This window comes from Homo sapiens, chromosome 1 (assembly GCF_000001405.40).
Source record: "Homo sapiens chromosome 1, GRCh38.p14 Primary Assembly".
NCBI lineage: Eukaryota > Metazoa > Chordata > Mammalia > Primates > Hominidae > Homo > Homo sapiens.
This window is the reverse complement of record NC_000001.11, coordinates 115,220,904-115,509,261: the sequence shown is the minus strand read 5'-3', so window position 1 is coordinate 115,509,261 and position 288,358 is coordinate 115,220,904. Positions and strand designations below refer to the sequence as shown.

Below are 288,358 nucleotides of genomic sequence, written 5' to 3'. Positions count from 1 at the left end.
CATCCTATCTCCCTTGCTGACTCTTTTTTCAGACTCAGTCCACCTTCACACAGGTGATTAAAAAGCTTTATTGCTCACACAAAGCCTGTTTGGTGGTCTCTTCACATGGACGTGCGTGACAATAGCAAGAACCCATCTTTACAAAAAAAAATTACCTAGGTGTGGTGATGGCACGCACTCATAATCCCAACTACTTGGGAGGCTGAGGTGGGAAGATCACTTCAACCCAGGAGTTGAGGTTGCAGTGAGCTATGATCATGCTACTGCACTCCAGCTTGGGTGACAGAGCAAGTTTCTGTCTCAAAAAAAAAAAAAGTATTTTGTGCAGAGTGGTAGCTATTACTATACTAGGAACAAAGGAATTTAAAATGGAAATGAGATTAGCATTAGTACCAAAAATTATGATATAGTAAAGTCATTGTTTTAATCAAGGCATATACGAAGCTCTCTGGACACACTGAGAAGCAGCGCCTAAGTGCTCTAGGGAGTTAGCTTTATTGAGTAGATGGCATTTGGCTGAAATGTAAAGAATGATGAGGACTTTTCCAGGCAGACATTGGAGAGACAGGGTGCTCTAGACAGAGAAATTGCCTGGGTGAGTAGTTTCATTATACATAAAACAGATGATCATTTGTAAGGGAAAAATAAGAAAATGTATACATTGTGTTTCTATTTAGTTTTCAGTTGACACAGGTAATTATTTCCACATACATTTCTGCCTTGATCAGAATTGTTGAAGTTTTAAAATATTTGCTAAGTCTTACCCCTGATGTAAACTAGACAATTTGTAAAATCCAAACAAATTTTAGTTTACTAATGGCCACCTTCAGAGCAAAAGTATGTACTTAATAACATTCAGTTGAGGAAAAGACAAACAGAAACACAATAAAGTGGCACTTAAATTGGCATTCAGTAATTTGCAGGGAACATGCAAAGTGTATGGAAGTGATGCATTCTAATAATGTTTCAGGAAATTCATTACCGTATTACAATGTTCCTACCGAATTTTCAAAAACACTTTATAGCGAACAGACTTGATGCTATTTCAAGCACAACTTGTTGGGATTTGAAAGCAAATCTTCGTTCTTGAGAAGAATGAGAGAGATTTAAGGAGGTGTGGAAAGAATGTTGAACGGAATCCAAAATCTCTTTGTAAATGTATTTTGAAAGAAATAATTCAGCATTGTTTTAAAATCACAGTTTCTAAAATGGGGAATAAAAATTGGCAAGTCTCAGTCTCATAAGATGCAGACTTGGCCAAAATCGTCTTTCCCTCTTTGAGGGTTTGGTTTTTTTTAAAGAAACATTTTAAGTGAAAACTCTGCTGCTGGCTTTAGCTTGTGAGTTCTTTGGGTAGAGTCCTTACACTGGTTGGAGAACAATAAAAGATTCACAGTGGAATTCACATCAGAGAAGGTGGCCCCCCAGGATGTGAGTTGAAACCAGAGTGTCCTCCTTCACTGCCATCTTCTCACCACCTGCAGTGGTAACACCCAGTCCTGCATCCATGGCACCATGATGGCCCTCATCCGAGACCAGAGACAGCACAGCCTCAGCAAGCCAAGTTTCTGGTGCCATCCAAAGGACATCAGTGACATAGAGCACAGGAGGAAGGCTTGTTTGAGGATAGTAATTGTTTGACTTCCCACAGATTATTTTGTCCAAAACCCTAAGGACTCCATTGCAAAAAAATACTGCGCCAGGAAGAGTAGATAGAGGAAGAAAAGGGAATAAGTGTGGGGTGAGAAAGGGCATGCCATGGAAGAGAAGGGAGCAGAGGGAAGAAGAGGGCTGAGGGGAAAGGGGAAAAAGGGACTGGGAATTCCGCAGGGTCAGAGGACCTTGCCAAGACCACCATTTGTTCGAAGCATGCTCTGCCCCTAGATGGTGCTGTGTAATTAGCAAGTTCAGGAAATAACCTCACTCAGCACAGAATCCCAGCTTTCCCTGTGGTGCGTTTATGTATGGGGGCTTGTTTGCATCAGTTTCCCACACAGCCCCAAATTAACTTGTGCGTGCTCCTGGCGGCTATCCTGTGTCCTTTTCTTCCCCTCCATTCTCCGTGCTCTTTTTCATCTGCTGCGTGCTGTGCTAGGTGCTCCTTGTATCTTACCTCCTGCATGCTCACAAGAAGCCTGTGAGATAGGCAGCCTTATCTGCTTCAAAGATGAAAATAATGAGACTCAGATATGTACCGTGAGAAGCTCAAGCTCTCTGAATCTTAAATTCAACAGCTGGAGCCCAGGTTTGAATCTGGATAAGTGGGACTTGCAAAGTCCATGAGCCTGAGAGTGGGAAATCTGGTGCCTAACTCTCCGTGGCCATCCCTGTGTGTCTCTGAGCCTGGTTGCCATCATCTTTACCGTGCTCTAGCCAACGACCAGCCTGTCGGCCCTCTGACCCCTCAGTCAATCAACAGTCTTGATTCATTGTGTGAAGACCACGTTGTGTACAGAGACTTGCCTGAGCCCTGTGTCAGTGAAAGTCACAGGTGGCTTCCCCGGAGGGAGATAGGTTGCTGTGAGTTATTACTTCCCCCAGGAGGAACCCAAGGTGAGTGTTTGGCTCACTGGTCATCGCAGTGACATAGCTGGGTGTGAGTAACGAGAGACAGAGAGGGAGGGGAGAAGGGAAAAAAAGGAAGAACCGAAATAAGCTAAATCATCATGAATGACTTCTGTTCTGACCAGGAAGATATTTTATTTTCCATGTAAATTTACACCTCTCAGAGCATGTGGAAGCAACAGGCTAAGAATCCAAACAAAAATCCTGTTCTCAAATAATTAGTAATCAATAACTAATTTGTACGAAACTCAAAATAAAAATTACCAATGTTATTTAGCTGGTAATAATAATCTTTGAAAAATAAAACATGACGTTTTGATTCTACGTTCTAATTTATTTTAAATTGAGAGAAACTGAAAAGAAAAGAGGGAGAGATAAGGAGGACACAGAAGCAGAGGAATGACAGAGGAGAAGGAAAACAAAAAGGGACAAAAACAGGTTCCCTGCACCACCTGGGCACCTGTGTCTTTCCTCATGACCCTGTGGCCTTTATTCTTGCTTATTTTCCTTTGTGCCTCCCTGACTCTTCTCTCTACACATATATTTAAAAATAAATAGGGAAATAAAATAGAATTCAAAGGTGATTCCCTTCCCCTGCCACAGCATATTTCCATTATTTTAATGACATAGTAATTTTCATTGCACTGAAAAAAAAAGGATTGATCCATCAATTATCAATTCAGGCAACAAACTAAAATTGAGATAATTGTAGTCTGGATTAACCACTTTTAAAAAAAATTACAAAGCTGTCAAGTGAGCTTTGTGTAGCTGAGTAGATACAGAAAAGAGGAAAGAGTGTTGTGATGCTGATAGTAGTGATAACAAGAAGATGCCTTTTAAAAAAAGTCTTAATATACCTGGCACTGCGTTTAGCAACTGGCAAGAATTAAGGGAAAAAGCAGAAAAGGATAATATATTATGAATATGTTTTCTTACCTTTAAGTCCTTCAGGACTCATCAAAACAAAGGACAACTTCATCTTCCACGAGAACAGAAGAACCGCTTCTGTTACATCTGGTAAGTTCATCTGTTATGGAAGTAGGTACAGCGAAGTGTTCAGAGAAATAACCTTCTCTAGGCCTTTCTGTAAACTGGATTTTATTAATGGTCTTGACTTCATAAAGTAGAGCAGTGTGAGAGGCAGGCATCCAAGTGAGTTAGTATCTGACTGTCAGGGCATGCATAGGCAAAAATCCTTGAGTCAAGCAGCTGTGACCCATGAATAGGAGGCCCTCAAAATCCATTTGGCTAGAGTGCTAAGACCAAGCAAGAAAACACTTAACTTTAAGTGTCAGTGCTATTGCAACCTCAATGAGATTTTATCTGTGGAGTGAATGATTAGGGGAGACCAAATTTATTGTCATCCAGAGGAAGTATTTATAAACTTGGCAGAGCCACATGTGAGAGTAGAACAAAGGCTGCCAAAGAGGTTCATAAATTGAGATGAATGATCTGCAAGTATTTTCCATTGCCTACATATGGTTATATATACACTGTGTGGCTCAAGCTCAGGATTGAATTGCCTCACACAAATGCTGATGCTGTCTTCTTTGTGGATATGGGATGGGGTGGGGAGATTGAATCAATGTCAGAGTTAGAATTGGAATGGAGAAGAAAGGATGCTTTGAAGAAGAAGCTGCATAGTTGGGGAGGAATGGAAAAAAGTGGAAGACTGCAATGAGGAGAGGTTGCTGTGGGGGCAGAAGATCCTTCATGGTAAGTTGCATGAAGGGTAAGAAAAGCCACAAGGGTTAGGTTAGAGGTAAAGTTGCAAGAGGAGATATAATTGATGTGAGGAATGACACCAAGGAAAGAAGAAGAGCAAGAAAAAAGGGAAAGGATTTAGTAGAGTGAAGAATACTCTTCGCCAGTAAGGTAAATGGGCCAAACCTGGACCACAGCCTGATTTTGCTAATAAAGTTTTATTGCAACAGTGATGCTTATTTGTTTAGTAATTGTTTGTGGTTGTTTTCATGATGCAGTGGCAGAGTTGTGCTAATTATAACAGAGACCATATCTCCCAAAGCCTAAAATATTTACTATCTGGCCCTTTATGAGAAAACTTTGCTGAGCCCTGGCCTTGATTATGGGATGTACACTCCTCTCTGCCACTCAAATGTTACTGCTCTCTGCCAAAGTTTATTTGTATTAATGGCAAAGCCTGATTCTACTCTACATGACATCTATTTGTATTTATTTTGTATAGGCTTTAAAGCTTCACCCTAGGTTACTCTTGGGAAAATGAAGTTATAAGGTATGCCATTGTTTTAGTTCATTCTCATGCTGCTATGAAGAAATACCTGAGACTGGGTAACTTATAAAGGAAAGAGGTTTAATTGACTCACAATTCCATATGGCTGAGGAGGCCTCAGAAAACTTACAATCGTGGTGGAAGGCACTTCTCCACAGGGTGGCAGGGGAGAGAATGTGTATCCAGCGAAGGGGGAAGCCCTTATAAAACCATCAGATCTCATAAGAACTAACTCACTACCACAAGAATGGGATGAGGGAAACTGCCCCCATGATTCAATTATCTCCACCTGATGCCTCCCACAACACGTGGTGATTATGGAAACTACAAGATGATTTGGGTGGGGACACATCCAAACCATATCATTCTGCCTTTGGCCCCTCCTAAATCTCATGTCCTCACAGCTCAAAACATAATCATGCCCTTCTAACAGTCCCCCAAAGTCTTAACTCATTCCAGCATTAACTGAAAAGTCCAAGTTCAAAGTCTCATCTGAGACAAGGCAAGTCCCTTCAACCTATGAGGCTGTAAAATCAAAAGCAAGCTAGTTACTTCCTAGATACAATGGGGTACAGGCATTTGGTAAATACATCCATTCCAAAGAGAAATTGGCCAAAACAAAGGGGCTACAGGCCCCATGCAAGTCTGAAATCCAATAGTGCAGTCATTAAACCTTAAAGTTCCAAAAGGATCTCTTCTGATTCCATGTCTCACATCCAGGGCACACTGTTGCAAGATATGGGCTCCCACAACCTTAGGCAGCTGTGCCACTGTGGCTTTTCAGGGTACAGTCCCCTGCCTGGCTGCTTTCACAGGCTGGCATTGAATGTCTGCAGCTTTTCTAGGCACATGATGCAAGCTGTCAGTGGATCTACCATTCTGGGGTCTGGAGGATGGTGGCCCTCTTCTCACAGCTCCACTAGGCAGTGCCCCAGTGGAGACTTTGTGTGGGGGCTCCAACCCCACGTTTCCCTTCCACACTGTCCTAGCAGAGGTTCTCCATGAGGGCTCCACCCATGCAGCAAACTTCTGTGTGGACATCTAGGCCTCTCCATACATCCTCTGAAATCTAGGCAGAGGTTCCCAAACCTCAATTCTTGATTTCTGTGCACCTGCAGGCCCAACACCACATGGAAGTTGCCAAGGCTTGGGGCTTGCACCCTCTGAAGCAATGGCTTCAGCTGTACATTGGCCCCTTTTAGCCATGGCTAGAGTGGCTAGGATGCAAGGCACCAAGTCCCAATGCTGCACGCAGCAGAGGGTCCTGGACTCGGCCCAGGAAACCATTTTTCCTTCCTAGGCCTTGGGGCCTGTAATAGGGGAAGCTGTCATGAAAGTCTCTGAAATGCCCTGGAGATGTTTTCCCCATTATCTTAGTGATTAACATCTGGTTCCTCATCACTTATGCAAATTTCTGCAGCCAGCTTGTATTCCCCCCAGTAAATGGGTTTTTCTCTTCTGCCACATTGTCAGGCTGCAAATTTTCCAAATTTTTATGCTTTGCTTCCTCTCGAATGCGTTTCTGCTTAGAAATTTCTTTCACCAGATGCCCTAAATCATCTATCTCAAGTTCAATGTCCCGCAGATCTATGGGGAAGGGGCAAAATGCCACCAGTCTCTTTGCATAGCAAGAGTGACCTTTACTCCAGTTCCCAACAAGTTCCTCATCTCCATCTGAGACCGCCTCAGCCTGGACTTCATTGTCCATATCACTATCAACATTTTGGTCAAAGGTATTCAACAAGTCTCTAGGAAGTTCCAAACTTTCCCACATCTTTCTGTCTTCTTCTGAGCCCTCCAAACTGTTCCATCTTCTGCCTGTTACCCAGTTCTAAAGTTGCTTCCATATTTTCAGGTATCTTTGCAGCAGTACCCCACTACCCAGTAGCAATTTACTGTATTAGTCTGTTCTCACGCTGCTATGAAGAAATACCTGAGACTGGGTAATTTATAAAGGAAGGAGGTTTAATTGGCTTACAGTTCTGCATGGCTGAGGAGGCCTCAGGAAACTTACAATCACAGTAGAAGGCACCTCTTCACAGGGTAGCAGGGGAGAGAATGAGTGTCTGGTGAAGGGGGAAGCCCCTTATAAAACCATCAGATCTTGTGAGAACTAACTGACTATCATAAAAACAGCGTGGGGGAAACTGCCCCCATGATTCAATTATCTTCAGCTGATCCTTCCTACGACACATGGGGATTATGGGAACTACAATTCAAGATGAGATTTGGGTGAGGACATGGTAAAACCGTATCAGCCATAAATAACAGGAGTTGCACATGCAGAGGGAGAATGCCTTGTGGAGACTGGCGATGCTTGTAGAAGGCAAGGATTACTGAAGGTTAACAGCAAACCACCAAAAGCTAGGGGAAAGGCATGGAACAGGTTCTTTCCCTCAGAGCCCTCAGAAGGAACCAACCCTAACACCACCTTGGTCTCATACTTCTGGTCTTCAGACTTGGAGGCAATACATCTTTTGTTTAAGCCACTCAGTTTCTGATACTTTGTTACAGCAGCCCCAGGAAACTAACAAACACAGACTCACAGTCCCAGGTAGACTTTCTTTGCTGGCACTGACCATCTCCCAATGGACCACCTTCTTTCCCATGTGGACACTAACATCCTTGACGTGTTCTTCAGCCCAGACATCATGAGCTCACAGAAGTCTACACAGCTTTGCCTTCTTCCTCTCAGAAAACCTCAACTTGACTGGTGAGCCTTCTAGTGACTGGCCTTCAGCTCTAGGATTGCCTGTTTCCAACAGTTCTTCCTTCCACCAAACCCCAGAACAGTCACAAGCTTCCTTTTCTATGCCATCATGCAGAACAAACAAACCACAAATGCTTTATCATCTTTCTACAAACTAATCTTTAGTTATCAGCCTACTCTGCAAATGCCCTATTGTATAGAGGCATGGTTGCCAACATGAGGGTCCTGGGTCCCCAGTGGGCCAGGAATTATAGCCACTGACTTACAAAACTATTTGTGCATCAAACTTCGTTTGGCTTAGTGCGTTTTAAAAAAGTGCTGTATTTCTACTACCATCAGATCATGACAACATTTTTATCCTCAAATATTAAAAATTCAAGTAATAGTTTACATATTGGTTTATGAAGTTGTTTGACATTTAAAAAGGAGGTCCTTATATGTAAGTGAAGCCTGTGTTTTAAATAAATTTTCCCCTTTAAAATTATTGATCCTCCCATATTTGTGTGATGAATATTCTAAACATGTATAGGGTTACTCTACTGGGTCCTAGGACAAGAAAGGAACAGACACACACTGTGTTCTCAGTAGCTCTCAGCCTAGTGGGAAAGGCAGAGAAGAAAAGCAAGGATGAACTACAGAGAAGCCAGGACCATAGTAGAAGCATGTGGGTGGGAGAACAGAGGTGGATGCTCAGCACAAAATGGTGATGTGAATACAAAGAGTTGGAACAAGCTCTTAGAGTCGTGTGTGTTTGAGTTGTGAATGAGAGCTAGTCTGATAGTAGAACAAGGGCTTTCCAGAAAGAAGAGTTCATATTTTGTGAACACCTGCTATATTCCGGAATCATGCCAAATATACATTTATGCCTTCACTGTGACCTTCTAAGACAGGTACTTTACATTCTGAGACAAGTTATTTACAATTTTTTATTGTGCTAAAATATGCATAGCATAACATTTACAATTTTAATCACTTTTAAGTGTATGGTTCAGTGACATTAAGTGCATTGCCACTGCTGTACAAATAGTTCTACCATCTACCTCCAGAACTTTTTCATCTCCCCAACTGAAACAATGTTCCCATTAAACAATAACTCTACATTCGTCCCTTCCCCCAGCCCTGACAACAACTTTTCTACTTTTGGTATTTACGAATTTTACTACTCTAGGTGCCTTATTTACCTGGAATCATGTAATAGTTGCCCTTTTGTGACTGGCTTATTAACTTTGCATAATATCTTCAAGGTTCATCTATGTTCTAGCATATGTTATAATTTTTTTTCTTTTTTTAAGGCAAATAGTATTCCATTGCATGTATGTCCCACATTTCATTTATCCACTAATCCAGGGGTCCCCAACTTCCTGGGCCACAGACCAGTACTAGTCCATGGCCTGTTAGGAACCAGGCTGCACAGCAGGGTGTGAGTGGTGAAGCTTCATGTGTATTTATAGCCACTTCCCATTGCTCACATTACTGCCTGAGCTCCTCCTACTATCAGATCAGCAGTGGTATTAGATTCTCATAGAAGTGCGAACGTTATTGTGAACTGCACATGCGAGGGATCTAGGTTGCATGCTCCTTATGAGAATCTAATGCCTGCTGATCTGTCACTGTCTCCCATCACTCCCAGATGGGACCATCTAGTGGCAAGAAAAGCTCAGAACTCCCACTGATTCTAGATCATGGTGAGTTGTATAATTATTTCAATATATATTACAATGTAATAATAATAGAAATAAAGTGTGCAATAAACGTAATGTGCTGGAATCATTCTGAAACCACCCACCCCCACCTGCCCCTGGCCCATGAAAAAATTGTCTTCCATGAGACCTGTCCCTGGTGCCTAAAAGGTTGGGGACCACTGCACTAATCCATCCATTGATGATCATTTGGTTGCTTCTACCTTTTGGCTATCATGAATAATGCTTCTCTAAACATGAATGTACAAATACCCTTTCAAGTCTCTACTTTCAGTTCTTTTTTGGTTTATATCCAGAAGTGAAATTATTGGATCATATAATAATTCTGAGATTACTTAGGAAAATCTGAGCACAGCTTTTTAATTCTTTGAGGAACCATCATATTGTTTTTTACAGTAGCTTGCAGTGTACATTCATACCAGCAACACACAAAAGTTTCCATTTCTCCACATCCTCGCAAACATTTGTTATTTTCTTTTCTTTCTTTTTTTTTAAATAATAGCCATCCTAATGTGTGTGAAGAGGTATCTCATTGTGGTGAGATAGGTACTGTTATCTGCACTTTTTCAGATGAGGAAACAAAAGTTTGGAAACTTGCCAAATGTTCTATGGCCAATTAAAGGCAGAATCAGGATTTAAACCAGAGCCCATCCTATCCTGCGCTGTGTTCTGAAGCACTACTGAGGCTGCCCATTAAAGAACTTGGGGAAAGTAGAGGGATGGATAGGTGGGGGTGTGAATGAAGATGGGGCTGTAAGAGTATGCAGGGGCCAAATCATAAAGACCTTTGTGTTTTTTTCCTAGAGAAAGTTTCAGTTCTTATAAATAGCTTGCAAGCATAAAATGTATATAGTAATTATATTAACCCAAGGATAAAGAAAAGGAAACATGAGATGAGTCCCTAAAAACTCCATTTCTCAGAAATGTAATCAGAATAGCTGTAGGTTAAGGCCTAATGTAAGAAATAACTTATTTTTCCATCAAAGCACAACTGAAAATAACCAAGAATAATATGATGTTGGCTTCACATTTTTCCATTTGTATTGAGCAAGGATATTTTGGGGCATCTTATGGAAAATATAACTTCAAGGGTTAAGAGAGCATTCATCAGGCATCTCAGCAAATTGTGAGCCAACATATGAGGAATCTGTGCATGTGCAAGGCTAAGTCCCCAGCACACAGTCCTGGCTGAGTGACCCAGAGGAAGGAAAGGCCATACTGTACAGTCTTGGGGTTCAGACTGTCCAGGCATGTTCAGAGAGTGAGCACTGAGGGGTGAGGGAGGAAAAAGGGATCTCTGCTTTTGAGGGGCTGAGGCAGAATCTTAGAGGATGGAACACATGGAAAGAAGATGCTGAGGTCCTGGAGCCCAAGGACAAGGAGGCTTCAGCAGAGTGAGGCTGCTCCTGAGAACAGCAAGGCTGTGTGCTCTCACACCGACCTCCAGCTGGCCACCCACTCCTGTCTCTGCCCACTCCCCCAGGGAATTTACCAGAGCCTGGAGGAGTGACCATGAGGAGGTCGTGCTTTATGGCCTAGTAATGGAGGGTAACCAGGTTGGGCAGGGGTCTGTTCACAAGTATAGCCCAGCAGTGGTGGTCAGAGACATGCCAGCAATGACACGGGAGACCAAGGATGGTCAAGCTAAGCAGTACAGAGGCCTGCGGTGCCCCAGGTGCTGACACACTGGTCCAGAAGGGGCAGTGGACATCACTGCCTATGAAAACCTGGGTTGAAAGTGGTACATTTTCCCCACCAGGGACACAGCTGCTTTGCGTTTAGGACCCTTACAGAGCTTGCCCTATATGTCTCTCCCTTTGGCCGGCTCTGATTTGTATTCTTTTCCTACAATAAAAGTGTAACTGTAAGTAGAACTCCTGAGTTCAGTGAGTTGTTCTAGCAAATTATCAGACCTGAGAGTGTAGTGGGAACCCCTTAATTTGAAACCAGCTGGTCAGAAGAGAGGGTGGTCTGGGGACCCCAGAGCCTGTGACTGGTGGACTGAGGAAGACCACTTCCTAGACCAGTATTGCTGCCAGCAATCTAGACCAGCACAGTGGCCTAACCTAATGTCCCTCACCAAGGTGGAAATGTTTGGCTGTAAGTGGAGAGAAGGAGTAGATGGGGGTAAAGAAATAAATAAACAGGTTATATAATGAGGGAAATCTAATATTACATTAATATATTGAGAAGACTGGAGCAAAAGGTGGTACTGTCTCAGGTTAGTTATTCCAGGTGCCTGAAAGGGTGAAGCCATGTACTGTGGAGACCACTCCTTTTTTTTGGAGCCTGATGAGGCTGAATGGAAGCCTGCAAACCTGAGTGGCCTTGTTCTGGGAGACATTTGGGTCATATGATATGATGATAGACTGGACTAATTATTAATGACTGAATGAAACTCTAGTAATGTGCTCATATCTAGACTCTTATTTTTCAGGTGACACCTACCATACTGCAATATGGTAGAACACCGGCATTGTTATGAAGATTCTGTTGGCTGATATTAATGGTCAAACGTATTGGGAAATCGAGTTAGGTATCCTATCCCTCCACCACACTGGCTCCTGCAAATCTTAGGCATATATAAGAACCATGTCCAAAGGCTAGGAGTGCCCTGTATAGAGCAGAATTAACTTTACCAGCCTCTGTCCAGTTCCTGGGAGGTAACTAAACCCTCGGAATTTCCTGGGTGATTGGAGTGTCTGCCCATCCCCTTGAGTCTGAGTCACTTGTTATGCTTCAGTGACTGGAATTTATCTTTATCTGGATCTAGACGTTTTTTTGAGTGGGGGCAGTGCTGAAGGTGAAACTCTTTTTATTTCAAACCAACAGGCCTATTGACTGATTAGGAGAGGAAGGAGTTGATGATTTGTTTTGGGTAGAAACAGGCACAGTGGATGTGCTCCTGTGGGTGGGTGGGTGCATGGGGTCAGAGGGCCTGGGAGAGGGTTGGCTGGGGGAGGGGGAAAGGGAGAGGGCCAGCACCACAGTCTTTGTCATGTAAGAGCCAGCATCACTGGCCCTCTATGGAGGGCAGGCTTCTCTCTACATTGTTCTAGGCACTGGATTTAGGGCATACCAGGGCCCCAAAGACTCAGGGCCCTATGGACATAACCAGACATCAAATCAAGGTTGAAGATGGTCAGAGCCCTTCCTCTTAGGGGTCTTCACCTCTTACTGAGGCCCAGGTGAGTTAAGGCCAAGAAGAAAGCAGAAAGGCAGAGGGTCTGTGAGATGGGTTCAAGCAAGAAGGGAGGGCAGAACTGGCGGCAGGGCCTCCAGGCTGTTCTGTGTCCCAGCTGGTTGAGGCCATCTCTCCAGTCCTGAAGCAGCACTGCCAAAACTAGTCCCATGAACTTGACATCTGTGGGTCTCAGTTTCTGAGTTTATACAAGGAGCAAGGTTGGTCTGTTTTGGCTCTAAGATTGTCCGATTTGATCTCATACAACTCTAGACACTCTGCCTTAAAAGTGGGGACCAGACTGAGCAGGTTGGGGCACAGGAGAACTTCCAATAAGCTGGAGGCGGGCTGGGGTGTCCTGTGGGCTTGTGGCCTCTGGACAGAGCCAGGAGCATCAGACTGGGCTGGGAACTAGGGGAACCCAATAACACATCTCCTGTGGGCTGAAGGCCCTTTGGTTTCTGGGCACCTGGGGAGAGGGGAGCTTATGGCTACTGATCTTAAAACCTCCAGAGAAACCACAGGGTAATTGAAGAAGCATGGGACATGTTTTGTAAGGAAGGAATAAAAGAATTTGAGAAGTTTTTAATCTCTGGAAAGAAAGAGACTTAGGGAGGACCTCAATGGGGTCTTTAAGCCCTGAAAGTGTAGAAACTGCTCCTCATCTGTCCCAGGGCAAAAATGAAAGGAAGTGGGCTAGCTTTGCTACTGGGGGCATTTGGGTCACCCATAGGAAGAGCTTAGATGCAAGGAAGAGGCAGTCGAGGAGAACTGATTGTGGGAGGTGAGGGTGTGGAAATAATTCTCAGAGAGCAGCACCTCTCTAATAATGACAATAATAGCAGCCATCACCGACTGCATCCAGGTCTGTCTTGTGCTATGCTGCTGAATTATATGCTACTCTCTTGGTCCATGAGCACCTACTAAGCTCCAGGAACTGTGCTAGACGCTGGGGCTATAATGATGAGCAAAACAGATCTATTTCCACAGTGCCCTGGGTGGGGTGGGGTAGGAGCTCAGCCTAATGGGTGAGTCAGAAATAAATTATGCATGTAAATGTGTGCGAGAATGTACAAACGCCATGAGAATGTGAAACAGGCGCATCTGATAGGCTTTGGGATGTTAGGAATACTCATTTGCTATATATTTGGTTTTCTTATTCCTGTTTCACTGAGGAGGAAATTGGGGCTCAGAGAGGTTAAGTCATTTGCCCAAGATTGCGTTAATGGGCAGAGGGAGCACTCAAAGATCTATCTGATCCCAGAGACTTTTCTGCCAACCACCTGACTCTAGAGACCCGGTTCAGAGGCTACACAAAGAATAAGATGGTCTGTTTTATCTTGGTGTGATTTGCAAGACTTCCAGTCTTGACACTACTTTTGCTGCCCTGTCTTGGAGCAAAGACCTGTAATCCCCCTCTCTGTGTTTCCTCAGACCATCAGCTCTCTCCCAGCCTGTCCCTTCTATACCTACGTGACCCTGCCAGGAGCACACAGCCCCTTCCCCAGGCCCTGCCAGGACCAGCACACCTGGGGGCAGCTCTTCAGATAAAGCTGGGAGCAGCATACCTGGGCAGCTCTCCAAGGGCCCAGTGTAGCCTTCAACCTTGCCGGTGCCAGGTCTGCTAAGGGCATGGCATGGCTTTGTGTGTAAGCGTTTGCACACATGTGTGTATAGCCCACCTAGAGTGCTTACTGAGATCTGTCATGAGAAAACATGTGAATGCTGATGTGCATACATGTAAAGGTGCACATATGTTCAAGCATTTTGTGGTCATCCACATTTGCGGCATGAGCCTGTGTTTGTGGGCAGGAGACTGAGCCCTCAGTCTGTGGGCCTGTGATGAGGGGGTACAGGCAGGAGACTTGGGAGCCCGTGGAAAGCAACACGAAGAGGGCAAATGGATCCTGAGGGGAGAGAAGACCCTATCTCTCTTAGGTGGGGCCTCAGGTTGTGCTTTGGGGTGTGCTGGGTGGGGTGGCTATGAAATGGAGAGCCACCCTGGGAGTGTGAGCCATCATCATTGTGATGCTGGAGAGCCCTGGGGGGTGCCCTTCCCAGGCCAAGTTAGAGCCCAGGACATAGGCTCCTGGGGCATCTGGCTGCCCAGACAGCCAGCCCTGATCTGCTGTTCATTAGTTCCCAGGATTCATAGGGCAACAACATATTGGATGCTCACCCTTTTTTATTTAATCCTAGGGACACCTGTGAGTTATAGGTTATTGTGCCAGTTATATAGATGAGGAGACAGAGGCTCAGAGAGGTTAGTTAACTTGCCCAAGGTCACACACATCAGTCAATGACAAGGCAGGAATTTGAACCTAAATTTGTTAGCCCTAAAAGCCTGTGAATTTTCCAAATTCTGCTCCGTTGACACTCCAATACCCCTCATTTTACAGCCAAAGCTGCAGAGGTGAAGGAACCTGTGCAGGGGCACCCGACTGCCCAGTGACACAGCAGGGGCTGCAAAACAGCCCCCCTACCCTCCACCTACTTCCCTTTTTCCTTCTATTTAGTTCATCACATGTGGCTTCTGCTTCCTGCTCTGGGATGGAGAGCTGGGATGCCAGGGTTCTAAGCCTGCTGTTGACATGCCTGGCAGAGAGAACCCCATCCAAGTGAGCCATGGCAAGCTGGGACCTTGGCTCCCTCAAGGCTGTGAAGGGCAGGGGCAGGAGCTGCTCTCTCAAACAGGCCTATGCTTAGGGAAGGGAAGAGGGAGGCAAAGAGGTGCCCCAGGACTCTTGCCCCTGCTCTGGAAGGGACCCATCATACCTGGACTGTTGCCTCTCCAGCAACAAGTAGGCCTAGAGAAGATGCCTGTAGTTGAGTCAAACGCCTGCGAGACAGGAAGGGCCCTGTCTGGTCAGTAGGCCCTAGCAGGGTTATTTGGTGGGTATCAGGCCCTGGCGAACCAACTGACACCTCCCAGCCAGCTTGGCTGGTCGCCAGGAGCCATTTTCTTTGTTACTTGGCACTGAGCTGGAGACTAGCATGAGCCTTTGGGGGCCTCAGGAGACATGCTCCCCAAGATAGTTAAGCCCCAGTGCCCAGCAGGAGGTACTGCTAGGGGATGAGTGTGGGTAGAAATGTCCAGCAAAGCTCAAAGGGAGATGTTCCAGTGCCACATCGTCCCACAGACATATAATGCAAACCACATGTGTGGTTTTAAATCTTTCAGTAGTCACATTAAAAAGTAAAAAAAGAAACCAGTAAGATTAATTCTATTTTTTAAACAAATTTATTTATTTATTTATTTATTTAGAGACAGGGTCTCACTCTGTCACCCAAGCTGGAGTGCAGTGGCATGATCTCAACTCACTGCAAACTCCATCTCCAGGGTTCAAGCAATTCTCCTGTCTCAGCCTCCCGAGTAGCTGAGACTACAGGTGCAAGCACCACCACATCCAGCTAATTTTTGTATTTTTTTGGTAGAGACGGGGTTTCACCCTATTGGTCAGGCTGGTCTCGAACTCCTGGTCTCAACTGATCCACCCACCCTCAGCCTCCCAAAGTGTTGGGATTACAGGCGTGAGCCACCATGCCAGGCCAAGATTAATTTTAATAATGTATTTTATTTAAACCAATGTACCCAAAATATTATAACTACAAAATATCATAAATAACAATTATTAATGAGATATTTTACACTTTGCTTTTCATATTAAGTCTTCCAAGTCTGGTTCATATTAGACTTGCAGCACATTTCTGCTTAGACTGACTGTGTTTCAAGTGCTCAGTAGCCACATGTGGCAGTGGCTACAGTGCTGGGCAGGGCAGGCCCAGAGTGAGTCAGAACAGATAATCACCTCCCCTGCCTCCACTCTCAGCTCCCAGGTGGACATTTGCTGTTGTGGCCTGGGAGGGTAGCAGCCCAGTCCCTGCTGATCTGCCCGTGCTCCTGTGGCTGCTGCAGGGGTCTCTGGACTGCATGGGGAAAAAGGAGGTTGAGGTGGGAGCTGGAAGGTCACAAAGTAGGGATAGAATGGAAGAGAAGCCAGATTGAGTCCCAAGTCTGGAGCAAGGAGGCCACTGGTGATGTGATCATGCCCACAGCAGTGGGAGAGTGGGTGTGGGACAGGGGTGTAGGGTGGAAGAGGTCAAGACACATGGGATCAGAGGCCCACAGGCCTGTACTGCCCCTCAGCACAATTCCTTTGGCCTTATTGCTTTTGTCCAACCCCCGAGTGTCTGGCTTCCTTTCATCCCCATTTCGGTGCTGCTTTCATTTTACAGCCAGCCTGGTTGTTTTCATTCCTTGTGTCTGAAGCTCCTGAAGGGAAGGTTTTCTTTTCAAAGTTTTGATTAACTCACAGCTTGAGCCCCGAGTTTGTTTGTTATGAAACTGCTGGCCTAACATCGGGGTAATACCTTCTCCGCACCTCTCCCTGACCCCTACCTTTGGGAGCCCTGGTGTGCTCCTCCCTGTCCCTGTCCAGGAATGAATGGGCTGAGCCTCCTGCTTTTTCCAAAGCTCTCCAGGCTCCTGGGCAGTGGAGAGAAGACCTGGGAGTTAGACTGCAAAGCCCCAGGGCCAGCTGGGCTGGAGTCCCTTCTTTTCTCCTTATCTAGGTGGGAAGGTACTGACGTTCTTAGGGGCATGTGTGTGCCTGGCTCCTTGTTCTGCAATACCCTGTTCTGGGTTCCATGCCAGCCCCCAGGGCACCCTGCCCTTTGAAAGTGGTGGGCTGGAGAGTCTAGTCTGGCCTGACCTGTAGGGTGGAATCAAATCACACACACACACTTCACTAAACTATGATTATCTTCAGTTATTTACTTACAAATTCTGTGCTCTTATATATGGCACTGTAACTACACCTGATTTTTGCCTTACATCTCTTCCAAACAAGTATTTCCCATGTAAGAATGTCTTAACAGAGCTTCTGAAGCGAACGTGTATCAGAAGCACCTGGAGGCCTTGCTAAAACAGGTTGTTGGGCCTACCTCAGAGATTCTGATTTGTGGGTGGGACCCATGACTTTGGCTCTCTAATGCCCTGGGCCATGCCAAGGCTGCAGGTCCTTTCATCACACAGCAAACAGCAGCACTTCAACAAACACCACTGCCCTTACAAGCACCATGGTCTGTTCTAAATGCCGTGAGAATAACAACTTCCAATCCTTATGGGAGTTCCATGAGGTAAGGATTCATATCATCCGTTTTATAGATGAGGAAATTGAGGGGGCAGAGAGACTAAGTAACTTGTCCAAGGCCACTCAGCTGGTTGATTAGCAGAGCCAGGACTCATGTGTACCCGTAAGTTGCTATGTGTCCCCATTGGAATCCAGGCCTCCCTGGATCACATTTTTGCATGCTTGCCCAGGCAGACAGGTGAGCTATGAGCATCTGCTGCTCCAGCTCTGAGCCTGGCGTGACCATAGGAAACTGTTCCCCAGGATCCTGTTCTGGCTCAACTTCTCTACATGTCCCAGCCAGTGCAATGGCGGGACAGGAGGCAGTCATGGGGAGCAGCCCAGGCAGAGTCAGCTGGGTGTATCAGCTGCTCAGCCAGGGAGCACACATTCAGAGGCTCACAGGGGCCAGACGTGACGAGAGGTTCTAGCTAGTATGAGGAAATCTTCCCCTTAAAATCACTCATCCTTTCAGCCCATTATTTGTTTTTCATTTTTTGGCAGATATGTGAATATATAAAATATTTTGCTTTTAACTCTACTGTTAAAAAAAAAACATAAAAGCATATTGTATAGGGCAGTCAATACTCATTCTCCTTTTGAGAGAGTATTAGGGAATGCAAAATAAAGAAAATGGAACCTACCAGAGTGCACTGTTTTAGGATTTAAGACTATAATCTATGTGACATATAGGTACACACACACACATATTTCCCCTAGGAACACTGGGTCAATATTCACTAATTCAGTGTTCACTGCAGCTATATATAGAACAAAACTACGGCAAATAATGAGAATTGACTATATATAATCTTTGGCTCTATTGGGCTCAGAAACAGCCAACTAACAACATCTGGTCTCCTTAGATGGACCCATCAGCTCAATAGTCACAAAACTGCCACAGTCTGGGAATGCCAGATGTTGAGCCCAGGCTTCTCTAGACTTTTCAATTTTATTTTTTTTTTTTGAGACGGAGTCTTGCTCTGTTGCCCAGGCTGGAGTGCAGTGGCGCGATCTCGGCTCACCGCAAGCTCTGCCTCCCAGGTTCACGCCATTCTCCTGCCTCAGCCTCCCGAGTAGCTGGGACTACAGGCGCCCGCCACCACGCCTGACTAATTTTTTTGTATTTTTAGTAGAGACGAAGTTTCACCGGATTAGCCAGGATGGTCTCGATCTCCTGACCTTGTGATCCGCCCACCTCGGCCTCCCAAAGTGCTGGGATTACAGGCTCGAGGCACCATGCCCAGCCGACTTTTCTATTAAAAATAAAAAACAGAATAAGCTTTTCTAATTTTTTAAAAAGATAGACCTTTAAAATAGTTATAGGTTCATAACAAAATTGAGGGGAAAGTACAGAGTTCCCACATATCCCTTCATCCTCCCTCACACACAGCCTCCCCGCAACCATTAACTACATCCCACATCAGAGTGGTACATTTGTTACAATTGATGGCCCTATACTGACATAATTATTACCCCAAAGCCCATAGTTTGCATTAGGGTTAGTTCTTTGTGTTGTACATTCTATGAGTTTTGGCAAATGTGTAATGACATATATACACCTTTACAGTTTAATATAGAATAGTTTCATGGCCCTAAAAATTTCCTGTGCTCCATCCTAAACACGTAGCAACCATGGTTCTTTTTACTTTCTCCATAGTTTTGCCTTTTCCAAAATGTCATATAATCGGAAGCATATGTGACCTTTCCAGACTGGCTTCTTTCACTTAGCAATACACACTTAGGGTTCCTCCATTTCATGGCTTGATAGCTCAATAGCTCATTCCTTTTTAGTGCTGAATAATATTCCATTGTATGGATAGACCACAGTTTGCTTATCCATTTGCCTACTGAAGGACATCGTAGTTGTTTTAGGAGTTCTTTGTATATTTTGGACAACAGTGCTTTATCAGATACGTGTTTTGCAAAGATTTTCTCCCAGTCTGTGGCTCGTCTTTTTATTATCTTAACAATGTCTTTCACAGAGAAATGCTAATAAAGTCTAATTTATCAACTTTTTCCTTCATGGATAGTGCTTTTTGTGATGCCAAGCCCAAGGTCACCTAAAACTTCCTTCTATGTTCATTTCTGGGAGGTTTATAGTTTTACATTTTACATGTAGGTCTATAGTCCATTTTGAGATGCTTTTTGTGAAAAACATAGAGTCTATGTCTAGATTCTTTTGTTTTTGGCATGTGGATGCCCAGTTGTTCCAGTATTATTTGTTGATTTTCTCCATTTAATTGCCTTTCCTCCTTTGTCAAAGATCAGTTGACTATATTGTATGGGTCTGCTTCTGGGTGCCCTATTCTGTTCTGTTGACCTATTTGTCTACTATTTCACCATTACCATACTCAATTACTGTAGCTTTATAGGAAGTCTTGAAGTTGGGTAGGGTCATCCTCTGACTTCATTCTTCTCCTTCAATATTGTGCTGACTATTCTGGGTCTTTTGCCTCTCAGACAAACTTTCAAATGTTTGTTAATATCCATAAATAACATATTGGGATTTTTATTTGGATTGTGTTGAATCTATAGCTCGAGCTGGGAAGAACTGACATCTTAACAATATTGAGTCTTTCTTTCTTTTTTTTTTTTTTTTTTGAGATGGAGTTTTGCTCTGTCACCCAGGCTGGAGTGCAGTGGCACAATCTTGGCTCACTGCAAGCCCCGCCTCCTGGGTTCATGCCATTCTCCTGCCTTAGCCTCCCCAGTAGCTGGGACTACAGACGCCTGCCACCATGCCCAGCTAATTTTTTGTATTTTTAGTAGAGACAGGTTTCACCGTGTTAGCCAGGATGGTCTGGATCTCCTGACCTCATGATCCGCCCGCCTCAGCCTCCCAAAGTGCTGGGATTACAGGCATGAGCCACTGCGCCTGGCCTAATATTGAGTCTTTCTATTCATGAAACTGTAATGTCTCTGCATTTACTTAGATCTTCAGCTTATTTCATCAGACTTTTGTGGTTTTCCTCATATAGATCTAGCCAAATTTGTTAGATTTGCACCTAAATATTTCTCTTTTTTGGTGTTAATATCAACGGTATTATGTTTTTAATTTCAAATTGTGATCGTTCATTATTGGTGTATAAGAAAGCAGTGAACTTTTGAACATTAATCTTGTATCCTGCAACCTTGCTACAACCACTTATTAGTTCCACAGGTTTTTAAAATTTGTCATCTGCAACTAAAGACAGTTTCATTTCTTCTTTCTCCTTATTATTATCTGACGCCATTTATTTCCTTTTTTGTCTTATTACATTCGCCATAATTTCAATACAATGTCAAATAGGAGTGGTGATAGAGGATATCCTTGCCTTGTTCCTGATCTTAGCAGGAAAGCATATATTTTTTGTTTGTTTGTTTTTTGAGACTGAGTCTCACTCAGGCATATAGTTTCTTATCATTAAATATGATGTTAGCTGTAGGATTTCTATAGATATTCTCGATCTAGTTGAGGAAGTTTTCCTCTATTCCTAGTTTGCTGAGAATTTTTATTAGAATGAGTGTTGGATTTTGTCATGTGCTATTGATATAATCATGATATGATCATGCAATTTTTCTTCTTTACCTTTTTGATGTGATAGATTACATTAATCCATCATTATATGGGCTTTTGAATTGTGAACTAGCCTTGCATACTTGGGCTAAATCTCACTTGGTTATGGTGTATAATTTTTTAATGCATCGTTGGATTCAACTTCCTAATATTTTGTTGATTTTTGCATCTGTGTGTTCATGAGAGATATTGGTCCGTAGTTTTTTCTTTCTTGTAATATCTTTGTTTGATTTTGGTATTAGGGTAATGTTGGCCTCATACAATTAGTTAGAAAGTATTCCCTCCACTTCTATTTTCCAGAAGAAATTATAGAGAATTAGTATATATTTTTTCCTTGAATGATTGTGGTAGCATTCACCAATGAATCCATCTGGACCTGGGGCTTTCTGTTTTGAAACATTATCAGTTACTCTTATCAGTTATCCATTCAATTTTTAAAATAAGTGTAGACTTGTTTTAATTTTTAAAATAAATATAGACCTGTTTGGATAATCTGTTTCTTCTTGTGTGAGTTTTGATAGATTTTGTCTTTCAAGGAATTGATCCATTTCATCTAGGTTGTCAAATCTGTGGGCATAAAGGTGTTCATATTATTTCTTTATTATCCTTAAAATGTCCATGGGCTCCATAGTGATGGCCTCTCTTTCATTTCCAGTATTAGTTTATCAGTTTTACTTATCTTTTCAAAGAACAGCTGTTGGTTTTTTTGATCATTTCTATTAATTTCCTGTCGTAATTTAATTATTTTCTGCTCTAATTTTTACTGTTTTTTAATTCTGCTTACTTTAGATTTAATTTGCTCTTCTTTTTCTGGTTTCCTAAGGTGAATGCTTAGCTTAGACTATTGATTTTAGGTCTTTCTTCTTTTCTAATACATTCATTCAATGCTATAAGTTTCCCTCTAAGCACTGTTTTCACTTGAGTATGCTACAAATTTTAATAAATTGAATTTTTATTTTCATTTAGTTCAAAATATTTTCAAAATTTCTCTTGAGACTTATTATTTGACCCATATGTTATTTAGATTTGTGTTATTTAATCTTCAAAATTTTGAGGGGATGTTCTAGCTATCTTTCTCTTGTTTATTTCTAGTTTAATCCCATTGTAATCTGAGAGAATCTGCTAAATGATTTCTAGTCTTCTAAACTTGTTATGGTGCATTTTATGGCACATAATTTGATCTTCCTTGTGAATGTTCCATGTGACCTCGAGAAGAATGTGTATTTTAGTGTTGTGGGATAAAGTAATCTATAAGAGTTGATTAGACCCAGTTGGTTGATGGTGTTGTTTAGTTCAACTATGTTCTTATTGATTTTCTGCCTGCTGGTTCTGTCAATTACTGATAGAGGAGGGTTGGAAGTCTCCAACTATAATAACAGATTCATTTATTTCTCCTTGCAGTTCTATCAATTTTTGCCACACATATTTTGGTGCTTTTTGTTAATTGCTTGCTTACATATTAAGTACTGTTATGTCTTCTTGGAGAACTGACCCCCGCTACCTGCCCCCTCCTAATTAATATGTTGAAGCCCTAACACCTAATGTGACTATACGTGGAAATAATCTTTAGAGGTAATTAGGGTTAAATGAGGTCATAAGAGTAGGGTCCCTGATTCGGTAGGATTAGTATCCTTAGAAGAAGAGACACTAGGGATTGATCTCTCCTCCCCCCTCCTCTTCCCCCAACAACCCCACATAAGCACGTAGAAAAAGTCCATGTGTGAGCACAGCAAGAAGGTGGCTGTCTACAAGCCAGGAAGAGTCTTCACCAGAACCAAATTACCTAGAAACATAATCTTGGATGTTCCAGGAATGAGAACTGTGAGAAAACAAATTTCTGTTATTTAAGTCACCCAGTTTATCTTATATTGTTGTGGCAGCCCAAGCATACTAATATCCCTTTATCCCCATATAATGCCTCTCTTTATTTTTGATAATTATCTTTGCTCTAAAGTATGTTGTGTGTAAAATCAACGTAACTATTCCATTTTTCTTTTTGATTATTGCTAGCCGGTTATGCCATTCTCCATCCCTTTATTTTTATTTTATCTGTGTCTTTATATTCAAAATGGGTTTCTTATAGAGATATTACTGTATCTTGTTTTCTTGTTTATTCTGACAGTCTCTGTCTTTTAATTGGTATATCTATACCATTAATATTTAAAATGATTATGGATATGGTTGGATTACTATTTACCACATTTGTTACTGTTTTCTATTATTGCTCTTGTTCTTCATTTCATTTTTTTCCTCACTCTTTTTCTGCCTTCTCTGTTTTTTAACTGAGGACCTTATATGATTCCATATTTTCTCCTATCTTAGTATATATCAAGTATATATATTTTTAAGCATTTTTCAGTGGTTGCCCCAGAGTTTACAGTATAATCCAAGTCCACGTCCAAATAACACTATAACACTTCATGGGTATAACACTTCATGGGTAGTGCAAGTATTAGGTTGGTTGCATTACTTTTAATGGCAAAAACCGCAATCACTTTTGCACCAACCTAACATCGTAGAGTATCTTTCCAGCCTCATATAACGTTACTGTCATTTATTTCACTTACATACAAGCTATAATCACTGAATTCATTGTTACTATAGTTCTGTTGAACAAAGGATTATCTGTTAAATCAATTAAGAATAAAAAATGAAAGCTTTTATTCTACTTTATTCCTTCTCTAATGCTTTTTCCTTTTTAAATACAGATTTGAGTTTATGACTTATCATTTTCCTTCTCTCTGAAGAACTTTGTTTAGCATTTTTTGCAAGGCAGGTCTATGGTGACAAATTTTCTCAATTTTTGTTTGTCTGAGAAAGTCTTTATTTCTCCCTGCCTCTTTTTTTCCTTTTTTCGAGACAGAGTGCAGTGGCAGGACCTCAGCTCACTGCAACGTCTGCCTCTTGGGTTCAAGCAATTCTCATGCCTCAGCCTCCCTAGTAGGTGGGATTACAGATGTGTCTCATGCCTCAGCCTCCCTAGTAGGTGGGATTACAGGTGTGTGTCACCACATTTGGCTAATTTTTTGTATTTTTAGTAGAGATGGGGTTTTGCCATGTTGGCCAGGCTGATCTTGAACTCCTGGTCTCAAATGATCTGCCCACCTTGGCCTCCCAAAGTGCTGGGATTACAAGTATAAGCCACTGTGCCTGGCCTCTCCCTGACTTTTGAGAGATAATTTATCTGGATACAGAATTCTTGTTTTGCAGGGGTTTTTTTCCAACACAAAGTTTTTCACTCCACTCTCTTCTTGTTGCATAGTTTCTGAGGAGAAGTCCAGTGTAATTCTCATCCATGCTCCTCTATAGGTAATGCATTTTTTTCTCCCTCTGTCTTCTTTAAAAACTTTTTCTTTGCCTTTGGTTTTTCTTCTGTTTAATATGACATCCCTAGGTGTAGATTTTTTGGGGCATTTATACTTTTAGGTGTTCTCTCAGCTTTCTGTGTCTGTGATTTGGTGTCTGACATTAACCTTGAGAAATTCTCAGTCATTATTGCTTTAAATATTTCCTCTGTTCTTTTCTCTCTTTTTTCTCTTTCTTGCATTCCCATTATGTGCACCTTTTGTAATTGCCCCATATTTCTTGAATATTATACTTTTTTATTAACTTTTCTTTTTGCATTTCCATGTTGGAAATTTCTATTGACTTTTCTTCAGGCTCATTGATTCTTTACTTGGCCATGTCTAGTCTATAATGAGCCCAACAAAAAAGTTCTTCATTTTTTTTTTTTTTTTGTGACAGAGTTTCACTCTTGTTGCCCAGGTTGGAGTACGATGGCATGATCTCAGTTCACCACAACCTCCACCTCCCAGGTTCAAGCGATTGTCCTGCCTCAGCCTCCCAAGTAGCTGGGATTACAGGCATGTGCCACCACTTCCAGCTAATTTTGTGTTTTTAGTAGAGACAGGGTTTCTCCATGTTGGTCAGGCTGGTCTCAAACTCCCAACCTCAGGTGATCCATCCACCTTGGCCTCCCAAAGTGCTGGGAGGCATTCTTAATTTCTGTTACAGTGTTTTTCAACTAGCATTTTTTAATTGTCTCTTAGAATTTCCATCCCTGCTTATATAACCCATCTGTTCTTGAATGCTGTCTACTTTTTTTCATTACAGCCCTTTGCATATTTACTCATCATTATTTAAAATTTGTAGTCTGATAATTCTAACATCCTTGTCATATCTGAGTCTAGGTATCTGATGCCCACTCTATCTCTCCAAACTATGTCTTTTAGTATGCCTTGTACTTTTCTGTTGAAAGCTGGACATGATGTACTGGGAAAAGGAACTGAGGTAAATAGGCCTTTAGGGAGATGGTGGTGGGGTATGAGTGGAAGGGAAGCATCTTATAGTCATATGATTAAGTCTCAGTCTCTAAATGAGCCCGTCCCCCTGGGCTATCAACTTTACAGTGTTTTTGAGTCCTACCTTCTACCCAGTCCCATTCTTTAGGTGAGACAGAAAGGCTAGATGGGGCTGGAATTGGAAAATTTCCTTCCCCAAGTCCATTAGGCTCTGGTAAAACATCAGTAAGTTAGGCTCTGGTGAAATAGTTTGTTTTTGTTTTTTGTTTTTGTTTTGAGGGCAGACCTTGCTAAGACAGAGTGCTCTGGGAGTGTTTCAAAATGGCTACTTCTTCTTATCTTCCTCCCCATCTCACAGAAGTACAAGGGGATTCTTCTTCTTTGATCTTCACTGTGAGAATATGGTAGAGCTCCTGGAGATAAAACTCACAAAAGTGTGCCCCATCCCTATCATGACTAGGTACCCCTGGAGTTTTGTTTTTGTTTTCGTTTTTTGAGACAGTCTCACCCTTACGCCCAGGCTAGAGTGCAGTGATGTAATATTGACTTACTGCAACCCCTGCCTCCCAGGTTTAAGTGATTCTCTTGCCTCAGCCTCCTGAGTAGCTGGGATTAGAGGCGTGCACCACCACACCTGTCTAATATTTTGTACTTTTAGTAGAGGTGGGGTTTCGTCATGTTGGCCGGGCTGGTCTTGAACTCCTGACCTCAAGTGATCCGCCCACCTCGGCCTCCCAAAGTGCTGGGATTACAGGCATGAGCCACTGCACCCAGCTCCCTGGAGTTTTTAACTGTAAATTTGTCCACACTGAAACTCCAGCAATTGGTTAATTACAGTGTTTACTCTGTGACCCCAGTTCTCTGGTGGATCTAAAAAAAGTTGTTGGTTTCTAGTTTGTTCAGCTTTTTTCTTGTGTAAACCGAAGTGACAACTTCCAAGCTCCTTAAATGCTGGACTAGAAACCAGAAGTCCCAGCATTCTATTTTCAGGTTTTCCTGTGGACTTTCTCCAAAGTCCTTTGCATTTAGGACAAAGTCAAAACCTGAGATAGGTGAAGGAATCAGGGGTTCCTTAATGATTTTATCAGGATAGACAATTATCTTTCTGGGGTGAAGGTGTATGTCTGAGATCAAGTCAGGGAGGAGAAGGCCTCTGAGAACCACCCTCCTCATATACCTCTTCACTCCACCCCCAACATCCACCTGCTGAGGCTTTACAGGATAAAAATGGTGAGTGCTGAGGTTACTTTCATTGCTATTCCAGATAACAAGCCATATTGATATTCAAGGAAATTCTCAGTTCATGCTCTGTTCAGAATCCTCAAAAGCAAAGAAGCTTCTTGGTCTATACCTAAGTATGCAGAGTGCTTCCCCTTGGGTCAGACAAGAGATCTGAATAATTTTAGGAAGAACCCTGTGCTGCTGTCCCTGCTGTAAGGAGCAAACCTCAACCTGCCTTGGGCCTCACTGTAGTCTGAGTCCCCTCTACATGAGGTGTGGCATTGAAGAGAAGAAGAATACAGCCTGATATCCCTGTCCTGGTACAGTCAGAGGAGGAAGATTGTATTACAGGCTCTTTCGTTCTCCCTTTCTGGACTCCATGGAGGCATCCATAGGACTCGAAGGCTAAGTCCAGTTCCTGGGACCTACACACCTAGGCACTTAGTAGAAAGATTTCCCTGGGCATTGTAAGTTCCTATGAGCCTTTGAAAGGAAGCCTCAGCAGCTTTCCAAAACTAGGCTCTCACCTTGTCATGGAGCTCAGAAGGAGCTCAGAATGGGAAGAGGAATGGCATCTCTCTGGTGGAAACATGTTCACCCTAGATGGAGCCTATTTTCCCTGAAAAGGTAAGTTTTTATCAAAAGGAGAAGAGGGGCAAGGGCCCTGAGTCTGCTAGGGATTTGGCTCAGATTTCACTTTCAGGGCTCCAGGATGTTTCCAGGTCACATGTGGGGTAGGCAGAGGGTTGAGACTTGGGGCCAGGAAGCAGATCCCTGCTGTGTATCCCTAGAGAGCAAGATCCTTTAGTTCCAGGCTCAGCAAAATTCTCACTTTCTTCCTCCAGACCTCATTTTTCCAGCAGACCCCACTGACAATTTATAGAAAGCTGTAGTCTCTCTCGGCAGAGCAAAGCACATAAACACATTTTTCATGCAATTTCAAGGAACTCACAGACTTCATGACTTTATCCATGGACCTTGCTCTATACCAAGGAAGCTGGCCCAGGATTTTGAAGCCCAAGGCCTGAGGCATAATGGAGATGAATTGTCCCCTGGGCACCTTGCTCACCTGAAGAGCCAGGGCCCATGGATGTGCTTCAAGCCCCATCGCCATGTCCTAGATGTACTCACAGCCCAGCCCATTCTAGAAAGTGCACTAGAGTTTGGAGGCACAGCCATGTGCTTGCAGCAGCTGGAAATTCCTGGCTTAATTCTCACAGTCCATCAGCAACTCAGTCCACTCCCCATGTGCCAGGACATAGTCACACACATAGCAAGCCACCGGCATGTTGGTGACAGCATCCATCAGTAAAGCACTAGCATGGAGAAGAACATGTGTGGGTGGCACAGGGTCTCCCTGATTTTCGCCTATGGCTCCCTGGCCCCAAAAGAGGGTGCTCATTTGAATGTTAAGCATGACCACACAGAATCCCACTTAATAAAGATCTCAGCACTGATCTTAATGCCCTACCCTGTCCCCAACACTTGGGGAAGACTAGAGAGTCCAAGAAAAACAAAATGGCACTTAGCCCAGGCACACTTACTTCTTCTAGGTCTGCCCATAGTGGGTAGGATTTGGCAGTAAAGGAATTTCTGTACCACTTGATGGAGTGAAGTCTCTATGTGCTCCTCACTTTCCCAACCCTGCCCTGAAAGAAAAAAATCCCATGAATTAAAAAGTGGCTAGAGAGGAACAGGAGTGGCCAAGGACAAGTGCATCCCAACCAGCATCCTCTCTGCTTGCCAGGCAGAGTGCTCTTTGCTCTACCTCTTGCCCTGCTTGTCCAGCATCAGCAGCACAAGCAGGGTACCAAGGCTGGCACCCACCCCAGAGCTTTAGTGGTTAGAGATATTTCAGGGCTCTGAGTTCCACTCCAGAAGAGACACGAGGTGCCGGAATGGGAGAGTGGTTCTCTCGGCAGGGTGACAAGGAAGAAGGAACCATGGAATTTATGGGGCACAGTGTGACAGAGCTGAAGGGGTCTTAGAGCATGTGAACCAATTCTAGGTGGGGAAACTGAGGCTCAGAGGGGCTGGACTGGCAGATGGCATGTTAGGTCAGTGCTGACCTAACCTTAGGTCTACTTGGAGCCTTGACAGTCTTACTAACGATGTGAGCTTTTTATTTTGTAAATGCGACCTCCCTTTCTCACCCTATCCCTGTCCCCTAAGGAAGAATAGGTCTGTCAGCCAGCACTTGGTGCTGAATCTCCTGAGAACTTGGCTTCTACCACCCAGAAGGCCCATCAGCATGGGGCCCCTACTAGAGTCCAGCACAAGCTGCATGCCCCCAGTGAATTTTCACCTGCCCTTGCTCACCTTCCTCACAGGCAGCCTCCAGAAGGGATTGGGGTGGGTGGGTGGGCAGTGAAGGCTGCTTTTCAGAGAAGGCAGGTGATAGGGTTTGACTCTGTGTCCCCACCCAAATCTCATCTCGAATTGTAATCCCTATGTGTAAAGGAAGGGGCCTAGTGAAGATGATTGGATCATGGGGGCAGTTTGTTTCCCCCATGCTGTTCTTGTGATAATGAGTGAGTTCTTTCATGGTTTAAAAGCATATGACGGTTCTTCCCTCCCTTGCCCCACGTCTTGTAAAGAAGGTGCTTGTTTTTCTTTTGCCTTCCACCATGATTGTAAGTTTCCTGAGGCCTCCCCAGCCACACAGAACTGTGAGTCAATTAAACCCTTTCTCTTTATAAATTACCCAGTTTGAGGTAGTTCTTTATAGAAGTGTGAAAACGGACTATAATACAGCATTCAGCTGGGGAATCAGCCTAGAGGCTCTGCCCACATCTGTGTCCAGGAGAATGCACTCAGCTAGAGGTGGGGAAGGCTCCCTGTGTGGGTCTGCAGTGACGGTGAGAGCTTCCACCCAGCGCAGGGAATTCCAAAGGGTGGCTCATGGGCCGGGCTGGGGCAGCTCTGAGTCTGGAGGCTTTGCTCCCACCATGGGTGGAGAAGGGACAGCGATGTGTATGTGAATGTGGAGGTCCCTCAAAGGTTCCTGTCTCCTGAAGGTTCAAGGCTGGCTTCTGCACAGCGAGGGGCACTGGCACGCACGCACCTGTGGGACTCGCAACTGGAAAAATGCATGAACAGATGTACACCGCGTCCTGGTTCCAGCCCTGAAGGGCTCCATCCGTCCTGGTGCCTGCTCTGCTACCTTGCTACGAATTTGTTCCGGCTTCCAATGTGGCTGCAGCTCCTGAGTGACGTTATCCAGATCCATGGATTGCCAAGCCTGGATGGCAGCTGCGGGAACGCCTCCTACCAGCCCTCCCCTGGCACACAGGCCGCTTGGGAGTGCGGGCTGCCACTGCCGCCAACTACCTGGAGCGCCCGGAGAGAGTGACGGCGAGCGGAAACCCGGGACGCCGCACCTGCACCCTTCTGGGTCCCTGCCAGGCCGCTCCTGGAGCAGGGAGGTGGCTTCTCCCTTCCCACCCAGGCTGGGTCACTCCCCCCGCCCTCCCCTTTTCCCACCCTTTTCCCCCCTTTCACCCCCCTTTCCCCCCTTTCCCCCCGCCCAGTCCCGGCAGCCTGGGACGCAGGCAGCTGCTGGCTCTTCCTGCGTATTCCTGCTCCCTGCTTCCAGTCCCCGGACCCCTGGGAAAGGCTCTGTAGGAGAGGGTCCTGCTGCATCTCAAAGGCCCCCCCTGCAGGGAGCCTAACCAGCACTCCTCCCCCACCCCCACACGCACTTGATGGAGAGATGACATTTGATGATGATGTGTGTGTCTGTGTGAGTGTAAGTGTGAGTGCCCGTGTGCATAGGTGGGTGGGTGGCGGGTATTGTGCCTGACAGGTCACTGAATATTTCCGGGCATGGGAGTATTTAAACACCCCTTAGGCCAGGATTTTGAGCAGGACAGAGTTTGAGTCACTAAATTATTCTTAAAGCCTCCCCTCCCCTAACCCATCTTGAGAGCCTGATTGAGGGCAGGTCCTAGGCAAGCAGGTGTCCCTGAGCCTCACACTTTGCTGGGCATTAGAGGTAAGGAGGTAGGGCAGCCCCTGTGCTTGCCCTTGTGGAGGAGAGATAAAGGCCTGGCATAACTATAGGGCCAAAAGTAGAATGAGCTGGTGATGGTGGTGGTGGTGGCGGGGGGGTGTGTGTTTTTACGCACACTCATGCGTGTTAGAGGTTGGGGGAATAGGTGTCCTGAGGAAGAGTTTCTGTGGGGAGAGGAGACATGAAGAGAGGCCAGGCCAACTTAGGGGGATGTCTTCTGCTAGCTGGACTCTCTGATCACTCTGTCACCTCCTAAGCAGGGCTCTGTAGGCTGTCAGCCCTCTCGGCCATAGCCAGCCTCAGTTGTCCACTCTCTTGTCTGCCTCAAGGACCTCATTGGTCACCACCTCCTTAGAGAGAAGCCTTCTTAAGAGGCCAGATCTCTCACTGCCCCAACCAGAAAAGTACCTTCAGAGAAGGCGCCCTTTTCTATTTCCCCAAGTTATCCCTTTGGTGTATTTGGGAACCACTCAAACTCAAGAGTCCTTTCGTTATTGCTGTCCAGAATCCAGCTCTGTCCAGCAGAACTTCCGTGATGATGCTCTGTATCTTCACTCCAATGCGGTGGCCACCAGCCACATGTGACCACTGAGCACTTGGGATGTGGCTTGTGAGACATTTTATTTAAATTTAATTAATTTAAATATGCAAATAGTCACATGTGGCTAGTGGCTACCATATTGGACTGTGTAGATGATGGGGGTGGGTGTTAAAGAAATAATTATTTGTGACACGTTAAAAATGCTGAGACACACTTTATTCAAGGGTGTTCTATCACAATAGTATGCAATATGAGTTTTGCCTGGCCTGGTTCAACCCACCTGAGTGTCTTATCCTTTTTAATCAAACGAGAGGTGAGCAGCTACCTTGAAGGACAGTTTCAGTGGCTTTGGGTGGATGCTGCCCTCTCATTCCCCAAGCTACATCCCCTGCAGACAGCCTGGGGGTCAGAGAGGGATAAGAGGCTTCAGTCTGCAGAGGACAGCAGAGTGGGCATGTAGGTGCACTCATGCACATGGCCTGAACACGTGTGTGTGTGGAGCTCTGTGGAGCAGATTCGGACAGGCTGGGTTCTAGTCTTGATTCTTCACTACTTCACCAAGTGATCTTGGGCAAATGCCATCCAGTCTCTGGACCTTTGTCCCTACGTGAAAAGTGGGAGTGTTTGTTGGATGTCTGGTGTTTTACATTTTTTGGAGGTGGTGCCTCGACCTGCCTGTGAAAATGGCTGTGTGGGGCAGGGGAGTCTGCAGTGCGTAAGACAGGGCTGGAGGGAGTTTTGCATGAGACAGGGTTGGCTAGCTCAGCAGCACTGAGCCTGGGCATGGAGCTAACTTCCGTGAGCTGGGCTTATCTCTCTGACTCACAGCACTAGCCTTGGTGCTCAGGGGGCTGGGGGGTGATGGGGCTGGCTCTCTGAAGATTTCCCACCTGAGGTTGTGTGAACAACTCCACCTGATCCCTGCCGACAGTGGACGGATGGCACCATCCCCTGTGCACAGGAACCAATGCACACGAGTCAATGTGGAGAGTTTGTCAGTCCGTGTCATATGGGCACATGTCTGCCTCTTTCTCTGTTTCAAATCCTACGGAACCCAGGATGTAACATCTTTATTCTTTGTCCTCAATGCAGAGAAAAGCTGGTGTTGGGGACAGGGCAAGTGTCCAGTGGAGCTCCATGCCCAGTGTCCCCATGAGGGCACAAGCACAGGCAGAATGGGTCTCCCAGAGAGTGCCCCCTAGCTATTGGCTAGGACTGAGGGCAGGGCCTGCGCCGGCAGCAGAGGGCCTCAGCAGGCCAAGGCAAAGCCAGGTTGATTGTACAGTAACCAAGTTCCATGCAGAACTTGTGGACAAAACCAGCACTCAGGCCCTAGAGGGCTCCAGTGGGCCATGGCACATGCAGGCCATAGAGGGCCAGTATACACATGTTGTCATCACTGTAGGTCCTAGCAGGAAGCAGGAGGGTTTGCCTACTGCCCAGCACATAAACATTCCCCATTCACCTTGCTTGACCCCCGCAGCCATCTTCAGCAGCATCCCTCTTCCTATTGTCGATTCCTCCATCTGCACTGGGCCTCTGTCACATCCTGCCACTTCAACCCTAAAGCCTGTCCTGAACGGTGCTCCTCTAGGGTGCAGGATCTGTGCTAGAACCAGACAAACAATGCATCAGCAACAGCACTGCCTTCGAGAGCTTATAGTCTAGCATAGCTTCTGATCTCAGACAAGTTACTGGACTTCTCTAAGCACAGTGAGTATAACAAGAGGATAAGAAAAACCCTAGTAAAGGATTCTTGGGAGCATGTGATGAGAAAATGGAGGTAAATGGACAAGCACAGTGATTTGCAAGCCTGGCTGCACATTGGAATCACCTGGGGAATTGTACGGAACACTCATGCCCAGCTGCCATGTCCAGAGGCTCTGCTTTAATAGGCATGGGATGAGGCCTAGGTATTGGGAATTTTAAAAGCTCCCCAGGTGACTCTAATATGCAGCCAGGTTTGAGAACCACTAGCTTGACATGTAACCCGTGCATAATGACTCACACCTCTTAGAGGGCCCTGCCCAGCCTTCCTCCCCATCACGCACTTGAGCCTTGCCTGTTGTACGTCATCTGCACTGGTGAGCATGCAGTCCCTGCCTTCGAGGTGGTGGGAGACATTGTGCAGTGTGGGCATCTGCTTCCAGTCCATGACACACTGGGGGAGGTGGGCAAGGGAGCCCAGTTGAGCCTGCAGGCCCTCTGGGCAGACACAGAACCTGAGCTTGTGGTCTGGCGCCTCCCCTGAACAGGGCTGGGCGCAGTGCTCTACCTCCCTCGGGGACCAGGCCACACTTGTGAAGAGTGTGTGAGAGATAAGGAGGCAAGGACCTGAAGTGGTCTCATTTGGGACCTGATGCTATGTAGGGCAATTCTGTGGCCTGGACCAGGTGGCTCCCTGCTAGTCTGAGTGCCATGCCTTCAGCTTCAGTGTGGGTATCTTACTTCATCTGTGCTAAGCTCCTTGGTAACCAAGTTCTCCATGAGCAGCCTTGGGGAGCTAGAGGGACCTAAGATACAAGATAAGCCATTCCCACCACTGTTGTGCAGCCCTCCTCACAGACCAAGGGGACAGACCCCACATACATGCTGGGAAAGGGCACAGGCAGACAGAGGCCAATGGGGAACAAGCAGCCTGCAGGTGTTTTCTGAGGGAGTCTGAGGGGTTGGAGGTCATGCCAGTGGTTGTCATGGATGCATTGGCAGAGGAGTAAGGAGGAGAAACGGTGCCATCCCCCACCCTCAGCATGTGGCTTGGTGACACTTTCCTGCCTCTCATTAGTTCCCTGCCCCACCATTCCTCATATCGCCATGTTCCCCATCCCTGGACAAAAAAGGCAGAGCAAAAACTGGCTGTGCCTTGAGAAGTGGCTGCATTTGGGGACAGGGCAGGATATTGACCTACCCCAACCCCAGTGACAGCAGCATTTTGGAGTGTGGGGAGAGTTGAGGATTCCAAGCCCCTCCCTGTGGTCTACCAGGAGCCAGTCTTGCTGACGCTCGGGTAGTGGACATTCCCTTGGTAATACTGAGGGTTGCTGCCTCCCAGCCCAATCTCTCCCCCAGCAAGTGGAAATTTCTAAAGGAAAGATCAGAAACTCTTGAAGACCTGCAACCTCAGAGAGCCAGTGACCCAAACAACCAAGGAACGTGGGCAAGGGTGTGGGGCAGGGCAGAGGGCTCTGAGGTTGGAGGAAGGTGGGACAGGGGGCAAGGCTCAGAAGCCGTCAGTAGCATGTGCTCTACCTTTCTTTGCCTTTGCCAAGTCTGACTAGAGATTTTTCCAGGATAGCCTAGGTGTACCCAACAAAGCATCCCCAGAGAGGTCACAGAAAAGAAACAAGGACAGTGGTGGAATGCAAACAAGGCACAAACTGGCCCCACCTGGGTTTATGTTGCTGCTGGTTGAGTAGGTGCTTGGGAGGGGACTCTGGGAAGGTTTTTCAGTGAGGAGTGGGTGGGGGCATGAAGATAGCAGGAAGAAGAGACTGAGAACTTTGTCATCAGCAGAGCCTGGACCTGTTGCAATAAGCTTCGGGTGGGTGCTGTGGGTCAGGTGGTCAGGAAGTATTGGAGTGTCTAGAGCCTCCTGGGTGATCATCTCCTTACTTGGAATTTCTGCAGAGGAAGAGACAGCAGGAAGGAAGCTTTTCTTTCAGGTGAGCCTCAGTAGCCCTGTTTTTGGCAAGGTGGGTATGATTCACCCTCATTCACCCTTCAGGCAACAAAGTCACCAGAAGTGAAGTCGTTTCCCTGAAGTCAGCTGGGCTGTGTGTGGGCAAGTGAAAGCCTGGAGCCAGGGCTCCTGGTGCCAGGTCTGAAACGGATTCCCCTGGCTTTCCTCCCCTCCACACAGCAAGATGCCTCCCATAGCTCAGGGGCTACCTCAGGCCTGGTTTCCAGGGTGTGCATGTGTGTGTGATGTGATTTCCCAGCATTCGTGATAGGAGGCACGCATACATGCACACATATGTGCATGTGTGTGTAGGCGACCCATGTTATTTTGTGCAAGTATAATTGCAAGTGCGCAAAGTCTACGTAGTGCATGTGTTAGCACAAGTTTCTCCCATTCCCTCTTCATACCTCAGGATCTCACATTCCTTCCTTTTCCTTGGGATAAAGAGGTAAGCCCCTCCTCAAGGAAGCCTGCCTTCCTCCTACTTGTTTTCTCTGCATCCCTCCCAGAGCCTCCAGGCTCCTCTGCTCTTAATTATCTCCTCTTTTTTCCTGATTTTCAGTCTTTCTTTTTCCACTGGCTTCTTCCCCCACCTATAAGCATACTCAGGCATCTCCTAGCATTTAAAAACCCTCACCCTTCCTTACCCTGCTTCTCTCTGGATCTCACCCCCAACCTCCTACCCACCACATTCCCTTTCCTGTTGAATTTCTCAGGGCAGCCTACATTTGCAACCTCTACTTCCTGACACCAATATCTACCTCTTAGCTGCTTGCCATCTGCCCTTACCCCACATCCCCCTCCTTTAAAACGGTTTTTCCCAAGACCATACCGGACTGCAGAGTGGCTTTTTCTCACTGCCTCCCTTCCTCTCACCAACCAGAGACTTCTCTCCATTTTACCTGAGATTTCCCTGGACTCTGACCCTATCTGTCTTTATCATCTCTGCTGCTGGCTTATGGCTCACCTTCTTACCCTTATGTACCTTGTCTCCAGCTCATACCATCTTTCTAAACCCAGCAGCTTGGAGCAGATCACAAACCTTCTCAAAAGCTGACAACAGTGCCCCCAAGTCGACCCAGCACACAAACTCGGCCTAGAATTGGAAAGCATCTACGGTTTTAATCCCTGTGCTCCCAGTATGCCTGCAACACTTATCACATCGTAATGGTTCATGTCTTCCTTATTAGAGAGTAATTCTATGAGGGTAGCAGCTCTATCTTGTTCACTGCGTTCATTGCTGTACCCCCAAGAGCCTAGCACAATGCTTGGCACATAAGCACCCAATATTTATTGACTCCATGAATGAACAAGAAAACAAATGAAGAAATGAATGAATGAATGAAGTTGGCCATCTCTGTGTGAGATGAGTTATTGCTCTTCACAGGGGGTGGTCTCCATGTCACTTGCCCTACATGCAAGTGAGAGGCAAACCCCTTTACAGCCCCCCAGCTTTTAGCTAATAGCTCTTGTTTGCTCCATCACAGACTCTGCTTCTTTGCAGCTCCAGCAGAGCTGGGTGTTCTTCAATGTTCCAGGCTCTAGGGTGGGCCAGAGGGCACCTTCCCCCAGGCATGAGCCCTGAAAGGGAAGGGAGCCTTGGGACAAGAAAAGCAGACGTCAGATGGCCTGGGGTGGCCCCACTCACAGTCACCATGTCCTGGCTCAGGAGGCGTTTGACTTTCCCCTGAACTGTAGTGGATAGCGAATCCTGTCCCATTCTCCATGTACCTGGTGGATCCCAAGGAGTCCTAGTGATTCTGAGTCTCTGGCAGAGAGGCATAGGCTCAGGTCTATCCAAGTGAGGTCCTGGCAGTGGGGCTCTGAGGCAGGCTGTGTGTAGGTCTGGCCAATATGGTTGCAGACTTAGCTTAGGTATAAGGATAGGTTGGTCCTGGGGTCAGGCACTTGGACAAATTATTTCACCAATCAAAGACTGTGTTTTTCAGCTCCTATTATGTAACTATACCTCTGACAATTTTGTCTCAAATGATACTCTTAAAATAATTGCTACCACCAGAATGGGAAGAGGATTCTGGACACAGACTAAGCACTCAAGACATTGTTGACTAAGGATGGGAATGGAGGTGTCCGCTTGGGGTGAGTTTGAAAATTCAATCCTGTCTCAATCTCAGAAAGACTGAGATATGGCCTCCGGGGTGGAACCAGGGGCTCCTGGAACAGTTTTTACTTTGGTGACCATATTTAGAAATTAGGAGACAACTTTCTCTCTCTTCTCAGGGCCAATGGGAGCAGAGGCAGGGAGGAAGCAGATGCAATGGTAGCAGGAGGAATTTAGCTGGGCATGAGGCAGGACTGCCCAACCATGGCAGGGCAGGAGACTTAGGAAGAGGCACCAAAGGTCCTGTGGCTCAGCACAAACAGTGTAAGGGCTGCACTGGGTGGAGGGCACCCAGAGGTTGGCTGAACCCATGGCAAAGGCAACTTTGAAGGTCTGGAGTGGGGTGCTGTCTTAGTCTGTTTGGGCTGCTGTAACAAAATGCATTAGACTGGGTAAACAACAGAAACGTACTGCTCATAGTTCTGAAGCCTGGGAAGTCCAAGATCAAGGTGCTGGTAGAGTCAGTATCTGGTGAGGGTGCTCTATTTCATAGATGGCATCTTGCTGCTGTGTCCCCACATGACTGAAGAGGCCAGGGAGCTTGCCTGAGCCTATTTTAAAAGGGCACTAATCCCATTCTTGATGGTGGGGCTCTCATGACCTAATCATTTCCCGAAGGCCCTACTTTGTAATGCCATCACACTGTTTACTAGGTCCCAACACGTGAATTTTGGGGGACACTAACATTCAGACCATAGCAGATGCCAGTGCCTCTCCTGCCATAGGACTGGGTTTGTCGGGGTAAAAGGAAGGGGGCTGCTCAAGGGAGTGCAGAAGCCTTGGGCTTTTGGGTCTCCCCTGGTTTCACCCTTGGCTCTCAGGGTGGGATTCAGCAGATCATATAGGTGCTCTGGGTTTCCATTTTCCAGCAGGGACTGGGGTGGAGACTTAGCCTTGTCTTATGACTTCCTAGAAAGTGGGAGCCTCAGTGAGACAAGGGGGCAAAATAAAGACATTGAAAACGAAACTGAAAGGTGTCCAGACCCTTAAGTAGCCTCTGGTGTGTAAGAGGCCAAGCTGTGCTCAGCCAGTCACAGAAAACCCTGCCTGAGGTCTCATTCCCCTCCCCATCCATCAGTGACACTTGGGCTTGAGGGCCAGATCCTGGATGCCTGATTATAAACCTGATCCTGACTCTGGTTTCTGAGCTCCTTCTTGCCTTATGTGTCTCAGGCTTTCCAGCTGTATAAAGGGAATTTTCTAGGGTGTTCATATGCTTCTCAGCTCCTCAGTCAAAGACAGTGGAGAACATAAAAAAAATCGCAGCACTATTCACAATAGCAAAGATATGGAAGCAACCTAAATGTCCATCAATGAATGCCTGGATAAAGAAAACATGATATATGTGTGTGTGTGTGTGTGTGTGTGTGTGTACACCGTAGAATACTACTCAGCCATAAAAAGAAAGAAATCATGTCTTTCGCAGCAACATGGATGGTACTGGAAGCCATTTTTTTTTTTTTTGGAACAACTCAGAAACAGAAAGTCAAATACCACGTGTTCTCACTTGTAAGTGGGAGCTGAATAATTTGTATGCCTGGATGTAGAAAATGCAGTAGTCAACACTGGAGACTTAGAAGGGTGGGAGGTGGGTGAGGGATGAGAAATTGCTTAATGGGTACAATCTACACCATTTATTCAGGTGACAGCTAAGCTAAAAGCCCATACTTTGCAACTACACAATATATCCATGTAACAAAACTGCACTTGTACCCCCTAAATCTGTTTTTTTTTAAAGGCAATGGAGAAAGAGTGGGCCTTGCAGGCAAAGAAAGCCTCGGGTCCAAGAAAGAAAAGAGATAGGGAGGAAGGAGGGGCCGAGCCAGGCACTCACATCCGGGTCGTTGGTAAGGGCCACAGGAGAGCCTCATTGAACTGTCTCCACTTGGCACTGAGCCAGGCCACATTTATGACTCCCTCCTTCAGGCTTTCCTGGACTGTGGACATTTTTTAGGGGGAGGTCCTGGCCCAGGGAAGTGAAACAAAAATAGAAGAGACCCGTACTTTCCCTGAATCACCCCCTGCTTCTAGCACAACTGCCCTAACCTTAACCCAGGCACTTAAGAATTACTTTGTTTCCTAAAGCCTCTGAAGGGAAATTTACAAGCCTCCGTGAGTCACCTGTGCTGGCATTAAATAACCCCCGACTAAGTTCCTCTTGTTTTTTCTGTGATCTCCATCACTGCAAGGCCATTTTCTCATTCATTCCTTCTGCACGTGTTGAACAACTACTCTGCGCTTGCACTGGGCCGGATAGTGGAGATATAGGTAAAGCAGATAATCACTGCCTTTAAGGCACTCTAGCAGGCAGGGAGACAGATGAGGAAACATGCAATGGCATCCCCTTTGAGGAGGTGAAAGCTGGGAATGCCGGCCTCAATGCTGGACAGGGGGAGGCAGTGCCACATGGGGCCTATAGGTGGCAGCAGAAGCCCACCACAGCCTGCTGGGGCTCTGGGACACCTGGGGGCAGGTACTCAGCCAGGGGATAGAGGGTAAGGTGGTCAGATTAAACTGGATTGGGCAAGGAGAAGTCGGCATAGCCAGAGCACCTGTGCACCTTGTCCTTAAGAAAGATGAGGTTAGGCCCAGTCCCAGTTCCTCAGCTTTTTGTCCAGATACCATCCTCTCACCTTTGGGAAGCAGAGTTTAAAAAGAGACCTAGGAAACTCCCAGCATACTGAGCTGTTCTCGGTGCATGTCAAACACTGCACACCCCCTGTGCACTGCCCACAGCAACTCCGCAAACTAGCTGAGTTATCCCCATTTTATAGATGTGGAAAATGAGGCTCAATGGAATGAAGGTGGCTCAGAATTGATGAAGGGCCTGACATATTTCCATAAAGACCTCCTGGGCTTCACCGACATGAAGATTGTTTAAACAAGCCTGGAGGAAGATGCCCTCAGCTGTTGTCCAAGAGGCCCCAGGGTCCCAGGCAAACTTAGCTTTGCAAAGTAGCCTTTCCCCATGCCTATGTGGACTTTCCCTTACTTCTCGGCTGCAGGTCGTCCTTCAGTTCCACTACTTTTTCTTTTTCATACCCTGCACATTCTATTTACTGTCCCACCATTGTGCCCCACAACATGAACACAACTTTCATGCCTGTCAGCATAAGGTTATAATCAAAATGACTTGTCATAATTATACAGCAGTTTAATATTCAGAAAGTATTTTCAGCCGAGTGTGGTGGCTCATGCCTGTAATCCCAGCATTTTGGGAGTCTGAGGTGGGAGGATTGCTTGAGGGCAGGAGTTCTAGACCAGCCTGGGCAACAAAGTGAGACTCTATCTCTACAAAAAATAAAAAAATTAGCTGGGCGAGGTGGCATGTGCTTATAGTCCCAGCTTCTTGGGAGGCTGAGGCAGGAGGATCACTTGAGCCCAGGAGATCAAGGCTGTAGTGAGCCATTATTGTGCCACTGCACTCTAGTCTGGGTGCCAGAGCGAGGCCCTGTCTCAGAAGAAAAAAACAAAAACAGAAAGTATTTTCACAATTAAGATCTTATTTGATTCTCACCCTCCCCATGACGCAGGTAATTTCATTATTCTCCTCTTATGGATGGGGAGATGGAAGGTCAGAGAAGGCTTTACCCCAAAGATGATGCATTTCCCACTATTCACTCCAAACAGCCTTTTGCCCAGAAACTTTACTTTTGCCAATTCCCCTTTCAGAAAATCACTTCCTTCTCCAATTCCTGTTTTCCTCCCAGGTCTTTAACCCTTCAAAGCCCTGCATGTGTACCTCATCTAGGAAGCTTACTTCCAGGATTCCCGTCCACACTGGCCTCCCCTTTCCCTTTGCCCCTGCACAGTTTTTTCCTGGGGCCCCACAGCTGTCACTGCACAGCTTGAGGCTTGTGGAGGTGGTGCCATATGGTGTGGAGGGCATAGTAGTGGGCAAGGGGGCACATGTGAATCCAGGTACCTCCTCTTACTACCTGTGGGATTCTGACCAACTTAACCTGTCTGGGCCTCTTCTAAGCACCTCTATGAAAATGGGCTTAATATTTGCACCTACCTCAGAGGGTCTCTGTGCAGATTAAATGAGCTGCCCACTGCTCAGTCAATGTAAATTGAGTGTGCATAAGGCAATGAGTGCACCCTGAGAATGGGTTCATGGAAGCAGATCTCAAGAAGCGCCCTGCCTGATGCTCTGCACGTAACAGCTGAGAGATTTCTATAACTGTGTTTCAAAAGCCTGACTCCCCTTCCACCCCTGGCCCAATTTTCTTCTGAATCTTTTCTTTTGGAAGAGAACAAGGAAGGACATTTTCCACCTCCCTATACCTTTACAGGGAGGTGGGTGGGGCTGCCCTGGGCCTGTGGTCACCCACCCCCTCATCCTACCCCCAGCCTAACAATTTTTCCCTGGGGACCTGGGGCAGGGAAAGGAGGCTTTGGAAACAAAAGTCAGGTGTGTGTTCAGGCTCAGACTCTTACTTATGACCCAAGGTTTGCCGCTCAACTTCCCTGAGACTCAATATCCTCATTGGAAAATGGGAATGTTGGATTGTTGGGAGTGTGATTGAAGATGAGACATGAGAAAAGATCCCGTGAAATCTGGAGCATTTTACAGGCTTAGCAACCATGACTACTAAAAAACCTTCCCGCTTACTTACCTTCAGGTCTTCTGATCCCATTTGCACTCCCCAAACTGAAATCCTCTTTCTCTCTGAGATCTTCTTCCAACCCTGCCTCCTTCCTTCCTCCAGCCTTAATGAATTGCTTGTTCCCATAGGACTTGGCACAGAACGGATAATTTTTCTTCTCCCTTTAGGCTGCCTTAATCCTTTCTTTTGCCTTTTTGCTGCCTTTTACATCTTAACATTTATGATAATCTGCCCTTAGTACTAATGACAGCAGAGTTCTTACAATGTTCGCTGCAGCACGCTAAGAGCTTTACATACATTATCTCATTACATCTTCAAAGCAACCCATGGAGCAGGTGCTGCCAATATCCCTGTTTTGGAAATGAATGAACTGAGACTTGAGCAGTTAAGGAACTTACCCATGGTTCCAGGCCTCATTAGTTCTGCTAGTGGAATGACGTTTAAACCAAGAACATTGAACTCTACAAGCCTTACTTTTAACCACTGTATTGTGCTGTTTCTCTGGTAGAGCTAACTGTGCCCATGCCCCACCTCCTTTTCTTTCTTTCTTCTCTCTTTTTTTTTTTTTTGTTTCAAGAAATTGGCTTGTGACATGTGGGTGTTGACAAACCCAAAATCCATAGGGCAGGCTGGCAGGCTGGAGGCTCTCACAGGCAGGAGTGGATGCTACCATCTTAAGCGTGCCCTTTTTACTAGCTAAGCTGCAAACTCCTTGAGGGCAAGGGGCATGTCTCAAACATCTCTGAGTTTCCCACAATGCCTAGCAAGGGGTGCCTAGCAGGGCCTCCAGGCAGGAATCAAAAGACACAGCTATTAGGCCTACCTATGTGCCACCGATCTATTTGCTGTGTGACTTTGGCACTTGACCTTTTGGAATGGGATCCTCCTTGTCTGGGTCATGAGGATTGGATGACATCACATATCCAAAAACTGGGGATGTTAGGAAGGTGGGAACACTTGTACCCCTGCCACCCCATCTCTGGCTGGTCTGAAGGCACCAGTGTCTGCATTGGGACTGAAGGTGCAGGGGCCGCAGAGCTCCAGCAGGAGTCCCCAGCAAGGAGTCTCCTCCTCCACTGCTCCATGCCTCCCCTCAGTCTGGTGCTTGCTCCCTGTGATCCGCTCAAGCCTTGTGGCCTCAGAGTCTTTTTCCTTTTACACATTTAACATGGGGAGGTTGCAATTTTCCTCTGCCCTCATTTACTACCTTGGGGCAGATGGCAGGGCACTCGGTAATAAGTCCTACCCTTGGTACCTAGCTAGGTGAGTGAAGGGTGACTGGGTTTTCAGACCAGAACCAGGGAGGAAGGAGGGCTGTGGGAGAGGAATGCTGTCCCCAGCCCTGTCTTAGCCTGGCTGTGGGCTGCCACAGGGGCAGAGGCTCATGAGGAACAGCACTGCCTAGGGATAGTGAGGGCTGGGAAGGCACTGAACCTAGGTTTCCAGCCCCCCAGCCCGGACCCTGCCTTCTAACTCCTTGAAGCTCCATCCTTGGTATTAACCTTGGCTTTGCTCCTGACTGGCTTCCCCCGCGTTACATCCTGATTACATCCAGAGCACGGGTGAACCCTCCAGGCTTGTTTCCTGACAGAGTCAGACCCAGGGCTCTCAATGCTGCCCCCCTCCAAGCTTCTGTTAGCAGTGGCTATTGATGGGAAAGTCCACCACAGCCTGGCTGGGGAAGAGGCACCTGGTAACTTTCTGAAAGAGGGGAGCTGGGAGTGAGATAGAAGGTGCTATGTCCATCCTCACTTGACCTAGTAAGTGAGGGAGGAAAGGCAGCCCTTGGGGAGTTGGGGAGGCTTCTGCAGAATAGTGAGGCAGGGCAGCTGGTCTTCCAGCTCCTCCTTTTGCTTGGCCCCAATTCCCCTTTGGATCTCTTCTCTCTGCCACTTTCCCTTTTCCCCGCAGGTTTCCAACTAGTCTAGGGAAGCTACCCCAACACACATCCATCCCATAAGTCTCAGAATGTGTAATATTTGTTAAGCCTGAGATGCCCTCTCCCAGCTTTACCCTGCTCCTTCTTCAGGGCCCACTTCTGATATCATTACCTCCCACCTCCCCCATGAGCAGGCCTGAGTCAGCCTGGCATTGACTGCTCTCTGTGGTGGGCTCCCACAGCCCGGATATAAACCCTTTTTCAAAAGCTCTGGCCTCAACTGTCCTTGAATCAGAGTTATTTCTGTATGTGTACATCTGCCTGTGGTCCAGCACAAAGTGAGGCTTAATATTTATGAAGCGAGTGAACTAGTGAGCTGTGATGGGCAGCGCAAAGAGTTCTGGGATCAATGTCAGGGACCTGAGTTCTAGTCCTGGCTCTAGTGTGAACTTGCTGTGTGACACTGGACCTGTCCCTTCCCCACTCTGGGCCTCAGTTTCCCAATCTGTATAATGAGGAGATGGCTAGGTGGCTCCTAAGGTGCCTTTCAGGTCAATTACTCTAGCGTGCTGAGTTCTGTGCCTCCAGGATGGTGCCTTCTTCCAGGGAAGGAAATAGAGGCCCAAAGGGAATGGCACATGCAAAAGCCATGTGGAGAGAGGGAGTGTGGTGAGAACGAGGGCCCAAGAGGGAGCCAACCCAGCTAAAATAGACTGATGAGTGGATGTGAGGGGAGAGATGAGGCTGGGGAGGCAGGGGTGATGAGGGCTGAGGCCTACTGAGTGCTTGCTGTGTGGCAGGCACCACTCTAATTGCTTAACACATTTATCTTTATTTTTTTCATCAATTTTTACTTTAAGTTCCTGGGTACATGCGCAGGATGTGCAGGGCTGTTACGTAGGTAAATGTGTGCCATGGTGGTTTGCTGCACAGATCAACCCATCATCTAGGTATTAAGCCCAGCATCCATTAGCTATTCTTCTTGATGTTCTCCCTGCCTCCATGACCCCCTCACAGGCCCCAGTGTGGATGTTCCCCATCATATGTTCACATGTTCTCATCGTTCAGCTCCCACTTAAAACTGACAACATGTCGTGTTTGGTTTTCTGTTCCTGCATTAGTTTGCTGAGAATAATGTCTTCCAGCTCCATCCATGTCCCTGCAAAGGACATGCTCTCATTCCTTTTTATGGCTGCTCAGTACTCCATAGTATATATGTACCACATTTTCTTTAACCAGTCTATCATTGATGGGTGTTTGGATTGATTCCATGTCTTTGCTATTGTGAATAGTGCTGCAATGAACATATGTGTGCATGTATCTTTATAATAGAGTGATTTATATTCTTTTGGGTATATACCCAGTAATGGGATTGCCACAACCTTATGACATAGATACCATTATTAGCAACCAATATTATCATTTTACAGGTAAGAAAACTGAGATATGGGGAGATTCAGAAAATAAGTTGACCAGTGTCACACTGGCAATAGTGGTAGAGCCTGGCTGTGAATTTAGGCCATGTGACCCAGAACTCACTACATGGCTGACTTGAGTGTTAAACCATAGAGGCACTTAAGCCTCATATTAAATAGTTCTATGTTTGCTCTAAAATCAGTGGGAAGCTATTGATGGGTTATACAGGGGATGATGTAATTAGAGGTGTTTTGCAAAGGTAACTCTGACTGCAATATGGACTAGAAAAGGATCCGAATAGGCCTAGAATAGTCTAGCATAAACTAGTTGGGGTGCCACAGCATTTGAACTTGAAAGTTAAAATGGAAGCTTGGACTGTGGTAAATAGTTATGCTAGAGATGGAGATTAGATCGAATTGAGAGAAATATAGGAAATAAAATTCACAGGACTTGGTGATGAATGGGACATAGGGAGTGAAGGAGAGGGAAGTTTTTGGATGGCTAGTGATGCATAGGGTGCAGTGGAAGAGAAACAGGTTCCAGAAAAGGAAGAGAGGTTGAGGAGATCATGAGTTTGAGAACCTGTGGAACATAAAGTTCTTATAAGATATTCCAGGGATGATGTCAAATGGTAGGTGGACATATGGATCTGGGTGACAGATTTATGCATTATTTGCAATTGATAATTAATACTGTAGGTATGAATAAAATTAGCCAGGGAGAAAGTATAGAACAAGAAGGTCCAGGACTCCAAGCTTTAATAGGCTATGAGTGGAGAAAAATTCTGTGGAGGAGCTCAAAAGGGAGTGGCCAGAGGAAACCAGCAGGTGTCCCTGAAGCCACAGGAGAGTGAGGAGCAATGGTGGCTGTGGCTGCAAGGTCAGGTAAGACATGAACTAAAAATAGACATGCAGCCCTTGGTGCTGTTGATAGGGGGTATTTTGGTGGAGCAGAGGGGTGGGAATCCAGACAGGGATGGATTGAGCCACTGGGGGCCAGAAGATGAAGATAGGTATTTTGAGAATTGGGGCTGTAAAGGAGGGGAAAGAAGGAGATAACTAGGGAGAAATGAGGACCAGGTGAGAGGTTTTCTCTTTCCCTCTTCTTCCTCTTCCTCCTTTCCTTCTATTTTGCCCCCTTCCTTCCTTCCTTCCTTCCTTCCTTCCTTCCTTCCTTCCTTCCTTCCTCCCTCCCTCTCTCCCTCCCTCCCTTCCTTCCTTCCTTCTTTCCTTTCATCCTTCTTTCCTTCTCTTCCCTCTTTCCATCTTTTCCTTCTGTTTTCTCTCTTCGTTTTTAATAATGGGAGGTGCTGCATATATTTAAAGGCTTAGAAAAGACTCAGTCAAGAGGAAAGGATAATCAATACAGTAAGATTCCCGAGAGGGTAGGAGTGCAAAGAGTAGGACAAGCTGGGGGGCAGGCAGCCCCTCCACTGGAGCAGGAAGAGGAAGTCAGGATGTATGCAGGTGTCAGTAATTTATGTTCTTGCTATTAGAAGCTGAGGGACTTCCTGTCTAGTGGCTCTTATATTTTCTGACAAGCAGGAAACAAAGACCTTTGCTGCGAGCCGCAGATGAGAAGAAGTTTGAAGGCATGAGAAAAATGGAGAAGGTTTGAAATAATTACAGAAAGCAGGAAGGAGATGACAAGGGAAACCAAGAGGGTTTCTGGGAGGAATTAAGAGCATATATAATGACTGGAGATCATGACTTTAGAGGAAGCCAATCTGCCCTGTTCTCCGACTTCCTCTACTACCACTAAGTGCTCAGCTGCTTGGATACAGATGTGGAGACAAGTGTGACTGGCTTCATCCAGGGCTGAGGTTTTGTCAAACGTGGTGATTAAGTATGAGGGACCAAGGAATTTATAGTCTTGGCAAAAAAAAAAAAATGTTACTGAATGATGGACTGTGGAATATAAGCTGGATACAGGAGAGAAGTCAAGATAGGACAGGATGGATGCTCTCAGAGCAAGCAGGGAGGACTACAGAGGGGAGAGAAGAAAGAATAATGGTGGTGAGAAAAGCTGAACCACCTTGCAGGAAAGCAAGGAGCTGGTGGAGCAAGAGTGGGATATTGAGATAGTCTTTTTGGAAGTGGAACAGTTATGAGTGATGACCTTCCAGAGAAGGACAAGGGAGTGAATGGTGGAAGTGGAGTGGGGGTGAAGGCCACTGGAAGGAACGCGCTCAAGAAACTTCGGGGCTAGCGTGCTGGCAGGTCAACGTCCACATGCTGTCATCCAGCAGAATTGTAGGGAGGTGAGGGTAGAGGAAATATGTGAGTCCAGAGAGAACGTCTTTTATCAATGACATGGTAGGAACCGGAGGTCCAATGATGACAGCAGTCAGTCAGGAGACAGGGCCCAAGGCAAAGAAGCACACGCCTGCAGGAGGAGCATCTTCTCCCATTGTCCACGTCAGCCCTGGAAGACGTGAATCTCCACAACACAGGGAAACCAAGACCTTAGAGGGTAAATCTTGTGTTCTAACTCCTAACAGGTAAGTGGCAGAGGCAGCACATGAATCTCCCTGCTTCACAACCTGTGTCACATGTGGGTATAGCTGCCCGGGTAGTCAGTGTCCAGCCCAGAATCTCATCTTGGCTCACCTCACCCCTCTGCTGGTGGACAGTCAGTTATGAATCCAGGGAGGGTGACATGTCTCCTTTCCACCAGCAGGCCTTGACAAGACTGTGACTTGCCACGGCCAGTTGGGTGACTGTATTTGGCATCCCCACGATTGGAATGTCTACTGCGATCCTCAAGAGAGGAAGCCTCCAGCCTCTTCTTTGCGGGGTGGCATGACAGCCTGGCTGTGCTGACTGAGAGGGGACCCAGGAGGTCTAACTCCTCTATGTACACATTTCCAGCCAGTCTCCTGTTTTCATGCAGGCTTCAGTTCTACCAGACACATGCAAGTCCCAAGACTTGGTCCTAGGGGTGAGATCATCATGTCCCCTTCGTAGAACCCTTTGTCAGCTCTACTGAGCAATGGTTTTCTTTTCCTTCTCTTTGTCCATGAGAGTTTATATTTTTATTATTCCTTTGCTATTTAAGAAATATATTTGTTATTCCTTTATTCCCTAATTCTTTTAAGGGACTTAGAGAGAAGACAGGCACAAATGTGTCAAAGTGACTTTTTTAAACATTTTATGAAGATAATGTGTTGAAGGGACAGTTGTTAAGACCATATTGGATTGACATTAGAGAAACCATAGAAAAACAAAACCTTAAAGCGTGGCAAAAGTCGGGGCTATTCATTATGTCCTGGCTCTGTCAACAACCAAAAGCAACCTCTGCCACAGGATCCCCTCTCTGAGCCAAGGATGGGGCCATGTTGGACTCTGATGTCTTTTAAAATGGAAGGAGGCACTAAAGGTGAGGAAGGGCACACTAGCTCTCCTCCGACTCAATGTCCCTCACCCCCTGCGACCAAGCCTTGCCCCCAGGAAGCTGGTGACAGAGGGAGAAGAATGCAGGGGTGTAACTAGGTAGGGGGGCAGGAGCTAGGTGCCTGACTGCCACATGAGGCTTGAGGCAGGAAGGCCTGCTCTGGCGACAGGGGATCCACCTCTGCTGTCATGGAAGGAGTCTGGAGAGGAGCTAGGGAGAGTTATGCTGGCTGCCACGCCTGCTTCCCAAAACAAATCGCTCAGGGAAAGGGTTGGCTCTGCCACCAGAGGTGCTTAAAAGGGTGGGGCTGGCGAAGAAGAAGAGACTGTGGTGTGTTGGAAAATGATAGCATTTAGAGTTGGAATGTGGGAGTTCAACTCTTGGCTCAAACTCTTCAGCTCTGTGGCCTTGGACACACTGCTTAACTCTCTGAGCCTAGGTTTCTCTTCTGTACAATGGGGATAATGTGTTCGCCTCATACAGTTGCTGTGAGGGTGAAATGAGGCAACTCTGCACTTGACATACTGTAGACACTTGAAAGTCACCTGTTAAAATATCCAGACTGACTCTAGTCCAGATTCCCCAGAATCTCCCTCATCCCCCACCCTTGCTCCTGCTCCTTTCCATAGTCATAGAAGGCATCCCTCTACCGTTGTCATGGACACACCAAAAGGGGTGCGACCTGTGAAATGACCCTCCCCTTCCCCTTCTCCCATCAGAAGATGCTCAGGCCCTCCTAGTTTCTCACATCTTGGGTACTTTTCAGAGATGCCAGAAGGAAGTGGGTTTGACTGCCCCTAGGTGCCCAGCTTTCTGAGCCCACCCAGAAAGGGAGATGAGAGTCCCTGAAGCAAGTAATATCTATTCCCCATCAGAGTCTCCAATTTGCTCCATGCCTTCCCCCTACTTACTTCACAGTCAGGCTGGGGCATGAGGCAGAAAAACGTCTTTTGCCCTGCAGAGACTCCTGTCCCTTCTCAAGGCATGTGGCCAGAACTGCAAAGCCCAGAGTCTCCCAGGCAGTAGTCTTGGGGCAAGAAGCATGGGACAGGCGGTCCTGCTCCATCCTGACTGTCTTCCACAGTGGGGCCTCTGCAGTGCTAGATCTTGGGGCCCCTGGGTTGCAGTGGAAGATGACAAGCCCTGAAATGTGGTTACAGGGGCCCACAACACATGCAAGGTCACAGGGGCACATGACCATGAACACATATGTGGATTCTCACACTTTTATCCTTATCCCCATAAACCTGCTCATGCACAGACAGGCCCAGAACCATCAGCCTCTTCCTACCCACAGCCATCGTCAGAGAAAGGCATGTTCCAGGGGCTAGGAGAATGGCTGTCTTTATAGAATAAAGGTTGAGTTTGTAATTCCTCACTCAGAGGTGCAGAGAGGCACACCCAGCTGCTTGGAGATGAAATGCTCTCTCTAAATATCAACAGTGTCACCTCTGTCATCCTGTGCTGTCACATGAGCTCACCATGGTATGGATAAGTGGAGAGGTCCTGGAGGGATGTTCACAGGTAGAGACAGGGTTAAGCAGGTTGTCACATTTCCATGGTGGCCTGTCTCTTGCCAAAGCAGCACAGCTCTGCCTCCATCCCATGGAATCCTGGTTTCTATCATGGGCGCAACGCCACGGGGCTTCACAACATGGTGGTGGGCCCCACAGTCCCTGTGGAAAAGAACATTTCCATCCTAGACCAAGCAGGATAGGGGTAGTCTGCAGCTCTCAAGTAGGGCTGTGTTTTTTTGTGTGTGTGTTGGGGGAGGGTGGATTTCCTGGGGTTTCCTTACTGCCAAGTTCTACTCCTTCCTGCAGCAATTCCAACTCTCCAGCTATTGGGGCTCCTAGGAGTGTATAATTAGCATTCCCTGGGCCACAAAGGTCCGCTTGATCTCCACCAGGGCTGACTCCCATGGAAACCCTGCCATCTCATAGAGGCATCACCGTGCAACACGGGAGACAAGCCCTGGTTTCAGGAGCCCTGGGGGCCAGTATTAGGCTTGCCACTCGCTGGCTGTGTGCCTTGAGTTATTATCTTTCTGAAGCTCAGGTTACCACCTGTCTAGAGGGGGAAACACATGCCCAACTCCCTGGGCTGTTATGCGGATAAAGTGAAGTGACATATGAAAAGTATTGGAGCAGGAGGGTGGATGGCTGAGTCCACTGTTGATTATCTTGCACGTGGGGTGGGGCTTTAGTGCCTTACTACCCCAGCAGAGATCTGACCGTGAGGGAGGATGATATTTAAGCCTTTCTGGACAGGATAGCTTCTGGGGGTGGTTGGCCTCATCTTCCAGAGTGATCAGTCCAGCTGGCTGGTAAGTTTCCTGGGAAAAGAGGTGTTTAACTGGTTTGCCCACCTTTGGTCCAGATCAGTGCTACTTAAAGTATGGGCTGTGGCCATGCCTCACTATAAAATGTTTGTTTCTGGACAGCCATGAGATAAATACAGGAATTAAAAGGAAGTCCAGAAAATGTTTTAGAGATTTGACATTGCTGAAACATCCAAGCATCAACCAATATGGCCATACCCTTAGTTAAATTTATAAAATTTTAGTTTTCTAGTGATTCATTTTTATTGTATTTTTATTGATTAGGAATGGATTGGAGGCAAAACCTGGTCCTTTATATTGTTCAGTAGTCCTGGACGTGCCCTGGGCTTCAGGGGGCTGGAGGTGGGGCTCACTGTGTACCCATCCCTTACCTCCCAATAGCTGCTCATCCTGGCACTTCCAGCAGCCAGGACAGGGGGACTTCCTCTGCCCAGATGGAGGGTTCTGTTCATAAGGGACCAGGAGGACCAGGAGTCCAATCTCTGGCCTGGGACAGAGAGCAAGGAGGGGATGCAGCTAGGGTAGGCACCAATGAGCTCAGGGGGCTGAGAAAGGTGACTTTGGAACACCTATTCATAAGCCCATCCTGTGCTTCTCTTCTGTTTCTTTTTGTTCATACCCCTCTCCCAATCTTTTTTTTTTTTTTTTTTCTGACACAGGGTCTTTCTCTGTTGCCCAGGCTGCAGTACAGTGGTGTAACCATGGCTCACTGCCAGCCTGGACCTCTTGGGTTCAAGTGATCCTCCTGCCTCAGCCTTCTGTGTAACTGGGACTACAGGCATGTGTAACCACGCCTGGCTAATTTTTAAATTTTTTGTAGAGAGGGGGTCTCAGGGCCTTGCTATGCTGCCAGGCTGGTCTTGAACTTCTGGGCTCAAGCAATTCTGCCTCAGCCTCCCGAAGTGCTGGAATTACAAATGTAAGCCATTGCACCAGGCCCTTCTTTTTCCTTGACATCTATGATGCTCAAGGCTGAGTGCTGTTTAGCCAGCAGGACCATTTTAGCTTAGGTTGTTAGCCCCTCCTTCAACATGGCTTTGAGTTATAATGTTTACCAGTGTTATCTTAAATACATTTTATATTAAATTGCTTTCTTTTAGAGAACAAACAGGGTATCACTTAGAAATAACAAACACTAAAGAATTTGCTAGTTGCCCAGCTCTCCCCCCTTCTTGGCTCACTGCCCAGCTCCTCTCTTGAGCCTATGAATTACGCTCCCCACTGACGGTGAGTTCCTCAGGGAAGGTGGAGGCCATGTTCACTCATCTCTGTGTCTCAGAGTGCTTGAAACAGTGTCTTGCATATGGCAGGGCCTCAGAAAATGCTTGTTAAATATATAAAAGCAAATGAATAATAGCTTGTTGTAACAGAAATCCAGAAAGCGGAGCTAAGTCCAATGTGCCTTCACCCACCTGTAATCCAAATCCATTCTCTGATAACAATGGCTGTGAACCCCCTCTTAAGCTATATGGAGAGTCAGTGAAGAACATAAACGATCTAGGTTACCTACATCACCTCCCCTTCCCCTCTCTTGGTGGAATTTCTTCCCTTCCTTCTTAGGGTTAACAAGGCTAATTTGGAAGATACATTCCATGCAAGACTCAATAAGTTATTTATAATTTCCACAGTAAAACAGGGCAAGTAGCTCTAAGTAGACAATAACCCCAGCCAGTCGTGGCAAGAGATGAGTGAAATGAGGCCTGGTTTGAATGTGTGTGTGTTGAGGGGCGGGAGGGTTGGCTCTGAGCCCTGCTCCTCAGTGTCCTGGCTCACTGTGGGAAAGAGGCATGTAGGCACAGTCCAGAGTTAATGACAGTCCGCTCAGTGGCCCTTCCCACCCCCTTGTCCTGCCCTGGGCTTTTGATTATGATCTGCAGTTGGATTTCAACTGGAACAAACCCCTAGCATGAGCAGCCTAAAGCCTTTCACCCATGTCTAAGCCGCTCGCATTTCTCCCATCTGATCCTCACGTTTGCTTTGTGTGCCTGGTATGGCATTAATGTCTGAGGGATGAGTCGTCACAGGGACTCACTCCTCTTTAAAAATGGAACTTGGAGTAATTCGAACAAGAGGTATGGGGTAATAAATGCCTGTGCTGGGCCAAGCATTGGGGCTTGGCACTGGGTATGCCGAGATGAGTTAGTCCACCCCCTGCCCTGCGTGTGTCCATGGCCAACTCACACGCTGTGACCGAGTGACAAATGCTGATGTGGGTGGAGAGGCTTCCCTGAGGAGGTGGCATAGGGCAGCATTCTGAAGGTTGTTGTGGATTCTGCCCAGAGGAGCAGGAAAGGAGGACCCTGTAGGGAAGGTGCATGTCGAGATTGGCGAGGTATAAGCAGTTTTCCAGGAAATGGTGACCTACTGAGGACTACTGTTCAGCCAGAGACGCCCGGTAGTGACCCATCCACTGGCACTGCTGCTCAGCATGGTCTGGGGCCTGATTATACCAGAATCCTCTGGAGTGCTTGTTAGAAAAGTAGATTCTAGGTGTTGAGACCCTCTGCCACAGGCTTACACCTATTCCCAGCCTCATCCCTGCTTGGCCAGGGACTAAGTGACATACTGGGGCTGTGGACCTGAGAAATGCCATTGGCTGTACAGAGCAGGACTCATTGTCATCACGTCCTCCCCAAACTGCATGAGTAAAACTCAAAGGAAATGTATATCACGGTCACAAGTGCTCAGGACGTGACTCTGGGACTGTTGCCTTAGCCCACTGGTCTTGGCACAGTGAGAAACTGAAGTCCTCTCAATCAGCCTGATGATCTGAAAGTTTGTGATTAGCAAGGTACAGATCAGTTATTCCCAGCCTCCTTCTTGGGAAATTTGACAAGTTAATCTAGAATATCTAGATCTGTGCTGTCTAACATGGCAGCCACTAGTTTACATGAGGCTATTTAAATAGAACATTGTCGTCATCACAGAAAGTTCTACTGAATAGTGCTCAAGAGAAAATAAATTCTATGCTTAAAAGTGTGACTCAGGAATTTGACATTGGTTCTCCTGTGTGTGCTGAAGAGATGGGACAAATGTCAGCCCCAAACGACAAAGCTCAAGGTTTGTGTGTCAAATACCTAGACAGCCAGTCCATCTGGTTAGTCAGTTTGGTGGAGGAAAAGAAATTAAACTGGTTAGTAAACATCGTCTGTAGCAGTGATGACATTGCTAGCTTCTTATATAATTTCCTTTTCAACTATTCAGTCATTTTACAAACATTTGTGGGGTACCTGTTATGTCTCGGCACCATGTCTAGACGCTGGGGATACAACAGTGACAAGACAGATGTTGCTCTTAGCCCTGTGGAGCTCACAGTCCTGTGTGGCCGAGTGTTAGTCTCTCAGCTGAAACACTGAGCATTTCCAGAGCGGCTTAACATTTCTCTCCCAGGACGTGTTTCAACTAACTGCCTGTGGCTGTCAATAAAAAGATACAGCCAAGTTCTAAAGATCCCAAATTGGGTTTCGTAGTGAGCAATTCACAACTGTACCCCGAAATGTCCTAGGCTTTCTCTATGAGCCTCTGCAACCCAGACCAAGCCGGAGCCATCTGGACACGTTTAGATGAATGGAGGTGAGGGAGGAGTCCTGGCAGCAGCTTGGGAGGCCGCCCAGAGGGAACTCCTGGAGGCAGCTGGAGTAAACAAGTGCCGAGTGGCTGGTGAAATGGTTTGGCTGTAGAGGCTGATACACCCAGGCTCAAAGCTTTGAAGAGAGTAATAACAAATGGCTTTGATTTAATTACACACCACAGACTTTCTAACGGACTTTTGAGGAAGGCAGCACTTCTGAGATCCAAGTCTGGCAAGAATTTGCCATAGGTGATTTTTCAGGTTATTTTACTTTGTGAGACTCAGGAAATAAACAAGGCCTTTGAAATCAATGTGTGTGTGTGTGTATGTGTGTGTGTGTGTGTGTCTGCAACTTAATTTTCTAATTTCAAAATAACAGAATAACAAAGTTTGTGCCTGATCATAATGTATGTCTCAAATCATAGCTAAAAGCCTTTTTGAGTGCCACTCATTTATTCTCAGAAAAATGTATATAGAAGCATGTTGCAAAGTGTGTTATGAGAAACACAGAGAGTCCTGGGTGGTGGGCTCTTTCAGTTCATATTTAGGAAACCATTTAAAGGACAGAGTAGCAAGGAATGTAATTGCTTATGTTGAGAGTGAGCCATTGTTTCCAAAATTGTCAATACAAATTACTCTTAAGGAACATTTCTCGGGGACTTACTATGTGTTTAGCACTGACCTGGCTGCAAGGGAGATACAAAAGACAATAATAAAAACTTGGCTTGGTCTCTACAGCTTCAGATTCTCAGAGAGAGAGGCACAAGTCAGGCCAAGTGAGTGGGAGAGAATTACCTTTATGGAGGGGATCTGGGAAGTCTTCTAGAAGGAGGGGGCCATGGAACTGTTCAGGCCCAGCGGCTTCACCTTGCACGCTGGAAATTGCCCTTAACTTACTGTCAATAATAATTATGAGAATCTCCATTGAACTTATAAAATATCGAACATGTTTGTGCAACTTTAAGAATTCAGTTGGGGCAGGTAGATATTTATTTTACGACAAAACTCAAAATTGCATTTGTTTTCATAATGAATTTGAAAAGTCCTTTTTAGGGTGAAATCTTTATCAAAAAAGTATATGACACAGGCCTGCCCTTGGGAAGCAGATGTAATAGTGACTCTGTATGCTATAGAGCCAGAGGTCTTTGAAGACTGGCTTCACTCCAGTGAGATATTAGGCAAGTTCCTGAACCTATGTGAGGCTCAGCGTACTCATCTAGAAAATAGTAGTCAGAATACCTATACTATGAAATCAGTTTATGGTGACTCTTTAATGAGATACTTTGATGAATTTCATAGTATACTGTTGGGCATGTGGTAAGTGCTCGGTTAATGTTGGCTCAGATAAGCCTGACTTCCTGATATCTCAGTCTTATCCCATCTTAACTAGCCTACCTATCATGTGGTCACTTACAACCTGGCACCAATCATGGTAAAGCAGTGTTTTTGGTAGGCAATAATTGAGACAAAAGGATTCTCCTGGAGTTGGTTTAGGTAAAAGTCTAGAGAGGGCTGGTTTAAGTAAAACTCTGCATGAGGAAAGATCTTGTCAAAAACATCCTCCAGGCAGCTCCATTCCATGTGACAAGGCTGGGTTCCTGTCTTTCCTATCCACTCCCAAGCTGTGCTTATCTCAATTAAGCCCTTGCCACACCGTGTTCAAATGGCCTAGCCTATTTACAGGTTGGTCTCCACTACTTGCTATGAGCTCCTTAATAATTGGAACCACAGCAGAGCCCAGTGCCTGGGAGGAAGCTGGCACTCAATAATACTTTGTGAATGGATAGATGGACAGATAGATGGGTTTCAAATCTGAACCAAAGCCCTGCGGCCAGACATCATGATCTGGATTCTCTTTCAGTTCACTTAAGTGACAGGTAGGAGGCAAACAAAGAATATTTATTCAGTATGTTACAAATTACTATTCCGGAAGAGTTAGTAGCATTTCCTTAAGTGGGGAAGCTTGTAAAACCCAGGAAATTCTAAGGCTCTGTGTTAGCTTCTTTCTGTCCAGCTTATTGCTCTGGCCCATGGAAATTCTATATTTGGGTGACCTAGAGAAATTATGATGTTCTCTGTGCTTGAGGAGGACAAGTCATCCTATCTGCCTCTCCCCCATTGTTTGTTAGACCTGAACAGGCAGGAAAGTAAGATGTTTGGGAAAGGGTAGCTCAGGTTGGGCGTTGAGTCGGAGCAGAAAAAAGAATTTCCAGGGTTGGAGAAAGTCATTAATTGATGATCCTTTAGACCAAGAAATGCCTTCGTGACCATATGTTTATGTCAGCCCATGTCAACACTTCCTGCTCTCTCTGCTTCAGGATGAACTCATCAATGGCTGGTTACTCACTAATTCACACTGTATGGTAACCCGTTACCATCATTCACTTATTCATTCACTTATTCAACAAATACAGGGGAATCTCTATGTGTAGTGTAGTAGCACAAAAGGTACCATATTAAAGGTTAAGAGCTCCCCTACTTTAAAACTGTCCTCAAGGAGCTTATAATCCAGTAATGCAGATTAGTAGATATACATGATAAGTATAATAAAAGGTAGCAAATGAAAAGTTACGAAGAGTCACAGAACCATGGGAGACCAAGAGAATTAGATATCATTGCCACTGGAAGACCCTTATCAGTGGGGTTGAGAGGCTTTGGGAGTAAATGTTTTCAAATCCTAGAATGATCATTTACTAACTGGATGACTGTGGGCCTCGGTTTCCTGACTTGTTGGATTTTTGTGAGTGTTAAATGAAAAAAGTGTACATGGAACTCTTAGCACAGAGCCCCACACATAGGTGGCTAGTGCTTCCCAGCTCAACTCCGCAGGCCAGTGCACCTGCAGAGCTTTTAAAAATCACCTGTGTCTCAGTGGCAGTCAGGGTTACTTGGTTGTAAACATGAAACTTATTTTGGCTAACATTAAACAAGCAAGAAATTTATTGGAAAGACAGAGTGCTCACAGAAGTGGAGGAAAGCTGAGGAGCCAGGCCTGGGAACAGACGAGGCAGGGTGGCGCTGGGCATCACCATGGGCAGAAAGGACTTCGCGAGGCCTCACCAGAGCAATCCACTCCAATAAATGTCCATTCTTGCTTTTCTTCATCCAGAGTTCTCATTCTGGGAGAGACTGGGTTATGGACTGGGTGTTTGTGTCCCCCTCAAATTCATATGCTGAAATTGAATCCCCAGTGTGATGGCATTTGGATTGGGGCCTTCGAGAGGTGATTAGGTCATGGGGCTTGTTCTCTTCTGCATATGAGTATACAGTGAGAAGTTAGCAGTCTACCACCTGGTAGAGGGCCCTCACCAGAACCTGACCATGATGGAATCCTGATCTCAGGCTTCCAGCCTCCAGAACCTGCAAAAAATCAATTTCTGTTGCTTATAAACCACCTGGATGTGGGACTTTTTTATAGCAGCCTGAACTAAAACAATGGCCTTGCTCGGTCTCATGCCCATGCTTGTTGGGGTCCTATGGAGATATCTTCACTAACATCCCTTCCAAGCAGTATGTGGTGCTGGGGTATTGTTTCCCAGGGAAAAATGAGGTGGTTTCTTAACTGGTAGAAAACGCTGAGCAGATTAAAAACAACAGTTATTCACAGCACAGTACCTGTCTCACACCTACATAATGGGCATCCATTCATGGGGCATGGGCATGTATATTTTTTTAAAGCTTCACAAAAATTCAGAGATGCACCAAAAGTTGAGAATTATTGCAATAGCATTAAAATGCCAAGGAGTATGATTAGCTCTTAAGATGAAGAGGGGAGATGTGTGCAAAGCTGAATAACACATATCTCCATATCTCGTCAGAAACTTGAAGTCATTGTGATAGCTGGTATAGCAGGATTATGCTAAGAGTAACTGGAACTTCTCTCCTCCTAGTGAGGGAGATAAACAAAATACTCATATAGCCGCAGGGATATGTGTGATGTTCTGAGGGAGCCTGGGCCTTTCCTCTAGATGACTATTTTGTTCTCCATGACATCCACTGCTCCAAGGATGTTTCAAGGCACACAGAAAATGAGTGGTCCAAGAAAAGAGGGTGAGGTAGCCCTCTCTGCATCAGGGGTTAGCACCCCGTTGGCAGCTTCTTAGATTGCAAAGAGAAGGCCTCTAAGTCATTTCAGGGAATGCTGCACTCCCTGGTTGCAGGGTCAGCCTCTTCCATGGAAGGATTGGGCATCTGCCAGGTGACCCGTGGGAGTAACCTGCACTTTCTAAACTTTTCTGTGGAGCTGGGGAGGGTAAAGGGAGCAGCAGGCTTGGCAGTCCACCAAGCGATAGGGAATCATAGGATGTGCTTGAGCAGCTCTGGGAGGTTGCCCAGCCACGATGGCTCTGGACCTGAGGGTCTTTGAACGGCAAAACATTGCTCCAGACATTTTTCTCTAGGTCCATTAATCCTGATGACAGGCTCCAAAATTGCAAAGGGATTGCCCTTTGCCAGATCACAAATATCTACGGTCTGACATTAAACAAACTGAGTTTGTCTTTTCTGTGTATAATTGGCACCCAAATACAGATAAAGAAAAAAAGAAAGAGGCAGAGAGGAAACTTTTGGCTTACTCTCCAGTTTAAAAATTACACTGTGACATCTATTGCTTTCATTATCCAAGAATGTCAGTTTGGAGCAGGCTTGCCTCTCTCTCTTTGCAGCCATCCCATCCCCTCCACAAAGCCTTTCCTACTGATCTAATCAATGTTGACTCTTCTCTGTCTACCAGGGGAGACCCTAGACAAGACTGGAGCTGAGGAGAAGGTTGTCTTTGGGCATTGCCAGTCTCTCTCTTTCTATGGCCCCTCTATCTCTTCCCTTCACCTGGTGTTCCTTCTTAGTCTCCTTCCAACTCTCAATCAACTCACTTATTTGATAATTTATCTCAGAGCAGCTAGTATTTTATGTTAAAGATTATAGGTGCATAATTTAGGATTAAAAAATAATTCGATTACTATTTCCAGGATATTTACCTTTTTACCTCTAATTATTTTTGCTGAGGAGATACATTAGTTAGAATACTGGTTTGAGGCTGGGCATGGTGGCCCACGCCTGTAATCCCAGCACTTTGGGAGGCTAAGGTGGGCAGATCTCCTGAGGTCAGGAGTTCGAGACCAGCCTGGCCAACATGGTGAAACCCTGTCTCTACTAAAAATACAAAAATTAGCCGGGCTTGCTGGCAAGTGCCTGTAGTCCCAGCTACTCGGGAGGCTCAGGCAGGAGAATTGCTTGAACGCAGGAGGCGGAGTTTGCAGTGAGGTTGCACTCCAGCCTGGGTGACAGAGGGAGACTCTGTCTCAAAAATAATAATAATAAATAAAAATAAATACTGGTTTGGTTCTTTTAACAAAGGTCAAGGTGGTAGTGACTTAATCGAGGTGGAGATTTATTTCTTTCCCACATATAATTCAAAGATAGGCAATGAGGACTAATGTGATAGTCCACGCTGTCCAGCACTCAGGATCTTTCTTATTGCTTTGCCATCCTAAAAATGCAGCTTCCACCTCATAGTCCTGGAAGCTGCCTCAGCTCCAGCCACCACATCCATGCTGCAACCAGAAGGAAGGGAGGGGAGACAGGAAGGGAAGGGCTGGCCTGTGCTTTTTTGTGGCCCAAACTGGAAATTGCCTTTTCTCACATTCGATTTTCTAGAACCTGTCAAAGGTTACAAGTACATCCTTGTATCTGTATGAAATGAAAGTCTTTCATTTGTATGAAATGAAGTCTTTCAATAGGTAGAATATGCCTAGGCAACACTTCTGTAGGACAGAGGATATGAAGGACTGATGAGGGTAGCAACTCTCTTCTTGCTGCCTTTCAACTCACATCCTTCAAGTGACCCACCCTGACCAAGGCCAGTGCTGTATCTTTACAAAGCATGCACCCCAACCTTCTTTCAAACGTGTCTGTCTCCTCTGTGGGCAATCTCATACAGGCATGAAGGCACTCAGAGCCTAATTTACAGACCAAGGGACAAGACTGGTGCTTTGTTACCCTGGTTTCCCACACCTAGATCCTCCTCTGAGTCCTGTTGTTTCTACTTCAGAAATATCTTCCACACCTGGCCGCTTCTCTCCCTCTGCACAACCATTGTCTTAGCGCAGGGTTTCAACATCTCAGCTCATTCTCCATTTATTGATTTCTTCAATGACTAGTTACTGAACACCCACTCCAAAGCAAGTGATAACGTAGGTGCTAAAGATAGAAGGATGGTGCTTGTCCTTCCACCGCTCACATGTAACAGGGGAGACAAGACCAAAACAAAACACTCACCTAACCAGAGGGCCATGCACAGACTACTGAAACCTACTGTTTCTTCTCCAGGGCACCAATCTACCTAATTCTAATGCATTCTCTTCACTGCTCCAGAGTTATATTCCTTCTATTAAAATGCATGATTATTTCACCATTTTCTGTTTAAAATCAACTCCCACCTGCTTTCTCCACCCTTTATAATTAATATAAAGAAAGCAGGGGTGATAGTCAAGGTTTTAACAAATGATATGGCAGGAGCACCAACCAACCAGCCAAAGGGTAAGGTCCTGCCAGCGCAGATCAATTGAACCAACCCTGCAGGGAAGGTTCCTCCTTTTTTGGCCCTAAACCTACTTCCACCTCTAAACACCATAAGCTCTGGCTGCTCTGAGCTGCTTTGTATTCTCCTAACATGCCAGGTTCTTTTATGACCTTGCATTTTGCCCATGCTGTTTCTTCTAATAAGAATGTTCTTACTCTCTTAGTGGCAAGTTTTTCTTCCTCCTCCTCCTCCTCCTGTTTCTCCTTTTACCAGCTCTTCCTCTTCCTGATAGCTAATATTTCTTGTTAGCTAATATTTCTTGAATAACTCCTACATTTCAGGCACTATTCTAAACACTTTACTTCATGTAATAAATCATTTGATTCTCACAGCTATGTGATTAGAGTACTATTATTTACATTTCATAGAGGAGGAATTGAGGTACAGGGAGGTTAAATAAATTGTCCCAGCTCACCCAGCTCAAATGTCATTTTCTCTGTGAGACATTTCCAGGCACACCTGTCAGAGTTAGCTGCTTTTTGCCTTATGTTGCCATAACACGTTGTGCATATTTCTATTATTTACCACATTATATAATAAATGATCCATTTATAGATCTCTCGTCCACGATGGTAGATAATACAATCATCTTTGTGTCTCTAGGGCCTGGCACAGCACTGAGCTTATCATAGGCACACAGTGAAAGGTTATTGAATGTCAAAGGAATGAGTAAACTATAAGAAAATTCCTTCCTACTTTTGTGGTTTCCTATATCACCTTCTCATCAGTAACTTCAATAATTCTCTACAAGTGTCTTTTTTGAATTTCTTTCTTTCTTTTTTTTTTTTTGTATTTTTCTAGCCTGGATGACCTTACCTGAAAGAAGAGGAAACAACCATCAATGTAGTATGAACCCAGGAGCTCTTAAAAGACATAATTCCTTTAAAATAAAATTTGACCAACTGGTTACCTAGAAGCTCCCTGGCCAGAATAACCCACTCTGTATTTCAGGTTTTTACTGCTATTGGGATGCAAATCTGCCTTAAATATCCAACACCATCAGCTGTTAGTATGAATATACCTTCATGGGAATGATGATTGGTAAGGAAGCTTTGCCAGAGGACTCATGGAGCCACACATAGGAGCACTACATGCCCACTCTGGAGACAGGCATGGGAATGAGAAGAGTTGAGATGGGGAGAGGCAAGCAAGTTGGGGTTGGAGATACTCACGAAGCCAGAACCAGGTGACAGGAATAAAGGTAAGCTCATCAGATTGTCTTCCTCTTCTCCCACATCCTTCCAGCATCTGAGCCTATGCCCAGCACTGCCTTTATTAGGGTCTTTAGAGCAGGAAAAGAAGAGCTGGCCACTGTCAACTTTTATTAATAAATGATCTAAAATCTCAACATGGCTTTCTTCCTGACTTTGGCAGTCTCTCTCTCGGCTATATAATATTTAAAATGGGAAGCCAACAAGAATACTGTGTTTTCCCATAATAAGGTGTAAAAGAGATAATCTGGAGTCCTCATGAACGATTAGAGGCTCCTCCAAAGTGATGTTCAATGCTGTGCTCGGGACCGCCATCCCCTCAGAGTGCCTGGCACAGGCAGGCATTGGCTTTGATTACTTCAGACAAGCCATCCTCAAGACCAACAAGCAAGAAAGTGAGAAATGATGTAGACTTGATGTGAATTTTAAGAGGACGTACACACACACATTCCTTCAAGTAAAATTGAAGTCACTATGAAATTATAATTTTGCATATGCATATTTAACTTATAAATCACAACTCTTCTTCTTCTTCTTTTTTTTTTTGAAACAGAGTCTCACTCTGTCACCCAGACTGGAATTCAGTGGCGCAAACTCAGCTCACTGCAGCCCCCACCTCCCAGGTTCAAGCCATCCTCATGCCTCAGCCTGCCGAGTAGCTGGAACTATCGACTTGCACCACTACTTTTTTATAATCTTTGCAATGATCATCTTACACGACTAAAGAGTCCATCTAGAAGTTGCACTATAACTGAATCAGATATTCCTTTATGGTTGACCACTTAGGCTCTCTAAAACATTTTTATAATTATAATTAACTATACAAATTTTTGACTTTATGCAATGAAAAATTTCAAATAGAGAAAATATAATGATGAACCCCCCAAAACTCATTACCTACATTTAACAATAATTAACATTTACAATTTTTGTACTTATTTTTGCCAAGGTGTTTAAAAATATATTACAGATATCATAATATGTCACCACCAAGTACTCCAGTTTGCATCGCTAAACAATAAGGGCATTTAATGCCAACATCAATATCAGTTCTAACAAAGTTAGTATTTATTCCTTAATATCACCTAATACCTGGCCAATATTAGAAGTTGCCAGTAGTCTCTGCAAAGGTCTTCTTACCATTTTTGCTCAAATCTAAACTCAAACAAGGTGCATGAATTGCATTTTGCTGTCATGGCTCTTGAGTCTCTTTTAACTTAGAATCCTCCCTCTGTCCCCAGTCTTTTTCCCTTCCACTGACTTGAGGAAACTGGGTCAGTTTTCAATTAGACTTTTCTGCCTTCTGGATTGCTTCCTGGAGACATTATTAAACATATTCTCCTAATCCTTGCATTTAAATTGACACTTGAATCTTAATCACGTTTTTGGTAAAAACACTTTCTAGGGGACTGTATTTCATATTACATCAGAATGCACCTAATATAAAATTGTTCTACCACATATGACGATAAGATTACTTCATGAGGAACTTTAAATAGTGACACCCTCATCTGTCAATTTTAAAGTTGTATTTATTTTCCCGTTTAGGTTAGCAAATAATCAATTGAGGTAATGTTTTAGCATCCTGCAAATATCCAGCTACCATTCAGTCTTTTCCCTAATGATTTTAGCATCATTACTGGATATCGCCTAAATCAAATATCTCTTAAGGGGTTTTAAAATGTCAGTTTCTATTTCTATCACTTCTATATTTATTTGATGAAATTTTATTGAGATTCTTTTTCTTTCTATATTTATTAATGAGATTATTTTCAAAAGAAGAGCTTTCTTTTATTAACTAGGACTCTTTAGTGACCCTGAATTTTAGGTAATATTGCTGTGTAGGAAACCATCTCAGACTTAATGGTGTAAAATAAGAATTTTATTATGTTTGTGGATTCTGTGGGTGAGGAATTCAGACAGGGCACAATGGGGATCTGTTCTGTGATGTCTGGGCCTCAGCTGGAAAGACTCAAGGGCTACAGTGACTCAACAACTGGACACTTGAATGATCTGGAGGCTCCTTCATGCATAGTCTCTCTTGGGCCAGAATGATTTGAACACTGAGCTCAGCTGAGACTGCTAACCAGAGCTCCTACATGTGGACTATCCATGTGGCTTGGGCTTCCTCACAGCATGGTGGCCTCAGGGGAATTAGACTTTTTTATGTAGAAGCTCAGAACTCCAGAATGAATATCCCAGCAGACATGACAGAAGCTGAATTGCCTTTTATGACCTATCCTCAAAAATCACAAAGAATTACTCTCATCGTAGTCTGTTTGTTACTAGTCAAAACCATCACCAGACTGCCCAGATTCAAGAGGAGGTGACATAGAGCCCACTTCTTGATGGTAGGGTAGAACAGTCACACTGTAAAAGAGCATGTGGGATGGGGAACACTGTGGCCATCTCTGGAAGGTGCAGTCTGCCACATCCTGAAAGGCAGTTCCTACATAACAGGAAAATAAATGTCTGATTCTCTCCATTTAACTGTCAATATTCAGAGTAAGAAACCAGTGAAGTAGATACCCTGAATTGTAACAGATTAGGGTGTTTCTCTAGAGGTGAGTGTGAGGCTTTCTCACTTTTGACTAACATTAGTAACATATTGATTTTTAAAAAATATTTAATGTGCTTCAATTTATTCTTTTTAATACACAGATTGTCCCAACTTTGGCTCATGGGATCCATTGCAAGCTGGCTTCCATGTCTTTTTGATAATATGTCATTAACCTTTGATAGCTTCATTGCTTTCTGGCATAACAACATGAGTCAGGCTCATGTATATTCCCTGCTCTATTCCTGGAATTAGCCATTGCACCTAGGAAGCCCTTCCTATTGATATTTAGAATATTGATATTTAGAATGATATTTAGAAACCAAATCTGAATACTAAGGATGTTCATTAGTACATGGGAGGCTTGGCTTCCATAGCTTTTCCATGGACAGAGCAAAGACAGAGCTTTAAGTTCTTTCTTAAAAAATGTATGTGTATATATATATGTGTGTGTGTGTGTGTGTCTTTATAATTCTAAATGTATACTAATATTTATAATTCAAATTTAAATATTATAGGATTTTACCTAATACATTTGATTTTATATTTTTATGTCTCTTCTTACATTAATTACAATATAAATCTTACACTATAAAACTATCATAGACACAAATAGTTTCAAAATGACAATGCTAATATTACTTCTAACAATGCCAAACAATACAAATTAATATTCCTTTGAAGTTTTTTATTGTTGTTATCCTTGTTTTTTTGGTCTGTCCTTAAGATAAATCACACTAAGCTTGTATAGTAGATGAACTATGTTCAAAGCATACTCAGATAAATTTTGCTTTCTCATGATGCCTTTATTCCATTCTTCTCATCCTTTAGGTAACCATTTTTATTAGATCTTGATTTAGGCTTCCAGCGTTTCTTTTTACAAATATAAGAAATTATTATGTACCTGTATAAACATGTGGATTTATACTCATACTTTCACCTCTCCTTACACAAAAATAGCATATTATTTTTGTTTTTCTGCATCTTGCTTTTTTCACCTAAGAATATATCCTAAAAAGCACTCCACAAAATTTTTTCTCATCTTTTTTGTGGTTACGTATACTCCATTGTGTGGGTTTATGATAGTTTAATCAGTTCCCTGATGATAGAGAGTCAGTCGATTCCAATCCTTTTATTACACATGTTATTTTATATTAGGGCTACTGTAACTTTGGAATAGATTATCAGAGCTAGGAATGCCAGATCCAAGGTCCACGCATGTGTAATTTTGCTTGACGTTGTCAATTCTCTCCATGAGGTCTCTGCTACTTCCTACATTCCTAGGAGCAATGAAGGAGATGCTGATTTCTCATAGTTTTGTCATCAAAACCTGTTATCAAACTTTGGGGCTTTTACCAATCTGATAGGTGAGAAATGGTATCTTGGTGTACTATCAGTTTGCATTTCTCTAATTATAAGTGTGCTTGAGCAACTTTAATATGTTTAAAGACCATTTTATTTCATTTTATGAGTCCCGTCTGTTCATGTCTTTGGCTAATTCTTCTGTTAGGTTGTGGGTCCTTTTTTCAATATCTGGGAATGCTGTTTTGCCATGCATTTTTTTCCTTTTGATGTTGTTGAATTTATCAATATTTCCTTTTATTAAAGATGTAGATTTTTCTCATTCTCAGGTTATGGGAATTTGTGCATATTTCTCCACTATTTATACTGATAAGGAGTTTGACTATCCCCCTATATATGAAAAAACGTTCCCTATTATAAATAACATGCTTATAAACATCATTTTTCATAACTTTTTTCTTTAATCCTATTTTTCATATTGTTTCCTTAGGATAGAGGCCAGTAATGCAATTTCTTGGTCAAAGGGTAAAAAACATTTTCAAGATCTTGATACATAATGCCAAATAATCAAAAAGTTTTAATACCCTAGTAGGTTTAATGAACACATTCTAAGCCTCGAATATTGACAAAATGTCAAATCTGCTTGTCAGTTTTCATAGAGCTTGCCGTGTAATTATATAGAAATTCCCTGAGGAGCACACGTGAAACCAGAATGTCCCTATACATTACCAGCCACGATTTAATCCTATATTGTTGTTGACTCATTTCCCTTCATACTACTAAGTTCTTGTGTGAAAGCCTCCCCAGTTATTTGGGGGTTCACCAAGTGTCCTCTGAGGTGCAAGGGTTCTTCCTCTCTAGCTCCCTTGTACATGTCCGTTGCCCGTGTGTCCCTGGAGAGGTACCTTATCATTGCCACTGGGGCAGATGTCCTCCATGGGATTAATATCTGAAAGAGCAGAGGAACTGAAAACAAAACCCAAACAAGCTGCTGCATTTAAAACTCTGTCAGATCTGGAGACAGGAGCAGCGTAACAGACAGTGCCACTCTGAAGGGAGAAGACATCCATCTTCACCTCACCTCCAACCATTTCCCAGCATTGGTCCTGAGGTGTCCACCACTTTAGACAGGAGTGCCCAGTGCAGGAGCATTCAGGCCCAGAAGGGCACTTGGGAATGAGTTTGGGGGGACAAGAGGATCTGACCTATGTATGTGGATGCGATAGGCCAGTGAAACTTTAGTTATTACTATGACTGTGACATTATTCATACCCACTACCCACAGACTAGCCTAGAAACATTTGATTTCAGTATTTCATTCAACAGAAGTTTGTTTTCTGTTTGTTTTTAAGCACTTACTATGTCAGTTGCTGAATATAGACTTACATTGAACCAAATCTGCTTCCATATAAGCTACCCTTGGTGCTCCTAGCTCTGCCCTGCCCCCACAGCCTCTCTGAAAAGTTTTTGGTAAAAATCCCTGTATCCGTCAGATTCCTTTATTGCAAAATGACAGAAACCCATTTGAAATTGGATTAAGCAAAAGTGGATATGCACTGGCTCATTTAACCGGAAGGTCAGGGAGCAGAGGTAGGGAGGGTTTCAGGTCCAGCTGGATCAAATAATGTCTTCAGTTCTAACCCTCCCCACCCAACTCTTCATTTAGGTTTTCTCTGTATTAATTTTATTCTCAGGAAGAATCTTGCATCAAGATGATAAAAATGGCCCTTGGCAGCTCAAGGACAGAGCCCTTGCTTCCTAGAATCTATGTGTTTTTCTGAACTCTGATTGATCTTGCTTCGGATTATATGCTTACTCCTAACTAGTCACTGTGTGCAGCAATTAGGTACTCTAATTGGCTCTCCTGGGCACATGCCCACCTCATGATAGTGTCCTGTGATTAACAGTCTGTTTGGAGCTTCGCAAACATTTTGACCTCTGTCCCTGCCTTAAAAGTACCAGCTTTCCAGGATCCTGTCCTTGGTAAGCATGGATTCTGTAGACATACTGTCTTGCCTTAAGTTTCAGCTCCATTACTTCCTAACTGTGTGACCTTGGGGAAGTTATTCTGAGCCTTAATTTTCTCATCTGCAAAAGTAGGATAATAATGGTATCTACCTCATAGTGTTATTGTGGAGTTTACCTGAGGAAACATGCAGAGAACACTTAGTGTCTGACACATAGTGCTACATAAGTGTTAAAACATTATTATTATTACCATACCTCCAAGGCCAGCAAAACTTGGCCAAAAACTTAAACTCCATGTGTTTGAAAGAAAATTCAAAAGAAAAAAAAGCAGAGTAGTTCATACTAGTATATAAGCCCTTAAAAATGTCTCATTTAGAGACAACATACTGGAGCCACTTTTACCAGCAGTTCCACAAGGAATTTATCATTGCTGAACAGTTTAAGATCATTAGATAAACTATGTCCTAGTCAGAAAGTGGGGGTTTTATACTTCAGAAAGGATCCCTTCTTATTAAGCAAAGATGAATGGCATTTTCTGCATTTGCAAAAGTATAGATCAGCTTTCTAAAAGACCTCGCATTGCATCTAGCCCTCATCCTGATTAGTCACGGCAGTTAAAAATCTGAGGAAGACAAGCACCCTTTGTGGACTTTCACATTATAGCTCTTTCTCTTGAAGTTTGGTACAACTGTATCAGCTTTGAAATATATAAATCCAATTAAAGTGTGTTTGGCTTTTTAGAAAGCAAAGGGGAGATTAGGCCCCTGAGAGCAGCTTTGTCATTTTATGTTTTTTACCAAACCACTTGACTTTTTGCCACCTCCTTTCTAGAGATTAAGTCGTAGGTCAAGGTGGTGGCTGATCTACAACACAGGTTAAAACCCCAGCTTGAGTTGGAAAGCAAGCTAACTTGGTAACAACCCACATAGACATAGGCACGTGCACCTAGCAAAGCCAATTTCTCCAAAGATGTATTTCAGGAATGAGAAGTTCTTTTTTTTTTTTTGAGATGGAGTCTCACTCTGTTGCCAGTCTGGAGTGCAGTGGTGCGATCTCGGTTCACTGCAACCTCTGTCTCCTGGGTTCCAGCGATTCTCCTGCCTTAGCCTCCTGAGTAGCTGGGACTACAGGCATGTGCCACCATGCCTGGCTAATTTTTGTAATTTTAGTAGAGATGGTGTATTAGTCTATTTTCATGCTGCTGATAAAGACATACCCAAGACTGGGCCATTTACAAAAGAGAGAGATTTATTGGACTTACAATTCCACATGGCTGGGGAGACTTTACAATCATGGCGAGAGGCAAGGAGGAGCAAGGTCACATCTTATTTGGGTGGTAGCAGGCAAAGTCAGAGATTGTGCAGAGAGACTCCCATTTTTAAAACCATAACATCTCAAATGGTATTTCTAGTTCTAGATCCCTAAGGAATCGCCACACTGACTTCCACAATGGTTGAACTAGTTTACAGTCTCACCAACAGTGTAAAAGTGTTCCTATTTCTCCACATCCTCTCCAGCACCTGTTGTTTCCTGACTTTTTAATGATCGCCATTCTAACTTGTGTGAGATGAGATCCCAAAGGATTATAAATCATGCTGCTATAAAGACACATGCACATGTATGTTTATTGCGGCACTATTCATAATAGCAAAGAATTGGAACCAACCCAAATGTCCATCAATGATAGACTGGATTAAGAAAATGTGGCACATATACACCATGGAATACTATGCAGCCATAAAAAAGGATGAGTTCATGTCCTTTGTAGGGACATGGATGAAGCTGGAAACCATCATCCTCAGCAAACTATCACAAGGACAAAAAACCAAACACCGCATGTTCTCACTCATAGGTGGGAATTGAACAATGAGAACACTTGGACACAGGAAGGAGAACATCACACACCAGGGCCTGTTGTGGGGTGAGGGGAGCAGGGAGTGATAGCATTAGGAGATATACCTAATGTAAATGACGTGTTAATGGGTGCAGCACACCAACATGGCACATGTATACATATGCAACAAACCTGCACGTTGTGCACATGTACCCTAGAAATTAAAGTATAATAAATATATATATATATAAACCATAACATCTCATAAGACCCATTCACTATCACAAGAGCAGCACAGGGAAAACCCACCTCATGATTCAATCATCTCCCACCAGGCCCCGCCCACAACAAGTGGGAATTATGGGCGCTACAAGATGAGATTTGGGTGGGGACACAGAGCCAAACCATGTCAGACAGGGTTTCACCATGTTGGCCAGGCTGGTCTCAAACTCCTGACCTCAGGTGATCTGCCTGCCTCAGCCTCCCAAAGTGCTGGGATTACAGGTGTGAGGCACCACACCTGGACAGAAATGAGTAGTTCTTGATAGGATTGGAGGTAGCCAGCTCAGTGTAACTGTTCATTTCTGTCTTCTGAAGTAAAAGCATGAGAAATGCCCATATTCAAACCAGAAACCGAGTATGTTTCCTTTGGTAACATCCCCGAAAACCAGACTTTCACACACCTGACCACACCACACATCTGTCCTTGAATTTCCACTAAGGTATATCAGTAACAATAACCTGAAAAAATTTTCTAAGGAGTGCATTAGAAAATAAGTACTTATCACTTCATGTGAGTCTATTGTGTGAGCAGCCTAATCTCAGCTGCCCAGTATCTTGTACTGCAATCAGTAACTGACCATGAAGAGAGAGATGGAGGAGTCCTGACTGTCTGAGCCCTAAACTGTTTGTCCTCTTGGCCTGGGCACCAGATGTGTGAGTGAGCAAGCCTCAAGGGGATTCTAGTCCCCAACCCTTGAACCACAGCAGTCCATTCTGAGTTGGAGCAGAGATGAGCTGTCTCTTCCAAGGTCATGAACAAAATGAAGTTTGTTGTTATTTTAACATTACTCGAGTAAAACCCAAGCATATCTATGTATATATGACAATTTCCCAGCTACGTCCCACGTAGCAGAGTGATTACTAGAGCTGCTGAACCTGACTGGGGGCTTCGCAGAGGCTCCTGATGTAGTGAAAAATGAAGATGGGTCAGAACAGATTCATAAAAATTATGGTCTATTTTAAACATCATATAATGAATAAATTAATATTTTATTTTAAAAGTATAATTGGATAATGCACAACATAGCCCAAGGATTTATTTAAAAAAAAAAAAATCGCTGGTGATGCCCAAGTGACACAGCTTAATGATCAGACACATACTTTTAAGGTTGTATGAGTAACATCTTGTTCCATCAGTTTCTCTGTGACTGTATAAGCTCATTTGGAAATAACATCCGAAGTCTACGTTTGAGATGAAAGTGAAAAGTTGTGAAAGTGAGTCCTGGCTTGTTGGGCCAGGCCTGTGATAGCACTGAGCTGGATGCTCTGGTCTGCTGCACCGAGTTCCAATGCCTGATCCTCTGACATCAGGTGGCTGCATGGCCCTCAGGAGGAGACCTTCTCTGAAGCAACACCTGCAGCCTTTCGGGCTCTGGGCTTCCTCACCCACCCTCAAACCCAAGAGAGCTGCCCTGCACTGCTCAGTGTCTGGAGAGCTAAAGAGCTTTTTCCCCTCTTGTCTTTTTACTTTCCTAGCCTTACTGCTAGCAGGTCTCAAGAGTTCCATTATAAGCCATTGTTTTCTTTGTTCAGAGCCTTTTAGTCTCTCCTACTGTAAATAACAACAGCGACTAGAACAATTAACATTTGTGCAATTGTGCACATGTACCCTAAAACTTAAAGTATAATAATAAAAAAAGCAGCAACAATAAAGTATAACAGACAAGTCAGCCAGCTTTAACAAAAAAAAAAAAACATTTGTGCAGTGAATTGCAGTTTGCAGAGCACTTTCACAGACATTCTCTTAACTGAGACTCACATCAAATAAGTCATTATTATTCTAAAGTAGTTATTATTATGATTTCAAATTTACAAGCAAGGAACGAGGCTCTGAGAGGTGAAGTGCCTTGTCTGAGATCGAATAACCCGTCAGTGGAGAAGCCTGGAGAGAATGCAGGTGTTCTGAGTCTGACCTTATATTCCGTCCATTCTGTCAGCTGCGCTTCTGTGGGTAGACAGAGCGGCACCTCTGCTTCATACACAAACAATTATGGTGATGATTGTTGTCATTGTTCACCAACTTGGGCTCACTCAGTGTACCTTCATTTTCTTTTCCATGACAATAATTTTGTATTTCCAGAATAGGATTATGCAATGGAAACTTCCGGGAAATTAGATACTTTAAAACTCACTTTACCCATTAGTTTCTATTTTTTATGTTTGAAATAAAATAATAATCTAACATTTACTGTAATTATAACAATAAACAACAAAAGTTTATGGTGTTTAACAGTTTGGTATTTAGCAGTTTACAAGGTACTTTAACATACATTAATTCATTTGGTTTTCACAACTGCCCAGTAAAGTTAATTGAAATAGTATGCCTATTCTTTTTTAGAGGAATAAGAGGGTAAATGCCTAGTTCACATTCTCTCAACAAATAAAAGCTGTCCTATGATTTGTATTCAAGGTTTTGGCCTTCCTCTGCACCTTTTTCAGTACCTCCAGCATAGGGTAACTTGGAGTGAGAGAGGGAGGGTTGAATTTGAATTCAGCCTCTGACCATTATTCTGTGTCCTGGGGCAGTGCTTCTGAAACTTGAGCACTCACAGGAACCTCCTGGAGAGCTGAATCCTGGGCCCTGTCACCCAGATTCAGTCTGCCCAGGGTGAGGCCTGGGCATTTGCATTTCTAACAAGCTTCTGGTTTATATTGCTATTTCCAGCCTGTGGAAATACACTTTGAGTAGTTCTGACAGAGAGAAGATGATGCATCTCTCAAAGCCTCAGCATCATCATCTCTAAGGGGGTTAATAGTGCTACCTGCCTCACAGGGTAATAATGAAATAATGTGCATAAAGGCCTTTCTAAACGACCACAGGCTACTAACGTTATTATCCACTGCTTACAACGCAAAATACAAAATACACTTGAAAGTTGAAAGATCACATCAAAAACTTTCACAGCTCTCAGGGGTGCTATTCACATCATATTCTATGCACTGTTGCTCAGAGCTGTGCAACATGATGGTATTGGCTAAATGAGAACCACGATATTCATCTTATTATTATGAATTTCTAGTGTGGGATTCCACTCTAAATTCAATCCAAGCTAAGGATCCCTACCTCCCCAGGGAGAAGGGGTATATCAGCACAGCATTCATCTTATTGTTATGAATTTCTAGTGTGGGATTCCACTCTGAATCCAATCCCCAGAAAGAAGGGGTTGATCAGCACAGCTGGTAGTGCCTATGTGGCTGCTTCATTGTCCTAGGAGTGGAATTACACCTTCCTGCATGTGAGAGGGGGGCACTCACAGGGATGGGCAGGAAGAGGGGAAAGAAAGGCACTCTGAGCTTCCCATCCTTACCCACTGCCACTTCCCATCCTTACCCAATTGCCATTGTGAGCTTCCCTTTTTATATGAGCCTTGGCCAAGCAGCCAGACTAAGTGCAGATTTTTTGTTTCTCTTACTTTCTCTAGTCCAGGGCTTACTGGGAGACTTGAGGGTGCCAAGAAGTGGTCAATGAGAGGGAAAAGGAGCCACAGCAAAGGGCCCCTCAAACCACATGTTGGTTAATCAGCCTCTGAGTGAGAGAAAATGAGCCCCACAGGGATCCATTTATTCTTGAGCGTTGCAGTCTGACAGTGTTGGATCTAAGTCCCAGCTCTGTCATTTATTAGTTCCAAGGACTTATGTGAGTTGCTTTGCCCCCCTTGAACTGAAGTTTCTTTACTGTAAAAGAAGATGAATAATATCCCACTACCCAGTGCCCTCAGTAAATGACAGCTCTTCTTCTTATTATTAATGTTCATTCAACAAGGATTTACTGTACATGCTCTATGTGCCAAACAATATATTAGGCACTGGCCATACAGAAATAAACATAACATTGTGCCTGTCCTGGAGAAGTCTACAGCCCAGTGTGGGAGACACAATTAAGCACGACACAGGTCGCAGGTGTTATTGTCAATACAAGTACAAGGTACAGTACAAAGGAGGGAAATTGGCAGAGGGCAACAGGATTGTGCTCCTTTGGAACTAGTGGCCTTCTGATTTCTCATTTCTGTCCTTCCGTTTACCCTCCCACATCTCAGGAGGAAAATCCAGAAATGCACAGTTTAAATGATAGCTCAGAATAATCATCCTAGGTCAATATTCCTGAGCATCCCAGATCTGCTGCCTGACTGAGGCCTTGCCAGCTGAAAACAGCATCCATCAGCGGTGAACTTAGACTATCCTCTCAGCATCCCCCATCCATGCAAGGCATCTCATTCAGGTTTGGAAAGTTACAGCCTGACACAGCCCTGGAGGTTTGTTTGACTCTTTTTTTTCTTTTCAAATGTTTCATTTCTTTCCCTTTAGGATCTGTGCCCTAGTTGTTCTGGGAAACTTGTGACCTCTCTGTGTTTTTAATTAGAAGATGTCATTTTTCCATGGCAACCTATCTTGATGTCCCAAATAGAGAAACTGTAAAATCAGTTTCCCTATGAAGGGCCAAGCAGTTGGAATGGGAGGCTGCCCAACGAGTGCTGGTGCCCAGGCCTGGTGGCTCCACCCCTGGGTAGGGTCCCCTAAGCAGAAGAACACCACCAGGGTCTCCTGCTAATGTAGACCTGCACCATAGTAGCCTCAGCTGGAACCCTCTTGGCCTGAGTCCATAACACCCAGTTCTTGATGGTTGTTTGGGAGAATCTGCACTTTCTGACTGGCATGGGAACAAACCATGTGAGCCATGAACTATGGTGTCTCCAGGGCCAATAGCCCATAGGTAATAACTTACAGAAGCCAGAAAAACATTGATGGGAAGCAGTTGAAACCAGCCCAAACTCCATGGTGACCAAAGTTGAACTGACCTTCTCTCCCCAGCACCTCACCTCCTAAAGGAATGAGTAGCTTCAGGAAATGATGAAGGAAATAAAGAAATTACGTCCACTCTTTGCAAGTTAGCAATAAGGAAACAGTAGTTAAATCATTGGGCAAAAAGTGGTTGGTTTCTAAAATAACACCCTAAATTTTGTAATTCTGGTTTTTTTCTTTTATTTTTTAAAGGATTATTTGCATTCAGAAAGGCAGACCTAATGATAAATGAAAGTCACCCTGACCACAGAGATTATATTGATACATGTTTAAGTTAAATGGTAAAATGATGTGCTGAATCCTTCCACTACACTGATCAAAATGGAAGGGCGTCACAAGGAAACAAAGGGATCCCCTCATTCTGTGTGTACCCTGTCGAAAACCCACAAGGTGCTAGGCTCCAATAACAACAGCTAACTCTTGTTGACTGCTTATTATTTCCAGGAATTGTTCAAGTGATTTATATCTATTCATTACACACTCATCACAATTATAACAGCAGTAGTTTTCTCTGCTTGTTACATGCCAAGAGCAGTTCTAACTACTTTCATGTGTAATTAATTTCATATTCACTATCATCTTCCTAATTTGCAGATCAGGAAACAGGCATAGAGGGTTGGATAACGTTCTCAAGGTCACAGTCTGGAGATGAAACCAGGCAGTATTGGCTCCAGAGTCTGTGCCTGTAGCCTCTGTAAGTACTACTTCTTCCTTCTTCATGTAAGAAAGTTTCTGGAATTAGGGAAACATATTTGACATGCTAAGTGCATTCCCATCTCAGGACCTTTCGCTGGCCGTTCCCGTTGCTGGAGTGCGCTTTCCTAGGTCTCGGCTTGCCAGGCTCCTTGTCATCATTCATGTCTTGGCTCACTCATGCTTCTTGGAAATGCTTTCCCTGACCCCAAGTCAAAGCAGCCCTCTCTACTGGAAGCCCCAGCCTCTTCGGCCCATTTTTTAAAATTTTAGTTCCTTTGGAGTGCCTTTCACTGCCAGAAATTGCCCTGTTTCTTTATTTATTCTCCCCCCACTGACTAGAATGTAAGTTCCATGACTGGTGTAACTGTTCTACATCAGATAACGCCTGGCACAGAGTTCAGTGCTGTATTAGTCCATTTTTTCACTGCTGATAAAGGCATACCCAAGACTGGGAAGAAAAATAGGTTTAGTTGGACTTACAGTTCCACATGGCTGGGGAGGCCTCAGAATTATGGCAGGAGGCCAAAGGCACTTCTTACATGGTGGCAGCAAGAGAAAATGAGGAAGATGCAAAAGCAGAAACCCCTGATAAAACCATCAGATCTTGTGAGACTTATTCACTACCACGAGAACAGTATGGGGGAAACCGCCCTCATGATTCAAATTATCTCCCACTTGGTCCCTCCCACAACAGGTAGGAACTACAGGATTATAATTCAAGATGAAGTTTGGGTGAGTACATAGAGCCAAACCATATCAGGTGCTCGATAAATACTTGTTGAATGAACAAATGGAGCCTATTAGTAATGATTTTGTCTTGAGCACCAGTTATAATGATGATAACACAGCAGCAGCACCAATAGTACTAATTGGTACTATTAAGTGTTTATTATAAACCACATATTGTGCTAAATATGTGAAGTAGACACTGTTATTGCCCCATTTTGCAGAGGATGAAACTAAGACTTAGAGCAGGTACATGTTGCTGGTGTCACCATGAAGCCAAGAAGCCCTCAAGAACATATGTATATGCCAAAGTGTAGAGGATGAATTTACTGTTATTGAAGCAAAGGCCGCAGGCAATCCCTGCACACCACGGTGAGCCTCTGTGCCTCCTGGGGCTTCCATTTCCCTCTCAGAGGTAAGCAAGTGAAAACAACTAGCACCCGTGACTAGTGGGCAGTTGGAACTCAATAAATATATCTTTCCTTCCTCCATTCCTTGGTGCAACTCATCCAGTATTTATCCCCTCAAAACGTCCTGTGATCTCTGAATGTTTGAATTCCATAGCCTCAAATTATGCCCCAAACTATAGGTCACCTGTGGCCAGATGGCTCGGTCTTTGGTGTCATTAGAGAAAGGATGACTGAAAAGTACGAGGGAAAAGCAAAGACCAGGACAAAGATTTCAAGGAGGGAAATAGAAACAGAGTGTGTGGGAGGAGAGGATGTTGCAAGAAGCAAGAAGGATATAGCAGGAAGAGCCTCAGCTGAGGAAAAAACAGTGCTGTCCACAGAGGTCATGGAGGACTCCACGTGGAAGGGAGTGCCTGGGAAGGGTGTGGCATTAACTGGCTGACGTTGCTGCAAGCCTGCAGGGCTCTTGTCCTCGATGGGACACTTAGGAGCAGATCGGGGACTTGAGTACAGTGCATCCAGCAGAGCAGTGGCCCAGCTGCACCTGGCAGGAAAGCCCTGCCCTGGAGCACCAAGGAGCACAAGGGTGAGGAGGCTGCGGAGCCCTGGTCAGGAGCCGGGGTGCCCAGTATTGGTGTCTGGTCCTGCCCTCATGCCCCTGACGCCACACTCAGCTGCTTTTCAGCTCAGGGAACACCTATCAGGCCCCTCTATTTCAGGAGACTTTCCTGGGTGATGAAAGCGTGAAGTAATAGCCAGCATTGGAGGTCGGTGGGCTAATCAGGTTTGAGGGTTTACTTATTTCACAGAATGACTGTGGTAAATGCACAGATTTCTGTTTTCTATAGGAGGGAGATATGGAGAAAACTAAGCATCACTTATGAAGCGCAGGTCCCTTCTCCCTTCAGGCACAGAACACTTGAGACAGCCAACATTCTCGCGAAGCACCGCCATGGGAGGGTGAATGGCACACATAGCGGAGGGTCTGTACAGGTCAGTGGTGACGGGCCCTCCCAAGGGCTCTGCTGCAGCGGGCTTCAGTCTGCACTTTGACAAGATCTCCATCTCAGGTAATCCCTGTGCACATTCAAGTCTGAGAAGCGCTGAGCTAAAACATTACCACTTTTCAAAAGCACTTTTTGAAACCCCAGGCAGAAAAGTCCTCAGATTTTCACTCACATACACACAGAGATCTCCACGCGCTTGATAACCATCATTCAGTCATGCTTGGGGTTCTTATGAAGGAGAATACATCTAATTATGCTCAGGCTAAACTTCAGTGTTCCCTAAAATCCTAATCTCAATCTTTCTCTCTTTACTTCTTCTTTTGAATTTAATTTAATGTTTAATTTTTGTGGTTCCATAGCAGGACTATTCTCTTTACTTCTATCTCTACCTCTTTTGAGATGTTGGAGACTCTCTCACTCCAGGAGTTCTCAATCCTGGGTAAGTTAAGAGAATAGAGCAGTTAGAGGTATAGGCTTTGGAATCAGAAAATCTGGGTTTTAGTCTTGGCTCTGTTTCCTCTTGGCTGTATGAAGGTAAGAAACTCATACTCTCTGGCCTTAGTCTTCTCACATGTGGAATGAAGCTAGTAGAAACACCTACTTCATGAGGTTATAGTGAGAATTCAATTAAAAAGGTACACAAAGTGCTTTCACGATGTAAGCATCCAATAGCTGGCCACTGTTGCTGTCATGAAGATGGTGCAAGACCTCAACGCTGTCGCCTTGCTCTTTCATCCCAGGAGTATGTGCTGCCTTACTCATCTGTCGGTGACTCATCATGTGTCCTTGGAAACCCAACTTAACAACCAATTAATCTTCTAACAATGCACACTATGACAGGAGACATTTATTGGTTAATCTGGATGAAACATATTAATGAAATTTTATGGCCATCCCCGATGTAAAAGATTTTTTAAAGACTCATTTCAAATTTCTCGTGTTGAGCTGATTTAGGATTTTATTTTATATTTATTTACAAGAGTATTTACTTTGTGGCAGTCAGTGGGTGAGACACTGGGCTTGCAAAGGTGAGCAAGATATGGCCCTTATTCTCAGGCAGAACACAGGGTAATGGGGAACAGGCATATAGACAAGGAACTGGAATAGCTTAGAACATTTGTGCTGGTGGAAGCATGACAAGTTTGCAGGGCAGACATAGGAGAGGGCCTAAGTCAGAACTGGGGAATAGGCAGGGAAGGGGGTTTTTGAAGACGGAACTAAATTTTAAGGTAGGACAGACAAAAAGGAAAAGAAAGTGTGTCTGGAAAGAGGGAATAGAGGCATAAAGAGAGAAAGAGAGAGGAGAGAGAGAGAAAGAGAGAGGGAAGGAGTGTGTATGTGTGTGTGTGTAACTTACAATAATGTGGTTTTGCTGGTTAGTGGATGAAAGACAGAAGTCACATCATAAAGGGGTTTAGATTTCACACACAAGAGTTTAGTCTGTAGCCAGTGAGTGGCTACTGGAAAATTTAAGCCCGGGGAGTTGTGGGGTGAAATTTGAGTTTCTGCAGGATCCTTCCAGGGATTGTGTGAGAAATGGAGAGTGGAGTGGACTGGAGACAGCTATAGCAGAGAATGGAGAAAGAGAATGGGAGGGGAGAAACAAGGCAGAACAGAGGGATAGTCACAAGACAGAAATGAATCAGCCTCGGTGATTGCTGGATATGGAGGTAAGAGAAAGTAAAGTGTTAAGGATGATTCTTGGTGTGTCAGAGAGGCCCAGCAAGCAGCTGATTGTGTGAGTGCAGCAGATTTTGATCTTTGCTTCCACAACAACTGTTATACTCTGAATGTTTGTGCCCCTACCCCCTCCCAAATTATATGTTGATATCTTACCCCCAAGGTAATGGTATTAGGGGTGGGGCCTTTGGGGGTGATCATGAGGCAGAGACTTCACTAATGGAATGAGTGCCCCTATAAAAATATTGCAGAGAACTAGCTAGCCCCTTCCATCATGTGAGGGCACAGTGAGCAGATGTCCATCTATGAAGGAAGTGGGCCCTCACCAGACACCAAATCTGCAGGCACTGTGAGCAATGAAATTCTGTTGCCTGTAAGCTACCCAGTCTGCAGTATTTTATTATAGCAACCTGCATGGACCAAGACAACAATCATCTCCCATATGACACTTTCCTTCTGCTTGAACCCCAAAGTATTCCATTAAAAGCAGAGATCACTTGATATTAGAAGGGTATAGACCCAACTCCAATGGATGACTTATGACTGGTCTAAATGACCTGTGCTAATCTCATTCCTTTTGGCCACTTCGTCACATTGTGGGCAAGTGACTCATCTGTTCCAGCTAATGAAGAATAAAGAGGGACTTTTGCCCATTTCCCCTTCTTCTTGCATGGAAGGGAGACATAACTTCCATATCCAACATATCTCCTTGCAACAGCCTACTTGTGACCACGAGCCAAGAGTGAGAGAAGGAAGTCAGTACACTAGGATGCTGGAGCACAAAGGGAGAACCTAGTCCCTGATGGCATCTTTGAGCACCTGAATAAATGCTACCATCTACTGCCTCAGAACTTCCTGTTAAGTAAGATAAAAATGGTTTGTTAGGTTAGACATTTGCTTTTTAAAGGATGGGATATATGAGGCTAATAAATAGCTCCAAAAGTAAGGGCTCAGACACAATAGACACATTGCTTGTTCTTGAGTGGCTGAGGCTGGATGTTACAGGTCACAGGTGGTGGAAAGCTCAGGGACACAGCCAATGGAGGCCCTGCTCTTCATAACACATGGCTCCCAAAGTCATCTTGGGCATAGAGTCACAGTTAGTCAGAGGGGGATGAGGATAGAGCTACTCTTTTGGGAGGTTTTACGGGCCAAACATATGACTCCCATTCACATTCCATTGGAAGAACTGGCCACATCTAACTGCAAGGCAAGCTGGGAAATGTATGGTAACCAGGAAACCATATTCCAGCTTCTATGAAAGGATGAATTTTGGTGAACAACTAGCAGTCTCTGTCACACACCTGTAAATTGAGTTTTATTTTTCTTATTTGCAGCTGAAAGAATTTGTCACTGATCCAATGGGTCTGGAGATAGGAGAGGCATTTTGGTGGGTTATACAGAGTTTTTCTTTGACTGTGGTATCTACATTTTTCAAAACGTATCATATGTGATAGGTAAATCCAAGGAAGTGGATGACTTCACTTAGGAAGAATGTAGAGAGTGAGAAGAGATACAGAGATAGAGCCCTTTGAAGTGTTCACTGACCCATCTAATGCAGAATCATTCCTCCTTATTGCTGGTGAAAAGAGCAGTTCAGACATCTCAGTGGCCTATAGAGACCTCCCTTGGGTTGAGTAGCCTCATGACTCAGATGTAAGAATAACTCTATAGACCATGGTTGCCCAGATATTTCTGTTTTGGGTGGATTCTGAATATAAAATTCCAGCAGCGCTATCTTTGCCTCTGTTTTCATTCTTTAAGGTACTAACTTTGACAAATAGCTGAAAAAAGTCTTGAGTGTGTAGTGTGTTCAACTTCTTTCCTTTCCTGGTGAAGATATCATATGTGGACACCTAGCAACCTGGATCCTGAAATAATGTGGAAAATGCCCCAGGGGCTGTTCTGTTCTTTCCTCTTTCTTATCCTCTGTCCTATGGCTTCATATTTGGAAACTCTAACTTTTCTGGGTTTAACTACATAAAGCCACAATAGAAGCAACAATAAAGGCATTCACTGGAACTTTCCTCCACCAGAATCTACCTTGAGATTTGAATTTTCTTGAAAGGGCATCTCCATTAGACTGTGGTTTTTCCTGATAACTTAAGCCATTCTAAGGGGTAAATACGGATGACCCCACGATCTGAGCTGACACACCTTGTGGGCCTCATGATTTGTAGTGTATGCAGTCATGGGTAGACATCAGATGTCCTCCACCTGACTGGCCAGTGATGTCCTCCAACACTCTCCCCTCAAAGATCCCAATCACAGGAGCTAAGCAGGAAGAGAACATTCAACTGTGGGTTGGTCTGAAAACTTAGGGATGTAGGCACTTGTTAGCCAGAGCCTTATCTATTTATAATTCAAATAAATTCCACCAGGGCAGAGACCATATTATATACATTTAATTTTACTCTCCCACTCTGCCATACTATATATTTAAAAATAATGATAATTACCAGAGATGGAGTTCTTACTTTAAGCCAGGTACCATGCTATGTGTTTTACCTGAGTTCCTCATTTAATCCTCATAAAACTGTATTAGATAGGTAGTACTATTTTCATCATTTTATAGATGATGAAACTGAGACTAAAGGAATTAAGTAGCTACCTGAATAGCAGAGTTTAAAAATAATCAAGCCAAGATCCAAGCCCAGCAGCTTAATCCTTACAATAAGAATTAAGGTAGATTACCCTTACCTTAGATCACCTCCCCTTAATCCTTGTTGTAAAGGTTAAAGATCTATGTAGAGCGACTGAAGCCAAGCACAAGAAACAGCTACTATCTTTATGTCATTGCTCCTTCTGAACAGATGCAAGTCATGTGATTTTCTTATACGATCACATGGGTGGGCTGTCTTCCATCTTGTGTGATGATGAGAAAGCTATGCAAAAATTTCTTTGTTAGGAAACGTAGGGGTTTTGTGACATGGTAACAACTAAAGGCTTGGTGAACAGGCAATATCTGAGGAACATGGCCCAGAGAAATAAAAGGTCCCACCCAGTAGTCAACCTCCTGGCCGGCTAAGTTATAAAGCTTTTCTGATAATATTTATTGGCGTCCCTTGGATAATTAAATTGAATCAATTAGGTGTTATTGTGAGCATTTTTTTCTTAATAAAGTTTATTTTTCCAGCATAAAAGTAATATAAAGCTTGGAAAATACAGCAAAATAAAAAGAGGAAAAATCAACATGATTTTACTGCCTAAAAAATCCCATTGACATTTTTGTCTTCTAAGAGAAATTTTGTGTTTTTTTTTTTATTTGTTTGCTTTGTTGATAGCTTGAGAGACCTTCAAATTCCCATGTACCTGAGTCATCAAAATTTCTAAATCTGGTCAGTTCTTAGCCCTAGAGTCCCAAGAGTGCCATAAGATAGATCCTGGCAGGGCAGTGGCCAGAGGGGCTGGTCTGAACAGGGTGACAGAAGCCCTGATATCTCAGGGAAAAGCACTCAGCGTAAGCCAGGGTCGACCTTGTCCAGAAGGAAGTTTTCCTGGGCTCAGTTCCCACCCTCGTGGTCACATCACCGTGACACAGCAGGAAGTGGCCTCCCCAGAGCCCAGGTCTCTCACAGGAAACTGTTGTCAGAGGCTTCCACATGGGCCAGCAGTCCCTGCACATTGGGTTAGCAGCAGCATTCCAATCCACAGGATTTGTTCACAGGCTGGAATGCTGGCCTCCGGGCTGGGCTATGGTGCTTCCTCTACTTGGTCCTGATGCTTGTGGTGATACCTTGTGGTGGTGCCATAAATCAGCTCTGCTCTGTGCTTTCCCCGAGAGATTCCCAAATGAATTGCCACCCAAGCAGGCAACGTGAGATACCTCCTTTCAGATGTCACGTACTAGATGGAAGTTTGTTCTTAGTAGAGGGGGTGAATAGCAATGTCAGGCTATGGTGTTGGAGTCTATTCAGTTTCCCACACTTGACCCACATGTCAGTCATGAGCTAAACCTCAGAGGCTGTCTCCTCAGTGTTAGTGGTTATTTTTCCTTGGCTAGAGGGAAGAGCAAAGGAATGGGAACCCAGAAGCTGTCACGTCAGCTGTAGGTTTGCACACCCAGTGCTTGATGTTAGGCAAACCACCTCATTTCTCGGGGTCCTCGGCTTCCTTAAAAGTTTATTCTCTTAATTGGACAATTTATTAGCTGACCTTCCTTGCAGCTACCAATCCAAGAGCAATTGGTGTTCACAATAATGATCCTTCAACACTACAAGACCCTAAGACACAAGTGAACACCCTATAATCTTAGGGCTGCATGTGTTTTATTTATTCAGACTTGTTAAAACCTGGTGATCCCTGTGCATCACTTATGGAGACTCTAGTAACCGGCGTGGTGAACAGCCACGATAGAACATGGAATGTTAAGCAAATTCCTCATTCTTTATTTTGAGGATGATGCCGTGAAATGTGTAGCAAGAAAACTAGCAGGGCTGAAACAATACACACAGGAACATGGGCTTGTCATGGGCACTCCTAGGAAGACGGCTGTAGGCATGGGACAAAGGCTTTAGGCTGTAGAACCCAATGCTATGTGAGGCTCTATCTTTTTGCCCCACAGACTTACACAACTTCTGTGGCTGAAGAAGGCTCTCACCAATTCACTTTTCTGTGAATTGTGCAGTCACTTTCCAGTTGTCCTGTCTCATGGCTTTCCCTTTAATGTCCTGCTTCCTCTGTCCAGTTGCATTTAGCCCATGCTAAATGCACTTCTCCACAGGGCACATGAAGATGTGTTACAATGAGGCCATGACTTAGCCACTGGGTGGGCTGTGGGTCAACCTAAAACTCAAACTACACATGAAGATAAATGTGATTTGGGAGACAGACATGTGTCTCAAAACCACTATGCCATAGACTCGGGCATGTTTTGGAGTGTGATGTTTCATTCTTACTGTGACAGAATTTTAAATGGGACTTTACCTGTGTTTTCTGAGTTACACCTGAGCGCCCAAGGTGACAACTCCACTTTCTAAAGAAACTTCCAGGCCATCCATATTGCTAAGAGGTGGTTCTACCATAGTTCTATGGTTCTTGTCCCACCTCTAGCCTATACATAAAAGAAGGCTAGAGCTTGATCAAGGATGCTGAGGAGTAAAGATTTCCTTGAAGTGACTTAACAGTGTCCTGAGTTTTCTTTTCCCTTCTCATGGGGTTTCAGGGAAAGTGCTTTCTTGCCCCTTCTTCAAGCCAATACAGAGATTCTGTTGCCCTGGTGCTGCTGGAAGGCCACAGCAGAGCAGGATGGAAGAGTCCCTTGGAATTTGTAGAGCAAATACACCAGTGCCTGAATTGCCTCCAGAAAATTCTAAAAGAGAGAAGGCCACTAGTGCCGTTTACTAGAGTCAAAAGTGAACAAGGCACTGAAGTTGGGCAAGCTACTCTTTCAACAGTGACTGAGCAAGGTTGCTTTCTCCTGGGGCTAGCACAGATACTGCAGAAGATGATTGGTCTTGAATTGTCTTGAGAGGATCCTTCCTATATGTCTGCCCAGCTGGGGCAAATTAACCCCAGCACAAACCACTTGGTGCAGGCAGTGGCTTGCCAGGAGACAGAGTTTGCCAGCCAGAGACTGCATGGCCCATGTCAGAAAAAAGATTGCAGTATCTGTGGTCCCCACCAGAGCACGGACTCAGAAGGACCTGCAATTGAGAACGAGAGGCACCATCTGGGCACCTTCCAGGCAGAGTGCACTCACATCTAATTCCAGCAGCTCCAGCCCATAACAAAACACTTTGCTCTTTTCCTTTAATTTTCCCCTCTTTTGATCCCAACCATGGAGGGAAAAGAAGCGATAGACAGAGAGCTAGAGGGGAGACAGAAAAAAACAGAAAGGAAAGTGAAGTCCTCCTCTATGCAGGTTGCCAAACTGAGATCAAGCCTGATGGGGCAGAAAGAAAAAATAATCGTTTGAAGTGGATAAGTTGAAGTTTTGGTTTAGTTTGGATTTAATCCCTGAAAATTAAGAACGTTCACACATGAAACTGATCTGAAAAGCACAACGATCTGCTAATGACATCATCCAGGGCAGGGGGATCTGACGGTCTATTTGATGGGTAGCAATGAAAGGAATGTAAAGTTTGCTTTCTGATTCAACCTCTTCAATAAGCTGGTCACATTACAATTTTGGACTCAGACTTCTGATTCTGGGAAGAGAATAAATGTATTTTCCTCCATTCCTCTTGCTTGGTCCAACTAAAAACCCTGGATATTATGCGTAAAACAACAACAAAAAAGACCCTAAAAGGGTGAGAGAAAAGGGAGACAGACTAGGGACCTCATGATCCAAAAAATGACACAGAGTTGAGTTGCCTAGGCTTGCTTTCTGCCTCACATATCCCAGACTGGGTGCTGGAGAAGCCAGCAACAGGGGAACACCAATGGTGCAGACATAAAAAAACCCAACAAAAGCCTGCTCTCTCTAGCCAAAGTACTGGGAAAAGAGCAACCTAGAAAGCTACAATAAAGCTTATAGACAGAAACTGCTCTGCTCCAGTCAAATAGCAGAGGAAAAACTGATTCTCAACCCCAAAAACACCAGCAAAGATCAAGTGGCGAGCCTAGGCTTCCACCCTCTCTGGGATGTAATGAGGTGCCCCAGCTTCCCCCACCTGCTGTTGGGGTGGCGCCTGAGAGGGCTAACTAGGGAGCTGGCATTTTCATCTCCACCTACTACATTTAAAAAGAGGAAAAGCCTCAGCTAAATAGTTTAAGTTCCCGTATCAATAATCTGGAAAAAGAAAAGCAAAACAACCCAAAGAAGGTGAAGTGAAGGAAGGAAATAATAAAGATAACAGATATTAATGAAACTGAAAACAGAAAAACAATAGAGGTAGTCAACAAAACAAAGACCTAGTTCTTTGAAGAGAGGAATAAAATTGGCAAACCTCTAGCAGGACTGACAAAGAAAAATAGAAGACACAGACTTCTAATATTAGGAAAAACAGGGGGCATCACTATAGACCTTGCACACAGGATGATAAAGGAGTATCACAAACGATTCTATCTCTACAGATGTAAATCTCATGACTGAGGTGAAATGGACCAATTCCTCAAAAAGCACAAACCACCAGAACTCACTCAACATTAAATATATAACTACTAAGGAAATCGAACTCATAATTTGAAATTTTACAAAAAAAGAATCTGCAGACCCAGATGGTTTTACCAGAGAATTCTACCAACTGTTTAAAAAGGGATCAAATCACTTTTACAAAATGGCTTCTAGAAAACAGAAGAGGAGGAAATACTTCTTAATGTGTTTTATAAAGTTAGTATTAATAGGATACTAAAATCAGACATTGACAATTGACAGTGCAAAAAAACAGATCAATATACCACATGAATTTTAGAGGCAAAAATCTTTAACCTCTAAAACTTTTAAAAATGTTAGCAAATAGAATTTAGCAATATATAGACAAAATTATACTCCATGACCAAGTAAGTTTTGTCTAAGGGATTCAAGGCTGGTTCATTATCTGAAACTCTATCAACATGATTCACCTTAATAAGCTAACAAAGAAAAATCGCATGAGCATCTTAATTGATAGAGAAAAAACATTCAGCAATACTCAACACTTATTAATGATAAAAACTCTGAGAAAACTATGAATAGAGAGGAACTTCTTTACTTTGATAAGGAGCACTTACAAAAAATCCATAGTTAACATTAATCTTAATGAAGAAAGAATGAATGTTTGCCCTCTATGATCCAGAGCAAGGCATGGTTGTCCTCTCTCATCGCTTTTATGCAACGTATTGCTGGAAGTTCTAGCCGGTGCAATAGGCAACAAAAAGAAATAAAAGACATGCAGATCAGAAAAAAGAAAGAAAACTGTCCCTCTTGCAGATGACATGATTATCTATGCGGAAAATCTTAGGGAATCAGCAAAGCGAACCTCCTAGAGCCAGTAAATGTGATCAGCAAGGTCATGAGTTACAAGATAAACATTAAAAAATTAACTGTATTTCTGTATACTAGCAGTGAACATGTAGATAATGGAATTAAAAATACATTATCATGTACAACCACTCAAGAAAATGGAGTACTTAGGTGTAAGTCTGACAAAACATGTACAGGACTTGTGTGCTAAAAACTACAAAACACTGATGAAAGAAAGCAAAGAAGATTTAAATAAGTGGAGAGACATACAGTGTTCATGAATTGAATGACGCAACTTAGTAAAGATGTCAGTTTTCCAAAATTGATATACACGTTTAATATAATTTATATCAAATTCTCTGCCAGAATTTTTGTAGATATGCAGAATATTACTCTAAAATTTATTTTGAAATTCAAAGGAACTGGGATAGCTAAAACCATTTTTAAAAAGAATAAAATATAAGGAATCCATCTACACAATTTTATGACTTATTATATAGCCAGCCTAATCAAGACTGTGAAGTGTCGGTAGGAGATTAGATACATAGATCAACAGATGAGAAAAGAAAACCCAGAAATAGACCCACACTAACATGTCCAACTGATTTTTGACAAAATTGCAAAAGCAATCCAATAAAGAAAAGATAGCCTTTTAAACAATGCCGGGGCAATTGGTCATCCATGGGCAAAATAATGAACTCTGACCTAAGTCTCACAACTTATACAAATGTAAGTTCAAAACGGATCAAGTTCTTAAACGTAAAACACAAAACTATGAAACATTTATTTTAAAAAAGAGAAAAATCTTTGGAATTTGGGGCTGGGCCAAGTTCTTAGACTTGACACTAAAAGCATCAACCATACAAGAAAATTGATAAAATGGGTTTTATCAAAATTAAAAACTTTTCTTTGCAAAATACTCTATAGAGGGAATTAGTGATGAGCTGCAGACTGGGAAAAAATATTTGCAAACCACATATGCAACAAAGTAGTAGTGTCTTAGAATATATGAGGAACTCTCAAAACTTAGAATATATAAAGAATTCTCAAAATTTAATAGTAAAAAACAAAACAATGCAATTAGAAAATAGGCAAGATATATGAACAGATATTTCACTGAAAAGGATATACAGATGACAAATAAACACATGAAAAGTTGTTCAATATCATAAGTTATTAGAGAAATGAAAAAACCACAGTGAGATACCACCACACACCTATCAAAATGGCTAAAGTAAAAAATAATGACAACATCAAATGATGGTGAGGATATGGAGAAACTGGGTGGCTTAAACATTACTGGTGGATATGTAAAATGGCACAGTTGCTCTGGAAAACAGTTTGGAAGTTTCTTAAAAAACTAAATATGAGCCACCATACAGCCCAGCAATTGCAATCTGGGCATTTACTTCAGAGAGAAGAAAACTTACTTTCACACAAAAGCCTGTATACAAATCTTCATAGAAGCTTCATTCATAATAGTAAAAAACTGGAAACAGCCCAGATACCTTTCAACAGGTTAATGGTTAAACAAATTGTGGTATATCCGTACCACAGACTACCATTCAGTAATAAAAAAAGAAATGAATTATTAAGATATGCAACAAACTCGATGAATCTCCAGAGAACTTTGCCGAGTAAAAAGTGCCAAAAGCAAAAGGTTACATATCATGTGATTTCATTTATATAACATTCTTGAAATGACAAAATTACAGTAATGGAGAAAAGATGGGTGGTTTCAGGGGTGAAGGAGTGGGTGGGGGTGGGAAAGAAGTGAATGTGGCTATGAAAGGGCAAACTGAGGGAAACTTTTGGTGATGGAAATATTCTGTATCTTGAGTATATCAATGTCAATATCTTGATTGTGATATTGTACTGTCATTTCCAGGATGTCACCATTGGGGAAAACTGGGTAAAGGGTACATGGGCTCTGTCTATAGTATTTCTTACATTATTATAAATCTATAATTGTCTACATTATTTACTACTAGTTGAAAATTAACTCAAAATAAAAAGTTTAGCTAAAATAAACTTGCAATCTCAGAATTTAAGCAGCTCTATCTGGGAATTATCTGAAAGACAACAGTGGCTTTTACATTTTCTATATGAGGCCATGTCTGGTGCCTCTTCTTGATACACCCATGATATCCTGTGCTTAGCTCTATCCCTGCACTGATCTTATTTTCCTACAATTAGCAGTTTACATGTCTGTTTCCTCCACGGAGCCCTGTCTTTTTTAAGTGCATGGACTGTGTCTCAATCATCTTATACTTAGCATGTATTCATTTGTTTGTGGACATTGGGTCTGGCACATAGTAGGTGCACAACAAATGTGTGTTGCATGGTCAAGTTAATGAATACCTACGTGGCAGCAACAGGTGGCATATTTTTGTCTGGGACTGACTTGTGTGCTGGCTTCAGGAAGACATCTAAGAACAAAGAGAAGATTGAATAAAATGGAGACGGTAACTGCTACTACACTCCTTAGGTACTGCAAAATGCTTGTCAGAGCATCAAGAATTTAGACATGTCAAACTGAGTTGATTGCAAAGGTAAAATGTAAAGCAGGCAAAGATTCTCTCTGGGGTCTTTTGATTCTCTTTAATTTACTCTGTTTTTCTTCTTGAGCATTCTCACATTCACGCCCAGCCCCTATACACAAATAAGTTTTCCAGTTTTGGAGCTTTCCTATGGCTATTCAAAATTTCCTACTAAGATGCTTCAGCCAGATAATGCCCCAAAATGCATCTTTCCTGTTCCCATCATTAGACATTGAACTGTCCGGCCTTCACTTTTTCAGGTCCCAATTCTTTGACAGAAACAGTTTGAATTGAAATGGGATTATCTGATAAATGACAATATATGAGTCTGTCTCTTTTTAACAACCCATAATAGTAGGTGTCATGCTATTCTTTTTTTTAATTTTATTATTATTATACTTTAAGTTTTAGGGTACATGTGCACAACGTGCAGGTTTGTTACATATGTATACATGTGCCATGTTGGTGTGCTGCACCCATTAACTCCTCATTTAGCATTAGGTATATCTCCTAATGCTATCCCTCCCCCCCTCTCCCCACCCCACAACAGGCCCTGGTGTGTGATGGTCCCCTTCCTGTGTCCATGTGTTCTCATTGTTCAATTCCCACCTATGAGTGACAACATGTGGTGTTTGGTTTTTTGTCCTTGTGATAGTTTGCTGAGCATGCTATTCTTTAACCTGGAGCATGAAAAAAGTGGGAATTTAAGACCCTCATGCCAGGTCCAGTTAGTGGGTACAGTGAGTTTGACTTTGCTGTTTTAGCTCCAAGGGTGGTTTCAATACAAATAAGCATTATAGCTACATTGATGAATTTTTATAAGAAAAGTATTTTCCATTACAAACTCTATTAAGTTTCTTATAATAGTTGTTTCTTATAACAAATGTTAAGCTATTACAAAAATTTCATGATTCATTTTGTATTTTGAAAGTATTTTTATTAAAATTAAGTATTTCTATTTAAATATTTTATAAATATTTGATTTGCTAATTAGTTTTTGTTCATTATTTTCTGATTATAGCTTCTGTCATTTTTATTTTTTGGTGGCTTCTTCCTTATGTCAAATTTGCAGATGTAATTTGTCTGACAGATACAATTTTTCCCTTAGTTTTTCCCAGTAACAAATTTTGCTCTACAGAGTTTAGCCAACATCAGTTTTAGCCTCAGGCATAGTAAGGACTTAATAAATGTTAGCTGTTACTAGCATGCATTCTTTCAAACAGTGTTCTTTACAAATTTGTTTTAATATATAATTATATACCATAAAATATCAATGTGTACAGTTTAGTGGTTTTTAGTATATTCACAAAGTTTTGTAGTCATCACTACTACCTAATTCCAGAACAATTTGTTCTTCTCGAAAGAAACTCCATACTCTTTAGTGGTCAATTTTCATTTCCTCCTCTCTCTAGCCCTGGCAACCACTAACCTATTTTCTGTTTCAATGGATTTGCCATTCAGGACATTTAATATAAATAAAATCAGGCAATATGTGGCCTTTGTTTCTGGCTTTTTTCATTTAGTATAATGTTTTTAAGGTCTATGTATGTATTAGTGTTTCATTCCTTTTTATGGCTGAATAATATTCTATTGTATGGATATACTGCATTATATATTCATTGAATGGATATACAATTTTGTTCAACCCTTCATCAAATAATAGATATTTGAGCTGTTTCCACTTTTTGGGTATTGTGAATAATATTGATATAAACATTTGTGTACAAGTTCTTGTGTTGAAATGTTTTCTGTTTTCTTGGGTATTTGCCTAAATGTGGAATTGCAGGATTAGATACCCACGAGCAATGTATGAGAGTTCCACTTTCTCTTCATGCTAGTCAATACTTAGATTGTCTGTCTTTTTTATTGTACCATCCTGGTGGGTGTGAAGTGGAATCACGTTGTGGTTTTAATTGATATTCTTTTAATGATTAATGATGTTGGGTATCTTTTTATGAGTTTATTAACCATCTGCATATCTTTTTTGGATAAATTTCTATTCAAGTTCATTTTCTTAATTAGGTTATTTGTCTTTTATTTGTTGAATCATAAATGTTCTTCAAATATTCTAGAATAGGTCCGTCACTAGATATATGATTTGTAAATATATATTTTTTTCTATTCTTTGAGTGTCTTTTACTTTCTTGATGGTGCCCTTTGAAGCACAAAAGTTTTTAATTTTTGATGAAACCCAGTGCATTTTTTTGTGTGTGTATGCTTGTATTTTGGATGTCATGTCTAAGACCATTGTATCATCCAAAGTCACAAAGATATGCCTATTTTTTTTCTAAGAATTTTAGAGTTTTCACTCTTACATTTAGGTCCGTGATCCATTCCTAGTCAGTTTTTGTATATGGCTTGAGGTAGGGGTCCAGTTTCATCCATTTGCATGTGAATATCCAGTTGTCAGAGCTTCATTAGTTTAAGATGATTCTTTCCACATTGAATTGTCTCTTTGCTGAAAATCAATTGACCATAAACTTAGGATTTATTTCTAGACTATCAATTCTGTTCCACTAAGCTATATATCCATTCTTATACCAGATCACTCTGTTTTAATTACTATAGCACTGTAGTAAGTTTTGAGATTGGGAAGTATGAGTTCTCCAACTTTGTTCTTTTTCAAGATTGTTTTGGTTATTCTAGGTTCCTTGATATCTCTATAAATTTTAGGATCAGCTTGGTAATTCTTGGAAACCAAAAAAGAAAGCTAGGATTTTGATAGGGATTATGTTGAATCTGTACATCAGTGTGGGGAGTATTGCCATATCAACAATATTAAAATTTCTGACCATGAGCATGGGATGGCTTTCCATTTATTTAAGGCTTCTCTAATTTCTTTCAATGATGTTTTATAGTTTTCAGTGTACAAGTCTTGCAGTTCTTTTGTTTCTTTGCAAATTAGGTAAAAACACTAATGAAATTTGGTTTCTAGTTGATGCATGAGAAAATTTTTCTCATATTTGTGAGGCAGAATGAGGCAGACTGAGAGAGAGGCTAGAGCTATTGCGGTCAATCAACTGCTCAGTTCCTGAGTGTCTTGCAGTGTCAAAGCAAAGTGAGAATATTTGGGGGCCGCAAAGGCAGAGTGCTAACTCACTTGATGAAAACTGTCCATCTTCCACAGTGAGATGGAATAAGGCAAGGGAGGCCTCTGACACACCTCAAACTGCACCTCGTGGTAAATCCCTGGCCTCCCAGGTAAGAGACTGGTCCTTTCCACAGTAATCTCCCAGAGGAATGCCAGTATTTCTGTGAACTTTTCTGTTCTGTAATCATCTGAATTCAGAGTCACTAATAATATGGGATAGGAATGTTTCCTCCAATTATTCCAGACCTGCCAAGCTGCAAAAGACCACTGATGCCAAAAGTTCTCATTTAATCAACAAACAGTACTCCAGGAATGGCCTGTCTATCTCTCCCAGTGCTGTGGCAAAGGGGAAGAAAACAGCAATGGCTGGGAAAAAACCAACACTGAGGACTCTCTGGAGTCTGAAACAGTTGTGGAAAAAATTCTGAGAAATTCCCCTGAAAAGAATGGGAAAGAATCCACATGAAAGATTTTATTGCTTATGACAAACTCCGGCTGCTCACATAAATTTTTTTTACAAACTAGACTAACATTATAAAAATGCAATATATATATATATATATATATCTCACATACGCATGCACTTGCACGCACACACACACACACACACACCTTGACATATTGACTAGGCTGCATTCATAATGTGCTTCTCAAAAGAAAATACTGATTTCACTCTAAACATCTCTAAACGCAAATGGAAACACAATTTCAGGAATCAAGTCTTCAAAAACCTTCATGTTTTGAGGTGTGCTCCCCATCCTTCCCTATTTCATTTAGGATACTTCTATCATCAGAAACTAGAGCAGACACTCATATTTAATTTAGTTTACAGATGTGCTACTCCTTAATTTACGAGAATATTTTTGCTGCCACCCTTTTAAAGAGTGGTACTTCCTGAGATGCCCAAGTTATTTTCTATTTATTACATCATTTGTCTACCCAACATTCCTGACAGTAGATCAAAAAGAGGACAGACAAGGAAATAAGCAGGTTTATTCTCTTCATTATACAGCTAAGGAAACTGAGATGGGGGAAGGAAATGGTTTTCCATCCATCATCAATTCTTTCACTCATCAGTTACTTATGAGAGTTGTTTTGTATTATGCCTAGCCTCTAGATGCTAGGGTTACAGTCAAGGGGGAGTCACATTGTTATTTTCAAAATACAAATCTGGGCTGGGAGCGGTGGCTCACGCCTGCAATCCCAGCACTTTAGGAGGCCGAGGCGGGCGAATCACGATGTCAGGAGATCGAGACCATCCTGGCTAACACGGAGAAACCCCATCTCTAATAAAAACACAAAAAATTAGCAGAGCATGGTGGCGGGTGCCTGTAGTCCCAGCTACTCGGGAGGGTGAGGCAGGAGAATGGCATGAACCTGGAAGGCGGAGCTTGCAGTGAGCCGAGATCAAGCCACTGCACTCCAGCCTGGGGGACAGAGCAAGACTCCGTCTCAAATAAAAATAAAAATAAACAAAATACAAATCTGATTGTGTCACATTTTTGCCTAAATTATGTCACGGATTTGCCACAGGTCTCAGAATAAAGATTAAAATTCTTATGATGGCTTATGAAGTTTACACGGTCTTACTCCTATATCTGCTTCCAGCCTTATCTAATTTCTGCCTGCCACAGTCAACTAAAGCTTCAACTTTTTCACCCATTAGGTTTTTATGTTTTTGGTTTTTTGAGGAGATGTATTTATTTAATTTTAATTTTGATTTTTTTTCAGAGTTGTGAAGCCATATAGTTCAAGGAGTTGATATTTTTAATAGTCTTATTATGAAAAATAGTGCTAGAATAACTGGTTAGCCATATGCAGAAGATTGAAACTGGACCTCTTTCTGACACTATATTCAAAAATCAACTCAAGGTGGATTAAACACTTAAATGTAAATCCTGAAACTGTAAAAACCCTGGAAGACAACCTAGGCAATACCATTCTGGACATAGGAAGCGGCAAAGATTTCATAACAAAGACACCAAAAGCAATTGCAACAGAAGCAAAAGTTGACAAATGGGATCTAATTAAACTAAACAGCTTCTGCACAACAAAGAAAACTATTAACAGAGTGGACAGACAACCTACAGAATGGGCTTTTTTGTGTGTGTGTGAAATGGAATCTCACTCTGTGCCCAGGCTGGAGTGCAGTGGTGCCATCTCAGCTCACTGCAAGCTCCGCCTCCCTGGTTCAAGCAATTCCCCTGCCTCAGTCTCCTGAGTGGCTGGGGTAACAGGCACACTCCACCAAGCCTGGCTAATTTTTTTGTATTTTTAGTAGAGACGGGGTTTCACCATGTTGGCCAGACTGGTCTGGAACTCCTGACCTCAGGCAATCCACCCACCTCGGCCTCCCAAAGTGCTGGGATTACAGGCGGGAGCCACAGTGTGTGGCCACTTTTTTTAAACTAGAAGTAATCTTAGAGCTCATTTCTCCCTCTCCTGTAATCTCAGAGATATTTATACCTAGGTTCAAGGTCACATGGCAAGTGGACCTCAGAGGGGGACTAAAACGTGGTTCTCCTCAATCCTTTTCCCACACTCTTCAGAGTATGCCACACTGTAAACTAACTTTCAATTAAGATGAATATAGGACTCTGCATTTGTATTTTCTTAAGATGACAGAAACTCGCCAACAATAGACATTAAGACATTGTTACCACAAACAACAGCAACAGCAATACTTGTGGCTACTGTTTAATCCTCACACATGTCAGTCACCATGCCAGGCATTATGCATGTTCTGTGTCACCTTGGTTTTCACATTGACTCTGTGGAGTAGACATTATCATTAACCCTATTTCCACATAAGGAAATTGGGTCTTAGGAAGTTTAAGCTGTTTTCCTGAATGAGCGCTACTAGGCATATCTGGGCAGATGTGGTGGAGCCAGGATTTGAACTCAACTCTATCTGGCTTTGAACTCAACATTTTTCTTCTTTAATTGACATATTGATTCTGTATTTCTCATAACCATGATTTTCACCAATTCTTGGAACCTGACACTATCTGACTGCTGTTAGCCTCATAGATCTGTCATGAGAATTAAACAAATAAATACGAATGTAAACACTACGCCTTACAAGAGTGCTTGGCTTGTGGTGAGTGCCCAGCAAATGTTAGCTGCCCTTATAATCCTCTGCAGCCTCCTCCTTCGTCTGCTGTAAACCCCTTACCTTCCTCATTGCTGGCAAACTTAGCTCTTTTCTTGGTCTTACCCTTCTTTTCTTTGATTTTTCACATGAAACATTTCCACTGATTGACTTTCTTACCATTGTCCACTTGGAGTTTAAACTTTATTCTCTCATCTCCTCCTTCTCCTTCTCCTCCTCCTTTTTCTCCTCATTCTCCTCCTCTTTCTTCTTCTCCTCCCTCCTCCTCCCTCCTCCTCCTCCTCTTCTTCTTCTTCTTCCATCTGCCTTCCATTTTTCACTGGCTACAAATGGCCTTTGAATGGTCCCATTTGGGCTCTGCTCTCCTGGGGTGTTCCTCATCTTACCTCTTCACATCAGTTTTTCAATTCACAACTCAAACCAGTCCCTTCCAGTAAGTCCTTCCTGGGCTAGGTAAACACTCCTCACATCCACAGAAAGAAAAGAATCCAAGTGCCCTTCCCCCAGGGGAGGTTCACCCATTCTTCAGCTGCCTTCCCAGCCTTGAGAGATTTTACAGCTCTCAGTTTTCTAATCTGTAAAATAAGGGCACCTCACTACCTAGCCCTAAGTTTCTTGGCTTTCGTAAATGCTTTTGTTTTATTTCCAATGTTAGATCCTGCTCTCAGCTGGGAGCCTGGGGTTTCTGCACAACCCACAAAAACTGCCCAAGATTGCTGAGCCTTCTTGGGGCCCTTTCCTTTGGTTTTATTCCTCCTTGAAAAAGAAGTAAAATTAGTTAGCTTTAGAAACTGTTGGTAGAAGACAATGTGTTTATTACTATGAGGAAAATCATATCAAATTAAGACCATCTTTCATTCATCATTCTGGGAATACCCATTTTTGTGGGGAAGAGTGACTAACACACACACACACATTCACTCTCTGCAATGAAATTAGAAAAACAAACATGTTGGCAAGAAGTGGATCTTTAGGGTTGACTTCTCTTCCTTTACTGTACCTCTTCCTTCTCTCCCCACCTCTAGATCAAGTGATTTCTCCTCTATTTTTAAAATTCTGTTATATCCTGTCTCCTTGAGCACCACTGTTTTTTGAAATCTTCCACCCTCACTATCATTTCAAATACCTATCCCCAAGAAAGGGTGACAAGTGTAAGAAGGGGTTAATGGGAATATGAAGGGAGAGGAAAGATAAATCACATATTAGATTAAACACAATGTATTTCAAGCCTTTAAATAGTCACTTACTACATGTTATTTGATTTAATAACAATAATAATTCTGCAAGGATTACTGTTATCACCATTTTATAGTTGAGGAAATGGAGACTCAGAGAGGCTAAATAAACTGTCTATTGTTGCACAGTTGATTTAGCCAAGTTAGGCTTTAGCCAAGGTCTGCTTGACTCCAAAGCCTGTGCTGTTTTTTCTTTGCTCTATTGATTGTCCGTGACTGCTAAACAAATTACTAGCAAGACTTAGTTGCTTAAAACAACAAACATTTATTATTGCACAATTTCTGTGAGTCAGGAATTGGGTGTGACTTAGCTGGGTGCTTTGAACTCAGGGTTTCCCACAAGCCTTCAAACAAAGTGTTGGCTGATGCTGCCTCATCTATCTCAAGGCTCAACTCAGGGAGGATCCTCTTCCAAGCTCATGCATGTGCTGTTGGCAGGCCTCAGCTTCTCATTGGCTGTATGCTGAGGACATAAATTTTTTGCCATGTGAACCTCTCCATAGAGCACCTCACAACATGGCACCTGGCTTCCCCTGGAGTGAGTAACTAAGAGGGGGAGAGAAGGCACCCAAGATGGAAGCCACAGTCTTTTTTATAACCTGAAATTGAAAGTGACATCTGTCACTTCTGTTGTATTCTGTTCCTTAGAAGTGAGTCAATAAGTCCAGCCCACACTCAAGGGGAGGGGAGCACACAAAGGCATGAATACCAGGAGGTGGGAATTGCCTTGTAGAAATTATCTTTCTGAACTCATTTTTATGTTCTAACATATTCTCTGCTTTACAAAAACTGTGTACTGTGTATGTTTAAACCATCCCTTAGGCAAAACTAAGCATTCTACTTGTGTTTAGCTCCTCACATGAACATTGCTTTACTAAAATTTTCAGGAAAGAATTTCAGAGAAGTTCACATGCACTTTGAACCAGACAGTTTAAAGTAAGTTTGAAAGATGTAGTTGTGCATATATTTCCCATTATACACTATATATTACATATTATATAATGTTATACATATTATATATAAAATATTGTTTTGGGGTGTGTGTCTATCAATATATATATATACATCTATATACACAATATTAAAAAACAACATATAAGCTGCAATGTATAACATATAATAATAAAATAATAGGGATAATTAGAATCTGGCACAATGTTCTTTGCACTTATACAAGTCTTATTTTGCAAAGATTTCTATAATGTTATGATTTGGATAAGAGCCAAAAGAAGTATCTCAATGGCCACTTGACCATGTGTGCACATCTGTCCCCTCATTAAGAGCATCTTATTAATGTCCACAATTAGCCAAGAACATTTACTTACCACATACTAGGAGCAGAGTCCTTTAGTGAAAATAGTAAATAAAACTTTTAGTAACTCCAAAGCATTATAACCCAATTGATGAGGCTGAATTATACAAACCTCATTGAGCCTAATGAAAAACGTGATATGGATAGATAGCAGAGCGCTTGAACAAGGCCTTCGGGGTCCCAGAGACCTGGCTTCAAAAGTCTGCTCTACTGGTTGGGGATTTTTGGGTAAATATTCTTGTCTGAAAATAGGTATAGGGCACCTGATAGGGCAAAAATGATGAAAGACAGCACAGTCAAGTGGTTCAGATGCATGAATTCTGGCACCAGATGCTTGGGTTCAATTCCTGGCTCTGCTACTTACTATGGACCAGTCCTTAACTTTTCTGCCTCAGCTTCCCCATCTGAAAAATGGAGATAATTATGGCACCTACGTCATAGGTCTGTTGGGAGAATTAATTAAGTTAATATGTGCAAAGCACTTAGAACAGTACTTGGCACTCAGTAAGCATTGTCAATAAAGAAAAATGAAGCCATTTGTGTAAAGCTCTTACCAGAATACCCGGCATAAATAAATTAATACATTATTTTCAATGGTTTAACCTTTAATTTCTTCATCTGTAAAATGGGAATATTAATGATTGTCTTATACAGTTCTTAAGAAAATATAATAAAATAAAATAAAACAATATATATAAAGCACTAACAGTTTGTGGTCCAAATAAGGACTTAGTAAATGGTAGCTATTTTTATTATGAATATTCACAAGCATTTATAGAGCTAGCAATAAGTGGGAGTTGAGAATTCCAAATAACCTAGTGCAAAACGTCTCCCAAACCAGGAAGTAAATAGCTCCAAGTAAGCGCCTGGCTCTGAGATTACTACAAGATGTTTCTTTGCTCTCTTAGCCTGAGTTCCTTCCGGGCTATCTGTATCTGGGGAATTGTGAGTCTGAGAATGGTTTCTTCTGGTTTCTGCTTGGTATTTTAATTGGCATATTAAGTTTTTTATCTACTTCTCCTCTATGTTTTTAATAATACCCCTTTGTGGTTGCAGGCTAAGTGCAGAAAGAACGTATTAGAAATAGCTCATAGAGATAAAGGCCTTAAACACACTGAGGGCTAGTAGCCTGGGATCATCTAATTGCAAGCTGAGGGAGCTGGCTGCCAACTCCATGAGGTGTTTTTGGAGGGCTGCATTCACTGGGTGAGGAGATGGGGAGGCTCGGGGGCACCCAAAGGACCAGCTGAAATTCTCCTGTTCTGATTCTCAAGGACGGCCACTGGGCCTTGTCTCTTTTCCTGAGAGCCCCAGTCAAGAACTCTTAATGTCTCGGGCCTCTCCTTCAAGGCTGAAAATGACATTTAATAGGTAACACCGGTTTGGGTAGAAAGGAATGCATTTCTCAAAAACATAATCCTGTCTTTGGCCCTGCTAATGATAGCCACAAACCAAGGAGGAAGAAAAACATTTTTAAACCTAATTCTGGGAAGTAGATTGCCCCCTGACCTCCTCCCCAGGGCCAGAACACCAACTATCAGACTGAAGGCAAACATGCTGCAAAACAAGACAGTGGGGAGACACCACTTCATGACTAATTGGCTTTAGGAACATGGAATAAAGGAAAATATATAAACAACTATCTGAGCTTTAAAAAATAAATACTACTAAGGGCCATGGATTGCTCACATAATTTCACTTTTATTAGAAATACCAACCCCAGTGACTATCACTGTCCCACCCTAATGTTGAGTTCATTTGAGATCTAGTATTGTAAAAGATAAATCTTCAACTATATTCAAAATTTTACTGGTTTTTGGTCCCTCTTTCATTTTTTTTACCTGGTGGTTTCAGAGAAATCTCATCAGAGTTCACTTGGCAATAATTTGTGTATCTTAAATAAAGTAATTTTCATAAAAGTCCCAACTTTCAACACCTTTCAAATGGTGTTAGCTTGGCTTTAAACTCCTTAGTTAGAGAATCTCAGTAAGTTCCTGGTATCTGTTATCAACTCCCTGTGTAGGGATTAGTACTGTGTTTTCATGTGGGATATAAACATATCCGGATAATTCTCCTGAGCTTCACTTGTTGAAATTTGACATTTGTCCTATCATTTAATTATGGCTTAGCTCCCAGACAGCTTAGCTGGCACCTCTTTGACAGCTGCCTGCCCCTCCCACAACACACAAGACTCAGTCCTAGTCCCAATCCTTGCCTTAGCTAAGGAAGCAAAGCTAATAACAGAATACAGACTAGGCACCCTCCATCTTGAAAGATGAGATAGTCTTTGTGTGGGTTAGGGCTGTTACCTACAGAGAGGTCAAAGCATCAGATATTTAAGTTTTCCTACCTTGGCTCTGCAGGGCTTACAAATTTCTACCCCAACCCTTTCTCCTAGCCACTCCTCCCAGCCTACCATTTTGTCTTTCCTCACCGTCTGCTTGTCCTGCTTGCTCCCTCAAAATGCATCTTTTCTAGGGAGCATTTCCTCTCTTCAGTGTTGCCCAAACAGAAGCTGTTGCCCTCAAACTTAAAGACCCCACAGCTGAACACAGAAATAGAGCACTGGAATTAGTAGAAAAGACCAGAGAAGACAGAAAAGGATAGAAAGTCCTTATTTGAGATATTTGAGACATGAAGGAAACATACAGTGATCCTAGCAGTGAATTCCAGTTCATGTTAGAATCCTTGTTCCACTACCATAGAGTGTTTTCTCTCTCTGTAAAGTCAAACACTGGGTTGCATCCAGTAGGATGCTGGTAAATGTGTAAAAACTAGCTCTTTGGGGAAAGAAAAAGCACTGATTTGTAGCATTTGCTGATTTCCTTGGAATAAATGCTCCCTTCATGGTCAATGTCAAGATATCAAAGTGAAATTACTAACAAGGACATGGGAAGAGATGCACACAAGCAGCTTTTGACAGCCAGTACTAGCCAGGTCCAGCACAGGGGAGGGTTTATAGAGCAAACATTTCTTGAGCCTGAATCTAGAAAGATGATTAGGTATTTGTTGAGTAGGCAGAAAGGCAGGAAAAGAAGGCAAGAGGCAAGTATTTTTGGCAAAGGGTGAACAACTTTGGCTGCATTCTAAACGTATATGTGTGCAATGTGTATGCACACACTTGTGTGTGGCATGCATGGTAGTGGGGTGGACTGGGGAAAATAATCCCTCAAACAGGTCATCTGTGGCCCTAGCAATGAGCCTTAATCACCTACGTGATTCCCAGGACTCAATATAACAGTCTCCTTTCAGGACTATTGGTTCCAAATCAGGACGAAGGTCTTCGAACTGGACTCCTTTCAAGAAAGAGTTGTTTCAAATAGAGACATACCTCATTTTATTATGCTTTGCTTTAGATACTGCACTTTTACAAATTGAAGGTTTGTGGCAACCCTGCATCAAACAAGTCTATTAGAGCCATTTTTCTAACAGCACGTGCTCACTTATGTATCTGTGACACATTTTGGTAATTCTTGCAATATTTCAAGCTTTTTCATTATTATAATATCCTTTATAATGATCTGTGATCAGTGATCTTTGACATTACTTTTGTAATTGCTTTGAGGTGCCCATATAAGACAGCAAACTTAACTGATAAATGCGTGTGTTCTGACTGTTCTACCAACCAGTCATTCTCCCATTCTCTGTGGGCCCCCCTGTTCTCTGAGACAGAATAATATTAAAATTAGGCCAATTAATAACCTTACAATTGCTTCTAAGTGTTCAAGTGAAAGAGTCATATGTCTCTCATTTTAAATAAAAAGCTAAAAGTGATTAAGCTTAATGAGGAAATATGTTGAAAGCCAAAATAGGAGGCTAGACCTCTTCCACCAAACAATCAAGTTGTGAATGCAAAGGGAAAGTTCTTGAAGGAAATTAAAAGTGCCGCTTCAGTGAACACACGTATAAGAAAGCAAAACAGCTGCATTTCTGATACGGAGAAAGTGTTAGTGGTGTGGATGGAAGATTTAAACCAGCAACAACATTCCCTTAAGCCAAAGCCAAATCCAGAGCAAGCTGTAACTTTCTTCAATTCTGTAAAGACTGAGAGAGGTGAGGAAGCTGTACAAGAGAAGTCAGCAGTAGGAGGGGTTGATTCATGAGGTTTAAGGAAAGAAGCTGTTGCTATAACATGAAAGTGTAAAATGAAGGGGCAAGGGCTTATGTATAGGCTACAGCAAGTGATCCAGAAGATCTAGCGAAGACAATTAGTGAAGTTGCCTACACTAAACTACAGTTTTTCAGTGTAGATGAAATAGCCTTATACTGCAAGAAGATGCCATCTAGGGCTTTAGCTAGAGAGGAGAAGTCAACTCCTGGCTTCAAAGGACAGGAGAACTGTCTTGTTAGGGGCAGCAGCAGTGACTTTAAGTTGAAGCCAATGCTTATTTACCATTCCAAAAGTCCTGGGTCCCTTAAGAATTATGCTAAATATGCTCTGCCTGTGCTCTAGAAATGGAAGAACAAAGCCTGGATGATAGCACATCTGTTTACAGCATGGTTTAATGAATATTTTAATCCCACTGTTGAGACCTACTGCTCAGAAAAAAGGATCTTTTCAAAATATGACTGCTCATTGTCAATGCACCTGGTCACCCAAGAGCTCTGATGGAGATGTACAAGCCAATTCATGTTGTTTTCATGCCTGTTAAGACAGAATTCATTCTGTAGCCCATGGATCAAGAAATAAATATGGACTTCAAGACTTATTATTTAATAAATAAATTTTGTAAGGCTATAGCTTCCATAGATAGTAATTGCTCTGATGAATATGAGCAAACTCAATTCAAAACCTTATGGAAAGGATTCACCATTATAGATGCCATGAAGTACATTTGTGATTCATAAGAGGAGGTGAAAATATCAACATTAACAGGAGTTTGGAAGAAGTTGATTCCAACCTTCATGGTTGACTTTGAGGAATTCAAAACTTCAGTGGAGGAGGTAACTGCAGATGTGGTACAAATATTAAGAGAACTAGAATTGAAGTAGAGCCTGAAAATGAGACTGAATTGCTGCAATCTCATGATCAAACTTGAACAGATGAGCAATTGCATGTTATGGATAAGCAAAGAAAGTGGTTTTTTGAGATGGAACCTATTCCTGGTGAAGATGCTGTGAACATCTTTAGTGACATCAAAGGATTTATAATTTTACATAAACCTAGTTGATAAGGCAGTGGCAGGGTTTAAGAGGGCTAAGTCAAATTTTGAAAGAAGTTCTACTGTGGGTAAAATACTATCAAATAACATTGCATAGTACAGAGGCATCTTTCATGAAAGGAAGAGTCAATAGATGGTGCAAACTTTATTGTTGTCTTCTTTTAAGAAATTGCCACAGCCATTCTAACCTTCAGCACCCACCTCCCCGATTAGTCAACAGCTATTAACATAGAGGCAAGACCCTCCACCAGCAAAAAATTATGACTCCTCTTAGACATGATACTACTGTGCACTTAATAGACTACAGTACAGTGTAAACATAACTTTTAAATGCACTGAGAAAAAAAAATGTGTGGCTCACTTTATTGTGATATTGACTTTATTATGATGGTCTGGAACTGAACTTGCAATATCTTCAAGGGATGTCTGTAATTCTTTGGTTACAATGGTCTGTGAAATAGTCATTATTCTGGGAGCCAACATCAATACGTTATTATAACAGAGAGTGGCCACATAACAGAGAACAGCCAAGCAAGGAAGAGGGAATTTCAGACTGAGAATCTGTTAAAGGTCATGCTGTGATTTGGTCTGATAGGAAATGGGGAGAGTTTAAAGGGTAAGAGTGATGCATTGATTTGCGTCAAAATAAGAGCTCTGTGTAACAGGAACTATTTCAAAGTGGTCTAATTACCAACTGTCTCCATCATATTAGCTTGCCCTCTAAAGGCTGCATTTCCTTTGCTAAATACAAGGGCAATTCAAACTATTGCTTTAAGGCAAGATGTTTATTATTCAGAATCTGAGCATGGTAGGTCCCAGCTCTCTAAATAAAATAAACAAATATTTACTGAGTGTCTCAGACCATGATATCAAGTTGATCCTTACTTTGGGCACAGCATCCCAGGGCTCTGAAGGTCCACTGGTCACCTGCTCTCACTGGCTTTTTCAGGAAGACAAAGGGATGTCTTTAGAGGATTCTCATCAGCTCATTTCCCCTCTTGCTTCTTGACCTACAGGGCAGGCTCTGGAGTTTAAGGATTCTCTGACACTATTTATTTGGCTTTTCTCTTTCATGAAGATTTTATATTTTAACTTCTGAAATTTAACTATTTTAATAATTTCTTACACTATTTAATTATATTTAGACATATACTTTAACTGGAACTAGATATAAGAATAAAAATAACTACAACTAATTTAACCACTTTTTAACATGGACATATACTAGAGGCCTTTCAGTAATGGGTATTTTTAAAATGAGCCAGAAAAAGTCATAATAAATCAGAAGCACAAGTTAAGTGTCTTCTCTGAGGTCTCCTATTGAAAACAGGGTTTGCCTTTTTTTAAAACTATGGGAAAAATGCTAATTTTCTTGCGTAGGAAATTTTAACAGTCCAATTACAGAAAAAAGTAAAAATAGTTTCCTAGTGGGAATACATTGAGGATATTGAAATAAAAACCCACTCATAGCATCAAATATCAGCTAAAGTATATGGATAATTAGGATAGAAAAGTTCCAGTGAAAGGCAGAAATAAAAATTTGGAAATAGTTTATTATCTAAGTCATTGTCTGGCCCTGGTGGCTAGCATGGTTCTTTCTATATTGTTTAAATGATGTTGTACCAGGATAAATATGAGATTAAGGTTCATATAATACTGCTGCTGCTGTTAACAGACTAATTTTACAATGCTATTTTTCCTTCAGTTACTAAGTAGTTCCTCAGAAAATATCTAAGAGCGAAGGATGGCCATTATGAGCCCTTTCTTCCCCAGCACAGTGAAGGACATGTTGCTGTAAAGAAAAAACCTATTATAACAATTTATGTTAGGTAAACAAACGTTATATTTTAACAAGATTGGTTCCAGCAGGGTTCTGAGTGCGTAGAAAGCAGCCCCTACCAGGATCGCAGACTCTGAGGGCTGGTGGGTCAGCCTTAACATCTGTTCCCATTATCTTAAGCCAAGCCCCGCTGCACAACAGAGGAATGAAGATGGAGAATGAAGTCATCCTCTAGAACTCCAAGCTTGGGAGGTGGGCCTCTTCCCATGCCAGTGGTGGCCCAAGAATTATCTCTTCTATTCTCAATTGTCCTGAGGGCATGGAGGAGCTCAGTCTGGAGGGAGATTTCCTCTGGAACACAGCATTCAGTGAGAGGGGACAACATCATGCAGTGGGCTAAGCATTGATGTCAGAAGTTAGCCTCTTAGCAGCTGAATAAGTGGGGTGGGCTGTTTAATGCCTCTGAATCTGTCTCCTCATCTGCAGAATGGGAATAGTAATACTTAGCTTACACAGTTGTTTAAAGCATAAAGTGAAGCAGGGATGTAAAGTGCCTGGCACAGAGAAGAACCCACCAATTGTGGCTCTGGTCGCAACTCAAAGTGGCCTCAGATCCTTTTCATTCAGAGTGGAGTCTCTTTCTCCCCTCTCAGCTCCTTTCCCCCTTCACTCAAGAAGAAAAAGGAGTGGCCATCACTGCCTCCCCAAGCGTCACCACAGGCGGTCCAACTACAAACTGAGTTTGAGACTCATGGAAAGGAATTTCCCATAAATGGGGACCAGGCAGAGCTACTTTCAGATCATTCCAGAGGAGCTGGCTACTCTGAGGCCAAAGGTCGCTTGGTGGGGCAGGAGTAGCATTCAGTGGATTTGAGCCCTGCTCAGTAAAGAAGAGCCAAGTCCATGGCCTGAGAGGATGGGCAGCCCCACCTCTTTGATTAAGTGGCAAAAGCATCCTGTAACATTCTCCCACTTGGCTGAGATGCAGAGGGCTTCAGCTATCCAAGCGGATCTATGCTATACACAGTGTACATTGCTGTCTGTCTGTCTGCCCATGTTTGTTTTCAGTGTCTTAGCATATTGGCTCTGAGTTCATGCTGTGTGTTGTGTTTGGCAGGAGGAGGTGTTTTAATATCCTTGCTTGACTGGAACTATCTCAATGCTAGTGAATTCTATTATTTTGAATAAGATAAAGTATAGCCCCAGGTTTCTGCATAATCACAGCAAGGAATAGTTCAACTTTAAATTTGAGTTATCTACCTTAATAAATACTAAAATAAATGCATCTGGAGTGTTCCCTTACAGGTTCCTGGAGCTCTGATCAACTCGGGCAAACCAAGCATGTCAAAATACACTGGATCCTTTGTCTGACCTGTAATCTGGGAAGCTGAAATTGATAGCATACCCTTGTCCCTACCCTTGAGCTTGCTCTATACATACCTGTAATCCAGCACCTTAAGTGGGTGACACCAGTGAAGATATAACAGTGATTTTAGTCAAAGTTTCTGTGACTTATATTCAATCCACAAAGGATGTGATCACCTACCAGAGTGAATGAGGCTGAATTTATTCATTCACAAATATTTTGCTGTATTCCATTTGTGCCGATATTTTGTAAGCATGAGGGACACAAATATACATCACCCAATCCCCGCCTAAGGGATTATTCACAGGCTAGCGGAAGGGGCCTTGTTGAGTGTCCCAATGAGGGGGGTGGTCAATTGGAAGTCAGAAAACACTTCATGGGAAAAGTGGCCCTTTTCCAGGGTCAGGAGTTCAAATCAAGAAGTATTTTCTGATTTCCAGTACTCATAGAATTGACCACTCCCCTCGTAAGCTCAGAATTATCCTGGCAGCCAATGAGTATAAATCATACTGTGACAACTTTGCTGCCTTGAATTATCAGTGTAGACAGTTAGAATGACCCTAAATTCACTAGATAACTGAACAGCTCCTGATTTTATGGCATGTGTTCATCTTTTAAGTCAGCAAAAGTAACTCTGTTTTGAAATTTGACAACCTCAGCATTTCTAGCCAATTCTGTTAAAGACCCACGTGATCACACTCTAGAAACAGAAGCATTTGGGAAAAAGAAGTATCTGAAATTGTGCCCTTTGTGTATTACTCAACTCTTCTCAATAGTGAAAATTAAGAGGTTGATTTTTAAAAAGATTTGAGGTTAGGATGAGCTGCCTGATATCAAGGGTAAGGAGAGATGGAAGATCAGACATACCAATTCATTGACAATTAGTGTAATTTTAGAGGCACTTTATGTTTTCCCTAAATGTTTCTTACATGTCTACTGCCAAGTAATGATACCTGAGCTTCCACTGGTAGATTCTCATTTCTCTATCATGAGATTTCATCCTAAATGTAGCCATACCTGCAGGTGTCTTTTATACCTCAGTACAAATAAATTTATCAGATTCTTTCATCAGACTGCTGGCACCATGGCTAAAAATGGGGTTGCTGATAAGGTGAAAAGAGGGGAGGAAGAGTGAATTAGATAAAGGCTGGGGCATCCCAACTTATTCTACTTGGAATTTGCTAAAGACTAAAGACTAACCTTTATCACAGTTTAGAAGCACAGAAATTCACAAGTGAGAAATGGTGCCCAAGACCTGAGATCCTGAGATTCTATAGCGCTGCAAGACAGACAAGTTTGATGGTTTTGATAATCAAGACTAAGACACCCCACCCTTTTTCCCCTGCCTTGGCTTGTAGTCATATGAGAGTTTCTGGTCTAGAACCAATCAGATTGCAGTAAGAGCCTGATGACATGGCAGGATGTCACCTGCCCCTATGGCACTCTGACAAAACAGCTACAGTCACTGATCCTCAATAAGGATGTTGAGAGTCAGATTTCACCTTTTTCTAGAGAGGCTCTCACTCTGTTGCCCAGGCTGAGTGCAGTGGCATGATCACAGCTCACTGCAGCCTCAGCCTCTCAGGCTCAAGTGACCCTCCCAGCTTAGCCTCCTGAGTAGCTAGGACTACAGGTATGCACCACCATGACCAGCTAATATTTTATTTTTATTTTGTGTAGAGACAGGAGTCTCATTATGTTGCCCAGGCTGGTCTTGAATTCCTGGACGCAAACAATCCTCTCACCTTGGCCTCCCAAAGTTCTGGGATTGCAGGCATGAGCCACTATGCCAGGTTTCACTTTTTTTTTTTTAAGTTTTATTATAACTCTGTGTTCCTTGTTCTCAGTTCTTATCGTTGTGCAAAGCACCTCATTTCTCAGTCCGCATCCACAGGCCAGTGCAGGCCTGCTAGGGAAGGGGGTGAGTCAGTGTCTCAAAGCCCCAGTACAATCGCCAATGGAACCTTCCACTCCTACCTTGGCAGATATTTGTGCCTGCATGCATTCATTCAAAAGCACGGATTGAACACTATCTGTGTGTTCAATAAAGTCCAGGATGCTGGCCTTGCCCTGTGATAGATATCAGAACAGTATCAGACACAGTTGTAGGCTGTGCTTATAACTGTACCGGGAGACCAGTCATAAATCTATGAAAAGTTGAGTCACAGTAGGAGGTAATGGGGGACTAACTATCCAAAGAGAACTATAGCAGGTCAGAAAAAGAGATCCCTGTAGGCTGGAGGGGTTAAGCTCCTTGCAGTAGGGATCAAGGTTTACCACATAGTGGATACTTAATAAATATTTGTTGAATAAGTGAGTGGATGGATTGATAGATGGAAGGATGATTAAATGATAAACAGATGGTTATTATTAAATGTTCCATGGAAGAGGTGGTTTTGAAAGTTCATTAGGCTTTTGATATTATAGATGATGTCCTAGTTCATTTGGGCTTCTATACCAAAATACCATAGACTGAGTAGCTTATAAACAACAGAAATTTATTGCTCACAGTTTTGGAGGCTGAGAAGTCCAAGATCAAGGCAGCAGCATATTCAATGTCTGGTGAGGGCCAATTTCCTTGTTCAGAGATGGCACCTTCTTGCTATGTCCTTACATAGTGGAAGGGGTTAGCTAGCTCTCTGGGGTCTCTTACAAGGTCACAAATCCCAATCATGAGGACTCCACCTTCATGACCTAATCAATCACTCTCCAAAGGCCCCACCTCCTAATACTATCACCTTGGGGGTTAGGATTTCAACACAGTAATTTTGGGGTAACACAAACATTCAGGCCACTGCAGAGGAGAAGAGGGAGGGCAGATCAGAAACAGTTCTTCTCCTCATGTTCCTCAGGACATTCAGCAGGACTGGGAAATCACCAAGATATAGCAAGCATTCACATACCTGAGGCCAACCCTAAGCCCTGAACAATGCCACAATTTTAACCTTGGTGGTAGAGACTCCCACTACTAGACAGGCTAGAATCCAAAAACAAGTGAGAGAAAGGAGAAGGGAAGCTTTTGGTTCTAAACACAACCTCAATGCCTATGAGCACAAGCTTCTTCCACCAGTGACTTGTTCATCCATGTAGCAGGCTGACAGAAAGCCCAGATCACCAGGACTGCCTGTATCCATGGTTAACAATAAACAAACCAGAGCCTACTTTTATCAGTCACAAGTTGGGCACAAAAGTTGGTGTGAAAATGGGAATTCAACAGGTCCTAATTTTCCCCATCCCTTTCTGGTGGGCCCTGCCAGCTTTGGGCTTCCAATCTGAACCCTGACTTTTCCCCAAGCTGATCCACTTGATCCATAACCACAAGCTCTTAATACCAAGTACTTAATACTTCTAAGCACAGCAACAGAATCAGACCTATTGTAAGACTCAGTAAGCTCATCCTGCCAACTTGCAGGCAGCAAGAGGTATTCAAGCTGAAGGCAGGGACGACGTTTGCTTTTATATTCCCAGCACTTAGCACAGTGCCTGACACAGAGTAGGTACCCAGCAAATACTTGTTGAATGAAGGAGGAAAGCAGCTCCAGTTCCATAATGCAGTGCAGGTCAGGCCTCTGCCAGTTTTCCCCTGCCCTAAACCCTAGTTTAGATAACTGGACTTTGACACTGCTATGATCTGAGAACCTACTATCAGGAGTGGAGTTCCTACTTTTGTTTCAATACCCAAGACTGAAATTTCCCGTAGGACCCAAATCTATTATCTTTTTCTTGGACAGCAAGTTGTTTGCATTTCTCAGATGTTGCTTTTCCCAGATTACCTTTGGCCTCTTTGTTCGCAGGCTCTCAAATACATACTCATTTTTCCCTCTGTCCCCAACTCTCCTCTGTATTGGTTTCTATTCATGCTCCAAAGCTTATCTTGACCATCACCTCCTCTTGGAAGCCTACCCAGGTGTGGATGTGTATAATGTATAATACGCCATCATATAATGTGTACATATCTGTACTCATTAAGTTGCACTGCAATCACTAATCCACTTATCTCTTCTCCATACTTGACTGTGAGCAAAGAGAGAAAAGGGATCACGTGTTCATCTTTGTATCCTCATCATGTACAATAGTGTCTAGCACACAGTGTTCCATAAAAGTTTTAAAAACGAGTGAGTGAATGAATGAATGAATGTCTTTACCCATCAGGATGGCCCAAGCTGACACTTGTTCTTGCTCTGACCTGGATGCCAAATGTTGCCTCTCACCCTGACTATTCCCTTGCCTTGGAGCTTGTAGGTCAAGTGCCTGAACTACTCCCTCTCCCTCCCACTTACCACCCTCCTGCCACAAGTGCTTTGCCGTATGTTGTGAATTATGTGGTACTGTGCGAGGGTAGAATGCCTTGTTTAGCATTTGCCACAGTAGGGTCCCATCAGATGCACATTTAACTTTTATAAATTCAACTATATGCCCTCACTGCCTGTGATTTCAGAATTTAATAATACACATTTCTATGCAATTTGGCTCCTAAATATATGCCTTCTATTTCATTTGGAACATGGAAACACTCATTTGTTCAAAGAGTAAGGGTAAAACCATTAGATTTATTTAAAGATGATAGACTTCGTTCTGTATTTTTGGACAAATTAAAGGATTTTTCTAGAATAATTTTTATCTATAAAATGTTTTTACTTTATGATCTGATTTTATTGTGTGCTTTAAAATTTTCATCTGTATAATTTAGTATATACTTCCTAAAGACAAGGATTCCTTATTAAACACAATCACAATACCATCATCACAAACACACCCAACATAATTCCTTAATATTATCAAATGTCCTTTAATGTTCTATACATGTTTCTTTTTATTTTTAAACTTTTTCTAAGTTGGAAGTTTGAAATGGGATCTAAATAAAGCCAACACTTTCAATTGATTAATATATCTCTTGAATTTCTTTTACTATATGTTTAAAAATGTTCCTTTTCCATTGCTTTTTTTTAAAAAAATTACACTTTGTTATTGTTGTAAAACCACATTGTTTAACTTACAGTTTCCCATAGTCTATTGCATCTTCATGGTTTTTGTTAACATGTTACTTTGTTCTCTGTGTATCCTTCAAATGGTAGTTAGATCTGGAAGCTTGATTAGATTAATATTTTTAAAAAATACTATATAGGAAGTGCTGTGTTTCCACCAGGAGGTACAAGATGTCTGGTTGTCTCCTGTTTTTGACCATTGATGATTGTTGCCTAGATGCATTATTTCATTAAGTTTTGCAAATTGGTGAAATTCTAATTCCATCATTTCTTCTTCAAGTATTAACAGAAATACTTGTAAAAGGCAAACTTTTCCTCATCTATTATTTATTTACCTTAAGCTACAGTTTTTTTTAGGAATGGCAAAATTAATACTTGATTGTTTTCTTTTACTTCCCAGTTTTAAAAATATTAAGTAGGTCTTCTAATATCCTTTAGAGGGAATCAATGAAAAATAATTTAAACTATTATTATATATGCATGGATTTGACACATTTCATGTATTTTATTCTATTGTGGATATTATCTGTATTGATGCTTTGATTGTTCCCCTTCATCCAAAGGGAGACTATTTAATTGGCTCCTAAGCCATTTCTACTAGTAGTTGCTGATGGGTACTTTTGCATTTTGGTATGACAAGACTTCTCAGACTCATTTTGTATATTTCCTACCCCACACCTCAAATCAGCCATTTATTTATCCAAGAAGCCCTGGTTTCTTTTGGTGGGAAATAGTATTTAGAGATAATCATTTTGGCCCTAGGGGAGCTCATTGTTATTGAGCTGCTCACAGCCTCTAGGTCTTTTTGGTGAGCTAGAAAAATCATGAATTTACCCAGACACCTTGATGTGATTTGGCTGTGCCTCCACCAAAATTTCAACTTGAATTATATATTCCAGAATTCCCATGTGTTGTGGGAGGGACTCAGTAGGAGGTAATTGAGTCATGGGGGTCAGTCTTTCCAGTGCTAATTTGGTGCTAGTGAATAAGTCTCATGAGATCTGATGGGTTTATCAGGTATTTCCACTTTTGCTTCTTTCCCATTTTCTCTTGCTGCTGACATGTAAGAAATGCCTTTTGCCTCCTGCCATGATTCTGAGGCCTCCCCAGCAATGTGGAACTGTGAGTCCAATTAAACCTTTTTCTTCCCAGTCTTGGGTACGTCTTTCTCAGCAGTGTGAAAATGGACTAATACAGTAAATTGGTACTGGGAGTTGGGTGTTGCTAAAAAGATACCTGAAAATGTGGAAGTGACTTTGGAACTGGGTAACAAGCAGAGGTTGGAACAGTTTGGAGGGCTCAGAAGAAGAAAAATGAGAGAAAGTTTGGAACTTCCTAGAGACTTGTCAAATGGCTTTGACAAAAATGCTGATAGTGATATGAACAATAAGATCCAGGTTGAGGTGGTCTCAGATGGAGATGAGAAACTTGTTGGGAACTGGAGCAAAGGTGACCCTTGTTATGTTTCCGCAGAGACTGGTGGCCTTTTTCCCTGCCCTAGAGATTTGTGGAACTTTGAACTTGAGAGAGATGATTTCAGGGATCTGGCAGAAGAAATTTCTAAGCAGTAAAGCACTCAAGAGGTGACTTGGGTGCTGTTAGAGCATTCCATTTTATAAGGGAAGCAGAGCATAAAAGTTTCAAAAATTTGCAGCCTGACAATGTAATAAAAAAGAAAACCCCATTTTCTGAGAAGAAATTTAACCCTGCGGCAGAAATTTGCATAAGTAAAAAGGAGCTGAATGTTAATCCCCAAGACAATGAGGAAAATGTTTCCAGGGCATGTCCAACGTCTTTGTGGCAGCCTTTCTCATCACAAGCATGGAGAAATAGGAGGAAAAAATGGCTTTGTGGGTGGAGCCCAGGGTCCCCATGCTGTGTGCAGCCTAGGGACTTGGTGTCCTGCATCCCAGCTGCTCCAGCTGTGACTAATAGGGGTCAAGGTACAGCTCAGGCAGTGGCTTTGCAGGGTGCAAGCCCCAAGCCTTGGCAGCACATGGAAATGTGGTGTTGCGCCTGCGGGTGCACAGAAATCAAGAATTGAGGTTTGAAATCTGCCTAGATTTCAGAAGATGTATGGAAACACCTGGATAACCAGGCAGAAGTTTGCTGTAGGGGCAGCATGCTCATGAAGAACCTCTGCTAGGGCAGTGTGGAAGGGAAATGTGGGGTTGGAGCCCCACACAGAGTTCCTACTGGGGTACTGCCTAGTGGAGCTGTGAGAAGAGGGCCACCATCCTCCAGACCCCAGAATAGCAGATCCACTGACAGCTTGCACCATGCACCTGGAAAACCCACAGATACTCAATGCCAGCCTATGACGGCAGCCAGGAGGGAGGCTGTAACCTGCAAACCCACAGGGGCAGAGCTGCCCAAGACCATGGGAACCCACCTCTTGGATCAGCATGACCCAGATGCAAGTCATGGAGTCAAACAGATCATTTTGGAACTTTAAGATTTGACTGCCCTGCTGGATTTCGGACTTGCATGGGGCCTGTAGCCCCTTTGTTTTGGCTAATTTCTCCCATTTGGAATGGCTGTATTTACCCAATGCCTGTACCCCTATTGTATCTAAGAAGTAACTAACCTGCTGTTGATTTTACAGGCTCATAGGGAGAAGGGACTTGTCTTGTCTCAGATAAGACACTGGACTGTGGACTTCTGAGTTAATGATGAAATGAGTTAAGACTTTGTGGGGACTGTTGGGAAGGCATGACTGGTTTTGAAATGTGAGGACATGAGATTTCGGAGGGGCCAGGGCAGAATGATATGGTTTGGTTGTGCCCCCACCAAAATCTCAACTTGAATTGTATCTTCCAGAATTCCCACATGTTGTGGAAGGGACCCAGTGGGAGGTAAGTGAATCATGCAGGCCGGTCTTTCCCGTGCTATTCTCGTGAGAGTGAATAAGTTTCATGAGATCTGATGGGTTTATCAGGGTTTTCCACTTTTGCATATTTCTCATTTTCTCTTGCCACCACTGTGGAAGAAGTGCCTTTCACCTCCCGCCATGATTCTGAGGCCTCCCCAGCCTTATGGAACTGTAAGTCCAATGAAACCTATTTTTTCTTCCCAGTCTCAGGTATGTCTTTATCAACAGCATGAAAACAGACTAATACATACCTCCAGTTCAACTTTGAGACTACAAGGTTTCTACTCGTTCTTATTGTTCTTATCTCTTACATTTCTCCCACAGCAAACATCTTTTCTCTCAATGACACCACATTATTGTTAATTTACTTTGTCCCTCATTATGCACATAGTCTTAGAATAACAATATTACCATCATAGCTTACTGAAAATAATCTAATTTTTTAAGTTTTTTTATTAGTTTCTTTTTTTTTTTTTTTTTTTGAGACGGAGTCTTGCTCTGTTGCCTGGGCTGGAGTGCAGTGGAACGATCTCGGCTTGCTGCAAGCTCCGCCTCCCAGGTTCACGCCATTCTCCTACCTCAGCCTCCCAAGTAGCCGGGACTATAAGCGCCCGCCACCGCGCCCATATTAGTTTCTTTTTTGCTTTGGGGTATAGGCACATGACTGTGCTTTAAAGTCACCTAGAATATAGTTTCTTAATGTTGTTTATGCGCCCAAATAGAGGCACATCATTAGACATTGCTTTTGAAAATTTAATTCATGTTTATAATATTTAAAATATTTACAAGGTTTCAAACTTAAGTTTACACAGAACATAAATTCAAAAAAGTCTAACTTCTCTATCCATTCCTTATTCCCACCCAGTAACCAAAATTTTAAAAATGTTATGGCTTATACTTCAAAGCATTAAATATAAACATATATGTATGTGTATGTATATGTGTCATCCATTCCTTTGTGAAAGGTGGAATATTATACATACTTTTCTTCACCATGCCTTTCTTTACTTAACAATATATTCTGGCGATCACTCCAAAGTAGTATGGTAGTATATGGAGAGTCCTCATTCCTTTATACATGTGCCTAGGGTTCCACCTATGGTCCTCCATAGGGGTTCAACCTTTTGTAGATACACTAGAAATTTATGAGTTCCCACTTCCCCATAGAACTGCCAACAGAATTTGTTATTAAACTTGAATTTTTGCCAATCTGATAGCATAGTTAAATTTCAATTTTCTTATTATGTTTAGGGTTGAGCATTTCCTCATAACTTAAGAGCTATTTGTACTGTTTTGGTCAATGGTCTGTATTTCTAGCCCATCGTTCTATATGATTGTTGGCTTTTTTCTTCTGCATTTGTATAAACTCTTTATATTATTATAAATGTAAGTTGCAAATATTTTTCCTATTTTATCTTATCTTTTATTTTACTTATGATGTATTTTCCATATAAAATTTAAATTTTTTAAATATCACAATTTCCATCTTTTTCCTTAATCAGAGTTAGATTAAATTTTCACTGCTCTTAGATTATAGAGGAATTCAACTATGTTTTCTTTTGGTCCTTTTGTTTGTATTAGGTATTTGGAATTTATCCTGGTGTACAATGTGAGGGATTCCATTCAATTTTATTTTTTCCATGTGGCTATCCAATTATTCTAACACCACTTTTTAAAAAGTTGACCTTTTCTCCCACTGATTTGAGCTGCTGCCCTGATTGTATTGTAAATACCCATATGCAGTTGGATCTATTTTGAGATTTTTTTTTCATTTGTTCTATTAGTCTGTCTGTCTATTCACACACTAACATCAAACTATTTTAATTATAAAGGCTTTCCAGTACATTTTAGTGTCAAGTATGGCAAGACCAACTCAATACTCTTCTTTTCCATACTTATTTATTTTCCCACTGAACTTTATAATGAAATTGTATATGTTCAGAAAACAATCTGGTTGCATTTTATTAGGATTGCATTGTATGCATAAATGAACTTAGAACTGACATCTTTACAAATTTGAGTCTCTCTAGACAAGAACATGGTATGTCTTTACTGTTCAGGTCTACTTTTATATCATTCAGGAGAAGCTTATAGTTTTTCTCTTATAGGTTTTGGACATTTCTTGTTGCTTTTATGCCAAAGTATTTTATATTCTTATTTGGTATCATAAATGGATTCTCCTCTTCCATTATGCCTTTGGTTTGTGTGTGTGTGTGTATATATATATATATATATATATATATATATATATATTTGCTTTTGATTTCATGTTAATTTTTTAACTTTCTACTTGCTAAATTATTTTATTATTTTAATAGTTTTTCATCGATTCTTTTATATTTTCCAAATATATAATCATGTTACCTGAAATTAAAGATGCTTTTACTTATTTCTTTCCAATTCTTATGCCTCTAATTGCCTTCTCTTATTTACACTGATTACTACCTCTAATGTAATATTAAATAGTCAAGGCTTAAAATGTAACTAACATCAATGTCAGAAATGACTGTTCTATATTTAAAACAAACTCAGTCTCCAAGTGCCACCTCTGTTCTCAAAGAGCACTATGTGGTTTCAGACGGATAAGCCAGAAGCAGAATGCTCGTATCAAAGCAGAGAGATGGCTGCCTAGCCTAGCCACAGGCCACCAAACACTGAAGTTGCTCTTGGGTTTATTATTCAGTAGTTGTGGGTAACTGGCAAAAATGAAGGGAGCAAACCTCTTTGGTCAGATCAATTTGCATTAGGTCAAATCTCTGTAATAAATGACATATTCTATATCAACCAAGTGCTATTATTTCTCTGATCAAACATTAATTGATATATGCATTGGTAGTAAAAATGGATGCTATTGTAACAAAACTTAAACATATAAGTCAGGGATCTCCAGAGCACAGGATTCAGAGGATATAAATATACAAAAGGAGATTTGTTATGGGAATTGGCCCATGTGATTGTGGAGGCCAAGAAGTCTTATGATATGGCATCTTCAAGCTGTAGAACCAGAAAAGCCAGTGGTGTAATTCAGTCTGAATCCAAAGGCCTAAGAACCAGGGAAGATAATTATGTAACTCTCCATGCAAGGCCAAAGGCCTGAGGACCAGAGAGTAGTGGGGATGCTGGTGTAAGCCCCACAATCTGAAGGCCCGAGAACCTGAACCTCTCTCACATCTCAGGGTGGAAGATGGATATTCCAGCTCTAAAAGAGAGAATGAATTTTTCCCTCCTCTGCAATTTTTTTCTATCTGTGACCTCAACATACTGAATAATGTCTGCCCACATTGGGAGCTCAGATCTTCTTTACTCAGTCCATTGATTGAAATGCTAATCTGTTCTGGAAATAACCTCACAGATACACCCAGAAGTAATGTTTTACCAGCTATCTGGGTATCCCTTAACCCAGTCAAGTTGACACATAAAATAAATCATCACAAGGCAGTCTCTTGTCAACTTGGCACCCATATGCATCTACTTAAAGCATATTCAATCTCTAGATAAGGTAATAACATAACATTAATCATTCCACTTAACATGTTACAACTATTTTTCATACAGCCAAAAATGCACAAATTCCTTACCTAGAAAAGAAAGTAGTTCTTGAGTGTTGTTTAGTCTTCTCCTGATATCCTGTAGCTTAAATACTAAAATATAAAATTAACAGTGCTTAAATACTGATACAAAGTCAATACATCTTATGTTACATAATAAGGAAATAAGAGAGTAAAGAAAAGAAAAATATTTGCCTAACATATGTATATATACATACAAAATGTATTTCTAACAAAATAAAGAGGAAATATTCATGACAATTGTAATCCTCATTTCTGTAACTGGTCATGTGGTTGTAGCTGGTATTTATAACTACCTTCTTCTACTACCCATTTTGTATTTTCTTTACCTGCAGCAAGCACCTCAGCTGGGTATGGTTCTTCACCTGGTGGGGTAACATAAACCTTCAATTACTCAGGGTCTGAGCTATTCATAGTCCTGCCCGGATTAGGTTGTCATAGTTTTCCATTGACCTTAATCACAGGGCATGGTAATATTAAGAGATACCCTAAAGATTCTCCTCTATTCTAGAATACTCTTCCTTAACTCCATTGTGGAAGAGTAGTCCAGTTTCCCCTGGGTAGTCCAGATTAATAACCCCAGCCAAAACCATAACTTCCCTCTTGGGTTGTTTACTCAGAGGGACGAAAAGCCCAAAGTGGCCAGGTGGCAGTCTTAACTTCCAGTTTAATGGAATCATTGTTGTGTCTACTGGTAGAAGCATTCCTCCCTCTGAAACTATGACTTCTGGGACGGAAGAGCATAAGGTTGTAGAAACAGGAAGTAAAAGTTTTGCTAGTTGTTCACTAGTGGTAATAGTGAGTGATGCCACTCCCATTTCCATCCCTTGATCATGAATCTGTGAGTCCTCGCTATCAGAGAAATAGTACCATATATTGGATGTTGATTCAGAGCATATACAGTCTGGAGAACCTTCCTTCAGCCCTGCAAAATATTGCTGCCTCACTGGCACTGTAAGGGAGTCTTCAAAAGGCCATTTCTTTATTATATCAAACCGGTTGCTTCAGGATGCTGGAAACATAGTAACGCCAGTAAATTCTATGTGCATATGTCAACTGCTGCACTTCTTTAGCTGTGAAGTGAGCTCCTTGGCCAAAAGCAATGCTGTGTAGAATGACGGTGGATAAGGCATTCTGTAAGTCCATGGATGATAGTTTTGGCAGAATCATTGCAATCAGGGAAGACATATCTATATTCATTTTAAGTGTCTATTGCAGGAAGGACAAAACACTACCCCTTCCATGATAGAAACAGTCCAAAGTAATCAACCAATCTTTGAATTGCCTGCCAACAAAAATTCAACACTGTTTAAAATACAACAAAATCCAGCACTCAACAATATAAAATTCACTGTATCTAGCATCTACTCTAATATTGCTAAGATACAAAAAAAAATGAAATAAAATGACCCATGACTAGGTCAAAAGTCAGCTAATAGATGCAGAACTAGAAAAAACAGTGTTGATGAAATTAACAGGAAAGACACTAAAACAACTATTATAAATATGCACCTTGCTATGGACTGAAGGAATAAAGATTTCACCTGCTTAATATGAAGATAATTTTCTGATTTTTAAAATCCATTTAAGAGAAAATGGATGGTTTAAAACAAAATCAGTAGTGTATTGGTCCTGGAGCTTCTGTTCCAAGATGGCCAAATAGGAACAGCTCCAGTCTGCAGTTCCCAGAGTGATTGATGCAGAAGACAGGTGATTTCTGCATTTCCAATTGAGGCACCTAGTCTATCTCACTGGGGCTGGTTGGACAGTGGATGCAGCCCACAGAGGGCAAGCCAAAGCAGGGCGGGCTGTCGCCTCACCCAGGAAGTGCAAGGCTTCGGGGGATTTCCCTTTCCTAGCCAAAGGAAGCCATGACAGACTCTACCTGGGAAAACGGGACACTCCCGCCCAAATACTGTGCTTTGCCCATGGTCTTAGCAACTGGCATACCAGGAGATCCTCTCCTGGTATGGCGGGTCCTGCCTGGATGGGTGGGTCCCACGCCCATGGAGCCTGGTTCACTGCTAGCTCAGCAGTCTGAGATCGACCTGCGAAGCTGCAGCCAGGAAGAGGGAGAGGTGTCTGCCATTGCTGAGGTTTAAGTAGGTAAACAAAGTGGCTGGGAAGCTCGAGCTGGACGGAGCCCACTGCAGCTAAGCAAGGCCTACTGCCTCTACAGATTCCACCTCTGTGGGCAGGGCATAGCTGAACAAAAGGCAGCAGAAACTTCTGCAGAGTTAAATGTCCATGTCTGACAGCTCTGAAGAGAGCAGTGGTTCTCCCAGCATGACATTTGAGCTCTGAGAATGGACAGACTGCCTCCTTAAGTGGGTTCCCGACCTCCGTGTAGCCTAACTGGGAGATACCTCCCAGTAGGGGCTGACAGACACCTCATACAGGCGGGTGCCCCTCTGGGACGAAGCTTCCAGAGGAAGGATCAGGCAGCAATACTTGCTGTTCTGCAATATTTGCTGTTCTGCAGCCTCTGCTAGTGATACCCAGGCAAACAGGGTCTGGAATGGACCTCCAGCAAACTCCAACAGAACTGCAGCTGAGGGACCTGACTGTTAGAAGGAAAACTAACAAACAAAAAGGAATAGTATCAACGTCAACAAAAAGGGCATCTACACCAAAACCCCATCTGTAGGTCACCAACATCAAAGACCAAAGTAGATAAAACCACCAAGATGGGGATAAACCAGAGCAGAAAAGCTGAAAATTCTAAAAACCAGAGTGTCTTTTCTCCTCCAAAGGATCGCAGCTCCTCGCCAGCAAAGGAACAATGCTGGACAGAGAATGACTTTGAAGAGTTGACAGAAGTAGGCTTCAGAAGGCCGGTAATAACAAACTTCCCCAAGCTAAACGAGCATGTTCTAACCCATTGCAAAGAAGCTAAAAACCTTGAAAAAAGGGTAGACGAATGGCTAACTAGAATAAAGAGAAGACCTTAAAAGACCTGATGGAGCTGAAAACCATGGCATGAGAACTTCATGATGCATGCACAAGCTTCAATAGCTGATTTGATCAAGTTGAATAAAGGTTATCAGTGATTGAAGATCAAATTAATGAAATAAAGTGAGAAGACAAGTTTAGAGAAAAAAGAGTAAAAAGAAATGAACAAAGCCTCCAAGAAATATGGGACTGTGTGAAAAGACCAAATCTATGTTTGATTGGTGTACCTGAGAGTGATGGGGAGATGGAACCAAGTTGGAAAACACTTTTCAGGATATTATCCAGGAGAACTTCCCCAACCTATCCATGCAGGCCAACATTCAAATTGAGGAAATACAGAGGACACCTTGAGAAGAGCAACCCCAAGACACATGATTGTCAGATTCACCAAAGTTGAAATGGAGGAAAAAATGTTGCCCTTGCAGCCAGAGAGAAAGGTCGGGTTACCCAAAAAGGGAAACCCATCAGACTAACAGTGGATCTCTTGGCAGAAACCCTACAAGCCAGAAGAGAGTGGAGGCCAATATTCAACATTCTTAAAGAAAATAATTTTCAACCAAGAATTTCATATCCAGCCAAACTAAGCTTCATAAGTGAAGGAAAAATAAAATCCTTTGCAAACAAGCAAATGCTGAGAGATTTTGTCACCACCAGGCCTGCCTTACAAGAGCTCAGGAAGGAAGCCCGAAACATGGAAAGGAACAACCGGTACCAACCACTGCAAAAACATGCCAAATTGTAAAGACCACTGATGCCATGAAGAAACTGCATCAATTAATGGGCAAAATAACAAGCGAACATCATAATGACTGGAACAAATTCACACATAACAATATTAACCTTAAATGTAAATGGGCTAAATGCCCCAATTAAAAGACACAAACTGGCAAATTGGATACAGTCAAGACCCATCAGTATGCTGTATCCAGGAGACCCGTCTCACATGCAAAGACATGCATAGGCTCAAAATAAAGGGATGGAGGAAGATCTACCAAGCAAATGGAAAGCAAAAAAAGCACGGGTTGCATTCCTGGTCTCTGATAAAACAGACTTTAACCAACAAAGATCAAAAGAGACAAAGAAAGCCATTACATAATGGTAAAGGGATCAGTGAAACAAGAAGAGCTAACTATCCTAAATATATATGCACCCAATACAGGAGCACCCAGATTCATAAAGCAAGTTCTTAGAGACCGACAAAGAGACTTACACTCCCACACAATAATAATGAGAGACTTTAACACCCCACTGTCAATATTAGGCAGATCAATGAGACAGGAAATTAACAAGGATATTCAGGACTTGAACTCAGCTCTGGACCAAGCAGACCTAATAGACATCTACAGAACTCTCCCCCTCAAATTAACAAAATATACATTCTTCTTAGCACCACATCACACTTATTATAAAACTGACCACATAATTGGAAGTAAAACACTCCTCAGCAAATGTAAAAGCACCGAAATCACAATAAACTGTCTCTCAGACCACAGTGCAATCAAATTAGAACTCAGGATTCGGAATCTCACTCAAAACTGCACAACTACATAGAAACTGAACAACCTGCTCTTGATGGACTACTGGGTAAATAACGAAATTAAGGCAGAAATAAAGATGTTCTTTGAAACCAACGAGAACAAAGACACAACATACCAGAATCTCTGGGGCACATTTAAAGCAGTGTGTGGAGGGAAATTTATAGCACTAAATGCCCACAAGAGGAAGCAGGAAAGATCTAAAATTGACACCCTAACGTCACAATTAAAACAACTAGAAATGCAAGAGCAAACACATTCAAAAGCTAGCAGAAGGCAAGAAATAACTAAGATCAGAACAGAACTGAAGAAGATAGAGGCACAAAAAACCCTTCAAAAAATCAATGAATCCAGGAGCAGGTTTTTTTTTTTTTTGAAAGATCAACAAAATTGATAGACCGCTAGCAAGACTAATGAAGAAGAAAAGAGAGAAGAATCAAATAGACGCAATAAAGAATGATAAAGGGGATATCACCACCAATCCCACAGAAATACAAACTACCATCAGAGAATACTATAAAAAAATGGATGTATTCCTGGACACATACACCCTTCCAAGACGAAACCAGGAAGAAGTTGAATCTCTGAAAGGACAATAACAGGCTCTGAAATTGAGGCAATAATTAATAGCGTGCCAATCAAAAACATTCCAGGACCAGATTGATTCACAGCCAGATTCTACCAGAGGTACAAAGCGAGCTGGTACCTTTCCTTCTGAAACTATTCCAATCAATAGAAAAAGAGGGAATCTTCCCTAACTCATTTTATGAGGCCAGCATCATCCTGACACCAAAGTCTGGCAGAGACACAACAAAAAAAGAGAATTTTAGACCAATGTCTCCAAAGAACATCGATGCGAAAATCCTCAAAAAATACTGGCAAATCAAGTCCAGCAGCACATCAAAAAGCTTATCCACCATAATCAAGTCAGCTTCATCCCTGGGATGCAAGGCTGGTTCAACATATGCAAATCTATAAATGTAATCTATCACATAAACAGAACCAATGACAAAAACCACATGATTATCTCAATAGATGCAGAAAAGGCCTTCAACAAAATTCAACAGCCCTTCATGCTAAAAACTCTCAATAAATTAGGTATTGATGGAACACATCTCAAAATAATAAGAGCTATTTATGACAAACCCCCAGCCGATATCATACTGGATGGGTAAAAACTGGAAGCATTCCCTTTGAAAACCGGCACAAGACAAGGATGCCCTCTCTCACTGCTCCTATTCAACATAGTGTTGGAAGTTCTGGCCAGGGCAATCAGGCAAGAGAAAGAAATAAAGGGTATTCAATTAGGAAAAGAGGAAGTCAAATTGTCCCTGTTTGCAGATGACATGATTGTATATTTAGAAAACCCCATCATCTCAGCCCAAAATCTCCTTAAGCTGATAAGCAACTTCAGCAAAGTCTCAGGATATAAAATCAATATGCAAAAATCACAAGCATTCCTATACACCAATAACAGACAAACAGAGAGCCAAATCATGAGTGAACTCCCTTTCACAATTGCTACAAAGAGAATAAGATACCTAGGACTCCAACTTACAAGGGATGTGAAGGACCTCTTCAATGAGAACTGCAAACCACTTCTCAATGAAATAAAAGAGGACACAAACAAATGGAAGAATTTTCCATGCTCATAGATAGGAAGAATTAATATCATGAAAATGGCCATACTGCCCAAGGTAATTTATAGATTCAATGTCATCCCCATCAAGCTACCAATCACTTTCTTCACAGAATTGGAAAAAACTACTTTAAAGTTCATATGGAACCAAGAAAGAGCCTGCATGGCCAAGACAATCCTAAGCAAAAAGAACAAAGCTAGAGGCATCACATTACCTGACTTCAAACTATACTACAAGGCTACAGTAACCAAAACAGGATGGTACTGGTACCCAAACAGATACATAGACCAATGGAACAGAACAGAGGCCTCAGAAATAACACCACACATCTACAACCATCTGATCTTTTACAAACATGAGAAAAACAAGAAATGGGGAAAGGATTCTGTATTTAATAAATGGTGCTGGGAAAACTGGCTATCCATATGTAGAAAGCTAAAACTGGATCCCTTCCTTACACCTTATACAAAAATTAATTCAAGATGGATTAAAGACTTAAATGTTAGACCTAAAACCATAAAAACCCTAGAAGAAAACCTAGGTAATACCATTCAGGACATAGGCATGGGCAAGGACTTTATGACCAAAACACCAAAAGCAATGGCAACAAAAGCCAAAATTGACAAATGGGATCTAATTAAACTAAAGAGCTTCTGCACGAATAAAGAAACTACCATCAGAGTGAACAGGCAACCTACAGAATGGGAGAAAATTCTTGCAATCTACCCATCTGACAAAGAGCTAATATCAAGAATCTACAAAGAACCTAAACAAATTTACAAGAAAAAAATAAACAACCCCATCAAAAAGTAAGCAAAGGATATGAACAGACACTTCTCAAAAGAAGACATTTATGCAGCCAACAGACACATGAAAAAATGCTCATCATCACTGGTCATCAGAGAAATGCAAATCAAAACCACAATGAGATACCATCTCACACCAGTTAGAATGGCAATCATTAAAGAGTCAGGAAATAACAGATGCTGGAGAGGATGTAGAGAAATAGGAATGCTTTTACCCTGTTGGTGGGAGTGTAAATTAGTTCGACCATTGTGGAAGACAGTGTGGCGATTCCTCAAGGATCTGGAACCATTTCTGGTCAGTGGTATCTCTACCATTTGACCCAGAGATCCCATTACTGGGTATATACCCAAAGGATTATAAATCATGCTACTGTAAAGACACATGCACACATATGTTTATTGTGGCACTATTCACAATAGCAAAGAATTGGAACCAACCCAAATGTCCATCAGTGATTGACTGGATAAAGAAAATGTGGCACACCATGGAATACTATGCAGCCATAAAAAAGGATGAGTTCATGTCTTTTGCAGAGGCATGGATGAAGCTGGAAACCATTATTCTCAGCAAACTATCACAAGGACAGAAAACCAAACACCACATATTATCACTCATGGGTGGGAATTGAACAGTAAGAACACTTGGACACAGGGTGGGGACCATCATACACCGGGGCCTGTCGGGGGTGGGGAGCTGGGGGAGGGATAGCATTAGGAGAAATACCTAATGTAAATGACGAGTTGATGGGTACAGCAAACCAACATGGCACATGTATACTTATGTTACAAACCTGCACGTTGTGCGCATGTACCCTAGAACTTAACATATAATAAAAAAGTCAATAATGTAATGTTTATAAAGTATGTAAAAATAAAAAGTATGACAATAGCATAAAGAAAAGAGGTAAAAGGGAAGTAAATGATGGTAATATACATGAAGGGTATAACACGTGAAGGGTATAACACTATTAAATAATAGTGTTTTTTTAATAATATACATGAAGGGTATAACACTATTAAATAATATACATGAAGAGTATAATACTGTTTGACTAAAATAAGCCAAAAATGTGTATTGTAAACCCTAGAGCAACCAGTAAAGTAATGAAACAAATAGGCATAGCTAAAGCCTATACCTTTCCAATAGTGGGAAAAAAACATAAATCATAAACAAATACTTAAGTTTTAAAATAAAGGGCTGGTGGGGAAAGTAGAAAACAAATTGCAAGATGTTAGGTTTAAACCCAACTATATCACTAATTATGTTAAATATAACTGATCTAAGCACTCCAATTAAAATGGAGAGATTGTCAGATTTGACTTTAAAAAAGAAAAATTCAACTATCAATCATCTATGAAATACTTACTGTACTATAAACACACTGATAAATTAAAAGTAAAAGAATGAGAAAAACTATACTATACAAGCAATAAAAAATAGTGTGAAGTGAATATAAGAATGCCAGAAAAAGGAATTGTTTCAAGTATAAAGAGGAGCATTTCATAATGATAAAGCAATTAATTGATCAAGCAGACAGGCAATCTTAAATATATATGCACCTGATAAAAATTTTTTAAAGTAAAAGCTGATAAAACTGAAAGTAGAAATAGACATCCATTATCTTAATTGGAAATTTCAATATTCTTCTCTCAGTTATTTATAGAACAAGTAGACAAAAGAATCACTAAGGATACAGAAGACTTGACCAATACTATTAGTCAACCAACCTAATCAACATTTATAGAACACATCACCCAACTAGAGCAGAATAGACATTATATTCAAGTACACATAGAACATTCACCTAGATTATACTCTGGACACTTAAATAGGTCTTAATAAATTCAAGACAACTGGAATTACACAAAGTATATTCTTTACTGCAGCAGAATCAAACCAGAAATTAATAACAGAAAGTTAGCTGGGAAATCCCCAAACATTGGGAAATTAAACCATAGAAGTAAAAATAAACCATGGGTCAAATGAGAAATCACAAGGGAAATTAGAAAATATTTTGAACTGAGTGAAAATGAAAACACAACATATCAAAATTTGTGAGATTCAGCTAAGTCAATGCTTAGAGGGAAATTTACAACATTACATGATTATATGAGTGGGGGAAGGGTCTTAAATCAATTATCTAAACTTCTACCTTAAAAAGCAAGAAAAATAAAAGCAAATTAAATTTGAAGTAAATTGAAGGATGCTGATAATGTAAATGCAGAAACCAATAAAATAAAAAAAATGGACAAGTAATAACAGAAAAAGCTATGAAACCAAAAGTTGGTTATTTCCCCATTGATAAGCCTGTAGTTTAAGTTAACAGATTCATTATGACTTGCCTGGGACTGTCTCAGTGTTAATACCAAACATTTCACATTTCAGGAAACCTCTCAGTCCTGGGTAAACTGGGAACATTGGTCACTTTACTGTAGCCAGATTGATCAGAAAAGAGAAAGAGAAAACACAAATTACTAATTTCAAGAATGAAGGAGAGACATCAATATATATCCGAAAGAGAGACATCAATATATATCCTAAAGACGTTGAAAGGATTATAAAAGAATATTATAAACAATTTGATACCAATAAATTTGACAACTTAGATGAACTGTAAAAATTTCTTGAAAGAAAAAACACAATACCAAAAGTTACGCAAGAAGATAGATAATTTGAATAGCTCATTATCTAAAAATGATAACAAAAATTTTAAAAATAAGTTAAATTTATAGTTCAAAGCTTTTTCACAAAGAAGTTTCTAGATCCAGATGATTTCACTGATAAAGTCTGCCAAACATTTTAAAAAGTATTAAAACCGGCCAGGAGTAGTGGCTCACAACTGTCATCCCAGCACTTTGGGAGGCCGAGGCAGACTGATCACCTCAGGTCAGGAGTTTGAGACCAGCATGGCCAACATGGTGAAAACCCGTCTCTACTAAAAATACAAAAATTAGCTGGGCGTGGTGGCGGGTGCCTGCAATCCCAGCTACTCGGGAAGCTGAGACAAGAGAGTTGCTTGAACCCGGGAGGTGGAGGTTGAAGTAAGCCTAGATTGCCCCATCGCACTCCAGCCTGGGCAACAAAAAGAGAAAAGAATTTCTAACTCACTTTCTGAGGCTAGCATTGCTCTGATACTAAAAGGAGGCAAAGACATTACAAGAGAATAAAACTATATAGATCAATATACTGCTTGAATATAGATGTCAAAATTCTTAACAAAAATTTTAGCAAATCCAATCCAGCAATGTATAAAATAGATAAGAAATTAAGACCAAGTTAGTTCTATCCCAGCAATGTCAGTTTGACTTAGCATTTAGAAATGATTAGTGTAACGCTCATCATATGAACAGACCAAAATAGAAAAAACTCTGTGATTATCTCAATAGATGCAGAAAAAGCATTTGATGAAATTCCACACCTATTCATGATAAAAGTTTTTAGCAGCATAGGAATAAAAGGGAATGGCTTCAATCTGCTAAAAGGTGTATAGGAAAAGCCTACAGCCTATAATACACCTAACAATGAAAACAGTAAAATATTGAATGCTTTCCTACTAAGAAAAAAAAAATGCTGTCCTAACACTTATTTCTATCTGACTGTGCTACACAATGATACAATACTAATATTCTGATCCTTTGCAATATAAGCTTGTGTGAGTATGACCCCAGACACAAATGGTTAGAACATTTAAGCCTAAATTGAGACTCCCTGACTTAACTCTCCCCTGGCCAACCAGGAAAAGACAATTCAGGTCTTTCTATGTGTAATAGATTTCTCTTTCTGAAAGCAGCTACTGAGGCAGAATTTGGGGTGCTAATACCTATGAAAGGAAGGGAGAGAAAGCAGGATTGGGGAGAAGGAGAAGTCAAGCCACATTATAGACCCAATTAAATCCTGGTCAACTCAACGAAGAACTCTGGAGCAAATACGGCCCAGCAGAGCAGACCAGGGTGGCTGAAATAACAGAGCTTTCATATTCCCGCCTCACTTAGTGAGTACCTGAGGGTAGTCCTAGGAAGGGCATGACCTTTAGCAGGGAAACTCTGCTGCTGAGGCAGCCCTAAGTTGCTGACAGCTAGAGGCTGCCAGATGACTACATCATGTGGCTGAGGAGAAGTTCTTCCCCGAAGTGGGGACCTCTCTTGAAGTGGGGTGCACCTCTGCATCCACAGCATTGTATACCCTCTTAGAATGCTTCCTCATGGCACTGCAATGTTACTAAATTATCCCCCACTCCTCCCAAGAGTTCATTTTTTTAAAGCTTATAACATATTATTTCGATGGACATTCGATACTTAAAAAAAGTGAAGTCTAGAAAGTATTGTCTTAAACAAAGGACTAATATCCAGAATCTACAAGGAACTCAAACAAATCATCAAGAAACAAACAATCCCATCAAAAAGTAGGCTAAGATTATGAATAGACAATTCTCAAAAGAAGATATACAAATGGCTAACAAGCATATGAAAAAATCCTCAACATCACTAATGATCAGTGAAATGCAAATCAAAACCACAATGTGATACCGCCTTACTCCTGCAAGAATGGCCATAATTTAAAAATCAAAAACTAATAGATGCTGGCATGGATGTGGTGAAAAGGGAATACCTTTATACTGTTGGTGGGAATGTAAACTAATACAACCACTATGGAAAACAGTGTGGGAATTCCTTAAAGACCTGAAAGTAGAACTACCATTTGATCCAACAATCCACTACTAGGTGTGTACCCAGAGGAAAAGAAGTCATATGAAAAAGATACTTGCACACCCATGTTGATAGCAGCACAATTGCAAAAATATGGAACCAGCCTAAGTGCCCATCAATCAACGAGTGGATAAATAAATTGTGGCATACACACACACACACACACACACACACACACACACACACACACCATGGAATACTACTCAGCCATAAAAAGGAATGAAATAATGGCATTTGCAGAAACCTGGATGGAGACCATTATTCTAAGTGAAGCAACTCAGGAATGGAAAACCAAATATTGTATGTTCTCACTCATAAGTGGGAGCTAAGCTATGAGGATGCAAAGGCATAAGAATGATACAATGAACTTTAGGGACTCAGGGGAAAGGGTGGGAGGCAGATGAGGGATAAAAGACTGCACATTAGATACAGTGTATACTGCTCAGGTGATGGGTGCACCAAGATCTCAGAAATCACCACTAAAAAACTTACTCATGTAACTAAACACCACCTGTTCTTCCAAAACTTATTGAAATAAAAAAAAGAAACTGCTGTCTTATGAAACTTGCTTTAATGATTTGAAACAAAAACCATTTAACATAATACCAATGTTTTACTTGTAACTAGGTGTTACAAAGAATAATAAACTCAGTTATCTTATCATTATCTTCCATTTACTCATCTAAAGTGCATAGTACACTCCTTCTATACACCAGGCACTCTAGTAACTACTGAAGATACAAAAACAAATACAATATGGTAAGAATGAGCAAATAATCTAAAAGACATGCTTCCTGTCCTCCACGAGTGTATAGTTTTCCATGTAAGGACAATAAGGAATTAAGCAACAATAAAGCAGTGTGCTGCCTGGACTTCGGGCAGACAGAAGAGAAGGTTTTGTGGCATTTGAGATGGTGCTCAGGACAAAATGTTGGATAGAAGAGGATGGAAGGACACCTTAGGCAGAGTTGGCAACATAAGCAAGGTCGGAAGCATGCGTAATCCAATTTGACTGTTGTGTAGGATAGGACTGACAGGATGAGGGAAAGGAGCATCAAAGGCTTGCTGGGATGGCTTGAGAGTGGTCTTGAACATCATGCTAAGGAGGCTTGATGGATCCCATGGAGGCTCTGGATAGACCAAGGCAAATCCATTCCTAGGACTGGACAGCTTGATGCATATGTCCTTCCAGGTTAACAGCATCCTTTTTTTTTTTTTTAATTTAAAAAAACCAAAACTGTCTTTGGTCCTTGTTTCAGGCCTTATCCCTACATATGTTTCAGGATTCTTGATTTGTTTTCTTTTCAAATCCATCATGTTCTTATTCTTCCATGTTATTTCTGTCTATGGCTTCTAAAAACATGCCCCTCATCCCTTTGTTAAGCAAGACAGGGATTTCAGGCCACATCAGTAATAGCAAAATCTTTAGCTACAACAGAAAACCATCATCTTACAACAGAATACCATCATCCAGTGGGCAGCAGACAAATATGCCCATCCCTTCATCTCGTCCTTCTCTTTTTACCAGTGCTGAAAAGAAGGGGTAGCATTGTCCCTGCATTTTATGCTCTCTGTAGGTTTTGTTTTCTCTTTCAAATTTCTGCTCTCCTTTCAACAAGACTAGATACAAATACTTTATTTTGACACAGTCCCTTAGAAATCAGGAGAAATTGAACAGATTCACTTAACTCAATCAATTTCTAGAAAATCTGTCTCTGAATAACACAGCCGATTTACACATGGTAAGTAAAACAGGAATTGGCAAATATTTTCTGAACTTGTAAAATGTTTTTAAGACACTCTGATGAGTCAGTGTTTAATCCCTTCCCCCATAAATAGAATGAAATATCTTTGCCATGTTTTCTTTTAAGTAAATATATTTTAAAACTGTGCCTACATAGTGTTCCAAATTTCTTTTCAGCTGTCTCTGTGAATGGACATAGCAGCTGGAATGAAGGAGAACACATCACACCTCAACTTCGAATTTCCTGCCTTTTGTTTTCTTGAATCATAGCCTTGATGTTGTTTAAATAGTGTGCTATGCATTTAATTTCCTTCTTCTCTTCACAAAGACCAAACAATTTTTAAAAACCACCCCGTCTTTCACAGCGGGTTATAAAAGTGTTCTTGAGTTGAAATTGAACTGGTCTCTTATTTAAACATATAAATATATATTTAGTCATTCTAACCCATTGTCATTTATTTTATTGGTTGACTACTTAAGCAGAAATGTATTTGTGCACATTTTATCCATGTCGTGTGTTTTACATTTAAAGATAACACCGCTGATAGTGGCTTCTAATTGTGTGCACAGATGGTTGAGCAAAGAACATGCACCTTCCAAGGTACATGTATGCAAAGTCTGTCCTTCACTGTTAGCAGACTGTGTTGTTTGTGACTCTCCTTCTTCTTCTCAGGTCCTCCCAGAAGAGCCAAAGATATGTAGAGTTAGAAGGGCATTTAGATATTATTAAGCCTGACTACCAGCTGAACCAGGCACCCAACATTCTCCAGCCTCTGCTTGCAACTTTCAGTGTTAAAACATTCAGCTCTTCAAAAAGGCAGCCCATTTCATTGTCAGTTATCTCTAATTATTAGAAAATGCTTCCTTTAATTGAGCCAAAGATTTCCTTCATCTAACTTCCACCTATTTGTAGTGCCCTTTAGACCTACACAGAATAAGTACAGAGGAGTCTTCTCACGTCTTCTCTTTTGTCTTCTCCAAATGAAGATTTATCATTTCCTTAAGGAGTTCCTCATTATCCTGATAACTGTGTCTGAACCCATATCAATTTGTCAATTTTCCCCTTTGATGTAGCTCCTGAAACTCCTGGTATGGCCTGACCAATGTAGTAATACAGAGAAAGCCACACCTCCCCCTTTCTTCTTTAATTCTTGTATAACTAACTTATACTTCAAAGCTTTTATATATTTTTCATATGTAGTTAAGTAATATTTATTACAGCTAGTGTTTGTCTATTTGAATATTGGATCTAAAATGTAGGACTTTGCAATTAAATCTCATCTTGCTTCCTGCTTCCTATTTGTCCAGAGTTATTTTTGCCAGTTCTATCAACAAACACTTTAGTTTTCCCTTCAAGCTTGGTTTCATCTGAAAAGCTGAAAAACATAGCCTTTATGTCTTCATTTAAGCCATGGATGAAAACATTGCATCGTGTTGGGCTCAATATGGAGCTTCTTGATCTGGTATCAAAGACTCCTACCTCTCTTAAGTTTGTATTAATTTATTAATCAACTTACCCCATTAATATTCCTTCAGCCACTCATCTCTGGCCAAATATCTGTCTTATTCAAAAATATATAAGAGAAATTTTATCAAATGGTTTAGTCAAATTATGCTAAATCAAAACAACACTTTCTTGACCTACAAATTAACAATCCAATCACAAGTGGATTAGATGTCCCTCCTAAGTGCTTCAATAGCAAACTATACTTATGCTTGTTACAGCAACTAATATGTTGCATTGTAATCATGTATTTATATATATTTTTGTGCCAATTAGATTTTAGGTTCTTTGGTGGCAAGGACTAACTCTTTTTTATTTACCTCTATATTCCTATTACTTACTGGTGGGTAGTAGATACTCAATAGATGCTGGTTAAGTGAATGAATAAATTAAGAGTGGGATAATGTAATAGAAGAAGTCATTTGGCAGGATAAGTTGAGTCTAAAGTGTCTGTACGTAAGTGGAGTAGATTTCCACCTTAGTAGGTTAGGTGAAATTAGGAGAAAGGGTTGCCTTGACAATACGGATTTTAGAATAATTAGGATAATAAGTGAAGTTAAAACCAAGACCATGAGTAGATTGCTTAGGGAGACAGTGTTGGGTGAAAATGAAAGGGAGGCAATAAGGCATATTGAATAAGGAGATGAAATTCTAGTGTGAAACTGCCTGAATATAAATAAGTTCTGCCACTTTCTTGGACAAGTAACAACCTCATGGGCTTCGTATTAGAAGAAGCTTCTGTCAAGATGTAGCAGGAGAAGCCTGATTTCAGTGGCCAGAGGACAGGCTAGGAGGTAAGCAAGTGGAGACAGCATGTATTGATGATTCTTGCAAAGGTTGACTGTTCAGGGAGAGAGGACAGAGGCTGAACATGGGAGGAGGTCAAGGAATTCCTTTGCTTGTTTGTAAGACAGACTTGATATGCACAGGGTTATAGGCTGGGGAGAAAGTAGTCATCTGAGAACAAAAGAATTTGGAATTACAGAATAGAAAGAAGATAATTAGGTAAGAACAAGACCCAAGAATAAACAGGAGGTAGGAAGAAGTCTCAAAAGGAAAAAAGAGAGACCTCTGTACCTCATCAGCCCATCATATCCTTGATAACAAAAGAAGTATGGTACTTATCTTTGTATAGCAGGTGGTTAATGAATGCTGAGGCCATTTTCTAGGGTGGGAAGAAAGGGAGATAGTATGGTATGCATAGCTGTAGGTAGGTGAGGGCAGCAAGCCAATGAGCTCTGTATGCTCTGTGGGATGAGCAATGATGACATCTGAGAAAGAAGACTCTAGGGTTGAGGGGTTGAGTAGTGAGCTTGAAAAGAACAGTTGAGGGGGTACCCAGAGGGAGCAGACCAGGGTCAGTTATGAGGATAATTGGTGGAAGCAAGACAGGGGTTGATTATTCAAAACGCAAACTGTGTTTATTGAGCAGCTACTATGTGCCAGGCACTGTTCTAGGTGAACAGTAAACATAGCAGTGAACAAAACAGAGATTTTCTCTGCCTTCGCAAAGCTCACATTTTAGTGGATGAGACAATCAAGTAAACAAATATGGATAATTTCAATAGTGTGTTATGAAGGAGGTTAGCAAGGTAACGTGACTAGACTAGACATTGACTAGAGGTGGAAGGGGATAGCATTTGCATGTACAGTAGTCAAAGAAACCCTCACTGAAAAAGTAACATTTGAGTTAAGCTGAAGGAAGAGCAGTGGGGTCCTGATTAATTCGCTCTCAAAAGAGAAGAAAGAAAGCCTTGATTTGTAGGTTTGCTGATTTTCATGGTGTAAAATTACAACAGCCAATTTCCAGGCACTAACATACATGACATTACTGAATGCAGAGCTGGGAAGAAAGGCACACATTTAGTCCTGGATCTAGATGAAGAGCAGGTCAAAAGACACTGCAGCAGGAAGGAGCTCAGGATGATTGGAAATGGGAAATAGGCTACTGGGGAGGGAAGAGTGTGGAGAGTCAGAGAGATTGGCAAATGCTAGATTTTCCAAGCTGGATGGTGTTTTAAATGAAATGCGATTAAATCTAATTTACATTGTTAAAAGATCATTCTCATTGTTATGAGGAGAATGAATATGGGCAATAATCGAAGCAGGTAGCCATTTAGGAGTTATTGAAGTTATCCAAGCAAGAATTAGAATGAGGAGGTGGGAAAGAAATGATGCGAATAAATTTGGGAACATATTTTGGAGGCAGAAAAGAGGAATTATTGGTGGATTGGACGTTACAATTTAAGGAAGGGATCACAAAAGAATAATTCCTAGGTTATTATCTTGACCAACTGGGAGATTCCTGATGTCATTTATTGAAATGTAGAAGAGTGGGGGAAAATAAGTTTGGGTTTTGAAACCAATTTGAGATGCATATTAGGCATTCAAGTGAAAATGTCAGGTAAGCATTTACATACATGAATCCAGAACTGAGGGAAAAGATATAGATTTCCAACTCATTTGCATAAAACATGACAGTTGAATGGCTGGACTTGTTGGAATTAAGTAGAGTGTGTTGGTAGAGTAGATTAATCCCTGAGGAGCTCAAGTATTTAGTGGTCAGCTAGAAAAGAAGTCAGCAAAGGAGACCAGACAGAATGAACAATGAAAAAAGAGAGAAATGGGTCATTGTGCTGTCACAGAAGCCTAGAGGAGAAAGTATTTCAAGAAGGAGGAAGTGGTCACTGTGTTGAATGTTGCTGAAAGGTCAAGTACCATGCAGACAGAGAAGTGCTCATGAGTGAAGCAACATGGAGGCCATGGATCATCTTGAGAAGAGACATTTCAGGCCCTGGTGATACAGAGTGAATCAGGGTGATATCATCAAGTCTGACATGGCAAAGCAGAAGCTTACTTAGACTGATCCATCCCAAAGGTCCTCTCTCCCCTGGAGAAGCTAGTAGAAGAGAGCAGGAGACTAACAGGCTCTCTCAGTCCACCCACTAAATAGCTGTGCAATTCTAGCAAGCCAAGAAACCTCTCTGGACTTTCATCTTCTCATCAGTAAAATTAGATGCTCTGAAATTCCATTTAATCATTTATTCATTCAGCAAATTAGTATCCAGCAGCTGTTCTATGCCAGGTCCTGAATATGAAGAAGACCATGTCTCTGTCTTTGAATGATTGTCTCTGATGTACGGACTTGCATCATAAACTTTTTTGTGTATATATGTGGCTTACCTCCTCAATGATACGGTAAGGTCCTTGAGACTGTATCTTCTTCATCTTAGTATCTCCCATAGGCCCTTATACAGTGACTGGCACATATTGTGCACTTAATATTGGGGTCATAAATATAATGTTGTACTATTAAAAATATTTATTTTTTATGATTAATATACAAATCCTGACTCTATCATTCATTATTTGGGCAAGTTACTTATCTTCTCTGTGCCCCAGTTTCCTTAAGTGTAAAATTGGGATAATAACATCAAAATCATAATATATTGTGGGAATTAAAATGGGAGTCTGGTATGTAATAAGCTATTATTCTTAATAATACATACTCATGGTAGAAAAGCCAGAAAAAAACAAAATTTATAAAGAAGTAAACTAGATTTTTTTACAACTTCACAACTAGAGATAACCATTGCTAATATTTTGGTGTATGTCCTTCTCACTCTTTCTCTGAATGATACAATGAGTTATATCTTGCACTCAAGTGGCTCAAATAGCAGTTGTAGATGATGGGGCTTTTATTGGAAATAGCATATAGAGCTCTTAATATCATGTCTTTTGCTTTCCCTTCATGCAAAAGAGATGTTATGTCCATGCTATTACATTTTAACATATATAATAAAAACTCCCAATTATCTGAGTGTTTGCAGTTTTAATTCTAAGCATTTAATATACATTTTCTTATTGACTTGACATAATAATCCTTTGCCATTTTATTGATGAGGAAAATGAAGGTTAGGGAATGCGGCATTATAATTGTTCATTGGTATCCACTTCTGTCTTCTTTCTGCGCACATGGAAGTAGCTATGCTCTGCCATATGGATATTAGTTGTGGTCATATGAATTCTGTCCAGTGAAAAGGAAGCAGAAGTAATGTTGTTTTTCCTGGATAGGAACATTTAGTTGTTGATGCTTAATTCTCCACTTAACCTTTCTTGTGCCATGGTGACCCAGGAAACCAGTGTAGACGTGAATGGTTAATGCTGAGCCATCATGAAGACAACAGCTGTGCTAGAGAGCTGCCCATACCTGTATGAGACTTTGCTTAAGCAAGAAATAAACATTTCTTGTTTTAATCCATTGAAATTTTGAGATTGTTTTTTACTGCAGCATAAGCTGGCCTATCTAGACCAATTGAGGGTACTTAAAAGACTCCCCAAAGCCACAAAGCTAGTAAGTAGTGCAACCAGGATTTGGATCAAGACCTGTGTGACCCAAAGCCCATGTCTAATAGCTTATCTGAGAAGAGCCAGGTAAAGATTTGGTGAGAAACAGATAATAGACCTACTCTAGCAGTTACTGTCATCAGCTTTCTTATGTCACTGTGAATGTGATGATAATAGCATTATCTCTGAAGTTATATAGTATTTCTCCAGATCTGCACATGTTGGGGAAAAATAAGCAAAACAAAATGACCTTACCATTGATGATGGGATAGATGTTTTAGACATGTGAGAATAAGGGAAAAAGTTATGTTAAACTTGTGAAGAAAAAGAGGGCAGATAGCAAACATGGGAAACATTAAAATTAAATACTATTAATAATAATCTTTTACCCAGAAAGAAGTTTTAATCATAAATCTTTTAGAGTATCTCTGGGAAGCTAATTCAAGGATCAAAGTGAAAGAAGCAAAGGTGTTAAAATTGGTTAAGTCAGTCGAAAGGTTTGAAACACAGAAATTGCTGAATCCCAGCCAGGTTGAATGATTAAAAGAGGACAATACAGGCAAAAAACAAAATCAAGGTAGTTTTCAGACAAAAACTGTTAAAACAGCATCAAGTCCTGTGTTGTTTGAAGGACTATGACAGTAATCCCATAACTTGTGGAAAGAGTCCTTCACCACCAGCATCTAATTGCTGGCATGTCTTTTCCAAGAATGGAGGCAGAAGCTGTAGTTAACTTTTGTCTACTTCATCCTTCATAATGGAAGATCTATTAAGATTGAATATTAAATTATTCGAAGAAATTAAAGACAGCATCTTCTTATTGTCTCTTATCCATGAGCACAGTCTGATCAAATTAGTAATTTCTTAAAACCAGAACATAAATAGGAAAAGGAATCTCTTTCTTAGATCAGCAGACAAGGAAGGAAATGGCTCCAACTGCCTATTTCCCTAATCCCAGGACAGGATATTTTCATAGTCCTTGCACTCTCTCTTTAGGGATAGATGTGATGGGTGACAAATGAGGTCTTAATGACTCCCCCTAGACCGAAGTTTAGATGTCTGTGAGTCTCTGCCAAGGCTCTTGTCCAGGGAGAACCAAAGGAAGGGGATTGGGTCTTGGTGCATCATTCAAATAGAATGAATGTAGCATCAACTACAATAACCCTGGGCCGTGACAAGGATTCCAGCATCTTCTAGTGCTCCTCACCAGCTCCATTCATGAAAATTAGGCCTACTCCTCCCACGGCCATCTCCATCATGGCTTCATCAGCACTGGTTTAATTGCTTTATCTAATATAAGAAATTTATAATTAATAATTTAAAAATTGTATGGTCAAGTTGTGCTGAGCATTGCAAGGTTGTCTCTAATGTCCTGACACTCTAAACCCATAAATTATCAAGTGCTAAACTCAAATAATGTTTATTCTACCTTTCCTCTTTTGGAGACCATCATAATATTGTATAAGGAGTTCCTCACAATAAGGATGTGCTTTTGGCATCTTGATGGAGACTCCTTCTGCTGGTACAGTGTGTAAAAGTACTGTGGTCCTGCATCAACCCTCCTTATGAGTGTAAAGAGAGGCCCATGTGGCTGGGCTCAGTGGCTCACGCCTCTCATCCCAGCACTGTGGGAGGCCAAGGCGGGAGGATCACGAGGTCAGGAGATCGAAACCATCCTGGCTAACACGGTGAAACCCCATTTCTACTAAAACACAAAAAATTAGCCAGGCATGGTGGCATGCAACTGTAATTCCAGCTACTCAAGAGGCTAAGGCAGGAGAATCACTTGAACCTGGGAGGCAGAGGTTGCAGTGAGCTGAGATCGCGCCACTGCACTCCAGCCTGGGTGACAGAGCAAGACTCCATAAAAAAAAAAAAAACAGAGCCCCATGTACTACAGATCTGTTTATAATTTCCTAGCTTGTTGGCCTAAAGCACAGCTTGGGTTTCCAGGGACATAGAACAGGCCACTAACTGGTGGCTTGGTGACATTAAGTCTCTCCAACTACAAGTCACAACTTGCCTTCAGTCAGAGTTCTTGTTCTTTCCAATCAGCTCTCAGCATTTCTCTGCTCACAAAAGGAAAATCCCAATTTCTATGCTGGCAAAAAGTATATGAAGAGTCCACATTTGTTCAACAAACATTTATTAAACACCTACCATGTCCTGGCCTTGTGCTAGATAGTAAGGGCTCAGACTCAAATTATACCTCCTTCCAAATAAGTAGTAAGAACTTGGAGTTGGATAGAACCCCAAGATCTGTTTGGAATTTTGGCTTCGTTTTTTACTAGCTTTGTGACTTTGTGCTAGAAACAACTTCTCTAAGCTTTTTTTTTCCTCTCTCTAAAACATGGACAATAAGAGTGTTCATCTAATTAGGATCATGTGACTATTTAATGAATGGACATAGTGAGTTAGAACAGTGCCTAGCACATAATTAGATCTCATCAAATGTTAATTCTTCTCACTATTGTTATTCTCATCTTACAGGGAAGCTGAGAATGAGAGAAATGAAGTAATTTGTTAGTAAGAGCAAGAGCTAGAACAAACTAGGTCTACCTGAAACCATGCTATATCCTGTTTTTCCAACATTAACATGTTGGAAGGCCTAGATGTTTTCCATCTCTCCATTCCAACATCCACATGGCTGTTTCATCCTAAACCTGGTTCATATCGCAATTGTAGGATGGCTGATGTGGAAGTCAGGACTGTCATTCCTGGTTCCTGTCCACTGGGAGAAAAAGATTAAACCCATCCATGTGTCTGTCATTTGAGAGCAAGAAGAAACATTCACAGCAAACCCATCTTGCCATCACTTTGGTCAAAACCAGGTCACATGGCCACTGAGCCACTCATTTATAGGTGGGGTGGAAATGTCCTTGGAGTTTTGGGCCCCTTGGAATTTTCAGGGCACCTCCTTACTGATTTCCTTACTCACTTACTTACTTTATTTATATTCCTTATAACTTTTAAGACTGGAAAGATTTAAGTATGTTTAACTATCTGTAGTTCAAGCCGTGATCGATAATAGATTGTAACAGAGAAAGATGGTAAAAGTGATAGCATAAAGTTCCCATAAATGAGGAAGAGGATAGGAGCCAAAGCATTGGTGGGCAATGGGGAGAGTTGTTCTCAAGTGAGAGAAGGACCCCTCCTCCATTATAACAGGAGACACAGAGCAGATGGGTCCCCATCTAGGTAGGTGACTGGCCAACCTTGCTCCCTTCAGAGGTCTGAGTCAAAGCCACCCACAGCACACTTTTAGCTGAATCTACTTCCAAAGGGACAAGTTTTCGCTATCTAAGCAGGTGCGTAACCCACCAGAGGAAATTATTGAAAAGTGTGTCCTCACCCACAGTGCTAGCATTTTTAGCTGGGCTTTTTTTTTTTTTTTCAATCAAGATTTGACATTGAAGAATGTGTTCTAAGAAGCATAGAGTGTTTAGTTTCCTCTTTGGATAATGCGTCCTCCTCTAATCACTGATACCTCATGACAAGCTCTGGCTCTGCTTTGGACAAAGTGACCCAGAAAGCCACAGGCTTGTGGGTCAAGATAAATATGAAAGCTAAGAATACACCATCCACATTTATCAAAGTTCCGTTAAAGAAAGCAATTTCCTCCAAAATATTTATTATTTACTAAGGAAAAACAGTAATTTCACAGCAGAAAAAAACCTGGCAGACACCAATTAACCAATCTATTAAAGTTAATATCACCAGTAATGAGACATATTGACTTCATGTACTCCTTGATAGGATGAACTCAGAAGGGCACAGCCCTTTTGTGGTATTCATGATGATAATGCATTGCCATGATCTAAATATGTGAAAACATCAGACCAACTCAAATCAAAAGACATTCTACAAAAACTGACTTCAAAAGAACTGAGGTTGTGCAAATGTCCTTCGACAATTGAATGCCTAAACAAACTGGTCCATCAAACCATGGAGTACGACTTAGCAAGAAACATGAATGAATTATTGACCAATGCAACAACATGGATGGATCTCAAGAAAATTAGGCTGAGTGAAAAAAAGCCAATCTCAAGAGATTACATACTGTATAACTCTATTTATATGATATTCTTGAAATGACAAAACTATAGAGATAGAGAACAAATTAATGGCTGCCAGGGATTGGGAGCTGGGGATAAACGGAAATAGCTATAGAAGGGTAGCACTGGGGGTCCTTGTGATAGAACTGTTCTCTGGTAGTGGCCATATGAATCTACACATGTGATAAAACTGCACAGAACTGATACAAACAGACACACACACACACACACACACACACTGATACACACAGGTCCATGTGAAACTGGTGAAATCTGAAGAAGATCCATGTACCTCATCAATGTGAATTTCCAAGTTGTGATATTATGCCATAGTTATTGAGATGTTACCAATGGGGGAAACTAGGTGAGGAATATAGGGATCTCTCTGTATTATTTCCTGCAACTGCATGTGAATTTAAAGTTATCTCAAAATAAAAAGTTTTAAAAACATATGTTGAAGTTGTCAAGAAAAATTTGGGACAATTACAGATTGGAAGAGACTAGGGAGTCGTGATAACTAAAGGCAATTTGAGATCCTGAATTGGATCCTGAGCCAGAAAAAGGATACTAGTGGAATAACGTCTGTAGTTAGGCCCATAGTGTCGTACCAATGTTCATTTCTTATTTATGATCAATGTATTATTGTTAAGTATGACAGTAACACTAGGGAAAGCTAGTTGAAGGATATACAGGAACTCTCTGTACTATTTTTGTAAATTTTTCTATAAGTTTAACATAATTTCAAAATAAAAAACTAAATAGTCTATGAGAAAAGATTTCTTCTATCTTAATTAATAAAAATCTGATAACTGCTTTTTAAACCTATATTGAAAAGCTAGTAATTAGAGTAAGCGAAATTAAAAACTAAGTGAAAACAAAGGGCATATGTAATTTCACAATATTTTTACCTATAGATTTCTACAAGGTTAGAACCATTGACAGCAGCTGTAATATAAAATCCTCTTCCATTTTTCCTTCCAAGTGACTCTACAGTCCACTCTGTTAAATTTCCCCATCTGGTGCTCATATCTTAGAGCAACTCTCTGCTCCTGATCGTCCTGTCCTGTGAACGTTCTACCTCCTGCTCCCCTCACCTGCCCTTTGTAGTGGAGACTCAAGCTGGTCCTGTGGCCATTTTGGCTGGTTCCAGTGAACCCACCCAGGCTGTCTCTAGTCTAGAAGGGTGACCCACCATGATTCAGCACTCTTTACTACAGGATGGGTTGAAATGCTCAGTAAAGATCCCACCACATGTCATAAATATGAGATAGATTTCTCCACACCCCTGGTCTCAGTGTCACACTCTCAGGTCCAGGGAACTCAGAAAAGACAACTGACTCCCACCCAGAAGTTGCACTGTGCAGGCATGTTCTTGGGTTCAGCTTCCGCCATGTTCCTAGACCAAGTTATCTAAACAAGCCAGGTTTTGCTTTGGAGACTTTTTTCCTTCCTTTAAATAAGTACTTTTCCAAGCATGGAATTCAGAGGAGAGGTCACTTTTTCTTCATGGGAATCTGTCTGCTTTCTTTTTATGGTCATTTCTATATCAAGAAGGTCCTAGGTCCAGTAAACCATGAGGTATTCTAGCAAAGCTCTGAGCAAGTATCCCCACGTTCACTTGCTGTCTCACCACCTCAAGTCTCATTCAAAGGCCACACTCCTCCAGTTCCCTTAGTCTCCGATTTTTCTGCTCAAGTGGAAAGAAATACTTAATGCTACACCATTTGTTTCTTCTTTGGGTTCTTATCTTTGCAGCTCTGGTCCATGGCTGACTGGTCTGGTTTTCATCCATCTAACTGGAGAGGTTATAGCAGGATGGACAGAAGTTTGGACATAGTGGTCTGGGAAGACTTCTCCCATAAACCTGACTTGATGCATCTGTCCTGCTGGCAGCGGAGGCCCACCAGGCTTCCAGCTGGCTCTTCGCCTCTTCCCAGAGGCTCCATCGGATGAGGAGCTCCGTCATATTCTTTACTCTGGCAGAAGCAGTCTTCCTGTCCAAGATCCACCCCAGAGAGCTAGGCATGTCATAGGCCAGGTATGCTGCGAGCAGTCTCCCACCCCAGCAGGTACACAAGGAAGACCCAGACATTCAGCAATGAGAATCAGAGTGGGGGATCAGACTTGCCAGTCCTTGCTTCTTCAGACCCGTCTTCCTAAAAACAACCAAAAAATCCAGATCAATTGGGTGATTCTAGCTTACAATTGTCTATTTTATATTTCAAAATAACTGGAAGATAACAATTGGAATGTTTCTAGCTAAAGAAAGGACAAATATTTAAGGTGATAGATATACCAATTACACTGAGTTAATCTTTACAAATTATACAAATGTATGAAATTACCACATGTACTCCAAAAACTTGTACATCTATTATGTATCAATGAAAATAAAACTAATTAAAAACACAAAAAACAAAGCCCCCACATTCATCTTTGTCTGGTTATGTTAGGTGAACCAACAGAACTTAGAGCTAAGTTTCCAACATTCAGGCTCCTGAATAAATCTGTTCATTTTTATACAGAAGATCAGGCCTAGAACTTCAGGTACTTTATTTCCAAGCCAAAGTCCTCTGACACAAATGACTTTAAAGGAAATCTACCCATCCACCCAAATCCCACTAGTATAATGTTAAGAAAATCCACTGCATTAATATCTTAAGTTGTGGCTGACCAGGGGCATTGGCCATGAAGGAGAAGGGGAAATAGTCCAAGACAGGGAAGGAACTGTTTGGTATTTCAGGCCTGCCTCAAGGGTCTCTGTCACTTTGGTGAAGCTGCTAAGCTGAGAGGGTTTCCAGGTCTCACAGACCGACCTCTTCCCACTGGCAGTCTGTTGGCACTTACTGAAGGTTGGCTAATGACTGTCACATGGCTGCACTTTATATCTCTGCCCCAGGGCTCAGAGCACACTGCAGCCACAGCTCCAGGTACAAAGTGGCACCAGGAGGGACCAGCCACTGTGCTTTGCACCCAGCCTCACTGCACCTTCTGGTGCATCTGGAAGGTCCTGAAGGAGGAGTTCCAGGGCCCCGGCTGCCATGGGCCCTGAAGGTGGGGGAAATACTTCACGGAACTCAGTGACATTTTCTTTCTGTTTATTCTTTATGTTTTAATGGAATTCTGTGGTCCAGACTTGGTTTCAGGCTTCATGCTCTCAGAGTCAGCTAAAGTACAAAGGGGGCGGGGGGAAGAGAAAGTAGTGGGAAAAATTAGATTCTTGATTTGTGTCCAGATGGTACTGGACAAAAATAGACTCAGAGATTCTCACTGCAAACTTGCCTCTGGTATGAAGCTCCCCCCACCCCCCTTCATTTAAAATCTTCTTGGTAGAAGAGGGAATGGGAATGGGAAAAATACTGGGAACGTTCATTTTTCTTTTTCCCAGCCATATATTAAAAGTCTTGCACAGGTTCCAGTTGAGGACTTTTGTGCAAAACCAGGAGTCACACCACATGCAGGCGTCTGGGGTGATGTGATTTCAACCAACTTGGAAGAGCCCCTCGGTTGCTGGCCTGAAGGCAGGATGGAGGGAGCAGTGTGCTCTGCTGGCAGCCTCAGTGTGTGACATGCTGGGAAGCCCAGCAGCAGCTGGCCCAGCTGTGGCTCTGAAGGGCCCAACCTCAGCCTTTCTAGGAGCAAAGCAGCCACCCACACTCCCTCTGGTGCCATGTTCATGGAGCTCAGATCAAAAGGGACACAGGCCCTGGGGCTCTGGGCCCGCCACACCTTCAGGAAGCAGCAACATCCATACATGTGCAGTTCTCCACCGCTCAGAGAGAAGCTCACAGGGCTTTTTCGGTGCCTGCTGGAAGGCCAGGTACAGAGTAAAGGGCACACAGTCCTCCTGAGGAGAGCACGGAGAGCACTGAGGAAGTCCACTTGTTAGAAACACAAAAATGTGACAGATTTAACAGCTCATGTGAGATTCCCCAGAACATGGGCTTAATCACAAAACCAAAGCAACCCAGAACCCCATCCAAGCCAGCTTGAGGCCATACCCTGTGTGGTTCTCTCATCCCAAAGCTTATCCCAGAATTTCTATCATTCCTTGCTGTTCTCTGGGAGTGCAGTCCATGAGTTACCAAACAGAGCGGACGTCAAAGTCCAAGACCTCTCTCCATGGACTGGCAGCCCAGTGGTGGTCAATCAGATGCCAACAAAATGAGCAGAGGCCAGTTAGAAGGTGCTGCTTTTTAATGCAGCTTTCTCACAATTGGGTTTTCTTCCTAATATTTAGGAATAGTTCGGTGCTGGAGCTGGGCATGGGAATAGAGCCAAGCATTTGAGAGGCAGGGACCAGGCAGATGTCAGAAACAAGAACCAGCAGACGTCCAAAGAAGGCATCTGTCTGAAGGCCAGGATGCAAGGTGAGAGCTGCTACCAGCCACCAAGACAGACACTGCAGGAGAAGCACAGCCCAGGAAGTGGCCTTCAGGCACTGGGGTTTAGATGCAGGAACCTCTGTATAGTTGCCTGTGGCCACATCTGGGTTCAGGCCCTGATGTCTTTCAGAGCTTGAGGGTTTGAACTGAAACTGTTAAACTTCCTTAATCCTCTTCACCTGTGTGTTAAGTGTTTTCTCAATTTCAAATCAGCATTAGGTGGAACCTCATTGTATGGGCAATGCTATCAATATATTTGAAAAGAGAATAATATTTTGTTAATCTTTTTTAAAAAATCAGCTTCTGGATTCATTGATTTTTTGAAGGGTTTTTCGTGTCTCTATCTCCTTCAGTTCTGCTCTAATCTTAGTTATTTCTTGTCTTCTGCTAGCGTTTGAATTTGTTTGCTCTTGTTTTTCTAGTTCTTTTAATTGTGATGTCAGGGTGTTAATATTAGATCTTTCCTGCTTTCTCCTGTGGGCATTTAGTGCTATAAATTTCCCTCTAAACACTGCTTTAGCTGTGTCCCAGAGATTCTGGTATGTTGTGTCTTTGTTCTCATTGGTTTCAAAGAACTTATTTATTTCTGCCTTAATTTTGTTATTTACCCAGTAGTCATTCAGGAGCAGGTTGTTGAGTTTCCATGTAGTTGTGTGGCTTTGAGTGAGTTTCTTAATCCTGAGTTCTAATTTGATTGCACTGTGGTCTGAGAGACTGTTTGCTATGATTTCCATCCTTTTGCATTTGCTGAGGAGTGTTTTACTTCCAATTATGTGGTCAATTTTAGAATAAGTGCTGTGTGATGCTGAGAAGAATGTATATTCTGTTGACTTGGGGTGGAGAGTTCTGCAAATGTCTATTAGGTCCACTTGATCCAGAGCTGAGTTCGAGTCCTGAATATCCTTGTAAATTTTCTGTCTCATTGAACTGTCTAATATTGACAGTGGGGTGTTAAAGTCTCCCACTATTATTGTGTGGAAGTCTGAGTCTCTTTGTAGGTCTCTAAGGACTTGCTTTATGAATCTGAGTGCTCCTGTATGGGGTGCATATATATTTAGGATAGTTAGCTCTTCTTGTTGCATTGATCCCTTTACCATCATGTAATGCCCTTCTTTGTCTTTTTTGATCATTGTTGGTTTAAAGTCTGTTTTAGAAGAGACTAGGATTGCAACCCCTGCTTTTTTTTGCTTTCCATTTGCTTGGTAAATATTCCTCCATCCCTTTATTTTGAGCCTATGTGTGTCTTTGCATGTGAGATGGGTCTCCTGAATAGAATACAGCACACTGATGGGTCTTGGCTCTTTATCCAATTTGCCAGTCTGTGTCTTTTAATTGGGGCATTTAGCCCACTTTTATATTTAAGGTTAATATTGTTACATGTGAATTTGATCCTGTCATTATGATGCTAGCTGGTTATTTTGCCCATTAGTTGATGCAGTTTCTGCATAGTGTCGATGGTCTTTACCATTTGGTATGTTTTTGTAGTGGCTGGTACTGGCTTTTCCTTTCCATATTTAGTGCTTCCTTCAGGAGCTCTTGTAAGGCAGGCCTGGTTGTGACAAAATCTCTCAGCATTTGCTTCTCTATAAAGGATTTTATTTCTCCTTCACTCATGAAGCTTAGTTTGGCTGGATATGAAATTCTGGCTTGAAAATTCTTTTCTTTAAGAATGTTGAGGGCAACCCCGCTCGGGTCCCCTTCCACATTGTGGAAGCTTTGTTCTTTCACTCTTTGCAATAAATCTTGCTGCTGCTCACTCTTTGGGTCTACACTGCCTTTATGAGCTGTAACACTCACCGCGAAGGTCTGCAGCTTCACCACGAACCCACTGGGAGGAATGAACAACTCCAGATGCACTGCCTTAGGAGCTGTAACACTCACCGCGAAGGTCCATGGCTTCATTCCTGAGCCAGCGAGACCACGAACCCCAGCAGAAGGAAGAAATTCCGAACACATCCAAACATCAGAAGGAAACAACTCCGGACACGCCACCTTTAGGAACTGTAACACTCACCGCGAGGGTCCGCGGCTTCATTCTTGAAGTCAGTGAGACCAAGAACCCACCAATTCCGGACACATAGGGACAGCAATCCACTACTTGCCATGATGTACGATTGAAGCCTATCACCCCTTCTGCAGCAGTGGCTCCAGAGAGCATCAGTAAAGATGGCAAGATTGAAATCCAAGCAACAGGATTTCCACTGAATAGAAATTTCTGAGGAAAGTGTAAGGACAGGTGTGAGAACTCTGGTGGCAAGGATGAGGAAGCATCCCCCTTCTCAAACAGGAAAGAAGAGCCAAGAGGCCTGAAAAGGAGCTGGAGCCAAGAAGGTGAAAAGGAAGTGAGCAGCGTCTCTGCCTGGCCACCCATCATCTGGGATGTGAGGAGCCCCTCTGCCTGGTCGCCCCATCTGGGAAGTGAGGAGTGCCTCTGCCCGGCCGCCACCCCATCTAGGAAGTGAGGAGTGTCTCTGCCTGGTCGCCCATCGTCTGGGATGTGAGGAGCGCCTCTGCCTGGCCGCACAGTCTGGGAGGAAGTGAGGAGCGCCTCTGCCCGGCTGCCCCGAATGGGAAGTGAGGAGCACCTCTGCCTGGCCACCCCCTCTGGGAAGTGAGGAGTGCCTCTGCCCAGCCGCACCATCTGGGAGGAAGTGAGGAGCACCTCTGCCCGGCTGCCCCAAATGGGAAGGGAGGAGCGCCTCTTCCTGGCTGCCCCCATCTGGGAAGTGAGGAGCGCCTCTGCCCGGCCGCCACCCCACCTAGGAAGTGAGGAGCATCTCTGCCTGACTGCCCATTGTCTCGGATGTGAGGCGCACCTCTGCCCGGCCACCCAGTCTGGGAAGTGAGGAGCACCTCTGCCCGGCTGCCCCATCTGGGAGGTGAGGAGCGCCTCTGCCCGGCCGCCCCGTCTGGGAGGTGAGGAGCGCCTCTACATGGCCGCCCCGTCTGGGAAGTGAGGGGCGTCTCTGCCCAGCTGCCCCATCTGGGAGGTGAGGGGTGCCTCTGCCCAGCCGCCCCACCTGGGAAGTGAGGAGCGCCTCTGCCTGGCCGCCCTTCGTCTGGGAGGTGGGGAGCGCCTCTGCCTGGCCGCCCCGTCTGGGAAGTGGGCGCCTCTGCCTGGCTGCCCCGTCTGGGAGGTGAGGGGCGTCTCTGCCCAGCCACCCCATCTGGGAGGTGAGGCAGCCCCGTCTGGGAGGTCAGGAGTGCCTCTGCACGGCCACCCCATCTGGGAGGTGAGGAGCGCCTCTACACGGCCGCCCCGTCTGGGAGGTGAGGAGCACCTCTGCCCGGCTGCCCCGCCTGGGAAATGAGGGGCGCCTCTGCCCAGTGGCCCTTTGTCTGGGAGGTGGGGAGCACCTCTGCCCAGCTGCCCCGTCTGGGAAGTGGGCACCTCTGCCTGGCTGCCCCGTCTGGGAGGTGAGGGGCATCTCTGCCCAGCCGCCACCCCATCTGGGAAGTGAGGAGCGCCTCTGCCCAGCCGCCACCCCGTCTGGGAGGTGAGGGAAATCTCTGCCCGGCTGCCCCGCCTGGGAAGTGAGGGGCGCCTCTGCCTGGCTGCCCTTCATCTGGGAGGTGAGGAGCGCTTCTGCCCAGCCACCCCATCTGGGAGGTGGGGAGCGCCTCTGCCCAGCCGCCCCATCTGGGAGGTGGGGAGCGCCTCTGTCCAGCCACCAACCCATCTGGGAAGTGAGGAGCGCCTCTGCCTGGCCACCCCGTCTGGGAAGTGAGGAGCACCTCTGCCGGGCTGCCCCGTCTGGGAAGTGTTCCCAACAGCTCTGAAGAGACAGCGACCATCGAGAATGGGCCATGATGACGATGGTGGTTTTGTCGAAAAGAAAAGGGGGAAATGTGGGGAAAAGAAAGAGAGATCAGATTGTTACTGTGTCTGTGTAGAAAGAAGTAGACATAGGAGACTCCATTTTGTTCTGTACTAAGAAAAATTCTTCTGCCTTGGGATGCTGTTAATCTATAACCTTACCCCCAAACCCCTGCTCTCTGAAACATGTGCTGTGTCAACTCAGGGTTAAATGGATTAAGGGCGATGCAAGATGTGCTTTGTTAAACAGATGCTTGAAGACAGAAAAAAAAAAAGAAAGAGAAAAAAAAAATCATTGAAGGATTATTTATGCCCTATGGCATCCCTTTCTCCAACACTTGTCACCTAATGACCAGGGATCAATACCCACAAATACAGTAAGACCTATTTTTAAAGGTTTTCAGCTTAACTGTTTTGTCTCTTAATAAATTTTTATATAGGAAAAAAAAAAGAATGTTGAATATTGGCCCCCACTCTCTTCTGGCTTGTAGAGTTTCTGCAGAGAGATCCACTGTTAGTCTGATGGCTTCCCTTTGTGGGTAACCCAGTCTTTCTTTCTGCCCTTAACATTTTTTCCTTCATTTCAACCATGGTGAATCTGACAATTATGTGTCTTGGTGTTGCTCTTCTCAAGGAGTATCTTTGTGGTGTTCTCTGTATTTCCTGAATTTGAATATTGGCCTGTGTGGATAGGTTGGGGAAGTTCTCCTGGATAATATCCTGAAGAGTGTTTTCCAACTTGGTTCCATTCTCCCAGTCACTTTCAGGTACACCAATCAAATGTAGGTTTGGTCTTTTCACATAGTCCCATATTTCTTGGAGGCTTTGCTCATTCCTTTTCATTCTTTTTTCTCTAATCTTGTCTTCAAGCTTTATTTCATTAAGTTAGTTTATATTTGACTGTGCTTTATACTTGACAAAGCACTTTCACATTTCTTGTCTTTTTTGGGCCTGATAATTACTCTGCAAGTTAAAAAGGAAAAACTCCAAGTACCATTACGCTCCGTGAGGACAGGGACTATTTTGTTCATTGTTGCAACCTAAGCACTTAATATGTTGCCTGGTCCAGAGTAGATACTCATATATAAATACTTGCTGAATAAAGGGATGAATGGGTGGGTGGTTAGATGAATGGAATTTGCCTTAATTTTCAAGATGGATTCAATTTCCAATTCCACTTACTGGTGAGAAGCCTTGTCTAAGTCTTTAAACCTTACTTTCCTCATCTATAAAACAGTGACAATGATATTGTTTCTGCTACCACAATGGAAAAAAGGACAGAATTACTTAGTGTCATAGTGATCAGGAATAAAGCCAGGGCTTGAAGCATCTCCTGATTCCTAGGGCATTGTTTGTCCCAATGTATATGGCAGAGGGAGAAAGAAAACCGTTGAGTCTTAATCTGTCAGGCACTATTTTATGAACTTTAAAATCCTCATAGCAGGGCCAGGTGCAGTGGCTCACACCTGTAATCCCAGCACTTTGGGAGGCCAAGGCAGGCAGATCACTTGAGGTCAGGACCAGCCTGTCCAACGTGGTGAAACCACATCTCTACTAAAAATACAAAAATTAGCCAGGCGTGGTGGTGCATGCCTATAATCCCAGCTACTTGGGAGGCTGAGGCAGGAGAAATGCTTGAACCTGGGAGGCAGAGGTTGTGGTGAGCTGAGATTGTGCCACTGTACTCCAGCCTGGGCAACAGAACAAGACCCTATCTCAAAAAAAAAATCTCATAGCAGCTTTATAGAGTAAGTATTATTATTCCCAATTTACAGATGAAAAAAATTAAGATTTAGAGAAGTAAAGTGACTTGCCCAAGTTTCCACACAGTTAGGATGGGATTAGAATGCAAGTCTACTGACTTCAAAACCCATTTTCTTTCGCCACCTGCAGTATTTTCATATTAGCTCACACTAAATCCAATGTTGGAGGCCTCCCACTTTCCCCATCCACTTTGGAAATAAGATTGGCAATATCTGCCAGTGACTCCAGTCCCGCAGAGAAACAGCCAGCCGAGTGGTCATCATGGTTTTAACTATCGACCAACACGTAAAAACAATCTTGCAAAGTTGGAGTATTTTGGCAAAATCATGGCTATCCATTGCCACATTCTAGATAATCAAACCACTTCTGGTTGCCTAAATGTTTAATTCCAGACCATTTGAAAAATAGCAGGTAATGGTAACCTTTATGAGACTGATTCTATGGAACCATTTATGGCCCAAAATAAACTTGAGGTATATAAAGATTTACTGTGGAAGTCGCGGTGTAGGAAAACCTGCAGGAAAATGAAAACAGGGTTTAGTCTAAACCTTTTCATAGCCTTTCTATTATAGTAATTGGCTGAGTTATCTTCCATCCAGGAAGCAGGTATACAAAGCAACATGAGACTCAAAACTCTGATTCAGAATGTTCCAATGTGGGACACACCTGTGCTCAGGAGGAAGGAAAGAAAAATGGGGTAGAGGAGAAAGAAAAAGCTTTAATCCTGGAACAAATGGAAACTCTTAACATGCAGGACTCAAACATGCCGGTCTCCAAGATGTGTTTCTCTATTAGTTAAAGCTCAGCTACAAGTGACAAAGAACTCAGCCCAATTAGTCTAAAGCCAAATATTAATTTATAAGTCTATATAACTTACAAGTCTGAATGTTTGTATGCCCCTCAAAATCATATATTGAAGCCGCCAATGTGATGGTATTTGGAGGTGGGGACCTTGGGATATGATTAGGTATAGGTGAGAGTGGGGCACTCATGGTGGGATTTTAGTGTTGTTATAAGAAGGACCAAAAATTTCTCTCTCTCTGTCTCTCCTCTGGGCAATGTGAAGATACAGTAAGTAGGCTGCCAGCTGCAAGCCAGGAAGAGGGCCCTCACCAGAAGCCAACTATGATGGCACCCTGATCTTGGACTTCCCAGTCTTCAGAACTGTGAGAAATAAATGTCTGTGGTTTAAGCCACCCAGTCTCTGGTATTTTGTTATAGCAATGCCCACAGACTAAGGCATATGTCCAGCCTCAGGCACGGCTGGCTAGAGGGATCAAAGCTGTCCTTATCACCTTGTTAATCTGTCCCCGTATCTCAGCTCTGCTTACTCACCCAAGGCTCCATTGTCAAGAAAAGCTCATGTCCCAGTGCAACCCAAGCAGCTCCAGCTTACATTGCCTCAGGTTTAAGTTGGAAGGACAGCCTACTTTGAGGTCTCTCCTCCCAGCAGAATCTCATTGCATCTCACTGAGCCTGTCAGGGCCACATGCCCACTCCTGAACCGAGCTCTGTAGCCAGGGAAAGTGATGTGCTGATTGCCTTAGGCCTAGGCCACAGGCTTCACCCCTGAGCCTGTGGGTGGAGCATCACTCAAAGAACCCAGAATAAGGTGAGGCCACCAGCTCATCAAAGGACATGGCGAGGGTGCTGAAGACACAAAGAACACAGCCTACCAAGCAGCTTAACAGAGGCTGGGTGGGAGCCAGGCCAGATCTCAAAAAGAAACCCTCAGGACCAAGAAAAGAGTGATACAGCAAATAAACAGATCAACACTAGAAAGTAAATAGATCAACATCGGCAAATAAAACACTGACTTTTCCCAATAATCTTGTAACTGAGTTTGTTATTGAGCCTTGAAATATTTTAAACTGAATTATAAGTTAAGAGGGGAAATTTGTTGAGATGAAAATTCATACCTTATGTAGCTTAAGCTTCAAAACCCAGAACCCAGGACTCTGTAAAAAGGTTGTTTATCCTAGAGAAATGCTTTCTTATTAAATAATGTACAGGTGTGCCTCGCTTTACACTGTGCCTGTATTCCTAAAACACTGTGCGTAAATTGAATTTGCGATTCTTTTTTCAAATCTGGGGCACTGAAAGGGGCATTGCAAAATGCATTTCTGATATGTGGAAAATCTCCCTATTTTCTCTATATGTTTGAGTTGTAGCTTACTGGTTTTTTGTAAAGTGGATCCTCTTGGTATCCTTACACACACACACACACACACACACACACACACACACAGAGAGAGAGAGAGAGAGAGAGAGAGAGAGATCCATGACCCGCTGGATATGGACAAGCAGTACCTGCAGAAGAAGCTTAAAAAGTTTTTTTCCTCAATGGTCTTTTTCCATATGAGTCTGTCCTTGAGGGAATAAATCTTTAAATTCACTTCCCCAGATTCTATTCCTCCCCAGACAATAAATTTCATAAACAAATGGCCCTTCGGCAACTTGACAGCAGAAAGACTCCAGGAGCCAATACTCCCCGAGCCAACAAACAAAATTCTGTTTCAATAATGTCTGTTTTCATCAGATCAAAGTTCAGACTTCTGAACATCTCAGTGGTACCAATTAGCACAGCAGTCTGGCTAAGTTAAACAGATTTCACCAGCAGAATCTAATCCAGAGAGGTGGTGTCACAAGGACAGATGCCAAACTAGGAATATATTGTGGACTGTGCTGATTTGTTGATTTGGAAATTCTGTTTAAACTGTTGATAAAAGCTGATATTCAATCAGTGCAAACTAAAGTTGTGCTGATTAGGAATTTTCTCTCAAATAGCCTGGGAACTCAGAGGTTTCCTTCGGCCAAGGGAATGCATGACAATTTTTTTAAAAACAGCCTCTTCCAGCAGCAAAGCTCTAGAATATATGAATATGATAATGATATAACATTCTAAAAGCAAAATGGCAAAAAGACATATTTTTGGCTCCTGTATCATAAGTCTTTTTTCAAGAGAAAAAGGAGGGAGAGCAGATTGTAAAGGACTTACAAGTGCTTGTCAGACCTTATTTCATCATCGCCTGCAACCTCCTTCAGGAAGGAAGCAGAAAGGGTCTTTCCTAGAAGGAGCAGGTAACTCTCTATTTAATGTGGTTTCCAGGGGCACTGGAGCCTCAAACCCAGGGAGCACCTCCCCAAACTGCTGTCCTAATGCCAAGGCTCCTTCCATGGGGGTCACTCTGCTAAAGGCAGCTGTTCTTGGGAAATGCTGGCTTAAAGCTACTAACATGTAAAGCAGTGATGTCAGAACCTCTCGTGAGAGGCAAAATTGATGATATCGGGCATTCATTATGGGAACTATCTCATTTAATCCTCCAAGCAACTTTATAGAAATGCATGTTTTATTACTATCTTTTTACAGATGAAGAAATGGACAAACACACAAAGATAAAAAGCTCCCTTGGGCTACACAGTTTCAGTTTAAGGCTACATAGGGTTTGAAGAAGCAACAGGGTTGGGAAGCCACAGAGAGCAATGAGCACAGGTAAGTTTTACCTGCTTCACCATTGCCCCTGGGGCTAAGCCCCAGACAAGTCACAAGCACAGCTCTCCCTGTTTTCCCAGTAAGAGAAAGGGGACCCAACAGGGATGGGGTAGGGCGGGGGTGGAGAGCTCCCAGCAAGTAACCTGCAAGGCGGGCACTGGTGGAGTAAGCAAATTGGCTGACAACTTCCCATGCCAAGTCCCAAGGTGAAAAAGAAAGCAACCCCCTGATTCTCGCTTCTTACCTCATGTCATCTGTGGAGGGCTCCCATCCTGTGGACCTTTTTCACTTAAGGCCCAAAGGTTGAGAGAAGCAACAAACAGGAAAGGGATTCCCCATGGGCCTTGCACAGAATCAGACGTTGGCAAACAGAATCAAGTCCAGAACTAAGAATTACAGTACCTGATACTCTCCCCGGGCCTCCTCTCACCCCTATACACCTTAAAAACTGCCCATATGTAACATATTTAGGAACACGAACCATTCTCAGTGTCCTCACTGCCAGGAATTTTCTCTCAGCATCTACACTTTGCTTTGTAACCCTAAGCCAGTTCCACCATGGAAAGCTGCTGGGCACCCTGGATGGGACAGACCAGGAAATTGCTGATTTCACCCTGAGCTCCCTCAGGCTGATGACCCACCTGTGAAGATCTGATACATTGGACCAGAAAGCACTACAACATCCCAGAAATCCAAATGCTCTCCATTAAGGTAGTTCAAGTTCGTGCTGTTAAGTTAATTTGTCCAATTACAAGGAAAACATTTGACTCTGATAGCTCTCTTTGCAACGTCCCATACTTCGAGGGATTAAAATTCCCTCAAATATACCAGAGAGTGTGTGCAGTTTGGCTTCCACTCAAAGGGGTTTAAGAATCCTTTGGCTCAGTCATTTAGCAAACCTTTATTGAGCAACTACTATGTGCCTGGCCCAGGGACCACTGCTGGGCACTTAGCACTCCCCACAGGAGACAGACAAATCATGACAATAGCAAGTGGCCATTTTTCAAAACGAACAGGCATACCTGGCACCATGGGAGCAGAGTGTGGGGTTCAAGGCAGTACACTCTGCTCCACATCGGGGCTGACTTTCTGATGACCCAGAGTCTACTCAGGTTTTATCAGCACTCTGGGGTCCATTTTATACTCAGACTCAAAGTGCATCAGGATGCTTCCCGATAACATGAGCCCATGCCACCCATCACACATCATCACATCTAGGGAAGTCCCCTCAGTGATGGAGGAAGTTGCTTCGGGGACCCTGAGCATGTGCAGTCTGGCTGGGCGGGAGGAGCCATCCCCTCTGCAGTCCTCCCCATGCTGAGACCCAGAGACCTTGAAGGTCATTAAGGGGCCAGAGGACAGTGAGTGCAAGCCAGCTTGCCGGATGCACTAGTCATTCAAGCAGTCACACTTTAATGCAAGAAATATTTCTGCTGTGCCTAGTGTGTGTCAGACATTGCTCTGGAGTTCGGGGCTGAAATAGGACAAATATTACTTCCCCACAGAGCTTACATCCCAACGCAGCAAGTCAGACAACAAATAAGAATAGCAAATGCTATTACTGTGCGCCTGCTCTGCCTGCTTCACATATTTCACCTTCACCACCAGTCTGTGAGGTAGGTGCTATTACTAACCCTCTTTACTGACAAGGAAAATGGGGCACAGAGAAGCTAGGTAATTTCCTCAAGGGAGCTAGCTAGGAAGTGAAGGAGCCATGGATTTAACTTCTGTAAGTAATACAGAGCTCAGTTTTCAAACAACTACACTGCCACAAAATAAATCAGTTGCTTATACATTGTACTACATGATGATATATTCAGGAGAAAAAACATAAGGCAGAGAAGCAGGATAAGGAGGCTGGGGTGCGGTGGGGAGAGTGGGGTGTGTATTTTTAATTACAGTGGCTGGGAAAATCCTCAATATGAAGGATGCACTTGAGCAAAGACTTGAAAGAAGTGAGGGATGTCTTGGGGAAACATCTTGGGGAAGATGTCATGGGGAAGAGCATTCTAGAGTACTTAGAGAAGAGCACTGCAGGTGTCTTGGGGAAGGGCATTCTAGAGTAGACAGCAAGTGCAAAGGCCCCGAGGGCAGCATGCCTGGAGTGTTGAAGGAGTGAAAGTGGAGGGAGAGGGAAGGTAGAATGAGGTGGGATCAGACAGGTAATGGGGCTGGGGGCAATGGGGCACACCATGCAGGACCCTGGAGGAACCTGAGGAGGATGAAGTGGGCTATCCTTTGAATAAGATGGGAAACTGTGGTTGCTATTATGCTTTTAGTCAAACAGTTCCATTCTTCCCCTCTGGCCATACGATAGGATTGCCTGTTTTTGTCCCTTTGAAGCTATATATGGCCATATGACTTGCTCAGCCAACAAAATGAGAGTGGAGGAGATGTGTTCACTTCAGGCAGAAGCTTTAAGAACCATTGTGTGAAATGCGCTGACAGTGTTGCTGCTTTCAGTGACTTCAGGAGTCTCCTTCAGGCTCAGTTCTCAAGGGACTGTGACGAACAGAGCCCTTCTGCTCTACCTCATGGGACATGTGGTTTGAATGAGAAATAAACTTTGTTTGGTGAAGTCACTGAGATGTTGATGTTGCTTGTCACCTGAGCATAATCTAGCTCAAACTGACTGATGCAGAGACCAAGGGAAGGTTTTGGGAAGATAAGTTTTAGCAGGGTCAATCTGGCTGGAACTGGTGTTCAGAATAGACTGAAAGGAGACAAAGTTGGATGCAGAGAGAGCAGTTAAGAGAGTATTGCTATAATCCAGGTGAGAGATGAAGATGATGGTCTATTGGATCATAGTAACATGGGAGGCAATGAGAGGTAATCATGTTCTAGATATTCTAGTGGAACCACTAGGATTTGCAAATGAATCAGATATTAGGTGGAAAAAGAAAAGTCAAAGATAACCTCAAGATTTTCAGTGTGGACAACGAGAAGGATAAAAATGCTCTTGAGCCTCCAAACCACCTGCTACACACACACACACACGCACACACATACACGCACACACACACACACACACACACCTTAAAAAGCAAACCGCAAACCCTGTTCCTTATTTGGCAAGCAAAGGAGTTATTCCTCTCGAATAAGCATTGCCCTTTACAGGCAGTTTATGTCAAAATGAACAGACTTATGATAGAGGTTGCCTTATTGTGGATCAATTTATTTTAGCAACTTTCAATTCAAAGAAACCCTTGAAATCATATAGTCCAAGCCACTCATTTTATCTGAAGAAACTGGGGTCCAGGGAGATAAATGATCTTTCCCAGGTTCAAGTAGAAAATGAGTCGAGTTGACATGAAAATGGGTCGAGTTGACATGAAAATGGGTCGAGTTGATATCCAAAGATTCCTGACTGCTAGTGCAGTGCTTTACCTCCCGCCTCATGTCCAGCCTGGACAGGGGATGTTCCTAGGTGTGCATAGGCCTTGGAGGGGATGCAGGGAGGAGAGGAGAGACATTTAAAAGGAGTGTTACCTCCTTCACTGTTTTGTATAGACCCATCCTGAGCAGGCCTTAGCAAATATCTTCCCTTAAGGTTGCAATTACTTCCATCACACTAACCTTGACTTCACTGGTCCTGATCCAAATACCAAACCTGAGAAGAAAAAGTATTAAAAGAAACTAAAAAAATACATCCTGCTCTGTGTGTGTGTGTGTGTGTGTGTGTGTATGTGTGTGTGTGTTTGACACCTACAAAGCATGGAACACATTCAGGTCCCTTCTTCACTTTGTCTTGTTTGGTGTCTTCTTGCCCTGCCAGCTTTGTGCCATTCTTCTTGCAAAGCATTCTTTGAGCTGCTCCGCATGGGTCGGGCACAGCTAGAAACAGACAGTGCCAACACATCTCTTCGTATCCTAGCACAATGTATCTTAGCACACTAACTAGAATCATTTGTATTATGCACTTCTATGACATACTTTAAATTTGCGAGATGCCTGACTATAATTTTTATTATGTTTTTATTATTAGTTTTACCTTTTAAAACAGCTATTTGAAACCATTAACATTGGAACCCTTCTCTGGCTTTTTGCAAACCTTGGACAATGCCCATTTTTAGTGACTATTGTTGTAGACCTGCTCTGAGGTCTAGGGAAGCCAAACCACCTTTTTATAGTCAGTGATTGGAGATTTCCCAGGGATGACAGAGTGGTGAGAGGCAACAAGGAGTTTAGACCTGAATCTCTTCTTCTAAGAAGAAGGCAAAGAATAACCTGAAGAGGAAAATGCTACAAAAGAGAGTCACATTGTTAGAGGCCAAATAGCAATCCTCAGAGCCATCAGCAGCTGGAGGGACAGCTTATAATGTTTACCAGGCCCTAGTATTGGAAAAATGTGTAGAATAAACTGAAATTGTGTTAACTTTTCTTTCTGAAGTTTAAACGAATATCTGCATTACATAAAAGTGCCAAAAAGTATATCAGAGCCTATAAAAATGTTAACTAAGACAGGGTGTTTCCAATGAACTTGTTTTCATTGGAAAAGAAATGTCCCCATAAAAAGACATGCTCTGTGCCTCATTTCTCTATTGAGAGATCTGCAAATACTGCACTTGATGTGCAGGGTAAACCTCCCTTTCTTCCAATACAAACCAATTTTGTCTTTCCCTCCATATGTGCAAGGAGTGTGGTGGAAAGATCACTAAAGCTGCAGTTGGAACAGTGTGACATTGTGTGCTGTTCCTGGACACGCGACCTGTTTCATATATTAACTGCATTCTAAATTCCATTAATGACAATGCCATATGCGCTTTCTTTAGTTTTACCTCCATATATACCTTTATTCCACCTTAACAGATCCCAGCTGTTATTAAAGAACGTGGTTTAAGTCCCATCACAACAAATATTTCTCTACAATGAATGATCCCAAATAATAGCCCATTTCTTGGAATAATTTTACTCAATTCAATTTAATGACTATATTTGAAGACAAATTCTTCCAAGTACTATACTGAATTCAGCTCTGCTGATCAGAGACAAAAAAGAAAGGCTGAATACTCTATGCCGAAGGGCTCAGTATTTGAAATGACAAAATTCCAACGTAACAAAGGAACTGTGGTTATCCCTTGAACTAATACAGGATTCCAAGTGGGAATGGTGGTTTTATCCTATAGATGCTTTAGATTTTATTATTTTCCTTCTTCCATTTCTGCAGCTTTTTGTCAGGGGCCTATAGTTTCTAGGTTCCATTTCCAGGATAGGAGTTCTTCACCTCCAGTTGCTCCTGCCATAACATAGACTTACTTATTTCCAAGGGAGACTGAGGAGGCCTCCTTGTCACTTTAATCAAGTCAATCAGGTCTGACAGTGTGATATTAGCATCGATACCATACAACTGAATTGGGATTTATCTGCACCAAAGTACACATCAGATGCAGAGTTTAAATCAAGCCTTTGCCCCACCCTGTGGCGTTGGTGGCAAAGCAGCCATTTATTTCATCTCTGTCCAGTGGAACTACATCACACATAAGAGCTTTTCTCCTCGGGCTTCTTGTGCAAGCATTTTTTCCCTCACCACAAAATGTTTTTCTTTTTTCAAAAATGAACTTGTTGCTCCAACCAGCTTGGTTTCTGGCTCTGGGTCCAGAACTTGAGGGTAAATGGTGAGGTTGAAATGTGTTTCTAGATTCTGCAGCTTCTAAGTGGTTACCCTTTCCAAACCAGGGTGGGCCCCCTGCAAAACTGTCAAGTTGGCGAAGTCTGCTTCTCCCCCTCATTGCCCCTAGCTTGGTCTGAGCAGAAGGAAATGTGTCTGTGGAATCAAAGGACCCCCTGACTGAGCACTCACCATATGCCAAGAAACATTCCAAAGTCCCTTATCTGCACTGTCATGGTTAAAGCTCTCCATCCGCATCCTTAGCAGGGTTCTTCCACCTCTGAGGAATTCGGTGCTCAGAGAGGTTAAGTAACTTGCCCAGGGTCATAAAGGTAGGAAGTAGCTGAGGCAGGCTGGACTCACATGTAAGATAAAGAAACCTCAACGGCCACAGGCCCAACTCTGTCCCTTTAAAGCCTTCTATCAAACTCCAGCTACATTCTTTAGGCTATGTGGTACAAGGACATGCTATTTTTTAAAAAGACAATGAAGAAAAATTTTTGGCAAAATATATAATTCAGCTTCATAGTCAATATATATATACATATAATTCAAGTTATTCACAGTCGTCCTGTGACAGCAGAAAACCCCAGGTCTCACTTGCTCCCTGGGACTTGAGTTCATTGCTGGAGATGTTGCCATTGTAGGCAGTACAGGGCATACGCTTGCTTGGTGGGACCAGAGAAGCCTGTCTGTCAGGAAAATGCCTTCCCCTAATGCACTTCCTTCTTAATTAAAATAACATTTTGAAAGTAAAATTATACAGTGTGTAGAATAAACAGTACAACAATAGCTGTGATTAATCTGTCATAGATTGTATAATGTGATGCTAATAGGAAGAAATAAACTCCTGCTAAAGATCAAAGTCATCTCTGCACATGGGGAAATTTTAAAATTAGAATGCAGATAAATGAATCTCCAAACTGAAAAAAAAAGAGCTCTGCACTCTGCAGGCTCAAAAAATGAAGGAGAAAAGACAGCCTAAGGACTTCCCACAGCCCAGAGGAGCTGGGAGCCTGAAGAAGGAGTTCTGGTCTGAATCCTCGCCTTCTGTTTTTCCCAAGCATCTGGCAGCCTCTCTTTCTTTAACCTTGTGACAATCACTCAAGCGTCCCTTAGTCTGCCCAAATACTGCTAATCCCATCAGGCTCAGCCCATGAAAAGGCATGTGTGCCTGTGTATGTGTGCTGGGGGGCTGTATGGGTAGAGCATGTGTGCTGGAGCTGTGGTGGAAAAGGAGAGACACCCAAGTCTGTGCTGTGTACTCCCTACAGAGCACTCCCTACACCCTCTCATGTGCCTTACACGCAGGTGTCATTTTCATTTACAAGCATTGGACTCAATGAGCAAAGGGGCTGGAATTAGGAACTCAAATCTTGTGGTTCTAAAGCCTAGGCTTTTTTTGTTTTGTTTTGTTTTGCTTCTCTTGGGGAAAGGTGTGTCCTAAGAAAGTATGATTATCCACAGAAAGGCAAATGAATCTAAGAGTGTGCATGTAAGCATATTGTTAAGCAGCAATTAAGAATGGAATACCTACTGCATGCAGTCATGGTGTTATGTGCTGGGGATGCCAAGGCCCCTGCCACCCCAGAGAGTAGCTTGTAAAGGAGGTGGGGAGGAGAAGGGGGTCAAACGAGCAGATAGGCCTTTATAATACAGTGTGTAGACTGCAGAGTGTTGTGGAGACCCAGTCAGAGGGGATGATGGGGTCACAGAGGAGGACACCTAACCCAGACTTGGGCAGTAAGAAAGTCACATTTGCACTGAAGTCTCAGAAATGAGGTGGAGTTGGCTTAGTGAAGGAAACACAGAGCAGAGAAAGCGTCCCAGGAAGAGGAAGGAGCATGTTGCAAAGGCCCAGAAATGAGATAGAGCATTATTCATGGAAGTCAATACAGTCTGTCTGTGAGCAATCTTAAAACCTAAGCAAAATGATTTCAGGGCCTGCCCATTGACCTTGTATTCTCCCAATTATCTTCTTCACTCCATTTACAAACTATCTCCTCCATCTTTTGAGTTACCTCTGCTGCCCACTGAAATGCAAATACTCCTGCAAGAACCAGTGGACTCCAGTGGTTTCATCTCAAGCCCAGCAAGTATTCTAGGCCATTTACTGAGGGTAGGATTGAGACCTGAAGATGACCTAAGGTCCCCTAGAGCAAGGCAATTTTTGCCAGACTCAGAATTTGGCAGAAGTTGAAGTCCTGCTCGAAGCAAGCCTCTTGTCAAATAAGGGGTGATGCATGTTTCCCATTGGCTCTGTAGCAGCTCAGCCTGTAATTCCACACAACGGAGGCACATCTCCAGTACCTGAAGAGGACCTGGGAACCCCCTACTTGTCCAAAACTGCTGCTTACATAACAGTAGTACAGCTTTGAACTGAGCATGGCTGAAGGGGCACAGCTAAAGGTCATGGTGGAGTTAAATCAGCCAGCACATCTGAGTGACAAAGACAGTCTTCTTAGCTTCTACCATGCTGACAAAAATTGATTTGGTTCTTTAAGAATTTTCCCAATTATTAGTCTGTAAGGTATAGTACTGAGGGCATGAGCTTTGCAGACTGTCTTAGACCATTTGTATTGCTATAAAGGAATATCCAAGGCTGGGCAATTTATAAATAAAAGACATTTATTCAGCTTAGGATTTTGAAAGCTGCACAGGGAGCACAGCACTAGGATTTGCTTCTGGTGAGGACCTCAGGAAGCTTCCACTCATGGTGGAAGGTGAAGGGGGATTGGCATCACATGGGGATAGGAAAAATGCAAGAGAGAGGGGAGGGTGGTACCAGACTCTTTCAAATAATCAGAGCTCATGGAAACTAATAGTGAGGCTTCACTCATTACCGTGAGGACAGCACAGGGCCAGCCATGAAGAATTGTCCCCTTGACTCAAACACCTCCCACCAAGCCCCATCTCCAACATTGGGGATCAAATTTCAACATGAGATTTTGAGGGGACAAATATCCAATCTGTGATATAGATACAGACTAGGTTAGCTATTTGCTAGTTTTGTTCAACATGATTATTCAAACCCTCTGAGCTTAATTTATTCATCCATATGAAATGCATTTGTTGAAAACCTATTATATTTCAGGTATTATGATGGAGTTTAAGGTTCCTGAAAATTTTATAGTTTAGTGGGGATAGCAGATTGTTATTTATTGTACAAATGTGATAAGGAATGCATAGGTATTCTCTTTCACATTTCCCAGTTGTGTGATCCCCCCCGATTCCGCCAGGGGCATATGATTTTCACAGGGTACCCTTGGGACTGTTGCAGCTGGAATGCAAAGGGAAAATGTCCATATACATCTTTAGCAAGACATTTCATAGCGAGACAGTGGTTTTGAAAGTCAGTCATTCTTGTGAAAGAAAAAAAGGGGAAGGGATTCTGAATTTCTTAAACTCTCACAGATTATAAAGAGCCAGGCTTGGAGAGCTTGATCATAGAGTTTTATGGGAAAGGCAAGGTGGTCATCCCCTAGGGTACCCAATTGCTCTCACACTTTGGCCTGCACCTCAAGGTGGAGAGTGAGTATTATAGAAATAAACAGGAAGGAGGGAACCAGGTAACACTGGAGCGAGTGATCTGTTTCCCTGGGTTCTAGCCTCTGGGAGATGCCCCATAGTTGGTATGGTGCCAACATGGTGGACAGTGAGAGTGTGGCTTGATGGGGAGGTAAGTTCTCAGTGGAGACTCTGAGATGATGCTACTGGTTGCCTTCAGCCTGTGTGCAGTGTGCAGAGACAGCTAGCCTCGACATCATTCCTGATCTCCAAACTCCATATGTTGCACATATGTCCTTGAGTATTCCATGGGCCCAGCAAAATCCTAAATTGAAGACCCCTGCTTCCAAGGCCACTACATAGGCCCCACCTCTGGATGCTCCATCTCCATAGCCAGCACCATCATTTACCTGCTCAGGCAAATCAGGAATCCAAAGGGCACCCAGGAGACCCTTTTCTCACCCTACCCCTGCATCCAGCCATTCCCCACTTCCTGATGAATTTACACGCTAAGTTTTGTTTGAATGTCTCCTCTGCATGCTTAGCTCCCCATGCATGGATCAGGCTGCTGCCATCACCGTTCACCCTGACTATAACTACCGGCCCTAGGTGGTCTCTTTGCATTTGGTTTCACCCTTCATTATCCATGCCTTCCTCGACCTTCCCAGTGACTGATCCAGCAGTATCTCCTACCACGTCATGCCCCACCAGTTCTGAATCAGCTGCAGTTTCCCGTACGCAACATACCATCTCACACTTGCACACCTTGGTTAAAAGTGTTCCTTCTGTCTCAAATGATGTCCTTCCCAGCATTCTTCTCCTGGCTCCTACACATGCTTCAAAGCTTATCTTGGGCAATATCTCATTTTAAATGATTTATTGAGCATGTGTTTTGTGCAATATGGAGGGCTGGAGAAGCACCTAGAAAGGGCACTCAGTCTTGACTTGGAGGATCAGGGAAATCACCTGACTAGAAATGTCATTGAAGATTCTCAGAGCTGAGTTTCAGAGGAAGAGGAAATGGACAGGTGAAGGAGTAGGGAGAAGGCTAAAAGTTTTTGAAGCACTGGAAACACCATATAGGACCTGTGGGGCTGGTGCTGCTTGTGAAATGAACTGAAGTAAATTCACCACGGCAGAGGCTAGAGCAAAGAAAAGAAAGTAGCAAGAAAGGAAGATGAAGGGGCTGGAGGAGCCAGATGACACAGAGCCTCGTAAGTCTCTTCAAAGAATATGGAATTTATGCAAAATGCAATGGGATGACAACAAAGGCAAAGCTCTAAGTTGGTTGAATTTCCCATCTCTCCAGCTTCTAGATCCTCCCTTACAGATTTCTTATCAGTTTATGTGTCTGATGCCCCATTGGATAGTAGGTTCCTATATAGCAATAATCATTTCTTCTTGATCTTTGTTTCCTTGTACCTAACACAGATTCTACCCCAGGATAGGATTTTAATAAATGCAGTGAGCTCAGTGTCACCACTGAAGGGACAGAGATCTACCCAGGATGTGGCAGAGCCCATCTATCCCAGACTCCTGCATAGGAGCATCACAAATGAAAGTGTGGGGTTCTTGCCTGCCTCAGCACCACAAAACCTTAATTGTCAACATGATACCATGTGACAGGAAAGAGCAGCTGTGATGCTATGCAGGCAAACTTGATCCCTGGGGAATCCTGCCCCAGAGGTATCTCTTGGGTGGCCCTAATAGGAATGTACCAACTCCAGGGCCAGGGAGGGTTGTATAGTGAGGACCCAGATGGAGGCACACTTGAATTGGCTGTAGGCTCGTGAGGGACACTGAGGGTTTGGCTCAGTGGGAGAGGAGTGAGAGAGCCTCAGGGGACTCTGAAGAAAGCACCAGTGAAAGCCACAGGGTCACCAGGGGTTCTTGTGGAGACCAGTTCCTGTGGAGACTGGAGTCAGACCAGCCTGAAAAGGTGGAGGCTCACAGCTGTTTGAATCGGGACAGCAGAGGAGAGGATCCAGTCCCCAGAGGGCTCACCTGACTCTCCTTGCACCTAAGGAGATCATTGACTTGGTTGGCACTGACTGTGTCTGCATCTGTCTCACTCACCTGCCCTGCAACTCACCAAAATCACAACTGACTTTTATGGGCCTGGCATATAATATACATTAAATAATGCACATTTATTAAATAGGTGACGCAAATTAATATAATTTAAATTCCATGTATCTACTGGGGACTACTAGAGTGGGGAGGAAGGAAATGGGGCAAGGGTTGAAAAACTAACTGTTGGGACTATGCTCACTATCTAGGTGATGAGATCAATCATATCCCAAGTCTCAGCATCAGGCAATATACCCCTGTAACAAACCTGCACATGTGCCCCCTGAATCTAAAGTAAAAGTTGAAATTATTAAAAAATTTAAAAATAAAAAATTCTATGTGTTTATAGGCTGTTTTGTTCATTTGCTGAATCCCCAGCACCTAGAATGGGGCTGGCACGTAGCAGGTGCTTGAAAATTGTTTAACATATTCACTCCATATAATGAAAAGTAATTATTATTATTACGGCTCAAGGAGGGTCAATCTTTCTCCCAAGGACACACCACTTAAGAGGACAGATGGGCTAAATCTTGCCAGTTCCAAACTGGTGACTTTCCTGGGCTGCAGGAAAAGAGCTGAACTGTCCTGGGCCCACGTGGATTTCCTGACCTTTCAAGAATGGGATCTGTGGGGCAGCTGCCTGGCTGAGTTAAGAGCAAGGGCTTTGGATGGAGGGGCTGAGAGTCAGAGGAGAGGCAGAAACACAGTCCTCGCCAGGGCCTGTGCAGATTCGCTGAAACAAGAACCTAGGTAGTGCTTCGCACATAACACTCAAAGTGTTGGTGATTAAAGGAGAGGCCAGAGTTGAAACCATGCTTGGAATTATAAAATTAGTAGAAAAAAACACCTGGAAGAACAAGAGTGGAGGAGAATGTAAAGCCCCAGGACTGAGTTGTGGGAGGCCCATGAGTGCAGAGGGCAGATGAAATCAGAGAGGTGGCTAGTAAGCCAGGATAGTGTGGTCACAGGAGTTCTGAAAGGAAAGTTGTAGACAAAGGAGGTCATGAATAGAGTGGACTAGGACTGTCAAAGTCAGCTGAGCTTGGCTGAAAGGAGGAGGAGGCGTGGCATTTAACAGCAAGGGATTGGGTTCAATTCTCTACTCAGCCGTTTGGCTAGCTATGAGACCTGGGAAGTGACTTACCTCTCAGAGTTTCATCTTATCTACAAATCAATAGGACCAATTAATAAGGCTAGGAAAAATGCCTTGCCCAGTACTTGAAATAAGGCAAGCACTAGATAAATGCTGCTGAGATTGTGTTGGTGTTGGTGGTGTTCTTGCAACTAACGACCTTTAAAAAAAATTATCAGTTTAGTAGGGAGAAAGGAAAGGTAGGGGAGGAAGATGGGAACTTGGTTGCAGAAAGTTTCGGGGAGGGGGTGCCAAGGAAATGATGGGTATAGATTACCTTGCTGAAGAATTTGGTAGTGAATGGAAGCTAAGAAATCCAGAGTTTGGGCTAGCAGTTTCTTTAAGAGAGAAAAGGCAAGTGAATGTTCACAAGCAAAAGCGAGGGAACTAGTAGAGATGGAGGAACTGGAGATCTCAGCGAGAAACAGCAAAAGCCAGGAACAGGCCACAGGAGTAGGCAGGGATAGCCCAGAGGAGAAGGGGGCACCCCTGGCCCTCTCTGCACCCTTGCCTACTTTAGCTCCTTTACCAGCTTTTTCCTGTAGACTGAATTGGTCAGTTTTTCTCCCAGCCTCTTTCAGGGAGTGTAGTAAAAGGAAGGCTTGCTTAGAAGTCAAAAAGCCGGACACTGGCCACGTGTATTTGGCTGAGCCTTTGTCCTTCCTGAGCCCTTGTTTCTTCATCCATAAATAAGGTGGCTGGATTGATCATTTCTGTGATTCTGTGAACATGTCATCTCACTAAGCATTATGAAACATTTCCTCTTCTGAAGTTCTTCTTCACTCTGATTAGAAGGAAGAGGAAAAAAAAGTCTTTAAACGGAAGCTATCACTTCCTCCAGCAATTGGGACAATATTTCTGTGTTTCACATGAAGAACTAGCAGATCCAGTGATTCCATCCTTGCTGGCAGATCTCTGCTGAGCCTGCTGGTGTTTTAAATAGCACATGCACTTTGTCCTGGCCTCCTGGAATGAAGCAAGGGAGAAGCCAGGGGTTTGTGCTAGCTGACTGTTGCTGTTGATGAGGCACTCAATGGCTGCAGCCTTCTAGATCTTCAGAAATAACAACAATTACTGTACACGCCACAATCTCTCCTCCAAGTCAGCAAATGCATCAGCTGCTGGTTATTTTGATACCCTGGATAAAAGGCTCTTTCGAGAAAATCTAGTACAGAAAAACATTCTTATCCTCTGCTTGTCTGCACCATTCCTCTGGCCGCTGCCCTCTCAGCTGTTTTTCATTCCTATGAATGTAGCTGGTCCAGGCCCAGAAGTCCTTCTCTCAATGACCCAAGAGAAGGACATTTCTGTTTGAACCTTCTTGAAAGTGGAAGAGGCAGGGGAAAAGGCACCTGGCTGTGGTCTCTGTGCCAAAGGCAGGCTGATCTGGAACCTGCTGGAAACCAATCCAGTGTTGGTGGGTTGTCTGACAGTCACAAATGACTCTGACCGTTGTTGGATTCAACAAGTATTAACTGAGCACCTACTATAGGCCAGGTCCTATGCTAGGACCTAGGGAAACTGTGATAAACATGGCCAGGGACTAATAATCAAGCCCCCACTAGAACATAAGCTCTCTGAGAGCCGGTACCACTGCCAGCACACAGTGCCTGGCATATGGTAGGCTCTCAATCAATAATCTTTGGAGTATTTTTGTGTTTGTTGTTTACATGTTCTTATTTACTCAAGATCCTTGAAGTCCAGGGACAGAAATAGAGGTAGTTAGGGGCAGAAAGGAGCTCTTATTAAATCAACATGTGCAAGAAGAATATGACCAACAATTTAGGGGGTGAGGATGGAGCATATAAGCAAACTTATAATCTGCTTACATCACTTAAAGTTTCCCCCTTACATACCACATGGAAAAGAACCACAAGTGTCCCAAATCCTTTTGTCCTTCTGAATGATGCCACAAGAACACATACAAATGCTCTGCATTCAACAACCAAATTCTCTGTTATTCTAAAAGTTTAATTTCATACCCAAATTCTCAGGCAGCTATTATGTAAGGCTTGGGGCTAGTGCTTTCCAAACAAGTTTATACATGACATGATTGATGGATGAATTCATCCTGTTATCTGGAAATTCTTTTGTTTAATTGACGATGATAAATTTCCTAATGGATCACCTCGACTATGATACTACTTTTGTAGAAAGGGCCATTCACAGTGTTCCCTGGCCTCTTGCCCTCACTTCCAAAGTGTGTTCATACACCAGCCTGTATCTGAACAAGTCAGAAGTGGACAAGCCTAAGGCTGGGAAACAACAAGGTCACACCAAAGCTAAGGCTGACTTCCAATTCCAGGGCTTTTTGCCTATTTCATCCTTCTCAGAGCATGTGTAAATGGAATGAACTTTCTTATGGGAGCAAACGTGAAAATAGAAAGAAGTAAGACCTCAAGACTAATCTGAATCAAGGGAGTTGGAAATGCCTAGTCAGGGCTTCATCTTGCTCAAGTGCCATCCATTAAGGGTAAATGACCACCCCCAGACTTAGGACAGGAATCATCTGCTTCACTAAATCCCAGTTCCCTGGAGGGTGCCCTTCTGCTAAGTTGCACTGGCTGGTGTTACCAGCAATAGGGAGATTCTGTGCCCCACCTTCCCTCCCTGTTACTCTCCTCACACCTACTTCTCCTCTGTGGCATCCATACAGGGTAGGGGTCCAACCCACCTTTGCTATAGGAAGAAGCGAAGGCACAGACAAGCTCAACACGGGAGGGAGTGGGGCTGTAAATTTCCAAAGAGCTACGAATCCCCTGGAATGCTACAATTAATGATGCACATTTGGTGACAAATTTGACTTCAGGGGTATTTCTCCCTTGCTCATTTTATGCTGGGGTGGGAACAGCCCTGGCAGAGGGGCAGGGGAAAGTCAGGCAAGCTCTCCTGTCAGGCTGAATCGAGGGAACTCAAGAAATTTTGAAGGGTCAGGAAGAATTTGTGTGGGGCCTGGAGTGTGGAGAGGGGGGCATGGGGGCCTAGGGTTTGCTGGCTATATCAGTCTGGGGTCACAGACCCCTTGCAAAACTGATGAAAGCTGCGGACCTTCAGCTCAGAAAAGAATATTAGCATTGCACACAGTCGCGCAAATCAGCCTACAGTTTCAGAGGGGCCAAGGACTCCGGGAAGTTCCTGGAACCCAGGGCCTTAAGTTAAGGTCCCGGCTCTAGCTCCTGACTCCTGAAGTCCTCTGCCCCTTGTCCCCATGCTGGACTTGCCGGGCCTGGGGGCCTTCTAGCTGGTTCTGCAGCCGCCTTCCCTTGTCAGAGGAGCTTGGGCACCTGCCCCTCGCGGAGCTCCCCCTGGGTGCTCACCTATCCTGGGATAAGGAAAGGCGCCCCGAAGAAAAGGAGCAGCCGATGCCTGGGGCACCGAGGGCGACGCCGGGCAGACCAGGGAGGCACTGGCGAAGGGCAACGCGCGGGGGCAGGGCGGAGAGGTGAGGGAAGCTGCGAGCAACTCCGCCCAGCCCCAGCCAGTCGGCCCAACGACCCCTGCCGGTGCCCCAGAAACTCCCCCTCCCGGCTTTGCGCGCGCGGCCCCTCAGACCCCAGTGGGTTTCCCTTTGACCTCTGAAGGTTTAAAGTCCTTCTCTGGCTGGGTCTGGCCAGCCCTCCAGGAGCGATCCGTCTGTAGTCCCCAGGACCCCCTCCAGCCGGGCACCACAGCCCAGCCACAGCAGGTGCGGGGCTGGTGGTGGGGAGGGGAGGGATGGGGGCCAGGATTTGGAGCGTGTGACTCAGGAGTACGGGAGGAGGGGCTAAGAATTCAAGAAGCCTGTGTGAGAGCAGCTCGGCGCTCCGGCACAGCAGAGAGCGCTGGGAGCCGGAGGGGAGCGCAGCGGTGAGTCAGGCTGCCCCGAGCCGATCCCGAGAGGGGCGCAGCGCGGGCGCGGGCAGGGGTGGCTGGGCTTCGCGGGAGAGTTTGCAAGGATACCGGTCTGGCGAGCTCTCTGGTTACCCCCGAGGCTCCCGCAGGCCGAAGAGCAGCCCTGAGAAATGTCCCGAGTGGGTGTGGGGGCGCGGGACCCTCGCGGGAGGACGAGTCGGACCGAGGGAACAGCGTTAGTTCTGGTCGTGGAGTCCCTAGTCCCAGGATGGCCTGCAGTCCAGGGAGCAGCCCTGGCGCCTGCAGAAGCCCACGGCCATGCCAGGGTCTAGCTCGAGGGCTAGAAGTGGATAACGCGCAAGTGAGGGAGAGCGAATGGGCGCGGAGAGGGATGCGCCGGCAGCTGGCGCGCCAGGGCGGGAGGAGTGGCGGCCAGCACCGCGGGGGGAGCGCAGAGCGCGCTGGCTGAGGTGAGCGCCGAGTAGGGAAAGTGCTGCGCGGCCCCCAGGTAGGGGGAGGAGCGGAACGGGGCGCGCTAGACCTGGGGCAGTTCCCTCAGCGCGTCTCGGAAGGGCTGGGAGTCGTGACTGAGGGCCCCGGGGGTTAACGCAGGAAGTCTGCGAGCCAACGCCGGGGTCCGTCCGGCGTACCGGGGCCCTCCACGGAGCCGCGTTGGACAACCTCAGGTAGAGGTCGCCAAGGTTCAGCCCTGCCACTTGGGTCACACGCTTCATCTCCAGCTGTCTGCTGCCAGGTGTGGGAGAAGCGGGCGTGGAAGGTTAGGGCGGGGAGCGCCTTGAGTTCAGGCGAGGAGGATCTAGGGGAGGGAGAGAGGACTCAGGGGTCAGGGAGCTGCAACTTTGAGCCAGCAGAAACAAGCAGCTTAGCTCCCTCTAATTACAAACCTCCTTCTAAAAAAAAAAAAAAAAAAAAAAAAAAAAAAAAAAAAAACAAAAACAAAACAAAAAAAATTTCGAGATTCTTAAGGAAGGTGTTTCGTGCTTGAACTTTTTCTTCTCTTGTGATTTGAGAGATTAAAAAAGAGCCTGCTTGCTAGGCTGGTTTTTCCAAGTTGTTCCAGGTTGGAAGTTGTAACAGTTCGAAGGATAATTTATGAGTGTTTCATGCATTAAAGTGTATTACAGCAAAGCCTTTTGGGTGCTGTGGGTATTAAGGAAAACTTAGTGCACGTTCCCAGCTGGAAACCAAAATAGTGCTCTCCTGGGTGCCTCTGCCCCATCTGTCATCCAAGGCCAATGGAAATCCTGTAGAAAAGTCACTTGATTAATTGTTCTGGCTCCATCCTCTGGGCACACCCACTGCCAGTGCCAGTCCCCTCCTCCCCAATCCATGCACAGCCAGCTGCACTCTGCAAATGCAGAAATGACAGTGGAGACCCCATCAGTAACTTCTCTCCAGGGTCCTCAAACTCTTGAAGCCGTCAGTTAAGTCTGCTGGAAGGGAATCTTTCCCCTTCTCGAGGCAGTGCAGAAGGGCAGCAGCCATTGGCCCCTGCCAGCCCTTCTTATCCTGTGTTTACAGTTTCCTCCTGAATGTCTGAAACTTTCTCCCTCTGCAGAGTCACAGAAGAAAGAAGAAAGGCTGTATCAAACCTGATGGGTCTCTTTTGTTGAATAAGTCATACGTCAACCTGAGCAACCCAAATGTCAATTCATGATGGGCAGTGTTTCCAGAGGGTCAGAGGAGACAGGCGGGTCTGGGGGCTGAGACTGGCCTAGCTGGAATTGACTCACACAGAAAGTGAACATTCCTCTTGTTGAAGGGGGATAGGGTTAATGCCACATGTTGCCAAACTCCTACCCCACTCTTTCCCCAACATCTTTATGCAGGTGAAGGGAAAAAGGAAGCACCAAAAATGGGAAGCCAAGATCACTGGGGCATGAGAACACTAATTTGACAGAAGTATAGGAGCACCTCAGAGGATTTTAGAACCAGCTGCTGGCACCACTGCATTTCCAACAGCAGCCCAGGCCCACCAGAGAAATGAACTGGGCCCACTCAGGGCAGTCATCCCGGTATTGGTGACTCTTTCCCTACTTTTAACCTGTACCAAGGAATGAGGTTCTTGCCTTCTCCTATTGCCCACCCCACAACTCTCCTGCCCCAAGGGCCAGTGGGAGCAAGGAATGAGGCTTCACACTCTCATTCTCTTTCAGGGAGAAATCTGTGCCTTGGACAAGAAGGGGGCCCTGGTTGCCGACATCAGCAGGGAGAGTAGGGTAGGGCAGGGCAGGGCTGGAGCCCGAGGGAAGTTTCTCATCATTACCGAGAATAAACTGATGAAAAAAATCACACAACTTTACTTTTTAAAGAGTGCTGAGCACTCCTGCTGCTCATTGATGGAGTGCTTTACTGCAGTACCCTGCATCAGAGCAGCAGGGAAACTACACAGAGATTCAGCCACTGCTCTTCTCTACTGGGCATGGAGTAGGGCCAAGGCCCAGATCCCCAAGCAGATGTCAGTGCCAGACCTGGGAGCAGAGGCCCAGCCATTTACCTTTTCCAAGTAAGAACTTTCACTGACTTCAGAGTCTAGAGCAAGCCTTAAGAGACCTTTGCTGGCAGCAAATTCTCTGATCTCAGGAAGCAGTGGAAGGTTTGCTGACGGCTTGCATAAAATCTCTGGATATCTGTGTGCAAACAACCCATGCTCCCAGAAAACACCTTTCTGTGACACAGAAAGAGTTCCTGTGTGTTTCTTTCACTAGCTGATCTCACAAACCATCAGCTCTCAGGCTTAGCCAGTTCTGAGAAATCACTTCTGTGGTGGACCATTTTGAGAAAACAGTGTACACTGGCATTGGGTAAATAAATGAGGATGAAAGACCCTTCCCCAATCCATTCCCATGAGACATCGCTTGATAACAGTGGGAAAATAGTTAAGATCCTAACTCCAAATAGCAGTAAGGCCAGGATGATCCTGAGGCTGATATGTGAATGGAGAAACTGAGGCTTTGGGGTCCTCGGTCTTTTATTAGGCTGTGCAGAAGCATAGAAACGTCACTATTTGAGCCGAGGAGAATAAACCTTCAGCCACAAAGTTTAGTGAAGACCAGAAGAATGAAAACATGCAATGGAGAAGACTTTCTGGTGGTTCGTGATGTTTTCATTGCTCCTCTCTGGGCTACTTTACATGCTTTTGAGGCCTCAGACTAGGACACAGTAGGAATCAGATTAAAATGTTAGGATGATCCCTTGATATTCTTCTCCTATATTTTGGGTAAACTTCCTGTTACAGTTTCCTCACTTGTGAGAAAGGAAGGGAAGTAGCTTTGTGACCTTGAGCAAGTCGCTAAGCTTCTCAGGCCTCACTTTCCCAACTCATTAGGCAAGTATATTGGATTTATATTGTTTCTGAATGGAGCTGTCAGCATTTTGGGACAATTCTTGGTTAAGTGTGACCAATCTGCACAGTGCAGATAGTTTAGTATTCCTGCCTCACCTCCTAAATGTCAGAAGTCATAGTGACAACCTCAAATGCCCCTCATAAAGGGCTAAGTGTATTCAAAGATAATGCTGCTCCCAGTTGAGAAGTCTTTTGGAAATTACCAATAAGGGCCCTATTGTTGGGGTTTCTGTGGTTAATCATCAAACTGGGGCTCCAGAAGTCAATTCCTGGGCTTCATCCTCCAAGAGCCAGCAAATCAGACTCTAGGCCACCATCGGCAGGGACCTCAGTGCTGTAGTCCCACCAAGTGTCATCCTTTGCCTTTTGTGAGTGAAGTGGACTACAAATGACCCATGGGAAAAGAAAATCAGAAAGAGTAAGGTGAAGGGACAGGTGCTATTAGAGCATGGCAGCTTCCTACTCTGCCATATGTTATTAAAAACACAGGCAGACTGCATGCCTGTGGAGTCTGCAGCACTGGGAGGAAATCCTTCCCTCCTTTGCTAAGTGGATCACACTCTGGCATCAGGAGGTTCCTTCCCTGAAGCAGAAGCCCCCAACACTGACCGCACTTAATACAACATGAGTGCACATTGACATCGAATTAATACAACTGTGCCCAAGCTGTGAAAATAAATGAGAATTGATAACGTGACATTTCCTTGAAAAAAAGTAGGCTAGCAACACTACACTCGAGGGATGGTGCTTGTGGCACTGGGTTTATTCTCAAGTAGAATAGCTCATTATTCTCACCTCTGCTTCAAGGTCTCATTGGGGGACAGAAAATAGAACTATTTGTTTATTTATAGTACCTAGGGTTAAAATGAATAATGTCTTCAGAGGGTAGGAGGGTATTATAGGAACACATGCTTTCTACTCATGCCCAACTCATTACAAGTAGGAGTGAAAAGGAACTGCAGAGCTTGGCGCTGATTTCAAATGAGGGAAAAAAAAGAAAGAAAAGAAAAGAAAGAGAGAGAGAAGAGAGAAAGAAAGAAAAAGAGAAAGAAAGAAAGAAAAGAAAGGAAGGAATGAAGAAAGAGAGAGAGGGGGGAGGGAGGAAGGAAGAAAGAAAGAAAGAAGGAAAGAAAGAAAAGAAAGAAAGAAAGAAAGAAAGAAAGAAAGAAAGAAAGAAAGAAAGAAAGAAAGAAAGAGAAAGAAAGAAAGTCTTAAGGAGCTCCCTCCCCAAATGAGGTTGATCTGATGATGAAATCTGTCAGGTGGAACTAGCAACAATGCTTTTGAATTGCCTAAGACTGTAGCCAACGCATTCACGTGCGGGAAGTCTTTTTTTTTTTTTTTTTTTTTTTAGTAGTACTATTAGTCAGAGTCAGACAGTCAGGATTTCCCTGAAAATCCACCACTGGGCTAAGCAGATTGAGATGTTTTGGCACTTTTGGCACCGCCTGTGGTGGCTTCTGCAGGTGGAGAGCCCTGCGAATGAAAGAAGCTGGCTATGAAATCAGTGGGAATGAACCACCCAAGTTTCACACAGAAGCCCTTCCACATTGGGCAATTTCAATCCACTACTACAGGAACAGTTTCCCAATAACCACGAAGTATTTGTTGTCAGTACAGATGGGCTGATTTTCCCATTTCCTTTGGCTGCTCCTTCAGTAGTCAGAGTTGGTGGTATAGGTCACCTCCCCTCTGTGTGCAGTTGCTAAGTGAGCCCAGGGAGGATGGTCTCAAGAGCTCAGCCCTTGCCCAGGTTAGGGGGTGGGGGAGACTGTCCTGACTTCAGTTCTTCATCATTACAGATGGATTACAACCCTCATTAGTAATGGAGTGACTTGCATGTCTCACTTGCTCAGTCTAGTGAAATGCCAACCCATTTTTGGATCTGAGCAGACCTGGCTGAGAGGTCAACGATTGAGGTACTGCCTCATCACTATGGATATGTATTGAACCCCCATTGTGTATGAGTGATGCCAAGTGGGACAGGCTCCCTTTGGATTATGGAGAACACTTTCAGAAAAAGAAGTCACACTGTTTCTAGCTGCCTGAGAGGTGCTGGACTAGATAAGCAGGGGGAAGGACGGGGTACTCCAGGAAAGTGGAGACATAGGAGGGCCTCTCCTGTCCCTAAGTTTTCTCATCTGTAAGACAAAGATATTAGTAGTAGCTATGCTGTCATCTGGCTGTTGTGCACATTAAGTGGGAAGGCATAGGCAAAACAGCAGCACAGGCCTGGCATGAGGGGGGCACCAACGAACATGAGCTTCCTCCCCTCACGTTCTCCCTTGGAAGGGCTGATCTGAGGGGAGCCCCCACTTCATAGTTGTTTTTTTTTAATTTCAGGTAGGATAACATCTTTTTTGTATGTTTTTAATGTATCTGTGCATATATAGCTTTTCTGTTTTGGGAGGAGAAATCTTTTTGGTTGCATTGAAGACTTCTCTAGGAATTTACTCACTGATATTTTGACCTTCTGTAGTTAACATTCTCATTTTGATAGAATTTTAACCAAACATTTCATCTTGCGATTTATCTTCGCCTTGTAATGTCTGGGTAAGAGAAGACTCACGGAGGTTCTCCTGTAATTTTCTTTCAGAGGCAAACTTCTCCTCAGACTCTTATTTCAGAAATGTTATGCAATGCTCTCTAAATAAGGCATTTCTTGAGAATGACCATGTTTGCTTGCAGCTTTAAGAATGTTTTGCTTCCTTACTCCACGTAACAACTCCTCTGTGTCTTTAGGATTTTAAATGTCTTAGGAATTCTTCAAGTTTACAAGAAAAGAAAGAGAAAGTGAATTTTGCTATGGCAGTGGGGCATTTCTGCTCTCCCAGACCAAGAGCCAAGGGTTAAGCAGCTGTTGCTGAATTACATAGAACCTGTGGTTAAAGGGGAAGATTGTCCTCGCCCCACAGGGGAGGGGGCCCACCATGTATGAGGCTACTGGATAGATTTTCTTCTCTCAATTAGCATCCTTATTAATATGCTACCTGGGACACTGGGCACTCTGGGGACTCAAAATAAATATAAATCATGATCCTGCCCCAAGGAGCTTGCTCAGGAGTCATAACTAAAAGGCTTAGTGGCTCATGAGAGAATATAAATGAGCTGAGGCCAGAGATTGCTGGGGCTGTGAAAAACTAGAGAGGCTATGCCTCATTGTTAAGGGACAGGCCAACCATTGCTGTAAAGGATTATAGGTCCAATACAGATCTCTTCAAGAACTTTTCAAGAAAAGCCAAAACTTTGAGACTGAAAAGCCAAAACTCTGAAATTTCTTCACTTTCCACACATGGGTACAGACCAAACAAAATTTGTCTGCAGGCTTTTTAATCTTCTTATGTGAATTAACACATGGAGCAATTGCAAGCAGTATCAAAACTGGAACTAGTGGAAGTACTAATTCTGTGAATATATGACCTCCAAGAGGGACAGGTCTGGATGTCAAGAAGGCTTTCAGGGAGGCTCCTCGGAGGGCAGTGAGGGGCTGTCCCATAGGCAGGTAGGATTTTACAGGAGTCCTGGCACACAGATAGAACTGGATTTAGGTCCAAGTTCACTTCTCATTAGCTCTGTGAGCACATTACTTAACCCCTGTAAGCCTCAGTTTCTTCATCTGTAAAAGGGAATCATGATGCCAACTGATTTTTGAGGGCAATTGTGAAGGGGAAAGGAGAGAGTGCTGGAAAGTTCTTACCTCAGAGTCTGGAATATAGCCAATGCCCAGTAAGCTGAGGCCCCTTCCCGATGTGGACCCCCTCATTGACATTGCAGACAATTGCTTTTCAAGGATTTTGAATTGCTTTTTCTGCCCCAGGAAAAGCACAGGAGGTCTGGGTTATTTTTCTCCTCTGCTGCCCTCTTCTTGCTTCTCCCCGAGGCCTGTGGCTGCTTGCCCAGTTGCCCTTTGTCAGAATCCCACCCTTTAAAAGCCTGACCTGGGCCACAGCAGAAATCACAACCCTACTCAGTAAGGAGAAGTACTCCAGGAGGCTGTATAGACACGCACGGCAAATATTTAAGGAATTCTTAGGAATAAAAAAAATTCGTAAATCTGGATTTTTGCATGAGGCCATCACAGGAACATGTTTTCTCAATTAGCGTGCACATTGCTTGGAGTGAAGTCACCGAGTCCACAGCCCATCAGGGCTGACTCGAGCTGAGCCACCTGATCAGACTTCACTTTCCATGACCTAAATGTGATTCAACCAACCTGCCACTGCCCCTAGCTGCTGAAACAAAATCATCCCTGAAATCCCAAACCAGGGTGGAGATGTACATGCTCCTCTGAAAAGCAATCTAATTTCAGATCCTGGTTGTATTCACCCCAAATTGAGAAAGACAGCACTACTCTGGAGGGTGGATTGATAGAGTCACCACAACACCTTGCATGTTTCTTTTCTTTTACCATTTATTGTTAGATGGCGACTGTGTGTAGCCTTTCAGAACAGATGACTTCTTTAGGTTCTGAAAACAGAGAAAATAGTTTCTTTTGCTAAAGCATACATCAATTGCCTAAAATATTAGCAGTCAGTGCCTGAGATGAGTGATTATATATTCTGGATGGTTTCCTGGACTGACTCTTTTCCAAGCAAATGGCTTTGTCAGATATTTGTAATTTCTGAAATATTTTATTAATGATGTCCTCTTGCCAGAGGGATGGTCCAGAGTACACAATTAGCTGCATGCCTCAGAAGCGAGATGCTGCCCAGCATCCACTAAGATCAAGCAGGAGTTCAAGGACACTTCTAATCAACTGCCATAGAGCAGAGAACAGAAAATGTTTTTACAAGTTGAAGGCCGGGTGTGTGGCCCATGCCTGTAATCCCAGCACTTAGGGGGCTGAGGCGGGAGGATCACTTGAGGACAGGAGTTTAAGGCCATCCTGAGCAACAAAGTGAGACCCCATCTGTACAAAAATAAAAATAAAAAAATTAGCCAGGCATGGTGACATACACCTGTAAGTCCTAGCTACTAAGCAGATTAAGGTGGGAGAATCACTTGAGCCCAGAAGGTTGAGGCTGCAGTGAGCCATGATCATGCCACTGCACTCTAGCCTGGGCAAGATAAGTGAGACCCTGCCTCCAAAAAAAAAAAAAAAAAAAAAGAAAGAAAGAAAAAAGAAAACAAAATACAGGTTGTGAAATCAACTTAGTGTGCAACTCTCATTAGGGAAAAAAATGAAAGAGCATAGAGTAACATTTTCAAAAATTAATATGCATTGGATATAGCAAGGGAAAATTTTTATGAAACTTTTGTTTTAGTTGTACTGTATGTATGTACATATACATATATATGCAAACTGGCTCATGATGGAAAATGCATTTTTTTTACTATAAGTCATAGTCAAAAAAAGTGTGAAAGCCACTGGCATAGACAACAGCATGATTTCGAACAGCGGATGGCTCTGAAGCCAGGCAAGCTTGGGGTTAAGTCCCAACTCTGTGATTTGCAGTTGTGTGATCTTGGGTAACTTTTGTTCTCTAAGCAACAATGTCCTCATCTGTAAGGTGAGACTAGTTTCTCTCTTGTATAGCTGTTGTGTAGATTAAGTGACAAAGTGTATGAAGTACATCTGTGAAGTACATACATAGATGTATGAAGTACATACTATGAAGTTCTGTGCCTGCCACCAAGGACACCCTCAGTAAGTGAGAGCTGCTGTCATCATCTGCCTTCCCCTTGCCCATTCCTCCTCCTTCTCTTCTTCCTCTCCTTCTCTTCTTCTTCCTCCTCCTCTTCTTTTCCCTTCTCCCTTCCTCTTTCTACTTCCTTCTCCTCTTCTTTTCCTCTTCTACCTCTTCCTCTTCCCTCTTTCTTATCTTCATTGTAACTACTCAACCTCATCAGAACTATTGACAATGTTTTTATCCCTAAGGTTTGCTTTTTCTCTGGCAAACACAGCAAAGAAGCAACAATAATCGTATCCTGTCTTTGGCCCCACCTTCTGCACTGTCTTTCTCCCATTTCATGCTTGCAAAGCCATCTTTCTTTGATTCTCTTCCCCAAGCATGACCATAACAGTAATTGTCCAAGGGGCACAAGACATCCTCCTCCCTGTCACTGGGCACTGACATTGGGTAGCATGGCCTTTCATGGCCTTGCCACTGGGGTAAACGCTTTGGTCCTAGTGTGGGTTCAGTGACTTTGGCAGGAGCTTCTGATCCCACAAAATCATATCCTTCCCCTTCAGTATATTTTTATAAGAACAACAGGGCTAAGATACCATTAAAATGTTGATATTGTCAAAATTCTAAAGAAGTTTCTGCCCAGAGCAGAGAGTCTAACATTTTCTCCTGAGCGAGGCTCCAGGCTGCCACAATGCAGAGGGTTTCAATTTCTCCCCTGGTATAAACAGTTTAAAGGCTCTTAATGTGAATGCTGGAGCTGACACCTTCAGGTAAACCCTGATCCTAACTCCAGCCCTCAACCCAATGGGCAATCTATCACTGACCTCAGACCTTTGGTTCCCAGTGGAGGGCACATGAAAGAGTGACCCACACCAAGATTCTACCTTAGGGCCACAAAGGTGACATGTCCCAATTTTCTTGAGAGCCTGGCTAATGTAGCCTCTGAGGACAGATCAGTGATGACAAACTGCCTACCTCTTAGTTCTCATGGAAGCTTAGCCTGCCCCCATTCTGTATTCACCCTTGTTCCCCCAGGGCTCATTCCAACTCTCTCCCTAGTAAAATGCCCTCCCACTGGGCCCCATTTTCACCGCTAGTACTCAGAGAGGATTATTAGTGACATCTCCTCTCAAATGCTGAATTCCTGTCCAGACCAAAGATTTAATGCTGCTTTTTAGGCAGCTAAGATATCTCTATTTGAGGTTGCAAGGTAGTGGGACAGAAGGCGAGAAAAGAGACCTGCTTCTAGGGATAATGTTCATCTTTTTAAGTGTATCCTCTTCTCTCCACCGCTTATTCCACTATTGCCTGTAAAATTAATGTCGCCAAGCCAGTTGTCCATTTCAAATAATATTTATAGCAGAAGAGAGACATTTGTCACATCATGCCCTGCCCCCACCTCCCAAGCAGGTGAATGATATTGAGCCAAGCACCAGGGAGCTGGAGTGGACTGCAAACAAGCCAGCAGAGAGATGTTTAAATTCATTGCTGTTGCACCTGTTTTTAAAGGAAAAAGCAAAGGCTGACTTACTTTTTTTGTGCTGAAAAGGTGGCGGGGAGAGTGTATTTCCACCCTTTCTGAAAATTGCAATGACAAATGGAATCAATTGCCCCTGAAATGACACACCACTAAGAATGTTTCTTACGCATGAAACGAATTACCTTTCCTTTCACCTGTGTTCAAGAGTGTTGTGTTTGTGTTTTCACAGGGAAAGTGTGAACACTAGAAATGTTTTCATTTTCTGTTTTGAAGAGGTCAGACTCCAAAGCTTGACTTCAGATTTCATGCCCATGTGTCAGCATCTCTGTGTCTTGGAAATGAAAGAAAATATTTTGGGGGTGGGGTTTTCAAGTGCTGTTTTTGAACTTTTCCAAAAAAGAGCAGGAGATGTCAGAAAGCAGAGAGCTTCATAAAGCAACACAAATATGTTTCAAAGGTTCTTTTTAAAGCATCTTTATGATTAAGCCAAAAAATAATAATTTTAAGTTGACATGGTGCACAAAATGTTCATCTTCCAGTCATTTTGACTTCTTAAACGACTATGAACCTATTACAGAATTCTGACCGGCAATACTGGTGTTTAGAAAAGTTTGTTTGTATCTTCTTTCTTTTATGGTTTGGGAAAGTTATTATGTAAGAAATAAAAACTAATGGCTAAGTCAGGGATAGATTATTTCAGCTCAGTAATACCTAGATTTAGGAGATGAGGAATTTATTCCTGATTCAGAATCTTACTAGTGGTATAATTTAGGCAAATTACAGAACCTCTCTGAGCCTCTGTTTCTTAATCTGGAAAATGAGAATAATGCTACTTCCCCTGCATATCTATTAGGGCTGTTGCACTGGATATGGTTGATGGATGGGGAAACATCTTGGTTGTAGACACAGAAGGTAAGATGGGAAAACCTGGACCAGGAGTGTGAAACTCCAGGTGCTCGTGCTGGTTCTGGCCTTAGTTGCATGAGGGATCTTGACAGTCACTTGCCCTGGTATTGAGCAGTTCTGGCTCCTCCTGGTCCATTCCAAACGCAGTAGCAGATGTAGATGCACTCACATAAACTTGAGCAGAGATGAGGTATTCCTGCCATGGTCAGAATGGAGGTCTGTGCCAGGCATTGAGCGGAACCTTGTGAGGCAGAGGCCAAGAACACCACAGAAAAAGCATGAATGTGGAAACAGGCTTTCCAAGGTTCCAGTCCCAGGAGTCGTGCTTAAAGTGCATGTGATGGAAAGCGAGTTGCTATAGTGCCCTCATTTTCAGTTTCTTCGGCTATAAAGTGGTATCAGTACCACTTATTTCTTAAAGATTAACCAAGGTGGCTTTTGCTCAATCGTTTGGTTGTCTAAAACTTGGATATAGTACCTTATAGTAGTTCAGTACCATTGCCACCACCATTGAACACAAACGAATGCCTGAGGAGCTCCCCAACTACTCAGTCTAAGGCAGATGTAACAACAGTGCCAGGACACCTCAGGAATACACATGTCCCTGTCTCTTCTCCTAATGTCCCTTCTCCCTCATTAGTCCTCCTCCCTGGCCTCGTTTGCTGGCTTCTCCTTATTCTCTGAACCTCTAAATATGGTGTGCCCTAGAGCTCAGCTTTCCTTTCTAGATCGCCCTCTTCCTGGATGATCTCATCCTCCCCAGGCATGAGCTACGATCTACGACTTCCGGATGTTCATTTCCAGCCTGGATCTCTCCCCTGGGCCCCAGACTCTTATATTCTACTGGCATGTCTACTTGGATGTCTAAAGGACATCTCAAATTTAGAATTTTTTTTAACCCCCAAGCTACTTTTCTCCTAGTCTTCTCTACTTTAGATAATGACATAATTATTCCCACAGAGTAATCTAGAAACCATACTTGATTCTGCCTTCCCTCTCACCTTTTATATCCAATTCACCAGCAAGTTTGTTGGCTTCACCCTCAAAATGTAGTCAGAATCCAATCACTTCTTATAGTCCACTGCTCCCTCTTTAATCTGGGCCAGGGTCACCTCTCATCTAGACCTCTTCCTGCATCTCCTGCCTCTGCTGTTGTTTTTCTTTTAGGCCAACAGCAGCCAGAGTGCCCTTTAAAAATGTAAATTGCAATGGTTTTTCCCAGCTCTGAGCCTCCCATGGATTTCCATTATATGTAGAATGAAATTATCTTGCCATGGCTTTTGTTCAGTGGTTCTTAAATGAAGGTGATTTTTCTCCTAGGGGACATTTGGCAATATCTGTGACCACCTCATTTCTGTGGTCATAAAGGGGGTGGTGGAGGCTTCAGGGGTGTTACTGGCAGCCAGTAACAACATGCACAAAACAACATGCACAGCAAAACAACATGCACAGGACAAGCACCTGCAACAAAAAAATCATCTGACCCAAAATGTTGATAGTTCTGGGGTGGAGGAAATCTGCCTTATACGATCTGGACCCTGACTGTCTCCAGCATCTTAATCGCTCCTCCCGTTGTGGTTGTGTGGTGACCACACTGACCTTTTTGCAATGTCTTCAACATGCCAACCTTGTTACTGTCCTGGGGCCTTCGCACTCACTGTTTGCTCTATTTGGGACACTCCTACCCACAGATCTTCACATGGTTAGCTTCTGATCGACATTTTTAGGTCTGCTATCACCTCTTGATCATTCTAATCTAAATATCTATCCTACCCCCACCAAGTCCTGCCACTCTATTCCCCCATCCTGCCTTACTTATTTTTTAATACTTAATTTTATGATTTGTTTTCTTATTTTATTATCTGTCTCCTCCACAAGAACATATGAATGAGGGCAGGAACTTTGCTGTGTTTATTGAGGGACCCATTCATCATGTAGTAGGAGCTCTATAAGTCTTTGTCAAATGAGTAATTCAACAAATAATTGACAAGGATAGCACAGACACAGCCTATGACAGAATGTTAGGAGAAGAGATCAGCGGGATCTAGCATTTCAGGGAATGCTTTCTGGCGTAGACCAGCCATGGGCTGCCCTGTGAGTTTCCGGAGTACCCCACTCCTCCAGATGAGCTAGCCCTAAAATGGAGAAGGGCTTCCTCTCAAGCATATATGCACCCACAGTAGCCCTCTTGTAGAGACAGCTGTGGATTTTAATCTGTGATAGGACAGAGACCCAAGCTGAAGGGCTCAGGGGTCCAGGCTCTGATGGAAGAGAGGAATCAGGAAAGAAAGTGAGTAGGAGAGAAGCAGGGCCAGGAAAGAGAAGCCGAAGCTCAGGTTGGCTCAGGTCAGGAATGGAGCCCAGTATAGAGGGAAGGGAGGGGCCAGGGAAGGACAGCTCCAGAAGAAAATCTCTAGGTTGGCTCATCCTGGGGTGAAGAGCCAATTGAGGAAGCTATGAACTGGAAGGCAGATAAGGGACAAAATCAAACCTTTCATGTAGCCTGGCAGAGACTGAGTCCTGTTTAGACATAGTGACCCATATAGAGCCGGTACCACATGAGAAACATGACATTATGACACACACAGTTAGTTCCAGGACAGTCTTGATTCCAAATGCTCTGACCCGTCATCAAACATTGATCTTGTCCTTCAGTTTTAGAAAATCATGACAGTAACACCACATGTAACAGTGCTTAGCAATGCCAGGTGATGGGTGGGTGTTCACCTCCATCCAGGTGAGCCCCTTGTACCATCTCAAAATAATGATGTTGATGTCCAGTTCTTAAGGGAGATGAAGCGAGCAGGGCAGGTCATAGATCATATTTCCAAGGTCCCGGGATTCCAGGTTATACAAATTCTGGGGTTTGCAGATCACACAGTCTCCCACAGGAGAGGGATGCCTGGTGGCATGTACACAGCTCTGGCCATCCTGTCACTGTTTCCAAGAGAAAGGGTATGGTCAGGGTCTGTGCCCTCAGGGCCACCTCAGGACACTTACTCATAACTCTGGTTCGTTTTGCTGCCTGGATCCTTCTGAGGAGATGACTACATGTGATTAGCTGGCCAACACCTCATTTTATTAGTCTGTTTTAAAGTTTTAAAGTAACACACCTAAGATGCAGGCAGCTTACTCCAACCTAGCAAAAATGTCATTATGAAAATTTACAAGGTCTACAGAGTGATATAATGGTGATGAAATTCAGATGTGTCAAATTACCCTCATGTTTAATTTAGCCTGACTCAGTCCATAGAAATATGGATTTTCCCACAGATGTAGTCTCATAGCTGCCTGGGCACTGTGTGCTTTGCAGGGCTGAGGCTATGATAAGGTTGCCTGTCCCACAGCCTCAGAAGTCATAAAACAGCCTGTGCTGACCATCCCTTCCTGCTTCCTTAGAGAGCTGCTGACAGGCCACTTTGTCTTTTCATTCACAAAACCCATCTGCCAACTGGTCTTTGGGATCCCCTTCCATCATTAGGTCCTCTTCTTGGTGGACACAGATTTGGTACTCTCAAACTTCTGCTCCATTGAAGCATGATCTCTGGATCTTCATTCCTACTAAGAAATACAGGGCTGATGAAGGCTCAGACCCATACTCATCCCAGGGGCAGATTCTAAGCAGCTGTCAAGTTCTCTCAGTTAGAAAGGTAATAAATGCCACTCAGCAACAATGGAACAAGCAAAAGCCTGGCCCTGGTCCTTCCTTCTTGCTAGCAATGTGACTTTCAATAACTTGTACAAACTCCCTCTGATTCTCAGCTTCCTGAATTGTAAAACCAGAATAATAATAATACTCCCTTATAAAGTAGTGATTGTAAAAAGAGAACATATGTAACACTTAGCACTGTGTTTGGCACATAAAAGCTGTTCAACAAATGGTAGCTATCCTCATTATATTATTAAAATCTTGGGAAGTAAGATTTCAGACATCAGTCAATGACTCATGGAAATGTTTTAGAGCTTGAGGTCTTTGCAAAGTGAGAGGGCAGGAGAGTGGAGTCCCATGCAAGGAATGCAGAAGGTCGTCGCCATGGCATCATGGTGACTGACCACTCATTTGTGGGCTAAGCCCCATTAAGCCAGCTGCAAAATGGGGGTAATAAAAATGTTGCTATAATTATTAAATATAGCAATGCTTATAAAATGGTTAACATAGTTCCGGGCACACAAGCCTCAAAAACTTTAGAGTTGTTGTTATCACAACCAGTCTTCCCTTGCTAGCTCCTCTGTCATCTCTTTACGCTGGTCAAGCCACTATTTAGACAGGTCCAACCTGGGTTCCTAAGGCACTATTTCACAATTTAGGGGGGGACAGTGCAGCCCCCACCCTAAAGGTCTCTTAGTGTCAGAGGGCATTTATAGCCTCCAAAAATCACTCCCACAGATTTCTGGGGCCCACTCCTTGTAGCCTCCAGGTGGCTTTGTCACATGTAAAGGCAATGTCATGCTATGCACAGAAAGGGAACAGCCCCTTTCCTTTCTTACCATGGGCCTGGAGTTGGTCCCACCTGGCTGTCACCCTACATTCCTGGGATGGTCATGAAAGCAAGGGATTTGTACCCCCTGAAAGGAATTTATTCAGCACCATCAAAGAGCAAGGCGCCCAGACTTAGCTTTTGCCATGGGCCCTGCCAGAAAGTGCTGGGCAGGGACAGAAAAGAAATTCCAGAGACAAGGTTTCTCTAGTGTCCTTGGACTTGGGGAGAAGCAAATTGTAGGGTTGTCTCATTTATGATCAAAGGTACCAAAACTTTATAAAATGCCGTGAGGATATTTTGTCTGTGTTCCTAAGCAAACAGAAAAATGGAGAAACATTTTGGGTCCACCAAAATTGGTAGTTAGGATGAACTCTTACTGCAAGGGCCACGTCTATCTCAAGCTAATTCTGCAGCAAGTATGACTGCGTCCTCACTGTGTGCATGCACTACTCTGGGCTTTTGGGGGCTGTAAGAACATTTAAGACTTACACCTGCCCATAAGGGGCTTGCCATCTGTTTGGTGCTTCTTATTTCAGTTTTAATTACAAGGAAGACTTTAGCCTTTTGGGAAAAGAATCACTAGGATGAATCTAATACTACAGAGCTGGCTGTCAGGCAGATTCTTTTATGACCCTGTGGCCTTGGACATGAAAAGGAAATGAAAACATTTTATTATAAGGTTTCTTCTCCCCTCCTGCATGCTCTATCATCTGCCCTTGGCTATGACACACACACACACACACACACACACACACACACACACACACACACACACACATCCCATACACACATCATGCAAAAGTGGAGCCATTTCTGAGGCAACGGCAAACATTAAAGAACTGCAGTCCTTTCGGACTCAAAAATCCATAGAATCCTAGTGTTGAAAGAATAATGGGAAATAATTCAGTCCTTTTGTTTATAATAAATGCAAAAAAAGAAGGAAAAAAACCCAAAAAGCTGGTGGATGAAGTTCCTTGATTAAAAATCACAGTGTTAGTAACAGCCCACCCAGCCCAGGGCTCAGTTCATTTCTTCCTTCCATTCTTTCATCAACTATTTATGAAGCACCAACATCATACCAGGAGCTGTGCTAGCCACTGGTGATACAACAGTGGAAAAAACCATACATAGTTCTCTCCCTCCTGACGGGGCTTACAGACTAGCCAGGAAGATAATCAGTCAGCACACAAAGAAATGGCCATTTCCACGTGCTAAGTGTCATGAAGGAGAGTTCCACGTGCTGGTCCATACTGCATCTTAGTGGGCAGAGCAGGCTTCCTGGAAGAAGGGATGATTCATCTGAGGTCTGAAAAGTGGGCAGGAGAAGGAGAGGAAGGATGCTCCAAAGATAAAGAGAGGTCCTCCAGAAAATGTCTCACATAGTGGCGGACTGCAGCCAGCTCACACAGGCTCACCCCTGCTCCACCGTAAGCTTCTCTTCCCAACTCCACTCCCAGTGAGGCCACACTTCTAACCTGGAATTGGCCACACTACGGATAATCACACAGCAGAAAGTAGCAGATGCTCCAAATTAGGGCTTCCACCTCCTTCTGCTTTGTAGAGCCATTTTTTACCAACACTTCATGGGCTTCATATACAGTGGTCACCCCCTTAGCTGTGGTTTCACTTTCCAAAGTTTCAGTTACCTGGGATCAGTTGTGGTCCGAAAATATTAAATGGTAAATTTCAGAAATAAAGAGTTTATGTTTTAAATTGTGCGCCATTCTGAATAGTGTGATGATATATTGCGCCATCCCACTTTTTCTGCCCGGAACGTGAATCATCCCTTTGTCTGCTCTCTAGGCTACCTGCCCCTTAGTCACTTAGTAGCCTGCTTGGTTGTCAGATTGACTGTCACTCATTACCCACTTAGTCGCTGGTTTGGTTATCAGATGGACTGTTTCAGTATGGCAGTGCTTGTATTCAAGTAGACCTTATTTTACTTGATAATGGCCCCAAAGCACAAGAGTAGGGATGCTGGCATTTTCTTATAATTGTTCTATTTTATTGTTATTGTTTTTTATCTCTTACTGTGCCTAATGTATAAATTAAATTTTATCATAGGTTATGTAGGTTTGGGGAAAAAAACATAGTGTATATAGGATTTGGCACTATTTACACTGGGGGTCTTGGAACATATCCCCTGTGGGTAAAGAGCAACTATTGTATTCCACCTGTTTTCAGGCTGAGGGTGACACAAACACTGCCCTTTAAGCCACCAAAGGCCTGGTCCTTCTCCTGCAAAAACTCTACCAAATGCCTATTCCCAGAAAGGCACTGTCAACAAGTGACTTGGACCTTGGGGCTGTTTATTTCAGACCCTGGGCCATCTGGATTCTCCCAGGATCCAGAACGTCCGCATGAGTTAATACCAGGCAGCTAAGAAAGAGCCTGTTCTTGTGGTCTTCGCCACCCCCTTGCCATCTAATGATATTTATCAACCACCCACGCCTGCCCAGTGCTGTATAAGACACTTGGCCAGGCAGATCTCAAGTCAGGCTTTGACCCCTCAGGAATTCAGGGCCTGGCTGAGGCTGCTAGGCTGACATTGTTCTTCCTTAATATAAGGAAAAACTCAGGCCACTGGGGGCACAAGAACGAGGGCTGGGTGCCCAGCTGAGGGCATGGTTTAGGAGATGGTACTGCTGCAATTTTTTGTTTGTTTCTAGGCACCAGAAATGCCAGGTGAGTAGGGGTCAGAGTTCATACTATGTATGATTTTGTCAAGTTTTAAAAACAACTGATGCTACCACCCTTGTACCCGCACTACCATTCCACTTCTCCAAAGAAATTTGCCAAAAGAAAAGGTGAGTTTTGAGTTCTACTAAGTCTGTTAGGAAGCAAGGATGAGCAGCCATCCCAGAGGCGAGGGTTTTGCAGTAGCAGTGTCTTTGTTTCCAAACTGTGTGTGTACAGGTGTGTACATGAGTATGTGTGTGTGCGAGTACATGTACACATGTGTGTGTGCTTATGTGTGTATGAGCATGTGTTTGTGGGTGTGTGTCTGCAGTGCATACAGAATGTGGAGAGCAACAGTGTCTGTGCAGTGGTGCAGGGTGCGAAGGAAGCAGCCAGACAAGGCTATGAGATGGAGAATCTTGAAGAAGAAGGCCAGTCACCGGGTCTGGTTAAGAAAAGAAACCAGGCATCCTGGATGGACAGAATTCCCTTCTCTCTGGTCATCTCTCAGCTCCAGAAGGGAGTGAGTGACTCTCATTCTTGGCCCATGCTGGAGAAGACACTGTGGAACGCAACCACTTACTATGCTGACCTTTAGTCAGACTTAAATGCTGAATAAGACCTGTATGTCTCCCCACCAGGACGCTAGTGAGAGCCAGGCAGGAACATACAGAGTTTGAATCTGGGGAGTCCCATGAAGCCATTCAACAGCATCTGTCCATAGCCCTGCTGTAAGCTACACTTGGGCCAACAGTGTGTCTCCAGGAAGCTTCCACCCAAAAGCAAGAATGAGAAGTGATTTGGGTGGCATTGCCAGCTATTGATGGCTAGTCTTGAATTCATTCTGATTGTCAGCTGCATGTTTGGGAGTGGGGAGCAGGTAGGAGTGGGCTCAGGGGAAATGCTCTCGGAAGGGCTTACTGTTGGGAGAGTAGGGACAAGCAGGTGGGCTGCCAGGGAGGTGGGGATGTGGTGATGCAGAAAGTTGCTATTTGAAGGCTCTACATAGAGTAGAGAAGTAACAACAAAGAAGAGAGGTGGCTGGAGATCACAGAGTATATAGGGGTGGAGGCTGGTGCTGGGTGAGCAGACAGACTGTTGGAAGGTGGGTGGACATGAAGATGGCCCTTGGCTGCTTTGCAGAGAAGTTTTGCCCCCTCCCAGGTCTTGCTTCCTCCTTCGCCCTATGCTGTGGCCTGTCGGCACAGCTCACATGCTACTCCTTTTCCTGACACTGCCTTGGAGCCTGGGGTTATCCATTGACCCCATCCCCACCGCTGGCAAAGTATAATTTGAGGGTCCTGGCCCAGACAGTGAGAGTCAGTGAGAAAGCCTGGAGGGGAAGCACTGTCCAATTCTCGGTAGAGGGACTGTGGGCAGTCACCATTAAAGCTGTGCAGGTTGTGTCCTGTCTAGGGCATCTAGCTAAGGGGATGAGCAGGGGCTCAGCTCACCAAACCATGCCCCTGGCAAGGAGCGGCCTCTGCCTAAGAAAGGGGCATTTCTTCTAATTCACATGAAGCTTCCTTAGGACTTAGCTTCAGCCCCCATTCTGGGAGCCCCTGCAGGCCATGGAAGGGAGGCCCCAAGAGAGAATCGAAAGGCCAGAAAATGAGAGAGAGCATATACAGTGGGGTCCCACTGGAGGGGGCAGCCTTTGGAACAGGGAAAGGTGAAGACCAATATTAGCCACTTTACAAGTCACCGAGAGCTAGCCCGGGGCTATCATTTTACTACACTGAAATGCTTGTGGTCTGAAGATGAAGGAATGTTTTCCTTATTAACATTGAAATACTTAACTTGTTTATGTTATTATGCTCATTGTGTAAACATTGTTCAATAAAACATCTTATTGCTGATAATTTTCCAAATGTTACAGTAAACACGGGACTCCTGCCAGCGGCAGGGATGCATTTCAAGTTACACAGTGAGCAAGGTGTTTGCTTTGCTGCCAGAGTCACTTGACTAAGGTCTCCTGACTGTAGCTTGGCCGCAACTTCTTATCAATCCCAGGTGAAGAGCGCTCTGATAAAGAGCAAATTATTCTCTGTGGTCAGATCCCCAAATACGTGGGTGACAAACACAGTGGCATTGTTTCCTTGACTGAATCTTGTTTTCCATGTGTGGGAGGAATTCCAGACTTGAGAATTCTGCATCCAGACTTCATAGATTTCTTTTTTCTAATTGAGACAACACAACTAATGATAAAGAACAATACCAGCCTGGCTTTTAAGCTCCAAAAGGCTCTGGGTCAAAACCTGACCTCCATAGGAATTGGAGAGGGTCCAACAGCAACTACTCTCTTCTATTGTCAAGCTAGACCGTGGGCTTCTGCAGACTAACTTTCCATTGGCTTCTGGAGCATGGAGACAGAGCAGATGTGCCTGCCTGCTAATGTGCTGTAGGATGGAACTGCTTGCCCAGCTTATTGAAATCAGATGCACAACACTCGAGCTGCCCTGCAAACAGATGGTGGCTCCACGCAAGCGCCATCACATTGGAAAATTACAAGGGCCATGACTCCATCCCCTCTCCACCATGCAAAACTGCATTTTTTTTTTTTTTACCAACTGGGTAAGAGAAAGTCCTTCTCTTCTCCATACATCCACTCTGAGGGGCCAGGCGCTTGTGAAATATAGCACTTCTAGATCGCTAAAGTAATATGAAAATTTGAATACCATGGACAATTCTGGAAGGATGTACCCTAAATATTAATATTCATTATCTCTGAGTAGGAGGGAATTGGAATTAAAAAGCAGCATGGCATATCTGGACTTGTACACACTTCTTTGAGAAAATTACACCCAATTCCCAAATAGTATTCAACTTGTCAGAAACAAATTCTGAGATTGTTTGGAAATTCTTTTTTAATATGCAATATCCCTTAACAAAATTTTATCTTAAAATTCTAGATAAGCAACTATTTCAATTGGTCTAAATTTTAAGTTTAATCTAAATTATATTGAATTTCTTTGAGAATTTCTAGGTTAAAACTGTAATCTGAGTAAAACATTAAGTTAGAGTAAGTTTGTTGGTTGATTTTGGATATTTACATAAGCAAACATGTATATATAGCTTCAGTTTCCTCCTCTGTGCAAAGCTCTATTCATAGGGCTATTATGAGCATTAAGTGAGATCATCCATTTAAAGTATTTACCATAATACCTGACTATACAAGATATATAAGAAATTGTAGCTATCATTAGCTATATAATTTTCATTTTTCTTTTAAAGATGACACCAATTTCTGCAAAAAAAACAAGTGGACAATCAACAAGGAGATATCAATTGGCTTATTTTCTGAATAGATGTGAGTGTAAAACAAACATCCAGGGCCCCTACTCAAGTCCTCCAGCCCACATTGGCTCTTAGATCTCTTCCCAGCCAGCCCTAGATGTAATGAATGCTAATTTGGTGTGGCAGGAGTTTAGGACTAGAAGAGAACTTAGAGATAACCAGTCTGGGTGGTGAGATTGAGCCCAAATGGGTGATGACTTCCCCATGTCACAGAGCAGCAAAGACAAGACTCTAGGGCCCTGACTGCTCCTCTTTTCACTCCGACAGATGGTCTCTCTGGTTGATATATAATGACATTGACTCCCGCTATTGCCTTTTACTACATTGTGATATCACACAGCACATAGCACAGCCCTGGGTGCATAGTAGGTACCTGATGAATGGTTTGCTTAATCCGCTGATGTGCCAAGTGTATGCTTGACAATCTAAGAGACAGGAAGTCAAATAAGACAGAATACCTTCGGGAGGCTTCAAGAGACTGACAAGGAAAGTCACAGCAGGGGACAAGGGGGTCTTAGAAATGGGAAATTTGTTTAACTTCCTCGACAGTACAATGAGAGTCAGAAGTCGAATCACGTAATGAACCTCAGCGAGCTCGTTCTTCGTACTCCCTATGCCAGACAAGTCCCAATGCTACTACATATTTACCAAATGTACATTTATAGCCCTTGACCTCTCCCCTAACTCTACATGTCTATATCAACTGCCTATTCAAATTTTCCATGTGTATGTCCAATATAAGGTATCTCAAATATAGCTATCTCAGTATATAGGTATCTCAAATTTGACACTTTCAAACCTAAACTCTTGATTCTGCCTTCAATCCTGTTCCTCCTTCAGTGTTCTCCATCTCAGTAAATCTCACCTCCTTTCAGCTGGGTGCCAAAAAGCTTGGCGTCATCCTCGATCCCCCTGTTCCCTCACTCCTGCACATCACAGTCTGTCAGGAAGTCCTTTTGACCCTATTCCTCCAATATATCCCACTTCCATTGTCTTCTCACCTCTGCTACATTGCCATGAGGCCCCAGACCATCACCTCCCACCTGGATAATTGCAGGAGCTGCCTAACTGATCTTCCGGTTTCTCTTCTTGGTCCCCATTGTGTGTGCTCAGCCACAGTGTTCCTCTTAAAATATATCCAGTCATGTTGCTTTCTGCTAAAAATCTTCTAATGGCTTCCCATCTCCATAGAAATAAAGTCCAAACTCACCAGGGTCCATAAAGCCCTACAAAAGCTGGTTCCAGTTTCCCCTCAGCTGTCATCTCCTAAAACTCTGCCCCAGCCACAGGGGCAGGTTTGCTGTTTTCAGCCAAGCAGGTTCTTGCCTCAGGACCTCACACTGGCCATCCACTCTGCCTGGAATGTCCTTCCCACATTTCTGCATAGCTTTCTCCCACACTTCATTCAGGTCTCTTTGTAAACATTGCCTCATCAGAAAGACCTTTCCTGACCAAACTAGCGCCTCAACTTATAATTCCAAAACACTTACTGTGCTTTATTTCTTCCAGCACTTATCACCAACGGACATTTCCTGTTAATTTGTTATTTGTCTTCTGTCCACCTCCACGAGAATTTAAGCTCCCTGAGAGCAAGAATTTTTCTGTTCTGTTCACGACTATATCCCCAGTATCTAGAATAGTGCTTTGGTGCATAATAGTTGCTCAATATCTAGTTGCTAAACAAGTGAATCAACAATAAACTTTCATTCTGTATTTCAGCTTAGCTGTTTGTGTGCTTATCTATTAACCCCTACTAGGCAGGTCTTATTCATCTGTAATTCCTGCAGTTCCAGGCATGGTGCACCTGCACAGAACAGGTGCTCATTAAGTGTGTGTTGAATTAAGTTGAGCAATTACCAAGCACTAGCCACAGATTTTGTGACTTAAATCCAGTTCATATCATCTACAAGAAGCGTGCCCAAAGGGTTTGTTAATTTTTCTGAGAGATAGTCCCAATGTTTCATTAGAACTTAGGCAGCAGCTCTGGGAAGAAGTAGCCACACAAATAGAGCTTTGTGTGATGAGGAAAACAGGGAGGTGCAATCCCAGTCAGAGCTGTTAGAAGCAACCCTTTGCCAGGCCTGAGCATGCAAAGCCAAGCTCTGGGGAGAGCAACAGAAGGGTCGATTGGATCCAAGCCAAAAGGTCACAGAGTCTGTCTTGGAGGGGAAGGGTACGCCATGTGTCACAGAACCGTGTAGACAAACTACAGCAAGTCAGACACACCAAGATTTTTGCTCCTGTTTATTTCTGCTACACTTCTACAGAATCAAACCACTTGGTTCCTTGACTTTGGAATTGTGTCCATTTGTTTAAGGTAATGGACTGGGGTCTTCCACCATGCCACCCTCAGGACCCGCATCCTGAAGTCCTGGTATAGGCTGTGCTATAATGTGGTCTTTTTAATAACTGGCTCTTTTGGAAGGAGTTCAGGTGCAGCCTGAGTTGTACCAATTTCAGGGTTATAAGTGGGGCTAGAACATGACACAATGTACTAGGAATTATTTTACAAATTTATCTTAAAATCAAAGCTACTTGCAAAAATGGATTTAGCTCTGCCCTCAACTGTTTCCTCAGGCTCAAATGTTTAAATAGAAATAATTCACAAAATATGTCACTGTCTGCTTATATTTTATCCTCATGGCAATAGAATGTTACTCAACTCCCCAGGTCACTATCAATTATTTTTAAACTGCTTTGCCTTTTACTAAAAACTCTTTAGTATCTGGAAGATTTGTTTCAAAAGCTGATCAGAAAACAAACAATTATGCATTTCAAAGATTTATTAAACTAAAAAAGAAAAAGCTTTTAATAAAGAAACTTACTATGATGAGTATTTCGCTTTTACCTTTTTAGTGGGTTGGTGCCCATAAGTGATCCTTGTCATTGCAAACTATGCCAGGAAACCCTCCAAAATTAAAGCAAGTGCAGATTTACATAAAAACAAACAACAGCTGTCCCAGTTCATCTAAGGGTCTGGGCCAGCAGCCTGCTGAGAATTCATCAAGCCCAATTGAGCAGTTCAAGGCAAAAGACATTTAAAAAATAAAAGTACAAGCCCCTTGGGAATATTAAGAAAAGACAACTCCAAAGATTTTCAAAGATGTGCATCCAAGGCTCAAACCATTACAACAGACCAAAGTAGTACTCTCTAAACCAGAGGTGCAAAATGGCCACTTATGAAAGCTACTATGTGAAACATCAAAAGTATTCAGGTCTTTCCTTCACACATGACTGGCTTAGAGGGACAGAACTTTCTTTTTCCTCTCTCTATAAAATTCCCAAACCACAGTTTTATGGGCTCTATTATACCAATTTTCAAAGCATTGGTCAACTCAAAATGCCATTTTCTTTGGATGGTTTAGATGATTCTCAATACATTTTTGGTATATTGATTCAAATAAATGTTACCAAATCCTCAGTAAAAAATGTTTCCATGGTGAAATAAGTATGATCTCAAACAAATGAAATCTTAGAGATTCCCAATGCATGTGGAGAGCTCTGAGTAAAGAAAGCTGTTTCTAATCCAACAGTTCCCAAATATGTTTGACCATGGAATCTTCTTTTTACTAACCCCTTTTGATGTTCCAGGGGTGGGAAACACTGATTTAAACATTTCTGTGACTTCAAGGTCAATATTAAGGTCTATTTCCTATTGAGATCATTCATTCACCTATTAAGTAGACATTTTGTTAGTTGGCTTGTACAGGCCAGGCTCTCTACCTAGACACCAAGGCAAATAAAAAGAAAGTGCTAAGATCCAGCAACTCTGGTATCTGTCAAGGTAAAGCAAAAGACAAAAATGTACATAAATATCAGCATTTTCATGTGATACAGGCTTCTGTGACCCCTCCATTGCTGACAGTATGTACAGCAAAATTTATATCCCAAGTTGTTCACTAAATATTTCCTGTGCCTTTGTCGTGTCACTTCTGCTATATTGTTTATTACTTAAAAACAAAGCTCATGCCTTATACTTGTCTAGTATTCTCTGTGGTACCTAGCATGGGATTGGACACACAGTAGGTCATCCAATGAATACTGGTTGATTGACTGATTAAGGACCAAACTAGATAATCACTTGAGTCCTTTTCAGTTTTGCAGTTCTAAGAGTCTTTTTCAAATATTGGTACAATCTTGTGCCTACAAAATTACGGTGAACCACAAAGTATTGAATAATTCATTAGCTCTAGTTTACCAAGAGATGTCTTAATGCCACAAAAGTCACAAAATTAATGCATGCTGCCCCACCAAATAGACAAGCAACAGCAAACTAAAGCAATTTACTCTCTACTTATAGACACAACTTAAGTGTTAGAACTTAAAATTTAGTGATTTGACCTTGTAATCAGAGAACAGTCAAGTTCTGATTTTACATATGGGAATCCTGGGAATCAAGTGAACATTTAGCTATTCATTGTAGAATTTAATACAGATTAGGGTTAGCCACAATTGGTAACACTTGGGGAGTTGTTAATTTCTTGCTGGCAATTTCACTGTAACTTCCTTTCATAAATTTCAGATTTAAACTTAGTGTTGTCATCCAGATCTTATGCACATTTATTTGATTTACATATGCTGAGTGGCTCCTAATTGTATGCTCAGTAAACAGACAGCACCTCTGATGCTTTATGTATTTGAGAATTCTTCAGAGCCACAGAAACTTAATTTTGTAAGTAAACAAGGAAGTGAATTTAGTGAGGATAAATTACATTAGGCTTTATTAAGATATGGCAGGATTTCTCAGCCTCTGTACTACTGGCATATTGGGCCAGATGATTCTGTGCTGTGGGAGGCAGTCCTGTGCATTATAGCAAGTGTGCATCATCCTTAGCCTCTACCCACTGGATGCCAGTAGCACCCCTCCTACCCCCTTACCAAAAATGTCTCTAGACATCGCCAAATGTCCCTTGTGGGAGAAGTGGCAGAAATTAAATTTCTGTGGCTCTGAGGAATTCTCAAATACATAAAGCATCAGAGGTGCTGTCTGTTTACTGAGCATACATTTAAGAGCCACTCAGCATATGTAAATCAAATAAATGTGCATAAGATCTGGATGACAACTCCAAGTTTAAATCTGAAATTTATGAAGGGAAGAGTGGGAGTGGGAGAAGTCTCTCCTGGTTGAAAGCCACTGATGATAAAAGAACTCCTGCTGACTAAAGTCAGTTTTAAGACTAATGATAAATGAATTTTCAGTTTTGTGGATTATCAGTTAGTATGTTCCCAGAGAATGAAAATCAATGCTTTTTGTGCTTTGGAACTAGATAAATCTTCTTCTTTCTAGCCTATGTGGCTTGGGACAAGTTATCTAGCCTCTCAGTCTCAACTCCCTTGTTTGCCCAAAATAGAATACCTACTTTGCATGTGGCCTCAAGCGTAAGTGAGCCATACACTGAAAAGCTTCTAGTATAATGCCTGGCAAGTACCAGGCATGTATTAAATATCTGTGGTCCCCTTCCTCCTCCTCCTCCCACTCCGCCTGTTACTCCTCCCATGACCCCTCCCCACACCCCACACCCCTTGCCCCAATGCCTGGGATAAACACAACCAATATATATGCTTGCTGGATTCTTTCCTATTTTTCTTTCCATAGCACAGATAATCAAAAGCTGTCATATATACAAACCTTATGTGAGCTTTGGAGAACAGAACAGCCTGAGTCAACAATAAATAAAGGAGAATCTGAGTTCTCAACCCTTAGCATTTCATGCCCAAGAACTTCCAATTACAGGGAATATGTCCACACACATTGGACAAATTTATCAGTTTATTATTCTCTGTCCAACATGGTAAGACTGTAACTTGACCAAACATAGGGCCTGCTCACGGGTTGACCATGTTTCTTACCCACACCCCCAAGCCATCCAATAGACCTGGTTTCTTTCTCAGCAACACTGACTGGAGCAACACTGATTGCCCCTGAAAAGGCCCAGGCTCAGCACCATGGTGGGAACAGTAACATGAAAATGTATCTGGTATAGTCCTAAACCTGAAGGATTTACAGAAAGGACACATGGAAGGGCTTATGGACCTTATGTTCATTATAAAGGCATTATAACAACATTACCAGCCATTTGGAAATTGGGAAAGAGAGGAAGGAGATCACCCAAAGTTCTAGCACTCAATACAACTGTTTTCATTTTACATATTTACTTCCAGGCCTGGTTCCCACATACATGTGATTTCCCTTGGCTGCAACAATTTCATGCGTATTCTCCTTAATCTCTTTTGCCCCCATACTGCACTAGATCACAGCATTGTCCTTGATTCTTACTGTCTTCACAGTTTTCATATTTAATGACTGCATAGAAATTCTTGCAGAAGATTTTCCACAAAGCAACTAATTAATTATCCCTTTATTGAGGAACACTTGGTTTCTGACTTTGCAATTATAAATCATTTAGTAGCAGGAAAAAAGTCATACACATAGCTTTTTCCTTCTCAGGACATTTTCTTAGGATAAAACCTCAAAAGTGAGATTAGTAGGTTAAAAACAATGGGCATTTCTACAGTTTTAAGTATAATATTGTCAAATTATTTTAAAATACATGATTCTGTTTACAAAAGCTATCCATAGTTTGCTGAGAATGATGGTTTTCAGCTTCATCTATGTCCCTGCAAAGGAACATGAACTCATCCTTTTTTATGGCTGCATAGTATTCCATGGTGTATATGTGCCACATTTTCTTTATCTAGTCTGTCATTGATGTTCTCACTCATAAGTGGGAGTTGAACAAGGAGGACACATGGACACAGGGAGGGGAACATCACACACCAGGGCCTTTCAGGGAGTCAGGAGCCAGGGGAGGGATAGCATTAGGAGAAATACCTAATGTAGGTGACAGGTTGATGGGTGCAGCAAACCACCATGGCACGTGTATACCTATGTAACAAAACTGCCATTCTGCACATGTACCCCAGAACTTAAAGTATAATAATAATTTTAAAAGCTATTCATAGTTTATTTCAAAATATTTATAAAATATAGAACGGTATAAAGAATAAAACAAAAATCACCCATAATCTCCTAATTCAACTACTGCTAATACATATTATATTTCCTTCTAGTCTTTATTCCCCTGTGTCTGTATTTAATATATGCATCTATTTAAAAGTAGTTTTATTCTCATATTACCAAGTCCTGGCTTGCTAAATAAGCAGGTACTAGACTGCCCTAAGGCAGTCAGATGAGTAATTCTAACCAGCATAACAAAGGGGTCTTATTAGAGTGCAAAGAATGGCTCAAAGGCTACCTTATTGCTTCAGGTATCCCAGCAGCCTTCTCCACGTCATTCTGCTAAAGATCACCTATCTTCCCTCCTTGCCAATAGGACTGTCTAGCATTCCTGTTAAATGGAGCCTAACTGATCACATACAGGGGCTGCATTCTAAAATCAATGTCTGAAAGGCCTTTGAACTATAACCAAATTTACCTTTTAAAAACACAAATCTTTAACACCAATATCATGCAGAATGAAAGTTGAATGGGAACCAACTCTGACTGATGAATGGTATATTCAAGTCTCAGCCTCACATACTCATTTGTGGAATGACACTAAGAATCACCCTTACTCTTTAAGTGCTTCTTCATTTTCACTCTTTCTTTCTCTCACTTTGTCTTCTTTCCTCCCTTCTTTCCTTTCTTCTTTACCTCCTTCATTGCTTCCTTTTTCTCTCTTTTTATTTTTTTCTGATTACATATAATTGAATCTACACAAGTTTAATCCTCTTATAACAAAAGGCCATGACAGTCATTCATACTGAATTGAACACTGCTCATGACAGAGAATTCCACCACAACAGGCAGCCCATTTTTTTTAGTTGAATATCATTAGAAACCTCATGTTGAAGTAGCACTTGCCTCTCTTCCAGTTCTGCCCATTGTGTTTCCTGTAATGACGGAGAGCAGCTCTTCTCAGACTCCCTGTGAAAGCCTTCCTGAAGTTCTAACATCCCTACTTCATCCAACCCATTTTTGTTATGGTGTGGTTTTTCAGGTGCCTCACCTTCCTGGTTTGCCTTTAACACCTGCCACTCTGGGAAGAGAATGACTGTGGGTCTTGGGCAGAGCCTATAGCCTTCATCAGCCTGTTCACTGACCAACTGCACAGCAGTGACAGGGGCATGGCAGTGGCACAGAGGAATAGTGGAAGCACATCCCTGAGACAGCCTCTCTGCAGCCCCAGCTCCAGCAGCCTGCATCCCAGATTTATGGATGGTACCTGGTAAAGCAATGATGCAAACTCAATGTGAAATCCAAGTACATCATCATCTATCTCTGTATTTGGTTTGGGGTTTTATTAATGACAGAGAATGTGATTAAACAAAGTTTATACTGTAACTAACTCCAGCTGGATCCAAGCATCAATGGGAAACCCCAATTCCCCTAATGTTGTCCTTGTGTCCTTTCTACTCACAATTTCTTTTCCAAGGCATTTTCTCTGAATCTGATAATGGTGAGGTCATACAATCTCATTTATTTTAAGAGACAGTCTGGCACACCCAGCCCAGTGGCCCTGCAATGAAGGACTTTTGTGTTGGAGATGCTGTGAGCCTTTGGAAATGGCCTTATCCTAACCTATGAGATGAAATCACTGTATCATTCTGCCAAGGCAATGTTATCACTGGGTTTGAGCTTATATTTGAAATGTTTCCAGCAGAAATCATATTCTAATAGACTAAATTGAAACATCAGCATGAATAATCTTGTAGGACTACCAGAAGCCAGTTCAGTGAAATCTGGGTTCTTTTGGTAGAGTTGTTGCTTATTATAAAATGGCTATGATTACCTATTCCTTGGACTTTTTCTCTAGGGAAATTCAGGAATCACATCTCACCAGCACAAGCTGAGTACTGTAAGTCTGCTTGTGATTTGTGCAGTGATTTCTTCCTCCTCACCAGAGCTGAGGTTGAGATTATCTTCAAAGTCTTTTCTCAGTCTCTGTCTCTTTCTCTGGTCTTTCTCTCAGCTTCACTCTCTCTTGCTGACATTGCTCCTTTGCCCTCTGGATCTCCCTCCACACCCTCCGTTGCTTTCTCCACTCCCCTCTGTTGTTTTCCTGCTTCCCCCACTTCTCATTTACTCTTTGCTCTCATTCTCTTACTCCCCTCCTCTCTCAATTGTATCCCACTATAGCTCCAATGTTCTCTTCCTACTATTTCAGTTTTCCTCTACAAATAGCATCAGGTTTCCTAAGGGTAAGACAAATCCCAGCTCACTTAGTTTGTTCCAGTGCCTATAGGTTTTGGGGTGGTCTCATTCCATCTGTTCAGGACTCATCCATTCATGCCACCACACTCAACAAGCTCCAAGCTGATGGAAAATGACACAGCCATTTCTCCCTCTGTCCCTGACCTGGGCTTAGCCCCAGGATGGCTCCTAACGGGAATCAGCAGATCCAGCATCAGGGCCAGGGCCATCAATCATCGGTACCAATATTGTCAGATACCCCATAGTGCCCAGTGGTGATAGGGCCAAACTGCATAATTAATGGCCATGGTGTGCCCTTCTGATGTGTCTGCAAAATGTCACTGTTACCCTGTAGGTGACAGCCATTGTTCACTGATGAAGAGCCTTCCTCTAATTTGCACCATCATACTCACTATTCTTGAGAAGCTAAAAGAAGATGGTGGCTTTATCTCTTTTAAAGAGAGTTTCTAGAGGCAATGGGCTGGTGGGCTAGAGCAACTTCCAGAGTTGCACCCAGTGCTTGCAATGAAAACCACCAATTTGCTGTATACATAGCAACATAATTCCTAATATTAAGCTATCTACTCAACTCACTATGGCAAATCAGAAGATGGTTCTTTCTCTTCTGGCTATGTTTTTTGTAGTGTGAGATTTTTATTATTCTAGAAAGAGACCATTTCACCTGCTAAAAATGAAAGCAAATGTCTTGCCTAAAACAAACAAACAACATACCACTGATGGTAACTCAACCTCTTCTTTTTTGCCTTGTGATTTACTTCTGTTATATGAAGCACTCACTGCTGAGAGCATGAAGCCTGGACAATTGAATCCTGATTGAGCAACTCACATGAATTCTGGGAAATAAAGTCAACAATTCACAAATTGAATCCACTTCTGAATGTTCATCCACCAAGGACTCTTGACATTCGATCTCTTTGCATTTCTGCTCAATGTTTATTGCTTTCCACTCGTCCCTCAAACCATAGTCTTTGCTTGGTAATTTCTTGTTTTAGAAAGTGACAAACAGACCAAGCAGAGAAAACACTGTATGTTTTGGACTAAAAATGAAATCATTAGGGTAAGTTTCTATTCTTGTCGACTGGAATTTTACTCTAGTTTTGTTTAAGCTCAACAAAGATATTATATTTGATGCTTTCCTGTAAATGTATGAGATGGTTTGCTATTGCATGTCCATGAATGGAAATATTAACAGTTTCCATTTGGCTCCATCGGCCTCTGGCTTGGTATTCACACCCAAAAAACCAATCAACAGAGAATCACATCCTCAGCCCAGAGTGAATAGTTTCTGTCTTGCCTGCAGTTTTTCTTCACAGTCTCAGAATTAAGAGTAAGTCTTATCCAAAATGCATAAAATTAAATAGAATAGCCACATTCTATTTCTATAAATTTCTCAGTAAGGAACAACTTCACATTTCTAAGCATCTATCTTTCATGGCTACATTTCTATCAGATTAGTGGGTCCTTCCAAAATCTCTTCCTTGGTGGTTAGATTACTTCATGAGGAGGGAGCTCCCTCAAGGGTATAAACAAAGAGAATGTCATGACAGATAAGTAGAGAAGCCAAGATATTTTACAAACTCAAAAGGGTGTGCTGATTTTTTAAAAGCAATCAGGTATGTTCAAGCATAGAAGATGCACAGAATCCCACCTATACATTATCCATATCATGGAAGCGGAAATCAACACTCAGAACAAAACCCAGAGGGTGGAACTGTTGCTCCCTTGAATTGATCAGTTTTTTGAGCAGTGCAGAGTAGGGTTAAAAAGGAGTGAATTGCAGAGCAAGGGACCTGGGCTGTTGTCCATCATGCCACCCACTCAACAGTGTGACCTTCTACTTCCCCACAGCACTACTGAGGTAAAGTTTCCTTATCTGTCAAATGAAGAGGATACTAACCTCAAAAGATTTTTAATGAGTATTTTAAAAGGAAACAAATATATATAAAGTGCTAGTATAGTGTCTGGTACATAATACATAATACATGTTATTGAGTATTAGTGGTAGTAGTTGTATTCTTTTCTAACCCACAGTTTATGCTAATGGACTAATTAACATATTTTAACACACAATATTATATTACATTTAATTTCATACATAAAATATAGGTCATTCTATCCTTATTAATACTTCTATTACAGCCTAAGGTGGAGGCCGAAGAGGACTCTTGGGGATTTCTATCCTATCCCTGCCTTTTCTTCCCACAAACCCAAACTCAAACTCACAATTTTGGCATACTTACCCTAGTGACCCAGCAGTCACTAGGAGCTCCCCACTCAGTCTGAACCAGTGGCTGAGGAAAAAAGAAGCTGTCTAGGCCTCCTCCTCAGACAGCTGTCCTGCCACTTCTCCCGCTGGGGTGGAAGGGCCAGGAGACAGCTATGCTCAGGGCCTGGCCTTTAACTCCCAGAACTCCTCTCTTACAAGTGGGAGTCGTTGCTGCCATGGAATTGGACTAGCCAGAGGGGTGCCTCCTTCTGGAGGCTGAGAGGAGAGGTCAGAAAGGGTGTTCCCTTCTTTTGGAGGCCTAAGCACAAAGTCCACTTGTCTTCAGATGTGAAGAAATTGAAAAACTCAACATGGTCTGCAAAAATTGTGCACCTACCTTTAATAGATTGCATCAGGCAAATGGAAGAGCCTGCCTCATTTTGGAGGACGAAGGTACATAATTCCTTACCTGGTTTTAAAAATATGGCCAGGCGCAGTGGCTCACACCTGTAATCCCATCAATTTGGGAGGCCGAGGTGGGCGGATCACCTGAGGTCAGCAGTTCGAGACCAGCCTGGCCAACATGGTGAAACCTCATCTCTACTAAAAATACAAAAAAAAAAAAAAAATTAGCCAAGCATGGTGGTGCGCTCCTGTAATCCCAGCTACTCAGGAGGCTGAGGCAGGAGAATTGCTTGAACCCAGGAGGTGGAGGTTGCAGTGAACTGAGATCATGCCACTGCACTACAGCCTGGGCAAAAACTACATCTCGAAAAAAAAATACTTGTGTGTGTATGTGCACCTATCTATATATAAATGTTCTTGTGACCATTACAGGTATTGCTCTTTTGAGATAATTCTAAGATTTATCAAGGTCTAAACTGAAAAATTTTATAACCAACATTATTGGAAACACAAAGCTGACAAAAGAAAAGAAAAATCTCAGGAGAAAGAAAGGAAAAAAACAGCCCCAGAATGAGTGCTAGAAAATAGTATAATGAAATATATGGGGAATCAGGAATATTGATTTCTAGACCCCACTCTATTCACCACTCAGTTGGAGGTTATATGGACCTACACAATTCATTTAACTACTCCATAAGAGACTAAATGACCTCAAGGCTCAGCTATCTTCTGCCTCTGGTGATTCTACTGATGGCCTATGAGGAGGTCTTGGAGAACATTGGTCAAACTTCCATGACTCCAAAGTTCTTTAACCCTTTGGAAGTGATGGGGATGATGATGATGGTGATGATGGTGGTGATCATGATGATGATGTTAGTAATAGTAATGGCAGTGTTGATGGTGGGGATGGTAATCATGGCAATATGTTGGAAGTGGTAATGCTGGTGGTGGTGGTAGGATGTTGGTGGTGAGGAAGTGTTGGGGAGGATGGTGATGATGATGATGACGGAGGAGGTGGTAGTGGTGATGGTGATGGAGAAAGTAGTGGTGATGGTGATGGAGAAAGTAGTGGTGATGATGGTGATGGAGAAAGTAGTGGTGATGATGGTGTTGGAGGAGGTGATGGTAGTGATGGTAATGGAAGAAGTGGAGGCAGTGGTGGCGGTAGGGGTGGTGGTGGTTGTTGAAGATAATGCTGCCATGCTCTATGGATCTAAATTCTATACTTGACCTATCTAAACGCTGTGATAGATTTCAGAAGTGAGCAGAGAGGGAGAGCACTTAGGTCCTGGGACTTAATGAACACAGGTGCACAGAGAGCATTGGTACTGGTCTCTGCCCATAAACATCACATGTGCCTTTTGAAGTGATTCTTCTGTTTGGGACAGTGCAGGCAAAACATACATGCTCAGGCAGATACACAGTGTTCTACTGGTTGTGAAATTTTTGGTGTTTGTTTGTTGGGGTTTTTTATTTCTTAAATTTTAATTTATTTTTGTTTTTTATTCCTCCAAAGTTTGAAGCCTTATTTTGAGAATACAGGAATCAGGTCTGTGGAAAGAAGGAAAAGTTGAAATAGCTAAAAAGAAAGCAGGGCTGAAAGTGGTGGACACAGATGAGGGGACACAATACAGGGAGATGACAAAGGGGAAAAGCATCCTCACACACACGAGACCAAACTGTGGTTTAGGCAGAGCTTAAAAGTAACTGCCAATGCACAACCACACAGGATAGGTACGTGGCCCTGGGACAAAAGGTGAGAGCTGGAGCCAGGCCTGGTGGCTGCGGCACAGAGGGAGCTGTGGCAGTCAGTCTAGCGCCCACCTTCCCGGGGACAAAAGGCGACACTCTCTAGACCAGACAAGGCAGAAAGAGTCCCTGGAGGGCCTTTGAGGTGCAGCTTCCTTTACAGACAGAGGCCTGCTGCCAGAAACTCGGCTGATTCACAAAGAAAGAAGTGAAATGCTAACAAATGGTTTCCATTATCACCGTGCAGTCTCCACCCTCATTCTGTATGTGTGCTGTGTTTTTTTCTTTCTTTTTTTCATCTTTTCATGGGTTGTAACTAAACAATGAGGTGATTGCCATCCCAGTGGATTGCACAACATAACCAGCGGCTGGGCTGGAGCATAGCCTTCTCCAAGGAAATTCTGGACAAGAAAAATGAACAAGCTGGAAGTAAGGAGGATGTCTGTTTTGCACAACACCTATGTACACTTTTAGTGCTCATAAAGAAGGTGGAACGAGGGTCTTAGATTCTTAGTTCCTCTGTGGCGCACCTGTCAGCCCACCAGTGTGGCACTCTCCTTCTTAAATAAAACACTACATAGCCAAAGTGAAAGGGAGGCTCACCCAGTTATCCAAGAAGGTGAATTGGGACCACTTGTTATTTCCCAGTATAACATGAAATAATGATTTACTTGGGTTGAATAAACTGGCGCAGCTGTGGGAAGAGTCTTCAATTCCTTTCAATAAACATTCATTAAGTGCCTACACTGGGACAGCCCCACGGATAGAAATACTCCTAAGACCTCAAGAAGTTAATCCAGCAGATGCCTAAACTTGTCCCAAATCCCTGGATAACCAAGTATAAATTTGATCATGAGGATACCATCCATGTTGTATTCTCCTTGTGATTCACTTTTTCTGCAAGGCAGCAATTACTTAAGCAAAGATGCTATTAACTTTACAGTGCCTGGCAAGTTTTCGTGATAGCTAAACATTGCAGCACCCTGATGAACACAGCCATAGCTGGAGCAGCTTCCTCCCTCTGACTGCGACATGGCTGAAGAAAATGGATATTTCAAAAACAAACGTTTCAGTTTGTTACTCAGCATCTTTGTTGGCAAATGATTGCAGATAATCGCCCCACAGCTGCAGGCTGAGCGTTCTACAATTGCTCAGTTCCACTGAGCATGTGCATGGCCAGCCATTCCAATCACGACTGGGACACAAAGCGGCGATTTCTTCCTGCCAGAGAGGGCCAGATGGGGGCATGGGATGAACAGGAGGCATCACTTTCTCTTCTGCACCCAGATCTGCCAGTAACTAGCTGCCTGATTCTGGCCAAATGTCTTTAATGATATTAATAAGAATAGCTGATATTTATGTAGCACCAACTAGATGCCAGGCACTGTGCTAAATGCTCATTCAATTTAACCCTCTCAATAATCCAATATGGAGGGTATAACGTTTTGATTTTTGAAAGAAGATGTTGAGGGGCAGAGAGGTTAAGTCTCTTGCTAAAGATTGAGAAGTGCGGTGATTGTGTGGTGATTGAGAAGGAAAAATGTCTGCCCTCATCTCTGGAATTTCTAATTACTCACAATGTTCTGGGTCTCTAGAGACAGATGCTCTCTGTGGGTCTCTCGTTAGCTCCAGAGTAAATTTCCCCAATGCAGACTTTTTATTTTGTTCATGTTGTCATTATCAAATCAACCTTAAAAGAAGAAACACTAAAAGACTGGGAATATTCTGAAATATAATTATATGAGAACCAAGTGACTTTAGAAAGGACAGCAGGTTTTCATCTCTCCTGACCTTTCCTCCTGAGATAATGAAAGAGCTAGATGAAACTCCTTAACATAAGCTCGAAAATCCCTGTCAAATAGCCCTTCATTAGAGTTAACCACCCTGATGGCATTCCAGCATTCCCCATAAGTCATATGTGTTACTGCATAATAGGAGCCCATGTGGGACTAAGATAGTTAAAGCCATGCACAGGAAGTAGCTAAAACAGCACAAAGCCCCCTGACAAACACACTCATGGAAGTAAATTCTTCATTTCCAGCTCTTCGCCTCAGGTTACCTAGGATTTGCATGTGCTGCATGCCTGGGCAAAGCTGGGCTGAGTTATCTCTTTCATGCCTTGAGTCAGATTTTCTGGGTGTGAAGTCAGCAGACAAGCCAGGAAATGTCACTGCAGAAGAGCAAGGGAGCTCAAGACGCGATGGCAGCTGTCACTCCAGAGTGGTGTGGAGTGGGACGGTATCTGATGTGTCCTCAGATTCGGTTTCCCTTGGGATGTGTTTGGTGCTGACTGCTTGTGATCCATGTTTTCTTGGATGCAGGTTGGTAGAGGTGCAGCAATTTTTGCAGTGAAACTGAAGTCCAGCTGCTCAAACAGAAATGGCCTCATCTAATGGACACTTTAATGAGTAAGGGTGGCATTTTACTCGAATCCTTACATTCAAGTCCCATGACTCATCCCTTATCCCTCCTTAATTGAAGGATGGACTGCCTGCCTTTTTTAAAGCACTAGAATCCCCTGTGTCAGTTAAGCCAGTATATTTCCTGGTCTTTTTCAGGGCTATGAATCCTTACCTTGTCTTAATTTCTGAAGTTACATCTGAATCGCATTATAGTCTTATGTGTTGTAACATTTCTTGACCTATTGCTTAGAAAACATACCACACACTGAGAGGAAAAGGCTAGCTCAAGAAGAGCCGAGGACATTCAATCCTATAAAGCAAATAGAATAAAGGGCTTGGATCTGAGTGTTAACATTCACTGGCACCGTTTTGTTTTCTTTCACGTGTTCAATCCTAGGTGGTCATTCAAGGTCTGCAGTAGCCTGGAGACTCCATAGGTGCTGTTATGATTACATGCGAACCTTGACTCCATAGGTGCTGTTATGATTATATGAGAACCTGAGAGTCATTGTTCCCAGTACCGCTGTCTGCTATTAGTCCTAAGTATGGGAACAACGGATCAGCGAAAGGCCAAAAGCATCACTGAAATAGATTTTTGTGTGTGTGGTTTAAGGATTAGCCAGTTGGAACCAAGGAGATGTTTTCTTAGGGTCTCAGAAAAGTTTGAAAAATTATTGGATTGTTTTTGGCACTCAAATGTAGATTATAGATGTATTACTAGTATTACTAAGCTGAGGGGCTATACTACAAGGACTATTATTTAGCCCTACATTCTTGCAAAAATATTCTGCCCTCAACTCTGTAACAGAAGGCTGCTGTGTGTTTAGATGTCTTATCTTCCACCACATTAATGTTGTTGTAATTACCCACACTTTGAAAACCTCCCTGGGGTGTGGGCCGTCATACAGCTCATGAATTCCTCCAGTCAGGTGAACATGCAGATTGTGTTTCGCCACACACAATAGAAGGCCACTCTCATTCATAGCAAGTGCCCTTTGATTCTCAAGCTGAGGTCAGCCAACCACAACAACTTCTTCCTACCTACAGCTGTCTGACTCTCTGGGGAAGTGCTAGAAAGGGTTTTGTGGGAAATTTACCCACAAATTTCCCAAAGAGCCATAGGACCATTTCTTTTTTAAGAAAATTGCCAGGGCACTTTAGAATTGTCAGCATTGAAACTTTTCATCAAAAAGAATAGCAATTTCACTGAACCTTAACGTCTTCCTAAGTCCTTGGTACCAGATGTATTATTTTCCTATTGGATGTGCCAAAACCACTAGATAGTTAAACACATCAAATCATCTTGAAATGGCCAAAGTTGATTTTTCCCTCAAAAAAGAGCTCCTTCTCAGCAAACCTCATATTATATTTCATACTAGAAAAGATTTCAAATTCCTTTTCCTGTTGTGCACAGACTCAGGGTAAGGACTAACAGAGAGATGGGAGAATTGAGGGGAATGGCTACAGCCAGGAAGATCACAGTAGTCACACCAACAACTATTCTTATTTCCTCAACAACACATCCTTAATCTAAGACATTCCTAGTGAGTTTCCCTACTCACAGAGCTCTCCTGGGTGGAAACTAGGAGAAAGGGGGCTGTGGCTGCCCTGGCATCTTCAATGTAGTGATCGATTTGGCTATTACCAAATAGTGGGTTGGCCTATCATTAAGTCCAAGGACCATGTGCTGAAATTTTTAACACCAAAGATTTAGGGACACTTGGCCAAAAAGACCTCTGGGACCAGTCCTCCCATGTGCTCCAAAGCAATGGCTAGTCCCAAGAGCAGCTTGCACTACATCAAAGATACCAGGGCAGCCGCAGCCCCCTTTCTCCTAGTTTCTGCCCAGGAGAGCTCTGTGAGTAGGGAAACTCACTAGGAATGCCTTGGATTAAGGACATGTTGTTGAGGGTATAAGAATGATTGTTGGTGTGATTGCTATGATCTTCCTGGCTGTAACTATTCCCCTGAATCCCCTCTCTCTGTTAGTCCTTACTCGGAGTCTGTCCACAATGGGAAAAGGAATTTGAAATCTTTTCTAGTATGGAATGCAACCATGAGGTTTGCTGACTAAGAGTTCTTTTGGGGGGAAAAAATCAACTTTGGCCATTTTGAGATGATTTGATGTGCTTGGTAATGGCCTTAATAATGGTCAATAATGGGCATTGCCAGAGAACATTTTAAGTGGCATGCAAGGAGTAAAACAAACAAAAACCTTCCAATTCACAAATGTCAATTATATCTAGACAACTGGGCGTGGGTCAGGCAGGAGAGACAGGGACAACATTCCCCAGAGGGTTTGTCAACTATATTTTCAGACCTTCTTGTGGCTTATAATGTGACCACACCTGAACTTTATGTTTTCTGAGATGTATTAATTTATTGATAATCTCTCTTAATTACTAGCTTATCAAAAACAATTCCAAGCTTCCCATTCACCCTGTGCACCTAGGGCTCCCAGCCCTGGCTTTATATTGGGATCACCTAGGGAGCTTTACAAATTCCTGATGCCCAGGCAGCACTCCAGGTCAATGAAATCAGAATCTCTGAAGGTGAGACACAGGCAGCAGGAGTGTGGAAAGCTTCCCAGAAGATTCCAAGCTACAACCAAAGTTGAGAACCACTGCTACAGAGGATTCAGGGACAGTAGAAAGGGGGAGCCAGTGAGGTAGACAGAATGTCCCACAAATTCTGAGTGTGGAGGGATTAGGGGGATGGTGATTGACAGAGTTATCAGGTTTCAATAGCTGTGGCTAAGGCCCATTAGTCCTTGAAAAACGATCAGCAGAGGCACAGTTTCCTTAAACTATGCATTGATTGAATTTTGAACAGTTCGCCATTAATCAAGTTTCATGGCTGAAATTGATCAAAATATTATTGATTAACCTCAGGGGTCTTAAAAAGAACCCTCTCTCCTCTAGCTCTACCAGGCTCGGGGTTGGTTGGACATGGGTTCTGAGATGATAAGTCCTAGGAGTATGGTCCAGAAGAGGGAAGAAGCCCACAACATAACTTTGGCTGTTATATGGAAAGTTACATTCAAGCAGGTGGTCTACAGCAGTGGACTGGCTCTGGGTTGGCGCTTTGTCTTTGCACTGGATACTTCACCCCATGAGGAGGAACAAGGTGGAAGCCCTAAAGCAATGGTTCTTAAACTTATGTGACTATCAGAATCACCTGCAGAGCTGGTTAAACCGCAGATTGTTGTGTTTCATTCCCAGTTTCTGATTCAGTAGGTTTGTGGTAAAACCCAAGAATTTGCATTTCTAACATGTTCTAAGATATTACTAAAATACTACTATGGAATCACACTTTGAGAACCACTGCTTTAAAGCATGAAACCCAGGACAGGACAAGCTCTAGAAGAAGTACATCAGACTTTATTAGGATTCCTTTGTGCCCTGTAAGAAAGAATAGAACATGATCCTTAAATGAGCTGGGATTTATTTCCATGCATTTATCAAAAGTGTGAGAGCTGATTTCTGTTTAAGTGATTACCCTATGAAAACAGACAGGGTTTTAAAAATAGATATGCATTTGGGTTGTTTGTCCCAATGCCTTTGCATTAGAAATTTGTAATATTTAAATTGGATTTAATTTTAGAGCCTCAACCTTCATCAGCATGAGACTAAAAACAATGACAACAATATCTATAAAAATCATTTAGAGTTTCATTATTGTGGACAGAGAATTTCTCTCTGCAGTAGTAAACTGCTTATATCAACACAGAATAAGACAAGGCCAAAGGCATAGGAAATGCTGGACAGAGTTTCAAATATAGCAATCAGACATCCAGATGAGATTGGCAGGAGACCCTGGCCCTGGCATGCACCAAGGTGACTTGGTCCAGAAATTGCAGATACAGAGCCAGGGAATCTATTGTGGTTGGCTTATAGTAGACACCCGAAGAATGCAGATCTTCCTAGGAATTGTGGAATTTTTTATTTAAACCAAACTTCCCTCTTCTTCTAGTCATCCAAATTGGAGGCCATCCTAGCTTGTAGTGGAATATCCAGAATATTTCCTGAGAAAGTCACTATTACTTCTCTGGTTGCTCCACTGATTAAAAGCGGAGGCTTTTTGTGTCCTATAGGAAGACGTTCAGTGGGCAGGCCCCAGAAGTGGGTACTGCAAGTCTATTAGCACCTCCTGATGTGTAAGGCCCATTCTATACTCCTCTCCCCTCCCCTACTCCTCTTGCAATGCATGGTGGACCTCCACCCAGTTCTTGAACTCTGGGGCCTTTCCTTCCCTTCTTCCCTAATGAGCTCCTATTCATCCTTAAGAACCCTGCTCAGATGTTACCTCCTCTATGAACATGTCTCTAACTAGTCTGGCCAGATAAAACCAATTTCTCCTTCCACTGTGTTTTCATATCATGTCACATATACATCATACTTATCACACTGTACTTTAAATGTTTATTTATATGCATGCCTTTTCCTATCTCTAGATTACTTGCTTTAGGAAGTTAAGTATTATGTCTTATTCTCCTTTGTGTCCCTAGCACCTAACACTTAAAACAGTGGCCAGCACAGGACCTGCAAGTTTAAGTGTTTAATTAATGAAATAAATGAATCCCAATTTTGGGATGAGAGAAAGCACTACTTAAGCATCTAGTAGCAATGCAGCCTGGAAAACATTCAAAGTCACGGAATCTCAGATGATCAGAGCCAAAGGGGACCTTAGCTGTCATCTGTGCCAGCTTCTTATCCTATAGAGGAGAAAGCTCAAAGATGAACTGAATCTCCTTCTATACAGGAGAAAGCTCAGAGTGAACTGAATCAGAATGCAGGTGTGTGGGTTCCAGCCTGCAACCTTTCAGGTTTAGCCAAACACCCAGATGAAGGGTTTATGGACTAGACGAAACCATCTTCCCATGAGTAATGGGACCAGATAATGCCCACCTCTTACCCTGGGGACACGCCATTCTCCCTCTCCCATGCTAACTCCAACCCTGGGAGAGCATGAAAATGTTCTTTGTCACAGAATGTAACCTTTTAAAGAGTGTCTGAGTATGCATTTTCATCACTAGCCTTCAACCCCAATTGAGTATTGAAAGGTTTTTCTGGTACTTTCTGGAGCAAGAAGACTATTTTGAGCAGGATGGGAAAGGAAGAAGAATGGAGACATCCCAGGGCTTAATTTCATGATTTCTAGTAACTTGAAGATCACTTTAGAGGTCCTTGCTACCTCCCCATTCTCCAACTCCTCTTCGTGGTTGGAATTTGGGGAGCGATGGTGGCTTTTCTGACATTTGCTTTCATAGCACAAGCTGAGAGGGAGTTGGATGAAGATATGTGGTGGGGATCCATGCTGGAAAAAGATATCACAGGGAGAAGATTTTTTTGAAGTTGAAGAGAGAATACGGACAGGAAAGTTAAGATGTCATTCTAGAACTTTATTGGGAGGGCATCTCCACCCTACAACAAATTCTGTGATGGACATAATCATTCATTCATTTATCCGTAAATATCACCCTCTTGTTCAAAGCCCTCCACTGCCTTCCTAATATCCTGAGGATAAAACCATAGCTCCTTGCTGTGTCTCTGTAGACCTGGCTCTTCCTGGCTCTCCAGCTCATTTTCTAGGTCTCGTTACTTCATGCTCAGAACCTTTGTCTTGTTTCTAGCTCAGGGCCTTTGCACTTGTTCTTGCTGCCTAGAATGTTCTCTCCCTCATTCCTTCTCATCCTCCAGATCTCAACTTGAAGGCCATCTCCTCAGAGCTCCTCGCTGAGCGTCCTGTCTACAGTGGCCCCTCGATACATCCTGCAGTTGCTCTCTATCATCAGACCCTGTAATTGCCTTCATGGCATATAAAGAATCTGGAGATATCTTGCTTATTTACACAACACTGTAAGCTCCATGAGAGCAGAGGCCTTGTTTGTCTTGTTTACTGCTGCTCAGCACCAAAAACAGTGCCTGGCACATAGTCGGTGCCCAGAAAATATTGTGAATGAATGATGTGCCTACATAGATTACATTATAGAAGTGAGAGGAGAATAGAAAACTTCCATTGTTTCTAGAAACTACAGCCTAAAATTGATTTTTTAAAATTGTATCAGCTCCATAGCTTCCAATCCTAAAATCTGCCTTTCAGTGTGGTACTCTGAGATTCCTGTCTGATTCTGTGAGAGCTCCACATTCTCTCTCAAATGGTCAGTCTGTCTTATTTGTCACCATTACTCATCTGCATTTTTATCAAAGCACCAACTTGCTCTGAATTGTCAGGGATTTTGCGTCTGTATAAGGTATTTTAGGCTGGTTCAGAGTTGGATCTGTTATGTCTGCATGTGTAATGTACTGAACAATTTCTATTTTGATGCCAGATTAGGGATCTGCTGGGGCAAGACTTTGGCATGTGTCTAGAAACACCTGCACTAGGTGCAAGATCAGCCATGGACTGTGTCCAGGCTGAAACCAAAAGGTATGGCGCAAGAGTGAGAGGCAGGTGCCACCACAGGACCATGAGAGGCCAAGCTCCGGTAAATTTTGGTAGCCAAATTCTAGCTCCTTCCTGGGCCTTGATGCTGGTAAAATCCCAGAACTCAAGGAAATGGAATTTGTCCTATTGGCACATGCCTCCCCACTGTGTAGGGCACAGGGAATGTGGTGAGGTACAGTCTAATGCCAGCTCTCCCCCTCCACAGAGTTTTGGCCAGTGGTCGTGCAGTCCAAGGGGCTGGATGGCATGCTGGACCCAAGCTCAGCTCAGCGTCCGGACCCAATAACAGTTTTACCAAGGGAGCAGCTTTCTATCCTGGCCACACTGAGGTAAGTGCCTAAGGGACCTTGGCCTTGCCAAGGTCCTCCCTCTGCAGCTGCCAGAAGCAGGAGTCCCAAGTGACAGGACCTGAGAGGGCAAGTCAGAACCAACTGCTGAGCAGCAGGGGCCTAGAGAAGCTTTCAGTGGTGCAGCAAATGCAGCTCCCCTAGCCCACTCAGGAAAGGAAATCTTTTGTGCATGCAGGTTGGCCCCATGGGCCCCAGGGACATATCAGGAGTCTGAGCTGCATCAAGGGTCTAAAGTTGCCGAACACAGGACCTCGAATAGACAGCGTCAGTCAGACCCTCCACACAACTCTCTGGTCCGACTGAGCAGGGAACTTGCAAAATGGAAGGTTCACAGCCACTCTTTGTGCCCTTCACCAGTGGAGTAGAGGGGTAGGGAAGAGTTCCAAATCTGCACACAGGAGGTGTGGCTCCGAGTTCCACTTCTGTTTGCTGTGTACCTGTGATGCAATTACTTAATCTTACTACATCTCTGGTTTCTCATTGTTAAAATAGGAATAATATGGCCAACCTCCCAGGTTTGTGTAATGGTTAATTAGAAAATTATACCCAATAAATAATAATTACTATTATCTCAGCTCATTCATGTCAAGGTATGTCTTTTAGAATTCAGATCAGTAGATTTGGTTCCCATTAATGTATCCAGCACAGCTGCCCTCCGAGAGCCCAGTGACCCCACAGGCGCTGGTACCTGCTAGTGTTTTCTGGTTGCATATTTCTATCATGGGCATTTCAAGTGCTTTTAGATCAAGTCTACACGGTGCCCAGAAACCTAACAAAGCAGATATGAAAACAATTCAATATCTAAATATTCCCTAATATCTGGATTTATGGCATCAGGAAGGTAAAACTTACAATCTGTTGAATGGAATTTTCATTTCGATGTTGGGGGATGAGTATACTCACCCCACCACCTATCAGTTACAGTGTGCATACGGCTTCAGGCCTCTCTCCTCTAAAAGATAGCAAAGCTGAGCTCAAGTCAGGTGTTCACGGACTGGCCCTGCCACTCACTGGCTGCAAAAGCCCAAGTCACTTAGCCTCTCCAAGGCTCATTTTTGTCTTCTACAAAGTTAAAGAATTAGGCTAGACTCGTGGCTCTCAAAATATGGTCCCCAGACCAACAGCATCAGCATCATCTGGAAACTTACTAGAAATGTAGATTCTTAGTGTCCTCCTACCAGACCTACAGAATCGAGCATTCTGGAGATGGGGCCCAGCAGTCTATAGTGTAACAAACTCTCCAGGTGATTCTGATGCCCTGAAGTTTGAGAGCCTCTGGACTTGAATCTCTGATGTACCTTCTAGGCCATGCCTCCTCCCAATAAATCCTGTCCTAACAGAAGCTCTGGATTTTACTCTGTCGATGCCTCTCTCTGTTCAGCCCACCCCAGGACACCTCTGAAGTACCTTGCTGGAGAAATGAGGAGCCACAGAATTCCTCCCACACTCCACACCAGCTCCAACCCCCAAGAGTATTCGAGCCTTTACAACTGAAGACAGCAGCCAGTTAACATTTAGAGTGAAGGCCAAGCGTAAAACAAGAAATGACCCTTGGCCCACTCTCAGAATGTGGCGAATGAGATGGAGGAGGAGGAGGCTGGATTTCCTTGGCCACAAGAATTTCCTCTCTCACCAACTGTTAGTGACCCTGGTTCACGTATCCCATCTCTAGCCCAAGAATCACTCGTGGCTCTTGGCATGGCTGTCTCTAAGACAGGAATTCTCTCACTCCCTTCTACAACACATCTCCCCAGGCATGGTTGCCAAGCCTCCCAGTGCCATCAGCCCTCCTAACCACAAATATTTGGGCCAGTTGCTTAGCTCTGTTCAGCAGCTCCATCACCTATTCAGGTGAGGCCAGAATCTTTGAAGATCATTCACCTCGTGCGAGAAATTTATCCTATTATTGGAGTGTGTGAACCATTGGAAATCCACAGAATGTATCGCTGGTTCAGAAGAGGGCAAGAGGGCAGGGCAGCCCATCAGTGGCTGGTTGTAAAGGCATCCCAATGGGCTGCCCCACTCTTAGTCATGGATCTTCCATTCTAGGTAGGAGTAGGACAATTAAAGAGCATTCTCATATTAAATAGAACATGTTCGTTCATGTGAGCCCCTAACTGCATCCTCCTCAGCTGATCATTCAGCTTGCAGAGCTCTGCTTAATAAAGCCAGACAGAAAGCTGTCATCTGTTCAGGAGAAAGGCTTCAAAGGGTGTTTTTAAAAAATAAATAAATAAAACTTCTCCCCTGGTTCACATCAACCAAAAATAAAAAGAATGTTCTTTTCTAAATGGTGCATTATATCACTAGAATAGAAAATGCACTCAATTTTTCTTTTATCTACTGATCACTTTTAAGAGAGTTTTTTTTTAAACTTAAAAGTTTATAGGAACACACTCTCATGAGTAAATTAAATATTTTTTTAAAAAAACTTTAAACCTAAAATCTAAATGAGAGATATATTTGAGACATTTTCAAGTCTTAATGAAACATTCTGCCTGTGATACAAATCTCCATTGTGATTAAATGTGATACCATTTGGTATCTTGACTGTGAGTGGAAAAGTAGTGTTAGAGTGTAGGAACTTTGTGAAGTCAGTTCAGTCAAACCAGCAGATGCAAGGCAGGGTAGAAAACTTCATAATTACCTGAAATGAAAGAATATAATGGTTGGAAGATACCTTTAACATCATCATGCAGATGGAGAATTAAGGAACACTGGAGGCAGGAGACTTGTCTACATACTCACAGTTTCTTAGAGGAGGAGTTACCTAGGAGTTCTAGGTCACCTGGGGGCAACAAAGATGAGTAGGACACTTTGCTGCCTACAGGGAGTTTGTCCTCTAGAAGGGAGGATAAAAGAATACAACAGCCCTAAGAGAATATAAAGGGAAGGCTTTAAGAGATAGAGAAGGGGCAGGGCGTGGTGGCTTACGCCTATAATCCCAACACTTTGGGAGGCCGAGGGGGCGGATCACGAGATCAGAGATCAAGACCATCCTGGCCAACATGGTGAAACCCCGCCTCTGCAAAAAATAGAAAAATTAGCCAGGCGTGGCGGCGTGTGCCTGTAGTCCCAGCTACTCAGGAGGCTGAGGCAGGAGACTTGTTTGAACCCAGGAGGCAAAGGCTGCAGTGAGCCGAGATCAAGCCACTGCACTTCAGCCTGGGTGACAGAGCGAGACTCCATCTCAAAAAAAAAAAAAAAAAAAAAAAAAAAGATGAGAGAAGGTAGTTTGTCTCAGAATTAGAAAAAGCTCCCCAGGGGAAGCAGCATTGAAGTTGTTGAAGGACAACAGGAAGGATTCCACCAGCAGAGGTGGAGAGCAGAAAAGGCCCTGAGAGGGTAGGGGAGCATACCTGGAAGGGAAGAGTCTGAAAAAGGGCAGTGGTGGGGAAGCTCAAGCAGGAACTGCCCCCAGGAGTTTTGTGCACTCGGAATGCAAACTATGTGAGGGGAGTAGAAGGAGGCAGGATCCCATTGCCAGGCAGAGCAGTCCCTACTGGCTTACAGACAAGGGACTTGGCACCAGCTCCTTTGAGCAGGGTGATATGATCAGAGCAGGCTTTAAGAAGCTAAATGGGGTGGCCAGGGATAGGAGGAATTGGAAGAAGAGAGATGAGGGTCCAGGATATCAGGTGGGAGACTGTTCCCATGACCTGAACTAGGGGCCCAGAGATGAGAATGGAAGATAAAATACAGTTTCAAGATAATGCTACCAAACCAGAACCAAAAGGGCTGGATGGAGGTCAGGGAGGAAAAAGCAGAGGGATAAGCAGAGGTATGGAGCTAGTGGATGAATGAATGATGGTTCCAGTAACAGAAAAAGGAAACTGTGAAGAAGCGTGTTTAGGGAGATGAGGAGAGAGGATCAAGAGAGATGGTAGCTGTGAAACTATCATCAAATGGTCCAAAATGGGGCTGTTGCTATTGTATGCAGAGAAGGAAGATGGGGAGAAGATGATCCTAATTATGATTATGAGTATGAAGATTTTTGTTTTGGATGTCTTGCATTTAAAATGCCAGTATCTATGGAGAATTGCCCTCAGGAAGCAGGAGGGCAGAACTAGCTTCAAAAGACTAGTTGATTCGAGATCCAGGTATGGGAGTCAATTGCACAGAAATTTCGATGGGCTCCTTAGAAGAGGAGGAGCCCACCAAAGGAGAGACCAAGAATGAAGTGGGAACCTCTGGTAATGGGGAATAGGGAGAGGTATGTCCCTTATGTCCATCGAAACCCTTTTATTTAGTTAATTTCATTTTCCTCTTGAAATTCTAGCAAGTGTTACTAATTTGGATATAAGGGAATGAATTTCAGTTTTCTTTCTTCTCCTTTAATGTATCTGATAAGAGATATTATGTACCGAGAAGAACAAAGAAGTGAAACATGAAAAGGAGCAAAAGTAAAAGGTTTAGATTTGCTGCCAACTGAATATTCAGTCCGCTAAGAGTTGACCGGACATTTATCTGCAAGACCATTAGCCAACAGATCTGGTAATGGTCAAAACCCCAGATATGCCATTGCCTCCTTTGCATGGTCAGCTGGAGAACTGGAGCAAACAGAAACATTCTTCAAAGAAACCAAAGAGAAAAGAATTTGGTGATTTCCTTCTTGGTATCTCACCAAAGAGCTGTCTATTTCCAGCTGAATAAAAGCACAGTATGGAGGAGAAGAATGTGTTGCCTTAAAACAGATTAGAAAAGCAGTGTGTAGCCATATGCACAAAGGCCAAAAGAAACCACACACTGTGATGGAAAGAAGGCAGATGGTGAGCTTCTCTTGCCACTCTCATTCATTCTTTCTTTCATTCATTCTCCTTAAATTTTTTGAGTACCTACTACATGCCAGACACGGCAACTGGCCCTGGAAATATTGAAATGCAAATTGTGCAGCTTGCAAAGCCCTCTCAGGGAGACAGACAAGTTAATGATTATCCACAACCCTAGGAGAGGTGATAGGGTTATGCACAAACTGCTGTGGAATACAAGGGATGGAGTGCCCAGATACACAAGTGGATGAGACACGGCTCCACCCTCGAGTATCTCACAGTCAGGGTGAGACAATAAAAATGGCTTTGAAGGAGGTCTGAGAGAGGTAAAACCAGCAGTAGAAAGCACAAAAGACAAAGTCCTTGACCACAAGGAGACAGAAATAACTCATGATTTACACAAATTTTGTGAGAACCTACTTCATCCTAACAACTACTCTGGGAGATAGTGTTTTTTGCCCACCTCCGATCAATGGGAACGCTAAGGCTCTGGGAAATTAAATGGGTTTCTTCTGCTAACAAGTAGTGGAGTAGGAATCCAAACACGATTTTCTAACCCCCAGACCCAATGCAGAGTTCTTGTCATTACACTGATTTAGTAGGAGAGAACACACACACTCACACTCACATGAACACACACATATGCACATACAATTACGCTATTCTGAAGTGCAGAATGGCAAAAGATCATTTTTGATTGGAGTGATCTGAGAAGGCTTCGAGGACTAGGTCGTATCTGTGTGGAAACGGAGCAGAATGACCCATAAGAGTGGGAAGGAGAGATGGGAGAAAGGATAGAATTGGAAGTTTGTAGAGCACTCTTACAAGAGATATTTCTGATCCTACCAGGAAGATCTATGGAAGCTTTACAGAGGAGCTGACGTTTGCTACACATCTACAAGTATGCATAGGAGCTCCGCGGAGGCCAGTGAGAGGCCCTCCAGGAGCAGAACTAATTCCACAATTACTTGACCAAGTTGGGGGATTATTTGTGGGGTAACTGCAGTGCAGTATGGAGTCCTCTTGGGGACAGTTAGAGCCATACCATTTGATCTATAGTCACATAAGAACAAACAATAAAAAGAAAAGACATGCTTAAGAGTGAAAGAGAAAGGGAGGGAGAAAAGAAGGAAGGGTGGATGGAAGGACACTAGCTTAGTAAGGGGTCAACTTTGGATTCTATTTCTGGTTCAGTTTTCATTTGTGACTTCAGTGCTTTAGTGTTAGTTCATTTTCTGTGAATCAGTTTCCTTATATGTGAAATAAATATGATAAATCCTAATTGAACTCACAGACTCATGAGAAGATAGAAGTGAACACATTTTAAAAACATCACACAAAGAGGAACTATTATGTGGTCCACATTTATATATGTGGGGTAGCGTCTGAAGAGGTGCCTGGACTAAGATGGTCCCAGAGCCACAAGGTTTTTGCCAAACATGACGCTTTGTGAATTCATAACAAGGGCTCCGAGTCACCAGATCTTAGAGCTGACCCAGTGCACTGTCTGAAAGGGGGTACCCAGTTCTGAGGCTTCAAGACATGTCCCCAGCAGATCTTCCCCGTGCCTTCCCAGAGGATTCAAAACTGTTGAGCAGGACGGCACCATCACATCAAGGCACAAGTGCCAGGGAGAGATGTTAAACTCTCCCCACCGGCCTCCCTGGTACACACATGGACACTTACCACCTCCCTCAGCCGCCTTAAGCTTCAGAGAACTCAAAGGACTCTGTAAGTGATGTCTCCAAGCTCATATCGAACTACTGGGCAAAATTTCAGGGGCTCTGTCACTTCCTGGAGAAGCTCGGATGGGGTGACCACACATCCATACTGCCTGAGTCAGCCCCGGGTTACGCCTGTTGTCCCGGTATAACCATTGCTAGCACACCCTTTCCCTCTCAGAAGTGCCCCGGTTTGAATGAAACCTCTTCGTGATCCCCTTGGGAGGTCAACTCTGAGGGACCCAGAAACTGCCTTTTGACTGCATTTAGTACTCCATGAAGTCACCCTCATTTCTTTTTCATTCCAGGTGCATAGCGTAATGTCCATGTTGTTCTACACTCTGATCACAGCTTTTCTGATCGGCATACAGGCGGAACCACACTCAGAGAGCAATGTCCCTGCAGGACACACCATCCCCCAAGCCCACTGGACTAAACTTCAGCATTCCCTTGACACTGCCCTTCGCAGAGCCCGCAGCGCCCCGGCAGCGGCGATAGCTGCACGCGTGGCGGGGCAGACCCGCAACATTACTGTGGACCCCAGGCTGTTTAAAAAGCGGCGACTCCGTTCACCCCGTGTGCTGTTTAGCACCCAGCCTCCCCGTGAAGCTGCAGACACTCAGGATCTGGACTTCGAGGTCGGTGGTGCTGCCCCCTTCAACAGGACTCACAGGAGCAAGCGGTCATCATCCCATCCCATCTTCCACAGGGGCGAATTCTCGGTGTGTGACAGTGTCAGCGTGTGGGTTGGGGATAAGACCACCGCCACAGACATCAAGGGCAAGGAGGTGATGGTGTTGGGAGAGGTGAACATTAACAACAGTGTATTCAAACAGTACTTTTTTGAGACCAAGTGCCGGGACCCAAATCCCGTTGACAGCGGGTGCCGGGGCATTGACTCAAAGCACTGGAACTCATATTGTACCACGACTCACACCTTTGTCAAGGCGCTGACCATGGATGGCAAGCAGGCTGCCTGGCGGTTTATCCGGATAGATACGGCCTGTGTGTGTGTGCTCAGCAGGAAGGCTGTGAGAAGAGCCTGACCTGCCGACACGCTCCCTCCCCCTGCCCCTTCTACACTCTCCTGGGCCCCTCCCTACCTCAACCTGTAAATTATTTTAAATTATAAGGACTGCATGGTAATTTATAGTTTATACAGTTTTAAAGAATCATTATTTATTAAATTTTTGGAAGCATCCTGTGTGCTGATGCTGGTTATTTTTTTTGAGTAAAATCATCTGCAAGTCTGAGGAAGATGCAGGGGGAATTGTCTGAAGCACCCCCTGGCTCCTTCTAAGGCCCACCTGTAACCCTTACCCCACCCCCAGCCAGTGCTGCAACTTCAGGAAAGGCTAACTGGTTTCAGATATTAGCCTAAGCCAGGCATGATTAGCAAAGGAAGCCTGCTGGATTGCAACTTTGTTCTACATTCCAGAGCCAAAGCTACCTAATCATTGGATTACCTGCCCACGGCCTGGAAGCATGGGCCCTGGTCTCCTCCCTTGGAGAAGTTAGTGGAGCCTCATCAGGAGGCAGATCACCACTGGGCATGGGGCTGCCCTGGCCTCAGAGGCACAGTCTCAGTCCTGGGGGCACTCGATAGACAGGAAGAGGCTTGTACCAAAGATCTGTGAGCTGCTCATTTGTAGAGGGAGATGTGCTGTCTGGAAGAGTTGTAACAGAGTAATCTCACGAGGCCTGTCAAAGTAGATCTGGTTTCATGTTCAGCTGGCCTTAGTACTCGTTTTATCCCTCAGCAGCCTCCTGCAGAAAGACTTCATTACCCCAAGAAAACATTAGTGCCTCCGACACTCTTGCAACCCACTAACAGCCACAGTAGCAACTTCCAGGGGCCCCACCATCAGCCCACAGCCAGGGAAGCCAGAGACGGGAGAGAACTTCTGAAAATATTTTTATTCTTAATTGGATGATTTCCATAAGTGACCAAAGGTGACTGGGGCCGTGGGACCTGCAGAGAAGAGGGTGGGGCAGAAAGACTAAGTAAATGGAGTAAGAACCAAATAAACCTGGAGATGTGGAGGACAGGTGGGCCGGCAGGAAACCACGGCTTTCTGCTTCTCCCAAACAGGGGAAATGAAACAAGGATGACAAAGAGAAGGCCAGAGGTGGATGTGAAGAAGGGGAGGGGAGGACAGAGCAGGAGGAGGAGGGAGGTGTGATCTCTCATCTTTACCAGCACTCTCCAGCCTCCAGGAAAGTTAGCAACCTGGGTGGTTCTTGTGGGGCTTTTTGGATGTGCTAATAAACACTGACTCCATCCAGAGCATCTTAGGAGTGAAGGTGACAGAGGGACTCCAGGGTTCAGCCTGCAGCAGGGCTCCACCCAGCCTCACACGACCCCCTTCCCCTGCAACTTTCATTTTGTATTTTCCTTGAAGCCACAATATTCCCCCAGACAGAGCACTTATATTAAGACAGAAAATTTCCCCTCCTATCCATCCTGTCTCCCCCCGAGGATGAAATGCCTACACTGGTTTTCAAGAGAACAGGCCCAAATTGTCCATCCGAGAAAAGAGCAAATGGTCTTATTCATTCCCTCTGTAATTCTCGCTGTCCGGCCCCACCTCCAACGCCATCCAAATAGGGCAAATTAGAAACGTAGGGAGCTTTGGCATGAGAGCCATTTGATTAGGGTAGAAGTATGATGAAATGTGCCCTGTTTTTTCTATCAGAGCCACTGCAATTGGAATAAAGGTTTATGCTCAAGAAACACCAGCTAGAACATTCTGTGCTGAGATTCTAAGTGAGATAAAGGCCTCAGGGAGGAGCCCTCCCAGTGATCTGTGTCTGTGACTTTTACTGGGGTCCAATGCCAGTGGTCTCAGCCGTCCTAGGTGCCCCTACAAAGTTTCTGGGTGGCTTTTTTTCTCTTAGGACTGGACTTTGGGCCTGGGATGTGGGGAGAGGAGTGGAGAGGGAGGCCTTCAGGAAGCTCCCCATCAGGAAGGTTGGCTTGTGAGCAGCTACACCAACAAAGAGGGTCCTGGAGTGCTGCCCGCGGCACTGCAAGACACTGGGACATCTAAAAAATGTCTTTGGCTCCCCTGGGCAGCCGAGAGGGAGGACCGTCTGAGGGAGCACGAAGGCTGAGGCCCTCACTTCCATGTGGGCTGCTCTCCTGCGTGTCCGGTAAGAGGAGGGCCCCTCATCCCAGGAACACCACCACCTTCCCAAAGGCAAAATCTGCTCTAGGCGGAAACACTGGAGTCCCAGCGTGGGAGCCAATGTTTTCACACAATATAAGGGATATCAGTTTGGCTGATCGGCGTCGGAGCCTTCCAAAAACAACCCCGCGCCCGGTGGTTTCCGCAGCTTGGGCTCTGCTCCCACACACGGAGGGGAGCCCTGGCTTTCAGACCCACCCGGGCTGCCCCAGAAAGGCTGACCGGGGTCGCCAGGGCCCCAGCCACTTGAACACCAAGAAAACAGCTTCAAACCGCCCACTATACTCTGCTGAGGAGCGGCAGCAGCACATTTTGCAAAATTTTCCTTCCTGTGCCTCACTGAGATTTTTCTGCCTGGGTTCCCCAAAAGCCCAAAAGGTGAGAGCAGATCTGACTCCTCTCGGCAACTTCGTTTGGTGGAAGGCGTCCTCCACCACGCCCAAGAAAACTAGCGCCGGCCCTGGCTGTCCGCCCTCCTAGCAAGGCTCAGGCCCCGGCCTGGGAGACCGCAGGGTGCCTGACTCTGGGGTACACTCAGTTGTCCCTCTGACGCCCTCCAGCAACCAGAGCGCCAGCCTGACCCCTTCCCTGCTAATAGAAAGCCCACCATGGGGACAGAGTTTCAGCAACAACCCAGCAGCTATTTTCATTTCCGTGAATCAGGAGTGTTCCTCCTAAAAGCCTTACCACTTTCTCCTCAGCATCATCCACATCATGGGAGGAGGATCCGCCCAGAGCTGGAATAGAGGACAAAAGGGCACCCGGGTCTCGTGTCCGCCCTGTCCGCTCCTTGGAGGAGAGACAGCTGGGCAAGAGAAGCGGAGCCGAGTGGAAGTGTGGGCTATGGAGAACCCAGGGGCCTGGGAGTCTTTCTCGCACAGGCCTGAACGGAACAGTGGGAGGCAACGGGTGCTCAGAGTTGAGGTCATCAGCCAAACCCAGCTCCGAGGGAGCAGCCCAGTGTCATGGTACAAACTCTGGGCTTGGTGTCAGCAGAGCTGGGTTCTGGCCCCAGCTCCCCCATTTCTATCTGTGAAACTTTGGCAAGCAGCAGTTCCTCTTTGAGCTTGGTTCTTGCAGCTGTGAAATGAAAATAATCATTCCTATATCCCAGAGTTGTGAGCATGAAGCAAAACCAAGTATTTGAAAGCAAACAGTCCAGTCCTATGCAAGTGTTAGGAAAAGTAATTTATTCCAAACTTAACCATTCCTGTGTTGATTATAGGAGAGAAGCAACTATGTTGGTGCTCACTAAATGTTTGTTTATTGGCACATGTATGGATTGGATAAGGGAAACCCTCTGGTCAGTGGACATCATGGAATATAGATGTGGCATAGCCAGGCCATGATAGATAGATAGATAGACAGATAGATAGATGATTGATAGATAGATAGATAGATAGATAGATAGATAGATAGATAGATAGATAGATCAGGCATAGCCTGCTTTTACCAGGAGGTTAAAAGCAAGAATGGCAGCTATTCAGCTTCAGATGCCTGAATCCGGGTTCAGATAGGCCACCTGGATTCTAGTGATTCCAGCATAATGGTAGGCTTTGGAGTCAAACAAGTACTTCTGCTAAGGCTGTGTAACCTTAAGCAAGTTGCTTAACATCTCTGACAATGATATATGGAAACTCTGACGATTTCTTCATCTGTGAAATATGGATGATAATAGTGCTTTTCTCAGAGGGCTGAGAGATCATTTAATGAGATAATACACATAAATATACAAAACTACCTAGCACTTAAGAAGTGTATAATAAATTTTCGTTTTGAAAGGTAGATTAGCTGAGAACCCCTAAAAGGATGTTGGAATAGTGGAACAACTTTCCACAAGGCAAGGAAGATTATGGACAGTTTTATAGATGTATCCTAGGTTTATTCCATGACAAGCAATGCTAATAGTGACCTTAGCGTTTATTAAGAGCTTGGTATGTTCAAGGCATCGCACTAAGCACTTTATGTGGTTTAGCTCAGGTAAGCCTCTGGGTTCTAAGACAAAAGACTATCTTAAGGCAAGTGTCGGGGAAGGCTGTGCTTTCTGCTTATGTGTATCAATGCCAGAGAAGTGCTCCACAGTTCCCTGGGATGTGTTTACTCCCCCAGCTCTTGGTAAGTTTATAAACCATTGGCTCTGAAAGTTTCCATGTGTCAAGCACGTGGGATCTGTTTTGCTCTAATTCACTTGGGTTTGCAACTGAAAAGCTGTTACCTTCCCAAAGTTCACCTGGGTGTGTGAAGATGGCTCAGGGGGTCCAGCGCCAAGAGTAAGTTGGGCAAATCTTCCCTCCACCACAGCAGCCTGCAGAGAATCCCTCCAACCCAGGGATGCTCCTTAAAGTCAAGGATGCAGCACATCTGTGTTTCTTCAGCACCTGGACCCAATCTTGCATGTGGCAGGCAATCAATGTCCTAAGGAAGGGAAGACAGAACTTAGTTTCCATCTTTTTCTCCATCCCCACCATCCACAGCCTATCTCCTCCTATCCCCGCACCTACCTTGTGTTAGCCATAAATGCGTTAATGGTCTCAGTTGAAAACAGGGTCCTCCCTGAGGCATGTGACACATCTGGGTAATTTTCAGAGGCTGGTATCAAGAGCAAGATCAGACCATCAGGGATAAAGCCTGGCCTCACCCATAGCTTGGCTGAGTGACACTGGACAAATTACTTCTCTCTCTGCACTGCAGTTTTCTTACATGTAAAATGTAGGTGAAAATAAGAGAACCTACTTCATTGTATTGTAAGGCATTTGGTCCAATGTTTGGTACATAATAAATCATTGTATATGAAACATATGTAAATATACAGTACACACAGCTACATATACATATATGCACAGAAATAGACACAATATACAAACATACACACACAAGGATAGTGTGTGTGCTTATGTGTGTGTGTATATGTGTGAATAACCCCTGGAAGCTAAGAAGCAGCCAAGAAGTGCACATTCTACACTCACATGCACCCACCCACTGACTTAAAAGCACAGTGCAACATACAAATCCATCCAATAAACATTCTAAACAATGGCTACAGTAGTAAGAAGTAATCCAATGGAAAGAGTAAGCCAGGAAAGACTTCCTGGAGGAAACGATTTTGAACTACGTGCGGAAAATAAGTTGAGTGAAATTATTGTCCTGTGCTGAGACTTACTCCAGAATTATGAACAAGGTAAAATCCAACCAAGAGGCTGCCCAGCCCCAATGGGAGAGAGACCGCTAATAGAATTGAGAGTCTCTGTCTGTTCTCTCACTTCATTCTGAGCTACAACTGGCAGAGGAGTTAGTTTCTCCTGCAATTACAGACCTTAGAAGAATTCAGAGAATAACCCTGTGAAATCCTGTAGGAAGACACAGTTAAAGTCCCCATATGGTTTTCACAAAATCTTGTCTCTGTTAAGACCAAACACCAAAGAGCTGGTCAAATATCTTCCTGAAGATGGGGCCTCCTCCAGCCATATCAGCTGGGTTTCCTCGATCCCCAAAACAAGAAGAAAAAAAAGGCTCTCAGAGTACGTACCATGCACCCCTGGCTCCAGGGGGAGACTTGGGTTGGAGAGGCCAGCCCGGCGCCTTGGCTAACGTTTGGTGCCACAGCTAAGTGCAGCCTCCAGCTTAGCGGCCTCTCCCCTTTATCTCGCCCCCACCATTCCTTTCACTTTGACATAATGAAAGTGCAACTTGCACACTGTCTCGAGATTGCATATGATAATTGGAAACATGTGTCTGAGCTGGCATCCCTTCAAAGGGCTTTGGAACTCTGACTTGGGCTGTCTTCTGATTGCAATAGCAATCCCCCAAACTGGCTCTCCAGTCTTCACATTCCTTCAGCTGCACCTTAGTGTTAACTCTTGCCAGGAGAAGGCTGTTGCAAGCAGAGCTCATTCCTGAGGGTCTGCAGAGGCTGGCAATAACGGTTTCCCGAGTGCACAGCAAGGCTCTGGGCTTGGCATCTGGGCACTGACTTTTCAGACAATAACAGCAAGAAACAGCAGGTCCATTTTCCTTTTTGCAGAAATGGCACATTGACGAGTTGACACCCAGGCAGAGGCCTGGGTCTTTTGGGGCATTGCTTGGACTCTCAAGGGTTGTGATGCTGGACCCTATCTAATCCAGCAGGGTGCTTTTTTCCTGAAGAAAATATCAAAATGTCATTATGTCACCAGGAGACTCCTGAGGAAAGTACAGAATCAATGGTGACTCCACTACAATCACCCCAACCTGTGTGATTGACAGGTTAGGCCAAGGGGACCTTATTCAGTTCAGCAGACACTGACAGCACATCTGTGATGGGTAAGGTGCCATGCTAGGCCCAGAGTAGACACAGGAGTAAGATGGGGCCCCTGTCCTCCAGGCTCTTACATCCCAGATGGAGACTGAATAGAGGATTGGGTGTTACTTTCAACTTTCAGTCTGGATATACCCATAGACCACATACCCACAGCACATAGAGGCAGCCCCAACACCCTCTGGTGTAGGCAGCAATCACCCGGCCCACCCCCACACACACCTTGGCCTCCACCTGCTTATCGATGACCTGCTCCCACTCCTGTCTCAAACCTACCAAATTCCAAACTCTCAGCTGGCCCTGCACCCCTAACCGTAATCCTGCCCTGGGATCTCTATGGAAGTGTTTCTCAAACTTTCAGGTTCACGTGAATCAGGTCTGATTCAGTAGGTGATGGATGGGGGACTAAGATCCTGCATGTCTAACAAACCCCTAGATGACGTACATAGTGCTGCTCCAGGGACTGCGCTTTGAACAGCGAGGTCCTACACCACACGTGGCTCCCCAATAGTCTCGACCTGTTCTTGCTTAGGAACTCTGACAAGGCTCATTTCTTTGGTTCTCAGGCCAACTGGCCTTGGACAGAGCGCTCCTGGCTTGAGCTCCACTAGTGGGATTCCACCCTCTGCCTTTGGTAAGGAGAAGTCAGAAAGAGGCCCGTCTGACTAACATCATACTGGGGAAAATGTGGTGCGGATGACAACCAAGTCTCAAGAAGGTAGGAACCTATCCCAGAAGGAAGCTGGAGGTGGAGACATGGGTAGGAAGGAGAGGGTGTATGTCAGACCTTGAAGGTATATTTGACAAGAGGCAGAAAGAGCAAGGCACCTGCTACACAGCACCAGCCTTGGTGCTATTTGTAGAAAAAAGACTTGGTGGCAAGCAAAGCACAGCACTGGAGGCCTGAGGTGGAGGTTTTCCCTCTTGAAATAAATCTGAGCAAGCATTCTCTCTACTCTTATCCTCAGTTTCTTCTTCTTCTTGATAGCAAAAGAGAGAGTCCTCCTCCTCAGTGTCAGACATCTTGGACGGTCCTAAAGCTTCCCAGAGGGGCTGTTTTTACTGCACCCAGGAGAGTTTACATAACACTTAATCAGCAATGGTTGTAAAAATGAAAAATGTCACAGTTCAATGTGTGAAACAAGTAGCTCCCATCAGTTTCAGAGTTTGTCTTCTTTCAGCTTTAAGTAGATGAATTCCGTAGTCAAACCATGTCAGGAGTCATTTGAAGCATTTGAAAACCCCAAACCAGGCCTCCTGATGGCCATATGTGGAGTTTCCACCTCAGGCTCTTACTCTCAAAGGGCAATATACAGTTTATTTACAGTTTGTCGTATTTGAAGAATGTCCTTTAAAAATAACAACCAGTTCTATTCCTTCTTTCTTAAGTTGGCTCCTTTCTCAGCCTATAACAGTTGTTGCTGTAATCACAATCTCTCTTTTATCCATTAAATAAAAATATCACTATTTTGAGCAAAAGATCATGAACACAATAAAAATGAGGCTTATGATTGTCACAAGAGAAGCTTAGCTGGAAAAAAATTTTGCAAAGAATTCAAACCACCAAAAGTTTATCAGAACAGATGGCCAACAAGTTCTCTGAATTAATAGTTGCTCTAAGCAATAAAATCAAAGTAAATGTTGTCTGTGTATACCAGAAATCGCATATTCAGATCACCCAGTGAAGCTCTCTGGTTTACATTTAGGTATCTGGTGCCACAGATATGCAGCCTTAGGTGGTAAATATAAGTTTATCTCTGGAAAATATGTTGTTTCAGAGACTGAAGTTTTTTTTTTTGTTTTTTGTTTTTTGTTTTTTACTTTTATTTTACAACATGATTCTACACAGAGCAAGAGCCAGAAGACCAAAATCTGGGTGAAACTCCCCCTAAATCAGTCTTGCTCAGTTTTTCCAGCAGCCTCTGGATTCAGCACAGGCAGGGATTCCAGCTGGGAAAGCTATCAGTTTGCTGCTAATTTTCTTCTTCTGTGCTTACCTTTCACTTGGGTCATTTTCCTGATTTTTCTACACATGTTCCAGGAAGCCTTCCCTCGGCCTCCTGTCAGACAAGACTTCTTCCCCATTGAGCAATCACACAGGATAAGATTCATGGCTGGGGAAAGTGATGATAGGACTGAGGTCTATGAGCAAGAGGGCCCAACATACATCAAAGGGCTTGGATGACTCGTGGTAACAAAAAGCAAAACTCTATTCATTGAGAGATTTATTCTACATAGACTTTAATCATGGCTTTATTCACTGTGGTTTGTGTGTATTTGGTGAGTCACAGAGGTTTTTAAGAGAAAGAGGCTTTTCAATATTTTTCTTCATTATGAAAGCTTTGTCTTATGTAAAGCAATAAAAACACAATTAAAATGGAATATCCAGATTCCAGTGGAATGAGGGGAGAGTGTCAGAAAAAGAAGGTGATATTTAAATTGGAATCCTGGCTGTGCCACTGAGGAAGACAGGCTCAACCCATTGACATATGCAGACCATCTGGAGCACGGGGTAAATCTCAGTGCTATTTTCTTTTAACTGCAGAGTTCAGGTGGCAAGTAGTGGCAGGTTCAGGAAAACACAGTGAGCACTACTGCCCTCAACACACCCACACAAGCTATGTATTTATTTCTGCCCCTTATTGGCTGAGGGTAAAAAAATAAAAATAAAAAAATCCTATTCCATCTACTCCATTAGGCCATATTGGCCCAAACTACAAATTCACCTGTTTGTTGTTTTTTGAATTTTTATGAATTTATATTTTGGTGGGGGAGAGGTAAGTATGGCAGAGAGGTTAGGAGACTAAGGTACAAGAGCAGAATTCCTTGGTTCAAATCCTAGCTCCCCTAATTAATAACTATGTGGCCCAGAGCAAGTTACCTAAGCTGTGTTTCTTTATCTGTAAAATGGAGATGACCTTTTGCCTCAGGGTTTAATATCATATCTGTAAAGTGCCCAGAGTATTGTTAGTTGACAACATTACCTTTCTCTCACACAGAAGTGAACTCCATGGCTTCATTCCATTAAGGAAATCAAGAAGGACTAGAGAAAGGAAAGGCAACCTATGCATCATAAATTCCAACTCTGAGAAGGAGAGGTAGAAAAGGAGACCAGAAAGCAAAGTGCTAAGAGAGGAGACCATCTGGCTCACTGTTGGACAGCCTGGATGCTACAGTGAGTTTTTCCTCATGCTGAACTAAACATCTTTCCTCAACATTTCCACCTTTCACCCAAAGTGCTGTTTCTGGAACAATACATGGAGTTGGCCCATGCCCTTTTCTATGTGACAAATCTTTGAAAATAGCTATTGTGTCCCCACCTAAGTGTTTTATTTCCCAGGCTAAGCATTCCTGAGTCCTTCGATTATCCCTGGATGATGGAGTTTCCAGGCCCCTTCCCATCATGGCCAGCCTTCTCTGGACACACTCTAATTTCTCCATGTTCCTCTTAAAATGTGGTGTCCAGAAGGAAACACGATACTCTAGATGTGGACTGACCAAACACTAATTACAATGGGACTATTAACTCCTTTGATCCACAGAGTATATTTCTATTAATGGAGGCTAAAATTACACAAACTTTTTTGGTGGCCACATCACACTACGTTTTCATTTTGAGTTGATGGTAAATTATAGCCCCTTGGTTTTTTGTTTTGTTGCGTTGTGTTTATTTTTTACTACTGTATTATTTAACCAGGACTCTTCTATCTTGCATCTTGCCAGTAATTATTTAGCTTAAACACAGAAATCTGGCTGACTAAATGGTGAGAGTTAAGGTGTTTGTGGGCAGGAACTATGTCTAGCTCATCATGGCATTCCCAAGTCTAGCACATTGCCTGGCTTATCCATGTGGTAGCACTATCTTCTACCTCTTGCCTCCCATCATGATGACAGCTTAAGGAATAAAGGCACAAAGAATGTACCAGGCAGAAGCTCAATCTTTACTCCTAATTCTAGCATTAGCCCCAAATCCCTATGACATCTCCCACCCTGGCAACTCAGAGTAGAGCATTTTTGTAGGACTTTTATGCCCTTATTTGAATAAGCCTATATGATGGCAAACTCAACAGGGAAGGAAGAGGAAAGGAAAAAAGCAAATCTAAAACAGGGGATGAATAAAATACTGTTTGCTCAGTCCAGCTCCATGTCTATTTGCCTGTCCTTCCCACCAAGAACTCTACCACTTCAATTTGGGGCATTTTGTGAGGAGGGGGGAATCCTTGAGCTCCCCCTAGAGGTTAGAGTATGGGACTAATAAGAGATGTTCAGTACTTAAATGATCACTGATGTTGCATTATTTCTGAATCTCAATCCAGTATTCCAACATATTGATCAATCCTCTCAACTATCAGATAATTGTGAGTTTAAGAAGGATTGGGCCAACCTGGGGCTTCTAAATGAAATACTATTGCATGAGACCTTGGTCCAAGGAAGTCACTGCAAACTCATTTTGCCTGAACATGAACTTCCTTACCTTGTTTGCTTGCTCCTGTCAGCTTTGGACCCCAGGCAGCCTCCCACACACTTCCAGGCTTTGCATTTGCTTAACTTGGACTTCAGATTTATTATTCATTCACTTGGTCATCCAAGTCAAGGGCTGCATAGGCTCTGGGAATACACTAGAGAGAAAAATCAGACATGGGAATTATAATCTAGTGAAAGAGGAAAATAACCCACAAATAAGAGAAGTTGTAGCCAAAAGAAGCACACAGGGTCCTGAGCACCACGACAGGGGGCTCTGACCTTATTGAGGAGGAGAAAGTGATGTGTGAGATGAGAAATGAACACGATCAGCTAGTTAAGGATGGGACTGAAGTGAAGGAATTTCCAAGTAGAAGAAATGGCCTTCTGCAAAGAAACCTGGTACATAAGGGAGCCCAGGAAGTACCAGAAGCTGAAAAGAGGCCAGCATGGCTAGAACAGAATGCAGAGAGGAAGCTCACAGAGAGATAAGGCTACAGAAGAGAGCTGCTTGGCTTGTCACCAAGACCTGCCTCCAGATTAACTCTGACCCATGACCCATGCCTTTTGAGCATGACTGTCACATAACTCTTTTTTTTCCTTTGAGACAAAGTCTTGCTCTGTCACTGAGGCTGGATTGCAGTGGTGTGATCTCGGATCACTGCAACCTCCGCCTTCCAGGTTCAAGCGATTCTCCTATCTCAGCCTCCTGAGTAGCTGTGATTACAGGCATGCACCACCACACCTGGCTAATTTTTGTATTTTTAGTAGAGGTGGGGTTTCACCATGTTGGCCAGGCTGGTCTTGAACTCCTGGTCTCAAGTGATAGCCTGTCTTGGCCTCCCAAAGTGCTGGGATTACAGGCATGAGCCACCGTACCCAGCCAACTGTCACATAATTCTTAAACTGCCTTTTCCATTCTGTCTGCAAGAATTTCATGAAATACATTGTCAAATACTTCAAGGAAATCAAAATACATTATGTGCACATTATGACCCTGATAGAGCAGTGATTCCATTACAGACCATAGGCATAGTATTTCAAGGATGAGTGAAGATTTTTTGTTTGCTTTTCTTATTTAACAGGGAATGTTTGGACATACTTAAAAGCATAGGAAGAAGTCAAAGAGGGAGAAACAATGGGTGCTAGAGAAGATGGTAGAGTAGGGGAAAAACAGATTCCTTCATGAAGAGACACTAGGTGCCTCCCTAATATCTTCCTGTGAATAGTTTCATTTATGTTTTTAAAATCACATCATTCAGCAATACTTTTTATTTGTGCAATGTTTTTTTCTTGTAGGTGAGAAATATCAGCTGGTGACCATGCAAACTGAAGCCTATTTTTCTCCGTTCCAGAATTATTCAATACCAGCTACTTATCTGTAACCAAGCAGTAGCACCCTCTACTTTTATTGTTCGTTTGTCTAATCACCCATTCTTTCAGCAAATATGTATTAAGTTCTGTCTATGTACTAGACATTGGAGATAAAAAATATTAATGAAACAGAGTATTTGCCCTCAGAAGGCTCACCAACAAGTGACAAAACAGTAGGTGCCCAGGACACAATTAATGAGTGATGACTAGACGCAAATGTAAACAAATGGTAACATGAGGTGAGAGAAAGCTCTTAATTCTGTGTATGGAGGAGAGGAAGGCCTTTTGTGTAGGGGTATTTGAGCTGAGACTTGGAGAATGAGTGGGAGCGTACTACCAGTGCAAGAGGAAGGCCCAGGCAGAGGAGACAACATTTGCAAAGTCCTGGAGACAAAGAAAAATGTGGAGTAGTCAGTAGCTGAAAGAAGGTAGCTTGAATAGAGTCCGAGGTGGCCTTAGGAGTCCAGAGAGAGATGAGGCTGGAAGAACAGGTAGGATTCACTCATGATAGGCATTGAACTCTGTTTTCTACAATTTAGATTTTATTGGCTAGGCAAATGGTGAAGCTCCAGTTTGCATTTTAGAAAGACTATTCAGGCAACCATGTAAAAGATAATTTCTAATCATGAAGACCTGAAGAGAATTTTAACTCAACTTGACATCAATAACTGGTTGGTTCATCTACATTTGGCAGTATACACACAGTGCTACCTTGATTTGTTTGGAAGAATATCTAAACCTTAATTACAATCCAGAGTCTCTGGAAAAGATGGCTGGGGTTAGCTCAGTTTTTTCTTAATTGTGTTCTACAGAATGCTAGTTCTATACAGTGTTAGTAGTTGCTAAGGGGTGTAGGGGTGGAGGAATGTCTGCCAGTTATATTTTAGGAAATTATACTTTAGGTTATTACCCTTAGGGAATAGAGTGGCATTATAGGTAACCTGGAAAAGATAAAGCAGAGAAAGTGCTTCTGTGTTTCTTCAGAAAACATCAAAAAAGACATATTGCAGGAAGCTGTAGACACAAACATAACCTCTTGCTTCTTTAACTGTGATTACTTTCCTTGGACTAGGCTAAAATGGGCTGATATTGATATTCTCTGAGCACACAACTACTCATTGCAGTTCTAACTTCAGCTGGGCAGCAGGGAGAAAATTAACTTATGATTTGAGAATTTGCTGTGCAGTTGACTAACCCTCCCCTAGAGAAAGCACCAGGGTGTGTAGATGGTATCAGCCAGGCTGATCAAGGAGAGGAGAAGATTCAAGGGGTCAGGATAAGTCAGAAAGAGAAGGGACCAGGGAAGAGATGAGTGAAGAGATCCAGGACTTCAGTGTTAAACAATGACCATGGGAGAATGTTTGAGTATCAAGATAGAGATGCTGAATCTGACATTAGACCTGGGCCTGAAAAGATCAGTAGGATATTATGTCCCAATTAATGTAGAGACAGAATAGGAAGCTGGGAACAATATGTGAATGAAACAAGAAGGTCTAGGCTTTTCTCCATGAATGGAGATGGGTAGCTCAGAGCATCTTTTTATGAGGTGCTGTCCATGTGATATGGAAGTGGGGGGCGGTTACTGTGCATTAAAGGCACACCACCTGGGTAGGCAAGCAAGGTCATACCCCTGGACTATAAGTTACTAGGCAGGAATCATTTGATTCATTTTAGTTCCTGCAGCATCCAATACAGAACTTGACACAAGAGTAGGTGCTCAGTTAAGATTTATTGAACAGATGGCTAAATAAATTCTATAATTTAAGCTTTCCTCCGCATCACCAAACTATCCCTACCTCTGTGTTCCAAACGAGATTCTACTTTGGCACAGTGTTTCTTTGGAGAATGACCCTCTTAGCCTTTATCCCAACAGAAAGATAAGAAAACCTATATTCATTAAGATGTAGGCTTCCTATTTCAATAGAGAAATGACACCGGTTGGCAGAGCTATTTCTGGTGGAACACCGAAAGTGGCACAGGGTCTGAATGTTTGTGTCCCCTCAAAATTTATATGTTGAAATCTAAACTCCCAAGGTGATGCTATTAGGTGGTAGGGCCTCTAGAAGATGATCAGGTAATAAGGACAGAGCCCACGTGAGTGGAACTAGTGCCCTTATATAAAAAGCCAGAGAGAGCTGCCTTGCCCTTTCCACCCTGTGAGGGAACTGCAGGAAGGCACCATCTATAAGGAAGCAGGCCCTCACCAGACACTGAATTTGCCAGAACCTTGATGCTGGGCTTCTCAGCCTCCTCAACTGTGAGAAATAAATTTCTGTTGTTTATTAGACATGTGGTTTAAGGTATTTTTGTTAAAGCAAGCCAGGTAGACTAAGAGTCTTGCTAACCACTCCTCTCCCTCTTTTTACTTCATTCCAACACTAGGCTGGACTTCCAGGAAGCTAAGCAAGCAGGAAACATGGGCCCAGAAGACAGCTTACTGAAGAGGGACCATGGAAAAGTTTAGCAATGCTACCAACTTAGAATTATTGATCAATAATTTTGTTAGACAAGACGAAACCATAGAAATAGGTAATATTGTGTTATTTTGTTAATTTTTGCTTTTTCCTAGCTTCTATAATCATGGAAGAACTTGAGCATGATTGTCTTTTCACATAAAGGGGGGAAAGGGGGGTGTATGTCTTGAATGATGTGTGGTTCACATTGTGGCCGATCCCTACACCAAGTGCCCAGGAGTGGAGTCATATAACTCACAGGCAAAATGCCAGTGGGTCGAGAGTATAAGAAATCTAACAGTGCCCATTTCCTACAGAGCAGCAAATGGCATTTCAGAGCAATTTTCATGGTGTCATCTTTTCCAAGGTTTATGTACACAGGGAAGATGGAGGGAACTTCTAGATATATTTGCAGGCATATGAAAAAGACAGAAACAAGGGTGGCTGGCACTCAAAGCAAAAGCAAGTTGATTCTGTTGTGTAACAATGTGAAACTACTTAATGTGAATGCACTTAATGCCCTAAAATGTGCACTTAACAATGGTTAAACAGGTGATTAAAATGGTAAATTTTATCTCATATATATTTTACAATAATAATTTATTTAATGAGCAAATAGAATGAGGGGATCAACTCGATTCTTTATAACCTGCACAGAGGGAAGGGAGCAATGGTGCAGTTGGTTCAAAAACATGTTTATTTGGTTTTGGATGGCAACATAGGAGCCCATGTGTGTGGCTGGTAATGTTCCTAGGTATGTTCACCTTTCTCTTGGGCACACGCTATCTGATAACAAAAGAAGAGAGTGCTTCAGTGGACTGAGTAGCATGAAAGGAGGCGCAAAAGCTACTCCTGGCCATGCGTGATCTGCAGAGTGACGGGCAGTAACTGTACCAACACTGGGCAGAAAGGCCCAGCTATCTATGCACTGCCCACACAGCTGATACTCCCCTGGCCCATAGCATGTTTGTGGGGTCCGGCCAGGGCTATCCTAGAACACAGTAATAGGCAGAGACTTCCACATGCTCATACCCAAGGTCTTGTCCTCAGAAGCTCTGTCAGTCTCTGCCTCAGAAAGGCTGGCCGAGGAATGTTCAATTCAGGGGTACTCCCTATCCTGCTCAAAGACAAAACGGTGACAAAAGTGACAACACTTTATGTCTGCAGAGTAATTTATAAGAATAGCCTTGCAAAATTCTCCAGCTTCAGTTGGTGTTTGTCACTTGCTGCCTGATGTCTTCAGTCCAACATTAGTGATAGAAAAATATCAGGTCTGGCCAGGAAAAGGGCTTTTTAGCCTCTCTCTTCTTCTTAAAGGGGGCCTCTCTTCCAACTTAAGAAACATTAGTCAAGCATTGACTGTGTATTCTGTGCTAGATCCTGGGACACACAGAGAAATTAGATAAGACCCCGAGGTCGAGGCATTGCCATCCCTCAAACCTCAAGCCTCATGCCTCCTGGTTGTAACCTTCCCTAGGGGCCCAAGAGATGATTGGTTCCCAGTCAGTCCCTTGACAAGTATTCACCCTTTGCCTCCTCAGGAAATCTCATTCCATTGCACTCTGTCCCTCTAGCCTTAGCAGAAACTAACACATCTTGAGGACACTGCTCCCCTGTCTTAGTCAGTTTGGGTTGCTATAACAAAAATACCATAAACTAAGTAATTCATCAGCGACAGAAATTTGTTGCTAACAGTTCAGGAGCCTGGGAAATCCAAGATCAAGGTGCCAGCAGATTCGCTTTCTGGTGAGGGCTTGCTCTCTGCTTCATAAATGACACCTTCTCTTGGTGTTTTCACATGACAAAGGGTCAAACGAGTGCCCTCAGGCCTCTTTTTCAAGGGCATTGTCCCATTTATGAGGGCACCACCCTCATGACTGAATCACCTCCTAATTACCTCACCTTTTAATATCAGCACATTGGGGATTAGGTTTCAACATGTGAATTTTGAAGCGATATAAACATTTACCATAGCATCCCCCTACCACTCTCTCCATGGTTTCTCATTCTCCCATTCCTCATTTACCTCAAGCTAAGGTGGGGGTAGAGAGGGAGTAGCACTGGGCACCCATTGCTGCTTCCAGGCCATCACTCCTCCTGCCTCCTGTGAGAGTCTCTTCTCCTTTATGACTTTACCATGATGACTCCAAGTGAGGACTCCTCCTCATGCCACCAACTGTGAACCTCCAAGGTACTGAAGAGAACTTCAGTAACATTAAAAAAAAAATCTCACTATCATCAAGTCCTGTGAGTTTAAGCTCTTAGTTTTCTCAGATCTGATCCCTCTGTCTTTGCAACCACTGCCCTGTTCAGGCCCTCGTTATCTCTTGCCTGGAACACTGCTCTAGTTTCCTTACTACTGTATCTGTAGCCAGTCTTGTTGCCCTCGTATCCACCTCCTCTTCCTTTTTAAAACAGAAATATAACTGTCATACTTCCCAACTGATTGTGACTTCATGGTGATACTAACATGTATTAAGGGCTGACATTGTGTGAGACACTGGGCTAAGTGTTTGATATGTTACTATGATTGACCCATTTTACAGAAGAAGAAACCACAGATGAGAAATAGTCAAGATCACACAACAATAAACGTCTCAGATGAAATTCGCAGACATAACTCTCCAACTCTAGAGCCTAAGCACTCAACTATCGTATGTCATTAATGCCTCTGCTCCCTCCAAGCACAAAGGAGGATTTAAGAAAGCCACTGCCTGGCCTCCTTAATGTTAGAAGCAGCCATGTTAGCTGCTTTGGTCAATGAGAAGTGAGTGGAAGTGATGTGGATCATGTCCCAGTGGAAGCATTTCAGCCTGTGTGTAATTCTCCGTGCCCTCCTTCTCTGCTGTGGTGAACCCCAAAACTTTGTGTTGAGATGATGAAATCATACAATGATAGAGCCCTTTTCTGCCTGGATCCTGAGAGACCAGTATGTGTTGAATTTTCCATTAAGCCACAGGGTTAAAGCATAAACTAGAAATAAGCCTTCATTTGGTAAACTTTCAGCAATTGAGATGTCGTTATGCTATAGAGAAAAAAATATATACTCACAGTGTAACTTAGCCTATCTAAATGAATACAAATATACCACCTCACTTCGGTTCTAATAACCAGGCTCTTGTTGCAAACTCCTTCTCATACTTCAGTTTTTAAGTAATTGCACTTACTAGCTCTGCAAATTCAAATAAGTCACTTACTTCTCTCGATCTTAGTTTCTTCCTCTATGAGGAAGTCGAAGGTTGAATTAAATTTTAGGTAACAAACACCAACAGAGAGTTGGTAGGTACCAGGCACCATGCTGGATGCTAGTTGATACCAAACCCCCCTCCTGTATCTGATAGAGAGCATGAATCTGTCCTGACCAGCTGCCTATGACTGTCCTCCAGAGACGGTCTGCTGGAAACAAACCTGGAGCAAGCCCTGGCTCTGCTACTATGCATGATATCTTGGGCAAGTTATTACTTAATCTATCTGTGTCCATTACCTTATTTAGTAAAACAAGCATATTTATTGCTACCTACCAGGTCTGTTGGGAGTACTAAATAAAATAAAGCGTGTGTGTATAACTCCATAGTTAAGTCTATCGGTGATAGAAGCAGACAGATCTGCTTCTAGTTATAGCAGTCACCTCTTACTTGCTGCGAGACCTTAACCATGTTACTCAGGCACTTTGTACCTCAGTTTCCCCATCTATGAGGAGAGAATAATAAGGGGTACCTCTGCCTCATTGGGTTTTAGTGAGAAATATTGAGCTCTTGACACATAGTGGCACTCAAGAAAAGTTCATTGTTCCTAAGAAAGCTGCTTTACACATGCTAGGTTGCTACATATCTATGTATCGAAACTCACCACAATTATTTATTGAATAAGTATTTCTCTACCTTAAAGATAGGGGCTGAGTCTTGTTCCTGTTCACCTCTACAGTGCCTGGAAAGTAGACAGACTAAATAATTGTTTCGGGATTGAACCCAAACACATTCATCACATTTTCTATTCTCCTCTTTCTATCATCCTGAAGAAAACTCAATCTCTTGGCCTTAGAAAGTCACAGGCTCATCTGGGGGACTGTTCAGTTGTCAAAGAAATCATTCTTCAAAATGAAAGGGGAAGGAGTGAAAGGGGAGGGAGCAAAAGAGTGACGAGCTCCCCAAATTGCCTAAGTCTCTGGGTTGTGTTTTTCTGTAGTCTGAGAGGTTTTGTTTTTGATTTAAAGAAACAAAACAGTTTCCAAGAAAAACTCATTTTGTTATGATTCAAAACCATTTAATTTGTGATATTATTTCCTCCGCTGAGCTTTCAACTTTCTACATCCCTCTGGGGCTGAATAGCTCAGGCGCTGAGCGTGCTCTTGCGTATGTAACTTGGTGCTCCACTGCAGACCACCACTGGCTGCAGAGCCCTGAGACGCAGTTCATGGAAATAAATCACAGTCCCTACAGGCTTTATCCAGATGGACGTCAACAGCATCCTTGCAAGTGGACCCTCCCACGCCTCTTAATCATGGGTTTTTCCCTGGGGAAAGTGTAGTGTCGTCTGTGACTAGAGCCAGTACAGCCAAGCTCAGGGCTGTCAGATGAGTGTCTCTGCATGGTTTTGTGGCAACAGTTGGGATTGCCTTATAACATCTGAGGGAAAAATCCATGGAATCCCACATAGAGTGTCTTTGTCCTCACAATTCACAACCATAGAGAGCACCTGCCTTTCCTCAAAGCCCCTCCACGCTTCGAGGTGGCCAAAAGAAAGCTCTTCCTTCACCCACTGGCCATGTCCCCATGTCTGAAAACTGTTCCACAAGTGGCCTGGTGCCTTTGAGGCTTTTCTTGAATGGAGGGAATATTCCACCTGGATCATGGAATTCACGAATGTAAATTCTCTCAGGCAGGAGGAAAGCACCCCCTTCTCCACACCAGCACAGCGAGGAGCAGGGCTCAGGCACCAGCATTTTCCTTACTACTTGAGAGCCTCTTCAGACCAAGGGGAGGATGCTACATTAAAATCATTTTTTAAAATCTACATAAGGCTGAAATTTCTAGAATAATTTTCTAAAAAATGGTCAATTTGACTTGGAATGCAATGAAATTGTCATTGGAATTTTTTGAACACCAGGCAGAAAATATATAGAAAAGATTCAGACAAACAAATATTGACATTAGTTGGTTAGTTATCCCTTTCAATCCCAAGATGCTATAATTGAAGGAAAATATTTTCGCTTAGCAACAAACACTAAAATCCTGGTATGTGCACTGTACTCCTTGAGGTACCATGAGACATGAGGGGATGAGAAGACACAGTCCTTGTACTTAGCCTTACTCAGAAGGTAAGATATCTGTATCAGGCAGGATCACTTAGTTGATGCTAATTTCAGAAACTTGAAACTGTAAATGCCTAAATTCCCATGTATGTGAGGTGTCTTTCGTAAGTCACGGAGGAGGCAGGGCTCTGCGCCACATCCTCCTCGTTCAGGGACCCAGGCTAACAGATGCTTAGCTTTGGGGAATGCTCCAGGTTACTGCAACAACTGGACAACAATATAGGGCAGTATGTAATCAAGGACTCAGTGAAGAAAGTGCCACATTACAGTTTGATGAATGAATGCATGAATGAATGAATGGGAAATCCAAGTGAGTTGAATAATCAAAAGGAAGATTTAGATGTGGTTACACCATTGAAAGGGGAAAATTAAGTAAATGGGAGGCACAGAAAGGAAAATAGCATCTCCAGAAGAAGTGAAAATGACAGAGGAAAGTGGGAAGAAAACTAAAATTTATATATCACCTATTATGCTCCAAGTGCTTTGTAGAAAAGTTCACATTTTATGATCCTCATTTTACAGATGACATTGGGTGTCAGAGAAATCATGAAGCTTATTCTCCTATACACATACTTCTAATAAATACAGAGCTGGCTTTCAAATATAAGTATCCTTGGCTCCAAAGGGTATGAAATTTTCTACACCACAAGAATGTAATAAGCATTATATTTTTCCAGGACCATGAGGAGACTGGATTGTCTAAAGCACCCCTAGGGAACAGTGAAAGATAAAGTTAGAGAATTTTGGCTGTGGGCTGAGTTTGGAACTGATCCATAATCAATGAGGCATCACTGACATTCAATTTGTGTATATATTACATGAACCTCTTACAGTAACACTGGAGGAGTTATCAGTATTAATAAGGTATTTCCTCCCTTCTAGGAGCATACAAAGCCTTAGGAAATAAGAGTTACCCTGTAATACACGCAGAATCTGCTGCTTCATAGCACAAACAGAAGTACAAAGGGTAAAGATGAGAAACACTCTACATACAGGTGTAGGTGGCAAGGGAAGAAAAGGAGACAGGTGGCCCTGATGTTCCCAGGAAGCTAAGGAGAATGGCCAAACCCTTAAGTGTAACTATGCCTTCCCCAAGCCACACTGGCCACAGTAGCACCCAATACAGGAATAACATTTCCCACCAGATATTCTCTACGATTTATTGCATCACTGGGGGTATTTCACCCGTGCTCTGAAACCGAGCCTTGTTGTCTACCACAGAAATGGCCCATCATCTTTTTCCTTGCATTCGCTCCTTCCTCCCTGCATTTTCTCCTTCCTCTAGCTGAATTACAGTGTTGGCTGACCTGGCTTATTAACAATAATAATGATAATAGTAACTTCTGACAATTACAAAAGACCAATGATATGGATCAGATACATTGTTTCATTTACACCTTGCAACACAAGATGAAGAACCTGAGACTCAAAAAGACATGCATCTTATCCAAGATCACACAGCTAGTAAACGTCAGAGCCAAGATTCAAACCCGGATCTTTCATTCTGCACAGTACTGCCTGGAGACTAAGGCCTATTTCTTACAGCAAACAGAGCACAATGCCTGGCACAGAGAAAGTAAAACAACCAATGTTTATTGAAAGGGTTAAAGGAATAAAAAATCAGACATTTGAAATCACATTCCTGTAGTGACAAATATATTTTTAAGAGTGAGGAATGCATGTTAATGAATTAGGAGATCTGAATTGGTGAGACAGGGGTGTAAGAAATGTTGATAGTAGGCACTGGAGGCCAGAAAGTGGAGGTGGGATTTGCTGGCATCTCTAGCAGGCAGCACAGTAATTCTTTGAACAGTGGGGCAGGACCTTCACTCCAGTTGTGTGTAAGAAGGCGAGAGGTGGATGGGGGCAGGAGATATGGTGGTAAAATGAGAACCTGGACTAGGGTGGAGACAGTGGGAAGAAAAGTATCAGATACTGCAGTGCAAATCAGTGGGATCTGGTGGAAGATTAGACATAGGTGATGAAGGAGGAGGAGTAAAGGATGACTCCAAGTTTTCTAGGTGGTGTAAATTTAGCAAGAAATTTCTTGCCATTGCAATATTGCATGGGGCATATTTTATAATAATACTGTGGTTTTTTTTTTTTTTTTTGAGACAGAGTCTCGTACTGTCACCCGGGCTGGAGTGCAGTGGCACGTTCTCAGCTCACTGAAACCTCCACCTCCCAGGTTAAAGCAATTCACCCACCTCAGCCTCCCGGGTAGCTGGGATTACAGTCGCCCACCACCAGGCCTGGCTAATTTTTTGTATTTTTAGTAGAGATGGGGTTTCGCCATGTTGGCCAGGCTGCTCTCGATCTCCTGACCTCATGATTCACCAGCCTCAGCCTCCCAAAGTGCTGGGATTACAGGTGTGAGCCACCACACCTGGCCAATACTGTGTAATGTTATAGATCTTTACCATTTCTAAAGAACCCATGCACCCATTACATTACCTCAATCTATTTTACAAATGAAACAAGTAAGACTCAAAGGGTCTCAAATAGGAATTACCCACCCCAAAGCCCCCCTTTCACTTTGGTAACCAATTCTTTTTGAACAGACAAACAGCTAGGAACAAAGATATCCATGTAGCAGATATAACTCATTAAAGGACTTAAAGGAACTTAGTTCTGGAACTTAAAGAAAAAAAGTTCTGGAAGAAGGAACCAGAACTATATGTTCCCTGTTGAAGACTGAATGAGAGGTCAATGCACACTCAGCATTCAGTTGGATGTTTTCCTGTAGAATAAAGACTGACTTGTAGACTCTAGGAGAAGGACGTGTGTCCAGCCTGAAACCAGGCACTATGGTCTCAACACCTCTGAAGAAATGAAAGTCATGAGAAAGAAATCCTGACAGGAGGGGAAACGGCTGCATAATGTTGCAATCTTTAACAAAATAAAATAATCAAATGTTGTTGGTTAGCCAAACCCAACATCCTTTCTGCAAACCCTGTCTTTCAAGCAAGGGACACAGCAGGAAGCCTTCAGGATTAAGAGGGTGAATCTTAAGTCCAGCTTCTACGTGGAGAGCACTGCTGTTCATGAGGTTCATGAAGGTTGGACAAATAATGACATAATCCCTTCAGATGGATAATAACTAGCAGAAAAAGAAGAGACATATTCTTCACGCTCCCAACCCTAAATGAAACACAGTGTTTATCAATTCCTGTCAATGTCTTTTTAATTCTTTTTTCTTCATTTTTTGTTTAATCACTGTGTATGAGAAGTTAAAAAATAAAGACACTTTTAAGGTTTAATTCAGAACACTTGGTATGCAAAGCAGCCCCAGAGAATTCATTCTGACCTGTGGCTGGAAAACAGGGTGCCTTGGTTAATTCTTTGTAACTAACATACTGAAAATTTTGTTCACAAGTCTGTCTTTTCTGCAGGAATAAGATCTCTCTTGCAATCAGTTACCACACACTTAGCAGATATTAGCCCATAAAAGATAAAAACTCAAAAAATGAATGTGGAATGACAATATATTTTAACTCATCTGTGGAACATTAATTAACCAGGATTACTGTATGCAGTTATCTGAACCGTTCTTTCTGTTCCTGCTCAAAGCCAAGTGGAAGATACACACATTCTATGCCAGCCAGTTCCTACCAAGTTCCTCCTCAATACTCTCTTCTAAGTTGCCTCCCGAAGAACAGGGGCCAACTAGAGCATCACGCTCGCTAGGGCATTGAGATTTACGTAACAGACTTTGCAACTACCCCTCTCTGTAAGTGTGTTCCCCAAGAAGCTGCCATAATATGAGGTTTTCTACACACACAAAAAGCATTGTGGCGCGGGAGGTGGTGAGTATGGCCTGTCTCCATCCTTGCCATGGCCAGACCTGTTAATTGCCTTACAATTATCCTCAAGTCATTTCATATGGGTCAAATTATTTCCCACTCTAGATGTTAAGCTTCCTGAAGATGTGGGCCTTGTTTTTCTGTTGAAATGTATTATCAGGACCAGGAACACAGAAGCCTTAATTAAATATATGCTAAAATAAGAGAAATAGGGGCAGAGAAAAGGCCCACATGGGTGGAAACAAAGAGTTGGGTCGGGGGTGGGTATTCTCCTTTGTGGTAGAATCAGTTGTCTGTGGCCCTGGATTTCAATAGCACAGGAGTTCTGGTCATTTCCATGAAGAAGTTAGGGTCAGACCATGGAATTAAAACTGTTCTTTACATAAGCACAAAAATCTTTTAAAATATTTAATTGAAATGGATTGCCACATTTGTTGAAAACGGTTCTTCACTTTAAAAAAGCAGCTTCAGACAGCCTGTTTAGATTTCCAAAACATCTGTGCCTATAATGCTTGGAAACTCACACTCCAGTGCATAGAAGCTGTCTCCAATAGGTCTGTTGCCAAGCTGCTTAGAAAATAACTAAAGAAGAAGAATCAAACAAACTCTCCAAGTAAGTGTTCCCTTTCTACAGCATGCACACTTGCTTGGTTTTGCTTTTATTTTATTTTCTCACAAAATGGCTTTGTTTGCAAGGCCTTCTTCATGCTGTAAAAAGAGATGGGCTAGAGGTGAGTGGACTGTGGTGTGACAATGGGTGGCAGCCTCTCTCACTGCCCCCTTTCCAGTAATCAGTAGACCAACTCCCAAATGCTCCTGTGCATTTTCCCCCAGACATAACATAAACTCATGAGAATTTTTCTTCAAAGAAAATTCTCCCAAACCTACCAGACCCACAGAATGGCAAATCTCAGAGTCAGCAGGGGCCTTAGAGGGCATATACAAAGACACCCCTCCCCATGCAGGGATTTTCTTGTCACCAGGCTGGCCTGGCTAGGGGCATCTCACCTCTGTGGGGGGCCCTCCAATAACAGGAGCTCACCACTTCCCGGGAAGTCCAGGTCTCTTATTCATGGTCACTTCTCTACATTCACCCAAATTGCTTCCCTGTAACTCAAATCATCAGACCTGCTCTACCCTGTGAAGCTTCAAAGGATAAATCAAATAAATCCCTCTTTTCCATGGCAGACATTCAAATATGTTAAAAGAATTGTCAGGCCTCCTTGGAGTCTTCCCTTCTTGGGGCTAAATAGTCCCCATTTTCTGATACCAGCCTGCACGTGATGGGATTGTGGGGCCATTCCCTAGTCATTCACGCAGCCCCACCTGATATGCTCCCACTTGAAGATAGCTTGCAGACAGGCAGGACACTCCCTCAAAGGAATGAAATCCTCTGAATGTGGTCTGCTGAGTACAGAAAACACTCAAACCATCACTTCCCTTAACCTTTGTTCTTTAGAAAACCAGAAAATTATAGCATTCTGTGGTTTACCTGTGGGTTTCCCTCATGTCCCCCTCCAGGTATTAACTGCTTTTAACTCACCTTCACCCTATCCTGGACTTTGTAGATTTGTTGAGGCATAGAGCTGACCTTGAAATTTTTTTAGAGCTTTACCTCTGAAATGTTTATCTTCACAATTTAAATGCTTCATTTAGCCTGTTGAAATCTTTTTGTACCTTGACTTTGTCATCTAATATGTCATCCATCCCTCCCATCTTTGGGAAGAAAGTGGCTTGTGTGTCTTAATCCAAGCCCAAGATTTAAAAAAAAAAAAAAAAGTGTGTATTCATTAGGTTCCAGAACAGAATATACAATAATTACCAACATTTATTTTTTTATTGTTTACCATGGGCAAGCACTATTAAATGCTTCTCATGAATTTACACATTTAATCTTCATATCAATACTAACATGTAGGTATCATTAGTATCCCTCATTTATTGATGAGGAAACTGAAGCATGGAGAGGTTAAGCAACTTGCCCACAGTCATCCAGCTAGTAAATGGCAGAGGCAGGATTTGAGGCCAGGCAGTCCAACTTCAGAGCCTTTGGTCTTAGCCACTTTTCTACATTGCCCCTACTTGCAGACATCAAGAGACTTCCCTCCACCTTGACAGCAGCAGTCCAACAATCAATGTTCTTTAGGAATAACTGTGATGACCAGCTAAAAGGCCAATATTTATACTATAATTTAACCTATTTTCTTTCATCCTTCCATAAATATATTATAAGAAACTCTATCACATGCTTTCCTGAAGTCAAAATGTACTGTCTATAGCATTACCTGGATATGCAGGTTCAATCACTTGTCAAAGAAAATGAGTTTAGTTTGGAATGATTTGTTCTTAGAGAACTTGTGCATATGCTGGTACTTGCCTGCTTTCTGGCCCTTTAAGCCTGCCTAGCTTGCCCCACATCACTACCCCCAGCTGTTCCTGGTTATTGCAGAGGGCTATTCTTGCTTATTCTAGTTTAGTCCATTCTTGCTCCAAAACCCTCCACTGTCTAGTCCAATTCCTTGGTGTTCGATTGCCACCTTTGATCCTTTCTTCTCACATGGTGTATCTATATGTTTTTTATTTTATTTTATTTTATTTTAAAGTTCCAGGGCACATCTGCAAGCTTGTTGCATAGGTAAACGTGTGCCATGGTGGTTTGCTGTGCCTACCAACCCATCACCTAGGTATTAAGCCCAGCATACATTATCTTGATGCTCCTCCTCCCTGCTTTCCCCGTAAGTATGTTTTATAAAACATTCTTTCCACCAGATAATAGGTTTTGGGTTTTTTTAAGGAGCATTCTTGGGTTAAATAAAATTAAACTATTTTATTTACTGCAGAGCCTTTCGTATGCTAATGTGCATTGTGAATCTCTGTTTAGAGTGACATTCTAGAAAGAATTTCAAATTAGTTGGCCAGGGAATCTGTGCTGTCTCTCCCTCTCTCTCTCTTACTCTCACTCTCACTCTTTCTCATTCTTTTTCACACACACACACACACACACACACACACACCCTGTGTAGAGATATTAGGAGTATGTTATATAATATGGGTATATTTGGACACCAATAACTACTTCCTTGTCTAAATGCACACAAATCACCTGTTTGTGAATGTGTTCTAGAATTCTGTCAAGGAAACAGAGAAATCTAACCAAGCAGTATTAGAATCTATATTTTCCTATTTTCTGAAAGAACACAATATTTGTCTCCATTTGAGTGGGAATAAACTCCTATGCATCTTTTTAAGTCCTCTAGGTACATTTTTACTAAGCCTGGAAGTTTGAACTGCGAGTGACTAAGTGATCTCTTATTTCTTCTTTCCTAAATCAGGCCTCAATGTCCCCTTAACAGTCTCTATGCTTCCCTTTGTAGATTGATTTTTTTTCTTGCTCTCATTTCATGCGTTGCTCAAACATCATGTTCTCAAGAAATAAAGACTTTGCTGACCACCTTATTTTAATTTTCAACATCCTCCCAATGGGTTCTTCTTGCCTGCTGCACAGATAAAACCAATTTACTGAGATAGCAGTCTTGCAATAGAGAAAGAGTTTAATAAATGCAGAACTAGCCAAGTGATAGAACAGAAGTTTATTCCTGAAATCAGCCTCCCCAAGAACTCAGAGGATAGGGTTTTTATGGATAATCTGGTGGGCAGGGGGCTACAGAATGGGTACTGCTGATTGGTTAGGGATGAAATCATAGGGGTGTGGAAAACGGTCCTTGTGTGCTGAGTCACCCTCTGGGTGGGGGCCATGGGAGCAGTTGAGTCATGAGTCACAGGTCTGGATGAAGTCAGTCAGTTGCCAGAATGTGAAAGTCTGAAAAAACAATCTTAGGTTCTACAACAGTGTTGTTATCTATAGGAGAAATGGGGAAAGTCACAAATCTTGTGACTTCTGGCCGTGAGCAGTAAGGGATTATAGAAAAGCAAGCTGGAGAACAATGGCTGGTTATCGTTTAACTATGCCTACATCTTAGCAGAATTTGGGCCCCTCCCATAATCCTAGTCTTGTCAGCTGTTATTAGTTTTACAGAGGCAGTTTCAGTCTCCAAACAAGGAGGGGTTCGGTTTTAGGGAGGGACTATTATCATCCTTACTTCAAAGTTAAACTCTAAATTCCTTGCACTAAGGCAAGTGAGCATAGTACCAGGGTCTTGAGCAGAACTCAGCAGGATGGAGCGAGAAGTTGCTTGGCTGTCTCATCTCATTAGCACAACAGAGTGGAAGTGCTAGTGTGGTGGGTTAGACAAAGCAAGGAAGAGAGTCTTCCAGTGCCTAGAGCTACTTGCTACAGAAATTTTAGGCAGAGGCAGCAGTGAGTTCTATTCCTCTCATCAGCCTTGTAGTAGAAGCAAAAAGTGCATCACTATGGAGCAGGAGTGGAATTTCTAAGATTTGAGATCCTAAGAGAGAGGCAGACCATACCATTAGTTCTTTGGTCTAGCCAAATTCCTTAGATTTGATGACTCTTCAGAATCCCTCCTACTCCTTAAGATGTGGAAGAGCCAAAGGCTGTGTTGTGGTCTGAATTTTTTCCCCAAAAAATTAATATGCTGAAGTCCTAACCCCAGTACCACAGAATGTGACTACATTTGGAGATAGGGTCTTTAAAGAAGAAACTAAATTAACATGAGGTCATTCACTAGGGTAGATCCTAATCCAATAAAACTGGCATCCTTGTAAGAAGAGGAAATTAGGATACAGATAGATACAGAGGAAAGACCACCTGAAGACACAGGGAGAAGATGACCATCTACAAGCCAAAGAGAGAGGCCTCAGAGTAAACCAACCCTGCCAAAAACTTGATCTCAGACTTCTAGCCTCCAGACCTGAAACAACACATTTCTGTTGCTTAAGCCACCCAGTATATGGAACTTGTGATGGCAGCCCTAGCAAACTAATACAGGCTTTCTTCTCTTAGAAGAGTACTCCCCAACCTTGACTGCATATTCTAATCACTTGGAGAGCTTTGTGTCTGGGTCTCACTCCAAAACAAATCAGAACTTCTGGAGTGGGATCAAGCATTGATATTTTTATCAGGGTTGTGAAGCACTGCCCTAGATGGCTCTAGATTTACAGTACCACCCCTTATTACACACTGATTTTCATTTAGGGTGGAAGAAGGAAGCCAGGGACATGCCTCCTAGGGCAATAAAGATACTTTGACAGACTCCCTGGTTGAGAGTTGCTGCCCTAGCATCTGGCAAATAGCGGATATCAGACTCTTTATACCATGGCCTCACCATTATTGAACACTTAATTTTTCTTCATCCTTAGTAAGAGTACATCTTTAGAAATTATTTTTTCGAGAAGGTATAAGTAGGTATATTTTCTGAGTCCTTGCACGTCAGAAAATAGCTTTCTTTTACCTTCACACATGGAAGAAAACTTGGCTGTGAAAATGCACTTGAGTCACAGCTTTTTGGTGTTTACATACATATACATTGCTCCACTATCTTCTGGTAATTAATGTTGAAGAGTATACATCTAAGGACAGCTTGATCTCAGTTCATTTGCAGTATATTGTTTTTTCATATTGTCACTTGGGTAATTCTTTTTTTATTCTGTAATTCAAAATTTTGGTCAGAAAAATCTAGCCAACAATCTCTTTTCATTGATTTTTTTCCCCTGGAACACATTAAATCTTTGTAATCTATATACATCAGTCCTTGTTCAGAGCAGAAAAAGGTTATTCTATTTTTTCTATTGCAACCTTAATTATTTCTTCTGCTCATTTTTCCCTGGACTCTTCAGAAGCATCAGTTATCCAAATGTTAGAGGTTTTACTGGTAATTAATTCATTCAAAAAATATTTACTGAGTGTTACAGCATCCACTATTGATTGCCTATGTAAAAGCCATTTCCCCCTTCCTAAACGCTCATGGAACCTCGATTTTTTTCCCAGTATTTGTTCCTCTTTCAAATGACTTAGGTTAATCCTGCTTGATATAGGCTAATCATGATGTCTCTGTAAATTTTGTCAATTACTGATTTAGGGAGTAGTTTAGGTGGTGGTTTACGGACTCAGTTTTGGCCAATCATGAGAGAAAGTCTCCTGAGGGGCTTTTGGAACATCTGTGTTAATTTCATAAAAGAGACACAAGAAAAAGCCAGTTCTTTTTTGTTTCTGGATACTCATCAGGGACCAGGGAATGTAGCCAACTTGTCAATAATGGCAGTGTGAAAAGGTGTAGAGAATCTGAGTTCCTAATGATGTCACTGAGCCACTCGATCAATCTTGGGCCCACAATACCTCTGAAATTCATGATATATAAGATTAAAAAATCCTATTGTTGTCTAAGCTAGGGTTTGGCAACTTTTCATAAACATTGTGCCCTTTACAGGCCATATTTTCTCTGTAGCAACTCCTCAACTCTGCCATGGCAGCATAAAAGCAGCCATAGACAAGACATAAAGGAGTGGCTGTGTACCAATAAAACATTGTCTTAGTCCATTCGGGCTGCTATAACAAAATAGCATCCATAGACTGGATGGCTTATAAACACCAAAAATTTATTTGTCACAGTTCTGGAGGCTGAGAAGTTCAAAATCAAGGTACTAGCAGACTTGTTTCCTGGTGAGGGCCCAATTCCTAGCTCATAAACAGCTAGCTCTCTTTTTGCTATAGCCTCACATGGCAGAAGGGGTGAGGATCTCTCTAAGGTCTCTTCTATAAGGGCACTAATCCTGTTCATGAGGGCTCCACCTTCAAGACCTAATCAGCTCCCAAAGCCCCACCTACTAATACCATCATCTTGGATTTCAACATATGAATTTTGGGAGGCAATAAACATTCAGTACATTGAAAACAACATTTACACAACAAGCAACAGCCTGGATTTGACCTGTGGGTTGTGGTTTGCTGAACACTGGTCTAAAATATTTTGACTAGGAATTTCTGCTAGACGCAACTGACTCTACCCTGAAGGATGCAAATACTGTGTTGCAAACCCTGCCTATACTCTGGGCAATACATCATGAATCAGATAGAGTTTATGAATATTACAGACTAACCTCCAAGGCAGGAGAGGGAGAAAAGCAAGCAGGTAATCACACCAGAATGTGGTAAGTACTCCAATAGGGTAATGCAGGTTGCTGTGGGAACACAAGAGAAAGGCACCAACCCTAGTTCTGGAGATGTCCAGGAAGGATTGAAAGAAACAACTGGACCCATCCAGATCGTTCATCTTCTCACATCAGTTTTATGTCTTTGTCTCTTTTGTCTGTCTTTTGGAAAATCTGAAGTTTGTTCTTCACATTATTGATTCAATTTTCAAAACTATAAAATCATCTTCTTATTGTTTCCAATATGGATTTAAATTCCACTATTGTATATTAATTTTCCATAATTAAAAAAATTATCTCAGCCCCTCCAAATTGATTCTATGCTCTTTATTTCGTTTCTCAGCCTGCTGATTTTTCATCCCAGCCTGTTGTCTCCTTAGAATTTTCTGCTACTTTTTTATACAAACTACGTCTTCTTGCATTTCACTGAAAATCCCCAATAATTTGCTAGTTTTATTCTGAACCTTTCAGTATATCATTTTCAGAGGAATGTTCTTTCATTCTTCAAATAAAATACATTGTACCATATATTAATATATAGTATGTGTAATTTATGTCTACTATATAAAAGTATTTATTAAATAAGTACACATGCAGGCACCTCTTTCTTTTTTTTTTTTTTTTTTTTTTTTTTTTTTTTTTTTTGAGACGGAGTCTCGCTCTGTCGCCCAGGCTGGAGTGCAGTGGCGGGATCTCGGCTCACTGCAAGCTCCGCCTCCCGGGTTCACGCCATTCTCCTGCCTCAGCCTCCCAAGTAGCTGGGACTACAGGCGCCCGCCACTACGCCCGGCTAATTTTTTTGTATTTTTAGTAGAGACGGGGTTTCACCGTTTTAGCCGGGATGGTCTCGATCTCCTGACCTCGTGATCCGCCCGCCTCGGCCACCTCTTTCTTTTAAACATAGAATATGATAATGTCTTAGTCTGTTCCTGCTGCTATAACAAAACGTCTTAGACTGGGCAACTTATAAACAACAGAATTTATTGTTCACAGTTCTGGAGGAAGTTCAAGATCAAGGTGCCAGCAGATCTGGTGTCTGGGAAGGACCTGTTCCTCATAGATGGTGACTTCTATGTGTCCTTACATGGCAGAAAGGGCAAACAGTGTCCCTCACTTTCATAATGGTATTAATCCTATTCATGGGGCTCTGCCTTTATCACTTAATCACCACCTAAAAGCCTTACCTATTAATACTATCACATTAGAAATTAAGTTCCAACATATGAATTTTGAGGGAACAACAACATTTAGGTCATAGCAATCAGTGTATTTGAAAGTCCATGTAAGCCTTTCCCCTTATCCCTGACCCTGAAATAACTGAAATTGCTGTTAATTATGCTCTTGCTTTCCATTATATGTTTACCATAATTAATATATCCCCCAAAATAAGTTTGTTTGCCTTTTTAGATTTATATAAATTGAATCATACTACATGTATTCTTTCATAATTTTTTATCAATATGAGGTTCACCTCTATTAGTGTGTATAATTGTCATTCACTCATTTTTACTTTTGTGTAATATTTCATTACATAAGTGTACTATGATTTATTTACCCATTCTAGTGTTGATGGACTGGCATTATTTCCATTTTTGCTGTTGCAAACAATGCTGCAATCATAGTCTTGTTCATGTTTCCTGGGGCACCTGTGCAAGTTCTCTAGGAAAGATACTTTGGTGTAGAATTCCTATATCACAGGACATTCACGTCTTCAACAATACCAAGGAATGCCAAATGGTTTTCCCACATGCTTAAGGCAATTTATACTCCAGCCAGCAGTGTAGGAATATTTTTTTTGTTCCACATTCTCCAAATACTTAGTATTGTAAGATTTGTTAGTTTTTGAAAATATAGAAGATATAAGTGCTACCCAATTGTGATATTACTTATGTAGTTGAACATCTTTTCACATTTATTAACCAGTCCTATTTCTTCTCTGCGAAAGGCTTGTTCATATGTTTGGCCCATGTTTCTTTTTCTTATTAATTCACAGAGTTTTGTTCTATAATAGATATTAATTATTTATTAGTTAATATGTTGCAACTATTTTCTAACAATTTGGGGCTTATCTCTTTTCTTTATGGTGTCTTTTGAAAGAAAGAAGTTTTTGATTATGATGCAGTCAAATTTATAATCTAATTTTATAAGGATTTCCTCATATGAATATTGTTTAAGGCATTCTTTCCCACTCCCAAAATTAAAAGCTATTTTCTATATTTTTCATTAAACATTTTGTAGTTTTCCTTTTTCAGTGGAATCCTTACACTTATTTAGAATGTGTGTCTGTGGCAGGGATCCAGTTTTTCCCCCACATAGACGAGCAGTTGTCTTAATGTCATCTGTTAAATGGTTAGTCTTTTCCCAGCTTATCGTCAATGCCAGCTCTTCCTGTAATGGCTTTCATCAGTTATGTATGCGTCTGTCTTTGGGCTCTATTCTGTTCCATTGGGCTTTCTTCCTATCTCTGCACTCAAACCACACTTTTAATTATGATAGCTTGAAATAAGACTTGATTTGGTAGAGCAAGTCTTCCTATCTAACATTTTTCTCTGGGAGTATATTGTGTACTGCATTTTGATCATCCATATAAACTTTAAAAATAGTCAAATTCTTCACAATCTTACTTCAGAATTTTATTAGAATTATATTGAACCTGTGGATTGATTTGGGGAAAATTAATAACTTTTACAATGGTCAGTCTTCCTGTCTGTGACCATGATATGTCTGTATTTATTTAGGTTGTCTTTAATATCTTTCAGTAAATTTTTATACCTCTCTCCATAAAAATCTTGCATATGTTTTTTAAAATCTATTCCTAGGGGCCAGCCTTTTTGAGGGGGAGTGATATTACAAATTCTTTTTTGACTAGGAGGTAGGAAATCCTTCCCTACTCCAAATATTCTCTTCCACGTGGAGGGAGCTTCACCCCTGAAACAATCCTGGTTGTCTCTGCCCCTCACTCACTCTGGCCCTGGGGGAGAAGAAGCAACATAATCTGATTAATGATTTGAAGGGATAAACTTGGCTTTCATGCCCAGGCATTTCCTCTTTCCTTCCTCTTAGGAGCTGCTCTGTCTATGAGAATATGTGGTCTTGATTACTCTAAGCCATGCAGAAAACCTAACAGAAACAACCCCTCCTTTACAGGAGATGCAGAAACACCAGCATCTGGTGTTCATATGCTGCTGGTGACTCACTGGATAAGGCTGTCTGGTTCTGGAATTCAGGATTATGAATCTCTCTTTTGCATAAATATTAGCGACATTCTCCAAAATCAATGTTTTTGGTAATAAAAGTATTTCAGCCTCTATCTACCTGTTCTTTTTTTTTCAGTTTTATTTAGGTAAGATTGATAAATAAAAATTCTATATATTTATGGTATAAAATGTGACATTTTAGTATATGTATACATTGTCAAATGATTACTACAATCAAGCTAATTAACATATCCATCACATCACGTGGTTACCATTGTGTGTGTGTCTGTGTGTGTATGTGTGAGTGGTAAGAACACTTAAGATGTATTCTTTTAGCAAATTTCATGTACATGACACATTATTAGTAACTATACTCACCACGTTTCCTGCATTAGGTCTCCAGTACTTATTTAACTTATAACTGAAGGTTTGTATCCTTTAATGAATACCTCCTCTTTTCCCCCACCCTACAGCTCCTGGTAACCACCATTCTACTCTCTGTCACTATGAGCTCAAATTATTTTTAGTTTCCACATGTTAAGTGAGGTCATGCAGTATTTGTCTTTCTGTGTCTGGCTTATTTCACTTAGCATAATGTCCTCAAGCTTCATCCATGTTGTTACAAACAGTACAATATCTTTTTTTTTTTTTTTTTTTTTTTGAGACAGAGTCTTGCTCTGTCTTCAGGCTGGAGTACAGTGGCACGATCTCAGCTCAGTGCAACCTCCACCTCCCAGGTTCAAATGATTCTCCTGCCTCAGCCTCCTGAGTAGCTGGGACTACAGGCACGTGCCACCGCACCTGGCTAATTTTTGTATTTTTAGTAGAGACAGGGTTTCACCATGTTGGCCAGGATGGTCTTGATCTCTTGACCTCTTGGCCGAGGGTGATCCACCCGCCTCGGCCTCCCAAAATGCTGGGATTACAGGCGTGAGCCACCACGCCCAGCCAACAATATATTTTTTTCAAGGCTGAAGTGTGTGTGTGTGTGTGTGTGTGTGTGTGTGATTTTCTTTATCCAGTCATCTATTGATGGACACTTAGGTTGTTTCCATATGTTGGCTGTTGTGAATAATGCTGCAAAGAACATGAAAGGGCAGATATATCTTCAAGATACTGATTTATTTCCTTTGGATAGATACCCAGAAGTGGGATTGCTGGATTATAAGGTAGTTCTATATTTAATTTTTCGAGGAATGTTACTGTTCTCATAATGGCTGTATCAATTTACATTCTCACTAACGGTATACAAGGGTTCACTTTTTTCCACATTCTCACCAACACATACTATCTTTTGACTTTTAACAATAGCCATCCTAACAGGTGTGACATGATATCTCACTGTGGCTTACATTTGGTTTCCCAGATAATTAGTGATATTGAGTTTATATACCTGTTGGCCATTTGTATGTTTTCTTTAAAAAAAAGTCTATTCAAGTCCTTTGTCCATTTTTAATCGGGTTATTTGTTTAGTTTTTCTGTATCTCTATGTTTTGTCTGGTTCAGAACTCAGGCTGGGAAAATAGATGCTATTAATTGGAATCCCTCAAACTCAATATAAATGTAAAATACTGCCATTATATAGACACACCATAGACTTTTCTATTTATATATAGACATTTGTATTTATACATTGATATCTGACAAACATGAATCTCTAAATTTTAGTTATTTATTTGCAGATTATTTTAGTTTTTTGTATTGAAAACCATATCTATAAACTACATTTTTATTTTTTTCATTTTTTTCCTATTCAAATCTTATAAATTTCATTTATAATTCTTGTTTTATTTGCTAGGTATATCATCTAGAAGAATGTTAAATAGAAGTGTGATAGTAGGCATTCTTATAAGACTTGCTTAGAAAACAGTCTGGGCATGGTGTTTTCTCTTTAGGAAGCTCTTTCAATACTTAATTCCTTAAAATGTTCATACAAACATTCATATTTTCTAATTTTTCTTGGATTAAGTTTGAAAACATTTTATAATGTTGAGTCCAGGAATTTTTCCCTTTCACCTATGTTTTCCAATTTTATTGGTATAAAGTTTTTCATTATACCCTCTTGTCTTTTAAATATTTCCTGTTTCTATAGATATGTTATGATCTATATATGACATACCTCCTTCTTTTCTTCATCAATCTTATAATTGATTTTATAATTTTTATCAGTGTCTCCACTCGGGCTTCATTGATCTTTTATCTTAGTTTTTTAATGCATTAATTTCTGTTCCTATCTTCTTGATTTCCCTTATTCTACTTTATTTGACTTGGTTTTGTTTTTTTCTAACTTAATTTACTAATTATGACCTAACTTCTCTTCTAATGTAAACATTTGAGACTATAAATTTTCCTCTGGGTACAGCTTTAACCATACTTCAAAAGTTGCTATTTTATTGTTATTACTTTTTAAAAATGTTTAGCCATTTTACTATAAAATGAAAAACATATACATAAAACGGCATAAACAAATGTATAGACTAGTGAAATATTTTAGTCAACATTCCTGAACCATCACTATGGTAGAAAAAGAAAATAGAATTTTGCCAGCCACCCAGGAGCCCTCCATTTGTCTTGGCCCAATCTCAACCCCCTATTCCTACAAAAGTAACCATATCCTGATTTTTACGGTAATCACATAAGAATGTTTTTTAATGGCTTTTTCTCTCACCTAAGTATGCATCATTAGATACTATAGCATTCTGTCATGTCCATTTAAAAAATATTGTTAGTTAGGTCTTTAACATTTCTTTTACTCTACAGTTTTTCATCCATTTCTTTCTTTTTTCTTTTAATTTAGCTGTTGAAACCCAAGACTTTTGACTCCCAGAGTTTCCTACAGTCTGGATTTTGCTTATGGCATGCCCATAGTGGAGTTCAACACATTCCTCTGTTCCCTGGATTTTTTAAAAAATGGCAGCTGCATCTAGAGGCTCAATCAGATTTAGGCTTGATCTCTTTCACAATACTACAGGTGGTGTAACGTTTATTCATCAGGAGGCATACAATGCCTGGTTGTCTCTCTTCTTGTGATATTGTTGCTTATTGTCCAGATCCAATAATTAATTAGCAGTTGGATTATGGTGATATTTCTAATTTTATAATTTTGTTTTTATTTGTTAGCTGGGAGAACTTTATAAAGAAATTCTTCCCTCATTTTGCTACTTTGTTACTCAATAATTCAGTTCATTTAGGAAGGCAGAATAAATGCTTATTATTTCCTCTTACTAATTTTAAGATAACAAATTGATTTTCTATCATCACCCAATTAGTTCTTAAAATATCATTATAAACACAAGAATGTAAATATATTTCAATTTTCTTATTCTTATTGATTCTTTATCCCTTCTTTGGCCAAAAGGAGTCTCTTCAAGTTGGTTCCTTAGTCCTTTCGTTATGATTTTAATAGTCTTTGTTACTTTCTTTGCTATTTTGCATGACAAAATATTCTAGTCTAATCTAATACATTCCTTTGCCAAATGTTGAATCAGTCATTTCTCCAAAAAGCCCTGGTATCTTTTCGAAGGAAATGATAATTCAATATTACATTCTAGGTTCTAGCAATGTTCATTGATACTGGCCTAGTCTTTCTCTAGGCCTTTCAGTAGATATACATATATAAAAATTGTTTTTATCCTCAAGGACATGAAGGGTAATAGAATTAAAATATCCATTACTATTCATTTGCTTTAATCCACATTTCACACATATCTGTCTGAGCATAATACTACTACTGCCACCACCAATCATGATTGTAAAATATATTTGCATATGCTATTCCTATTCTAGCCCAATTTTTATGCTAATAGTAAGCATACATTGTCAAATGTATGCCATTACATATTGTGTAGCCACAGAGATGAGTTGCCAAATTCTCCTTCACAGAGGGACTTTCTGCCCAGTTTCAAGAAGTTGGAGCAGTAGAGAGCCTACACTTGGAAGCTACTTCAGAGTCTACAAAAAGATACTTTCCTGAGATACTTTCCTGAGATACTGCAAAGAGATACTTTCCTGAGATTATGCTCTTCTTATTGCAGTCTTCATCTAGTGATTAAGAGAGGAGGGGGTATAAAGACCTGGCCTTTTTGGGCTAATGGCAGACACTCTGATAGTCAATACTTGCTCCAGACTTCTTGCCAAGTTGGCTAAGACTTTGTTGGGTTTGTGTGATAACCCAACAATCCTGCTTTCTCTCCCTTTCCTTCATAGGTGTTGATTCCCTAATAAACATCTTAAGCCCCAAATTCCGTCTCAATGTCTGCATCTAAAGAATCCAAACTACAACAGTTAGTACCAGAAATGGTGTGAGAAAACAGGCAATAAAATGATATTTTGAAGCTGGATTACTCAATGCTTATCTGGCAATGAGAACCCCATCATTGATGATAAGACAGTGTACCAATGGCCTCTGGCATGAGGTGGTGGTCCAGTCATTAAAACCATTAGGTGATGAATTGGGAGAATATACTAGGGAAAGAGAATGTAGTAGGGGTGATGTACAAGTTGTTTGATATGTATGGAGAAAATAGGGCAGGATTAGATGGCTATAAATAAGCACCATTGATGCACTACAGAAAGGTAAGGAATAACTAAGCATAATATGCAATTGAAAATCTGCTGTGAAAGCCGGAGAGCCTCTTTAGGTGCTTACAAAGAAGCTCTCATTTCCCATTATCACTTAATAGAATGGCTAAACATCAAACATGGTTAAATGCACAATAAAGTAGGTCTGATTTAACAAGATCGGGCCCCTATTTGAGAAATCTGGAACCTGGAAACATGAGATAGGGATATCTAGATATCTAGGCCCTGAGTATTTTGACTACCAAGACTTCTCCAAAGCTTCTTAGTTTGCATATGTAGCCCCACTCCTAAAAATCAGCATGGTCTCCCTTACCTTCCTCCCATCCTTTTGTTGGAAAAGAGCCTGGAATCTTCTTCTCTGGAAAGTAACATGTGTCCCTTTTAGTAACCATCCCACCTCCTCTCCTAGCCATTCACTAGCCCTATATCTAGGGTTCAGTTGCAACAAATCCCAGGGCGGTGTGTGCTGGGACTAGTAAGGGAGAAAGTGGTCTATATACCAAAGGAACTTTAAGAACTAGCCAGCATATTTCAGGAGGAGTCAGTCAAGCTTTCCTGGGACTGGATTCTGAGAGCGATTAATCAAGAGGCCTCAAGATATAATTGGATAGAGAAGGATTCATTGACTTGGGAACATTCTCATAAGACACAGAATTTAAAATACTGGCAAGGCCCCCAGAGATGATTCAAACTTCCTACTAGGAGGGCTTAATGGAACATTGAAAAAGCAATGGCTCACACTGAGTAGAGTTGAAAATGCCAGACTTGCCATGACAGATGGTAGGTGAAGAGATTTTCTTTTTTTAATATCCAGTTGGATGGGGAGGTAGGGGCAGGAAATCTCAAGAAATTGGGAATACTAGGATGGATATGCTATGTACTACTAGCAGACCTGCTAGATGATTATTTTCCACTTGAACATAGTTACACATTATTTACAGAAACAATAAAGAATGTGCTGGTGAAATAGCCAGCAAAGAAGTGAAGGCTCCCCTCTGTAGGCCATGGATGATAGTAAAAGAAGCCATTAGAGGACTTAGCTTGCTGACAGCAATGAAGATAATAGGACCCTGAAATAGAGGCCAGGTGGCAGCATTTCTGTTAATGTCTCTCTAATCATTTAAGTTTTTCTCTATTAGAATCCTCAGGAAAAGCTCATAAGAGCAATGTTCCATGAGTTGTGTGTTGACAGTTTTTGTTGCTTTTACTTAAAAGTCAGTTTTGCTGAATATAAAAGCTTTTGTTTATATTTTCTTTCCTAGGCTATCTTAAATGATATTCCTTTTTTTATTCCATCATAAAATTTTTCTGTGAAAAAGTCTGATGTTACCATAATTTTCTTTTCTTTATAAATCACAGGATCTTTTTGTCTGGATCCCAAAAGGATTTTCTCTTTTTCTTTAAAGTTCAATTTTTGTATACAAAGTCTATATTTGTATATGTCTTGGTATTGGTTATATTGGGTGAGTATTCTCAAATGCATGATGTGTGTTTTTCCCATTTGTATTTTCATTTTTTGTTGGAAAAGTTTTACTGTTTTACAGCTTTTAGTATTTGTTCTATTTCTTTTAGTATTTGTTGAGCTTCTCCTTTTGAAACTATTATTCATATGCTGCATCTTCTTTGCCTAGCTTCAATATTTGTCATTTTATTGGACATTCTTTTTCTTCTTTCTTCTTTTTTTTAAAAGATATTTTTTAAACAATGCCAAACTTATAGAAAAGCTGTGTGCTGTACAAAGAACTTTTTTCTGAACTATTTAAAAATAAATTGCCAATCTGTCGCTCTCATCATGCCTAAGCACATTAATTTGTATTTCCTTATTCTCCTACATAACCACAATACAACCATGAAAATCAGCAAATTAAGATCTTTAAATTAATTTGTTGTAATTTTCTCCTTTTGACAATTATAAACAGCATAAAATTAGATGTTACTTTTGTTTTTATCTTCTGAAATCCAGCCTTTTACTTTTCATTGGGGAATTTAGTCCACTGACATTTATTGTAATTCATAATATCTTTTTATGTACTTAAAATGTTATACTTTGTGCTTTCATTTGTTATATTTCTTCTATGCTCATTTAATTTTTTTGCCTTCTTTTAGATTAATTTAATTTTGTAGGGGATTTTTCTTATGCTTTATATTTTTTCCATTGCCTAATTTAAAATTCGTACAATTTCTATTCTTTTATTGGTCATCCTAGACTTTTAACATGTACATATAACTTAACAAAGTCAAAGTTAAGCAAGAGTTTTTACCATCTCCCTGAAAATAGAGCTTAGAACACTTTACTGTTAAATCACAGCAACCTTCCACCCCCCAACCATGTTTACATGTATTTTTCTCCATGATTTTGATTTTATGTTGTTTTTTTCTCCAAAATTGGATTTTATTATAACTTTTATTTAGTTAATGATTATATTTTCCCACATTTATTATTTTCTTTGCTCACTATTTCTTCTTGCATTTTATATCTTCTTTTTTAGTTGGTTTTCTTTCTACCTTAAGTACACCCTTTATAATTTTCTTTATATAAGAATAAATTGATTGTAAACTCTCTGTTTTTATTTCTGTGGAAGTTTTTATTTTATTCTTATTGTTGTCAGAAATTTTTTCTGGGTATATACTTATAGGTTTACAATTATAAGGCATTATACTATTGTCTTCTGATTTCCATTGTTCCTCTTTAAAAGTCTATTATGAATCTAACTGGCATTCTTTTGCAGCTTATTGATTTTTTCTCTTTTGAATGCTTTTATGATCTTTATGATTTTCATGAACTTTCTTGTTCTGCAGTTTACAATGATGTGTCTAGGTGTGGTTTTCTTTTTATTTATTCTACTTTGGCTTCCTGATATAAGGATTGTTTCATTTTTTTAATGATGGAAAATTCTCAGCCATTATCTCTTTGAATATTATCCTTCACAACCACTCATTCTCTATAATGTTTCCTTGTGCAAGTCTGATTAAGGTAATGGCATACCTTATGCTAACCTCCATGCTTTCCAATATTCCATTTATGTTTTTCTTTTTCTTGGCTCTCTCCACTAAAATCTGGATAATATTTCAGTCTGTCTTTCAATTCACTGATTTTTTCTTTTGGTGATTCTAAACAGTTATTTAACCTCTTTAATCCATATGTTGAATTTCTATTTGATTCCTTTTCAAATATTTTAGTCACTCTTATAATCTCCTCTTTTATATTTCTAAATGCCCTATTTACTTCCATTTTTAACAATTCTAATGCATTGTGCATCTGATTCTGCAGTTTGTGTGTTCTGATTCTAGCACATGATGGCCGTGTGTGTGTGTGTGTGTGTGTGTGTGTGTGTGTGTGTGTGTATGTGTGTTGAAAATATTCCTACAGAGGATTTTCATTTGATTTTTCCATGGATTTGGGTAGACTACCAATCCTGACACCGCTTTAAAGTAAATATTCAGCTTGGAGGTTGGTTTTTAACTTTTAGAGTTGTTGGGGAGTTCGGTCCCAGATACCTGTGAGGTAAGCTTGAGGTGAGGACTTCTTGCAGAAGGCTTTTACCTTATTTTACTCCACCCAGAATCAAAGCCAAACAGGCAAGGTTCCCCGCAATCTCGATGGTATGAGGTTTTATTCTAATAGACCACTGAGGATTCTGCCTTACAGTGATGCCAGCTTAATGTAGTAGTTTCAGATCTGACTACACTCTCACCTTACATGGGCTTTATCTTCTGCCTAATTAAAGTCTAGGCTCTAGGCCATGAGGGATCCACATGACAAATGCAGGCCATAACTCTCTTGTCATTTTCAGGCTTTGAAGATTTATTTTACTTTCCCACCAACTTAGAAAAGCATTTAAATAAATTATCCAACATTTTTAGGTGTTCTAAACTTTGAGGGTTTCTCCGGTCTCTTTCATGTCATTAGAAATAAAAATTCTTTCCTCTGAGTTTTCACAGTGATGTTAAATTTTCTTTGTTTTATACTATTTTTTAGTGCTCTCCATAGACAATTTCTCCTGTTCATTCATCCTCTTATGAGGCAGGGACTATATACTATGAGTCTTTGCCAACAGCAGGGTATATGAATTGTCCTTGAGTCCATTCTAACTCCTAGTCTAATGGATGACTCCTCTGTTCAACAGATAAAGGGTAGGTTGATATTCACAGCTCAAGTTACTACCATTTTTAACAGACTTTCATCTAGTTCAGCTTCAGTGGCATTTTTTCCTAAACTCATTGTTTGAGTCTCTAATACCTTTAACAAACATGGTTCCAGGAAATCTATAGTTTCCAGCATGTATTGTTATCAATGTTGTTTTTCTCTCTGACTCTACCTACTTTACTCATGAGAACCACACCTATTTAAATGAAATTTTCCACCACTAGTTTCTCCAGCTCTTCCCTCCATTCTTTTCTCCAATTTCTGTTCATTTTTGTCATCAGAATTATTTTCTAGAAGTACACTGGCTTTTCCCAATACAATGATATTATTTTCATAACTGACCAGACTATATCTGCCTACAAATAGAGGAAGGTAAATGAGTGGTGGAAGAACAGTTTTCAGGTAGATCAAAATGCTCTACCCCATTCCCTAAATGAATGTTGTCCTGTTTTATGGTTTGTAAACATCCTCAGCCTCTGGTCAATGAAGCAGACATCAAGGACTTATGAAATTACTTCCCCCTGCACCCTAGGTGTTATGTTTCATGAAGTTAAATAAATAAAACCTGGCTGTGCCATAAAGAGAAACCTACACAAGATTTATTCCTCTAATTTAGCTCCATCTTTCTTATATTAAGGAGATTCTTCTTAGATTATAGCACTAGATTGTCCATTAATACTAATTTTTAGTGTTACGGGGTTTTGTCTTTTTTTCTGGTCCTTCAGGAATATTTATATCTTTCGGATATTTTGAGAAGCTGTATCAGAAACTGCAAGCCATATGCCATTTAAACAAGAAGACCTTTCCTTGGCCTTCACAGATTACGTGAAAATATGATGCTTTCACCCAAAGTTTGTGTCTTCCACATCCCTGATAAGTTGGCAAATGTTTCCATAGGAGGCTGGCATGCTGAGGGATTTCAAATATCTTGGATCAAACTTGAGAGTGGTGACTGCTTCATGCTCATCTCCCTACAAGAATATATACCAGTTGATAGAGGCAAAAACCAACCCAGATGACCAAGCTAAGCCTATGGTCTCAGGAAAATAGTTATATACACATCCCTTTCCTCCCTCTGACCTATCCCTGATACCAGGCCTCACTCCCAGGTCCACTTCTCTCACCATGAAGGCCAATGTTCAAAGCTTCCTTTGCCAAGTTTTAGGTTTCCTCCCAATGACAATACTTCCTCCTTCCCCAATCACCAAATCCTTGATTTTCTTAGCAGTTCCTCACAACAGCAGAAGCTGCTCATGTAATTGCTGATGAAAGGAACAAAGTGAAAACAGAGAATCCCTTGAAGATTGGGCATCCTTGGGTGGGTGAGGAATCCTTTTATTAGCAGAATTAGGTCTAGTCAGCTCTTCCTTAACATTCTGAGATATCAAGACAAGTCAATAATTTCTCATGTGCATTTCCCAGTGTTCCTCATAGTCAATGAATGAATATTTTGCCCCTGGGTTAGAATAATAATTTCTGCATCACTCCACCTGGGTAGGTGGCATTGTAGGCATCCAGAAACCAATTAATATTGTCTGCCAAGTATATGCATTTTAAGAACCCCACCCAGATTAACAAATAAACTTTCACTTACTAACTGAATGACTGGAAATGGCCAAGCTTGGGAATTCTCAAGGTTGTAGCCTCAATGATAGAACTATTAAATAATTTTGCAGTTCAGCAATCTTACTCAGGGATGATGGATATGTGCCAGTTTTAATAAAGCCTTTAGTGTTGGGCTGAAGGGCTCTGTCACTGGACCTGCTTAGTCAAAATTACGGATGACACAAAGCTGGGAGGAACCACTAGTGGGTGGATTGACAAGTTAAGATCCAGTAAACAGACAAAGCAATGGCCTGAAACAAATGGGGGAAGAGACAGAGCTTTTAACTAAGAATAAAATTATCTGCATTTAGAATTAAAACATTACATTCCTTAATATAATAGTCTAATCCCGGGAATGCATAAGTTGATAGCAACTCCTACAGAAATATCTTGAGGTATTAATTTATTAGACACTAAATATTAAACAATCATGTAATCTGATTAAACAAACAAATAAAAACCCTCTGTAATACTATCAGCCTAAATCCAGACCAAGTAGAGATTATAACCTCCCATCCACTACACTGTCAGAACCATCCTGGGGTAGTGTTCAGGTGCCATAAGTTGAGAATGCTGGAAAATGTGGGCATCCTCAGAGAAGAGCGACTTGGCTTGTAAAGAACCTAAAATATCTAGAAACTCTATTACATGAGAAAAAAATCAGATAAACCAAGTGATGGGGACTGAAAAAGAGAAGATCACTATTTTTAATGATTTCAAGTGCTATCAGATTAATGAGGCACCAAATTTACCTCTGTTTGCTCTATTTTACAGAACTCAGGCCAAAGACAGAAAATTTTGAGGAGAGAGATTTATTTCAACTTAAAAAAGAATATCTAATCAACTTCAGCTGTACCACAATGAATGGGCTACCTCATAAAGTAGTGAGCTCTTTATCATAGGAATCATTCAAGAAGAGTCTAGATGACTATCAGGAGACTTACCAAAATAATTCTTTGAGGGGGGTGGTGAGAGTTGGACAAAATAATCTCCAAGCTTAAGAAGCTCCGATTTTAAAATTATTTTATACTAAGGTTTTAATGACTAATATGTATAATAAGACCATCTGACACACACAATGACTAATGGTACCACCTCAGGCATTATCACAGACATTATCACAGGACTTGGGAGATAAAATTTTTGTCTGGGGTAGGGCAAGGAGGGTCTTCTTAATGCATTTTCACTGGCAACTTCGCTGTTGCATAAGACTAGTTTTGGTTTATTATGCTTGCCTGCATCAGTCTCCTTCCGAGTTATTGAACACAGTGAGCACAGAGAGGAAGGAAGAGAACACATTTTATGTTTATTAAGTCCCTGTGAATTTTAACCATGCACTTTTATATATATTATTTCATGTAGTTTTCAAGACAACCTAGAGCAGTAGAAAAGTATTAAGCCTATTTTACATTTGAAGATAGGACATCTAGAAAAGGTAAGAGCCAAAGGTCACCCAGCTAGTAAATGAGAATGATAACATCATGACAAAGAAAAAGCAGAAGATACATGGGCTCTTTCAAAGTCCTTCTTATGGAATTCCAGATTTCTGAGATGAAAAGAACTTTAGAGGCTCTGTATTCCAACCAACCTATCAGTAACATGAAGTCCTTCTTAGTTTTGGAAAATTGATTTTGTGCACTTAGGTCAACCTAATAAGAGAAGAATAAAGCTGACTTTTAAAACCTAATGACTCTCATGGCTCTGTCCTTCCCAACCCCTTTACCTACCTCAGACCAGGCTCCTGTTGCAGATACCCAGTGCAGATTAATGAGTGCCTGGCCTTGGTGGCAGAGTCCACAGCAGACTGTCCCCACAGGATCCTGGAGCTCACCACTGGAATCTGGAACCTGATGTAGCCTCAGGCCAAATCTCAGTTCTTGCCAGTCTAGGCACCCAGAGAGCTGCCTCTGTTCCAAACCAACCCATAGGCCTGCACCCCAGGGAGCAAGGCTCAGTGGGAAAGAATGTGTTCCTAATATCCATGTCATCAGTTTCGTTTCTTTCTCTGAATTTCCTGACTGGGCTGTGGATGCTTCCATGCTGCCTCAGAGAGAAGGCCCAAAGATGCAATGCTTTCCATGCCATAACTTCCTCTCATTCCTGCAGGCAGCTTTGGGTGCAGTCCAGCCTCAGAGCCAGTGCAAGGGGTCCTGGTGTGATTCATTGGCCTCTCTGTTCCCAGCTTATGATATATCCTGGCTCCAAAGTGAATTTTTAATCTTCATTAAATCTTTGAAGAGGAGCCCAGGAGAATTGAGTGGCATGAGGAAAAAAAAAGAGAGAGAGAGAAGGAAAGGAAGGAGAAAGCAAAATGTCTTGGTCCCTAGCATCCTTCATAGCAGGGATCAAGAACAGGTTTAGCTAGTTCTCTAAATTCTAAAACAGTAAGCTCTGCTGAGGTCTCAGCTCACTCTCCTGGCTTCTAGCACACTGTTCAAGACTCTGGAAAAAATATCAAGTTGTGTCAGGTATTCTCCCTGCCCTTGGAGAGTTCATGCTTCCTGGTAGAGTCTTTTTGGATCCTCGAACTCACAATGCTCCCTTCCACCATGATCTCACAGCACTCTACTTATTCTGTGAGTCTGCTTAAGTCCCTTATGGCATTAGAAGCTCACTAAATCCAAGAACCAGATTTTAATCATCTTTATATCCACAAAGCACTTAGCCTAGTGCCTGGCACACATTAAATGTTCAATCAGTGTAAAATGAATGCAGTCTTATTGGGGAGATAAAAGATATATAAGTACAGATTAAAAGTACGTGCTAGGCAGTACAGATGTGGAATAAATGGGGAGAACCCCAGGTGGTGCGTTATCTCACATGGCTCTAATCCCAGCTCAGCCATTAACAGCTGTGTAAACTTGGACAGGTTGCTTCTACTCTGCAGACCTTGCCAATCCAGGCACCCAAGCTTTCATGTCTGTCAAATCAAGGGGCTGATAAAGAATTTCTAAAGACTTCCAAAAAAAAAGGTTCAGAGGTGGGAGATATCTAAAGGGCTGGACTGAAAAGGCCAGTGTAAACTCAATATCTTCTGGTAGTTCCCACCCTCAACTTCTCTCTTGGAGGTAGGGCTGCCCTCTCCAATTTGCAACTCCTGATTCCTTTGCCACCAGGAACTGAAGGGCCTCAGGTGGAGGAATCCTCTTGCGAATATCTGCTCCTATGCGCTTCTCTCCATACCACACCTTGCCCATTCTGTTTCAGAATGGAAGCAAATTTTCTGGTCTCTGAATTCCTGAATATACTTTTTTCCACCATTTTGAATACTGAGGCATCTGCCCATCCCCAATTTTGAAGCACTTAATATTCCATAATTACATCTGCAATTGCATCCGGCCCCTGGGACGCAATTTATCTGCTTTGGGAATTGCAATTCATTGAAAGACTATGTTACGGGCCCTCTCACCAGCTCCTCACCTCTCAGGCCTCCACCCATTTTTATCACTGGTCCACACCTTTCCTATGTGGAAGATATTCCCCTTAATGGAGACAATGGATACAAAATTAGAGTTTTTGAGTAGTCCTGGTTTCTTTCATTGTCCATTAACATTTCACCAGCCATCCAAAACACAGGCCTGTGACTCCTTTGATCGTCCTTCCATGCTGATCTTAGTTTTAAAAGCACCTTTTGTATTCTTGTTCTCAACACTACTTGAAAACTTCATCTTCTGCAGTTTAGGAGTTCTGACACTCTTCTTACAGGTCTCTGTTAACCCTGGGTAGATCTTCCTTCCATGTGTTAGATATGAGTTCTAAATTTCTCTTCAAGGACTCAATATGTCAGTATGTTCAATTCTTTGCCTTCTACTTTTAAACTTAACTTCCTCATAAAGCAGCCTTTTTTGATTACCTGCTCCACCCTGACTCATTCTGATTGCCTGCTCATTCTCCACTCTGACTCATTCCGATTTCCTGCTCTGCCATAACCATTTTTTCCTGCCAAAACACTCACCCCATAACTCTCTTTAAATTAGCCAATCGGAATTAGTTTAGCCTGTGCTGTCTAACCCTCACCAATAGGGGAACAACACAGCAGCAGGGACCACGTGCGTCAGGGATAAGAACTCCTTCCCCATCCTTGTCCAAGTGTGCACTCACCATTGCTCCGTCTGTGAGGGCACACCCTTCTATAGAAGTACATTGCCTTGCTGAGAATTAAAAAGAAAATTTTATATTCGAATGGTATCTCTTTAGTGGCACCGAAACTTTATTTAGAACACATGTCTCATAAATGTACCTTTAGACAGCTGAACTCAACCAGAGCTCCTAAGGCAACTACGTTATTTCTTTCACCTCACACCTCATCCTCCTGAGTGTAGCTGGGACTACAGGCGCACACTAAAAACTACCTATTTCTACAGGCAGTTTCCCTCTTTCTTCCTTATCAGGGTCATTTGCAACTAAATAGCCACAATTATGACTCAGATTCTTCCAGGCTTTTAAATCTGCTTCCACTTTCAGAGCCCTGCGTTTACATCTGATTTTCTATAACATTTGCTTCACTCAATCCAAGGACGGTGCCAGAGTTCACATCCTTGCTACTTCTAAGACTATTTCTCCCAAAGTTTCTGTTATTTCTTCATCTTTAAAATTAGTTTTTTCTTATTGATAAGCATTGAGTCTAGAGTTTGGAAGCATTCTTCCAAATTTAAAATGGTGGCAGTCTCTGGGGAGGGAGGAAAGGACACAGAACTGAGGTAGGGGTGCAAAGCGAATTTCAACTTTATCTGTAATGACTTAGTTCTTCAATAAGTCCAGAGCAAATGTCTCAAAGCAGTCACACTTGTTAATTCTGGGAGTTAGTTTTACATTCATTTGTGTTAGATTATTCTCTGTATTTTTCATATATTTTTCAAAATGAAATGGTACATTTAAAAACAAGTCCACTGTGCCAATTCACTCCATGGCTTCTTCCATTTTCTAAGACAGAAATTTATAAAGTAATACCAGAATTTATCAGATATTCTACTTCAGATGTTTCAGCTCCACCTTTTAGGGCATACCCTTCACACTGGCCATACACACACACACACACACACACACACACACACACACAAATACATGTCTTTGGAGATTATTTATATAAAACATATAAAATATGTTATGGAGATTATAAATATATCCGTATCATATTGTGTGTGAATGTGTGTATAATCTCCAAAGACATATATATCCAACAGCACCACTCTATCTTCTGTCTTCCTCCCTGGGCTGAAGTCTTTCTTTTATTCATGCAATCAATCCTGGGCACCCACTTAAATCCCCATCTCCCTCTCAAGACACATTTCCTTCTGACATCTTCTATCCTGCTTTATTCTTTTTACCTTGGCTGGGTGTCCAGGACTCATTTATTACCTAATAATTTGAAGCATAATGGTGCAGTGCTCAGGTTCTTTTGCCTTTTCTTCCTGAAAGGCCATGATTTTACTTAGAGCCTACCTCGGGGGTGACTACCTTTTCTCTGTGACAGCTAGCTGAGAGTTGATTTTACAAGAAAAGCTACCCTAAACCACAGCCTGTTACCTGAGTGAGGCTGCATGAGCCCACAGGCTACCTGAATGAGTGACCCTTGATCCTCAGCCCACCTCAGGGAAGAAAGGGACAGAAAAGGAAAGGCCCAGGAGAACAAAAACTCACCTCCCTCTTTTGTGTTTTCTTAATGTCAATTCTGTATAGGACAGACAATAAAACAGAGGTCATTAAACCAAAGTAGGAACCACATTAACAAAATTTACCAATGAGGTTTTGCATGCAAGATATACAGCAGATATGAAATTGTTAAACAGCAAAAGCTTAGCCTACTTCAGCAGGTGAGGAGGAAGAGTTTGAGAGTGCACTGGAAGTAACTATAAGTGATGAAGGATGATGAAGTTAGCATCATCAGTCCTAAATTTTTCTCTTATGAAATCTTATAAATTCTCAACTGCCATAGGCCAAAGAAAGCAGGGATTCTGTAATACACTACAAAATTTGCAAAAAAGACAAAGAAAGTCCTTCTTCATTTAGGTCCAGCATTGTGCACAATTTATTGCACACAATAAATAGCAAAGTTAGAATAAATATTACAGTAATCAGAGGGATGACAATTCTGTACCTTAAACCATTCATAAGACCAGGCGTGGTGGCTTACACTTATATTCCCAGCACTTTGGGAAGCTGAAGTGGGAGGATTCCTTGAGGCCAGGAGTTCAAGATCAACATAGTGAGATCCTGAGGACCCTTTTATACAAAAAATTTAAAAATTAGCCAGGTGTAGTGGTGCATGTCTATAGTCCTAGCTACTCAGGAGGCTGAGATGGGAGGAACACTGCACTCCAGCCTTAGCAACAGAGCAATAAATAAATAAGTAAATAAACCACTCATAGGTGGAGAATGAGCCTTCTCCACAGTCAGTGTGAACCCCTGAGATTAATCAAAGAAAGTGATGTATGGACTGTTCTGAATCAACTTGACACCCAGAAGAGGACAACAGAGGTAGAGGCCTGAAACTCAATTCACCAGAAAAACTCTCCTTAATCACGCTGGCTCAGGATCTCACTAATACTATATAGAGCATGTATTTTTGGTAATAAACACCAGAATCAGAACTATTATACTACTTTGGTTTTCTTTTATTTAACATGTATGATTTCGGTATATACACATACACTTACATACTCACCATGCTCTTGAGTTAGCTACTTGAAAAATTCTACCCAGTTCTTTCTATGGTGCGGATTCAGTTCCTATCAACTCATTTTCTTATATCCCTTATTGTATTCGATTCAGCATAAAGTGATTTTTCTTGAAAGTTGTTAATAAATACTTGAAATGGACTCCACTGACATTTCCTGTGAAAGCTCTGTGCCAAGAATGGGAAACTTGGGAAAGTTGCCCCCTTTAAAGAATTCTTAACCTAGGCAAGCCACATGTGACATCAGACAGGATCTAGAAATGTTTTAAAATTCAGTTTCCACCAGGATGGTGCTTATAGTACAATTGAAAAAGAAAGAATTATTATTACATGAAATGTTAAATAACAATAAGAGTTCAAGGTAATAGTTGAGATATCATGAAATAATATGCCATTTATTGCTACATAAATGTTAGTGATCACAGTTACTACAGTGTATCAGAGAGGGACAGATACATTTCATAGATGGACAGTGAAGTATTTGCATTGCACAAACAGGAAGCTATATACATGCATTGAAATAACTATAAGTTTACTTTATTTTACATGGTTTTAGGACTTTAGAGCTTCCAACACCAATTTACATGCATTTCATCTGATCTTCACAACATTCGTGTACATCAGGCAAGGTCAGTATTACCTCCTTTTAGCGAAGAGAAAAAATAATGCTTAGAACCGCATTATTTTGCTCCTTCAAGGGCAAAAGAACCAAAATAATTAGACAAGTCTTTGAAAACTTTAGCCTTTATTGAAAACTTTAATATTTATAGTTGAAAAGACTCACAGACTTTGGCTCAGGAAATTTAACAAACAATCAGGAGATACAGGCCCTAGGTATAAAGCATAAATGCTCCATAAATTATACAACTACAACATGTTAATGGTGGTGGTTGTTTTCTTTTAGACACCATTTCTGAGCCCAGAGATGTAAATGCCATTTCAGTCTTAACTACAGCACAGTCTGTGAAACATCCCAGACCCTGCTGAGTGAGGAGTCAAGACCTGCTGGAGTGTCCCCTTCCTCCATCGATTCCTGTTGCCGGCAGAGCCAGGGCTGAAGAGAGGAAATTGCAACCCTCCTGTTTTACGACCTTGATGCTGTGGCTGAAGGGTTTAAGACAGCCAGCCTGACTAACCAGGGAGGCTGGACACCTTGGGAAGCCTTCTCTTCATGTATTGTTTGCTCCTAACATGTCGCAGGCCCCGTGGGAGTGATGAAAACAAGTCCTTCCAGGCATCTAGCCCTGGCAGGCCTGCCAGCCTCCTCTAGATCTAAGTCAGGGAGGCTGGCAGTAGCAGGCTGGGTGAACTTGCAGTAGACTTTCCACAGAGCTTTATATGTTGTGTGTTATGCAAACTATGGTGGCTAAGAGAGGGACTCTGGAACCAGCCAAATCTGAGTTCATATCCAAGCTCTGCTGCTGGCTAGCTTTGTAATCCTGTGAATTACTTCACTTCTCTAACCTTGGTTTCCTCTTCTGTTAATATGAGCATAGTAATAATCCCTACTCTAAGAATCTCTAATTCTGTAAAGATTTAATGAGATAATGTGGGTATTTAGCATAGCACCTTGCACAAAACAATCATTGTTAACTATTGCTTTTTGGTTTTTTTTTTTTTTAAGAGATGGGGTCTCACTATTTTGTCCAGGTTGGTCTCCAACTCCTGGGCTCAAATGATCCTTTCATCTTGGCCTCCCAAGTAGCTGGAACTACAAGGCTGTGCCACTGTGCCCAGCTATCACTATTACTGTTGTAACAACTATTACCAAATATTATTACTTAGTATGCCGGTAAACTAATTAGAGCCAAAGGAAGTGAAAGATCTAAGTAACTTTGGGTCCAGGATCTGTGGTCAGTAGACCAGAGTGCTCACTGTTCTTCCCTATTTAGAGTGGCTGGGAGAGATGAGAGGAAGGAGGTTCAGTAAGCACCCCTGATATGTGGGAGATTTACTTCCACTGTTTATGCAATCCTCACCCCCACTGTCATACTACTACCTTTATGTTATAGATGATCCACGTGAGGTTCAGGCAGAGCCCAAGGTCATAGTGCCAGTCACCCAGCTCCATCTAAAATGCCACAAGGCTTTGCCCAGGTCCAAGAAAGAGGTCATGAATCTGGAAGTCTGGAAAGTGAATTCTAACTACTATTTTGTCCCAAACTAGCTGGTGCCCTTGGACAAGCATCTTGCTTCTGGGGGCCCAAGATGCCACATCTATAAAACGAGACGTGGCCTTGATGACCCATTAAGACCCACCATGTCTGCATTCTCAGAGTGTCTGATCCAGGGAAGTCATTACAGGCTTACTGCACTGGGAGACAGCTCTCCCCACCCTGAGGACCTCTCACCCATGGAGCACTGGAGCTCCATCTATACAATTGGTTTTCCTTCCATTCATCTTTCCTGTCCCCTCCTACCCTAGACACACAGTCCCACCAGCCATCCCCCTGTGCATATCCCTCTGCTCTAAGCCATACAATCGACAACATTTAAGTGGACACTACTGCATTTGATAGTGTCCCAGAGTAACATTAAATAATGTTGTTACTTATTTCCTTTGAGATTGAGTTATTAACAGTTCTTGTCCTGAAAGCATAAGGAATGCCCAGTCTTTAAATGTTCTGAGGCCCAAAAAGGCATAACCTGATGTTTGGCCTAGAGAAACCTGTGGTCCTTTCCCTCTGCCCTCCCCATCCCCATCCCCATCCCCATCTCTATTTCCATCTGCCTGGCTATATAAAGAGCCAGGAGACTCTAGGACCACACTCACCCTAATGTCCTCATAGATGGACAGCTATAGCCTCTGGGTTGCTCCATGAAACTCTGAACAAATTCAAAACCTGGGGTCCCTGCTTCGCTGGGAGGAGCAAAGGGTCAGGAACACTAGGGAGACTCACACACAACTATTAACAGTTTATCATCTGAGACCACTCTACCAGCATCCCAGACATTGATGTGGGAAATAGAGCTGGGAGGTGTTAACTGTCCTAATGCCAAGAGTAACCCTTGGGGAAGGGAGAGAGAAAGGAGGCATTCACCCCAAGAATGTGTTCTTAGGGAGGCAGATGTGACATTTTAAGCTGACAGAGGGATGATGAATGATGTGGAAGCTGAAGGCATGACGCTGCTGAAGTGGCACAGTTCTGATTCATAGCCTGTGTGACCTCAGGAGAGTTATTCAACCTCTGTTTCCTGATCTTTAAAATGGGTCTCATCACTGGTCACATAGGGTCTTTTTAAGAATTAAATGAAATAGCGCAAAGATTTTTTCACTTAATAAGCACTCATTAGATTATAACTACTATTTTGGGGAACTGGTGGGTGAGTCCTGCCACAACGCCTACATTTTTTTGTTTGATAAATTCGGATTATCTTATACCAAGTTTTCTTAAATAAATCTTGAGACTATCAGAAGAAAATGTGCTTTCTTTAAAATAGGCAAGACAGGCATAATGGAGAGGAACTATATAAAATATATAGTAACTATATAAAATAAATAGGTGTCATGGAGTCCCACAGGTCCCCAAAGGCTAGTGGCTGGTCCTTCTCCTCAGCACTCCCCTCTGTCAGGGGAGCAGGACCTGCGGGCAGGGACCCTGAGGTGACATGGGCTAAAGTTCTGGGTTGGGGGAGTGGGGTGCAAAGACAAATGCTCCTGTACAGACAGCATCCTCTCTACAGCACCTTTCTGGCTAAAGAGCAAAAGTCACTGTGACCTTGCAGTGGGGGCTCTGCACCTCTTATTCACAGTGTCCCCTGACTCCCCTTCCTTGCTGCTGTTGCTGAAAGGCTCACTGGCCTGGAGAGAGCTGAGAGCCAGCCTGTCACTTCTCAAGAGGGACAAGAAGCAGAGGCAGCCACAGCTGGTCATCATCCCTTAGCTGCCCTATCCCAACTTTGATAGTCCTTGAAGATTTTGAAGTATATTTAGGAGTGGCAAGGTGAAGAGCATGTAGCAAAGTGGGCAGTTGGGTGACAGTTGTTGGTCATCACTGTTCTACAGCTCAGCATGCAGCTTGCTCTGGGATGGTTCTCACCCAGAAAATGGCAACCATCAGGAAAACAGACCAAAAATGTGATATAATACTATGGGGAAGATGGGAACAGGCAAGACCAGGAGGAAGTGAGAACTGATTCTTTCCCACAAGGGACAAGAAATTAACAGGTAGAACTTTCATGAATGAAAGAAACAATGTATCAATGAATTAATGAATTGCAATTATTCCAGCTGGTTCTTCAGTGGATTGATGCCAGAGGCATGTTAGGAAAAGAGCAAAAGGAAGCCAGTATGGAGGCTCTAGGGACCTATATGGGCTTGTCTAAGACCCACTTCAGCCTCAGAACAGGAGCCATAGTGTTTGAACATATGAAAAGTCCCACAGTGAGAAAAACCTCCAAATACAAAGTCATGTTGAGCCATTAGGCTTCAGGACAATATATGCCAGAATTACTTCCTGCACTGCCCTGTGTTCAACAAATACAAAAACGTGTTTGTTCTATGAGGCTGGCTCATTAAAGTGACATGAGCTAATCTTACCACATCTAGAGATGTCTGAAATAAAACAAAAACCATAGTTGGCGCCGAACCAACTCTAAACACTCAGAATGTTTAATCCCAAGATTTTCACCCACTGGTGGGCAGCAGGGCATTTAGCAGAACCCCCTCCTTGTGACTGAACTTGTCGCCCTCCCTCATCTTCCCCCTCCAGCCTCATGAGCTGAAAGCTTTGCAAGCATTTTTGACTCCTTTCTTTCCATCCTTCCAATCCTAACAGTCATTATGTCCTGCCATTTCTTCTTTTGAGAGAACACCTCCATATACTGTCAGCATGTTGGTGTCCTATCAATCTTCCTAAACACAGATTTTTCAGGTCATACCCTTATGTCATGCCAGTGGCACCTCATTGCTACCAAGTCTTGTCTTCCTTAATTGCATTGAGTTTGCCATCATTTGAATCTTGTATTAGTCAGGGTTCTCTAGAAAGAACCAATAGGATGGAGAGAGGGGAGGGAGGTGAGGAGGAGAGAGGGAAAGAGAGATGAAAGGGGACATATTAGGGGAATTGGTTCACAAGATTATGGAGATCAAGAGGTTCCGCAACAGGCTGTCTGCAAGCTGGAGACTCTGGGAGGCTAGTAGTGTGGCTCAGACCAACTCAGAACCAGGGAAGCTGATAGTGTAACTCTCAGTCCAAGGCTGAGGCTTGAGAACCTGAGGGGTCACTGGTGTAAGTCCTACCGCCCCAAGACTAGAGAGCCTGGAGTTCTGATGTCCAAGGGCAGGAGAATAAGAGTATTCCAGCTTCAGGAAGAGAAAAAATTCGCCTTTCCTCTGCCTTTTTGTTCTATTGATGTCCCCCGCCAATTAGACAGCACCTGCCCACATTGAAGATGGCTCTTCTTTCCCACTCTGTCCACCAACTCACACACCAGTCTACTCTGGCAACACCCTCACAAACACACCCAGAAATCATGCTTACCATGTTAATCCATTGACACCTCCATTCACAGATCTGTTCCATCATCAAAGTTTTGAATCCTGAAGCCCTCTATCATTCTCTGGCAGAGCCCTGCCCAATCTTCATAGCTGCTCAGGGGCCACCTGTATTGTGAAGCCTTCCCTGACTCTGCAGAACAAATGTTCTATGTTACTTTACTCCTTCCTTTTATGTAACACTCATCACATTTTATCTTTTAAGTGGTACTTATAAAGTTAATTATTAGCTATTTATCCATCTCAACCAACCCCCTTGCTGCCAGCTCCCTGCATAAAACCTCACAATAGTGAACACTGGATAAATATTGTTAAATTTATCCTAACCATTCCCAACATGTTTACACTTGCCTGTAGTCCGTTACTCATGCTTACCCCAACCAGCCCACAATCCTTTTTATGATCCCCTCCATTTTTTAAATCCTACCCTCCCATCAAGGCTCACCTGTGTTTCTAAACTCCTGCGCAGGAACCTGAAGTACAAAGTCCTACCATATTAATTTCATCTCCTGCTTCAACAAGATGGCTCTAGACTGGTAGATTATGAAATCTAACTTCATAGTGAATCTGATTGCAGCAAAGCATTTGACAAGCATTTCAAGATAGCCTCACGGACAAGCATAGAGAAACATGGGCTGAATATTAGTGTGATTAGGATAATTAATAGCTAATTGAATTACCATGTCCAAAGGGTATAGGCCTCAGTCCTGTACTTATTCAACAAATATTTATGAAGTTTCATTTTTATTAAGGGCTTAAATAAAGGCATGCTTAATACATAAGTGATGAATATCAAATAACAGCTGCCCAAATAAAGGGAAGAAGGGTGAAGGACTTTACATATGATTTATCAGCAACAGGTTTGAAAAATATGTAGGAGGTTTGATTGACACTAAAATCAATATGTAATAATAGTGTGATAGAAGAAGGAAGAAAAGAACGGAGAAAGGGAGGGAAAGAGGAAAAAAATAAATGATTTCAGATGGCTTAAATGGAAGTTGAACAGTGCCACCCAAAGCTTCATGGCACACTAGGGAGGTTAATGAGTAATACTTTAACAAACGGCTCAGTGGTCGAATAATTCGGGAAAAATTAGATGAAGTAAAGGTAAACAGGACTACTCAGATCCTTTAGTACTCTAACACAGATTCTGAAATCTCCAAGAGGGATATTAGTCTGCAGGATTTCCCAAACATATTTGACTGTGAAACTAAGTGACCACCTACCCTTGACCTCCAGAGCATGTCACAGGGGCTTGGATGAATGGAACACACTTTGGGAAGCATCAATTTAAGGCAAAAGATTTCAGTTCCCTGGGTTGACTGGAGCCTGTCTAGAGTGTTGCATGAAGCTGCAGGCACCTCAAAGGAAGAGGAACAGAAATCAGTTGAACTGGATTAGGAAGAGCCGTCACGTCGGCAAAAGGATTCAAAACCAAAATATCTGAGGAATGCTAGAGAAATTGACTTGTTTTGCCTAGAGAAGAACTGACTTGGCAGGAGAGGGGGTGGTCACCGAAGGCTGGGGGCTCGATCATTATACTTAAATATGTGAAGATCTATCATATGAGAAGGAATTAGGCTTGTTCATGTGTAACCTCAAAGGAAAAATCTAAGACCTAGAGTTGGAATTCTCAGTGAGTCATATTTTAGCTCGATCTAACATGGTTTATTTTATACATACTCCTTTTGACTAAAATTCTGGTGCAATACTTACTGCTGAGCAGAGTATTATACTGTAAAGTTTCCAATTCCCTTGCCTTTCTTTTTTCTTTGTCCAGCAACAGAAATTGAGTCACAAGGGATCAAACAGGGCACTCAAATCCTATCTGAGGTAGTTTGAAAAAAGAAAGGTGAGTCCATGGGTGGGTCTCAGCCAAGACCTTGAGGGAAAACTGAGAATCAAGATGGGAAGAGAAAATAGCAACCCCAAGTCCAAAGGGCAGAGAACAGCTAAGGCCAAGGGTCAGGCCAAGACAGCAAAGCACTGACAGGGGTACAGGTCAAGAGCCTGGCCCAGATGATTGCTGTGAACAGCAACTCCTCTGCAGGGAGCTCTGATATGACATGTCAGGCTAGCAGGGTTCACAGAGGGCCACGCCAGGCAGCGAAAGGGTCTTTCTTAGCTACCCCAGGAATATCATTTGCCATAGACAAGAAGCAGTTAAGTGTCACTCATACAAAACACCAATATTTGCATCACTTCCATGAATCTCCTTCAATTAACCTTTTAGGACTAGTATTTTAAGACTCTTCCTCTTACACTGAATTTCTTCAGAATTCATATTCATTGGTCCAAGCTCCTCATTTGACAAATGAGGAGGCAGAGGTCCAGGGAGGGGAAATGATTTGTCCCGGTGACAGAACTTGATAGACAATGGAAGGAAATGGCTTGAACCAAGACCTTCTGGATTGCCCATCTCATATCTGTCCCTTTGTGCTCATAATGATGCCCAATAAAATGACCAGTTCCCAGTCTGTGCCCCATACGTGTTGGTTGAAGTAAATTAGGGGGACAAGAGTGTATCAAGGAATAGTTTGACTTCTCTATTTAAATGGCAAAAATGGAAGACTCAGGAACAAATGCTGTTTCTGCTCTGGATGTAGGCTGATGTCTTTATTTGGCACTGGGGAGTGAGGCATATCTTTTCCACAGAGTGCTGGCATGAGCTGTAAGGGTCACCCCAAGGAAGGGCCTGTGAGCCCAGACACACCACACTGAGGTGACGCTGGAGAAGTGTTCTGGGGAGTCTTTTCTCCATGGCTGCCTATAAATAAAGCATAATTTTCAGTTGAAATACGGGCTATGGGTTTCTTCTTTCCTGGCATTTGGGAATTCCCTGAGGCCCCCAGAGTTGTGCCGCCAGAAAAGGCCATTAACTCCCACAAACTCAGGGATAAGTTCTGCTTCCCAGCCAAGGCTCATAAAATTTCAAACAGAAACCCTTCTGAACCCAGGAAGATCGGCCTCATTGACAAGAAACACATGGGCAAGGCCAACACATGGAATGCATTTTGCTCGGAACAGCTTCTTTTGATGATATTTCCAAGGGCTGAGACCACAGCTCTCGGCACCTTCATGGCAAGGGCTCAGCTCTTGTCTCTCTGGGTCTTGGCATCTTGTTAGGACACCTAGTCTTGGGGACTGCTGACTCTCAATGCCTTCATTGTGCCACAGCGTGGTCCCTGGCCCTTCAGGCACAAACACAAAGCACATTGTCACTATCTTAACCAGACCGTTTCCGCCTCCACATGGATTCAGAGCCACAAGTGTAGGCCCTCCTCGTGGGCGGGCAGCCTGATGTGGAATGTGCATCCTTGCTTGCACCAAGGACTGCTTCCCTGCTTGTTCCACCTCCCCAGTAAGCTCCAGGCCCACAGTGCGTGCCTTCTCCATGGGATGCTTACTGCACCCTGACAGGGCTCCCTACCTCATCTATTCCTGTAGCCCTGCCTCAGGTGCCATCACTACTCTCACGACCGAGTGCCCTACCCATAGATGGCCCATGGAACATGTTTGTCAGTCCCTTCATCCCCACCCTCAGGCATCCCCTAGGTCTTCCTTGCAACCTAGAATGCTTGGTCTCCTCCCTATCCTTTCTCTTCTACCTCATGTACTTTTCTAGGAAAGTTTCCTGAATTGACCTCTCCTATTTTTTTTTTTTTTTTTTTTTTTTTTTTGGTGGTGGTTGTTTATTTTGTTGTGGATTTTGAAGGAGGAAGAATACGTCTGTCATTGTTACACCCTCATTCTGTTTAAAACCCTTCCAGATGCTTTACTGGGGCTCTGTCAGCAGTGAGAGGATCCCCATATCTGCTTCCCAAATCCATGGGCCCAGATAATTGCTTTTCTCCTTTCATTTCCAGCCCTCCAGTCCTCCAGACACATCACGGTTACTTGCATGCAAGCGAATAAAACTTTAGGACATTTGACCACATTTATCTTCTAAAAATGTCTTCTCTTTCACTGCAGTTAATCATTGTGGATGGATGGATCAGTGGATGAATGGATGGATAGATGAATGGATGGATGATTTAAATAAATAGATACTTCTACCAGATACTTCCAGATGTTGTCTAGCCCTAACTTCCTACGTTGGATACGAGAACCATAAATACCAAAGAAAGTAGTTGGTACCTTTCTCTGGCCATGAGGCCAGTCAGTTTTTCTATGACAGGAAACTGCCCAGCCTCTAGGTTCAAATAATAATATCTTTTCTGTTCTGAGAAAAGCAATCAGAGGTCCTGGCCTTCTTCCTTGTCCTTGTCTGTGTCTGGCCACCACTCCCAGCAAAACCCAGGAGACCCTTCCTTAACTAATTCAGCTCTTCTCCCTGTCAATCACCAGCTGCTCCCAGACCTCCATCAATACCCACCCAAAGCCTCCAGTGCCTCGGTTTTACCCTTCTGTCTTTACATACAGCAGCAATCATTTTAATATTTTTCTGTTGGCATTTTCTTAAGAATGAGGAGGAGTTGGGGTGCAGAAGTTAAACTTCAGTCGTAAGCAGAGAAGAGCAGATAATTTTTTAAAAAAGAAAAAAAAAGCCACTGCCCAGAGGGCTTGCAGTGTAAATTAGACACACAGAGGAAGTGTAACAAGACAGGGCAGGCACCCATTGGGAAACAGGCGGCAGCCAGGGATAACTGTCTTTGTTCTGGTCAAGCCAGCCTGTCACCTGCCACCTTCAAGGGAGCTCAGGGGAGGCTCAAGGAAAAGATGAAAAGAGAGCACAGAAGTAGTAATGAATTACTTTAGATAATAAGTGGAAATGAAAAGCATGGCTGAGAGAGGCCCAGACACTTTACTTCTGGTTCCTTTCCTCCTTATATTCCTACAAGTGAGAAAGGAGAATACCAAAGAGTTTCCCCACCCCCACAAGACTAAGAGAAAAAGGCAGGCATGAGGACCCTGCAGGGATGTCCAGGATTTAACACTGGCTTTGCACTCTCTCTCACTCTCTCCCACTCTGTGTGTGTGTGTGTGTATGTGTGTGTGTGTGTGTGTGTATGTGTGTATTTACTGTTCCAATGTTAGTTTATTCTTCTAACATATGTTGCTGTGCTGAAGCTTTGTGAGTGGGTAACATCTTCCAGCCTCACCCCCACCATAACCCTGCAGTATTCTCTTTTTGTAAATTCCAGGGCTAGAGCCCAAAGGCATCTCAGTCCAACACATCTTGTCACATCAAAATAAAAGCAAAATTAAAGCCAAGACATCATGGAATGCCTCATAAAGCTCTCCCAACAGCCAGTCCATGCTCAAATCTCCCAATATAAAATTGCTGCTGCTAAGACAACTCTCTTGATATGCATGTTGCATATGAAGGTCAAAAAGGATAGATTTTAATTTTTTCGCTACAAGAAATTACATCAGTTCAAGGTGCAATATTGGAGGAGAGTGTCTTGAGAGAGATTTATAAAAGTTGGCAAAGTCTGTCCACTGTGGGACTCAATCCTGGGTTCATTGAGGACACAACAGGCCCTGCACTGAGGACCCACAATGCCCACCTCTCTCATGTGAATGCCACACATGAATGGCACCCCTCCCGCCTTGGATCAGCAATTGTGAAATAGAGAAGAAACGTGGGAGGCTGTGAGTGCCTGAGTCCTGGGCCATGGGCTCACCTGTCCACTGTACTTTCATCCTTGTCTTAGAGAGTCACCCATACCTGCACTTACTTAACGGTGATTACCTCAACTATGCAGCAGAACATGACAATATTATTTGGAATTGAGTTCTTTGTATTTCTGCCATTCTTCAGGGATTTTAAAACTTGTTTAAGATGCGTGTTTTAGAGAGAGTGAGCCAGAGAAAAAGAGAAGAGATTCACCAGGTTTGACAGTTCTGATGAAGGGGCAATTGAAATATCAGAGGCTGATTCTTCAGGAGCCATGGAAATAGCAGGACCCAGAGGGCAGCAAAAGCCGTTCTTGGAGAGAGGATCTCTCTGCTTTGTAGGAAGGTGACGGCCTTCAGCTCCTTCCAAGCTCCTCCTATGACATGGGAGATGGGAAGTGGCAAGACAAGGGCAAAGAAAGCAGCCTCCCTGGTGTGCCTAGGTCCAGGTTGCCAGCATCCAAAGCTGAGCCCAGGCTGGACACTAGACCCAAACCCTCCCTTCCTAAACTGTTTTGGGGAAAGGGAGGCAGAGGCACCTTAAGCCAATGGTTCACACCCCGGCATCTTCCACTGTGAGTAGGGAAAATTTGGGACAAGCCCTGATGTGTGTAGTGAAAGTTGTCTTTCTGGATTTGCAAGTAGATGAATAAGGTTGAGTTTTACAGAAAACATGTTTCCAAACACATTAGCCACAGGCCAAACATCTCTTCAGAGGAGCTTTATTTTTAGAAGAGCTTTAAAAGTATTTTCTTTATGGTACTTGAGACTAAATTCAGTCCCTGTGATGACTTGAAACCCCATTTACATAGACCTTCTGAGACTGGAGACTCATTTGACAAATTCTCACCACAGCAGCACTGTACACTTGATGAGCACCAGAGGAAATGCACGTGGAAACTGGGAGTGGAGACAGTGGGAAACCTCCGGCAGCTACACTAATCCAATTCCTGCTTTTAATGTCTGAAGGAGCCTGAAAGTTCAGAGAACCAAGTTCTTATTTGGCTTTGTCACAATCTTGGGCATGTCACAACTTTTCTAAATCTCAGTTTTCCTATTTATATAAGAAAGAATTGCAAAAGTCCATTTACTTCCTAACCCAGAAACCACAGACACACCTGAGACACATTTCATGGATCAGTAAGTCTGGGATTGTTTGAACATGAGTAAGGATGGAGTGAGGATTTAGCCCCATGCTGTGCCACCCTCTTCCCCATGATTAGGAGAGAAAGCATTCAATCAGGGACCCTTTGGAAGTCATATGACCTTCCTAAATATCCCTGGGTTCTCAGGGACTTCAAGTCAGGGTGCCATTATCAGGGCCAAATCTTTAAAACTCACCCAAATTGATATGCTGTTGGCTGTGGGACATCCAGAAGATGTGGTAACTACCTCAATGTCTTCCATGAAGACGTCTCACGTGATCTGAAAACTCAGTCATATTCCGAGGAAGTCCAGACCTTACTAACCTTCCACCTCAGACTGCAGCACATTAGGGCCATTCTTTTAAACAATTATTTGTGTGTCTTCTAAATCTATTATCTTCTTCTTCTTTTTTTTTTTTTTTTTTTTGAGACAGAGTCTTGCTCTGTCACCCAGGCTGGAGTGCAGTGATGCAGTCTCAGCTCACTGAAACCTCCGTCTCCCCAGTTCAAGCAATTCTCCTGCCTCAGCCCCCCGAGTAGCTAGAACTACAGGCGTACACCATCAGGCCTGGCTAATTTTTTGTATTTCAGTAGAGACGAGGTTTCACCATGTTGCCCAGGCTGATCTCGAACTCCTGAGCTCAGGCAATCCACCCACCTAGGCCTCCTAAAATGCTAGGATTACAGGCGTGAGCCACTGCGGCTGGCCTAAATCTATTATCTTCTTAATGAGCTTTGGGCCGCAGAGCCTGTAGGCTATACTTCAGTGTCCTTTTTGCCCTTCAGAGAACAGGAAGCCGATATTCCACATATGCATCAGCCAGGTTGGTGGGTTGGTTGGTTGGGCTGCAGGAAGCTTGGGGAGACCCCAGGTTACCTCTCCAGAAATTCCTAAAGGACTGTGTGAAGAGAAGGGGGAGAGAGCCATGAAGCTACATTTCAAAAGAGCCCAAGAAAGCAAGCTGTCCATCCCAATAGGCCAAAGATCTCAACCTCACACTCAACTCAGAAGGGTTAACAGCCAAAGCAATGTAAAAACGAGAGGACTTTTTCCCCTTCAGGAGTCTAGCAAAACTGCAGCAACAAAAAAATGCTTCTGTGTTCTAAGCAGTAAGTAGCAAGTTTGCTGCCACTGGGGGTATAAAGGCAGTGTCCCCAAGCAGGGTGTCAAAAACCACATGCCCCTGTCCCAGAATGATAGCCCCGGTTCTCAGGAGCCCATCTGTGCTTTTCCTCTCTGTTTTCCTCCCATACATATATCCATAAGTTAATCAGACTCCTCAGGTGCACTGGAGTCACCAGTCACCTCGGAGGGCCGAGCTGGCCCAGAGGGATGCTTTAAAACCTACTTTGCATATGGAAGAAAAAATTCTCTTCCACTCCCAGACTGGTGAGAAAATAATGAAAAGGAATAGAAACATTACCAACAATTTACAACACATTCCATTTAAAAAGAATCCTCAAGTGCAATAAACACTTCATTACACGTATATGACTTCATTATTTAAAAAGTTTTCCACCCAATTTGTCATCACAAGGTGACATCCCCCCACCCCTCTGCCCACAAATTCTTCAAGGTATCTCAGAACCTGTCAATAGTCCATGAGGATTCAGGAAATGCTGATGCATTTTAATACCAGCCAAAACAAGCACAATACGCATAAGCCCGCTATTCTCCTCCCCTGCCCACCCCCACTCTCTCTCTTTATGCCTCCTCCTCACATACACACAGGCGCACACGAGCACACACACACATACACACAATTCCAAATCGAATTCTTCACGATTTGGGA

At 42.7% G+C, this 288,358-nt stretch overlaps 1 protein-coding gene and 2 long non-coding RNA genes across 5 annotated transcripts, besides 3 other annotated features; 2 read left to right on the top strand and 1 right to left on the bottom strand.

Moving 5' to 3' along the window:
• Nucleotides 77,155-77,655: an enhancer, noted in NCBI's record as "H3K4me1 hESC enhancer chr1:115974228-115974728 (GRCh37/hg19 assembly coordinates)". NCBI's record gives its function as "activates a minimal SCP1, AML or CMV promoter by ChIP-STARR-seq in primed H9 embryonic stem cells {active_cell/tissue: H9 hESC(primed)}" and the evidence as "EXISTENCE:reporter gene assay evidence [ECO:0000049][PMID:30033119]".
• NGF-AS1 (NGF antisense RNA 1) lies at nt 141,190-226,228 on the bottom strand. Its single transcript, NR_157569.1, has 2 exons — nt 226,022-226,228; nt 141,190-143,592 (listed from the first exon to the last, which is right to left on the bottom strand). It is a non-coding gene; the product is annotated as an NGF antisense RNA 1 (long non-coding RNA).
• LOC112268234 (uncharacterized) lies at nt 144,366-152,595 on the top strand. The gene is made up of 3 exons (XR_002958345.2): nt 144,366-144,490; nt 145,677-145,806; nt 152,469-152,595. It is a non-coding gene; the product is annotated as an uncharacterized LOC112268234 (long non-coding RNA).
• On the top strand, nt 171,013-223,345 carry NGF (nerve growth factor). Of its 3 annotated transcripts, none has more exons than NM_002506.3 (3): nt 171,013-171,058; nt 215,512-215,635; nt 222,455-223,345. In NM_002506.3, exon 3 carries the CDS (start codon nt 222,467-222,469, stop codon nt 223,190-223,192), a length of 726 nt encoding a protein of 241 aa, NP_002497.2. In that variant the 5' UTR covers nt 171,013-171,058; nt 215,512-215,635; nt 222,455-222,466; the 3' UTR covers nt 223,193-223,345. The 3 variants fall into 3 exon arrangements, with proteins under 3 accessions (NP_002497.2, NP_001424474.1, XP_011539820.1); XM_011541518.3 differs by lacking the exon at nt 171,013-171,058 and adding an exon at nt 205,804-208,865; NM_001437545.1 differs by lacking the exon at nt 215,512-215,635.
• Nucleotides 208,094-209,293: an enhancer, noted in NCBI's record as "BRD4-independent group 4 enhancer chr1:115842590-115843789 (GRCh37/hg19 assembly coordinates)". NCBI's record gives its function as "activates an origin of replication core promoter dependent on BRD2, P300/CBP, MED14 and CDK7 cofactors, and independent of BRD4, by STARR-seq in HCT116 cells {active_cell/tissue: HCT116}" and the evidence as "EXISTENCE:reporter gene assay evidence [ECO:0000049][PMID:35650434]".
• Nucleotides 250,298-251,497: an enhancer, noted in NCBI's record as "CDK7 strongly-dependent group 2 enhancer chr1:115800386-115801585 (GRCh37/hg19 assembly coordinates)". NCBI's record gives its function as "activates an origin of replication core promoter dependent on BRD2, BRD4, P300/CBP, MED14 and CDK7 cofactors, with strong dependence on CDK7, by STARR-seq in HCT116 cells {active_cell/tissue: HCT116}" and the evidence as "EXISTENCE:reporter gene assay evidence [ECO:0000049][PMID:35650434]".

Coding starts and splice junctions, on each gene's coding strand:
- NGF (XM_011541518.3), top strand. CDS start 208,837: ATGGCCTCATCTAATGGACACTTTAATGA. Junction 208,866..215,511: donor TCTAATGGACACTTTAATGA/GTAAGGGTGGCA, acceptor CCCCCTCCACAG/AGTTTTGGCCAGTGGTCGTG. Junction 215,636..222,454: donor TCTATCCTGGCCACACTGAG/GTAAGTGCCTAA, acceptor TTTTCATTCCAG/GTGCATAGCGTAATGTCCAT.